The 288358-nt window shown below is 46.2% G+C and overlaps 1 protein-coding gene across 1 annotated transcript; it reads left to right on the top strand.

Moving 5' to 3' along the window:
- The first annotated feature begins 114799 nt into the window (after positions 1-114799).
- On the top strand, positions 114800-279720 carry FGF17 (fibroblast growth factor 17). The gene is made up of 6 exons (XM_078665493.1): positions 114800-114987; positions 115088-115130; positions 231444-231491; positions 268694-268871; positions 272008-272114; positions 278613-279720. Exons 1-6 carry the CDS (start codon positions 114956-114958, stop codon positions 278901-278903), a joined length of 699 nt encoding a protein of 232 aa, XP_078521619.1. The 5' UTR covers positions 114800-114955; the 3' UTR covers positions 278904-279720.
- The last annotated feature ends 8638 nt before the right edge of the window (positions 279721-288358 follow it).

Here is a 288358-nt window from a genome sequence, read left to right as displayed (position 1 = left end):
ACAGGTTCAGCATGCACATCAGATCCGCGTATGGTCTTTCCTGAGTGTGAACCTCACGCCCTGATTATTACAATCTCGACATTGGCTGTAACATTCTTCACAATCTTGAGTTCCTGGACCAACACAAGTACAGGTCTGCCTATGGGGCGCTTCCGTAGTCTAAAATCATCTCTGGAAAGCAGTACTTCAATGATTCAATGTCTGTCTAAACCAGTTGTTGACCTGGGACCTTCCACACTAGATGATGCTCTTGAAGCTAGGCTTCAACTACCGGGTCCTTAATTTAAGTTTACAATTAAAGACTAACCAGAATGGACAGACCTTACTGACGGTTGATAGCCCAAAAAGTCCCTTACACAATTCTCAATCATGTTTAGAAGTCAAATCCTTTTGCATCCAAATATCTTCCACAGTCAGGTAGACTTAAAAGAGATTGCGAGATGCCTCTGGATGAGAGTGGAATGAGCCATTGATCTGTGAGCATCCGACAGTGGTGATCTGGAATGAAGCATAATTGAAAATTATGCACAGAAGTTGGGAAATTAGAATTTAAGGTTAGTACTGACATTTTCAAAAGGATGTTATATAATATTCAAAGATGGCAGACAAACGCAACTGTAACTACTGAAGAGAACAACTGTTTTTGTGCTGAAGTCACCAGGCGTCCCCTAAGCACCAATTTTACCAGATGCATGGTCAGGGGCGATGGAACCCAATAAATGAGCCCACTCTGTGAGCCATCCACCTGAGACGAAAGCCGTTTTGAGGTGCATACGAGGGGAGCAGGCCAGTGTTTGGTCGGTTACAGTGTCCATCCCCCCCCCCCCAGTGCTTTCTTCGTTCAAAGAATTGCAGTGGTGGCCCAGTGGCAGTAGCATTCTCCTCCCTCTGCCCCTTCTGCCATCGACAGCAGTAGAGTCCTTGGGTTTGCCTTGTGCAGCTCAATGTAATACCGGTAAGCCCCCCTGAGGACTTTCGTGGGCTGCACACAGTGGATTAACAGCTCTAAACAGACACAACCATCATAAAAACAGCTGCAATGAAGTTGTGTACATTGGGCAGTGAAATACACCTGCTCAGTGAGGGTGAGCTTGTTCATATGATGCAGCCTAAGCCATGGAGGGGTCTGGGGCTACCTCAAATCAGTGACATATGATAGAAGACAGGATCACGAAGATGGCACAGAGCACGGCACACACAGACACTCCCCAGTCAGAGGACACAGAGTCACCCTCCACCCTGGAATTGAAGCAACTACTCTTGGAAGACATTCGGGCGATAGCGGAAAAGATAGGTGAGGTGGCCACCACAGTGGTGCTGCTGGTCAGGACATGGACAAAATGAGGTATTGTAGTACCAAAATGGCAGCTCTATAATGATTTGTTTTAGCCATTATATTGGTAATTTATAGTAATACTGTTTTTGTTTCAGATTTTCTGTTGATTCAAATTTGTAAAGATGGGCGAAGCAGGTGGTAGCAGAGGATCTTTACCTCCTTACAGAGTGTTGCTACCTACAAAATCTGAGGACGCCTTCAACTAAGAAAAATGTGTCAGATCAAAACTAATCTAAAAGAAACATTAACTGCAGCTGGACATAAGAGAGTTTGAGATGCTGAGAAATATGGCAAGAAGAAGTTTACAAAAGAGTGAAACATCTGGGTGAAGAGGATCATTGTAACAACAAGTGCTACAAGTTGTATACAATGGAAAATTGCCTGGAAAAATGGTAAAAAAATAGCAGAAACCGGTGAATCACAACAAGAATCAGAGTCTTCTGAGAAAGCAACAACCAAACCCAATGCCCATCCACTTGTTTTTATCTGCAGCTAGATCCTTCCAAGATTATGTTTTCAGCTGAGTAGCTGATCTAAACAGTGAGGTGAATGTATTTGCAGCAGATTAGTATGCCCACCCAAGTCACTTTGATGATGGGCATCATGCCTACTAACTGTTGCAGCAGTCTCTGGGCCAGCGCTGGGGCACACCAACGCTGTGTGCCGGTTCACAGAAGTTTCATGTGTACACCCCATTACCCGGGTACCACAGGCAGCTATCGGCGTTTGTGAGGAATTAGGATCACTGCACCTGTAGTTGGTTGGGGGGGGGGGACATGAAACCCCCAAGAATGATGGTAACAGAATGGTCCCACAGAGCTCACAACCAAGCAACCATCTTGGCCACCATCTTGGCCACACCCCTTTGACAATATATTAGTAAAGTGTACATTAATTGCTCTTAAATCAACACCAACATCAACACCAACGTCCCTTGATGATATATAAATATCTCTAAAGTATGTAGAGTTACCACTAAATTGTCAAAGTTGGACTACATAGGTATGTGTAGATTTACTATTCTAAACTCCAAGTCGAGATAGATAGATAGATAGATAGATAGATAGATAGATAGATAGATAGATAGATAGATAGATAAAAATATAGATAAATAACACAGTGGTAGTATCACCTGTGTAATTATGGTTAGGTCAGAGTTTCCATTAAGAATTAATTCATTGTTTTGCGAATAAGTTTGGCGTTGTTTGACAAATCTGCTGCAAACTCTCATACAAAAAGCACATCCACATTTGTAGTTCACAGCAAGTTCTGTGCAGATCCATAAAGCGAGGGCTAAAATGATCTCCCCTACAAGAGCTAAGGGATCGGGGTATCCTCACCTGCCCCTCCTCCTTAATCTTTTTCAAATTTCAGAACAAGGGGACTGAGTCCCTGAGTACAGTAATAGCGGCTGCAACATTTATGTTTGTGTTGTGGCCAGCCAATCAGAGCGAGGGCTCTTTCAGGACTCGCAGTAGCCTCCTGCTCCCGCAAGAAAAAGGTGGCTGACAAGAAAAAAGGCCCTCAGGGCCAATCAGATTTCTCAACTGTGTGCCAGTGAAAAGCTCACTAGACTATCACACGACTCTCACGTACCCAACCACAGCGGCGGTTTCTTCTTTAGGGTGGAGGAACATCGCCTTGCCTGCCACAAGTGCAGCAGTAAACCAACATAAATTAATAAAATGGTCCTTACCATTTTATTATGATGTGCATGCCACTGGCGAGTTTGAGGGTGGGTGTGATACCTGCTGATTGATTGGCAATAGCAGGGTTGACAGGTAAAGTGCGGAGTGCGCATATCGGATTGGCCGGCTGTCCTGCGTCAGTCAACCCGACATGCACACTTAAGACCACATCATTGCAACTCTGTTAAACAGCCAGGGGACTGCAGACACAGTTCCCCAGTTTCAAAAGGAGCGCTGGTTAGCCTGCTCCATCCAGTCCTGACGCTTCTCTCATGCTTAAAAAAGCATGACAGAGGGGCGAGGCTAGCAGCCGAGTAAAATGGCTGCTGCCTAAAGGAGCTCCGGCGAAACCGTAGCCTTCTGCATTGATCCGGGCATTAATCCGCTACATATATGTACCCCAGGGACTCACGCTGAGGCCCTGGACCGAGCGGCGGCTGCAGCAGCAACTCCGGTCAGAATCCGACACCGGATTCCTGCATGACGAGGAGCGACCGTCAGCGGCCTATACATCACGCTGCCGCCGGGGACTAGATTCCAGGACGAGGCTGGCGCAGGGCATAACGGTGGGGGTGGGCTGAGGAGGGCGGAGGCGACACCGGGAGCACCTCAGAGCGAGGCAGAGGGAAGCGCGGTCTACCGAGGTGCCGCAGTAAGCGCTGGAGCCCGGAACCTCGGGGAGGGAGGAGAAGGCAACGAGGTGAGGCCTGCCAGCCGCAAAAAGCCGGGGACTAGAGTGATTGAGGACCCCTGCGGCCTGCTCAGACCGACGACGCCGTGACACACACCCCTGTAGCGACCTGGATTGGCGGTACCTGTACCAGCAGGGGGGACCTGATATACACCCCTTCCTCCCCCCTACACGACCACAGGGTGAGAGTTCCTGGAACCTGCGGGGCGGGATTATGAAGGCACACATGACACGGCCCACACACTAAAGGCACTACTATTTGGCTCAGTGACCAGCAATTGCTATGAGCAGAGACGGAGCTGGACGAGCGGCGAACCCCCCTCTCTGCCTCTGACTGGCCAAATTCAACCCCTGGGGGACGCACATTATCAGACGAGGGGCTCTGAGTATATCGCCGGACTGAAGGTGCTGGTCAACCCGAGAACAACACAGTGCCTCACAGCAGGGTACCCCACCAAACGATCTCCACGGACGTCTCCCTATTGAGAGCGGATTTCCAGAAAATGACGGCTCGAGTCTCGGAAGTCGAACAGGTCATCAAAACTCTGGTGACCAACACTGCTGCCCTGCGAAAAACAGTATCACGGCTCGAAAGATGTTGGCTGAGAAGCTGGACGATCAAGAAGGGCGCTCTCAAAGAAACAACGTCCGAATTCTAGGAATTATGGAAAGTGAAGGACACCCGGCAATGGACCTGTACGTGGAAGACCTTATAAAGACCCGGCTACAACCAAAGGGACTATCAACCTTCTTCTCAGTAGAAAGAGCCCACAGAGTGCCGGGGGGGACGGCCCAAGCCGGGGGCACCCCCCAGACCAGTACTGGCCCACTTATTTAACTTTCGCGATCGGGACGCCAGTTTACAGGTGGCCCCATCAATCCGAATCCAGAACTCAGCAGTGTCTTTCTTTCCTGACTATACGACGGCGGTCTCCAGGCGCCGCCGCAGTTTTCTGGAAGTTAAAAAAGAATTGCGAGCCAAAGACCTGCGTTACGCAATGCTATTCCCGGCGAAACTTAGAGTGGTGGCAGAGGGTAAAACATGTTTTTTTGAGACGCCGGAGGAGGCACACGACTGGCTAGAGGGCTGGTGCCGAATGGATGCACCATGCCGCAGGACTAGAGGCCAGCGCCACCGAGGAGAGAGAGAAGATACGGACGGTCAGGACCAACAGCGACCAGACGAGGAAGGTCTACAACACACCCAAAATGAAGACTCCGGTCAAGGATAACGCTGGCAACTTGGAGAAGAAATGAAAATTCAAAGCACGAACACGGACAAAATGCAGATATGCCGACTCTGGACACTGGGCTGATGCAGTCCGTGGGGGGGACGGGAAGGACTGCGCTTCTCACTGGACCTCTTACCCCCTTCACGCAAGTACAATGGTTGGGGTTGGGATTGAGCGCTCTGCTAAGTTGGGGAGGCGGGCAGTTCGAAGTCCGTGGGGCAGGGAGGCAGGGAGGGAGGGAGGGACTCGGGGTTGGGTTGTGTGGGTTTTGAGTTTCTTGGTTCTAGTTTGTAATGGCAATGACAGAACGGCATCGTACTCGCTGGCTGCTATGCTTCCATGTTATGCGGGTGAGGTAAAATGCACACCCCCTGACTACCGAACGTGTGCGCAACACACGGATGGACTAGCGCTTCTGCCCCTTCAATACCTTACACATGGTGACATCAACCTCAGCTGAGAGCGTGTCAGCACTGTCCACTAGTGTTCCGGTGAACCCTTAACACTGCTTACCTGGAACATTCACGGCTTAGGAGAAAAGATAAAAAGGGGCCTGGTACTGCAGGCCCTCAAGCGTCAGGCCCCAACGCTGGCCCTTTTACAGGAAACACATCTCACTGGCACTGCATGTAAGGTGCTAGATAGGTGGGGATACAAGATGGTGGTGCATTCTGAGTTCTCGTCTGGCTCTAGAGGGGTCGGCATATTGATCCGGAAGAATGCCTCCTTCATAATACATCACACAAAGAGGGATGACCAGGGGAGGTTTGAAGCCCTTCAGGGTCAATGGGAGGGTAGACCAGTAAATGTGGTGTCGGTCTATTTCCCCCCGGCTCTACAGGCGGTGGAATTGCCAGCCCTGGGGGAATTCCTGCTGGCGCTGCCAGAGGGTGATCTTATAATTGGGGGCGATTTTTATGCCACAATGGATAACAACCTGGATAGACACCCAGTGAGGACAAACACACCAGGCACCTCTCGCCTGCAGGGTTTTACAGAGGCTCTTGGGCTTATAGATGTTTGGAGGCACCGCCACAATACAACACGACAATACACCTTTCACTCGAATGCACACAATAGCCTATCCAGAATAGATTATTTCCTGACCTCCGACAATAGCCTGCAGAGTGTAGACGACATAATGATACAACCCAGAGGCATATCAGATCACTCGCCAATTCTGTTGAACTTTTCGCACCACCATGAGACCCGCAGACAACTCTACCCCGTACGCCCAGCCTACCTACAGGTTCCGAAAATCCGAAAAGACCTCCGTAAAACTACGAACTACTTTTTTAAGGACAACACCGCGTCTGTTAGCTCCCCCGCTACTCTGTGGGAAGCTTATAATACCGTACTAAGGGGACAGGCAATAGTCACGATAGTGGGGCATAAACGAGAGAAGCAGCGAGAACTGTTAGACCTGGAGTTAGAGCTGCATGAAGCCAAGACACGACACGCGGCAGACCCCACGCCAACATCTTCACATACACTAAGCCTTAAGCAACAACAATATAGGGACCATTACAAAGAAATGGTCTCAGCACAGCTGATGTTCACCAGACATAGGGTTTACGGCATTGGGGACTAAGCCGGGAAACTCCTAGCCTGGCTAGATAGACGGGAACAGGGAGCTAAGGGAATAGCACAAATACGGATGGCGGATGGGCAGCTGACAGCAGACCCGCGGGATATTATACATACAATGGCAGGGCACTTTCGGACAATTTTCACGCCTAAAGCTACCATCACGGAGGAGGAAGCGGTGACTACCATTAAGGATCTCGTCATGCCCACGCTAACCCCAGAGGCTGCCCTGGATCTAGAGGCTGACCTCACGGTGGAGGAACTAAAAATTGCGATTCGATCACTGCAGTCGGGCAAAGCCATGGGACCGAATGGGGTCCCGATAGAGTTATATAAACATATGGAGGACATTGTTGCCCCCCCACCTATTGCGAATGTATAGGGACAGCCTAGACAGGGGAGAATTGCCACCCGATCAGCGATTTGCCACGATAGTGGCGATCCCAAAACCCGGGAAACCCCCGACTGACTGCACCTCATATCACCCTATTTCACTCATCAATGCGGAGGTTAAGATACTTGCTAAGGCACTGGCCAGCAGGTTAACGCCGCACCTCCCACACCTATTTCACTCAGACCAATCCGGCTTTATGCCGAACAGAAATACTGCCTTAAATCTCAGACGCCTGCACAGGGTGATGGCGAGGATCCCAGCCTTGCAGGAACCGGCAGTGGTGATCTCTCTGGATGCGAAGATGGCCTTCGACATGGTTGAGTGGAATTTCCTATTTGCAGTCCTTCACCACCTGGGTTTTGGACCCAAGTTCTGCGCATGGATCCGCCTCCTATATACCAGACCCTTGGCCTGCGTGATGGCCAATGGCCATCTCTCTGATAACATACCACTAGCTAGAGGGATGCGCCAGGGATGCCCACTATCGCCGATACTGTTTGCATTGGCGCTGGAGCCCCTGGTGGCGTGGATTAGGGGAGAACCACGGCTGACAGGCATTCAATGGGTGGATGGGTGGGAAGACCGTATCTCACTCTACGCTGATGACATCTTGGTATACTTGTCTTCTAGTGTAGTTCCTATATTCCCAATAGGCACTGCGCATTGGAATAATATATTCAGCAGTGTAGACGTAGGACGGAGGTCGACTAGGTCTCTACTGACTATATTAGACTTAAGTTTTGCCAGCTAGCTCAGAGGTCACTAGAAACTTTCTCGAATAAACGAGGAGGAGTTTAACCTCCCTGGATAGACAAGAAGGGATTAGCTTCTGACAACCATATAACATGACAACTTTGCTCCCTCAGAATAAGAGTGTATCTCTAGAGTTGTGTGAAAACAATAGACAGCTATTTCACTCAGTCAAGTGTGCATACTTAGTTTCACCAGAGTGCAGAGAAAAGAAAGACGGGCGTTTTCAATAAAAGGTTGTTATTTATTGAGCAGTCTTCTTTCTCATACAAGAGAAATGAATTGCCACAATTGCAATACTCATAGTAAAGTAAAGTGCGTACAGTAAAAGGAGGATTAAGAAATAATACTGTAAAAGCATTGATATGGTTTCTTAGCCATAAGATACTTTAAAATAGATAAAATATATACATACTTATATACATTGACTAACGTACTCAACTGGTGCTTCTAAATACGCCTACCACGGTGTACCTGACCTAAGCCTAATACGAGGGAAGGAGTAAGTAAGTAGCAGTTTAAGTTAAGTTGGTTTTGCCAAGAATCTGACTCAAGAATTCTATCTAAGGTTTTAGTCAGCTCCGTACCTGGGTAATAGAAAGCAGGAGGTCTTGTATCTCTCTCTCAGGACTCGATATCCCAGTAACCCGCGAAGGTATCTGGAAACACCGGAGCTGGATTTCTCGGCAGGAGAAAAGACAGCGTCTCACTCAGTGCGTCAAAAGGGAGGGGCAGCGTCCGTGGGTTCTTGCATCAGCTGGGCTCTCGGGCAAGTAGATAGCTGCTCTGCTCCAAAACCACCACCGTGTGTTTTCTTAAGGCAACGTTGGTATATTTATACCTGAAAGGTGCCGGGTTTAACGTAAGGTTGGACATAAGACGACAATAAAGATGTCACTAAGAACTGGCCGTTCTTACAGTGCTTTACAGGAGTTCTAGGACGAAATCAAAACAAAAGCAAGGGGGATTTCCCAGGTTGCTGGAGGTTTGGTTTGTTTAGAGAACTCGTTGTGCTTTCTAGGAGTCTGGGGAAGTAGCCTTGCTTAATGTGACAGCATGTGCTACGACTGAATATGGATATGATTACTATGCCGTTATTGGGATATTATTGATTATAACCGAACAAGGGCATAAAATAGCAATATCGGTTTAGGCTCCTGGATAAAAACACAATACCCACTCCACGATCTAATGTCCATCATTACTAAAACTAAGTAATAGTAAACATTTAAAGGTGCATGTGTATTCCAACCCACCCCAAAATAATTTTTTTTTTTTTGCATGTGAACTGGTGTATGCGAAATACACGAAAATGATATTGGTACTGTACGCTTTTCAAGCAGTGTAATCATTCAGTTAAAACGATGCATATATATGATTAGCTGAACGATTTGCAAAATTTACACATGAAATGTCTCTTAATACAGAAAAGAAGGTCGAGACCATTCCATCACATATAAATACAGTCGCTGTAAATGTGCTAGAGGCTGAGGTAATATATTGTCTCTAGAGTTCCTAAAAATAGAAGCTCTGTTCTCTAAGAATAGTTCTACTTTAAGCGGAGTACAAGTGCCTGAAAAAAGGTAAATATTTTGGAAGTGGAAAAAAAATAATTTCGCTTTCAGTGGGAGAAAATAGTTCCAAATATTTTCAGTAGCTTTTGTTTATCAAAACTGAAGGCCGAATTCAGAGTTCAGGGAACGCTGTGTGCTCGTTTGCTTTAAAAGTTATTCTTTTTGTTCAGGGGAGAACATCATTCCAGACAGACTCGCAAAAAAGTTGTCTACGGCTTCAGGTGAAAGTTCGATCAAGTTCGAAAATGCCGCAACTGAGCAGTTTCGAGCATGATTGCTATCATCGATGTCAGGATCAGCAATGCTCACAGAAGGTCGTACCTGGGTGATGTTGCTCTCATCTCGTACTTTACTACCCCCTAATCGTAGTGGTGAAGTCTCAACGAATGCCGTCATCAGAATGGGTAGCCGCTGGGGACAACACGATGCATGAGCCGTTATCGGACTTAGCAAAGTATCTATATCCAATGGTACTGCTGATGGTAGTGTAAGACAGATGTCCAACACGCATTCTTCTCCGCATAGCATACATCGAAGCACAGGTAAGATGCTATTACTGTCAGGTGTTGGCTTTGGAATAGACGGTTTGTTTAAGTCTTTAATTTTGGCTAGGCCAAGACAGGTTGTCTGTTGAATTGTGTCATTCAAGAATATAATTTGTTCTGGGATCATGCAGGCTCTAAATAATGCTTCTAAACATTGGACCTGCCATTCTTTTGTACCCCAGATGGTTTTTGTTTCAATGTTATATTTCCAATAATCAAAACCAAATGTAGTCAATTTTTCAAAAAATGTTTCCGAATAGATCAATTTAGTGTTTGTCAGCATTGTTTTCATTCCTGTCTTATTTAACATTTTGAAATAAAACGTTTCTGCATTACTTGTGTTAAACCCTGAGAAGTATGGGAATTTCTCATAAAATGTTTTCGAACTACCTTTCGGTGGAGTTGCACAATGTTCTCATTGATTATAACTAAAAACATTTCTAGGCTGAGCAGATTTATGCAAATAGTGATGTGCAAAGTGATTATAACAATACATTTCTTCATAATTTGATGAACCCTGTAAGTAATCATGTTCTGTAAATTTTGCTGACATTACTAAATCTGACATCATATCATTAATACTTTCAAAGTCCCAATCATCAGAGAATGTACTTGGTTTTACAAAGTCACTTAATGAAACCTTGAACTGGTGTGGATATTTCAAGAGCTCGACCGGGCCATAGATTTCGTAATCTTTTTTGTCCCATGCTATCCCACCGGGTATTGGATTGGCTGTGACATTCACTGATGATAGTGCTCTTTTCTCGATGTGAGATGACTTGTGTGGCTTTAGGACCAAGTTGATGTTCTGACTTGCTGTGTCCATTGTACTGTATTTTCCCTCAATAAATCTTTCTAAACAAAGAACCATGATGAGCCATAGCAGGAGGAAAAGTACACCTAACACAATCCAAAATTCAATCCATGGAGAAATCAGATAGGTTTCTTTGAGTTGATGAAAGAGTTCTGTTACTTTGTCTTTAAACGTTTTTGTTGTTGGCTGTTCTTCAGGCTCGCTTGGATCCTCAGAAAAGTCATCGAAATTGATGAAGTAGCCAGATGCAGTTCTGTCAATTGTTGGAATTGCTTCCGGATTTTCATTTGCTTTTGCATTTTTTGTTTCATTAGCATAGTCTGAGGCTACATCGTTGTAGACAGGTGTTTCTTGACGAACTGTTGCAATTTGGGTTTCAAGAGGCACAAGTTCCATGGCATTGTTGCATAGTCCTTTTTTATTCACTGCAGGCTTATTGAATTTGATCAGTCTCTCAGTTTGAACCTCTTGTATTGTAGCAAGTTTTGGTGTTCTGCTACATCTTGGGAATCCACTGGGCCTACTACTTATTATTGGCCACATGATTGTGGTTTTACCAGGTCGATGGATACAACTCGGTTCTCCTTTTTACCAGCAAGGGGCGGTAGTACAACTGATCTCGTTCCGCTGACAGCTAAGACAGGTACTGCTTTTCTGTAAGAAGGCCCAAATTCCTTCTTCACCGCGATCTTTTCTTTGACCAGATCCCCAATTTCTGGAATCCAGACAGGCCTTGCTGGGACAGGTGGTTTATCTTCAGTGGCTGTTGGCTGCTGTTATAACTTTACGTTGCTCAGGCCTTTTCTTGTTTCATTTAAGTCCTGTAAAATAGCCAAACGATCTTTGATATCAAAGCATTTTTCTTCTACCACTGAAGTCTGACTATCTAAGTCCTGAATATGCATTCTAGTCCCAAACAATAGTTCGTACGGACTGAAACCTTTCAGAGAATTTCTTGGCAGATTATTAAGACTACGTTGGACCCACCCATCACCTGAACCTAATACCCTCGCCGTTATAGATTGCTTTATGTCCCGGTTTTTTCTTTCCACAATCCCATTTCCCTCAGGATGGAAGGGACAAGAGTACCGCAATGCAATGCCCATGCTGGTCAGGGCCTCCTTATAAGCTCGAGAGCTAAAAGCAGGACCCTGGTCAGAATGTAGCATGCCAATTGCGTATGTGCCGATATGGACTCGCAAATCTTTTATAACAGTTCTGGCGTCAGCCGAGCGCTGGTGTCTACATTATAAGTAAATCTAGTCTTAAACATAAATGGGACGCATTTTTCCTTCTGGATTTTGGGTATAGATTGCCTTATGCTATCTATACGAAGAGCCATGGCAATACTCCGGCTGGTTCACCACTGCGATCTCTGTTGCAGTTTGGACAGTTTATTGCAAATTTGTGTTGTTGCAGGCTCATTCCCGGCCACCAATATTCTGATTGTAATTCTTTCAGAGATTCATTAATCTTTTGGTGCCTTAGACCCAATCCCATATGTGCTTCTTGAATCAAGAAGATTCTCCTGTTCGTGTTTGGAATCACTCGATCCCCCACTCCAGGGATTCGAGCAAAAGGAACGGAGTTTGCATCTATTACGTATGTATAATTGAGTGGATAGTTCAGAGGTAATGCTGCACAGTTGCCTTGTAAAGACGTTTTTACTGCCAACATGGTTTCTCCGTCTATGTATTTTACTGAACGCTTTTTTGTGGCTACGGAAGCCGGATTAGTTGCTTCCGCTGTGGCTGTGTCAGCCAACGAATTCCCTGCAACGTGAACGCCATCACGCTGATGACTCAGTGTATGGATCACATGAGTCTTTTGTAGTTCCTTCTGCAAAGGAACTACCTGTTCCCAAAGCGTTTTATGCTTGATTGTGCCACCTTTTGCATCTTTGAAACCGTTTTGAACCCATTCTGCAAGTCATTATTGTAAGATTTGACGCAGTAATGCGAATCGCACACTATTAGTGCGGGGAATTCGCCATCCGCAATATCGAGCGCCATCTTTAAAGCTAGTAGTTCAGTTTGTTGATCCAAACTATATTTTACAGATTGAGTCATAGTTACCAATGGTCTCAATTTTCCTTTGTGCCACCGACATTTAACAACCGCGCATGCAGCACTGTAATTGTGTTTACCCCCAACTGCGGGTTGTGCTGATCCGTCTGTATATATTACACAGGCGTAAAGTTGTAGAGGTAGAATCTCGATTGGCAAAGGATATTCTAATTCATATTTTAGAATTTTTAATTTTTTCATTTCCGGGTCAAAATAATATTTCACGTCTTCTGCAGCAAGAGAATTTTCCCATTCGATCCATTTTGGATCTAATGCCACGTTAGTCAAATTGCGTGGGCTTGTTAATGCCTCAAAGGCTGATTCTGCTGTTAAAACAGTTATCCTTTTGCCTTGTGCTTGGGCTCTTTCTTTTGCTACAGCAGTTTGAACCGCGTTTACAATGTTTTCTGTAATACTGAATGTTTTTTCCGCTTGTGTGTACAAGTGTGATTTGTAAGCTATTGGTACATTTTCTCCCTCATTAGAGGTCAGGTACGTGAATCCGCATCTTCCTAGGATGACTCGGATTACAAGGTTGCGTGTGTTTTCGCGTGTTTGTAATTTTGTTTTAGCTAACATGTCTGCTTGCAATGATCTCAAAATTTCTGTGTGTTTTTGAGTCCAATTGATTGGTTTGAAATCAGGTTTTATTAATTCATAGAGAGGTTTTAACCCTCTCCGTATAATTTAGAATGTATGTTCTTCCGAAATTCAGGAAACCTAGTATTGATTGTAAGCTCTTCAGCGTTTTAGGTGCTTGGAGTACAGCGCACTTCTCTAAGAAATTGTCTGCTAGGCTTTTGCCTTCACTTGATAATTCATATCCTAAAAACAGGACAGTTAGATGGGCAATTCGTGACTTTTTAAAGTTGAATTTGTAACCCTCTGCAGCAAACCCAAGTTTTATGGTGTTTACTCTTTTCAAGTGAGTCTCCAGGTCATCATCTGTTAGATAGATGTCATCGACATAAGATAATGCCTCATCATCATATATTTGTAGTAACTCTGTTACTCTTGCTGAGAATAATCCTGGGCTATTCTTGAATCCCTGTGGGAGTCGACAGAAATTTCTGCGACCCCATTATTGAGAAAGCGGTCAAATACCTGCTTTCAGGTGCTATGTTTTGACAAAAGAATCCATTAGAGATGTCTAATGTTGTTTTGTATTTTTTGCGCACAATGTTATTCATTAGTGCTGCACTGTGTGAGTTTTGTACTCCAAAAGTTTTGCAACATGAATTAAGGTGTCTGTAGTCCAAAACTAGACGATATGAATCGTCTGGCTTGGAGACAGGAAACAAAGGATTGTTCATTTGAGAGGTGCATGTTTCAATCACCCCTTGGTATTCAAGTTGATCTAAGATCTCCCTGACTTGCTTTTTAGCTTCTTGCTTAATTGGGTACTGCCTTTGTGCAGTTGGTTGACATTTTAACTGGATTTTGTGAGGAGGAGAGTCCTCATCCCATCCTACATGATTTTTATATAATGCAGGAGCTTGGGCTACTGCCCATTTTCTTGCATATGTATATTTTCTATGAATTGGAATATGATTTGAGAAGGCAGGCATAATCATTTCTTCGCCATGAGGGCACTCCCTGACAAACTCTGGTGGCCAGTCTTTTTCAGCTAAAAGGATGTCATAGCTTTTTGAAAGATTATCCCAAAAGAGACCCCTTACTTTCCTAGTCTTATCTCCCTCTATACGTAAAGTTATCTCGTATATTTTATGAGGTTTGCTAACTCTGGTATCTGCAGTTTCCACCTGAATGTATTCATTTGTGTCCACTGTCTCCAGAAGATTCATCAGGATCTTGCGAGCTATTGTCACTTCTGCTGCGCTGTCTAGCATTGTCTGGGCCCACTCTCCGTTTTTAGGTTTCGACCTGGCGAAAGGAGCACGAAGTGCTCCTCCCAGGCCGAAAACTTTTGTAAACAGTATGGATGTTCGGCACCGCCTCTGTTTGCCATTGGCTAGCTCCATAAATGGACGCTAGCCATTGGCAAACAGAGGCGTCCGTCAAATCCCGAGGCGACTGGTGGGCGTTCCGGCAATGTTTTTCCCTCTCCACCCTTTTCGCATCGTCATTGGGCAGTGGGCGGAGTTTCGTTTTTTTTTTGCTGTTTGTTTTCCTCATTTCATGCCGACCACGGCCGCCGGAAGAAGTCCAGGTGAGTGCGTTCCTCCCCCCTCCCGCTGTCCGTGTCTTTCCCCCCCCCCGCTGTCCGTTCGCTTTCCCGCCCCCCCCCCCGCTGTCCGTGCCTGTGGTGTGATTGCACCGCAATACGAGGTGCTTGTTTTTAGATAGTGAACAAAAGGTCACCGTTTGAGTGAGGAATTACATTACTGAGTCGCTTACGGTAAAATATCGGCCTGTGCTGTTTCTAAGCAACTTTTCATCATCGTCTTGGCAAGCGAGAAAGAAATGGCGTCCATATCTGAAAGTACCATGAATGACCCCCACGACCCCTCCTCACCCGGCAAAGGCCGCTCGTGACAGGGTTAAGCGTTCCTTTCCACATTCTTGTATCTAGTCCAGGCGGTCCCGGGCTCGTTGCTTTAGGCAGAGTGTTATCATGTTTATTCTGCCCATTTGTGCCAATGCTGATACGGCAAAATCCCGCGGTATGCGGCTGCGACAGGCAGGCCTGGCACGTCGACACCTTCATGAGGCACGAGTGCTCATTCGTGGGTGAGGGGAATATAACTACGCGTCGCTGCCGAACCAGACACTGAGCATATTAATCATCGTGAAGTAATGTGGACTGATTCCACAGGAAACCATCCGGAAGAACTGTCGAGACATAATAAATGCGGGACCCAAAGATTATTTCGATACGTGACAACAAGACTATAATGCTTATTATTGGTGTTTTCATACGTAGTGTGTGCCACCGTTAAAGCCAATGTTATTAACAATAACCTATGAGGCTACCCAGGCGGCCAACAGGATGTGAAACTGTGCTAACTCCTTCTAACTACCCTACCCGGCACCACTAGACTGAGTGCAGGGTAGAATGAGGGTGCGCCAGCCTCGGGTATAACAATGGGCTGTGTTGCTCCGGTTGGAAAAGATACGAATTCGCACGTCCTGGTTACTCTTGCATCATTACTCTGTGTGACATGAATTGAGAGATAAGCTAGGAACAGTCAGTTATGAAGAAAATAATCAAAAGCTTTGGGGAATAACAGTAAAGACGAGTTAAAACATGCACACAAACATGCACAAGCATTCCTCCATGAAACATTCAAACTCAACAGTGATGAGAGACCGCTCCAAGGACAGGCATCCAAATACACCGATACATATTAATCACAATCTCACAGATCCTGCATAACAAGTAATACATATACACATCTTTACACATAATGGGGTGCTCACATGTCGCTGCCCTGTGGGTAGGGCAATAGTGAAAAGCAGAGTGGCAGCTGCTCCGTCTTACATGCTAAAGTCCCCACGCAGCCTCCTTTACAAAGGGAGACCGGAATCTCCTGCAGGTGGTGCAGTGAGTGAATTCACCTACCTGCAGGGGGATGTCTAAGAGGTGTCCATGAATGAGAACGCCCCCCCCCTTCAAAGGGCACCTGCAGGTGGTACTCAGAGAGATGTGTCTCACAGTGTGCCCCCTGATGGCCTCTTTGCTTCTGCGCCTATGTCCATCCATAATATGGTGTGGGTGAATAGGGAACGCTTTTCTCTCTTTTGCCTGTGGCCAAGCCCCTTTGCAAATAAGGGAATTCTCCCTTAAGATCAAAATGTGTGCTGGTGCGATCTGTAACCCCTTCTGTAATACCAAAGGGCCTCCAGGGAGCAGAAAGGAGGAGTCCACGCTCGTTGTGGTTGAGGGGACTTTAATTATTATGATCCCAGATACACACACATTGGTGGATTTGCACTGATTTCTAAGGAGTATTGCTTGAAATATGGTGAATTCCAAAATTGCAAACATCTTAGATGGAAGCTTGCGCTAAACAGATTTACTCACTTGTTTGTTCATTTGTGCATACACACACAAATGTATGCACAGGCACCCCCCCCCCTATTAGCAGCCCACCTCAAAAAGCATACATGAATATTAATGTACAAAACATGCAGAAGGACAAATCCAATGCAATTACCTTATTTTTTGTCAGAACATTTTTAGGAATCTGTTGTGGAAATGTTTAATGTATTAGATTTATACTTGTCATGCCCTGTGTTTGTGTGTATGAAGCCTTTAGCTGTCATCTGCAGACTCCTTACAAGTATTATGTAATCTGGGGGGTGTGACTGGGTGTCGTTAATTAAGTTTGTGACACAGTGCATTCTCTGGGCCCCACTATTCACCCATATGGTCAACGTTTAATGACTGTACCACCTTCCCGAAGACTTGGACGGAGTCCATCATTGTCCCAATATTCAAGAAGGGCTCCTACAGGTAATTTATGGTAAGGCGGTGTGATAACTGATGGAAGCCTGGACCGCAGTGTCCTGTTTTTGTTTGCATTGCCTGATTGTAACTTTTTTTTTAATTGCTTGTATTTAACTTTAAGGTGAGTAATGGTAGCACCTGTTATTTAGAGTGCTTAGAAGCAGAACTATGATGTGAGGCCCTATATAAAGTAAATATTACTTCTTTGGGTCCGTCATGACTTCCCCTGCATCTGTACTCGAGCGGCTTTGTCGTGTTACTGCATATGAACGCGCCTTGAAGCTGTCTCACAGGTGACACCTGGTATTTGTAAAAACCCTATTCAAAGGCTATACAAAGAGAACGTGATCTCCATGTAGCAATAGAGCATTGCACTGGGTGCAGTTGTGTTACGGCATACAGATGCACTGAGCTACTGTCACAGAGCTGGTGCCTGGGATATATAAAGTTGCGGTATATGTTTATAAAGTGGTTGCAGCGAATGCATAGGGCACACCCCTGTGTCTTATGAACTTAATACATTGCTCCTCGCAGCTCAGTTTATGTAACAGGGTCCAGTTTTTTAATTCTATCTGTGTATGTGTGTGGCTCTGGATATATATGTGTAGCTCAAAGTGTGTATGTGTGTGTGGCTCTGGGATGGTGTGTGTGGCTCTGGGGTGGTGTGTGTGTGGCTCTGGGGTGGTGTGTGTGTGGCTCTGGGGGGAAGTGTGTGTAGCTCTGGGAGGAGTGTGTGGCTCTGGGGGGGTGTGTGGCTCTAAGTGTGCATGTGTGACTAGGGAGTGCAGAGTGACTAGGGAGTGCAGAGTGACTAGGGAGTGCAGAGTGACTAGGGAGTGCAGAGTGACTAGGGAGTGCAGAGTGCTAGAGAGTGCAGAGTACTAGGGAGTGCAGAGTGCTAGGGAGCGACTAAGGAGTGCTAGGAAAAGACTAGAGAGTGTTAGGGAGTGCACAATGCTAAGAGGTGCGGAGTGACTAGGGAAGCTAGGGAGTGCTAGGGAGTGCACAGTGCTAGGGAGTGTAGAGTAACTAGGGAGTGCTATGGAGTTCTAGAGAATGCAGAGATTAAGCTAATAACAATGTAAGTGACAATGCCATTTTTTTATCTGTTTTCAAAACCAACACATAAATAAAAATTTTGTCATTAACAATGCCAATAGCTCAAACTTTTCCAAAGGCGAAACCATTGCATTGAAAATGCTTGCTCAGTTGTGTCCTCAGTATCCTCGGCATGTTTGATTATTTTAATACTGGCTACATTCTTTCTTGGAAATTGTAATTTTTTTACTTTGATGAGCAGGTTCTTTGTCTGTGGACTTGACGTGCTCTTCCCTGTGTTCTGACCGTCCTCTTCTTTCCGATTTCTGCGAGGAAGTCTGAAAAGTTGGAGAGGGACGTGTATCAATATCTTGATATCTATCAGGTTTTTTCAGATTATCCCTATTTCTAAGGTTGTATCTTTTCTCAGAGGGCTCCCTCTGGGGAGACTTGTGTCCTTGGTCGGGAGATCTTTCTCTCCGCCGAGGAGACCTTCCTCTGGACTGGAATCTTTTTTCTTTGGGAGTGGATTGTTTATTTCCATCCCAGCTCTTTTTTGGAGTGTTTAGATTATTTTTAATAAATAACTTTTCAGGATTTTCAGTTAGTTGGGGTTTTACTGGTTTCCCACCCAAACTATCTCTTCCTAGTTCTTCATAGGATTTTTCTATGATTCTGGCAAGTTCAAATGGCTGTTCTGCTATATCTGTTTCTTTTAATTTCTGGAGGTAAGTTATAGCCTCAGTTGCCATTTGAACTAACTCTCTATATGCCTTTGTTAATTATATTATTTTAACTAAGAGTTCTTCGCTTGACATTTTATCAATGTCTGGATGTGGTGTGTAGCTGGCTAGAACCGGCTACGTTGCTCCTGGTCTACCTAGTGGACCGAGCCTGGTGATGTGATTGTTATGTTTTAGGACGCCTTTAAACCAGAGCAGGTGCTCTTGGTATTTTAATGGGATTTCAACCTCCTCGAAAGGGGTATATTCATCCGGAGGTTCCTCTATTTTGTAATAGTGGAAGTCGTGTGTGACAGCGTTTGCTGCTGGAAAGTTTATCCATGAATAGAATACCTCTGTCTGCCGATATTCATGGGCCTCAATTACGAATACGACTATTCCACTCTCGGTGTAGTCCGTTTTCTATAAGTTTAAGAGTTATAGTTTTCCTTATGTTGACCGGAATGAGTATAACACTCGGGTCATTTTCTTGGAGACTTGTGTCATCCGCTAGGAGTCGAGCTGCTATTCTAGCTGCCTCCCTCTCTTCTTCACTTTCTGACATTTTTACTGACAGAAAGGTTTTTGTTGCAGATCAAGTTTCAAGGAAACAAAGATTAGGTGCACAATATTTTGGAACACTGTATCCTTCAACGTTGACTATACCATAAACTATACATAGGAATCTCTTCCTACTAAGTTCCGGCGGATTTTAACCTTTTACCCACTCCAGACGTCTTTTGGAGTATTTACGGGAAAAGGGGTCTGTGTAAAAAAAAACGACTGAGTTACTCTAACGTCTTGCGTTAGATTTATCGCCTTACCAAACGTTGGGCGCCATGTAGTGTAGTTCCTATATTCCCAATAGGCTCTGCGCATTGGAATAATATATTCAGCAGTGTAGACTTAGGACTGAGGTAGACTAGGTCTCTACTGACTATATTAGACTTAAGTTTTGCCAGCTAGCTCAGAGGTCACTAGAAACTTTCTCGAATAAACGAGGAGGAGTTTAACCTCCCTGGATAGACAAGAAGGGATTAGCTTCTGACAACCATATAACATGACAACTTTGCTCCCTCAGAATAAGAGTGTATCTCTAGAGTCGTGTGAAAACAATAGACAGCTATTTCACTCAGTCAAGTGTGCATACTTAGTTTCACCAGAGTGCAGAGAAAAGAAAGACGGGCGTTTTCAATAAAAGGTTGTTATTTATTGAGCAGTCTTCTTTCTCATACAAGAGAAATGAATTGCCACAATTGCAATACTCATAGTAAAGTAAAGTGCGTACAGTAAAAGGGGGATTAAGAAATAATACTGTAAAAGCATTGATATGGTTCCTTAGCCATAAGATACTTTAAAATAGATAAAATATATACATACTTATATACATTGACTAACGTACTCAACTGGTGCTTCTAAATACGCCTACCCCGGTGTACCTGACCTAAGCCTAATACGTGGGAAGGAGTAAGTAAGTAGCAGTTTAAGTTAAGTTGGTTTTGCCAAGAATCTGACTCAAGAATTCTCTCTAAGGTTTTAGTCAGCTCCGTACCTGGGTAATAGAAAGCAGGAGGTCTTGTATCTCTCTCTCAGGACTCGATATCCCAGTAACCCGCAAAGGTATCTGGAAACACCGGAGCTGGATTTCTCGGCAGGAGAAAAGACAGCGTCTCTCTCAGTGCGTCAAAAGGGAGGGGCAGCGTCCGTGGGCTCTCGCATCAGCTGGGCTCTTGGGCAAGTAGATTGCTGCTCTGCTCCAAAACCACCACCGTGTGTTTGCTTAAGGCAACGTTGGTATATTTATACCTGAAAGGTGCCGGGTTTGACGTAAGGTTGGACATAAGACGTCAATAAAGATGTCACTAAGAACTGGCCGTTCTTACAGTGCTTTACAGGAGTTCTAGGACCAAATCAAAACAAAAGCAAGGGGGATTTCCCAGGTTGCTACGACTGAATATGGATATGATTACTATGCCGTTATTGGGATATTATTGATTATAACCGAACAAGGGCGTAAAATAGTAATATTGGTTTAGGCTCCTGGATAAAAACACAATAGTCTCATCCTGAGCGTTCCTTGCAAGTCCTCCTTCAGATCTGTGAAAACTTCGGGAAAGTGTCGGGATACACCATTAACTGGGCCAAATCCATTATGTATGTGTTAAATGGCCCCATACCACGTCTTCCAGTAGACTGCCCACTGCTGGTGGTGCAAAAATCGTTTAAGTACCTTGGCATTCATTTAACGCCTGATCGGGCGGAGTTCTTTGCCAAAAAGTTGGCGCCCCCACTGGAATGTTTGAGGAGAGACGTGACACATTGGGAATCACTCCCCTTAACATTGCTGGGGAAAGCGGCATTGTTCAAAATGATGGCCCTGCCCCGATTTCTATACGTCCTTGAGCACACGCCATTTCCAGTGCCTCTGAAATATTTCAAGTAAATAGCGGCTCAGGTGTCCACGCTGCTATGGGGCAATAAACCGGCGCGAATTGCGCAGGCGAAGTTACACAAGGGGTGGTACGATGGAGGAGTGATGATCCCTAATATCCAAATGTATTATTGGGCGGCGCAACTTAAAGTTATTAATCAATGGATACACGCCTCCCAGGATGACCCAGCGTATCAGGCAGATAGGCTCCAGCTGGGCACCGGGAATATATTGGCGGTGCTTTACAATAGAGGCCAGATTTCAAAGCTAATTGGTCCCACAAAACACACAGTCATGATATGGCACACAGCGCAGAAGCGGTTGGGATGGAAGGGAATCATTACACGACTCACCTCGCTTTGAGACACCAAACGACTAGGACACCTGAAAAATAGTAAAGGTTTTGACCATTGGGATAACATAGGCATCTCTACGGTGGGCGACCTATGGGACAAAGGGACAGTAATCCAGTTTGCGCAACTCAGACAGCAATATGGCCTTGCACCTTCTGAAGCTTTTCGTTATGCACAGATTAAACATGTACTGTTAGCGGTACTGTCCCCGGACACCGATGTCCCGGAGGCTTCTCTGTTAGAAGATAGGCTCCTCACTGAGTACATGCAAAAGCGAGCCGTATCCTTCACATATCGCAAACTGATAAATAATTTACCGGACCCAACAGTCGCCCTCCAGGAGAAATGGGTGCTGGACGTGGGGAAGTTGGACGATACAAAGTGGCAGGAGGCACTGCCCTCCCCCAAAGAGGTGGGCATACCCTCACATCTTCGGCTGGTACAGCTCAAAATACTGCACCGCACATATCATACTAGGCGCAATTTATACAAAACGGACAGAGCGCAGGATCCGTATTGGGGTGTGGGGAGGAGGGGTCCTTTTTTCACACATTGTGGGACTGCCCCGTTATAGCCGAGTATTGGAAACAGATCTTACGCACAGTGTCACAAACGGTGGGGACGTCACTGGTCCCTGAACCACGCAGATGCCTGCTAAATGTGTGGGAACCCAACGATTTAACGAGCCCCGCAAAAACATGGACCACTATGGGCCTAATGCTGGTGAAGCGTAATATAGCGCAAAAATGGGGAGCGGTGGAGGGACCGTCACTGATGAATTGGTGTCAGGACATGGACATGGCCATGATGGCAGAAAAAACTGTATTTGAAAATCGGAAATGTCCCCGAAAATGGAACAGAATCTGGGGAGCATGGAAGAAATATAGGGGGGACATATGTGAGCCACCACCGGAGTGGGAAGATGACAGTTCCGAAGATGAGGATTAATGTAAATAGGGGGAGTGGGTATACAGGAAGGACCGATGTGTTGCCAGCATTTAATCAAACTTGTATAAGCGTTGGAAAAGTATGGAGATGGGGGTAACTATGTGCACTGTAATTTATGGTATTGTACGATCTGACCTTATTGCCAAAGTTGTTCATGAAAACAATAAACAGAATTAAAAAAACAAAAACAGCATGACAGCAGCTGGAGAAGTGGTTAATTTCACGTTGGCGTGAAAAAGAAATTTCAGAACTCCATCCTCGACCATACAGCAGCCTCAGTGGTCAGGCTCTTCACAGAGAGGGAAAATGAGTATAACGCAGGGTACAAAGCCTGCACAGTGCAAGGTGCAAGCAAGAACTTCAATCAGATGCAATATCATTGGATACGCTACAAAAGTGATATTGTGATGCAACCAAAAAGGAGGAATTTGAGAAGAAAGTACGAAAGAACGTATGGCACCAGATACAAAGTAGTGGGCCCAGATCAGCAGCATATGTTTCAACACAAATTCACAAAGGGGATACGAATCGGGCAATTGAGCGGGGGTAAAGCTGTTCATTTAGAGTAACATAATCAGCAGAGTTGAGGAAAAGTGATTTTTGCAAAGTTGTAATGGTGTAAATGAAACCTCCATTCTATCTCACTACAGCAAAATGGTTCTGTATTGGACATCCACAAATATATGCCATTTTGCTTGCAAAGGATTGGTAGTTAACCTTCATCTCACAGATAATGCCAAATGAGGCATAGTTGCATGTGGGATAGTTTCTGTTCTATGCAGAGTGTGTATTTGAGCAGGTGTGGGCTGGATTACTCCTTTTGATGGGAGGTTGGATGCTTTGAGGGTTCCATGCATTAACATTGTTTTTACTAAACAACTTTCTCCACAGTTTATCTTCCAAAACTGTTTTTACAATAATGTTGTGCTTTTACGTCTTATGTCAGGGTGACCAAACCACAATTCATTGAAAACGCGACTTCAACTTAACATGTTTTTATTTAATTCTTCTTTTTGTAGTTTAGACATATGTATTTTTTTAAAAATATGAGTTCTCATAAATATGGCCAACTCCCACAAACTTTCCACAATGTAGAACCCCACGCCTCTAAGCCCCTTTCTCTCTTTATTCATAGCTAGTGGGGAAGCCTCCACTCCCCTCACCTGAACCCTTAGGCGTCCATCAGGCATTCCAAACACACAATCTTTAAAAATCCTATAACGTCTATGCAATTGACCCTGTGGGTTTGTGCATAACTCACTCATAAATGGGAAGTAGCAAAAAACGCTGCACACATTTGCAGTTTTTATTTTTTCAGTAGCTTCATTAAGCTCCCTTTAAAACAAAAAGTGAAAGGGCCAAAGTGAGAGGTAAAGTGGCTCAATGCAATACTCACACCCTCTTTCAGAAATCTGAAGGTTTGAATTTGGATTTCGGCTACCCACCACTTTTATTGGCCGAAGGGGGACAGCAAGCCTTGTCATTTGTTTCTCCTCTGTCAGGCACACATATCTGTATTTGACCCTGATTGTTTTTGTTAAGGTAGTTCATTGGGTTACTGTGCCTATTGCAATGATCACTGTTTGACCTCCAGAAGTGGAAGAAGTGGGCTCACACACATCATGGTATTCAGGGCAGGCATTTATGCAGCACCACTTTTAAATGTCACCAGCCGCCACTGCCTAACCATCCAGGTATCTAGAAATTTTGAACCCCACTTTCTCAAAAACGACTGAAAAGATTCACACTATATCAAAGAGAGCACACTTTCTGGGTAAAGATTTAACTTTCTGCCAAATTTGGTGTAATTCCACTCAATCGTTTTGGCTGTAGAGCTGTCTTAAATTCCCTATGGAATTTGCCTGGGGATACTGCGTTATGGCCCAGCCTTTTTTTGGCCCTTGCTTGGTGGATCACCCCAACTTTTTTCAGGAAGGTGAACCTTTTTTTGAAAAGTTTTGCAAAGATTTGTCAAACTGCGCGAAAGCTATTAGCAAAACAAGGTGGTACCTCTAAGTCAAATTGACAGGCCATGCCCAGATAGCTATACATTTTTAACCTTATTTTCTCAAAAACATGTCAACGGATTGCACCAAATCACAAAAAGTACACTTTCTTATTAAAGATCTAGCTTTCTGCCAAATATGGTGTAGGTCTGTTCAGCCACGTTTTCTGTATCACTGTTCAATTTTCCTCAGGAAAATGGCATGGGGAAAGCACATTCTGGGACTCTGCTTTTTCTCGCTTGCTATTTGATGGATGGCCCTAAAAGTTTCCAGGAAGGAGCGGAGGTGGATGAGACTGTTTTTTGGAAAGTTTTGTGAAGATTCCTCACACTGTGCCAAAGTTCTAGCAAACTAAAAAATCTATTTTCTATTGAACGTAGTTCTAACTATAGCTACCAAGTGCTGACCGCCATTCATTGAAAAAATCCAAAGGTAAATGGACATTAACGTTAGTTGAAAATGTCAGTTAAAACAAGCCATTTTAAATTAACAAAACTACTGAAGTTCATCGGTTATAGTAATCTCGAGTAAATACAGTTCATGTACTATAATAACTATAGCTTGCGTCCCGTGACGCATAGTGTTGAAATCAATGACATAATTTCAGACGTTTAAATCATGTTATTAATGATGTCATAGAACATGTCATGAGTGATGTAACATGCGAGGCAATTAGTAACGTATGGCGAGGGCGCGAGTTATAGTTACTTTAGGGTATGACTGAGGTTAATTGAGATAACTATAGCAGGTGAATTTCAGTGGTTATATGTGTTTAAAATGGTATTTTAACTGACATTTAACCCTAACTATAACATCCCTTCAACCTTTGCTTTTTTCAGTGAATTTTTTAGGTTTTTCTAATGTAAAGTAAGCTACTATAGAAATTGCGAACTATAACCTCACTTTAACCTTTGGGGTGGGGTTGGTTGCCGAAACCCCTGCGGGTGCCCAACACCCCGGCAGTTCATGGGCTTTGGCCGTGCGTGGCATGGGATTGACTGCAGTGACAAGCCACAGTGGACATCTAACCTGTAGCTACCTACCCCATAGCAGCACACAGCCTTTAGCCATGCATGGCGTGGGTTGGGCGCATTGCCTGACCACAAGCTAGGACCTGGGCCCAATCCCCCCCATGAGCATGCAAGACTGACTATGAGGTGTAACAATATAAAGGTTGTCATTTTAAGCAAGGCAGTAAGAACACAACCCAGGGAGTTGGAGGAATGGTGGGGCCATGCTGGATTAACACCAGAATCCGTTCTCAACAGGAGGTACTCCGTTGGACATATTGGGGTGAGGCCAGGTGGGGTTGATGGTGGATATGGGCCTCCATGGGCGTCCAGAGTTCTAGCTGTCTCTGGTGGGGTTCAGGCCTCGCTTGTACCTCATGGTGCCAGTCTCCCGCTAGCTACATGGCAAAGCAGCAGCAGGCTGGGCCATTTTGTGAAGAGCCTCAGGGTTCCTGTTTAGGTCTGTGGAGCGCTATCCTCGCTTCTCTCGGAGGTGCGGGCCCCACCCACACTCCACCTTCGACAGCACGCTAGGGGTGAATCCGCCAGCTTATAACTCTGTAGCTGCCGATAACTGAGGCTCACAAGGCCTCTCTGCATCCATGCCACCTGTCGACACACAGACCTCATGAGCCTGGGATAGGGTTCCTGCACCACACTGTGACAACAGCCCCCTTCCAAACCCTCCAGGGCACATACACGCCCGTTTCTTTTGTGTTTATCTCCTGCCTGCAACAGCCAGGCCCCCTAAAGAGCGAGGAGGGTGGGACTCTCCCAACAGCACCGACTGATCACCTTCACCTGCGCCAAGATTGGTATGGGGACATCAGAGGGCATCTGACAGTACTACCAACGGATGTGTGCCTCACAACAAACCCACAGTAACTAACTGATAAGGTGCTAACAAGAGAAATATAGTGAGTCTACATACCGGATGTGCAGATACTGTTTTTGGGGACCACAAGTCCCACCATCATCTACCAACCAAGGAGCAGGGGCTGGGGAAGAGGAGAGCCACACTCTATAAAGCGCACACAGGATTCCCGCTGAGGCTGGGCCAAGACCCCCTTCTTGCCCCCAGTTTACCCTTACCCAAAGCTGAGGGGGATTCCAAGCCAGCTAATGCAGATTCTGTTTTGCCATCTGCCTCCTCTGTGTCTGCCACAAAGCGAACAAATTGAGAGAAAAACTCAAAAATTGCTATTAGCGGCCTTGGGAGACCTAGTTCTTAGCCACCTTTATGCCCCTTTCCAACTTGGAGGCTCTTAAGGGCGTTTTGATACCCCAGATCTGTGGACAGTTTAATACGATATTGGAAGACTGTCTTAGCCCCTTTATTGAACAGTTGGATTTAATTGAACACAAATATATCTTCTGGGCACCAGACAGGATGGAGGGAGGATCATTGATCCATTTATCTCCAGGAGATCTGCTGTTGTTTCGACCTCAGGGTCTACTATACACATGGCCCCGGGACCCGGGGAAATATCTTCCTATTCCTGCTCAGGAACAGCATGCCTCTCTTTTTCCTCCTAGAGATGGTTTTACCTTTCTCCCACTGAGGGGCGCAGCTTTACATGAAAGGGGTTTTATCAGTGCATCGCATAATGTTGGGGGGGAGCAAAAACTAAATCACTTATCACCTGCCGCCAGCAGCATGCCCATATGTGGTGATCTTGGCCAATGTCACTAGTCTGGGCCACTACTATGCTACACAATTAAGCTTGGGCGAAGTGTTGAAAAAACTCAGTCGTGCTACATGGAGTTCGCAAGCAGCATAGCGCTTTATGTCACACTGTTCGCTCCGAATTTTAGCGCCAGGAGTTGATTTTCTACTCAAACGGCAGCTTCATAAATGCGAGCGGCAGCTTTCTCAACGCGAGCGGTAGCGACATGCTGTGACCGCCCGCATTCAGAAATCTTGCCTGGAGGTGGTCTAGCGCCGGATTTCTCTTGCTCGCCAACTCAACACTGGCGAGCCGTGCGACATAAAAAACTTTGCGTCACTTCGCAGAGTTTTTTGGAACTTCACGCAGAGCGGGCAAAATTCCACGAACTCCACCGGCAGAGCAAAATTCTTCACCCACCCCTATACAGAATCCACAGGAAAGCTAATTGACAATGTTATGCACTGATTCCATACGCATCTTAGGTGAAAGGGTAGGCTGCCTAAATATATTCATTTTGCGCAAAGAGTGGACTGGGTGGGCTCCATGGATAAGGGGTTTATGGGGGACTGCATTATTGTTAATTTTAAGAATTCCTCTATCGCTAGTGATCTTTTGCAGGTGCCTTATTGAGTACCACCAGAGTCCCAGAGATAAATGTTCTGCCATTTGCCTATTTTTATAGACATTATTGGATGGACACCATGAAAATGCCTGCTGTTATGCTCCTCCCTCACAAAGCGGTTCTTTTTCGGTGTCTAATATGTTCTCTGCCTTTTGAGACCTACCTGACATTGACTGAAAACAGAGGGTCTGAATATCAAACCAGCGGGTTTCAGCCTCGCAACAATATTTAATCCTCCGACCACAATCTAAATGGTACTAAAGGAAAAGGGGTTGTTGTCTCTGATGTCGCGTCTATGTTGGGGGATCCATATCCTACTTTAAGCATCCCTACCCCGACAGTAACCATACTGAGTACAATTAAAATATTAAGTTGGAACATGGCTGGAATTCACGCTAAATTGGAGCTGGAAAGCTTGGTGGGATTCATTCAGTTGTATGATAGTATTCTAGTGCAGGAAACCAGGGCAACTTTTGATAGTTTCTCTGAGGGTTTCATCTGCTGCTCTGTCCTTGCAACTCCTGCTGTGCCTAGATGGACTAGGGCAGGACTCACCGCATTGTTTAGGACTGATATGGATTGCAGTGTATCTACCATCCCTAACAAGAGCGGCTTAATTGAAGCGTTCTATGTGTGTTGGCCTAGGACTTTTAGTACTGATATTTATTTTTAGAACAACAACTTTAATGGTATGAACAATCCGAATTGCGTTTCACTTTTTGATTTTCTTGGTTAAACTTGACTCTAAATATTCCGATAAAAAAAAAAGATTAAACGTGATTGTGGCAGGAGATTTAAATGCGAAATTGGGGTATATCCCAGAGTGTAATGAGATTCACTTGATTGCGCCTACTTGGATAGAAGGGGCAGACCAAGGGGTGGATCAAAGAGGATGTGTTCTTTTCTCCCATATGGTTGATTATAATTTCTGCAATGCTATGGGGGTTGTGACACCTCCACAATCCCTAGTTACCACTTCTACAAGATGGGGTTTGTACCATTATTGATTATATTTTTGTCACCCTCCACTTTCTGAACCAGGTCGGTGATTGGTCCATTAAATATTATATTTTTAGTGACCATAACCCCCAGTCTATCACCCTTTGGGTATTTGATGATGGAACCAAGACATCTGGAGGCGGTAGTGGGAATATTTCCACTAAGGACCAAAGGAAAAGTTTAGTTTGGCATACAGCCAATATGGTTGAGTTGTTAGGGAAACTCAACACCAACCACTTGGCTTTGATATTCAATTTTTCTTAATTCTGAGTGGAGTCAACTGAGGGGGAAACAGGGCTTTGTTAAACTGGGCGATGAAGCTGCAGAGGTCTAGACGAGACACTCAGATTTTGTGGTTTGACGGTATATGTAGGTCAGCTAACAAACGCCTTCACAAAGCCTGGTACGCCAATACTAAAGATAGAGGACTGATTGCTAACTGCCGGAGGGTGTACAAACAGGCTCTCTGCAAAAGAAAACTGGAATCTGGTTCTGTCTCACAGTACTCATAATACTAGATTGGTCTGTCATACAGTCAACCACAATAAGTTATCCAGGAGCAGCGTTAACAGCCTTTGTACCAATATAGTTCCAGATCAGGAAGTGGAGCATTTTCATAAAATATAATACTCTCTGAATTGTGTGGCCACAGTCACTGACCACCCATCCTATTTTTTGCCATTGATATTATTGCCTTTACCCTGGATGAGGTTATCAGGACCAAATTTAACAGTCTTGCTAATAAAGTCCCAGGGCCAGATGGAGTCTCCATGGATTTATATAAGTCGAGAGTAGATCTTTGGACACCTTCACTTGCTAACGTCTTAAATATTGCTTGTGAGTCTGGTTTACCTCATTCTTGGCACTGTGCAAAAATTGTGCCTGTTTTTAAAAAGGGGAATCATGAGAGCCCAGATATTATCGTCCGATCTCGCTTCTGGATTCTGTTGTAAAGATTATGGGCAGGGCAATGCTTGACCACTTAAAAATCTGGCTGGATGAGAACAAAGTCTTATCGAGGGTACAGTATGGGTTCCGTGCGAGTTTAGGTACGATGGAACAATACCTCCATTTTTATCTTTTGATTGACAAGTATACGACCGCCAAGCATAGTTCCACCTACCTGGCCTTCATGGATCTCTACTGTGCCTTTGACAGTGTTGCAAGGTCACAGCTGTGGGACATCTTAGAACACATGGGAATTGACAAGGGCATGATCACTTTTTTACATAATCCCATTATGATCTTGAAGCTGCAGTCAGATGTGTGTCAAAAGGTACATGTAGGGAGCCAATTAAGCTGTCTCAGGAGGTTTGGCAGGGGTGTGTGCTCACTCCAGTGTAATTTTCATTGCACATCAACGGGCTTGAAGAAACCCTAATAAAAGAAGGGTAGGGATATGCTGATGGTCTAGAACAAGTGTGTGTCCGTATTATTATTTGCAGATGATGCTGTGTTGCTGGCGAGAACTTCCAAAGGGCTTAAAACCTTTGTTGATTTCATGTCTCAAGTGAATTTCAAAAATGTAAAACTCTTGAAATGGCATGCTGGGCTAGAAATGTAAAGTTCTGGTATTTGACTATGTGCTTGTAAACACATAACTAGAACTTCCGAGATCACCTATCTGGGTGTAACATTTGACTCCCTGGGAAGCTGAGAATGATGCCTGTTAAAAGATACATGATTTTTCGAATGCTGTTGTGTTTCAGATAATTTGGCATCTGGGATTGGAAGAAAATTTATTTGACCACTTTTAGAAGAGAAAGTGTTCACCTGTTTTAACTAATAACTCAGGAGTTTTGGGATACAAGAACTTGAGGGCACTGCACACAGAGGAAAATAGGGTCAGCAGGCATGTTTTGGACCTCCCAGCGTGCAGTCCTGAATATGCAATACATGAAAAGCTGGATCTTGCATAGGTGGAAGACTATATCAATCTTGCTCCCCTGTTGTGATGGTGACATTGATCCACATTCAGTCCATCACTTGTTGTTTTTTGCAATTGCCGCCCTAAGTGCGCTGGGGATGCCCAGACGTGGGTCCCAGGCACTCCACACCACTTGGAGTCAAGCTAGCCGGGCTGAAGAGAGGTGTTACCTCGAAACCGGTCCGGTCCTCGGATGCTTGATTCCGGTCTGGGAAAGATATGGCTGTTGTAGTTCGGACTGGACTGTTCCCATGGGGCAACAGGGTCAGAGCTGATTTGCATAAAGCCATTATCTGACCCAGGGTGGTGTGGAGTGCAAAAAAACGATGGATTTGGGCCCAGATCTTTTGACTGGGGGAATGTGTGACATTGATCCACATTCAGTCCATCACTTGTTGTTTTTTGCAATTGCCGCCCTAAGTGCGCTGGGGATGCCCAGACGTGGGTCCCAGGCACTCCACACCACTTGGAGTCAAGCTAGCCGGGCTGAAGAGAGGTGTTACCTCGAAACCGGTCCGGTCCTCGGATGCTTGATTCCGGTCTGGGAAAGATATGGCTGTTGTAGTTCGGACTGGACTGTTCCCATGGGGCAACAGGGTCAGAGCTGATTTGCATAAAGCCATTATCTGACCCAGGGTGGTGTGGAGTGCAAAAAAACGATGGATTTGGGCCCAGATCTTTTGACTGGGGGAATGTGTGACATTGATCCACATTCAGTCCATCACTTGTTGTTTTTTGTTTTTAAAAAGGGGAATCATGAGAGCCCAGATATTATCGTCCGATCTCGCTTCTGGATTCTGTTGTAAAGATTATGGGCAGGGCAATGCTTGACCACTTAAAAATCTGGCTGGATGAGAACAAAGTCTTATCGAGGGTACAGTATGGGTTCCGTGCGAGTTTAGGTACGATGGAACAATACCTCCATTTTTATCTTTTGATTGACAAGTATACGACCGCCAAGCATAGTTCCACCTACCTGGCCTTCATGGATCTCTACTGTGCCTTTGACAGTGTTGCAAGGTCACAGCTGTGGGACATCTTAGAACACATGGGAATTGACAAGGGCATGATCACTTTTTTACATAATCCCATTATGATCTTGAAGCTGCAGTCAGATGTGTGTCAAAAGGTACATGTAGGGAGCCAATTAAGCTGTCTCAGGAGGTTTGGCAGGGGTGTGTGCTCACTCCAGTGTAATTTTCATTGCACATCAACGGGCTTGAAGAAACCCTAATAAAAGAAGGGTAGGGATATGCTGATGGTCTAGAACAAGTGTGTGTCCGTATTATTATTTGCAGATGATGCTGTGTTGCTGGCGAGAACTTCCAAAGGGCTTAAAACCTTTGTTGATTTCATGTCTCAAGTGAATTTCAAAAATGTAAAACTCTTGAAATGGCATGCTGGGCTAGAAATGTAAAGTTCTGGTATTTGACTATGTGCTTGTAAACACATAACTAGAACTTCCGAGATCACCTATCTGGGTGTAACATTTGACTCCCTGGGAAGCTGAGAATGATGCCTGTTAAAAGATACATGATTTTTCGAATGCTGTTGTGTTTCAGATAATTTGGCATCTGGGATTGGAAGAAAATTTATTTGACCACTTTTAGAAGAGAAAGTGTTCACCTGTTTTAACTAATAACTCAGGAGTTTTGGGATACAAGAACTTGAGGGCACTGCACACAGAGGAAAATAGGGTCAGCAGGCATGTTTTGGACCTCCCAGCGTGCAGTCCTGAATATGCAATACATGAAAAGCTGGATCTTGCATAGGTGGAAGACTATATCAATCTTGCTCCCCTGTTGTGATGGTGCTTGATCTGGGGCAACCAACAGAATATCTTTGATAGGGAGGTTATTAAAGATTGTGGGGTGGATTTACAAGGTCTGGCGCATCTCTGCAAATCAGCAGGGATGCGCCAGAACACTTGCGACACGCAAAACCACTGGTGCGCCATCACTGATGCGCCACATTTACAATGCGGCGCGCCATGGCGCACGGATGGGCAGATGCGTGTCGCATCCCCTGGCGTAAGGGCAGCGCATTGCTGGAGGGTGCCCTATGCCTAACATGCTGCGTCACCAGCTTCAAGCAGGCGCAGGGTTTTGACGCAGCATGGCCGTAAAAGTGACTCCGTGAAATCTTGTAGATTTCACTGCATCACTTTTACGAGGCGTTCCTGCGATGGAACGCCCCCCCCCCCTGCTCCGGAACACCCGTTTCATGTCGCACAGGGCTTTACAACGTGACGCATCTCCCTAGATGCGTCACGTTGTAAATACCCCGCAGCATGGCGCTGGCTTTACGCCGCCAATGCGTCACAGAATGATGCAACGTAGGCGCAAAAGTGGTGTACGGGGCTTGTAAATCTGCCCCGAATGTTATAGCCCAGATGTGGAAGGAAAGGGAAGAGGCAGAATTAATTAAGATATCAAATATTGACCATCTTGAGTCATGTGTGGAGCCAAAACAAGATATGGTGTTGAACACATGGGACCCGACACTGTTGACCGAAGTTTTGTTTCAAATCATTAGAAGTTATTATGTTTTCTCCTGGGTCAGTTTGATAGGACAACTATCATGTTATGCCTCTGTGATGAACTGTCTATACAATCCTTATTCCACTTTACATTGTTTTGTAAATTTTATTGTGTAGTTACGATACGATTTTTAATCCCTATATTGAGAAGGACTTGTACTGTAAAATGCAAGCCTGCTCTATTGCTTCTTCAACAACTCCATTCCCCTTTAGTGTGTTTTAGTGTTTGTTCTTTTTTCAATCTGCTTTATGTCATAGGATATAACTTATGTTTTAACTTTTTATCATAATCATGTTAGTTTTTCTCATTTCAAAAGAATGACTGTGAACATTTGTATAATGTGAATTTTTTGTGCTCAATGTATATATCTCTATTGTGTGCTTTTATGTCTGCTTTTTAATGATTGAATGAAGCTTCATTCATTTACTTACAACTAAGGCAGACTTTTTCAAAGTTCTACTGACTTTCTCAAAGGGTCAGAACAACAAAATATAAACAAGCATTTACAATGCAACGGTTTCGCCTTTGCCAAAGTTAGAGCTATTGGCATTGTAAATGACAATATTTTTATTTATGTGTTGGTTTTGAAAACAGATAAATAAATGGCATTGTCATTTACATTGCCAACAGCTTAATCTCTTGCAAATGTAAGACCTATTGTACCCTACTGCAGTGGTTCCCAAACTTTTGACTCCTGAGGACCCCCATTGAGTCACCACTGGAAGCCGGGGACCCCCAAGCAATTTGTATGAGTTAAATTTCAAATATTAAAACAGTAATTACAAAAAAACACACGTGTTCACACAAAACAATTACTCAAAGTACTAAGGATTTTGGGGCCAGATGTACAACCATTTCATTTAGCGCCTCGCAATTGGGGACACAATGCAAGTCGCTAAATGAAATGTACAACAGTGTGTTAACACTGTTTGGGATTCCCAATGGGGTCGCATATTGCGAGGTTAATTAATATTAATGAGCCTCTCGCAATTTGCGAGCCCATTGGAAATGCCCGCCCTCCCAGGGATGGTGGCCTGCTGGGCTCAGCAGGCCACCATGTCTGGGACTGCTTTTAAATAAAGCAGTTTTTTAAAAAATGCAGCCCGTTTACCATGCATTAAAAAAAAAAGAAAATGAAACGTTTTAGTTTCATTTTTTAAGGGCAGGCAGAGGTCCCTTAGAAATAATTTTGCATGCATTTTCAAAGGGGAGGTGGTAATTGCAAGTGTTTTGCGACCGAAAAACATTTGTACATGGTTTTGAGACTCGCTATTTGGAAGGGAATGCCCCTTCCAAATAGCAAGTTGCAAAACCTATTTAGCGAGTCGCAAACAAATTGCGACTCGCGTAATAGGCTATGTACATGGCCCAATACGTTTTTGCATGCGCAAACGGGTTCACGAACCCATTCGCGCATATAAAAACGTACATCTGGCCCTTAGTATTTTATATTGAAGGAACAGCCCCCGTTGTCACATGGATTTCATTTGTTTTATAGCATCTCTCATACTGTTGTAGGATGTCAGAGCACTTTACATCACACAAATATAGAGACATTGAATCATACATGTAAATCAGTGTGTATATAAAATGTTACATAAGGTAAAGGGGACTACAAAGATTACATGTCAATCATACTGGTAGGCATTTTGAAAGAGTGCTTGGTCTGGAAAAGCACAAACTCAGGATTCAGAGCATAACACATTGGCTAGTAACATAAAAAATGTATTTCCGCCCACATAAATCTTTTTAGCAGCATCAGGATAATGAATAACTGGGAAAAAACATAAGTTACTAACTGGTACCATGCAGTTTGCAAGCAGCTCTTTGATGACAGTTTCAAGGCCCCTCTGCTAGATTACGATTGTCACTTATGAAGTGCACAGTAACAAAAGAATCTCTGTGACAAAAGCAGTAACCACGAACCTATGCACATAAAATACTGCTTTTCTAAAATGCATGTTACACATTCTTTGCAGTAGGCACATTAACCCTCTGTGCTACATTAGTTAAGTCAAAGCTGCCACTGAACAAAACTCACCTCCCTCTCCATTAATCACTGGAATTATCTTGACACTTTTATTGTTGCTGGAAAGCTTCTAATTACACAAGAAACTTTTCTGTGCTTTTAAAACTGCTGCCTACGGACCCCCTGGGAATGTGTCACGGACCCCTGGGGGTCCGTGGACCACAGTTTGGGAAACACTGCCCTACTGGATTTCACTGAAGAAATTCAGAGTCTGGTCTGCAGGTGTCACGTGACAGATGCCCAATTGACAGCTGAGGGGGTTAAATCGTGCTCGGGTGGCACATTAAGGCAACGCTTGCTGAAAGCACTACACTACCCTACTGGAGTGTCAGTCTTTTTGGACATGGTCCACTCACTCATCTTGAAACTGGAAGCTCGCCACCAGTTCCACAAAAAATACCGTCATTAAATCTTTCCTTTTTAAGGGTTGGACATTTCAGTTGGCGTCCGCTCTCAGTCACGCTCGTCTTGTCGCCCATTGTCAATCACGCGCCTCTCTGTGCCTGGCTGTCAAGTGCCGGCGCCATCCTAGTGCGCATCTTCAGTCAGCCACGGTGTGCTAGCCAACCGAACTGCATTATGGGATGGCATGGTGGGTTAAAGAACCTGTTTTACAAACATGTGTCCGTGCTTGTGAGGAGGTAGTGCACCTGTTGAGGGAGAGAGAGTGTGTTTGCATATGTGCGTGCATGCATGTGTGTGTGTGAATAAGCACTTCCAAGATTTAGTGGGACTAGAGTTTTTATCTACAAATCATTGTTTTCAGCTGTGTTCTAATGGAATCAAAGCAACACTACACCCCCCATAATGCATAGTGTGATCACATAAAAGTACAGAACTGGAAAGAGTGTCCATAATGACCAGCAAGACGGTTTTCACCCTAAGAAGGATGTGCTTCAGTCTCCAGTGCCACGGGCGAGTGGAAACACACACTGTGCTGGTGGAGAAGTAGAAGAAGTACAAGTGTCCATAGAAGAGAAGTAGAGGGGATGCACTCTCCATTCCCTATGCACTCTCCACTCCCTTTGCACTCTCCACTCCCTATGCACTCTCCACTCTCTATGCACTATCCACTCCCTATGCACTCTCCACTCCCTACGCACTCTCCACTCTCCACTCCCTAAGCACTCTGCACTCCCTATGCACTCTCCACTCTGCACTCCCTATGCACTCTCCACTCTGCACTCCCTATGCACTCTCCACTCTCCACTCCCTATGCACTCTCCACTCTCCACTCCCTATGCACTCTCCACTCTCCACTCCCTATGCACTCTCCACTCCCTACGCACTCTCCACTCTCCACTCCCTACGCACTCTGCACTCCCTATGCACTCTCCACTCTCCACTCCCTATGCACTCTCCACTCTCCACTCCCTATGCACTCTCCACTCTCCACTCCCTATGCACTCTCCACTCTCCACTCCCTATGCACTCTCCACTCCCTATGCACTCTCCACTCTCCACTCCCTATGCACTCTCCACTCTCCACTCCCTATGCACTCTCCACTCCCTATGCACTCTCCACTCCCTATGCACTCTCCACTCCCTATGCACTCTCCACTCTCCACTCCCTATCCACTCTCCACTCTCCACTCCCTATCCACTCTCCACTCTCCACTCCCTATCCACTCTGCACTCCCTATGCACTCTCCACTCTGCACTCCCTATGCACTCCCTATGCACTCTCCACTCTGCACTCCCTATGCACTCTCCACTCTGCACTCCCTATGCACTCTGCACTTCCTATGCACTCTCCACTCTGCACTCCCTATGCACTCTCCACTCTGCACTCCCTATGGACTCTCCACTCCCTATGCACTCTCCACTCCCTATGCACTCTCCACTCCCTATGCACTCTCCACTCCCTATGCACTCTCCACTCCCTATGCACTCTCCACTCCCTATGCACTCTCCACTCCCTATGCACTCTCCACTCTCCACTCCCTATGCACTCTCCACTCCCTATGCACTCTCCACTCCCTATGCACTCTCCACTCTCCACTCCCTATGTACTCTCCACTCTCCACTCCCTATGCACTCTCCACTCTCCACTCCCTATGCACTCTCCACTCTCCACTCCCTATGCACTCTCCACTCCCTATGCACTCTCCACTCCCTATGCACTCTCCACTCCCTATGCACTCTCCACCCCCTATCCACTCTCCACCCCCTATCCACTCTCCACTCCCTATCCACTCTGCACTCCCTATGCACTCTCCACTCTGCACTCCCTATGCACTCTGCACTCCCTATGCACTCTGCACTCCCTATGCACTCTCCACTCCCTATGCACTCTCCACTCCCTATGCACTCTCCACTCCCTATGCACTCTCCACTCCCTATGCACTCTCCACTCCCTATGCACTCTGCACTCCCTATGCACTCTGCACTCCCTATGCACTCTGCACTCTCCACTCTCCACTCCCTATGCACTCTGCACTCTCCACTCTCCACTCCCTATGCACTCTCCACTCCCTATGCACTCTCCACTCCCTATGCACTCTCCACTCCACTCCCTATGCACTCTCCACTCCCTATGCACTCTTCACTCTCTATGCACTCTTCACTCCCTATGCACTCTGCACTCCCTATGCACTCTGCACTCCCTATGCACTCTGCACTCCCTATGCACTCTGCACTCCCTATGCACTCTGCACTCCCTATGCACTCTGCACTCCCTATGCACTCTGCACTCCCTATGCACTCTGCACTCCCTATGCACTCCCTATGCACTCTGCACTCCCTATGCACTCTGCACTCTCCATGCACTCTGCACTCCCTATGCACTCTCCACTCTGCACTCCCTATGCACTCTCCACTCTGCACTCCCTATGCACTCTCCACTCCCTATGCACTCTCCACTCTGCACTCTCTATGCACTCTGCACTCCCTATGCACTCTCCACTCTCCACTCCCTATGCACTCTCCACTCCCTATGCACTCTCCACTCTGCACTCTCTATGCACTCTGCACTCCCTATGCACTCTCCACTCTCCACTCCCTATGCACTCTCCACTCCCTATGCACTCTCCACTCCCTATGCACTCTCCACTCCCTATGCACTCTCCACTCCCTATGCACTCTCCACTCCACTCCCTATGCACTCTTCACTCTCTATGCACTCTTCACTCCCTATGCACTCTGCACTCCCTATGCACTCTGCACTCCCTATGCACTCTCCTCTCTGCACTCCCTATGCACTCTCCACTCCCTATGCACTCTCCACTCTGCACTCTCTATGCACTCTGCACTCCCTATGCACTCTCCACTCTGCACTCTCTATGCACTCTGCACTCCCTATGCACTCTCCACTCTCCACTCCCTATGCACTCTCCACTCCCTATGCACTCTCCACTCTCCACTCCCTATGCACTCTCCACTCCCTATGCACTCTCCACTCTGCACTCTCTATGCACTCTGCACTCCCTATGCACTCTCCACTCTCCACTCCCTATGCACTCTCCACTCCCTATGCACTCTCCACTCCCTATGCACTCTCCACTCCCTATGCACTCTCCACTCCCTATGCACTCTCCACTCCCTATGCACTCTCCACTCCACTCCCTATGCACTCTGCACTCCCTATGCACTCTTCACTCTCCACTCCCTATGCACTCTTCACTCCCTATGCACTCTTTACTCTCTATGCACTCTTCACTCCCTATGCACTCTTCACTCCCTATGCACTCTCCACTCTCCACTCCCTATGCACTCTCCACTCTCCACTCCCTATGCACTCTCCACTCTCCACTCCCTATGCACTCTCCACTCCCTATGCACTCTCCACTCCCTATGCACTCTCCACTCCCTATGCACTCTCCACTCCCTATGCACTCCCTATGCACTCTGCACTCTCCACTCCCTATGCACTCTCCACTCCCTATGCACTCTCCACTCCCTATGCACTCTCCACTCCCTATGCACTCTCCACTCTGCACTCCCTATGCACTCTCCACTCTCTATGCACTCTCCACTCCCTATGCACTCTGCACTCCCCACTCTGCACTCCCTATGCACTCTGCACGCCCTATGCACTCTGCACTCTCCACTCCCTATGCACTCTCCACTCCCTATGCACTCTCCACTCCCTATGCACTCTCCACTCCCTATGCACTCTCCACTCCCTATGCACTCTCCACTCTCCACTCCCTATGCACTCTCCACTCCCTATGCACTCTCCACTCTCCACTCCCTATGCACTCTCCACTCTGCACTCTCCATGCACTCTGCACTCCCTATGCACTCTCTATGCACTCTCCACTCTCTATGCACTCTCCACTCCCTATGCACTCTCCACTCCCTATGCACTCTCCACTCTCCACTCCCTATGCACTCTCCACTCCCTATGCACTCGCCGCTCTCCACTCCCTATGCACTCTCCACTCCCTATCCACTCTGCACTCTCCACTCCCTATCCACTCTGCACTCCCTATGCACTCTGCACTCTAATTAGAAGTTGCTGCAGGCAATATTTGTTTTAATATCAGGGACACCAGCAGTCAAACCCCACACACGATGAATGCACTGTCCGGCCAGACCACCGGGCACTGCCCGATTTGCTCTATAAGCCAGTCCGACCCTGCTTAAAGTTGATGGTTTTTTCTATTCAGTTGTTTAAACAATACGATAAACCATCACAGTACTTTACTGCCCGTTTGCTTAGGGCTCTGTGTGCGTCAACGGTTGCTATGTACTCTTCCTCGGTTTGGACTGCAGGGTACCTCTAGCTTTTGTTTCCTGAATTTGCAATCAAGCACACGAAGGCACATGAAAGCAAAAATCCGCCAGGTTGCATCATGTTAAACATTTTTATCCGTTCAAGATCTTATTTTGTTTTTTTAAATTTAATTGTTTTGCCAAATCTTGGACTGTATTGGACGTTTTACCCATTTGCTGTTAATCACCTTTGCAGCACGTACTTTATGGCCTCTGATGCTCTTCAGCGCTTTGCAGTGTGGTTAGGATATGAAGCGCTATATAAATTCAACTGTAATGCATGACGAAAAATGCCAAACCATGAAAAAACTCCCTGTTGCAAATCTTATGAGCAGTTTTACAAGTGTCTCACGAGGGGCACGAGATGCTTAGCCCATACGAGTCTATTTAGGCCGTTTGGGTACTGAACACCCGCAGTTTTAAGGACATTATTAAAACGGACTGTAAAGTCGAACTGAAAGAATGAAAAGTTATGCATGCTGCAACAAAGGGGATCAGCCGAGCAATTTCACATCAGACAAACCACTGCGGAGTCCTCACTACAAATAAAGGGGCAAAAACTACTTTTAGCGCCCATGCACTTGATGAACAGCCAGATCGTGGCCTGTGTCTTTGTTAGACGGGGACCTGGAGGGTCGGCCGAGCACAAGGGGAGAGGCCTCCGGTGAGGGCCGTCCCCAGCGATCGTACAGACAAGTAACTTCCCCCCCACAGATGGACACCACACGAAGATCAGATTAACACCTTTTATAGGCAGTTCTTGAAGTACGGTAGTACGATACAATGGGATCAGGACACGATGATCCTCTCAATTCTAGTCTCTATTAGGGAAGGGGGTAGCGGGACAGTCTTGGTACCCGTAGGTACGGAGGTGGAACGGTGATAGCTCACAATCCTCGAGCTCGGTGTTCGGACGGGTCAGACCGCGGCAGCGCCAGCAGGTCCCGAAGAGGTCGTAGGTAGCAATGGGCCGCGGCAGCGCCAGCAGGTCCCACGAGGATGAAGGTTGCAACGGGCCGCGGCAGCGCCAGCAGGTCCCACGAGGATGAAGGTTACAACGGGCCGCGGCAGCGCCAGCAGGTCCCACGAGGATGAAGGTTGCAGAAGGCCGCGGCAGCGCCAGCAGGCAGGACAATATTTCACAAGGCAGGGCTGCGGCAGCGCCAGCAGTCCGTCAAGGATGAGTACGTCGCGGTGTCTCTCGACTCCAGGATACAACTGCCTTCCTGTTCTGGGGCTGCCTCAGTTATAGGTCTGGCGCTCTTGGAGGTCGGGAGGTCCGGGATGAGGGAGTCCAGACACCCAGCAGGGGGGTGGAGCCAGCGCCCGGGGTGGCTGGGGGTGATCGGCACCTGGCGGGAGAGAGCCATCGACACTTCTTACTCCCATTGACCTGCCAAGTGGTCCGTTCACCTCCTGGGTGGATGGTGGTGCCGGGATGTCGGGGCCTGGCCAGGCCCGGGGGTGGGGTCGAGCTGAGGCCACGCGGCCTCGTGGCGCAGTGTCTAAGATGGTGGCTGGCCCGGGCAAGGGTGCTGACGGTGGCCCAGGCCAGGGACACAGGGATTCCCAGGAGCAGACGTCCCATGGGGGACGGGTTGGGGTTTGCTTCTGCGGGTAGTACCTGGAAGGCCGGTACCAGGGCCCTGTCATGCGGGGAGGGAGCGAGCCCTTCATGGGGCCTGTCCAACATGCGTCCCCCCCAGCTGAAGGCGGGGAGAGTCACCCATCCTCTTGGGGACTTTCCTCGTCGAGGCGGAAAAAGCGGGACAGGCCGTCCGCGTTGGCCTGGTCTTGACCAGGGCGATGCTCTACAGTGAAGTCCATCCCCTGCAGGGAGATGGACCATCGCAATAGTTTGGGGTTCTCCCCCCGCATTTGCATGAGCCATTGCAGGGGCCGATGATCTGTTTGTACCCGGAAGTGGGTTCCGAAGAGGTAAGGCCGGAGCTTCTTGAGGGCCCATACTACTGCGAAGGCCTCTCGCTCAATAGTGCTCCAGCGCTGTTCTCGGGGCAGTAGGCATCTGCTGATGAAGGCCACTGGTTGGTCGACTCCTTCGGGGTTCAGTTGGGAGAGGACGGCCCCAATACCATGGTCGGAGGCATCGGTCTGAACGATGAGCTCGCGGCTGTAGTCGGGGGCCTGGAGCACAGGAGCGGTGCACATGGCGGCCTTCAGCTTCTCGAAGGCCGCTTGACAGTCGGGAGTCCAGTTGACTCTTTTTGGGTGGTTCTTAGACGTGAGTTCCGTGAGGGGCCCCACAATGCTGCCATAGTCCTTCACGAACCGCCGGTAGTATCCGGTGAGCCCCAGGAAGGCTCGGACCTCGGTTTGTGTTTCGGGGGGTTGCCAGGACTGAATGGCAGCTACCTTGAGTTGGAGGGGGGCCACCAGACCGCTCCCCACTTGGTGTCCGAGGTAGGTCACGGACCCCTGGCCGATTTGGCACTTGCTGGCCTTTATGGTGAGGCCGGCCTGTTGAAGGGCCTGCAGGACCTCTCGGAGGTGGTGGAGGTGGTCTGTCCAGTGGCGGCTGTATACCGCGATGTCGTCCAGGTAGGCGGCGCTGAATTCTTCGAGGCCCGCCAATACCTGGTTCACCAGTCTTTGAAAAGTGGCTGGAGCGTTCTTCATGCCGAATGGCATCACTCTGAAATGGTAGTGCCCATCCGGGGTGGAGAAAGCGGAACGTTCTTGGGCCCTGGGGGTGAGGCCGATCTGCCAGTAGCCCGCTGTCAGGTCGAAGATGCTTAGGTAGCGGGCTGCCCCCATGCGGTCGACTAGTTCATCTGCTCGGGGATAGGGTGAGCGTCGGTTCGGGTGACCGCGTTCAGACCCCGATAGTCGATGCAGAATCGGAGCTCCGGTGTGGTGCCCGGGGCCGCGGCCTTGGGGACCAGGACGACCGGGCTGGCCCAGGGGCTGTCCGAAGGTTCGATGACCCCGAGGGCGAGCATCTTGGAGACTTATTCTTGGATGCATGTACGTACCCGATCCGGTACTCGGTACGCCCGGTGTCGGACAGGAGGACTGTCCCCAGTGTCCACGTCGTGCAGGCACCAGGAGGTGACTCCGGGTGCGAGGGAGAACAGGTTTGCGAACGGCAGCAGGAGGGCCCGACAATCTTGATGCTGCTCTAGGGTCAGGGCCTCGGAGAGTCGGACCCCGTCCACCGAACCATCTCCTTCACGGGTCCTCAGTAGGTCAGGGAGGGGCTCGGAGTCTCCTTCTGCGCCACTGTCGGTAGCCATCAGCAGGTTGAGCTCTGAGCGCACGAAGTGGGGTTTGAGTCTGTTGGCGTGGAGAACCCGGAGGGGGTTCCGGGGGGACTCCAGGTCGATGAGATAGGTGACGGGACTCTTGCGCTCGATCACCTTGAAGGGCCCTGTCCATTTGTCCTGCAAGGCACACGGTTCGATGGGGGACATCACCCATACCTGCTGACCCGGTTCAAACTCGATGGAGGAGGCATGTTGATCGTACCACTTCTTCATGTCCTCCTGACTGGCCTCAAGATTGGCTTTGGCGATCTCCCTGAACTTCCGGGTCTGATTGCGGAGGGTCAGGAGGTACTTGTAGACGTCTGGAGGGGTTTTTAGGGGGGCCATTTCCCATTCCTCCTTCACTAGGCTGAGAGGCCCGCGAACGGGGTGTCCGTACAGGAGTTCGAAGGGGCTGAAGCCGAGGGACTTCTGGGGGACTTCTCGGTAGGCGAAGAGGAGGCACGGTAGTAGCACGTCCCACTGGCGGCGTAGGGGTTCTTCTAGCCCCATGATCATCCCCTTGAGAGTGCGGTTGAACCGCTCGACCAGTCCGTTTCCCTGGGGGTGATAGGGGGTTGTGAATCGGTAAGTGACCCCGCACTGCTGCCAGAGGGATTTCATATACTTTGAAATAAAGTTCGTACCCCTGTCGCTGACGACTTCCCGGGGGAAGCCCACTCGAGAGAAGATCCCCATTAAGGCTCGACCCACTACTAGGGCTGTTATAGTACGAAGGGGGACCGCCTCAGGATAGCGGGTGGCGTGGTCCACCAGGACCAGGATGAAGCGATGCCCTTGTGCTGTTCGGGGGTCCAGGGGCCCCACAATGTCTATTCCCACCCTTTCGAACGGGGTGGTCACCACGGGGAATGGTTGTAGGGGTGCCTTGAGTTTGCGGCCGCTCTTCCCGCTGGCCTGGCAGGTCGGGCAGGACCGGCAGTGGTTGGAGACGTCATTTCTCATTTTGGGCCAAAAGAAGTGAGTCACAAGGCGGTGGTAGGTTTTGTCTTGCCCCAGGTGCCCAGCCAGGGGGACATCATGGGCCAAGTTCAACAGGAAGTCTCTGAAGTGGAGGGGCACCACCAGCACTCGACCGGCCCCCAGCTCTGCGATTCTCTGCTCGCTGTACAAGAGATCATTGTCCCAATAAACCCAGTGGGCCCCGGTGGTGTCTCCTTGGCCCTGGGCGAGCGCTTGCTGTCGCAGTCCCTCGAGGGAGGGACAGGTCTTTTGCTCCTGCCGGAATTGTTCTTGGGTGGGCCCCCCTTCTTGACGCCACTGAGCCAGGTCGGGAAGTTCGGGGGGCTGTGCGGACCCCTCTGGGGTTGGTTCCGGGTGGTCGGTATGGATGGAGTCTTCTTCGGGAGCGATCGGGGGAGGAGGTGCTGACCATTCGGGTTCTTCCGGTCTAGGGATGGTGCGGGTGGCCATGGACCGGGTGGTCACGCACGCCCAGTCCGGGAGACCCAACATCCCCAGATGCTCTCTTCTTTCAACAGCTGCCCACGGGGAGCTCTCGAGATCGTTCCCCAGGAGGCAGTCCACGGGGGCATCGTCGCGGACAGTTACTTTTAGCATGCCGGACACTCCTCCCCATTCGAAGGGGACGCAGGCCATCCGACACAGGCTCTCCGAATTGTCTGCCGATCGGACGGGGCAAAGAACGTTTGGCAGGATTTGTTCTGGGGTCACCAGGTGACAGCAGACGGCCGTCACACTGGCCCCGGTGTCACGCAGGGCTTCGGCCTTGCGCCCATTTATGCTCACCCATTGGCTGTACTTCCGAGTGTTGGCTGGCAGGGGAGTCCGTGGGACCATGTCTCTTCCCCCTAGGCAGGCCAGGGTCATGGCGGCAGGTTCCCACTCGAATTGCTCCGACTCGTATGCTTCAGTGTCTTCGGAGACTTGTTCTTCTCCTAGGGCGGCGGCCGCCACCTGGCGGGGCCCGGGAGCCAGGTTCTTCGGGCAGGTCGGGTCACTGGCGTAGTGGCCGACTCGCTGGCATCGGTGACACGTAACGTTGGCTCGGAAACCCGGGCGCATCGGGGGGTTTCCCCGGCCGGCTGGGGGCGGGGTGGTGTTAGCGGGAGTGACCGGGACAGCGTCTCTGCCCCGGCCCGGTCCTCCTCCTCGGGGACGATGATGACCTTGGTTGGATCTGTTCTGCTCATTCGGCCCACTCCGGGCCACTCGGGTGCTCTCCCACCGGTCCGCCTCGGTGGCGAGCTGCCGTGGTTCAGTCAATTTACTGTCGAGGAGGTGCTGCCTGAGCTCGACGAAACAGTTGTTGGAGAGGTGCTCCCACACAATGAGATTGAAGAGTTGTTCGTAGGTGGTTACGTTGTTACCCTTGATCCACCCCTCGAAGGCTCGGCTGAAATAGTTTACGTACTCCAACCAAGTTGTACCTGGGATCCGGGTGCAGTTGCGGAACCTCTGGCGGTACATTTCGGGCGTAAGCCCATATCGGCTGAGGAGGGCGGCCTTCATGTGGTCATAGGACGTCATTTGATGGTCCGGAAGCTGCAGCAGGGCATCACGGCCCTCATTGACTAATCTGCCCCATAGCCCAGCTCCCCAGTCACTTCGAGCGATCCGGTGGGCCGTCATGGCGATCTCGTAGGCCTTGAACCACTGCTGTATGTCGTCGTTCCGGTGGTATTCTCGGACCACATCCTTGGGGATGTGGACCTTCTGTTCGGTAGTACCCGGGGAGCGCGGTGGCTCGGGCACCCCTAGGTTTGTGTTCAGTTTGCGTATTTCTATTTCTGCTAGTTTGCACTCGTGTTCGTATGCCAGTCTTTTTTCTTCGAGATCCCTCTGTCTCTGCTTTTCCTCTCGCTCTTCTCTGAGCCGTAAGTGTTCTAAGTTTATTTTCTGTTCCGCCAGCTTCAATTCTCCGTCTAATTTGAGCCGTGCCAAGTCTAGCTCGTGTAGTCTATTTTTTTCCCGCTCCTGGATCTCTTCTCGGGAGGGACCTGTTCTCCGTTCTTCCGTCAGGGTGGTGTTGACTTCCGGGGCTTCGAGGTCCCGGGGTGTGGCGGTATTCGTCTCTGTCCAGGCCTCTAGGGCGTTTTTGAAGTCTTCTTTTGTGCTTAGCCCGGTGGTAGCAATGCCTAAGTCCATGCAAAATTGTTTTAGCTCTCGGTGGCTGTATTCCTCCAGCTTTTCCATCTGGAACTTCTCTGCCGATCCGCTCTCTTTGGTCGTCATTGTGGTTTAGTCGTAGGGTGAGTTACTATCTGTACGGTACGCGTTGGTTCGGATCGCGCCGCTGGCCACCAATGTTAGAAAGGGACCTGGAGGGTCGGCCGAGCACAAGGGGAGAGGCCTCCGGTGAGGGCCGTCCCCAGCGATCGTACAGACAAGTAACTTCCCCCCCACAGATGGACACCACACGAAGATCAGATTAACACCTTTTATAGGCAGTTCTTGAAGTACGGTAGTACGATACAATGGGATCAGGACACGATGATCCTCTCAATTCTAGTCTCTATTAGGGAAGGGGGTAGCGGGACAGTCTTGGTACCCGTAGGTACGGAGGTGGAACGGTGATAGCTCACAATCCTCGAGCTCGGTGTTCGGACGGGTCAGACCGCTGCAGCGCCAGCAGGTCCCGAAGAGGTCGTAGGTGGCAATGGGCCGCGGCAGCGCCAGCAGGTCCCACGAGGATGAAGGTTGCAACGGGCCGCGGCAGCGCCAGCAGGTCCCACGAGGATGAAGGTTGCAACGGGCCACGGCAGCGCCAGCAGGTCCCACGAGGATGAAGGTTGCAGAAGGCCGCGGCAGCGCCAGCAGGCAGGACAATAGTTCACAAGGCAGGGCTGCGGCAGCGCCAGCAGTCCGTCAAGGATGAGTTTGTCGCGGTGTCTCTCGACTCCAGGATACAACTGCCTTCCTGTTCTGGGGCTGCCTCAGTTATAGGTCTGGCGCTCTTTGATGTCCGGACCCTCGCTCTTGGAGGTCGGGAGGTCCGGGATGAGGGAGTCCAGACACCCAGCAGGGGGGTGGAGCCAGAGCCCGGGGAGGCTGGGGGTGATCGGCACCTGGCGGGAGAGAGCCATCGACACTTCTTACTCCCATTGACCTGCCAAGTGGTCCGTTCACCTCCTGGGTGGATGGTGGTGCCGGGATGTCGGGGCCTGGCCAGGCCCGGGGGTGGGGTCGAGCTGAGGCCACGCGGCCTCGTGGCGCAGTGTCTAAGATGGCGGCTGGCCCGGGCAAGGGTGCTGACGGTGGCCCAGGCCAGGGACACAGGGATTCCCAGGAGCAGACGTCCCATGGGGGACGGGTTGGGGTTTGCTTCTGCGGGTAGTACCTGGAAGGCCGGTACCAGGGCCCTGTCATGCGGGGAGGGAGCGAGCCCTTCATGGGGCCTGTCCAACAGTCTTCATCATGTATTTTTAACCAACGTACACTGAATTCACGTGCTCCACCACTAAAAAACAAGCACTCACCTGGGCTTCCTCGCATGGAATGACCAAAACAAACACAGAAGGAAAAAAAACGAAACTCCGCCCACCGCCGCGATGACGACATCGCAGAGGCGGAGAGGGAAAAAATCGCGGGAACACCCCCGAATCTGGTCCGGCCTTGACGGACAGATCCGGCTCCCAATGGCTAGCCTCCATTTATGGAGCTAGCTAATGGGAGGTGGGGGACGTTCGATAGCCAATATGGTAAACAAAAGATTTCACCTGCGCGAACTGCTTGCGCAGAGCGCCAGGTCGAAACCTAAAAACGGGCCTAATGCCTTTATCGAGGGGTCAGATTATCAACATATGTAAAGCAGACAGTTCGTCTTTGTCAAAAAGTCCCCGATTCCTCTATTCAAATGTATATTTTCTAAATTAATTCATTGCAATGTTTAATAAAAGAGAATATTGCAAAGTAATGTTGAAGAAAGCATGTTTTTTTATATTAAACAAGTCTTGTGTATATTTTTAACAATTTTTTCAGGCCACAAAATACAGCCATAGAACCAACTATAAGGTATCCGTGCACTCCAGCTGAATAGCCTACAGCTCCAGCTCGGAGTGCGTTAAAAAAAATAGTAAGCTCTCCTGGGGGGAGGAGTTGGCCTAACGGCTAGGGTGGGCGGCCTTGGATCTGGGAAACTGGGTGTGAGTCTCGGCAACGACGGTGAACATCCTGTGATTCTAGGCAAATCACTTACTCTCCCTGTGCCTAACAAAACAAGCATTTACAATGCAATGGTTTCGCCTTTGCAAAAGTTAGAGCTATTGGCATTGTAAATTACAAACTTTGTATTTATGTGTTGGTTTTGAAAACAGATAAATAAATGGCATTGTCATTTACAATGCCAATAGCTTAATCTCTCGCAAATGCCAGACCTATTGCATTTGCAATGCAAAAGGTTGCGTATTTACGCGATTTTGAGCTAGTGACATTGCAAATAACAATGCGTTTTATTTGTTTCAAAACCCAAAACATAAATAAAAGTTCTCACACTGCTGTCTCTTTCACACTGCTGTCTCTCACACTGCTGTCTCTCCCTAGAACACACACATTGCTGTTTCTCACACACTGCTATCTTTCTTACACACAATGCTGTCTCTCACACTGCTGTCTCTCATACCCCCTGCTGTCTCTCACACTGCAGGTGTGGGTTGTGGGTTTCCAGCTCATATCTGGAGTGTGTGCACTGCTCCGTTTCATGGGTATGTTTTTTTTTGCATACTCCGCAGGGCATTAGTGGTAGCTTCCGAAGCTTTTCTTTTCGGGGGAGGGATGTTGGGGGTCAGATCTCAGCCAGCAAAAAGCAAATATACATTAGCCAGTAAGAAAATGCAGCATGAAGTAAAACAACACAAGCCAGGCAGAATTTCCAGCAAATCACAAACAAACACTAGCCAGGCCTAATGTGCAACAGGAAGCAAAGATACACTCGCCAGACGGAATGTGGAGCAAATGTCAAATATACACCAGCTAGTCATAATGTGCAGTGGGGAGTTAAAATACGTAGGCCATGTATACAGCAAATGTCAAATATATACTAGCCAGGAAGACTGTGCAGCACAAGGTAGATATACACTAGACAGGCAGAATGTGCAGCGGGAAGTAAAAATACACTAGCCAGGCAGAATGTGCAGCAAGGGGTATAATTACACTAGCCAGGCCGAATGTGCAGTAAATTATAGATATACACTAGATAAACAGAATGTGCAGCAGGAGGTAAACATACACTAACCAGGCCGAATGTTCAGAAAATGGAAGCTATGCTCTAACCAGGTAGGATGCGCAGCAAGGGGTACAATTACACTAACCAGGCGGAATAGGCATCAAATGGCAATATACACTAACCATGAAGAATGCACAGCAAATGATACATATACATTAGCCAAGAAGACTGTGAAGCATGGTTAATAATACAATAGGTGTGTAGACAGTGCAGCATAGAGAAAAAATGCAGTAGCCAAGCAGAATAAGCAGGTAGTGGTAAAAATACACTCGCCGGGCACATTGGGCAACAATAGGTAAAAATACACTAATAAGGCAGAACGTAGTGCAAATGATAAATACACACTGGCCAGGCAGACTGCAACAAGAGTTAAACTAGGCACGCAGACTGTGCAGCAAAGAGAAACAAGCAACCCCAGCTGGTTTAGGTCACCCGTGGTGGTAGATAAATGAAAGTAGATAAAATGAATATTCAAAATACAGGTGTTACGTAACACTCGAATTGACGTAGTGTCCATCTTAAAAAAATATAGGGTGTCAATTTAAGCAACACACTAACGCAATCAACCCTGTTGAACACAATATAACGTGCCCCGCATCTACAACTATTAACACATAACAATAACAGACACAAGTGGAGAACCCCTTATCATAACGACAGGGAAGTATAACACACACACATGTCACCTTAAGGCCTTCGTCTAACACTTACAGTTCCTGACGAGCCCCTCACCTTGTTACGCACAACACGAGGTAGGCGCCTGTTAGCTTCACACTGGCTCTGTGTATGTGTGCACACTGACTCGTAATCACGGACTCCACATAGGCAACGGAACTCGAATATTTACACATTCTTTTACACCGAATTGGTCAATATCCCTGTATACCCTGCCATCCGTCGCCCTCCCTTACACCACCATCATCACAGAGCAACACCGGACCCATCGCACCGAGCATCTTACACAGACCCCTCTCACTTTACATGGGACCGTCGGCCATTGGACAGATAAGCTGGCCGCTTGGTGAGCCTGTCTGATACCTTGCCTCAATGTTCCGACTGACGACGACATGGAATCCCCTCTGAGCGCGCTGCTCCTTGACCGGCTGACATCATCAGAAGGTTAGGAATTGTCCACGACTTTGGGCTGCTGGTTTCCGTTCGCTGATCTTCCATGAGCAAAGGCCTGGAGAGTCCTCCTGTTGCTGGGCACTTACCGCCCTGGGCTCCTGCGCCTGTTACCCACGGGGAATTGGTGAGTCAACACAGAGACCCGAAACCGAGTCTACAGAGAACGTGTGCAACATCTGGCTCTAGCCTGAGCCCCTGGCTAGTTCTCGTCGCCTCGCTACCTTGACCCTGTTGTGGGTTTACATATTGCCGGCAATACCATTTTCGGTGCCGTCCCTGCTGAGGAGAGGCCTCCCATTTCCGGGCATTAAGCACGGGCACACGGACAGCGGGAGGGTGGGAACGGGCAAACGGACAGCGGGAAGGGGGGCGGGAACGGGCACACGGACAGCGGGAGGGGGTGTGGGAACGGGCACACGGACAGCGGGAGGGGGGGCGGGAAAGCTTACCTTAAACTCGAAAACAGAGAGCCAACATGACACGGGCTAAAAGACAGCAACGAGACACGAAAAACATGCAGCATAAATACGAAAACAGGGAGATAACATGAGACAGAGTATACATACAAAGTGAAAACAAAATTTTAAAAAAAAAGCTGCTTACCTGATCGCAAATACAAAGTCCTTCCTTGGCAACTTCAAACTCACAGCCGACTCCTTGCAAAGACACTTCGACAATAAACCAAAAAAGCCAAGAGCCCAAAAAAAAATACACGCCCACCGCCGCATGACGTGGGCAAAATGCGAAAAACTGTCGGGAACGCCCACGAATCTGGTCCAGCCATGACGGACAGATCTCTGTTCCAATGGCTAGCCTCCATTTATGGAGCTAGCCGATGGAACAGAGAGGCGGCACAAACATCCATACTGTAACTCATAAGATTTTGCCTGCGCGAAAGTCTGCTGCGCATCTTTCGGCAAGGCGAAATCTAAAAAATTAATGTGTCCTCATGTAACGCAACTGGTGCTATGTAAAGCGCTCTGATACCTGACACCTTTGGGTCAAGTTTGTGCTAAATAAAACTCTGTAAAATAAAAAAATGTGTGTTTTTTATGTTGTTGGGGGCTGCTGCACTCACTGCAGCCCTCTATAACATAAAACAAATTGCAGGTCCAAGAAATTTAACTGAAAAGCATTTGCAGGGCACTGTGGGGGCACTCCTTGCCGGAACAGTGAATAATATCGCTCATTTATTGTTGTATTTTTATTTTTGGGTGTTCCGGTCCCACCGGAGCAACGCACGTTTTAAAAATTAACTATGGTGCTGCATGGGGAGCCCCAGGGCCCCACGGTCCCTGCCAGTTCCCCAGCCAACACCCAAAATTGTTGCCGGTGGAACCAGACATTATATGTCTGTTGGTACCGCCGTGGCCACCCGGGGCACCCACAACATGATGAATCATTAGGGCCAAGGCAAACACGATGCCTGCCAGCACCTGCCATCCCTGCCACACTATCAGGTACTGCAATTGGCTGTGATGCATCAGGAATCTAAAAAAAACTCAAACTCATACAATAGGGCCCCAGCTGTAGGTATGCAAGGAAGCGGGGGGGCTACATATGTAGAGGCCTCACTGCACATCAAGCTAAACCCCAAATTAAAATAGCCAACAGTCACAAACCAAAGGAATGATAGCTCTAAACATGCATGGGTACCAACTGTGTCCCATAACACCTAATGCAGACAAGGAAGCAAAAGGTACAACAGACCTTGAGATAAATAGTCAAAGTTATTGAGTACTTTCATGGGCACCCCACATCTGTTGCTTGTTCATTTTAGTAACATGCCAGATTCACCATATTAGAGCTGTACAGCACGTAGTCAAGTCAAGTCAAGTCAGAGAATTTATATAGCGCACTACATACCCAGAGGGTCTCAAGGCGCTTAGGAAGGGGAGGAGGATTACTTGTCAAATATCCACGTTTTAAGTTGCTTTCTGAATGCTAGGTGGTTCTGGGTGAGGCGAAGGTAAGTGGGGAGTGAGTTCCATGTTTTAGCAGCCAGGTATGAGAAGGATCTGCCTCCCATGGTGGTCTTGTTGATGCGCGGTACATTGGCGAGGGCTTGGCTGGAGGAACGTAGTTGGCGGGAGGGGGTGTAGAAGGACAGTCGTGAGTTGAGGCATTCTGGTCCGATGTCGTAGAGTGATTTGTGTGCGTGGGTTAGCAGTCGGAAAGTGATTCTCTTATTGACGGGTAGCCAGTGGAGGTCTTTCAGGTGATCAGAGATGTGTTCGTTGCGCGGGATGTTTAATATGATTCTGGCTGAGGCGTTTTGGATTCGCTGGAGTTTCTTCTGGAGTTTAGCGGTGGTACCTGCGTAGAGGGTGTTACCGTAGTCCAGTCGGCTCGTGACCAGAGCATGGGTGACTGTTTTCCTGGTTTCGGTGGGGATCCAGCGAAATGTTTTTTTGAGCATGCGAAGAATGTTGAAGCAGGATGAGGATACGGCGCTGACTTGTCTGTTCATTGAAAGTGAAGAGTCCAGGATAACGCCTAGGTTCCGTGCGTGGTCTGTCGGGATGGGTGCTTTTCCAAGGGCTTCCGGCCACCAAGAGTCGTCCCATGCAGAGGGGGATGTACCTAGGATGAGGACTTCTGTTTTGTCTGAGTTCAGTTTCAGACGGCTGTGTTTCATCCATTCAGCAACTTCTTTCATTCCTTCGTGTAGGTTAGTTTTGGCGGTGCTGGGGTCCTTGGTGAGAGAAAGGATTAGTTGAGTGTCATCCGCGTAAGAGATGATGTTGAGGTTGTGTTGGCGGGCGATGGTCGAGAGGGGGCTCATGTATACGTTGAAGAGGGTGGGGCTGAGTGAGGATCCTTGTGGTACGCCACAGATGACTTCAGTGGCCTCGGACTTGAATGGTGGAAGGCGGACTCTCTGGGTTCTTCCGGTGAGGAACGAGGTGATCCATTCAAGTGCTTTTCCTTGTATACCGATGTTACTGAGGCGTTGTAAAAGGGTGCTGTGGCAGACTGTGTCGAGTGCTGCAGAGAGGTCGAGGAGGATGAGGGCGACTGTGTCTCCATTGTCCAGTAGAGTTCGAATGTCGTCTGTTGCTGCGATGAGGGCGGTTTCGGTGCTGTGTTTTGCTCGGAAGCCAGATTGTGAGGAGTCGAGGGATTTGTTGGCTTCGAGGAAAGCGGCGAGCTGGTTGTTGACAGCTTTCTCGATTACTTTGGCCGGGAATGGAAGGAGCGAGATGGGGCGGTAATTTTTGAGTTCGGTGGGGTCCGCTGTGGGTTTTTTCAGAAGGGCGGTGAGTTCAGCGTGTTTCCAGTTCTCCGGGAAGGTGGCGGAGTTGAAGGAGCAGTTGATGACGTCTCGGAGGTGCGGTGCTATGACGGAGTCTGCTTTGTTGAAGATGTGGTGAGGACATGGGTCTGTGGGGGATCCTGAGTGGATGGAGTTCATCAGGCGGATGGTGTCCTCAGTTGAGATTGGGTTCCAGTCGTTAAGGGTGTTCGCGGAGGGAGAGTGTTGAGCATATGGTTGGGTGGGTTGGTCTCCGGGTTGGTTGTCGAAGCTGTTGTGGATGTCTGCAATCTTGTTGTGGAAGAATGAGGCTAGGGAGTCGCAGAGGGCTTGAGAGGGGGTGATGTCGTTGGAGTTGGCCGAGGGATTGGAAAATTCCTTGACGATGTTGAAAAGTTCCTTGCTGTTGTGGGCGTTGTTGTCAAGTCGATCCTTGAGTGCTGTTTTCTTGGCCTTTCGGATTAGTTGGTGGTGAGTGCGGGTGGCGTTTTTGAAGGCGTCCTTGGTGCTGGTGGTTGGGTCTTTTTTCCAGGCCTTTTCAAGGGAGCGGCAGAATTTCTTGGACTTCTTAAGATCATCGTTGAACCATGAGGCCTTCTTGTTGTCAGGTTTGCTTTGACGTTTTTTCAGTGGTGCTAAGGTGTCGGCGGTGTTGGATAGCCATAGGGTGAAGTTGGCGGCGGCTTGGTTTGGGTTAGAGGACTGGGCTGGGGTGTTTAGAAGGAGCGATGAGGAGATCTGGTCGGTGGTGATTTTGTTCCAGTTTCTTTGCAGAGTTGGTTGGAGGCGGTTGGTGGGTTTTGGCTTGTTGTAGGTGAAGTGAACGCAGCTGTGGTCAGTCCAGATGAGATCTGTAGTGTGGCTGAAGGAGACATGATTGCTGGAGGTGAAGATGGGGTCGAGTGTGTGTCCTGCGATGTGGGTGGGGGAAGTGACCAGTTGTTTAAGTCCGAGGTTGGCGAGGTTGTCTAAGAGTGTGGTGGAGTTGCGGTCGTTGATCTTTTCAAGGTGAAAGTTGAGGTCTCCCAGAAGGATGTATTCTTTGGAGGGGAGCGCGTGTGGGGTGATGAAGTCCGTGATGTCTTCACTGAATTTTGCGCGGGGTCCTGGTGGTCTGTAGAGGAGGGTGCCTCTGAGTGTGGTCTTGGGGTCGATGTGGATCTGGAAGTGAAGGTGTTCGGAGTTGGCGAGGTTGGCGTCAGAGCTGGTTGAGATGCGGATTGATTTCTTATGGACGATAGCGATGCCTCCTCCTGTGTGGCCGGTACGGTCTTTGCGAGTGATCTTATAGTCTTCAGGGATGGCAATGGTGATGTCTGGGGCGGAGGAAGCGTTCATCCATGTTTCCGTTAGGAAGGCGATGTCTGGAGAGATGGTGTCTAGTAGATTCCATAGGTCAATGGCGTGTCTGTGGACAGAGCGGGTGTTGAGAAGGATGCATTGTAGGTGGTTGGGGACGGGAATCTGTGGTGTGGTCGTAACGGAGATGTTGTCAGTGCCGCTGAATTTGCAGGAGTAGCAGGAGAAAGGTCCATGGGTGTGTCCAGGAGCAGCTTGGACGCAGTTGGGGGCGCGACCGGGGTTGAGGGCTAGGAGGGTGGCGGCATCGTAGGTGATGTGGGAGGGCTGGGCAGCGCGAGGGGCAGGGGGTCTGGCGCTGGGTGCGGTCCAGGCGCGGACGGGCGTAGACGGGCTTACCTTTGGCGCACCTTCGGCGCGGATTGGGCGCGGTCGCTGCGCGCGGGAACAACTGTCATATATGGATAGTGGAGGGGGAGGGGCGAGGGCGTCTCAGCTGGGAGGCGGGGCGGGCTTGAGACTACCACAACAACAAACAAAATGGAGGCGGAGGGGGGAGTACAATAAACGCGCAGCAAGCACAGTGAAAACAGCGGAGATAGCACCCAGAAACGTAGGCAAAGCTAAGCGGCGATCAGGCAGGCAGCAGGCAGATACAACAATGCATAAATCAATGCAGAGCGGCACAGTGCGCAAACAGGCTGAAATCGGCAATTTGTATCTATAACGTTCAAGTACAGCTAGGCGGCGATCAGGCAAGCAGCAGGCAGCAAGTTAATATGCAGTAATGCGAAGCAGCGTGGCAAAACGATACCAATATCCTCGAGGGACACAGGGGAGCAACCACTCAACTCGGGGAGAGGAGCGAGTCACGGCGACTTTCAGGAAGGGAGCGCTGGTTATAGTCAGTGGGAGGGCGTCTCAGCTGGGAGGCGGGGCGGGCTCGAGACTACCACAACAACAAACAAAATGGAGGCGGAGGGGGGAGTACAATAAACGCGCAGCAAGCACAGTGAAAACAGCGGAGATAGCACCCAGAAACGTAGGCAAAGCTAAGCGGCGATCAGGCAGGCAGCAGGCAGATACAACAATGCATAAATCAATGCAGAGCGGCACAGTGCGCAAACAGGCTGAAATCGGCAATTTGTATCTATAACGTTCAAGTACAGCTAGGCGGCGATCAGGCAAGCAGCAGGCAGCAAGTTAATATGCAGTAATGCGAAGCAGCGTGGCAAAACGATACCAATATCCTCGAGGGACACAGGGGAGCAACCACTCAACTCGGGGAGAGGAGCGAGTCACGGCGACTTTCAGGAAGGGAGCGCTGGTTATAGTCAGTGGGAGGGCGTCTCAGCTGGGAGGCGGGGCGGGCTCGAGACTACCACAACAACAAACAAAATGGAGGCGGAGGGGGGAGTACAATAAACGCGCAGCAAGCACAGTGAAAACAGCGGAGATAGCACGCAGAAACGTAGGCAAAGCTAAGCGGCGATCAGGCAGGCAGCAGGCAGATACAACAATGCATAAATCAATGCAGAGCGGCACAGTGCGCAAACAGGCTGAAATCGGCAATTTGTATCTATAACGTTCAAGTACAGCTAGGCGGCGATCAGGCAAGCAGCAGGCAGCAAGTTAATATGCAGTAATGCGAAGCAGCGTGGCAAAACGATACCAATATCCTCGAGGGACACAGGGGAGCAACCACTCAACTCGGGGAGAGGAGCGAGTATACTCCTATCCTCACATCCTGAGTTGCCCAACACAGGAAAGTAATTTCTCATTATGCTTTAAATGTTCACCTGGAGTTTTGATCTTCTTCTGGAAGTTGAAAGCTCCAGGTGTAAGTAGACAGATTCACAATGGATCACATAATTTTAATGGAGCTAGTAACTGCTGTCTCTCTTAGTCTCTTCACATTCTTTGTCAAAATATAGTCACAATTCTGTATGCATCTGCATCTTTGGGTTAAATCCCTATCCAAATGAGTTGGTGTTGTATTGTATTGTATAGCGCCGACTAATTCAGAGAGGGATTTAACCAGAAGATACAGAATTGTGACTATTTTTGGCAAAGAATGTGAAGAGACTAATCTGTGTTGGTCTAAAGTCTTGAGAAAGCCCAGGCATATCAGCCCAATGGGGTGAAACATGTGTTGGCTGTTCCTAAATCCTATCGGACATTGAACTATTGATTTGTAAATAAAATTGGAGCCACATACAAACGGATATGACTGTGATTCATTACTACATGGGAAGGCATTCCTATGCTATCTTGAACATTTGTATGTTACTGATGCGCTGGAAACCGGAACACAGATGTATATTACAGGTGACAACGGAATGAGAAACAAATCTATACATTAAAGGTGCACTGGAAGCACTTGCATGAGGGATTATTATGGACAGAATTGATGCATTATTGGTGCACTGGTGGCACTGGATTGCGGAATGCGTACATCATCGATATCACTGGAAAGATACTTATTTGTGTATTATTGATGCCCTGTTGATGCGGAATGATAAACAGGAGAGGCTCATCCATTAGAGGGTGGGGTTGATGACTACCTACTGCAAGCCACTACACCCCAGACAGACTCTGTACACCCATTTGTTTGTTCCTTTAGGGTGGGGACGGGGCTGAGGATCTCTTTCTCTCTCCTGGTGACCATTAAATGGGAGGCTGTTTTGAGTGAACTGCGCATGTGAGATTGGTCGGCGTATTTCACATGACCAATCTCACATGCACTGTTCAGGCTTCCTTAATGAATACTACTGGAACAGCAGAGACACAGCATCATCAATCTCTGATGGAGCGTTGTGCATCACTGGCCCAACCAATCCTGGCACTGCTTTTTTGCTCTTTGGTGGTCAAAACAGCTTGACAGCAGTGCTTGGATTGGCTGGAATGCCATTTCCCAGTATTCTCATCTTTTCCAGGCTGTGGGAGGATAACGTTTACTGAAGGTAAGAATATGTTTATTATGTTTAGTTACTTTACAGTAATGTGCAATATTAAATTTGCATTACAGAGGTGATCGGGGCACATTCTATTTGAATAGAATGTACCTTTTAATAGAATGTGCCGCAATCACCTCCGCAATACAAATTTAAGCATACCGTCATTCGTAAAACAGTTTTACGTGCCTCACCACTTCGGAAAGTCGCCAGCCGCCGCTGATGATAAACAATGTAAACAGTACACCTTCAGTGTATCACATGCATTATATCGCATGACAATAACATCGCTTTCACTACATTAACCTAATCATCTCATAGTACACTAGATGTGGAGTTAAGAACAGTAATCTTATACTTACCATGACAATGTAGTGGTAGGTGATTCATTGATTTTAGGATGACATTATCAACCTGGATATGGAGTCTTGCAGCTGCAGAGAGACATATCTCTGTATTGCATTGTATTGTATTTCGGAGTAGTGTATTGTATTGTTTAGCAAAATGTATATAGCACTTACTGCCCCTATGTGGGGTGCTGAAGCACGTGCCTACATGGGCAGCAAGCTACACCTTGTAGGGTGTGAAGTTGGAAGGAGGATGCTTTTGTTTTGATCCTGTGTGGTAAGTGTTTCCATGTTGTGCGTGATGACCACAGAGGTGCGGTTATCGTGTTATGTGAAACAGCGCTTAGCAGTGTGGCATCAGTGTACTGGTTGCATTGGAATTAATCATTATCTGGCATGATACTGACTTTTCACCATCACTGCTGGCCTGTCACAGGCCTGAATTATATGTAAATCTCTCATGTACCATATAGGCTACTTCTGGGCCAGAATAGTTTTTGGGACAAGCATGGAGATACCTCTGCCAGTACCCACCTCCCATCACCGAGGTCTGTCCCCACATGCTGCAGCTCTGCTCGCCTGCCAGAAGAATAACAATATATTGTAGTGCCCCGAAAGAAGCCCTGTGCTTGTCTGTAGAATTGAAACATTTATGAGAAGCTGGCAGAGCAGGCAGCTTGTTACTCAGCCCCTGGGCACAAGAGAGCAAGCAGTGAGAGACAGCCTGTGCTGGGATCCCACATCAAGACCTGGCAGTGCATCTCAGTTGGGCCCTGCAGAACAAGTTGCTTACCTTTGGTAACGATGTATCTGGTAGAGACATACTCTAGTTATAGATTCCTGACCGAGCACTGGGACACACACATAGCCAGGTCAGCGGTGTCAGTCCTGCACTGCATTGCTCCTGTTGTTCAGGAATAGGCCGCTCACATGCCAGGCCCTTGCACCTCACACTGTCCATGCAGCACTTCTTGCTATTCAAGAATTGGGACACACACACAGCTCCCCTTGGTCCTGCTCCTTCCTGATCTGTACAGAAGGAGCTGTTCTTGATAGATGAAACATTTATAAATGAATACAGTTATTTATAAATATGGAGAAAACAGGTTTTTCAGGAAAAGCACATGCTGCAGCGAACTAAGATGCTAAGCCCTCCGTGAAATTGGTCACACATGGACGGGGTGAGAAGGCCTGATCTCAGAGTTGACCAAAGGTCCAGGCCAACAATAATGAGCAGCATCATTCTATAAAGGTGTCCTGCACTCACTCCCTTCGAGGGGCCTCATTTACTATATTTTGATGCACAGCAGCGCAGCAAGCCTTCCTGTTGTGCTGCCATACGTCAAATTAAAAGGGCAGGAATGCAACATATCTACAAGATACAGTGCATTCCTGTCCTCCTCTCCTGCACTGGTGCACAAACAGCAGCCGTGTGCCAACGCAGACACCCTTGGGTCATGTTGCAAGGGAGCTGCGTTGCAGGGATTAATGTATTTATGCAGGAAGGGACACCTTCCTGCACAAAAACAATCATTAATGGCATTTTCCTCTTTCTATGCATGCTGCAGAATGCAACAAGCATAGAAAGGGGAAAGAATGAGAGGAAATAAAAGGATTCTCCTCGTTGCGCCACTCCTAGGCCTTCCCTGGGGAGGGATAGGATTCTGATGCATTTCCAATATTGTAAAATGTTGTAAATTTGGCAATGCATCAAGTTCCCTGGGGCTTTGTGTGGAAACACCCACAACAACACTCATGAAAAGTCCCTTTCACGCAGAGTAATGTGTGAAAGGGGCCCATATTTACAAGGCCATAAAAAGTTGCCCAAGGTGACTTTAAGTGGTCTTGTAAATATAGGGAAGCCCATTGCGCCACTGGTGCATCAAACAAAGTGACGCACCGGCAGCGCAATGGGCTTGTAAATAAGCCCCTAGCTGGGAATGATGAAGAGGTTGCACAGAGGCAAGCTTTGCTTCTTCTATAGGAGGTAGTTTCTACCAGAACCGTTGTTTTTCATATTGTTTTTGGTTTGATTTTGCCAAATAATATGGGGTGGGTATAATTTGCGTAATTCAGTGCAGCATAATCAGGCGGAATTACGTGAGATTATGTATAATTATGCGACAAGAGTAATTCTGTGTATAGTGCTATTTCTTAGTCTAAAAATGCCCCCTTGCGTCCAAAATGAGCACGAGAATGCCTATTATGCTAAGAAATAGTGCTAAATGAAACAGAACATGAATAGTAAGTGTGAGCGGCTATGCTCCTGGGGTAGGGTTTTCCCCCAGTTTAGCTCTATTTTCTTACTACAAAATGCACACTCACATCCAAAATGTATGTGAGGATGCATTTTGGCTAAGAAATAGTACTAAATGCAGCAGAACACAAATGGCAATCAGCTGCTCGTGTTAACTAAATGTGCCCTCACAGTAGGATATTTTTCTCTCAATTGACTCTTAATTACGTAAGCAGGAGCATTCGCTTTATTATTGTTAATTTTGCATCAAAGAGTAATGCGGATTTACTGAAATTACTTCGATTACTCGGCGCAATTGACATTTTACCTGGGCCTACACATAATCTGCAGATTAGAAACAAACCAGGCATCTACAAAACTAGAAGTTCTGGGCTGTTCTTGGCAAGTTTATGCAATGGATATATATATTTTTTTACATTTGTATTGTAAGCACATGCCACCAAAATGAAAAGAAGAAAAAAAATGCTTCTGTCTGAACATGGTGGCAAACTGCTCGCAATAGTATTTAAAAAAAAATGTTCATACAATTTTAATACAACAGCACGAGTCTTCTTAGAAAGGTATAGAAGTCCTTTTTAGTTTTACCATTTCATGGTTGGTGTGTCTGAAGTTTTTTTTTAAACTGGGCATTCGTTGTTTAAACACATATATCTGTTTGGTGTGTGTGCATCAATTATATGTTTTTTGCCCACTTTTGCTGCTATGTATTCGTGCAAACCCTGCGTCACTATCTCATTGTAACCTGAAAATACAATCAAAAACGTGGATACATTTTCATTTTCTTAACTACTTTGGTTAATATTTTGTTGCATTCTTTAAACCGATAAACATAAATCCTGAAACGCTGGCCAATGAAAGGTTATCCCGAGTGTCTGGCATATTGCAGTATCAAATATATATAATATATGTGTTCTCCTACGGAATGTAGTCTGTATAATCAATTATGTATTATTATCAGAGATCCCTAACTTGTAGCAGAATCACTGCTTATTATGTATCCTTCCTTGTATGACAGATATCAAACAGAGGACTATAAGGAACATATAAAAACTCTCTGGCCTATGAACAATTCATTTTGGAATACTTAAAGGAGTATTTCTGTAGTCCTCTTTAAATACTCCTATTTGCCTTTGTGAATTGGCCCCAAAACATTTAATATGGGAATAATCAGGCAATATCAATAAGCAACTGTTCTGAGTGCACTTTTGCTAATATAGGGGCAGATGTATCATCACCATCATTTGCGATTCCCAAATAGCGATTTTTTAGAAATGGCCATTTGAGAATTGCAAATTGGGATGTATGTAGAAATTCGCTATTTTTTAGCGATTTCTTAAAATTCCTTAATTGCGATTAGCAAATTGCTAATCGCAATTAAGGAATGATTTCCCATTCATTGCTATGGGCCAGGAGGCCCATAAGAAGGAATGGGAATTTGCGATTCGCAATTTGCAAATCGCAAATTGAGAATTATTTCAAGGGTGCAAGGGTGTCTTAAGGACACCTTGCTGCACCCCTAAAATTTACATGTGTGCGCATATGGCGCACATACATGCCCTAAGGGCATGTATGAGCGCCACATGGCACCTTTACAAATGCCAAAAAGTGCATTTTTAAAAGAATTCGCAAATTACCACCAACTACAAGTTGGTGGTAACTTGCGATTTCTTAAGGTGAAATCGCAAAAAATAAATGTTTCTTACATAGCATTTAAGGAATCGCAATTTGCGATTCCTTAAATGCTTTCGCAAAATTAAGGAATCGCAAAATTTGCAATTCCTTAATTTTTGCATCATATATACCATTTTGAGAATTTTTAAGCGCAAACGCTGCTTTTTTGCGAATCACAGCGTTTGCGACTAAAAAATCCCTTGATACATCTGCCCCATAGACTTTCAGAACTGATTCACAACGGCATGTAAAAGTACCTAAAAGGATATTCCTGTAGTATTACTTCCCGAACCCATAAATAATGTTGTGAATTGGCCCCTAAACATTTTCGAATATTGTACACATTAAGGAATCAAAGGTGCAAGCCAGACCTCCCTTGCACAGAAAATGATGTTTGTCAGATTTTTTGTATTTTTTTCTAACTCACGCTAATTCTTTCAGTCTCTCTGGCACTGGAAAAAATACCAGCTAAGACACAGAATCACTGACAGAATATCGGAACCAAAAATATCCTGTGGGTAGATAATCGTGCCAAAAATATTGAGGACAAACTGTATGCTTACAGCGCGCAGGCGCAGTTTTTGCATTACTGGCACCACCCCACGCCGTATCAGCCGCATGTGGCAATAGAAATTGACAGGGTTGCGCCTCTTCCACTGAACACGGCGGTGTACGCGCCATACAGACGACCACACCAGGAAATAGATACAGTGAAAGCTTTAAGATGGGTGTGGAAAGGCATTGCGAAAAGGGCGCAGCAGGAAGTGCTGCTTGCTCCCTCAATGCCCATAGGGGATAATCCGCTGATAGGGTCATTATTGGACAAGGCAATTAAACTAAGAGCGAAAGCGCATAAATTAGAGTTTGTTAGGGATCTCTTTCCAAACGGTGAATTTTTAACTATAACGCAGATGTGCGATACACAGGTACCTACTGCATCTGACGTGCTGCTATACTATCAGATCAGAGCGGCATGTAAGGCTAGATTTGCTACGTTCCCTAGGGAGCCGCCCACACTTTTAGCATTGGAAAACATATTGGCCAATCCATCTCCCTGCAAATTGATAACACGTATATACACCATAACACAGAAAGAACATCCAATTACCTGTATAGGGTCCAGGGAGGACTGGGAAAGAGATGCAGAAGTGACCATAACGGAAAGTCAATGGCTATTCTGCTGTTCTCAGTTGAAGATGCTCTCTCCCATCTATAGGCTGAGGCTGATCCACTTTAACTTTTTACATAGGCTGTACCGCACACCATTGCAACTACATCGCATGCGGCTATGTCCAGATGAGAGATGCTGGAGACGTAGAGTACAGGAGGCTACATTTGCTCACTTGGCCTGGTACTGCAGACCGATATTGCAATATTGGGCAGATGTATTTAAACATACAAGGAGTATAATAAACACGGAGATACCAGACACACCGCTGATGGCACTCTTGGGTTATGTACAGGAAGTCCTGAGGGAACACCGTAAGCTTACAGCTATGCTTCTGCTCGTAGCGAAAAGACAGGTAGCTAAACATTGGAAAAAGCAGACACCGCCTACGGTAGCAGGTTGGATAAGGGCTGTTACTTATTGTAAAGATCAATTGACAACCTTCTGGGAATCGATGCCTGCCAGATCTAGGCCGATTGACATTTGGGAACCATTTGCGGAATGGATGAGGTCAGGTGGGGAAGACTTACAACAAGACCATGCCACATACGAAGAGATGACATAGATTACGTGGATATAAGGGGGGATATGGTGGTGGCTGGATTGTGGCATGGAGCTGGGAGGTTCTGGTGAGGCTGCGGAGTACGGGCACTGTGTAGGCTGTTCATGCACATGTACATGGCAAACAAGTGTACAAGTATGCAATGGGTGTGCACAACTTTATTTTGACAGAATGGCAGTGGATGGGGGGGTTCTGGTTATGTTTGGGGTTTTGTTAGTGGTATACAAAAGTTACAGATACGTACAAGATGAGACGCAAAATTGCCTGCTGATCGATCAACGCTGCCTGCTCGTGAGGTTGTTGGCTTCTACAGCTGTGTAACATGCCTTCATTGACTGCGCTGCCGGCCTCAGGGTTGTAGGCAAAAGACTGTGTACCTGAATGTACTGTAACAATAAGCATTGAGGACAAAAATATCGAGAAGGTAAGTGCAAATGGGTAAGTAAAGATTTACTATTCTCAGCTCCACATCTACATATCTTGAAGATATATATCTTCACGGTATTTATATGTGGAGTTATGTATAGTAAAACTTTACTTAAGAACTTACCTTCACAATATTTTTGTCCTCAATATTCTTGACACAAAATTTTGTCCCACAATATTTATGGTTCAGATATTCTGTGTAAACACCAAGACACCAAGACACGATCTCCAGCTGTATTCATCTGGATCTCATGATTCAGAGTGTACCAGGCACTATGCATGTGTGAAACTTGCAATGGTTGCAGTAATTGAGCCCATGGTTAGCCATCACCCAGGGAATCTACAAACACCAAACATTTTTGAAAACTAGATATCCATAAGACCTCCTGGTGATGTAGCCTGCATTAATCCCAGCATGTTCAATCGCCCTGCAAATGTGAAGGTATAGACACACAAAAATGACATTTTCTACAGTTCCGCTGACAGTAAATTCCAGACCCTCTGCAAATGGCAAAAGTCCTACCATTCGACATTCCAACACTTCTCCCACTAACATTGATACCAAACACGTATGAGTGGGTCTATGACAAGGGGTAAGAATAGGCCAAAACTTTGACTATGTTAAGGCCACATTGACACATCATTAACATCACACGGGCTCAATTTAGACAGGTTTCTGTCCATTATGACAGAGCCACTCACACATATGAAGTGTGCTTTTTTTATCAGTAGAAGTATGGGAACGCTGGGTGATGATACTTTTCCTGTTCCCCTCTGTTCTGGAGCCTTCTGCCACAGAAATTGGACTTATGTTTTTTTAACAAAAGTCTGTGATTTGAAGGGCTTTTGAGTAAGAAAAGGATGGGTATAGAGAAGCTACACAACCCAAGACCAGATCGGATGTGTTGTTTTCAGAAATGTCTAGTGCTGGGTGATTTCCTTAGGAACTGGCTGACCTCAAGCCCAAATACTGCAGCCCAAAAATCAACCCAATACCAAAGCTCTTCCTTGTGCTTTCACAGTAGCATTCTTGAAGTTTTCTTTCCTCAAGGCATGTTTCTGTCTTGAACTCTTGTGGGATACAGTTTTGTTCGGGAGACGGATGGGAATAGAGCAAGGTAGAACATTTGTATTGTCTTAAAATTTCTGTATATTTGTATCTGCCTATTATAGTTTAGTGATCACAAAACCCTTTTTTTCTCAATAAACCTCCTCATAATTACCTGACACTATCGGTAACATAAATTACTGAGTGCTTCCAATGTACCCATCCCTAAATCCAGATTCTCTTCATTCAGCTCCAATTTCTGTTGATTGCATTTTTCATTACGAGGTGATGCTGGCTTAGTAAACAGTGACAAAAATTGTAAACCATGGCTCGATTGCTGGTGTTTTCTGTTGTGGACTTTAGAACAAACTACAGCTAGAGATGCCTGAGACTTGAAGAGTCTAATGGATGTAATTGTATATCATGTTGGCAAACTGTTTTTGCGGCCTTCTGTGCAAAAAGTTAAAGATGAAACCCATATCTATTTTTCCCCAATCACGGTTACGATTAATTTGTATGGGAAATGCTTGAGAAAACTTCACAAAAGACGGCTGGATGAATTAAGATTCTTTTGGGATCTCCCTTGGCCCCTTCCATGGGTTTCACACATTTCCCCCATAAATTGCAAGTAGGTAGAAAGTACACAAATATGAAATGTCTGCTTTCTTAAGCTAAGAAAAAATCCAAATACCATTTGCTTTCTTGCTTGATGACACACATTTGGCTCCTTTCCTTCACTATGCTTCTCCTGCAGACGTTATTTAGAGTTTATAGATAATTTAAAACACGCCCTTAGACTTCTAAAAAACTCCTGTTAAACTTTGAGTCTTACCCTTTCCCAACTTTTGGAACTCAGTAAGCACTGGTCTCGTTCAGCCAATACTTTTAAGGCTAACCCTGATTACCTGAAGAATGCTTCCTGAAAGTAAAGTCTATGCTGCCTGTTTGTCTCCAGTTGGGGATCAAACTGGAGTAAGGTTGTATATTCTCCTGGAGCGGTCTGCTGAAATAGAGCGGTAATCCAAGAAGGAGAACCGACCAGATTTAGCAAGACAACTACATTTGCTGGTAAGAACCAAAGCCCAGAGATATAGGGCTGTAGGAAATGGCGCATTCATCTGGCATCACCCAAGCATGCAACAAACATCTACATTCAGTGCTGCTTACACACACAGAGTGTGATCCTTCATCCCAGCAAGCGTGCTGCATCAATATGTGTAGCCACACAGGTACCACTGTACCCTTCACAGGAGTGTGTTTAAAGGACAAATATCTATAGCTGTCCTTTTTATTTGCTTCATCCTGCCATTTCCTCATGTTCCTCTGACCTTTCCCCTTTTTGGCACGTCGAGGTGAGCCTTAATTCTAGAATAAACCCACACACAGATTCCAGCCCTCCTCATCTGCTTCTTTGAACAAGGTGGACCCCAAAGTTGATCCCTTGTGTTGTGTTCTCGAGGGAGCCATACACCTAACTCCCTTACTGTAAGTCTGTTCCCAGCACATAAAGTTTACCAGCCCCTGTAAATGGCACATTTTTCAACCTCGCCTCCCGGTTTTGGGAATACAGTAGTGTGTGTTTTCACCTGCGGAGTAGGGTTGTGTGTGTATTTCAATCAGGGGTGGGCGGAATTTGCGTAGTCGCGCTACGAAAAGCTCAGTGAAACGGTAAAAAATCTCAGGGAGTATGCAAAAGTTCTGCAAACATGCGGAATTGCTTGTTCTGCCCGTTTGCAATTTATTTTCATGTTCGCGAACGCTGTTTGCGTGCTCGGGGAGAATTATCTCGCAAACATGCTTTTTGAAAGCAGAAACAAGCAAAAAATTCCGCAAAGCCACGGATCGCGGAAATTTTGGGCAATTCCGCTTTCTCTGTGGAACAGAAATCACCCAAATTCCGCAAATTCTGTGAGTGGAACAGCATTTACCACCCAGGACAAATTTCAACTAGGGGTGAGTGACTTCAGGAATTAAATCCAGTCTCATCACTTCCTTCCCTTCAGCAAGTACCTGAGACCCAAGGTACAGGCTGATTAGAGCAGCCACTCTTCTGTCGGACTAATATCATAATACCCAAGCCCTGGAAGTCTTGGTTGAGTATGGAATACACATCTCCCCACCCTACAGCCTGATTGGCTAGCACAAAAAATGTGAACCTGTTAACAAATCAAAGTGGACATTCACCCTAGCAAAAGTGCAACCTTGTGTTGGAGCTACATGGCTGTTGGTGACTCCACCTCAGCCAGCCCAAGGAGACCAGAAGCTGTCCACATTGCGTTGAAGCTCTCCAAAATCTGTGACCTGAGACAGAAGAGAGTTGCAGCGACACACATAAGGTGCAGATGAGCATCTTACGAAGCGGTGATTCTGCCTAGTAAACACATTCCTCTGCAACACAGGTGAACTTTTTGATTATTTAGAATCACCTGCACTAACCCAGCGCCACCTAGTCTCTACTGGATGCCAAGACATGAACATGTATCCCCCTAGGCTTGCACGTGGGTCCTGGAAGAGTATGGCCGAAGCACACTAGGGGTCTGCTGCCACACCCAGGCAGGGCAGAGACCCAGGAACTGCTTGGCTTCTGGATCCCAGATCCTCAACTTGTAAACACGGATTCTGAGGTTTCATTGGGGGGCTTTGCCCTTGCAGGCTGGGATTATGAATGTGTTATTTGCAGATGGAGACAAACTAAATGGCCACCGCAACTTGAGTCTACAGCGGTTGACCCTGTGCGGCTAGCAATAATTGGGCTAAAATATATTGTTCCTAAAGTCTAGGTAGAAAGCCAAATCCACATTCAGACCTCCGTTTGAATTTTTTCTACAACCTGCAGTTCGTTAGATGTAGATTATGTTTTAGGGTCGCCTATCCCTAATGGAAGGCAGGAATGGTGCCCAAAATCATTTACATTTTCTATCACCAGGAGTACAGTTGAATGTTAGAATATTGTGGATATAAAAATCATGCTACAAAAATATCATAGCAAAATATATTGACTACAAACTATAATTAAGACAAGTATATGCAAGTGAGCATAAATGTACTATTATTAACTCGACAATTACATACCTTAATGATATACATATATCGCCAGGGTACATATACGTGGAGTTAATTACAGTAAGCCTACACTTATCAATATATATATCTTGACAACATTTTGGTAGTCGATATTTTTACTACGATATTTGTGAAGCAAAATAATTATTCAACATTATTTTGGTACTACACCAACCAGTAGATCACAAGAATTGGGGCCCGCTACAGTAACACCTGTCCATTACAACGAAGCAGCTGGACACTGTAATACCCAGGGGCATTGTAACTTCATAGCTGCAACCAGTAGGACATGGAATAACTAGGCTTCTATCCAAATCTGAGTTGTCCTCATTCTGAATTTGAAGAGTTAGGAGTCTGTGGCTTTGCCGAGAGGCTCATTAGTGAGTCCCCGATGGTACGTGAAACCCAGGCATCTCCATAGACATGAAAGTAAAAATATTTTGAGCACTCTGGACAGCTCTTGAGCTATCCATTTTTCTGAACTTTCATAGAATAGCATTGAACCATATTTCACAGCAAAAGGAATCTAAATATGGAACATACCTTTTTTTTATTTCAAAAGATTTTATTAGAAGAAGTTTTTACAAAACAGTACAGAGTAAGCCGGTCGAAGGCAACATTGGTGAGTGTAAACATACGTATCGGTAATATTGTATACATGCTAGTTATGGCTAATGTGGGCTGGTTATACATAGGCTGCTTGAATTTTTAAAAAAAGAGTTCTGCAATTTTTACAAAAAAGATAGCAGTCCCGGGAAGTTAAATCCGAGGGCTGAAATGCTTCAGCTGAAGTGTAAGTCAGGGAGTCTCCTGTGCTGTGAAATTGAGTGTGAGGCAGATAGCTAAACAAGCCTTGTTGCAAGTGTGCCTGCTTGTCTGAAAGAAATGTAAATGTGCACAAATGGTTAATCTGCAAATGTAAAGGGTGCTTGGAAGCCGGAATTAACTTTCATTTATTCAATAACACGAAGCTTTGTGAGGACACAGATTTCTTATTTTTGAGTGGCATTGCAAGGGTGTTACCAGCTGAGCTGTTAAGTGGGTGCTTTTAATGGACAGTGAAACAAAAATTGCACTACATACAGTCTGTATATTACTAAAATCTATATTTTGGAAGCACGTTTTTATCTTAAACCTTTTTGCGCATTTTGTAGCAGCCCATCTTAAACTGTATGTAATGCATGTTTAAAATAATGACTTACATATTCACAGTGCTTATCAGTGCGTGCCGGCACGGCTCGCGGGTGGCAGGGCGGGGGCACAATGTAAGAAAAACCTTGCCGCAGGGTTCCGCGTCTCTGTTCCTGCTCTCCTCCGTCAGACTCCAGGAACAGGAAACACAGCCAGGCTCCCCTGACGCATTGTATCGCTGTGATTGATCGGAGCATTGTGGTTCGACACTAAGGTAGGGAATGGGGGCCTGGGCATGTTCTCCACACAGGCTGTAATGCAGCCTGCGTGGAGAACAGGGAAAGTGCCCATGACTGTTTGGCCGGTCCCAGAGGGCCGGCGAAACAGTCATGTGCACTTAGGAGTGGGCAAACCACCCCTCCCCTGCTCTGCTCTGAGAGCAGAGCAGCCCCGCCCGCCCGCAAAGCAGCACGGAAACATAAAATGATATTAACTCAAAGTTATTATCATTTTATGTTTCCTTTATTTGTACCTCTTAAAAGCAGCGGGGCGACGCTTCTCTGCCATAGTGGAGGATTCGCCACTGGTTCTTACTGTCACAGGCTGGGACCTCATAGCACTAAAGATACACAACTCACTATTCTACCCTGCACCAATCAGGATTCAATTCTATGGCTCTCTGGTTACAGACACAGACATCTAAAGTGTTTTACCTAGACATCTAAAGTGTTTTACCTAGTAGAGGCTTCATAGTGTACAATAGAGTATTTTACACTGATTTGCTTAACTTGTTTTATTTTTAATTGCGTTCTTTTATATGTAGTTACCAGAAGGTGAAAAAACAAAAAGTTAAAAAATATTTTTAGCCATGCCTTTCACTCCGTCCCCATGCTCACTGACCCCACCCCCACTGCACACAGCATCACAGTTCCCAAACTTCTTTTAAAGCACTTCGACCGCTGCCCGACCTTATTTGTTAAATTGTCACATTTTGTAATGGACTTTAAATGGTTGTAATGGCTAGGTATTGAGACTTGGAAGCTATCATTACTTTAGTTATTTGTTTTTACTGTATGTAAGGCGTTTTAGGGGTTTTAATAAACTATTATTACTCATCCAATAATAGCCCTGATGGACCATTCATATTTATTGTGCATGTAATAATTGTGTTATACACTTCACATTCCATTAGCTAGACCTTGACTAATCAATCATTTCAAGGGTCAAGTAGGCTTTGGAGGCCCACGCTGCCTTCTTAGACCTAGAATCATGAACAGTGGACAACACAATATGCCTCACCTTCCGTCATGTTAGGTGGGTTCTACAAAATCTGGATCTAGGAAAAGGCCTCACTTTATGAACAGTGGGTGCCCTGTATTGTCTATATCTAGCCCATCTGCAGCGCAACGACCAGGCTGCCAAGCTGCAGCAGCAGGAATAATGATTGCACAACAAAAACCTTAAGCAATGCTGGTCCAGGGAGACAGTTGTCTGTTGGTCCAGGGAGACAGTTGTCTGCTGGGTCCAGCAGTCTTAGAGTCCTCAGGGATCATTTCTCCTTTAGCGTATTTGTGGGCTAGTCTGACGCTGGGCATGCAGGATGCTGAGGAGGCTGAAGATACTGAGGATTCTGAAGAGATGCAGTGAGGGTTTCTGGGACCACTCTGAAATCCATAAGTATCGGGGATCCTCCCTGGCCTCAGGACTCATGCTCCCACTTTGCAGAAGGAGAGTCCAGTGCAGGTTCAGTTGCCACTGGTAAACTGGTCTCCTGGCGACAGCAGTCTCAGTGATTGCTTACTTGTAAGCAAATCTTTCTTTGTTAGGGACCAGATTCCACTTCGACCGCATCTACAGGTCCCGCGGACTTGAGGACACCTCAAGAAGGTCAGAACTTAGTCTCCCCACAGGCACTTCGATGTCCAGCGACAGTCAAGAGTTCCTGGGCAGCTGGGCTTATGAGGGGTGCAGGGTTCCTTAGCTTTTGGAGATCCTAAAGCTTAACAGTAGGTTAGCTAAATAGCCCTTGGAGTCACTGCTTCCGTCCTGGCACAAGTGGAGCTCTTTTCCACAAGTTTGGAAAGAAGGCACAGTCCTCCTTGCAGGTCCTTGGGGTGCAGCATGTGCAGCCCAGTCTTTGGTGTACCCTATCTTTTTTATGGTCCAGGGAGCAGGAGGGTAGTCGTTCTTCTATCTTCTTTCCACTCCAGTAGTGATCTGAGAACTGTGAGTCTGGGGTGCCTGTTTTATGCCATCTACTCATACGTGGGAGGGGATGACTCACTGCCCAATGGTGCAATAGTTTCCACAAGGCACCACTTCACACTTTAAATCCCTTCCTGAGGTCTGGCCACCAAACAATAATACATTACCGTTCTCTACCCAAATTCAAGATGGTGCAAGCCTTCTTTCCCTATAAGGAGCCTTGGACACACCTCTGGGGTGTACCCAGCATAATGAGCAGCTCGTCCTGGAAAACTGGTTCTGACATGGGTTTTCCCCCTCTAGAGGAGATGCAAGCCAGCCTGCTTCTACAAAGGAGCAGGCATGCAAAGGTGTGATCCCCATTTGCGTCACTGATGCGATAGCCTCCATGAAGCTGGGCCATCTGTAGCCACCGCCCAGTAGTCATCTTGCTGGAGGAGGTCACACCTCTTCCCACCAGCAATTCTTTTTGTTCCCTGTTCATGAGAGTGCTTCATACTTCCTAGCAAGGGGCAGCATATTGTCTCGGGAGACACGTGCTGCAGTGAGACAGGAAAGGCTACCGGAGGCTTGCAAAACAAAGTGGTGACTTCTTAAAGTCAACAGTAAGAGAAAAGTTCCCTCCTAGGCCACAGTTATTCCAAATATGTATGTATCGTATTCTTCATATAAAAGTGACAAATATGCACCAACCACATTTTTTTCATTTTTTTCAAAAAATATATATCATTTATTTTTTTAGGTTATACTTTAAAGTATTAGCATTGCTCTCACAAATACAGTACAAAATTCATTATTAGAAAACACAGGAAAAAGCTAAATCACAAAATCCATATAGCAAAAGTGAATTATTAACACAATATATACAACAAGAAAAAAGAATCACTATTTACAAAGACATTACACAAAAAAAGAAATTTTTTTCGTATACAAAAAAGAAGAAACAATTCATGTGTCCCAAAAGGTTCTCACCCACACAAGCAACTGACACACTCATGCATACACATTCACATATACTACAATTGTAAAAAAGGCAGCTGGGTACTAGTGGACAGGGAGCCCCCTGTCACTAGGACGGTCTCAACCAAATTTATGAGACCCGCACTCTGGTAGTCGACGCGCGTTTCGGCGGCTCTAGGCCACCTTCCTCAGGACCTTTTTCCAGATGAACTGCAACCCAGTGAGACCCAAGGGGACCTAAAAAATATAATAACAGTGGTTGTAGGCGCTGCCACCAAGCAAAATTGCAAGAACCCACAAACTAATAGCAAGATAAAAAGATGATTGTTGACACCAAACCCAACTTAGTGACGCACCATTGTCAAACTCCGCACCAGAATACATTTAATGTCAATCTAACAACGAGGTAATGCCACAAATCATGAGGGTCTTGTCATATATTAGACCCTAATGCACATATATCAAGACCTGTTCAGAAAATCCACAGTGGCAAAAGATAGCAAAGAAGAGATGGTAAAAACTCACACCGTAAGATCTTGGTGTATATTCTAGTAAGTGGCTGTACCAAAGGTAGGAAGACTCTCTTTCTATTCATTCCCTATAACAATGAGAGAATCAGGGACGTTTTATTAAAAATCACAGTCCAATAGTCACTATACATGTGACTCATGTGTGCCCCAACCAAGGGCCATACCTTACCTCATTGTCCAAGCATGGTTGTCTCTCCAAGAATACCAAATTGATGTAAACCTGATGTCGCACAATTATGGGGCTTGGTCCGTGGATTACTGAGATGAACTACACCAAAATGAAAAATAAAAAATAAAAAGTGGACCGTTAACGGTCTCTATATAAAATCAAACAACAGAGGGGCCATAGATTACATATATCTAGGCAAATGGTACCCACCTTTAGTTCGTAAATAGGGTTACTTATATGTTGTACCAGGAAATTCCTTAATTTGTTAGACAAGGGCGTGTCTATCCGTTTCCGACCTGAACACCCACAATGGAGGATTCTCTAAACAAGAAATAAGATGGAGACCTTTTTTAAGTGTGCAGTCTCTTTCTAAACACACATATCGACTATGTTACTCTAAAATGCAATAACTCATCCCTAGAGCGAGTAATCAGATTTCTACTACAAGACTCCGTTTTGCCGGCCAACCCAATGTCCACTGCATATGATGAATAGCTTGTGGACAATGTAGGAACCTCAAGACCATCACAGAACCAGTATACTGTTTCTCAGGGCGAAGGCACCCAACATAAATAAAACACGCGGAAGGTGTAATATCCGCCGAAGCTAACTTAGCTTAAAAAATATAGATGGTCATAACGTTGGTACTTAGATAAAGTCCTACATTACACATAATCTGAGAAGCCCTTGCCATATGTGTGCGAGAACTGCACAGTAACCCGAGAAAACGCCATAAAGGCCGGCGACCTGAGACTCTCGGGTTACTGGTTCTGTGATGGTCTTGAGGTTCCTACATTGTCCACAAGCTATTCATCATATGCAGTGGACATTGGGTTGGCCGGCAAAACGCTCTAGGGATGAGTTATTGCATTTTAGAGTAACATAGTCGATATGTGTGTTTAGAAAGAGACTGCACACTTAAAAAAGGTCTCCATCTTATTTCTTGTTTAGAGAATCCTCCATTGTGGGTGTTCAGGTCGGAAACGGATAGACACGCCCTTGTCTAACAAATTAAGGAATTTCCTGGTACAACATATAAGTAACCCTATTTACGAACTAAAGGTGGGTACCATTTGCCTAGATATATGTAATCTATGGCCCCTCTGTTGTTTGATTTTATATAGAGACCGTTAACGAGCCACTTTTTATTTTTTATTTTTCATTTTGGTGTAGTTCATCTCAGTAATCCACGGACCAAGCCCCATAATTGTGCGACATCAGGTTTACATCAATTTGGTATTCTTGGAGAGACAACCATGTTTGGACAATGAGGTAAGGTATGGCCCTTGGTTGGGGCACACATGAGTCACATGTATAGTGACTATTGGACTGTGATTTTTAATAAAACGTCCCTGATTCTCTCATTGGTATAGGGAATGAATAGAAAGAGAGTCTTCCTACCTTTGGTACAGCCACTTACTAGAATATACACCAAGATCTTACGGTGTGAGTTTTTACCATCTCTTCTTTGCTATCTTTTGCCACTGTGGATTTTCTGAACAGGTCTTGATATATGTGCATTAGGGTCTAATATATGACAAGACCCTCATGATTTGTGGCATTACCTCGTTGTTAGATTGACATTAAATGTATTCTGGTGCGGAGTTTGACAATGGTGCGTCACTAAGTTGGGTTTGGTGTCAACAATCATCTTTTTATCTTGCTATTAGTTTGTGGGTTCTTGCAATTTTGCTTGGTGGCAGCGCCTACAACCACTGTTATTATATTTTTTAGGTCCCCTTGGGTCTCACTGGGTTGCAGTTCATCTGGAAAAAGGTCCTGAGGAAGGTGGCCTAGAGCCGCCGAAACGCGCGTCGACTACCAGAGTGCGGGTCTCATAAATTTGGTTGAGACCGTCCAAGTGACAGGGGGCTCCCTGTCCACTAGTACCCAGCTGCCTTTTTTACAATTGTAGTATATGTGAATATGTATGCATGAGTGTGTCAGTTGCTTGTGTGGGTGAGAACCTTCTGGGACACATGAATTGTTTCTTCTTTTTTGTATACGAAAAAAATTTCTTTTTTTGTGTAATGTCTTTGTAAATAGTGATTCTTTTTTCTTGTTGTATATATTGTGTTAATAATTCACTTTTGCTATATGGATTTTGTGATTTAGCTTTTTCCTGTGTTTTCTAATAATGAATTTTGTACTGTATTTGTGAGAGCAATGCTAATACTTTAAAGTATAACCTAAAAAAATAAATGATATATATTTTTTGAAAAAAATGAAAAAAATGTGGTTGGTGCATATTTGTCACTTTTATATGAAGAATACGATACATACATATTTGGAATAACTGTGGCCTAGGAGGGAACTTTTCTCTTACTGTTTATTTCTTCCCCTCTGTTCCCTGGCCTATACTTACCTTTTTGAGGGGGTCCCATCATTTTCGCTTTCTGTGACTTCTTAAAGTCACTTTTCAATTAAAAGTTACCTTAATTCTGATTAGTCGGTGTCAGAAAGTGGCTCTGTATATACTAGACCAAAGTATGGTACAGTGTGCACAGAGTCCACAGTCCCCAGAGGTATGGCAGAGGCTAAAGTTAGATATAACCTTACTCTCTAAAGTGGTAGCTTGGTCGAACAGCAAGGCAGTATCAGAGGACAGTGTAAAGCATTTGTTGTACACACTCAGTCAGAAAATGGTCTCACACACTCAAGAACTGAACTCTAGGCCAATTGATTTGTATATAAAAATATATAGTTGTTTTATTTTAGAACCACAGTAGGTATCATAAATACTTTCTCAGAATTAAATGTTGCAATTAATAATAAATAGCAATAGACTTTGGAATGCAATAGTGACAATTGTTGCAATATGCAACACAAGTTTAAACACAAAATAACATTGAGCTCAATGGGTAGTTTTTTAGTAAATGCAATAAAATCACTTTACACATGTTTTTCTTACTCAGGGCTAGATCCTGGATTCCGCCTTGGTGCATTTCCTGTAAACAGTTGAAAGAAATCGTTTTTGTTACACAGGGGATTTTTAAGGAATATTTGTAAGTTTAGAAAATTGACAGAAGAATTTCTGGTGAAAACCAGACAATGGGTTCCTCCAGAGGAAAATTGAGTTACCAATAAATCATGGTTATAATTACTTTTCAGGTTCAGTGCGTGGCTCAAAGATACAGCACTGGGATCTCTCCTGATTGCAGGTGAGTACATTTGTTTTTGGTACTCAGACGATTTTTAAGAAATATTTCAAAGTTGTGAAAATCGACACTTAGAAGAAATTTCAAGTAAATCCAGCCAATGTTACCCTATGGAGAAAATCAAGTTATCGGTCTTTGGGTAAGTACTCGGCTGGCAGGGTTACGGTTCATGGGGTAGACTCAGGGGTCTCCCAGGGTCAGGTAAGTACAGTTGTTACACCCTCAGCGGCACAGGGGCAGCCGGGTGCAGAGTGAGTAGGCCCAATGTTATCCTATGGAGGATAGGGGGCCTTTGGTTGGTGGCTGCTAGCAGGCAGGCCACGGGGCTGTGGGAGCTGAGCTCCTGGTCACTTACACAGGGCAAGTGGGGAAGTAAGATAGGATAGTTGCTGCACTTCCAGCGGCACTCAGGCGGCTGGGTGCAGGGTGCTTTTGGGCCTTCGGGCGCCCAATGTTAGACAATGGCAAAGCTGGAAGTTGAACAAAGGCTGCAGGCTCGGGGACAGAGATGCTTCAGGTGCGACCACCACTTCGAGAGGTAAGTTGAAATCTTGGACGATAGGTAGGCACCTAGGAGTTGGGCACAGGGGGCCGTGGGGCGCCGGGTGCAGGGGTGTCTTTTGACGTCAGGAAATCTTACCCTCTGCTGGCCGCGATTGAAGGGGTCCCTTGTTGTGAAGCTGCAGGCGTTGTCAGGGTCAATGAGGAGGGTCCGTGGGCACTGGATCCGTGGTCATAATCACCAGGGGGACGTCCTCGTGGTCTTTGTTCACTCAGGCACAGGCCGGGCTCGGCGGGTGCAGAGTGTGCTGGATTCGCGGTTCCTGGCTGGCACCAGGAGTGTTGCTGTTTGAGCAGAACCACTGCTCATTCGAGTTCCAGTCTTTTAGATGAGCAAGGCAGGCAGGTCCTCCGGGGGTTTTCTAGGTTGCTGTCTGCAGGAGACACCGGGGTTTAGCAGGAGCAGGTTCAAGGATCAACAGGCCGGTAGGGCTAGGGACAAGTCAGTTGGTGTCGTTCTTTTGTTAGCAGCTGCACGGCAGGTCTTCCTTCTTCTTGTTCTTCTTTCTTGTTGTCAAATCGGGATCTGAGGAAGGAATGTTCAGGGTGCCCCTAAATACTAAATTTAGGGGGGTTACAGGTAGGGCAAGGGCAGGGACCAATGGGTCCCTGTCCTGGGGTGAGTACACCCCCTATCCTGCTCCTCTCCTGTGGGAGGGGGGCAGGGGCCTATCTCTGATTGGGTAGGGCTCCCCGGTACACAGACATAATATCGACTCCAAAATATCGTTTGGACATAATATCGACTCCAAAATATCGTTTGGAGAAAATATCGACAGGACAGAATATCGACAGCCAAAATATCGTTTTTAAGGTAAGTGAAGTAATATCGTTTTTAAGGTAAGTGAAGTAATATCGTTTTTATTTTTAGGGTTCAGGGTCAGTTTTGGGTTTTTGGGTAAAGGGGTATATTTAGGGTTCAGGGTCAGTTTGGGGTTTTTGGGTAAAGGGGTATTTTTAGGGTTCAGGGTCAGTTTTCAGTTTTTGGGTAAAGGGGTAGTTTTAGGGTTCAGGGTCAGTTTTCAGTTTTTGGGTAAAGGGGTATTTTTAGGGTTCAGGGTCAGTTTTCAGTTTTTGGGTAAAGGGGTATTTTTAAGGTTCAGGGTCAGTTTTCAGTTTTTGGGTAAAGGGGTATTTTAGGGTTCAGGGTCAGTTTTCAGTTTTTGGGTATTATTTTATTATATTTTATTACTATATATATATGTTTAATAAATATGAAATAAAAAAATATTTATTTAACTTTCATTAATTATTTAATTATTATAAGTTAATTTAAGTAATTTTAAGTATATTTTAGTAATTAATTATTAATATTAATTTAATTTAACAATGTTTTTAGTAAATACGATATTTTTTACAACTATATTTTTGTAAACGATATTTTGTACTCGATATTTTTGTACTTACCTGTTTGTACATACAAACTCGATATTTTTGCTGTAGATATTTTTTCCTCGATATTTTGGGTAGTCGATATTTTGGTAGTCGATATTCTTTCAGTGATCCGGGCTCCCCATCCTAAAGATGGTGGGAGCCCAGAGTTATGTTTCACCTCGCCTCTCCCACCTGAGGGGTGGGGTTGGCAGAGGCTGGCACAACCCCTTTCCTCACTTAGGGTTTCCCGCCTGTCTTCCCGCCAGAGTGGGGGTCAGAACCAGTGGAGGCCAGTTTGCTGAATACAGCAAGTGGCCTGGGGAAGCTCACAAAAGGCGGCATGCCTTTGAAACTTCCCCTGCCTATCCTGGGGGAGGAGGCTTGGCACCTCGTCCCAGGATGTGCATTGATTCAGGCCCCTGAGAGCGGCAAGCTCTCGGCCCAGGGGTCCAGAAACATGTCTGATGGTGGCAGCCTTGGTAGCCATGCAGTCAGGACATTGGGAGTTGGTTAGGTTTCAGGGGGCATCTCTAAGATGCCCTCTGTAGTTCATTTTACATTAAATCCCACACTGGCATCAGTGTGGGTTTAATGTGCGGAGGAGTTTGATACCAAACTTCTCATTCTTCAGTGTAGCCATTATGGTGCTGTGGAGTTTGTAATGACAACCTTCCAGCACCATATACTCTTAATGGCATCACTGCACTTACAGTGCCCAGGAATGGCCCTGGGTACTGTAGGGGCACAGGGCTCATGCACCTGTGCCCACACCACTGACATAGTGCACCCAGCTAGAGGGGTGACTGAGATATGCCAGGGCAGTGTGTTTGTGAGCATGTCACACAGGGATGTGTGCCATGTCGACTCTCTGTGTAGTTCTGCACCAAGACACTCAGCCTGCCAAGGCAGTGTGTTGGTGTCAGGGTACAGGGACCCTAAGAGTGGCACAATAAGTGCTGCAACCCTTAGGGGTCTTCTCTGGTCACAGTGCCCTGGGTACCTAGGGTACCATTTACCAGAGATTGACATGTGGCCAGAGATGCCAATAGGGTTGAGGTTTCAACACAGTTTTAGGGAAGGAACACAGGCCCTGGGTACCTGGTTGGCAGGAACCATGGGCACACTCAGTCAAAGTACATCAGCAATTCAGCAAAAAGTGGGGGCATACCACAATTAAGTTGATACCTTGGAGTAATATTTTAGTGATCCCAAATGGACACTAGCACTTATTGCTTTGGCTAGTTAAACGCCATGTTAATCAAAGGGACCACCAGCCTTAATATAATATACTGAAAACACCAATTTTGTGTTTTCACTGTCAGGGCATGTTAAACACAAAAACAAAATGCTCTTTTAAAAAATATTTAACACTGTGCCTGGTGGGCTACCATGACCTTCCCTAGGAGTGGCTTAATAATATTAAAAAGGAAGGTTGTGACCTGGCAAAAGGGTTTATTTTGTCATGTTGAGGAAGCAGTTTTAACGTTGCTCCACTAGTTTGCAGTGACAGTCCTAGAGTAATGTTCTCATGTTTGTCACTGTAGTGGTGGCAGAATTAAGTGTTGCAGTCCACTAGTGATAGTTAATTTACAATCCCGGGTTACCTCTTGTACCATATACTTGTGACTTATAAGTAAGTCAAATAATCCAATCTGGTATTAGCCAATTGTATACATAGTTTGGGGGTCAGAGCACATACTGGGGCCTCAACAGCAAGACTTAGTGCACTACAGCGTCGAAAACCCAGCAGCATCAGTCACAACCTTGTGGGGTGAACATGCGAAAGAGGTTGTTTCCTAAATCAGATGCCTCTATTCTGACCCTGAGGTACCACATCCTGGTACATCAAGGCACCAGGAAACCTCAACTGCAATGCTTGGAGGTCACTGAAATCTTCATCGCTTTAATAATTTCACATCTGCTACTCGAGCCAATGTCTACTTGTGCCTTGTTGATACTCTGATTTAATCTCTGGTCTTCACCCTTCAATATTAGAAATAGCAATCAATTGTTTTGTGAAGGTCTTCAGCTGCAGACATAGGGAGACCAGCCCTTTTTTTGATATGACTCCCATTTATGTAATAGGAAAAAATTATGTTATGTTACATGCATTTAGATAGGGCACCCTTTGCAATTATCTTTGTCATGATAGTAAATCTCTCTGGGTCATAATTGTGAACTACACGGTTAAAGATCTTTGGTTTTCTCTACATATTAGTATTTGTATCTCTGTCCATAATCAACGTTTAATCAAGATATATAATAATTAAAGTAATACCAGTGGCTAGACCTTTATCTTGAATGATAATTTGTGTTAGGTTCTATTTTGATAAAACCTTCATCCCATCTCCTGTTACTATGACCTTGACTGCTCAACCACAGCTGCCACTACAGGGTCAATTATATAATGTACTCTTATGTAACCACCAAAAATACAGTTCCAAGAAATCATGGGCCCCCACAGAGAAGAAACATATTTAACAGCCAATAACATTTTGAGAAATAAACAGCCAGTTAGGGCAAGAAGGTGGTGATTGTCGAGCGATGTCTGAAGTCTTGCCTTGTGGAATGGAGGTATAATATTCTTCCTAAAGCCAAGCAGGTGAAAAGGGGTGATGCAACACATCAACACCTGACTGGATAGTATGCAACTGCATGAAGCTTGGAACATTATGCACCTGGAAGTCAGGGAATACTTGTTCTACTCACCTATTCAACAGCTCCACACTAGGATGGATTTATAGTTGTGTAATCAGGTGATGTAGTTGAAGGTGTTAGATACAGAGTATTTAGGGCGCACTCTGTCAGATTATGGCCTGTTGAAAATGGTTGTAGCATGGGGGATGGGTGGGGCATGTTTTACCACTTGGAGGTTGACAGCTGAGGCTTCGCTAGCTGGTCTGTACCGGGATCGGGATGGCACTTAGTACTTTGCAGATAATGAGGGGTCTGCCACTGATACCACAGTCACATGGGATGCATTTAAGGTGTTTATGTGTGGGCATTGTATAAAGACCATATTGGGGCAGTAAGCACATACTGAATAAAGAGATACTAGCCATTGAGTAGGATATTATACTGGCTGATAAACTGTTGGTTACACACCTGATTGCGGTGGAGCGCCTTGGGTTATTTAAGGAGTTCTCCCATTTGTTAGATAGATTAGGTAATCTAGATTACAGGGAGTTTGTGGCATGACAACATGCTGAGGGGGACAGAGCAGGTAGGATGTTCACTTGGCTCTTGCAATCAGATGGGTCCAGGGCTCCAACAGATGCAGTGAGAGCCCCCAACAATGATATACTGAATACACAAGTGGCCATTAATGATGTATTCTTTAATTACTAAAGGGAATTGTATACACCAGGGGTGGGAGTGGACCCACAAATACTACAGGACTATGTCGGGGGAATTCCATTCCCAAGGATCATCCCACTGCAGTTTCAAGATCTAGAGGAACCCTTGCAGATAGATGAAGTTAGGGTAGCCATAGGTCAAATGGCTAGGAAAAAGACCCTGGGTAGGGATGGGGTACCCACAGAGTTCTATGCCTCATTCAGGGCAACAATTACTAATCAATTACTGTTGATGTATGTACCAGGTGGTCAGGCACAGGCAGGGGGAATAGCTGCTGTCAGTAACGGTGATGCTGGTAGTGGTGTTGCCTAAACAAGAATGTGATCCCCTGGACGTTCGGTCCTGTAGGCCACTCTAGCTCAAACCAGGACTAAAAGATTCTGAGTCACATGTTTTCCAACAGGCTCCTCCCAGTCTTGCTTGCGTTGATTTACTTGGAACAAAATAGGTTCATCCCATCGCGTAATGCTTTCGTGAACATTAGACACCTATTTGGTTTCATGGATGGTGGGTGAGTGGAGGATGAGAAAATATCAGTAGCAGTGTCCTTGGACATAGAAAATGCTTTCGACTCCTTGGGTTGGCTTTTCTTATGGAAGTCTTTGAGAGAATGGGCCTAAGCCCAGAGTTTCTTGGATGGGTAAAGTGTTTATGCTCAGGACCTTTGGCCAGGGAATAACTGGACAGGTTATCTCTTAATTGTTTGATATTGGCAGGGGCACACGACAAGGCTGTCCTATCTCCTCCAGTATTTTTGCCATGGCAATCGAGCCTCAGGCATGCGCACTATATAAGAGAGGCCATGAGAAGGGCATAAGTGCTAATGACCCCTTTCATATAATGGTATTGCATGCAGACAATGCTTTGAGATACATTTGTAGTACCTGAGAGTCTTTGCTGATGTTTATAAGGAGAACAGCGTTTATAACGCAACTTTTACAACGCAATACCTTTACCACGCAACTTTTACAACGCAAGTCGTCACAACGACTTGCGCTGGGGGGGCGCTCTAGGATAGGGAATAGTTAATTTACTATCCAAAACCTTCCCTACTATCCACGGGGACTGGAGTTGGAATAGTAAATTAAACTATTCACTATCCAGCACCCCCCCAACGCAAGTCGTTGTAACGACTTGCGTTGTGAAAGTTGTGTAGTAAAGGCATGCGTTGTAAAAGCATGCGTGGTAAAAGCATGCGTGGTAATGACATACATCTGTTTATAACTGGTTGGAAACTTTTAAAGGTGTCTGGTCTCTGGATAAATTGGTCCATGTTGCGCTTATTTCCTCAACAACAAAATACAACAGTGGGGACATCTCTTCATTTATTTGGAACAATAAAAACGTAAGGATTGCTTGGAAGAAAATAAGGCGTCGTAGGGAGAAAGGTGGTCTGGCAGGTCTAGACCTTCAGATATATGCTTGGGCATTTCAATTGTCACACGCACGAATGTTGCTAAAAATGCCAACAGATCAGGGTATAGGGACGATGTTCTCGGCCTTATTGAAGGGTGAAGGAGTTGGGCAGTCGGGTTTTCTTTTTAAGTTTGGCGACCCCAACTTTTTAAAAAAGGTTAAATTGAAGGTGCTGCAGGGCCTGGCAAGAACTTGGTCTAATCTCAGGTCTTCTATAAAACTGGGGTACTATTCTAATAGATCTCCTATATGGGATCTCCCCGCTGCTCCAGGTTGGGTGAATGATATACTAGCAATTCCACTTAAAGATGCCGGAATATCAACATGGGGTGATTTGTTTGTGGAAGGGACTCTGCTTCCATGGGAATATTTAGTGAGCAAAGTGGGCCCTAACCTCTCAAGACTTAAATATCTGCAAATATCAAGTTGGGCTCAAGCCCTTTCCGCTAAAATCCCCCGTCCTAACAACATGCCTCTAGGGGGTGGCAGTCAATTGGAATCTCTTCTGCTGGATAAACCATCTGTATCGAAAGAAGTTTCTTTATGGTGCAACTTAATCCTGGAAGAGATTGATGGGGAATTTCATCGCCTCGAGCTACTGTGGGGTTCCTTGATGCCTAGCCTGAACTTGAACGATCTGTGGCTAACGTCTTGTAATGTTCTGTGGGATCTAGTTAAACCAGCCTGGCTCCGCAGGAACCACCTTTTCACCCTACATAGGGCCTACTACTCTCCTCAGAGGTTGTCCAAATTCTCCACAGGTGCCCCGGTGGCCTGTGCCCGGTGTGGACTAGTCGCGGCCTCTGACGCGCACATGTTCTTTGATTGCCCTCACTTGACGTCTTTTTGGGATTCAATCAGCAATAAACTTACATCTTACATCTTCCCTGGGCTTCGCCTCGTAATCTTCGGTGTAGTGGATCAGAATCGAAGCCCAGCCAAGAACCTTTTGTTCTACTCCATCCTGGTGGCGCGCAGAGAAATTTGTAAGCGATGGAAGAAGGTGTACATCAATCCTCCAACTATCGAAACTAGATCTCGCCAGGGCTGGGAAGCCAGATAAAAGAGCTTTCTGGCATTTACTTGACTGGTCCCACTAGTCGTACTGGGGTTCTTTTTTTGTTTTGTTTTTTGTTTTTTCTTCCCAGGTCCGATGATTACGTAGCCAAGGTACACTCTCCCTGCTAAGCCACTTCACCTCTTTTTTGGCACACTGGTGAATATAAGCAATGGCGGTAACTGGCTTATGGTTAGTATCTGCCAACCGAGCAACAAGGTGTCAAGATTGGTATGGTGTATGTCGCAGCTGTTGGGTTATGGTAGTCCCACTCATCTCTTTACCCTCACCAGTCTTTGACTGAGGCAGCACGTCAGTACCACTTACTGCCTTTCTTCCTTGTTCAGTAGTTCAGCAGATCATAACCATGGTGGAGATGAGGACAAAAAAAAAAGAAAATACAATAGTGGAGCAGGCAGTTTGCCACCCACTAGACTGGAATGGAAAGAAGTAATTTTCAAATATTTCGGGGTGAATATGTATCTTGCTGAGGAAGATAGTACAACATTTTGACAGAGTTCTGTCAGCATCACACCAATTTGCATCTTGCTGGTGCGCCCTCCAATTGACTCCAATAGGCCAAGTGGCCATAGCCAAGATACTAGTGCTGCAGAGACCTCTTCTCTACTTTGTCTGTGGTTTTTCCAAAATCTTTTTTGACAGAGCTTCATGCCATGCTACCAGGCCTCGTTTGGGGTAATTGAAGAAAGAGGGTCGCACTGTACAAGACGCAAATTCTGTTTCTTATGAGTGGTACTCTGCGGCCATGCAGCTTCAGAGGCCACCGGGGTGGCTGGGGAATGGGAGCAGCCTAGAAAAGGCAGAACTGACAAGTGCTGTGAATCAATAGTCAATATTGGAATGGTTTTATGCCTCAGTCCGGATGCTATCTGAGTTGAAAAGATTTTTTAGGGTGGCTAGGATCTGCATGAGCAAGTATGTGCTGCCAAAGGTAGCACCAGTAGTTAAGAAACATTAAGTACATTTTAGAGTACAAAGACAGAATCATTTAGGTGTGCACCTCCGATCCCTTTACATATATCCTGCCAAAGGTAGGACACATCCTTATACCGCTCAGCTGCCACGTTGGGTGTGGGTGGAATTCAAGAAAGTGGCCGCAAGGAATAACAGGAGACCATGGACTGAGGCAGATGTGCTCAGTCTGGGAGATCTGTATGAACAGGGCCAACTAACTACCTTTCAGGGTATGGTTGAGAAATACTGGTTTGGGCAAGGTCAATTGTTGGTGTATAATGTACTGATCCACAAGGTGTGCATGCTCTTGGCCCCAAGGAGCTCATTAGTGTAGCAACACTACAGTGCCTACCGACACATGGGAACAGGAGAAAGGCTGTAACAATGCTATACGCCGACCTAAAATCAAATTGGGCGCATAACTTCGTTGTTGTCCAGAATAAATGGACTAATTGCATGAACCTAGATTTGTCAGGAAAGAGGAGGGAGGAAAGCAGTCACCCTCTCCCTTACCTATGAAAGGAAGAGGTTGGCTGAAAAATAGGGATGGTGATGCAACAGAGAATAGGAGAGTGGAAAGCACTTAGGGTAAGATTTAATAAGGTTTTGCATTGCATGTGCACCACGCAAAGGGGCTCAAGGGCGACATAAAACCTAAGTGAGATTTATCAAGCCACACAAGGCTGCTTTGTGTGTCCCTGCATGGCTTGCTAATTCTGGAGTAACGCAAGGCAGCGCAAATTGCTTCCTCACATTACACCGCCCCAGAGAAGCATTCAATGAGAGAAGAATGGGTCTTCCCACGCACACACCCATGGATTTTGGCACATTCCCAGATTTACCAGGAACGTTAGACCTGGAAATGATCAATATGCTACGTCTCCCCAGGTGAGGCATAACGAAGAGAAATATCTTTATTTCTACTCAATTTTTCCTCTATGTGTGGTGCTGCATTCTGCAGCACACATAGAAAGAGGAAAATGGCGCGGAGGACTGTTTTTGTGCAAGAAGGTGTCCCTTCCTGCACAGAAATAATTCTGTGCACAACGCAGACACCTTTGCACCATGACACAAGGGTGCCTGCATTGGTGCTAGGCAGCCAAAAGCGGGTCAGCACTAGGAAAGGACAGGAATGTGCTGTATAAGGTTAAATATGGAGAATTCCTGCCCTTTCACTTTCACAATGTGCAGCCCAGCAAAGTGGCTATTTGTGTTTTGCATTGTCTGAAAAAAATGATTATTATGTGCCTGAGCGGATAGGGAGGGAAAATAGAAACAGTGGGAAAGAAACTGAAATAAAAGAGAAAGAATAAGAAGGAGAAAGGGAAAGGCAACTGATAGAGAGATAACGGGGAGAGGGAGAATCCGATAGAAAAAGACCCAATTAAGAAGGGGGTCTTAATAGGGAGAGAGAAAGGTTAAGAAGAGAAAATGGGGTGTGTCATGATATATATATTTTTTCTCTATGAGTAGGGGAGACATCTTGTTTTGGGGAAAACACTAGAATCCTCAGTGGTCCAGAGCCAGGAAACCAATACTGCCAGCAATACATTTAGCCTTTCAATAAAAACTGTTGTTAGGCTAGATTTGCAGGTTCCATACATGCTGAGCTGAAGATGAGGTGTTCTTGGTCCACATTTCTCTTAGAGTTAAAGTGTGTACACTTTGCTTCTTTCCATTTTGTAGTTCTCAGCCTTTCTTGTATAGAGCTTTCGGATAGAGTCCTGTTCTTCTAAATCAATCAAAAAAAGCTGTAGTTAAGGGTGGGGCAATGGAAATCTGACTTGGTGCTGTGGCGCAGGAAGAGTGATTTAAGAGAGATGGGCTGCCCTTTGGAAATGGGGAAAGATGTGGGGTCACTGGGTTGAGTATAGGGGACTCTGAAAGTTCTAGGGGTGCGAGGGAGCAGGAAGAACCCTCTCCGGTGAACCGACGGTATTATATGTAAGTTACTGTCAACTCGTTCGATATCTCTTTGGTCCGATGTTGGCTAAGATAAATATAAGCGTCGAATTGCAATGTACTGAGCTTACTACCACAAAGCCTGTTGTTGTGATTATATACTCTGCAACTGATGAATATTTAATAAAAAGTTTTTTGTTTTTTTGAGCCGCAGTTTTGGTACATCTGAAGATTTTCATGCTTCTTCGAAAAAGTAATTTATTAGCCTCCTTTTGCACCCAGCGCCAACTGATCAAGACCACTCTGATAGAAACCCAATATAAGACTATCCACAAGAGCTCGGCATACTCGCTCAACCGTATCGGAAAACTAAGTTAATTTTATGCTAACCCTTTATCCCCCCAGAACCTTCCCTATATTCTGGCGTATGATGGTTGAACTAGTTCTATTTCGACCACTACAGCTCTAAGGAGACCCCAGGCTAATGGGCCAATAGGGGGCGAAACACGTGTTGGCTGTGCCACAAACAATTCATTCCTGTCTTATTCTTTTCTCAACGACTCTGAAAGTTAAAGAGTCTCCTTTTAAATAAATATTGGATTCAATACAAGGATTTTCCCTAATGATTAGGAATATTCTTACTTGTCCCGGTACACTTCTCAAAGTCAACGTGTTGGCTTCTATAATGGGGGGTGGCACCTTGAGGTATGGAGTAGACTTTTTTGATCCTTTCTCTTTCAACATGATGGTGAGGTGCATGGTCCTCTGATACTTGGCGAATCCACAATGATGTGGTCAATTCACGTACGTTTTCACTACCAACAACTTTTCCTTTCACAATATTTTTTTCACTTGTGATTTTTTCTTGTTTGAGACAGTCTATGCTTCACTCGTATGTTGATTGGCACGGGTACTGGTAATGATACACAACAGTGCTTTTCTTTGTGAAATTATAATTTTCTCGCTTTTCTATGAGTGATAGAGTTTTTGATAAACTTCTCTAGTATGTTGTGTAAGGAAATATTCTCTTATGCCTATGGATGCCTACAGAAGTGTAGTGCTTTACACCATGTTGCAGTCTCTAAATTATGCAGAAACAGGCACCACCATTGCTCAACTCAGTGGTACTCAATTTAGTGACCCAGAAAGGATGGATGTCTGAGTGGGGCTGTTTTGATTCAGACTTGTGATTGGAAGACTGCTGCACTTATCAGCAGCTAGAGATTGACTCTCTTAGTATCTGAGCCTCTGTTTACTTGAATCCTTTTTTTAGTCACACTTTCCTTTTTACAAGTGTTTGAATTTTGTTCCGATGAGAGGGTATCTGTCGAAGATCCTTACCAATGAGGGTGTCTGCTCACTCCCTATGCTTTATGTTCTGTAAGTGCATCATCGCTGGAACACAAAACCACTGAGTAAAGGTGATATTAATGTTATTTGGGGTTTATTTGTTACTTGCTTTGAAGATCATTAGGAGGACAACCTTTGAGCACCCGAGGTAACCAAGGGCAAATAGCAATAAGAAACCAGCCCGAGATAAGACCATTTTAGGTGGTTTGAGAAAAAACTTCTCAAACCGTAGTTATTCAAAAATAATTTAGGGAGGATCCAATTACAAAACCCATTTTAATGATAAAACCATAAAAATACAATGTTACAAGAGTTCGAAAGAGTTTTTACTCACCATACAAAGTCAGATAGTCATAGACTTTCTGACCATTCTCCATCCCAGCTGGAGAGCTCATGACCATACTGTTCCCCAAGCCTACAAGCATCTTCAGAACCAAAATGCAAATGGGTGCCCAACTTCCAGAGTCTTGAATTTAGTAAGCTCCTGAACACTTAGGAGCCTGGCCGGATGTGAGCCTGAGGACTATGACCGAGGCATGTCCTGCATGTCCCCTTGCTACTCTTTGGAGAATTGCGGTTTGGAAAACAGGCCAAGCTTGGGGGCATATTTACAAGTCATTAGCACCACTGGAGCATCACTTTTTTTTACCCTCCGGTGGCGCTCTATGCTAGCCCATATTTACAAGGCTGCGCTAAGCCACTTTGCATGGCTCAATACGGCATGCATGTAAAAAACAGGGAGAGACCCCTTGTAGACCAAAGGGATGAGGTACTCTTTGCAAGTTAAATAAAGTTCCCTTTAGACAAAACCTTGATAACATATACACCAAATTTGAAGCCTCAAACTTTTAAATTAAGATCTCTCAATTCAGATGAGCCATTCAAATTAAATTCTACCACATAGACTTAAAGCGTCACAAACATCTCTTTAATTAAAATCACAGAAGAGTAAAAATCAATGAATTTTATATTCTTAAAAATCATCAATACATTCCATATACTTCATAAAATCACTTTGACATATAATATAAAACTATACAAGACATGAAAATACATACATACAAAAGAGAAAACACAGTTTCAGACACTTAAATTTGTCATTGTTTGTACATGTCCTCTATAACTGCGAAGGCGTGGTCTGGTTAGACTTCTATTTGTACAATCCCAAGACCGCGTTCCAACAGAGATTATGTCACCAGAGTAGCGTTGACGCGTTTCGATGGTTATTTCAAAATTGTTCTCTATATCATTCCCTGATTCTTTTTTTTTTTGTTTGTTTTTTTTGGTTAAAAACTTTTATTAAGCAATAAAATAAGAGTTACAGAGATGGGCCTACAACCACACGGGCTGGCCGCTAATAGCAACGCACAACATAAGTAGCGAACGATCATTCCCGTGGCCGGGCACAAAGAATGTACCAATTATTGCTCGAAGCATAGGACAGGACATAACAATTTTTATATTAATCAGAAAAACAACAAACTCTAAACAAGGCGAATGCACAGTAATCAAGTCAGCCCAGAAGGCGGAGGGGAAAGCAACTAATCAGGAAGACAAAAGCAAAGCAATGAAACTCGGCATGGCCGGGGGGGGGGGGGGGGCCAGCGGGGAGGGCAGGAAAATCCTAAAACCATATGAAAAATTTTCGGGAACGTCAGCCTAGGGAGATAGGGTAACATCGGGAGTGTCAACCAAGGGAGGGGCACAAATATCTCCACGATATGCATTCCACTGACCCCAAATCTTCGTCCACGCCCTGGGTCTGCCCCTAGCCACATAGACGGTCTTCTCTCGGAACATGGACCAGTCCATGTTATCCTCCCACACCGAAACTTCGGGAGGTCTGGATGCGCCCCAAAGTTGCGCAATGTCCCGCTTCGCGACCATGTATCCCAAGGTCGCCCATCTGGTCTGGGCCACAGAATAGTCGGTGGGTTCCCACACGTTCAACAGGCATCGTCGGGCCTCAGGCCGCAGGGTAATACCAGTCACAACAGTCATCACCGCAAGCACATCAATCCAGTAGGCCGCTACCACCGGGCACTCCCAAAGAATATGCAGAAATGTAGCACTCATCCCACAACCACGCTTGCATAAACCATCCGGGGAAAAACCCATCACAACCAGACGCGGACCAGTTACATACACCCGGTGGAGGATCTTAAGTTGAACCAAACGGAGACGGGCGGGGATGGCAACCTCTTTCGGAGAAGAGAGTGCCGACTGCCAATCCTCGTCATCCAAGTCCAATCCGTCACCGACCCAAACCTCCCTAAGTCGGACCAATAAGTCAGCGCGATTATTAATCAGTTTCTTGTAGATAAGGGAGATAGTGCTATCGGGCAGGTATCCATCCAGTATACGATCCTCAAGGGGGGAGGACTCGGGCAGGGTCACATCAGGAGTCAGAACTGATGCCAGGGCATGCCGGACCTGCAAATACCGAAAAAACTCTCTATCACTCAAGTCATATTCTGCCTTAAGGGCCTGGAAAGACTTCACTCTACCCTTCACACAGACGTCACCCACTTTACATATCCCAATCATATCCCAGCGGTCAAAGCCCTTAGTAGACCAGAGACACCCCAAACGTTCAGAAGCATAAAGCGGGGTCGCCATTGTCAGTCGATTCTCCCATCCCAAACTCACATTCGCGGCGCGCCACACATTGACTGCGATCCTGGACGGGCCCACAAGATGGCGCCCGGCCGATCTGGAATAAAGCGCTCTATTAAAATCCCCTCCCGGCAGCTGGAGTCTATCCATCTCAAAGGCCGGATCTCGACCCGGGGAATACATTGCGTGGTTAATGGCAGACAGCTGGGCAGCCCAATAATATCTCTTGATATCGGGGAGCGCCATGCCCCCGTCATACCAAGGGATAGTAAGTTTCGCAAGGGCGATACGTGGACGCCCGTCCCAGATCAGTTGCCTTTGAAGGCTCTCGATCTCCCGGAAATAGGTAGCGGGAATGTCGTCATAAGAATTTTGAAGCGCGTATAGGAATCGCGGTAAAGACATCATTTTAAAAAGGGCAGCCCTGCCCAGAGGAGACAGGGGTAGCTTACGCCAACGGGCCACATCCAGTCGCAGTCTAAGAAGCGGGGGGAGGAGGTTACGCTCGAACCGGAGTGAGGAGTCCAGCGTAGTAAAAATCCCCAAATACTTGAAGCCAGATTGGACAACCTGGATAGGAAACCTGTCCGGTAATGGGGGCAAAACACCCGAGAGAACATATACACAGGACTTAGCCCAATTAATAACCAGACCCGAGTTAGCACCAAACGAAGTAAGAACGTCAAATAAGACATTTAAAGATTTACGCGGGGAAGTAAGATACAGAAGAATGTCATCCGCGTAAAGCGAGACGCGGTCTTCAAAATCCGGTGACCAACGGATCCCTTTGAGGGAAGGTTCCCATCGAAGCCACGCAGCCAACGGTTCCAGAGCAAGCGCGAAAAGCAACGGAGACAGGGGGCACCCCTGACGGGTCCCCCACCAAGACAGAAGGGGACAGAAACTCGACCGTTTACCACTACCTGTGCCAAGGGTTCGGTGTATAACAACTTCACCCAACCAATAAACTCAGGTCCAAAACCGAATTTCTCAAGAGCTGCCCAAAGATAGGGCCACTCTACCGTGTCAAAGGCCATCGAGGCGTCTAGCGAGGCCAAAATGGCCGGCTCCGTCAGAAGCCCCGCCCTCGCAACAGCTCCGTGGAGACGGCGTAGGTTAAGAGCCGTGTTGCGATGTGGGATAAATCCGGATTGATCCGGATGAACCAAGCCACTAATGACTGTCAAGAGGCGGGTTGCCAGGAGCTTAGCCAGGACCTTGGGTTCAACATTCAACAGGGAAATGGGCCTGTAAGACGAACAAAGGTCCCGAGGTTTACCTTCTTTGGGAATAACAACTATCGTAGCCAAACGCTGATCATATGGGAGAATACCCCGTTCGCGGGATTCCAAAAACATGGTACGAAGATAGGGCGCCACCCTGTCAGGACGTAGCTTGTACAATTCAATTGGCAATCCATTCGGGCCCAAAGCTTTGCCCGAACGGAGTGAGCGAATGGCCGTCGCTATCTCGTCCGTAGTAAAAGGGGACTCCAATGAGACTCGGTCTAAATCGGAAACACTGGGCAGAGCTATATCACGCAACAAAAGGCGAGAGTCATCAACATCCCGGTCAGACACAGGGGTATAAACCGCACGAAAATAATCCGCAAAACATTCAACTATTCCAACCGGGTCTGTCACTCCCACGCCATTCAAAGTCTGAATCACAGGCACCACATGATTCGCCCTCTCCGTCTTATCCAACCATGCCAGTAATTTACCCGCTTTGTCCCCCACATCATACAAACGACCCTGTTGCTCCCGAAACATCAGTTTAGCCGCATCTGTGACCAAAGACTTATAAGCAAATTGTTTCAAACCCAGGGCGTGGAGTTTATCAGATGTAACGTTCGATTCTAGGTCAGCCTCTATCCCAGCAATCTCCCTCTCAAGGTCTACCACCTCCCGATTCCTCGCCTTTTTGGATTCGGCAATAAGGGAAAGGGCCTGCCCGCGAATCACTGTCTTAAAGGCCTCCCGCAGGGATACAGCAGAGGAGACGGAACCCTCGTTGTCTAAAAAATAATTGTCCAAAGACTTAATCAAGAGATTGCGGGTCTCGGGGGAGGTGAGGTACCATGGGTTGATAGGAGCCACCCGGCCCGCCGCCTCCACCCCCACCTCAAAACAAAGCCAGAGCGGGGAATGATCAGAGATGCCCCGGGGGAGGTGCCTAATCTCACGAACCGCTGGCGACTGCGCCGCAGGCATCAGGAAATAATCCAGTCTAGACAGACTCCCATGGGCCCCAGAGTGGAAAGTGTATTGAAGCTGAGTAGGATGCATAAGTCTCCAGCAATCCACCAAGCCGAACGTATCCAGAAACCCACCCAGCCACTGTTGGGCCAAAGGGGTGTCCCTAGGGGGGTGACGATCATGTAGACCGGAGAGCACAGAATTAAAGTCACCTGCTATGAAGAGAGTACTATCAGGGAGATTCAACAACACACGGCCCAAATCGGAAAAGGTGGAGGTCTGTAGACCGGGGGGCACATAAACGGCAAACAAGGAAAGGGTTCGACCCTCATAGCGACCCACGAGGACGGCGTAACGCCCCCGATCATCAAGGAACACATCATCAATAGCTAGGGGAGGGAAGCCCGAACAAGGATACCCACCCCCCTGGAACCCGTGGTAAACCACGAATGTGCGGCGAGGCGATAGCCCCACCTATTCATTGCACGACATGTATTGCCTACCAAATGAGTCTCCTGTAGAAAAACAATATCTGGAGACAAACGTCGTATACATCGCAACACCACACCCCGCTTAATACGATCCCCCAGACCATTAACATTCCACGAAATAAACCTCAACCCGCTACCCCCCATCCCATACAGCAACGCCGCAACCCCCCTCCAATGAGCATGACATCAAAAACATCATTAGCAAGATAGAATCGCCTTGAGAACACAACACACAAACATCAAACTTCCCATCCACCCACCCCCCAACAATCGAGGAAACACCCCCCACCCTGCACCCCTGCAAGAAGCTAAAAAGCCACCCCAACATGCAGTGTGCCTGTCGCCCAAGAACCCCCATTCTACAAAAAGACCCCGGAGGAGGAAAGGCTCAGACCCACCCGCCACCCCAACAAGTAAAATAACAAAGAAAACACTCAGACAGCAGAGGCACTTAGGCATAGAATCCCAGAAGAAGTTACTTTACACGAGGACCCGAGCATAAACAAACAGTTCAGCTCTCTACACCACCCTCAGCACCACCCGGGTGGGCGGCGGACTCAGCCGCAGGAGGTCGGTCCGGCAGGGAGTCCAGCCAGTCATTCACAGAATCAGGCCGATCAAAGAAAAAGGTTCGTTCATTGTACTCAACTCGCAGCCTGGTCGGAAAAAGCATAGCGTAGCGCAGTCCCATGTCCCGGAGACGCTTCTTGACTCCACGGAAGCCCATACGCTGTTTCTGCACCTGTTGAGAAAAGTCCGGATAAAAGTTCACCGTGGCATTCTCAAAGGCCACCGGGCCCTTCACACGTGATGCCTGCAGGATAGCGTCCCGATCCCTATAGTGGAAGAGTTTCGCAACAATAGGCCTCGGCGGGGCGCCAGGCTTACCCTGGCCTCCCGGAACACGATGGGCACGCTCCACTGCGAAGAACTTACTCAGCCCAGACGGAGAGAGGTAGTTCTGGATCAGGTCCTCAACCAGGAGATCAACAGAGTGCGGTTCTGGATTCTCCGGAACGCCAACCACACGCACATTACAGCGACGTGCCCTGTTCTCAAAGTCCTCCAAGCGCAGGGGCGTCTTGGTCTTTCGTGTCTCTCGGTCCCCTCTGCCCGCCATGTCGGAAACCGCGCCACCAGGAGACTCACTCGACCCGATGGAAATGGCCACAGGAAAGTAGGGCCAAAAGGCCGCTGCAAGGGTACCACCAGGAGAAGACCAGCCAGAAAGGAGAATAAGCCAGCCAAAGGCCCGACAGCCGTACCGTGTGCCGGACCCAGCCCAGGCCAGACTCCCCTGCCAGATGTCTCAGTCTGAGGCAGAATCGAAACCGAAACTTAAGAGGGGGACCCACAAGTCCAATCCCCCTGCCGTTGTTGTTCAACTCCGAGACGGCCAGAGAGCCTCACCCAGTCCCGGGCGCACCCCAAGGGCGGACCCCGAAAGTTCGAATCGCCGTATCTTCGGCGCCCCGGGTCCAAATCAAATTCCAAAAATCACAGGAAGATCAGCCCAGCGTCCTCTACATAAATCCTCGTGAAGAATCAGGATATGTTCAGGATATCATGCCGGGAGTGGCGGGGGTCCGGAGAGCGCTGTGCTCACGCGGCCATCACGGATGCCCGCCAAGCTCCTCCCATTCCCTGATTCTTATTAGTCCTGTGCAAAAACAAATATATGGACAACGTAATATTTATAATTATCTATTGTATCTTCACTCCAGTGCTACAATCTCATGCAATATGGAGGCGAGTCACAGTATTCTCCCTATCAATTAGAGAATATACCCTGGAAATGCATACATTTGAGCCACACAATCGTATTGGTACAATTAAAAGAAGCTCAGTCGAGCTGTTCCTACTCAATGCTGCTCCTTCCCATATCTAGTACGTAGCATGCATCATATCCCCCCACTTCATGATGTCCCAAATTGAGAGTGCCCTCCAATTGCTATTATTGTTTCTACTGCTGAGCTACTTCATTCGGCACACCCCCTTAAATGGTTTTACACATCCAAATTCAAATTCAAAAGTGCTTTATTTCGAGTATTACTCATAAAAGCAGACATACAAACATGTAATAAAAAACAATTAAATTTACAGAGTCATTTAGACTTAAGCACATGGCGCAGTTTTAAAAACTATTGCTCATCAGAATCACAGGTGCAAGTTCATTAATATTAAAAATGCCAAAATGGTAATCACAAAGGCAATTAAAAAAAGATCCTTAAAATTTCGTACCATAAAATTTCATACCGATGATACATTAAATGAGTATTTATGCATTTACAGAGAATAGACACTAGTCTAGCAGTCTCTGATCGACTAAATAAACATTTGCAGAGAATAAACATTAGTCTAGCAGTCTCTGGATTATTATTAGATTATTACAGAGAATAGACATATGTCTAGCAGTCTCTGGTCAACTAGGCAATGAGTAGTTAACCTACCAGCAATCTCTGCCTTATAACCCACGCCCACCCCAGGTACTTTGCAGTGGCAATTATGATCCAATTTACAGAAGTAGATCTTACAATACGCAGCGCTACCATGCTACTTTTTGTGCCTAAGTTCCTGCACATAGGAGCCAACCAAGCTCGCCTTGGTGCAGAATATATTGGGCAAGAAAACAGAAAATGACCAAGAGTCTCGTTTCCTACCCCACAGACTGGACAAATTGCTACACCCCCAGATTTCAACTTAGATGTTAAGTTACGGAGGGGGAGGGAACCAACCCTCAGTTGGAAAAGCAGTTTTCTGTCCATGGGGTTCGATATGTAGTCCCAATACCTTTCATAAATTGGGTACATCTTAGTCTCTAGGAAGCTGGTGGTCATAGACCCACTGTTAGTGCTAAGCGTAATCCTATTAACAACGTATTCCCAAAAGATGTTTTTTAAAGTAGACTTGGAGGGAAATGAAGCCCCAGCTGGATCAGTCCATAAAGCATTTAGTCCTAATTCGAACAATGCAATCTTTAATGTTTTAAACCATTTGATTTTATTATAGCGATCAGCTTTAACAACGTCTATGAACCCATCCGCGTAGTGGGAGAGCTCCGGCGTGGTCCAAAGCCTACGCCAGTATAGAATCGGGCGTAGTTTGGCCTTTTCAGAAATCTCTCTCCTACCTAGTTCATATCGCAGGGGCAGTAGCGGGGTGCTCTGAGGGGTACCTATCAGTGACCTTAAAAATTTATTTTCTGATGTTTGGAGTTCCTGGAGATTTTCGTGCCCCCATAGCTCCGCACCGTACAAAGCAGACCCAATTGCTTTTGCCTCATATATTATCAATGGTGGTTTGATGGGCTTAGTGAGCGATTTCCTGTGTTCCTTGATAATAGTGCCGGCTAGTTGCTTGTGCCTTAATGTAGCAATGTTAAGATGTTGCTGCCACCTATTGTCGTTTGAGATAAGGATCCCCAGGTAAGTAAAGGATTTTACAACCTCCAGGATGCGACCACTCATGGAAATTTTAGATTTAAAATTTCTATGTGGGTTAAAAGCCATGAGTTTTGTTTTAGACCCATTCACCTCCAGTCCGTGATCTACACAAAATTCATCAAATATTGCCAATGCTTTTTGCAAACCAGCTGGGGTTTTAGATAAAATTAAGGTATCATCGGCGAACATTAAAATGGGAACTTTTTCACCTGCAAGAGAGGGAGCGTCCACTGCCTGAGATTGCATGTGGGAAACAACACCGTTAATAAAAAGGGTGAACAAAGTATGGGGCCATTGAACACCCTTGCCGAACCCCACGCTCAACTGGAAATTCGGCGGTATCATTTCCATACCCACCCCAACGAATTTTGGCATAATTGCCCTCGTGCAATCGCATGATTAAGGTCAACAGGTCCCCAGGGACCCCAAGAGTCGCAAGAACTTCCCACAGTTTTGCCCTTGGTACCAGGTCGAAGGCAGTCCGCAAATCAACAAATGCTGCGTACAGGCTGCCTCCGCCTAGCTCCACGGTCCTCCACTGGATCAGTTGAAAACGAAAGACTTGATCCACAGTGCTGGTTGCCCTGCGAAATCCAGCCTGATAGGGGGATAAAATATTGTTATCATCAGCCCAATCGAGCAACCTATTAACAATTACTTGCCCCACTATTTTTTGGATAGTGTCTATTAAACTGATAGGGCGGTAATTACTAGGCTGAGCGCGATCTCCTTTCTTATATACCGGGATGATAACGGCACCCCGCCAGGTTACTGGGATATCTGCACCTCTGGCAATATAATTTATTAACAGGTGGATGTATTTGCACCATCTTACAGTATCATTTAAAAAAACATCTGCTGGAACCCCGTCAATGCCAGGGGCGCGACCACTTTGAACAGTTTTGAGGGCAGTCAGTATTTCGCACTGCATAAAAATATCATCTTCTGCCGGAGAAGAGGGCAAGCATCTACTGTCTACAGACTGGTCTCTGGAGGCATACTGTCCACTAAAAAATTTAACCCAGGCGTCCTGGGGGACGTTGTTAGTACTGGCCTCTTCGAGCCTATCGTGACCCCATTTGACTATATGCCAGAATAACCTGGAGTGATTTTGGTCGCTTGCACTCTTTAGCTTGTTCCAGTGGGCTTCATACCAATCTTTTTTCGCTTTAGCTATGGAATGTTTGTATTGATTCCTGGCTAATCTAATAGCCTCCAGGTTTTTATTCTTAATTGCAACACCCAAGGAGGTTCTTGCCACCTTACAGTCGTGGTTATACCATTTAGCAGCTCTATAAGCACAAATCTTCTTTTTATTTGCCGGTTTTAAGAAATGGCATTTGATTTCATTAAAAAGATCTTCATGGACCTTGGTAATATTATTTTGACTAAGAGAATGCCCAGCCTCTCCCTCAAGGGCCGATATAGCCTTATCAGTTGCCATGCTTATTTTTTCTAAAACCAGTGGATCTGTTCTAATGCTTGACCACCTCAGCCTGCGCAAGTCATTGGTTGGTACAATCAACGGCGGTAAGGATTCAACACAAATACTAGGAACAATAACATCAGACAGCCACCATTTGTGGAGAACACATAGAGGGTTGTGATCACTCTCGAGCCTTTCCAAAACAACCATATCAGTAACAGTAGGCCATAGGGTCATGCTACATATGACATAGTCAATGCGGCTCTTATTTCTCCCATTGTTAAAAGTCATGGCTGGTGCTCTGTCAGACTTTGTCCGACCATTCAAGGCCCTTAACCCATGTTCGAGGCACATAGCATTTAGACCTAGGATGTCCTCAGTCCAGCGTGTTATTGGGGTTGTATTAAGTGCGGGGATATCCCAGATCTTGTCTTCCTCCGCGCCTAAGTGTGCCTCACCTGTGTCTAGTGGTTCAAAAGAGCGATTTAGGTCGCCAGCTATTAAAATGTTATTCCCGGATGAGTACGTTTCTAGAAGATTATACAAAGACAAAAGGACCTCTGATTTTCCTGCACTTCCACCTCTAGCATATACATTATAAATGTCAATGGAGGTGGATGGGTTACTCTTAAGTCGAATGAGCTGAATGTCTTTTTGGTGGAGCTCCATATTTCTCACTTCGATCTTTAGAGACTGGCGGACCCATATGGTGAGTCCCCCCATCGGACGCCCTTTGGGGCCCTTAGTGGCCGGAACATGAAAATTCAAGTACCCCAACGCAAAAACAGGATCACAGGCCCAAGTCTCTTGAAAAATACAAACATCATACAGACTGACGAACCCAAACCATTCTCCACAAACCATTTTGGAACAAAGCCCAGCAATATTCCAAGACAATAGGTTCCCGGTGGCATTTACCATAATTGGATTACAACTGTGAACAGACCCATTCAGCATTGCATCATCAATACCATTGTCATTTGTATTTGCTGTAATTAGTCCTGCTGTGGCTTCAAGGTTGTATGTCGCATTTTGTGTGCCTGTTGAACAACTGGGCACCCCTATTGTACATGCAGCCGAAGGAATTTGCAACAAAGGCATGGGGTTGGATGGTTGTCAATCACATGCATCTAGGTTGGAGAGAGCAGAAAATCTGTTTTCCAGTCCTAGGCCCCACTCAGCAAAATCAGAATTCTTACTGCCCCTCTTGGTTACAACATTCCATTTTGTTCTTAGTGTGCTAGAATTGGGGCCTCTGCCTTTCCGAGGATAAAAGAAATCCAAGGTCAATGGAACAATTGGAGTAGATCTTTTCTGTGGTGGGTAGATGTTAGGCAAGATGTTTGGCAAAACCTCGGGGTCAGAAAAATTGAGCACAACACAGTCCCCCTTGAATTTTTTTACCCTGTTCCCAATCCACTCAACCCTTCTAGCATTTACCAGCTCTTCGGATAATTGCTGTTTGCCCCAGGAAGATATGGCCATATTGTTAGTTAGCCATGATAGGGATTTATTTAATAATGATGATGTTGATTCAACATCGCCTGAAGCTAATGGGGGTACATTTGCGAGAACAAGAACTAGTGGCGAAGCTTCCACTACAAGCTCGAATGACCCTTTCGAAGTATTAGGTTCACCATTGAGAGAAGCAGTGGGTACATCTCCGAAGGGCCTATCAGATGGATTTATCAGTGAAGTCATTGGAGGGTTTGGCACAACAGCAGGAGTCAGTCCATTGGATTTACAGGATTGAATTTCACTCACCAATGGCTGGACACTGGATGTGATGACTTCTGGGAGTTTTCCCACTTCCCCCAGAGTTTCTCCAAGTAGACCTTCCAGTTTGCTTACCTCGGCAGTTAATTTATCTATTTTGCTTATCAGGGGTTTAACTATCCCTTTAATTTTTGTGTCCATCAGGCTGCAAAGTTTCTGAAGTAGGACATCAGAAAGGGTCACGTAGGTTTCCCCAGTCAAATCGTCCTCCTCTTCATCAGATGTTTTCCTTGGTGGCGTTGCAACTTTGTTTTTAGCTGACCTTAGTCCCCCTCGTTTTTGTATGACTTTTCTTTTATCCCCTGTAACCCTCGGGCAGGAATAGGGGCAGCAATGGGGGTAGTGGACTCGCTATTTGTAGAGATCGCAGTCACAACTTCAATGTCACTGTTTTCTTCAGTGCTGGCTACTATGCCACTGGGCTGGAGGGTAATTGTGTCCTGGAGTGAGTCATGTGCCACACCAGAGAGACTGCTATTTAATAGAGCAAATGAGTCCTCTGTCTCTTTATCTGCCAATGGAGGTTGTGTAGGTGATTCTAGTCCCAGAGAAGACCTTCTATCACTATTTATTTTCGCCACGACTTGGACGAGATAGTTCTCCATGGTGTTTGTAACTGGGGTTAGCTTTTTTCCAGGCATTTGTACGAGTAAAATGTGAACTTGATACAAAGTGTTTTAGCTCACAGAAACAAAACGATGTTCGTTTACCTGGTATTCGACGGTCCTGGAACACTGTATCCAATAGTGGACATAAAGAAAGTGGGGCAGAGTCCCTGGCCCAAACCAATCTTGTCCAACCTCGGACGGCCTCAGACGGCCCGCCCTTTGCCCGGGCTTCGCCCGGCGTCCCGCGAGACGGGGGTTACTGCAGATTTAAGCGCCTCCTGGCGCGCGAATGACGCGGCTTGCGCCGCAGAGGCTGCTGGGAACAGTAGTTTTTACCCTGCACCGCGCTCCGCTCGGCAGCCCGACTCCGAGATGAATTTGGAGTCCGGCGGCGGGAGGCGGGAGGGCAAAAATGCGGAAGGCAAGCAGTCCAGTTAGCCTCTCACTCCTAGCTGTCTCAAAGGTTCTTCCAGCGTCAGCAATCCACTGCAGAATGACTCATCCTCATGTCATGTCTGAACTAATCAATTCTGCCTCTACTACTTAAGTGTGTATCAACTTTATGCAAAGTTAACCAGATTAATTACCTTTCAAATGTAGGGACTTTGATTTTGTTTAGGGTCACAAAGTATCCTGTCTTCTGGTTAAATTGAGAAAATCTATGAGGATACGAAACTGCAGCCTATTTAAAGACAAGGGGAAAGGTTGGAAACGCTGTATTCAATATTACTTTCTAATATATATTGGTCTTGATTTTTAATAAACATTACTACGGTCATACCTTCCTGTTTTACGGGTAGATTTCCGCAGTAAACCTGTTGTTATGTAAGTAGCTCCACTGTTAAAATGTCAGCTGGCACCCCTCAGAAGGAATCATAAAGATGTAAGCCTCTAAAATACCTTCCCTCATCTAACATCACTATTTTTTGGTTTGTAGAGAAGAGTGGTATCATACCTTTCCTTGATTGATTATTCGGCGAATGAAGGGTGCAAATCTTCACAACATCGGGGACAAATACATCTAACTCCTCCACGTTGTGCTGCTAGGACAGATATCGAGTGTCAGCTTTTAAACGTATTGCCCCTCATCCTAGTACATAGTCAGGCATATGTATATCTCGGCCCTTACTATTCTTACCGCCCCTATGATGCTGGAACGGCGGGCCGGCTTGGTTAAGACCCTAGTTGTCAGCCAGGAACGATATTAAACCCTCACAGTGGTAATGACTATGGCAGATATACTGACAGCCCACTTTAACAACCAATATTACGGGCCGGCCAGAAAACAATACTTATCCCCCCCTTCCCCCTGTTGGGCTCTAATCATTGGAGAGGGACCTATCACCCTTCCCACCCCCTGGTATCAGCTAACCCATACCCGCTATCCATATTAATCAGTCTGCGGGTCCTCATTCGCTCCCCTTTAAAGATGCAGCCTACGTCCTGCAAAGTGTGTCCTTCTCGTGTGAATCTCTTGACAACCAAGCTTACTGGTTTCTGAGTTTAAATAGGGTGGGAAGTAATTTAATTTTAATTAAAAAATTATTTTTATATCCTACTGTTACACTTGTTGGAGTGGGAATATTAATTTATACCTCTGCGCTAACCCACACTTTCCCTACTGTTGCACTCACTGGAGTGGGAATAGTCATTTTTACCCACCCGCTATCCAACACTTTCCCTACTGTTGAATTTGCTGGAGTGGGAATAGTAATTATACTGCATGGGCATTGGAGCGTATGATGCAAGCGGCCCACTGCAGACACTGGCTCTGGTGCTTGGGTTCATTCAGGGAGGGAAGCAGTGGTACTGCCATGGCAATTTGGATCAGGAGAGTTCCGAGGGGGTCACAACAAAGTGATGTCATCGGATGGCGGCGAAGGTTTACCACCAGCAGTTGTCAGGCACAAAACGTGAATTTATCTCTGCCTTTGCACCAGTTGTATTGCTAGTATAGGCTACATAAAGAACACACAAGATAGGTATATGAACTATGCTACTCTTTATAATATATTCTGACTCTTCTACTGCTAGGGAATCCTGGTTCCACCCATGCTATCCCTGGTGTAACATATCAGGGGAAGCATTGCTACCCCACGCTACCTGGGTATTGTTGAGTGCCCTGGATGTGTACCAGGGAGGATTCTATATGCAGGGTCCTGAATTCCTCCTCACTACGTGCTATCTTCCCATTCTTAGACAATAATTGCACATTTTCTTCATGTCATTTGCGAAAGAAAAGGGAGAAGGAAATGGAAGAAAGACTGCAGGGACAAAACAGTCAATGGATGTGGGCATTGGGTCCAATGTCCAGAAGATGGAGATAGATGAGGAAGCAACAAGGAGCAGGAAAAAAGGACTGAGAAGAGAGAAACACAAAAGGAGGAACCAGGAAAGTGAATGCGATTGGGAGCCGATAAGAGGACAAGATAGAACACAACCTCTCCGTGAGAAAGGTGGAGGAAAAGGAGCCAGAGATAAAGAAAAAAGGGAAGGAAAGTGAAAGGTGCGAAAGAAGAAAGATGTACAACATGAAAGTTCAGAATTGAATGGATAGGGAACAAGAATGGAACAAAGGAGAAAGAGAGAACAGTGGATAGTGTTGAGGAGGTGGGGACTGGAAGAATAAAAGGGGTAAAGGTAAGATGAAGGAAAGATTAAGTAGGAAAGGGTGAGAGGGAGGGGAGACTGAGGTGATGGCTCAGAAAAGAGAATGGTATAGGTAAGAATAGAGAGAAGGAGAAGATGAATATGAGAAGCTGGCATGATGGAAACGGAAAGGAGTAAGGACAGAGAAAATGAGGCGTGGTTGGAGAAGGAAGGTTAGACCGTAATGATTGAGAAGATGAGAAACTGAGTAAAGTTTGGCGTGTGGTAGGAGAAGACAGGAAAGAAGGAGAGACTGGGGTGAGAGAGGGTACATGAAATATGGTAAAGTTAGAGAAATGGAAGTGATGACAGGAAAAGGAAAAGACTATGTTGACACGAAAGGAAAAATGAGTATACACAGAGATGGAGAAGAGGGGAGGGAAGGAGAGACTCAATGAGGCAATCGATGAGTGGGGAAAATGGATGAACATAGGGAAGGGGAAGTAAAGAGAGACTATATGATAATGGAAAGGATGAAAGGAGTAGAAATGGAGTTGGGGACTGGAAGACAAGGGACTAGAGGAGGTATACGAGTAAGATGGAGATTGGAGAGGAGGTATACAGAAGGGATGACTGATACAGAAAATAAGAAAAATGTACAGACGGAGAAAGGACCGGGACGTGGGCAGACAGGAAGGATGAAAGGGGAGACAGAAGGGAGAATTCGGGGAAGGAGAGAAAACGTGGTAATTAAATGGTGAAGGAGAAAACGAGTGGAGGAGAGAAGTCAACTGCAGTGACGGCGAGAAGTGGAAGGCAGGATGGGCGCCTTGTAGAGAACTCTCTCCGCGAGACGTTATCACTTAATGTAAATGTAATGATTGTCGCCGAGGGACAAGTCCTCCCTGGAGGGGGCGGGCCTCCCCTCCGCGGAAGGGGGCTGGGAGACAGAATAAACAGCCGTGTTTATTGGAAGTGCTGGCTTGTGGTTTGCGGCTTCCTGTTCCTAACGAGGGCTGAATGGAAAGGTGAGAGGCGGGCAGGTGAGGCCTAATCCCGCACCAGCACAAATCACTCTTTTCAATAGCTACAAATACCTCCTCCCTGTGGGCTTTAACTTCAAAAGGCAGCCCAGACCGCCCAACTCTTCCTCCGAGGGGGGGTGGGAAGGCTTCGGCGAGCCAACATTTTTTGTTTCTTTTTTTTTCCTGCTTTGTCCCGCTAAAAAAAATCCAGTCTAACAGACCTTTTCAGTCATTTGAAACCCTCAGTGTGTCTCACGTGAAGCAGAAATGTACCTCACTCGAGACCCAAATGAGCTCTATTCAAAGCCTAAACTGCGTTTCATTTGGCATCAAAATCCAAGGCGTGTGAGGTCCTACGTATGCCTCAGTTGAGGCTAAAAATTAGCCTCACTGGAAACTTTCAAATGTGCCTTAATTGAAGCCTAAAATGCATCACATTTGACGTCAAAACCCGAACCATTGAAGTCCAAAACGTGTCTCATCTTAAGTTTGAAATGTGCCTCGTTTTAAGCGGCTTAAAACGGGCCCATCAGAGAGAGGTGTGCTCCATTTTAAGTTGGATAATGTGCACATATTTCATTCTAGAACAATCTGCTCTTTTTTTAGACCCCCAAAGGCGCCTCTGAGAGCAGCAGCACGCCCCACTGAAAACTTACAAAGTTCCTTTTTCGAGCTCAGCCCTCGAAAAGTGCTTGATTTAACCCCCAAACGGATCTTCATTTCAGAAACTCACCATTTGAGTTGAACAGTTTATCTCACTTTATAAATATATAAGCGTAAGGTATACTAGTTTTAGATTAAAATTTGGTGTTTGGCACAATGGTGTAGTGTCGCCCTGCCTGACCTCCTGTATGGGACAGGACAGGCGGCAGGAAAAGGAAGTGAGTCATAGGGAGGAGTTTAGTCTGTAAGCCAGTGTGAGGCTGGCAGGGAATAAAGCAAGACGTATACTTCCTACCTCTGCCTCGGTGTGTTAATTTGCGAGGAGCGCAAGCGCTGCGACAATGGCGACGAGGGTGGGATGGTTCTAAACCCCACAAGCAGCTCGCTCAGCCACCCAACGTGGCCGACCACCGAACCCTGCGGCAGAGAGAAAACCCGCCGAAGGCCAAGAAACACTCGACTGCAGCCGGTGAGAAGTGCTCGCCGATACAGCCCTGGGAGGAGAGGCGCGAAGAATCCAGAGCGCAGGTGCTCGGAAAACACCCCAGACACCCGACTGCCGCACTCGGAGGTAGGCGCGTATGCCAGAGCGCGACCCCCACGTGCCAGAAGTGAGCAGCTGAGCGTGGAGCGCTGGAGAGCAGCACCCGATTCCAGGCGCGAGCAAGGAGAGAAGAACCAGAACGGGACACAGCGTGAGGAGCGCCGGTGAGTTCAAACCCGACCGCTCCCTTCACGCGTGCTGTCTGCCGGGTCCTGGGACAGAGACACGAGGTCTACTGTCCCGCGCGGCGGCCATTTTGAAGTCAGGCGCCGCCTCTTAACAGACCCACACGCTCTCCCTGGCGGCCATCTTAAGGTCAGGCGCTTTTACAAAAGAGACATTACCAGTCCACAGAGGCACCTGAGGAACAACATTGCCCAATAAGAGAGTATGATATAGTACATGAACATTGCGTGCAACTCATAAGCACCGGATAAACGCTTCTACAGAGCGCAGATGTCCAATCCGGGCCCCGACAGCTCATCAGACACTGCCACCACAGCATCGAGTGCATCAAGCACAGCAAGCTCAGGAAGCCCTGCTCCCAGCACAGGAAGCCCAGCTCCCAGCACCAGAGGCCCTGCTCCCACTGCACCGGCAATGGCGAACAACCCGGTGGGTGCCTCCTTCATGCGCCAACCTCAGCCTCTACCGCTGACGCCAGGCAACACCATGGGCCCATCGTGGAAAACATGGAGTGAAGACTTTGAGGACTATATGGTCGGATCCCTAGTACAAGACGATAAGCAAAAACTTGTGGCTCTGAGGAATCTGATTGGTCCGGACATTGCACAAATCATCAAAGAGCTACCCAATGCTGCAACAGCCACCTATGATGAAACCAAAGCTGCACTTGACAGGCGCTTCCTCCACAAACGCAATGTGGATTATGAGCGACACACGTTCAACCTCGCCACGCAGGAGAAAGACGAATGTATGAGTGATTTCATCATGCGCATACGGAGACTCGCACGATACTGCGACTTTGATAATTTTAAAACGGAAGATGCCCTGAGGCTTCGCATCATCGACGGCTGCTCGTCTGAAGCCCTGCGCCGGAGGCTCCTAAAGAAACCATACACATTAGAGGAAATCGAGGAACTGACAAGAATCAATGACCAGGCAGAGGACTACGCGAAGCGAATGGGGACGCAGAAATCATCGGATCACAAGGACCACGCTTTGCGCATTCGCGCACACCAGTCTTCCAAGTCTGTCAAGCCCACCTCCAAGTCCTACAGGTCTCAACCGTCACGTCGAAGCTCGCGACACGCAAGACCCTCAAAAGCATCGCCCACCTGCTACAGGTGCGGTCAGGACTACCCACACTCAGGACAGTGCCCAGCCATCGGGCAACGATGCCACCGCTGTGGAAGAGACAATCACTTCGAGGTCGCATGCCAAGCCAAGCAACCTAGTCACCGGTCATCGACCAAGGGGCACGAGTCACGCCATCATGCCCGAGCCATAAAAGACAAAGGACACAGGTCCTCTAGCTCATCCGATTCCAGTGTCCAGTCAGCATACTCACAACAGTCAAGAGGTCGTTCCGGAAGCAGCCATCGCTCTAGACGCCATGTGACGGACTCCTATCGGTCCCGCAGAAACACATCCAGTGAGTCACCATCGCGCACCCTCACGTCACAAGACAGTGATGAATACATATGCAGGGTAACTACACCGGAACGTGACGAGTACATATGCATGGTCACTGACCCAGATCGTCTGAAGCGATATCCAAAGCTCGACATCCTGATAGGCGACCATCCAGCTAAATTTGTCCTGGACTCTGGAGCTTCTTTAAATTACATCTGTGCGCTAGAACACCAATCCATGAAACACAAGCCTAAACTAGAACCTGCTGCTGTCCGTGTCTTCACGTGGATGTCACGCAAACCACTGCCTTGTCTAGGCCGCTTCCGTACCACTCTCACGTTCAAAGACCGGACAATCGATGCCTACATTCAAGTCGTGGAGGGACCAGATCTAGCGGATTGTCTCCTCAGTCTCCCCACAGCAGAAAGACTCAAACTCGTAGAACTCCTCTACATGACGGAGGACACTCCCGACATCGTAGCCAAATTTCCCAACTTATTCAAAGGGCTCGGGAAACTCAATCATTTCAAAGTAAAGCTCCACATCAATGAGAACGTGACACCGATTGCCCAACACCACAGGAAGGTGCCATTCCATCTGCAAAAGGCCGTTGATGATGAGCTCCAAGATCTCCTTCGCACAGACATCATAGAACGTACGACGGGTCCCACTCCGTGGGTATCGCCAGTTGTAGTAGTTCCGAAACGAGGAGAAGACAACAAGGTCAGGCTGTGCGTTGACATGCGCGCGCCCAACATTGCCATCGAGCGGGAACACCATCCTGGGCCACATATCAGTGACATGATTACCAAGCTGAATGGTGCCACAGTATTCTCCAAGCTCGACCTTAATAAAGGATATCACCAGCTGGAGCTCCATGACAAATCGAGGTATATCACAACTTTCACCACTCACCGAGGCCTGTTTCGTTACAAACGCCTGAACTTTGGCATATCTTCGGCTGCCGAGATTTTCCAGGAAGCCATCAGACGTGTCATCCAAGGTATCCCAAATGCCTTCAACTACAGTGACGACCTGCTGGTGTTTGGGAAGGACAGAACAGAACACGACACGGCCCTGGACAGGGTCTGCCATGCACTGATGTCGGCAAATCTCACACTTAACGCAAGCAAGTGTGAATTCCACAAAGACACCTTAAAATTCTACGGACACATTTTCTCAAAGGAGGGCATGAGACCAGACCCTGAGAAAGTGGCAGCCCTGGCAGACACTCAGAAACCCCGTGATGTCACTGACCTCCGCTCGTTCCTTGGCATGGCAAGCTACTGCGCGAGGTACATCCGCGACTACGCCACGATCAGCTACCCCCTGCGAGAACTCACTCGCCAAGGTCAGCCTTTCGACTGGACGGAGGCGTGTCAACACGCATTCTCTGTCATCAAACATGCCGTGGGGTCTGCCATCAATCTGGCGTACTTCGACACGAAAAAGAAAACTGAAATCACTGTGGATGCCAGTCCTGTGGGCCTGGGTGCCATTTTGGCCCAATACCGAGAAGACTCAGATCAGCGTCACATCATCGCCTACGCTAGTCGCAGTCTGACGGATACAGAAAAAGCATACTCCCAGCCGGAGAAGGAAAGCCTGGCCGTGGTGTGGGCCTGCGAACACTTCCACCTCTTCGTGTATGGCAAACATTTCACGATCATCACGGACCATCAGGCACTCATTACCATCTTTGGCAACCCCAATGCGAAAATGCCACCACGCATTGAGCGGTGGGGCCTACGCCTCCAAGACTACGTCTTCTCCATCATCCATAAGCCTGGGAAAGCTGGAAACCCAGCTGATTTCATGTCACGACACCCACTGGCCGGTGCCAGTTCTGCGCTCTCTGTAGCTGACGAATATCTCCACTTTGTTGTTGACGCTGCGTGTCCTCCCACAGTTCCCCTCGAAGCCATCCAAGAGGCGTCTGCACTCGACCCCCTTGTCCAAGCAGTGATGGCCCGAATTCGCTCCAACTCCTGGAGGGACACGAAGCAGTCTTCCCCCGAGTCTGCTCAACTCCGACAGGACCTGAACGCATTCCAACGAGTGCGTGAAGAACTCTCCATCAGTGACAATGGTCTCCTTTTGAGAGGGGGGAGGATTGTAATTCCTCTCAAACTACGCCAAGGAGTTATCAACCTGGCACATGAAGGACACAGAGGCATTAATGCAACTAAGAAAGCCCTGAGAGAACATGTTTGGTTCCCCACCCTTGACCATATGGTCGAGACAACTCTGAAGGACTGTGTCACGTGCCAAGTAGTCAGTAAGGAAGAACCACCGGCACCATTACAAATGTCAGAACTACCAGACGGAGTATGGCAACAGATAGCGGTCGACTTCTTTGGCCCACTACAATCAGGACAGTACATCATTGTTGCCATGGATGAATACTCCCGCTTCCCTTTTGCACAATTGATATCATCAACTCGAGCAACGACAGTAATCCCAGTACTTGATGAGATATTCGCAGCCTGGTGGATCCCGCAGCGAGTAAAAACAGACAATGGACCTCCTTTCAACGGTCATGATTTCACGAACTTTGCGACCCACCTCAACTTCAAGCACCAGAAAATTACTCCGCTATGGCCACAGGCCAATGGCATGGTGGAACGTTTTATGGGGACACTGAAAAGAGCAATCCAGCAGGCAGAACTGACCCACCGAGACGTCCAGCAGACACTAAATGAAGTACTGAGAGCTTATCGGAATACGCCGCACAGCACTACAGCCCAGTGCCCAGCAACTGTAATGCTAGGAAGGACACCCAGGACAAGACTGCCCATGGTAAATGACGGTCTACAACAACGGACAGTCACCGTTGATCACAACACCCTTGTGGACATTGATCACACCCGGAAACATCAAATGAAAACATATGCTGATCAACGTAGACATGCCAAAGACTCCAACATACAAGAAGGAGACTGGGTAATAGTGCGAAGTGATCAGCGATCCAAAGCAGATAGTCGATACCTCGACATTCCCATGCAGGTCACCAAGAAGAAAGGGACCATGGTCACAGCCAAAGCTGACCACAAACAAGTAACAAGAAACATCTCGCACTTCAGGAAATATAACCGACGCGGCGGCCATGATGCCACGCCAAGCCCGTTCTCAAGTGACTCGTCCAACCAGAGTGACAACAGTGACCCAAACCATCACAGCCCCATGCGAATGGTGGAAACTACACATCAACACAGCCCTCACAGTCACGGTCCTGTGACAAGACACAGAGAACGACCGCAACGTTTAATCAGGAAGCCTCGACGTTTGGTCGAAGAGATATAGACGAAGTTAGACTCTGCAAAACAGGGGAGATGTAGTGTCGCCCTGCCTGACCTCCTGTATGGGACAGGACAGGCGGCAGGAAAAGGAAGTGAGTCATAGGGAGGAGTTTAGTCTGTAAGCCAGTGTGAGGCTGGCAGGGAATAAAGCAAGACGTATACTTCCTACCTCGATGGCGGGCGGCATTTTCTCACTGTTGAGACCTGCAATTCCATGGCATTTTAGGCCTGTCCCTCAAAACGTTCACATTTACACCAAAATGGCTTGCCAATTTGCTTTCGACTGTGGCTCGCCTTGTTCATACTCGTGCAAACTCCCCTCACCATCCAGCCGGAGTGTGGCCACCACCTTTCTTGCAATAATTAATGTAACTCCTGCCACAACCCACAGAGCTGCAAATACACTTTCTTATTTCCCTACCAATTTTTATCTAAGGTTTACAGATGAATAGCTGAGAGCAGCCTGTGTAAAACTAGTGAGTTGCAGGTTGCACACAAATCTCGCCAGCAGGCGCATTGACTCGCTGGGCTATTTGACAAGCGTCCTCGGCGCCTTTTTGTTTTCCAGACAGGCACTGAATGGGCTGGGGCCTCGGAGGCATCCTTGCGACGCTCCGCTGCTCATCCCCTCTCACGGAGTGACCCTCTTTCATCAGCACACGTCCCCCCTTGTCACTTAGCCAGTTGAGGGCCTCGGAACGCTGGTAGGGGCTTTGCAGTCTGTGCGTCTTCTGCGTGAACCCACGTCAAACGCACGCAGGCCACGTCCATTGCTGTTTCTTGAAAGGAGCCGCTATACACGCAGCAACAGAAATAAACTGTGATCCGCTCCGCTTGACGCCAAAACCCCGAAATAGGCCACCTCTGACGATAATTTAGTTCGTCCATTGATTTCAAAATGTTTAAATAATCTTTCCTTTTTTCCTGACTTTATGTTTCCAGGCCGAGAGCAAGCTCCCAGACCCCTTGTTGGTATCCTCCTCTCTGCGTCAGCTTGCATGAGGTGGGGATATGTCTGCTCTTCACCAGGCCTACCACTCGCACCCTAAGAGTGGTTCCCCACTGTTGTAGGGCGTGGGTGTGGGTTTATGCCCTCTTTACCCCTAAAGAAGGCCATAATTCAGCCATGCAGGGGCATAAAGGTAACGCTGAAGACTAGGCTGGGAGCCTAGGGATGCAGAGAATAGATGGGTCTGGCTGTTCATCTCTTAACCAGATGACTGCCTCAATCTAAGTTATTAAGGCCACTCCAGGCCTGAACACTTAACCTACTAATCATCGCTTTCAATTGCGTTTGTCTTATACATTCAACGGTAGTACAAGAAGACTACAGTGCCCAGAATACATTACTTTATCACACAAATGTCCAAGATTTTAAACAGATTTCTTTTATGACCTGGAATGAGGGGATCATTTTGCATATATGTGAATTAAAAGTCATTTTTGTGGTGGAGGGAGTCTGCTCTTAGAGGCTTAATTACAAGCCCCTTGCGGCACCAGTACGTCACTTTTCCCATGTTAAAAATGACACAAAAGTGGCGCCAGAGGCTTGTAAATAAGCCCCTTAGTTTCTTAAGAAGACTGCAATGGTACCTGCCAGTGGCAGTCACAGTGAATCCCCCCATCCAGCCACTCATTCATTGTGGGCACAGCCATACCTCATTCTAGTGTCTGGATCTAAGATCTGGGACCGGAGTTTTGGCAAGGGCAGTTCTTCTGGGATGGGGCACAGGCAGATTGGGTCCTTATGAGGGAGACGGGGTTTGTGGAAGCATGCCTTTCCCTTGGGTGTCTTTTGTGTTTAGGAGTTTTGGGATTGGGGGTAGTGGATGGGCCTGGCTTGTAGATGAGATCTGTGTGGATTGGTGGCTTCGGAGAGCATGGCGATTCCCAGGGAGGCTAGTGAATGGGACATGGCTTAGGGGTGCTATTAATGAGGAAGGGGTGGCTAAGGTACTTGGTTGATCGAAACCTTTGGGATGGCTTTGAGGGTTAGGGTTACTGAATTTGCACAGTGGGTTTGTGGAAGGGTGCGTTGGGGAACCAGGGTTTGTGGGGTGCAGTGGATGGAGTATGACGTGGGCATAATATCTCTGGATAAGGGGAAGCCTAGATCTGATGGGTACAGAGCTCGAGAAAGGGCTGCCCTGGAGAAAGCACAGTGAATTTTGGGTTTGGGGTAAGATGTTCGTAAGTAGGGGTCCAGTCGTTGGGGTATGTGCCACCCAGGAGGAGTCATCGACGTTCCCTGTCCGGAGTAGATCGCTGCAGGCCCCGGAGTCACCCCGGCCCACTTTTTCCGCATTTATTCAGGGCAGGTTTTTCGGCGGCGGGACCCGCGCGCTCAGGTGTCCGGAGCGGTCTGACTTGTGTCAGGGTCCGTCCGTGGTGGTGACGGGGGCTGTCACCCGCCCCGTCTCCTCTGCTTCCGCTCCCCCGCCCTCTCTTTTCTTCTCCTAAGCTGTGCCAGAGGAAGGCCCGGAGCCCATAAAGCCTCGAGTTTGTCTGATTTCCCCTTTTAATTAAGTGTGGAAAGCCCATCGGACTGCAGGCCCCCCTCCCTCCCACACCGACACGCTCAGACCTCCATCAAGGCTGGGAAATTAAAAAAAAAAGTCACCGCCTCCCCCCCACCCGTCCCCCACCGCTTGTGCTAGGTGTGCACTGATTAATCTCTGGGCAGATGTGAGTGGGGGGTCATTAGCCCCCTCCCCTCCCAGTAGCCAGGGCTGGTAATGGGCCAGGGTGAATCCCGCCCCCCATAATGGGCCTACAGCCGCGGGGTCAGTTGCCCACACACAGACCCCCTCCCTCTCCTGACTCTCACACCCCTGTCTCCCTCCACTGCCCCCGCCCGTCTCCTCCTCCCGGCTCTCCCAGCTGCTGCAGGACTTCCACGGGCAGACCGGGCAGCAGTCCTGCCAGCCAGGGAACGTGAGCTGCCAGCCCGCGAGCAGAGGGTGCTGCTGCCGCCGGAGGTGGGCGCTGTGGAGGTGCTGCTGGGCCTTGGAGTGGTGCCTGGACCAGGTGGTACTCGAGGCGCTGGATTTGGGGCTGCTGGAGGTGCTGCCTGTGCTGGTTCTGAAGTTGGTGCTTCTTGTGTTGAAAGTGGCACAAAGGTTTTCTTGGACCTGGTCTTGTGGAGCACTGGAAAGTGGCCTGGCACAGTTAGAGTCTAGCTTGGGTTGCAGTGGGCAGCCTTCAGTCTTAGTGAGGTTCCCAATGTAGGGAGGCCTGCCTGAATCAGTGGACTGAAAAGCTGATGCACGCCTTCTCCGCTGCCCACCATCCTGAAGTTGGGTTGCGCACGCAAGGACAGACCCTAGAAGGCCCACCTCATGAGATCCTTCATTTGGTGGTTATGGTGGACCTGCGGCTGCTCAGATGGGCATTGAGTGCCTTTAGGGCTCATTTGGACTTGACCACCCCAACAAGCCACCAGTAGCCCTTCTCACACTAGTCCAGGACTCCCCCACCGTGAAGCACAGTTTGGAACCCACATGATCCATGGAAACCTTCGAAAAATCTACAAGACAACTCAATTTGTCGTGCTCCGCTTCGTATGTTTCATATCATTGATTCATTCACTTCGTCCTTTCCAATTTTCTCAGTCTCTCCATTGAACCACCAACACCTCACCTAAAACCAGGACAACGGACGTGGTTCCCCCAATCACCAGATCCCTAATATCCAGACACTTGGATCCCATTTGTGCATTGAAAGAGCTCAATTTGCAAATTTTTGTGAATTTGTTGGATTTATCCCCTTCCGCTGTTGGATCGTCTTCACCATGGCCTGTCGTGGACTATGCGGCTTCCACGTGTAAGGTTTTTTTCCTACTGCTCACTGCCAAAGTCTCCTTCCACTGGTGCCCTTGTAGCTACCACTATTAATGCCGCCTCTCCTCCTCTTCCTCACACAGGTGGCTACAGATCCTCCTGCTCTGGCAACAAACCGAATCCCAGGTACGTCCTCCAAATTCTCATTGTTTTAATAAAAAAGTATATATTATTTTATATTTGCGATAGTCAAATAACGAATGCAACAATGTATATCAACTTCCCCTATTCCCCCAGCCACCCTTTGCCCCTAAAAATATTTCATTCATTGATTCACATTTTTGGTGTAGGCTGTAGAACTGAGTATCAATTTAAAGCACAATGAGGATTCAACAGGCACGAGGCCATAACGTTCGAATATGCGACAAGGAAACCAGTCGTGCCAAATTCGTAGGACGGAAATACCCCTCACTAGGTGAAGACCAGGCCACATGCTCTTGTCCTAGTTTTTTTTCCCATCTCATTCCTACGTTCCTGCCTCTTTAATTTTTGTTTCCACAGCGCAGTAGCTTGAGTTTTTATTAAGGTTGTGGTTTGCAGTAACTTTGCAGCGATTGTTAGTATATAAAACGTCAAGGGCTAACAGGTCGCTCGTGTTGGAACCGCCGGGGCAGGCTCGCTTAAACCCGTTTTGACCTCCTCTGGCCCGGATGCACCCGGAGGTGTCAGAAGGGAAGTTCATTTGCAATAGCAAACAGAGCCGGTGTGATTCGGTGACTAAAGGGCAGTTAGGAGGGGGTCTGAAGGGAAGCTAGGTAAGTGTCTTATGTGGAAGTGTTTGGTGAAGGCATGTGTGAGAGATTATCACGCAACCGCAACAGTGCGAAGGCAAACTGAGGCGGAAAAAAAAGCGCACTGTGAGAACATATCAAAATGTCCATATTTAACCGTATTCCGAAGTCGCGATTAGTCCACGTTGGTTTTATTAATTTAGCAGTTGTGTCGCAGACTGATGTTTGATATATTTGGTGATGTCATAGTTTGCTGCGTCATCTCTATATGATGTGACGCCACAGGCTAAAGTCAGAATTTCTGTGATGAAGTCCAGCAGTGGACTTTGAGCTAAAAGCTGCCTTAGATAGAGTGTCATGTTGTACCGAGTCATCGTGGTGAGGAGGATTGAGGGGGAAAATGGGTGTGTTCCTTCGGGGGTCGCTGCCGGACGAGGCCGCCTCTGAAAGTAGCCAGCCGATCCACAGTAAACGGGGGATGTCGCGGTGTGTATTATGTCCTAATCCATCATCCTGGCTGGTTCCAAGAGTGATTTTTCAGTTTGCAATCATACTCCTGGAGGATGTGGCCTAACGGCAAGAGCGGCCGACTTTGAAGGCGGGGAACCAGGTTCGAGTCTAGCGAAAGGCTTAAGCATCCTGTGATTCTGGGCAAATCTCTCCCCCTGCCTAAAATGAATGTGTCCGTCTGTAATGTAACCGGTGCTCATGTAACGCGCGCTGATACTTGCGGGTCTAGTTCGCGCTATATAAAACTGTAAAACGATAAAAAAAAATGTCTCAGTCTAGTATCTGGGGGCGATCTCACAATCGTACATCTTTTCCCTGAGGTGATGTCATAACATAACGGCCAGATATTGGAGTTATGTCATTGGCTGGCGTGAGTTTAATAGATTGTTGTAACAGTCTGACTAAAATATCTTCATGGCGTGACGTAATTCCCAGCCAACTACATTTCCCGCAGGGCTTCACAGTTTGACGTCAGGTTCCTGAGTGGCATCGAAGATTAGCGCCAGGCTCCTGAAGTAACAAGGCCGCCTGATGCCAGGTTACTAGGGAGAGGTCAGAGGTTGCCCCCCTCTCTCTATGCCTGCCATGTTTAGGAGAGGTGCACTCGTTAAGGGAGGAGCTCTGTTGATTGGGGTGCTCTGATAAAGAGGTTCCCTGAAGAAGGCACGTGCTCTATAAGGCGTCGGCGAGGTAGGTGGCATGGCAGAGGAGTTGAACTCCTATCTGCAGTGAGGAAAGGTGCTTTATTGCGGATGTGATGTGGTAAAAGGGGTTTCTAAGTTGAAGAAAATTAAAGAGGGGCTCTTCCAAAGGGGGGCAGGGGTGTAGCTAGTATAGTGCAGCAGGTGCAGTGTTACCAGGCTCAGATCTCTGAGGGCATTTTGAACTCTGACAGGGTTGGATTTTACAACCCCCACCATAGTAAAGAGGCCAATTTTCTCTGTTTGCACCAGGGCCCATGGCCTCCTTGCTACCTACTGAAGAGTGGTGCTGTTGTGAGGGATGGTCATGGCTGGACTGGCCGTAGCGGACATCAGGCGTTTGCCGGGAGACTTTTTTTTGAAGCAGTGGGGATTGGTTTTGCAGCGATGCAGCAATATCGGTCCCCAGTAACAAAAGCAGCAGTGCTGGGGACTGGTTTTGTTAAGCAATAGTACTTGACACTTGTGTCCCTCCCCCTGGGTGGGGACCCTTTTGACTAAATTGCCAATTCTGCTTTGGGTTCCCAGCCTGGTACAAAATGGGGTGGTGATGGACGGAGCATCTGAACCAATCAAACACTCACACCCACTCAACAGATCTGGGTTTAATCCATCACCGTTCTTTAGCCCACTCTGCCACCCCAATTCAGACATGATGGCAAACAAAGCGGTACAAAAGCGAGTGGGTTCCCAGCCCGGCATTGGGGATGGTGCTCTTGTGTAGGGATACGCCCAATAGTAGGAATATACACTGCTGATAGGATGCACTGCGTTAATGAGAGATAGAGGCGCTATGTTGAAACAGTGTTAGGGGGTGATATGGTGGAGAGGCAGTGGACACGTGTGGTGCCAATATGAAAGCATGGTCACTGGCTAATGGATGTGCTCTGGTGCACTGCTTTTTTAGGTCAAGCCTGGGCAGCTCTCCCAGCCATGCTGTATTGGAGTATGTACTTGAAGCCCCGCTCATTCTCCACCCATATTTGTCATTGGTTTGTGTCATTGTCCTTCCTAAATGCTGGCTTCTGATTCGTTATGAGGCTTGTTAGTCCCTCCTTAGTACCGCCTTGTCTTCATTTGTAACCTTCCATGAGGAGTGGCCCTTTTATTTTGGTTGTTACACAGCACGTCTTCTTTATTTTGTAAGCACTTTTTTCTTTAATGAGTTTCTCTTACTGCAGGAGGGTCTCTTGTGTGCAGTTATGACAACCAGAATGTTTATTTAACTCATTGTAAATGGGGATCTTTTCAGGGGCCATGGGAGACAGGAGGGGGCAACTCAGCGATGCCTTCAAGCATTTGGAATGTAATAGGCCTCGCATTTGTGAGAGTTTAAGCTATTGGGATTGTAAATGTTAATGCCTTTTATTTATGTTTTAAAACCAAAACATAAATAAAAGGCATTGTCATTTCCAATGCCAATAGCTCAAACTCGCGTAAACGCGAGAGCTATTGCATTGCATTTGCTTGTTTGTTTGCATTTTAATATAGCGCAAACTCGACCCGAAGGTATCGGAGTGCTTTATATGAGTACCAGTTACATTACACAATGACACATTCATTTTTTGGCGGCACAGGGAGATTACGGGATTTGCCCAGAATCACAGGATGTCGAGCCAACGCCAAGACTTGAACCTGGTTACCCAGTTCCAAAGTCGGCAGCTCTGGCGATAATTTAATGAAAGAGGCTCTCGGGAAGACAAATGTCCTGGTGAAGGGAGATGCTCCGATAAAGGGACCTGTTCCTGTGATGGTAGGAACTCTAGTGACCTTTGCAGTTCTCGTGAAGAGACGTGAACTGGTGAGGTGGGGGCAACTTTTAGTAAATAAATGGAGCGCACTAGTGAAGAGAGCAAACCTAGAAATGGGAGGGGCTCTGGCGAGGCACAAACCGCTCATGAAGGGAGATGCTCTGGTAAAAGGATAGGATTTCTTTTTGAAGAGAGGCAGTCTTTGATGAATGGAGGGGGTGAGGATCTTCTGTGAAGAGAGGTGTTGTGGTAAAGGATGGCTGAGTTTCTCTTGGAAGGTACTTCAGCCCAAAGAGGGAATCTCTGTTGCAAAGGGTTCAGGTGCGGCGATGGACTCCTGCTAAGAGTGATGTTCTTGGTAAGGGAGCGTGCTTCTGTGTAGAGAGGAGTTGTGGTGAAACTAAATTATAGTGAAGCAAAGTACTGAGTGAGGACATCATATGAAGAAATAAGCTCTGGTGAAGAGGTGGTGTTTTCGTGAAGGGAGTAGTTCTAGTGAACAGAGAGGATCTTATGAAGAAAGGGCCTCTGGTGAGTTGAAGAACTCTTGTGAGTGAGACAGACTGGTGAAGTGATGTTGCTTTTGTGAAGACAGGATCTCTAGTGAGCAGATGGTCTCCAGTGGGAAAAAAAGGGACAGCGGTCAGCTGAGGGACCCAGTGAAAATGGGTGCTCTTGTGAAAGAGGACTCTTGTGAGGTGAGATCTTATGAAGCAGGTACTCTGATGACGCAATGCACTGGTAATTGGATGTTGCTTATGTTAAGGGAGTGGTTCTCACGAAAATAGTGTGTAGTGAGGCAATGTGACCTGGTAAGAGCCTCTTGTGAAAATAGGTGCTCCTATGAAGAAAAGTCGCTTGTGTGAGCGGAGGGGCTCTACGACAGGGGTACTAGTGAAGAGAACGACTCTGGCGAACAGGCTGTGCCTTTTAGGAAGGGGTGCTCTTATTAAGCGATAGTGACTTTGTGAAGGGAAGTGTTCTATTGGAGGGAGGGTTTCAGGAGAAGGAGGAGGCTCTAGTGAAGAGGTGGGCTCTGGTGGATGGAGCGCATGAGCTCTTTGAGAAGTGAGAAGTTCTGGAGAAGGAAAGTTCCATTATAAAGGGGCATGCTATTCTGACGTTCTTTGTACCTGAGATAGGGAGGCCCCGCACAGAGTTGGTGATATGGTGAATAAAAGTAGTGAAGACAGGCTGTAGTCATAGGGGAAACATTGTTTACAACGCGGTGTTTACACCGCACTACTTTACAAAGATGCCATTACAACGCAAGTCGTTACTACGACTTGCGCTGGCTGGCGCTATTGGATAAGGAATATTGTAATCTTATATTCCAACACCTTCCCTACTGTTACGTGGGCTGGTGTTGGAATATAAAATTATAATAATCCTCAATCCGCGCACACCAAAACAAGTCATTGTAACGACTTGCGTTGTAATGGCAGCGTTGTAAAGTACCGCGATCTAAAAGATCGCGTTGTACTGACGTACATCCAGTCATAGATGTCTTGGTGAAGAGGGGTGTTTTGAAACATAGAGAGGCTGTGACGAGGATAGATTTCCTTGGCAAAGAGGGATGTTTTAGTAAAGGAGGTGGTATTGTGAAGGGAGGGGATATGGCGATGGGTGGTGTTCCGGTGATAGGTGATGCTTTGGGGACAAGAAGGGCTCTGTGACGATAGTGATCCTGCATAGATGGAGACCATGATTAAAAGGAGGAAATTGGGCAAACGAGATACCCATGTGAACATTTGTGCTCTGGCTTACACAAGTGCCCTGGTGAATAATGGCGTTCTGTGGAGGAGAGATGCATCATCGGGTACTCCATGGTGACTGGCAGGCCTATTGTGAACAGAGGTGATTTGGTAATGTGAGAGCCCCCAGTTGGGAGAGGTGGTCAGGTAGAAGGAGACTCCTGGGTGAAGACAGGTGACTCGATGAAGAGAGGTGCGCCGGTAAATGAAGGTGTGGTGAGCTGGTGAAGGGGTGTGCTTAGATGAGGAGGGATGCGATAGTAAAGGAAGGAGCTATGGTGAAAGAAGGCTGCAGTGTGAAGAGAGGTGCTCTGGTGAAGAATGGTTCCCCGGAGAAGAGGGATTCTCTGGTAAGGAGAGTGCTCTGGTGAAAGGAGGTGCTCTGGTGAAAAGAGGGCCTTTGGTGAAAGGAGGTACTTTGGTGAAATGAGGAGCTATGGTGAAAGAAGGCAGTGGTGTAAAGAGAGGTGCTCTGGTGAAGAATGGTTCCTCTGAGAAGAGGGATTCTCTGGTAAGGAGAATGCTCTGGTGAAAGAAGGTGCTGTGGTGAAAAGAGGGCCTTTGGTGAAAGGAGTTACTTTGGTGAAAGGAGGAGCTATGGTGAAAGAAGGCTGCCGTGTGAAAAGAGGTGTTCTGGTGAAGAATTGTTCCTCGGAGAAGAGGGATTCCTGGTAAGGAGAGTGCTCTGGTGAAAGAAGGTGCTCTGGTGAAAAGAGGGGCTTTGGTGGAAGGTAGTAGTTTGGTGAAAGGAAGAGCTATGGTAAAAGAAGGCTGCAGTTTGAAAAGAGGTGATCTGGTGAAGAATGGTTCCTCTGAAAAGAGGGATGCTCTGGTAAGGAGAGATGCTCTGGTGAAACGAGGTGCTCTGGCGAAAGGAGGTGCTCTGGTGAAAAGAGGGGCTGTGATGAAAGGAGGCACTTTGGTGAAAGGAGGTGCTCTGATGAAAGGAGGTGCTATGCTGGAAGTAGTGCCATGAAGAAGAAACCGCCAAGAAGTGTGATTTGAGGGTCCTTTGGCCCCTCCAAGATGCCCAGGCCAGTGCTCCCGCTCGGAGTAGGTATTATTTACACTATGCCCACGTGCAGCAGGTGCTTGCCGTGCTCACATGGAATCTCCCTCTTGGGGTGCTTATCTTATCGTCTCACAGCGGATGTTTTTCCTGCTTCAGTGGCTGGTTGCCCTTGCATCTCTGTCTGAGTCTTTTATGAAAGTGCCTCTTTACCAGAGAGGAAGCGCTGCAGTACTGAGGGTGCCAGCTGCAGCCTGTCACATACACTGCCATTTGGAGACCCCCCCCCAAAAAAAAGCTCCTCCATCACTCACCCTGCGTCTACCCACCTTCAATCTCGCCTGCTACTTATTTCTCAGCTCCACTGCACCCCTTCAGTGCCTCGAGGCTACTTTAATGTGACACGAAGCTCTATGAAAAAAAGGACATTAAATGGCATGTGTTTGATGGGCAGTTTAGGCGTGCAGTGTCTAACGTTTAATAGTGGTATCATTGGTGTAGCAGGTGCAGTGACCCCGGGGCCTGTAGGTCTGAGGGGTGCGCTTCAGCCTCGATGTAGCCATTTGTGGACTGTCAAACCAGGGAATGGGAGGGGCATTTTCCTAGCTGGCACTAAATCCCATTTTGCCCCACTACCACAAATTATACAATTTGCCCTCCAATCAGTGCTTAATTTGTAAAAATATAATTGCCAGGGCTCTCATCAGGAGGCCACTGCAGCTTGCACCACACACTCACCTTGCTAGAGGTGCCAGTGATAGTAACAACACAACTACTAACCATCAAACTCCTGCAGGTGTGACAATTTAGACAATTTCAATACCCAAGCTCTAAAAATGGCTTGGTGGCAGGTAGTAGTCATTTTCAATGTACTTTAAATTAATAATTAAGTGTTGTTGTGGTCATCTCTAAATTAGCCCAACAGTGCCACCTTGTGACACACTGTCACAAGCGCCGGTGTTGACAATTTAGTGACTGTACTGAGCACCGGAAACCACTGGCCCAAATTAAGCACTGTCTCAGAGGCACATGCTGTGTATGCTGTGTACGCTCAGGGCAGACTTTCAATAGGGACAGCATTGAGAGCAATTATTACAAACAGAAGGTATCTGTCCACGTTCATGGCAGATGCAGACTTTTTCACTATCTGCGTAAGTTCACTACCTCTTTTAGACCGGCTCGCTCTCAGGATACAGGTTGACTGTCTCATTCTGTAAGTTTATAGCTAGCAGTGACAAGTTCCTGCTGTGTGTAGCTTTAGGGCTCGCTGTTCGCAGGCAGTCTCATGGCCACCTATTGACAGGCATATGTGCAATCTGTCCGTTTACAGTTTGTTCTCAAGTGTTTTCTTGATGTGTAAGTGATCCCAGTTAGGTAGACTCCTCCTTCCATTCTCCCAGGGTAAATTGAGCATCATCATTTGAGTAATAGTAACATCTGTTATGTAAAGCACTTATAAACGGCAGAAGTGTGGTATGAGGTGCTATAATACATGTCATTATTATTATTACTTATATTTTGTCTTCTTGCTAGGGACAAGCTCAGATAGCAAGTTTATAGCATATTCTCTTCTCGAGGAGTGTAGTCTCGAAGTGAATGAACTGGACATTTTCTTTACATGTGCAGTCTCAGTGTGTGGGTTTACAGTAAATTTGCAACCAGTACTGTCTTGCTGTGTGCTTTTGTGGCATGTTATTGCTAGGTGCAGGTTCCGAGTCTGTTTACTGAGTTCTTGACTAGTACAGACTCAGGGTGTAAGTTTACTGTATATATTCCTCAGTCACAGCAATGGGGTTCGATTTACATATATTGGTCTATCAGTAAGTGTGACTTACTCTTGGAGTACTCCTGGTTTACTTATGAATTTGAGGAGTAAACCAGAAGTACACCGCACTTACTCCTGCACTTCAGGACCAAGCCAGGAGTACTACAGGAGTAAGTCACAGCAACACGTCTTTGAATTGGGCCCATGTGTCTACATTTATGACGAGTAGGTACACACTTAGGGCCCGATTCACAAAAGTAATCTGAGACAAAATCCTAACATTATGACTTTCAGTATTCACAGAAGGCATTTAGGAGTAATAAAGTTAGGATTTTGTCTCAGTTAATCTTATGTTTTGGTCTTAAGTTAAACTTAGGACAAACTTAAGTTTAACTGAGACAAAATCCTAGTCGTAAAGTTAGGATTTTGTCTCCTATTACTTTTGTGAATCTGCCCCATATTATCCACCAGCACAGCCTGAGGGGCCTATTCACAATGACATTTTGAAGTATGTAAGCTTGTACACTTGTAGTATGTTTTTATGTTCTCTTACATGCCCTTGTGAATTCCATAGAAAATATGAAATGGCAATAAACAAGGAATATTGGAGATATATTCATAAACAATAAAGTGTAAAGTATAAAGTGTCTCCTGTTTTCACTTTTACTACTCAGTTGGAGGTTTCGGGGCTGATTTGCAAAGGTATGTAAGAGTAGGTAAAAAGAGTATTCCTGAAATACACTTCTTGTACTCAGCACTGATTTTGTGAATCGGCCTCATCAGTATTCAGTGGTGCGTTCTTTACAAGGACAGCCTCAGTTTGTAGGCTTCCTGAATGCCATCAACATGTATTGTATTGTATTGCATTGTATTGTATTGCAGTATTTATATAGCGCTTACTGGCTCTATATGGGGCGCTGAAGTGCTTGCCTACGTAAGTAGCACACTACACTGTGTAGGGTGTGTGGCTGGAAGAATGTTGTCTATGTTTTAAACCTATGTGAGAAGTGTTTCCATGTTGTGCATGATGACCACAGAGGTGCCGTTATCGTGTTATGGGACACAGCGCATATCAGCATGCTGATGTACAGTCTTAGAGCAGACTTTGTTGCTAGAATTCTGACAAGTTAAGTTTGTACGCTTCCGTCAGTTTTTATTAGCAGGTATGACCAGGTGTGCACCGCCTGGCAGAGTTTTGTGGACTGTTACAAATATTATGCTCTAACCGGTGTAGTCTACCTGACAAGTACAGTCTCAAAATCTAAGTTTAGAGCCCCTACTCCACTGTAATTCTCTTAGGGCCCAATTCACAAAGGAATTTATGTGCAGTAACGTTATGACTGCAGAGTCTTTGCACTCGTGGTGTAATCTTCGTACTGCAGTTCTCAAAGCGGAGATTCGGCTACGAGTGCAGAGACTCGGCAGTCGTAACTTTACTGCAAGTAAATACCTTTATGAACCGAGCCCTATATCTGTACGTTTACTGAGAGTTATGGATGAGATGAGACACTTTAGTGTGTAGTCTAACAGCATGCCCTTATTGAGAGGTGAAGTTTGAAGGTGTTCACCACAGATGGTTCGCCACTGGTATTATTTTAATTATTAATATTATTAATATTATTGTTATCGTTGTTGTTGTTGTTGCTGTTGTTATTATTATTATTATTACTATTAACATTGGAATTTTGGGAGCTCTCCTGAAGACATTGAAGCAGCTCACGACCAACAATGGCTGACGCAGAACTTCAGCTCCAACATTACATTGTTTATTTTGTTGTTTCTCCTTGTTTATTTGAGAACAGATGGTAGAATGATCTAATAACATTATAGCCCTTCTGCCTGAGGCTGTACTCCTGATCTGTGTGTTCAGGGCCTTTACCAGCAACATAAGAAACAATAATCCTAATAAACATCATAATAATAAAAATGAATAATAGTAATAAGAATATTAATAATCACTATTTTTTTACATTGGTTATTAGCACAATTACTACGGTTATTATTATTATTATTATTATTATTATTATTACAAATGGCAGTGGGGTTATCCCATAACTGTAAGGGTTATGGGGCTAATAAAAATGACTAGTAATAATAATGCTACTTATTTTATTATATTATTATTAACCCCTTCCCTGCGGTCCGAATTTCGCCACGGCGTGGGGATATAATTAGGGGGTGTAACCCCTTGCGTGCTCTGGACGGCCCCCGGCCGTGCTACGTCACGCTGGGCCTGTGCTCAGGACGGCCGGGGTCGTCCGAACTCCGCCCACTAATCAATCCTCCAGCACAGGTGCAGTATTTGGCCGGCCGTCCTGAGCCGTCCTGAGCACACGCCCAGCGTGACATAGGACAGGGGTGGCCATCCCGAGCACACAAGGGATTGTTATTATTATTAATATCATTATGAATACATTTTATGATTATTAGCACAATTACTACAGTTGTTATTACTATTATAATTATTACTACAAATGCCAGTGAGGATATCCCAGAACTGTAAGGGTTATGGGGCTAGGTTACCCCCGTGGGAATTTGTATGCTTACTAAATAAATGATAATTTAAAAAATAATAAGTTCCTCTATCACAGGCTCAGTTAAGCTTTCAGCAAATTCTTAAGGGGTGCAATCTGGGTGTGTATGTTTAAATAATGCACCCACTAGGTTCACCCTAGTGTGCACATTCACAAGAAGTACTCCATAGATGCGCTGAGTTGCACGTTTAATGATGTTTTGAGTGGTTGATGGCATGAAGCAACGTTATAAAAAAATGAACATCAATTTATTTACTGTTTTAAAGACAAATGTGTGTGTAACACTAAAGTGCCTTGCATTGCATACGTTCCCAATCAAACTGTAGTAAATGTGGGCCTCAGAATGGGAGTTTATGGCCTGTAATGTGTAAGTTCACTGCTGTGTGTTTTCCTGACAATTTCAGCCTCACTGTACAAGTTTATGACTCGTTCCCAAAGCATTCTCTCTGATTACGAGTCTGGCTGTCTTTGACTGCAAGACTTGTGGTGGCGCAGCAGTGGCGGTCCAGCGTATTATGAGGCGGCCATTCGGACCGCTGCACCGGCTGTACCATGAACCACCATTCCCTGGCAGTGGTGTAGCAGACAGGCAGGGCCGGACTGAGAATCCAAAACAGCTCTGGCAATGTTGACAGGCTAGGCCCCCTGCTACTTTTGTTACTGGGAGCCGATATATCAGGACCGCTGCAAACCAAGCTCCCTGTAACAACAAGCATTTACAATGCACTAGGTCTCGCATGAATTAAGTTTTAGCTATTTGCATTGCTAAATATTGCAACACCAATTGCAGCAAAAGTCTATATTTTGTAGGCCAAAAAAAATTGTATTTATTTTTGTAGCAATGGTGGCATGCTAGATGAATATGTTTAAAAGTAAAGTGCGCCATACTGCTATTGCTACAATAGTTAATTGTGGGTGCGTTAAACAATTGATGTGTGCACCGATGGCTGGTGGTGTGTGTGTGTCTGTAGAAATTGTGCACTGATGGCTGGTGGTATGTGTGCCTGGTGGAAGTGTGCACTGCCGGCTGGTGGTGTGTGTGCCTGATGGAAGCGTGCACTGACGGCTGGTGGTGTGTGTGCCTGGTGAAAGTGTGCACTGATGGCTGATGGTGTCTGTGCTTGGTGAAAGTGTGCACTGACAGTGTGGTTCTGTGTGTGGTTGTATGTGTGGTTGTGTGTGTGGTTGTATGTGTGGTTGTGTGTGTGGTTATGTGTGTGGTTATGTGTGTCGTTGTGGTTATGTGTGTGGTTGTGTGTGTGTGGTTCTATGTGTAATGTGTGTGTTGTGTTTATGTGTGTGGTTGTGGTTGTGTGTGTTGTGTTTGTGGTTATGTGTGTGGTGGTGTGTGTGGTTGTGTGTGTGCCTGTGGTTGTGTGTGTGGCTGTGTGTGTGTGTGGCTGTGTGTGTGTGGCTGTGTGTGTGTGGCTGTGTGTGTGTGGCTGTGTGTGTGTGTGGCTGTGTGTGTGTGTGTGGTTGTGTGTGTGTGTGGTTGTGTGCGTGTGACTGTGTGTGTGTGGGGCGGGTGAGGGGGCAGATAAGCGTAATGTTGTCAGCTCTGAAGAGCACACAGTTTATGCTCATATTCTGAAGCATGTGCTTCCAGACTCCCTGCTCCCCCTTGACGGTCGGTCCGAGTTATACCTTGCACTGCTGTTAAGCCTCAATAAATCCCAGGCACACTTCCGCTTTGCATCTATCGCCACTGGGAAGAAGCAGTGTACCAGTACATTGATTAATTGGCCGGCTGATGGAGACCCTCCTGTGAAATCTAAAGCATTTAATAAAATAACCCTCATGTTAGCTCTTAAAGTGACCCTCACATTATATCCTCAAATGACCTTCACGTGAGATAATAAAGTGACCCTCCGGTGAGACCCGAGAGTTAGCCTCTTGAGATCCAAGGGTGATTATACCTGAGACGCCAAAAGAAGCCGCTGTGACATGTCCAGGAGCCACCTAAATTACCAATCTGTATTTACGAAAGCTACCGAAATGTGAGAAAATAGATGCAAAATAGGTCATGTCCGAGACCCCGACATGCCGCCCCTACGTTAGACAATTATAAAAGTATGCACATGTCTATTTCTGAGCTTTTAAACTGTCCTGACATAGAAATAGTGGTCTAACTAGAAGATGATATCTAGGACCACTGGGATTATGTGGCAGTGATGGACCAAAGTATGCCGCTAAATTATATGGGAAGAAAAGGCAAATTATGCGGCATAATGCAACACATTTTGTGATATTACTTAACTATTTTGTCTTTTTTACTCACGGTAACACCATCTGGGCAAAGATTTCACCTTATTAGCAGTACCTGTTTAACATCCAAATGCACCAATAAACAAATGAAAGATAACTAGTCAACTATTGTAAAAGGTCTTCCGCTGCGCTTCAACTCAAGCTTTAGTGAGGCTTTAGTGAGCTAGAAGCATGCAGCGCTAGTAGAAAGCAGCTGTGTGCAGAGCGAGGCGCTACGGGAGATAGATGTACAGAGAAGGAGAAGAGACGCCTTGTGCGCAGAGCCATCAGGAAGGAAGCAAGTGAGGACTCGTGGCATCACCTTACAGTACACTCTTCATTTAATGCCGTCCACATCAGCAGAGCAGAGGCCTGCAGAGAGGTCCTGGCAGGCTCGGCTCAGCTCCCTGAATACTGGAGGGGGGGGAGATGCCTGGCTCTGGCTCAGCCCGAGGTCGTGTTGGTACCTCGAGCCCATGACTAGCTGAGCCTCCATGTGGCATTGCCTGCCCCTCTCCCCTTACCCCAGGATGACTTTAGAACTGGGAATCGGGTTTGAGTCAGGGAGTCGCTTGACATCCTATAGTTCTGGACGAATAAGCTAATATTCCCAGGACTCCGAAGAGAGCACGAAGCGATGGTCAGCTATGTGCGAGTGTGTGAAGGGGTGCACAGCACTGAAGGAGTTTACAATGGGTTGAGAGGGGGTGAAGGGTGAAATAACGTGCAATACCACCTACCATCGTCCTGCCTTAACAGCCCCACATAACGCTTCATTTGCTAAAATGTGAGGGACAGTACAGCAGCAAAAAGTGGATTGAAAGGATAACGCCAGCAGCGTGGGTAATGTCATAAAGGGAGTGGCTTAAATAACGGGCAAAAAAAAACATTTGTGCTTGGCTTAGTGTGCTGCCCCACTTGTATTTTGGCTGTTTCTGTCATTGCATCCAGATATATGATACAATGAGTAGCAGCATACTGACAATAACTCTGGTCTATTGGCTTTGTCAATGGTTGTTAGTTGCATAAGATAAATAGGCAGCAACAATGGCTTGGGCTATAGTGTGCAGCAAGGTTGGATATAAAAAAAAGAAAAAAGAGGCCAAATTATGCGGTATAATGCAGAACATTTGGGTGCATGGGGGGACTAAACAGGCGCAAGCTGCGGAAAGATAGTGGGAACACAAGTCTCAGAACTACAGGTGAAATGTAAAGGGATAAGGGGATAAAGGCATTTGGAGATAATATTGCTCACTGGCTAGGGCAATGAAATAACGTTCACGGGTAACAACGACCAGACAATCACCCCACATGTTCTATTCAAGAGCACGAGTCACAGGCCATGACAAGGCCATTCGTAGGGGGATGAGTGGGGGGTGAATACAGATATATAGAAATAATATCAATTGAGAGAGAGAGGACTTTAGTAGATCTAACAGAAACTTCACAGACACGCTCCTGTTCAAAGAATCAATCTAGTGGCAGTGAGCTTCACACAAAACACAGCAAAAATGGTACATTTTTCAAGTTGAAACTCACAACAAGTTTGGTGCTGAAATGCGTAATAATGTTGAAAGGAGGGGTAAACACCGTTAAGTATCTGACTGTGTTCATGGAAGAAAAACGTTTGCACATTTTTCGTACTGTGATGCTGGTTGGACATAATAGCGCCTGAGTGCACGCTTTGGATTTGATAGCGCTGGAAAGTGACGGGGTCGGATGCTTTTGTAATACCTGCCTTGAGTTTTCCTTTCTAAACCCTCTTTATGGCCTGCACAGTGAGTTTCTATTGAATGCATCGATTCACTAGTGGTGCATTATGGGATTTATAGTTAGTTTTCTTCAGTTGAAGTAGCTGCACTAACTCCTGACACACAAGGGCCCAGAACGGATACCTGGTGTCCCCTCCTCGGCATAGATCAGAATGGAATCCCCCCACCCATACAATATTAGAGTATTGCTTTTATCAAGAACTAAACATGAATTCAAGTTTGGTGCTGAAATGCGTAGTAATGTTGAAAGGAGGGTTAAACACTGTTAAGTATCTGACTGTGTTCATGGAACAAAAACGTTTGCACATTTTTCGTACTGGGTTGCTGGTTGGACACAAACCCTGAGAAAATGTTACAAGCAGTGCTGCAATATATGAGTAGTGTGATATGCACTAGCATACCTGCCGACGATGCACAGAGGCATATCGAACAACTATAGGCTATAGCGCCCAAGTGTACGCTTTCGATTTCATAGCGTTGGAATGTGACGGGGTCATATGCTTTTGTAATACCTGCCTTGAGTCTTCATTTCTAAACCATTTTTTGCATTTGAATTGCTGCCACTTTAAACCTTGCCCCGTGTTCGCATGAGTCCCCCCGCCCCTTGAAGTCTTGCTGTCCCCATTGCGGCTAGGACCCTCACGGTAGTTCCTTATCAAGCCCACTGGAAATAGGGTAGTGGTCGGTCAAGTTATGCAGCAGGGATTTATCATTTATGCTGTACGGGAAAGCAAAGCTGTGCGCCGCGGCCGTGGTGTCGGTGTACCCATCCCGGCACCCCTGCCTCCCTCGTTAGTGCCAAACATTGCTGGTTGTACACCTTCTCTGACTCTGCCCCGCTCCTGCAGGGGGTGTGGGGGAGCGGCGAGGGGAGTCCGAGATAAGTAATCAACTCTAAGGTGGTAAAGAGCAGTAAAAAAACATACGTCAACACAGACGTCAGGAATAAAAACAAGCACAGTTCTGGGGGATGTGAAAAGCGACGCCGCCATCGCAAAACTGAAAGCGATCGCGGATTGCTTTTGAAAACAACAAAACAGCGGGTGGTGTGCGCGCGCCATATGCTTTCAATTATCACGCCCGCATCTGGGCACGATAATTGAAAGCATATGTCAGGAAATGCGCGTAATAGACACCAATAGGCCAGGGGCGGAGCTATGCGCCCGCCTCTGGCCTATTGGTGTCTATTTCACAAAAAAGCAAGCACTGAAAGGTCAATAGCAGGCCGCGAATGGAAATTCACACGCACGAGCATGTGGAATTTCCAGGTCCATTTGCAAAACCCTGCCAAAAGGACTCTGGCTGCGCGAACACTGCTGTGCAGTGTATCGCTAGGGCGAGACCTAAAAACGGGCCCCAGCACTGCAAAGTTGGCCTCCAGGGGAAATGCTCGATGCCTGTTATGGCCAGTCCGGCCCTGCGGAAAGGAGTAAACAATACGCAAGGCGGGACCGCTGCGGTCCTTTGAGTATATTATGATTTTCCCCGGTGCCAGCCATTTCATGGCGGTGAGCCTGCCATGAAAAGGCTGGTGATGGGGAAACAAAGAGAGCCCTACAGGGCCCCCATGCCACCGTCACCATGGGGATGCATTCAGGGGGGCCCAACATGTGCCCCCGTGTTTGCATGCACCCCAAGTGTCAGCACGGAATGGACTTCAGTCAATGCTGTCATGGAACTGTTTTTGCATTACCATTGCGCTTCCTATTTCCAGGGCACTGCTGTGGGAGCGGCAAAAGAAGAACTCGTATCTTGTGGACGGGCCATGCACAGCTTTGGCGGTGCTGTGCCTACGCAAAGCCAGCGCAGCACAGCCAAAGTCGTAATCAGGCCCTTTTCCTTAAGCTTTCTGTTTTGTTGCTGTTTCCATTTTTATGTGGAGACTTCACTGACCAGATAAGCTATTTGGTAACGTTCAAGCAATATTTTCCTTCAACAAAATACATGCTTTTTTTGGGGGGGGGATGTCTGAGTCCGTATAGCATGGTGGGTTGCTATGCCTGTGTTTTTAGAGGTGGACGAGCTTCTTAAATCTCGAGCTAGGCTCGAGCCAGAGACCTGGCTCTAGCTCAGCTTGAGGTCCTCTTGCATCTTGAAGCAAAATACGAGGCGAGCTTTAATGTGGCTTCGGCCTGCCATCCATGCTCTAAGATCATGCACCAACAATTTTAAAAATCAAAGCATAAACCTCTGGTGTTAAAAAGGAGAAAAAGAGGTAGCCATCTACTCGGTTAATCGCATATTGCGAAACCAGAAAACCTCGGACCAAACCTTGCTTCTTCGCTATCAATAAATTGTGTGATCCTAGGCAAATATTTTCTTATCAGAGCCTCCTTTTTGTTCGATATCACATATGACAGTACCTTCCAATTAGATGGCAACTATTTTTAGGGCTCGGCTCAGTCTTGTACTCTTAGGGCCTGATTACGAGATTTGCGGTGCAGGACCGGACTGCTACCCTGGCGGCCCACTCCAGCACCGCTAAACGTGTGTGCCCACTGCCCGCCAGATCATGAGTTTCCTCATATCTGGAGGGCTTTTTTGGGCAGCCCCATGGCGGAGCCTTTGAAAATGGTCACCACAATGGGAACGCTAAAGAAAGTACCTGCACTGCATGGACTGTAATGTCTATGCCGTGCAGGAACTGGGGTGCATGCACACATGGGGGCACCTGTTGTGCCCCCCTGTGTGCATCCTAATGCAAATATGCAACAGGGCCCACTTTCTTTCAGGACCACAAGCCTTTTCATGGAGTTCAGATCTCCATGACACCGCTGGCGGTTCTGAAACCCGTAATATACGTGGTGGGCTCTGCAGCAGCACCACCAGCATATTACTGAGGCCCTGACCGCCGCACCACCGCCATGGAACAGCGGTTTCCTGGTGGCTGCAGTGGTGCAATTGCGGTCCGACAGTCAAAGTTGTGTTTACGACTGTCGGAACTGCGGTGCAGTGGTGGTTGGGCCAATACTGCTGCGCCCCCGTGAGTCTGGCGGTCCTCGGGCTGCAAGACTCGTAATTAGGCCCTTAGAGTGCTATCATACCCTTGACTCGGCTCGTCTCTCCCTGTTAATTTGTTTACTCGCCCACCTCTATGTATTACTGCACATTACGTTTTGTGGTACCCCGTTCTACCGATTCCATTTTCACTCAGCTCCTGTGTGCTGTTTTATTTGATGTCTTATATAGCACTGAACGCTACCTAATGTCTGCTTCAGACCTCTATGACACACTGTAACCATGGAGAAATGTTAAAATAAAGGCGGCTTCAAGCAGCCACAATACAAAGATTAAGCGTGATTCACCCCACGGTGCCTACGCTCTGGGAGGTGACGCTCTCTCCCTGCGGGCCTGAAGTCCTCCAACCCCTACGCTCAATTCGCTGATTAGCAACATCGACTCAGGTCACTATCGGGCGAGTCTGGCTTTAGATTGTTGATTTTCGGAGAGGGAATGTACCAAACCATTTTCTGATTGTGAACTCTGCAATTCAGAAAATGACAAGATTTGCAACTCTTAAGAGGATCCCTAAGAATCGCAGGTATGAGGGGCTGTTTGGGTATATGCTAAAACGCTTGAGAGAATCATGATGAAACTCAATTAGGAAAAGACTAATTGCGATGTAACAGACTCTGGAGAACAGACTCCAGGCAGGACTGAACAAGTGTGTAATTGGGAACGCTTCTTTCTCAGGCTCCTGGGACCCGTGAGGGTGCACTCAGCTGCGTCCACAGGAAGACTGAAGCAGCCCTGACTTTGTGAGCATGTGTAGCATGCTCCGAAGGTATGCAGAATGGAGAATGGAAAATGCACAAATGAATGCTTCCATCGCACAACTTCCGCATCGTGATGCTCCACTTAAACCCCTGCCTCCACCTGACCAATGCCAAGACTGAGATATGATTTTGTCCAAAATGGACCCTTCCTCTCTCACCATGAACCCCCAATGGTAATGTTGCCCAGTGTTTAATTTGTAAAAAAAAATAAGTGCCAGGGCCCTGGTGAGGCGGCCACTGCAGCTTCCACCCCCCATTGCCCCTGTTAGCGCTGCCAATGACACAGTGGCAGCCGCCACTAACAAAGGGTGGTGGGCGGGTGGGGGAGAGCGGAGGGGGTGGAGAGCGAGTGCGGGGGAGGGGAGGTACGATGGGTTAATAATTTAAAAAACTTACCTGACGACGTGGTCCTCCTCCCACTTCGCATTGCTCCAGCTGGCCTCTTCCTTGGCCCCAGCAGCCCCAGGGAAGCTCCAAGGAATCCCTGTGCTGCAGAGTAGTGCAGGGATTGGTCTGAACGGGCACAAAAGACGCCCTGGTCAGACCAGGGAGTCTGTGGGGGCTTCTCCAGCCCGGCTGCATTGAGCACACACACATACACACTTATACATATATACACACACAATATATATATATATATATATATATATATATATATAATATATATATATATATATATATATATATATATATATATATATATATATATATATATATGTGTGTGTGTGTGTGTATATATATACTCTCTCTCTCTCTCTCTCTCTCTCTCTCTATCTATATATATATAGATAGAGAGAGAGAGAGAGGGAGAGAGAGAGAGAGACCACTAAATAGGACACCACCTGGCACTTGCCTAGATTGTAATCTCATACAGAGGCACCTTAGAGGACCAGCCCATGTAATGTCAGTGGCTTCTCCTTTGGGTACTCACCCACACTCTGCCACATTTGGCGTTTTACTCATGTTGTGCCATTTATGCCCACTCGGGCACATTACCCTTTGTACCATCACATGAGTCATAGTCTCCAACGTTAAGCAGATTTTGCTGACAGTGAGCCAGCGCATGTTAATATTGCACTTGCATCAAAGCGTACTTACCCGTCAGGGGTTTGATGGCTTTAGTCTCATCCACTTTGGGTTTCAACCAGTGCCTCCACAGAGTGGTGATATCACAGACAGTGCTCGCCCCAGCAGCGCAATACGCTCAGACTCGTGGCACTCGTTAGGAGCTACACCAGCGCAACAGTCATTTTTACAATTGACAGTGTTTACCGCAATGCGTATTTATGCAGTTTTTTTGCGAGCCTAGGTGCACGTTTGAGTCACAATTGTATGATTCTTTGTGCCTGTTATAATTTTCATTTTGACCACTACAATATGGCGGCTGCTGATGACTGAGTCACATGACTTTGATAATTCTTTTCATGTTTATGGATGCACCATGTGAAGTTATTTAAGCCAGTCCCCGTTTGTGCATTTTACATGTGACCAAGGCTGCTTTTGTAGTCGAAACGCGTTGTGTAAATAAATGCTTTGCTAGATCACTTTGAGGTCTGGATCCTGTTTTCCTGAGAGCGCACATACCTTTGACTTTGTTGTGGATATATGTAAGGAAACGCACCTTCAGTCTGCATCCGTTACACCGCGTCCTGTCACAACGCGGTCGTTATAACGACCGCGTTGTGACAGCGCATACCATTACTCCGCAAGTTGTTACAACGACTTGCGGAGGGGGGAGAAGGTGTTGGATTTAAAATCCAACACCTTCCCTAAAGTCCGCACTGACTGGAGTTGGAATAGTAAATTTTACTATTCCAACATCCAGCGCCCCGATCTGCAAGTCGTTGTAACGATTTGCGGAGAAATGGTATGCATTGTCACAACGCGGTTGTTGTTACGACCGCGTTATGACAGCATGCGGAAAAAAGGTATGCGGAGTAAGAAAACGAGTTATTTACCTGTAACTACGGTTATCCAGTATTGGTATCTTTCATAGATTCACATGCCTGAATCATTCCCCGTCGTCGAGGCGGGAGTCCCACGGTAAATAAAATATATAATAGCAGTGCCTAAAATTTCTTGTAGTAGGCTGGAAAAGCCTAAAGGCCTAACTAGGCCTCAAAACTTAGCAGCCTATCTACATCATTATGTAAAAAGACCTGAAATAGTAGCCTCAGCCAATCAGCTGTCCTCACCCTCTAGAACCTTCCCAGCTCAGGCAGTTCTCCTCAGATTTTCCCAGCACAAGTGAGAATTAGTATCCATAGACAGAACTGCCCTACCGGGGAGGAGGGTGGGTGCATGTGAATCTATGAAAGATGCCTAGGATCTGGAACTCACTACCGCCCGAAACCAGGCTTATCTCTTCCACTACACTCTTTAAAAATGAAGTAAAAGCTATCCTCATGGTTAAATACACTTGAAATATTATCTCGAACGCTGTTAATACTCTGCACCGATCTGCACTACATGTTTGACCACTTTGCTTATTTGTATTAATTTGTCTTATTACTCACATGATTGGCTTTGCAGCCACCTATTTGTACTGTTTGACCTACTGATTTATCTGTCTGACTATGCTCCCTCATGTACCCCTCTTTGTAAAGCGCTCTGATATCTGCAAAGATCTTGTCCGCGCTATATAAAACTTTCAAAATAAATAAATAAATAAATAAATACCAATACTGGATAACCGTAGTTACAGGTAAGTAACTCGTTTTCTTATCCAGTATTAGGGTATCTTTCATAGATTCACATGCCTGAATCAGAATAGCAAGCAGTAACATCATGCCTGTCGATAGAGGAAGGTGGGAGACAAAGAAAACATAAATCTATCCCCACTCAACCAGGAAGGTAATAGAGCACAAAACTTGTTAACATAACATATGCATCAAAACCTTCAAATATAACAGATAGGACAGCATTATAAATATATACAGTTTAAAGCAGTATAAGAAAAAATATATAAGCTATCCAACCTTAGTGAAGAAGATGCTGCAGCACTGCATCACCAACAGCTGTGTCATCTTGAACTGCCGACTGCAGACAGTAATGTTCGGTAAAAGTGTGGACACTTTTCCAAGTAGCAGCTCGGCAAATGTTCTCCAGCGTCACTCCAGCGAGAAGGGCCGTAGATGTCGACACTGTTCTTGTTGAATGAGCTTTGACCTTCCTTGATAAAGGTCTATTGGCCTTGTCATGACAGAAGGTAATTGTAGAAGACAACCACCTGGCAATAGTTGCTTTTGTGACAGCTTGACCGAAGGTGGGTCTTCCATAGGCAACAAACAGTTGTGTAGATTTGCGGATGTCTTTCGTTTTCTGCAGATAGAACTTCAGACACCTTTTCACATCCAGAGAATGTAAAACCCTCTCTGCAGGAGTTTTTGGATCCGGGAAAAAGGTTCTGAGTGTGACCGGTTGATTAATGTGGAATTGAGTTGGCACTTTAGGAATGAATTTTGGATTGGTCCTAAGCGTAACAAATTCCTTAGAGAATTGCAGAAAAGGGTGAGTAATAGTGAACGCCTGTATTTCACTAACTCTGCGAGCAGAAGTAAGAGCCAACAAGATTGCAACTTTCCAAGTCAGAAACTTCAGTTCTGCTTTATGGATTGGTTCAAAAGGCCTTTTTAGAAGTTGGGAAAGAACCACATTAAGATCCCACTCGGGAGGAGGAGGACGAACTGGAGGGAAAACTCGGAATAGCCCTTTAAGGAATTGTGTGATCAAGGAGGATGAACATAAGGATGGTTTGTTGGAATTCTTCCGGAATCTGGATATTGCTGCCAGATGTACTTTAATAGAAGAAAAGGCTAGACCTGATTTAGCCAAAGACAGCAGGTATGGAAGGATGGCTTCAGGAGGAGCCTGAAGTGGATGAATCTCATTATCTCCACACCATGAACAGAACCTCTTCCACTTGAAACGATATGTTTTGATGGTACTTTGCGCACGTGCTTGCGACAATATCTCCCTGCAGTCCGAGGAGATGTTTAGGTCTTTGAACTCTAGGAAGTCAGGAGCCAAGCGTGCAAGTGCAGCGATTGAGGATCCGGATGATGGATTTGACCTCCCTCTCTTGTCAGCATCGACACTGTCGGTTTGAGCCGAAACGGAGGCTGTTGAGACAGTAGGAGAAGCTCCTGAAACCAATATTGCCTTGGCCAACGTGGAGCAATGAGGATGAGAGTGCAGTGTTCCCTCTTCATCTTTTGCAGCACTCTCGGAATGAGCGGAATCGGATGATAAGCGTACGCAAACATTCCGGTCCATCTCATCAGGAGGGCGTTTCCTCTTGACCCCCTTCCTGGGAACCTGCTGGCATAAAACAGGCACTTGCTGTTTTGCTGCGTGGCAAACAAATCCAGCGTTGGTTTCCCCCAAAGCCGAAAATTTTTCTCTACTTGATGTTCGAGCTCCCATTCGTGGCAGTCCACAAATGTTCTGCTGAGACTGTCTGCTAGAGAGTTGCGAACTCCTTGTACATGCTCTGCTTTGAGGGATATGCCGTGACTTAAGGCCCATTCCCACATCTCCTGAGCTTGCAGTGACAGTGCAAGAGATTTCGTTCCTCCCTGTTTGTTTATGTAGAACATGCTGGTGGTATTGTCCGTACGCACCAGCACGGACGAATTCACGATCCTTGGTAGAAAAGCTTGTAGGGAAAGAAAAATGGCCCTTAGTTCCAAGATGTTGATGTGCATCTGTTGGTACTGATGAGACCATTTTCCCTGGATCTGAAGGTCCTGAAGGTGACCTCCCCAACCTTCCATGGACGCATCCGTAGTCAGAGTGAACTCCGGAATCTCTTGGAGAAAGGTGAGGCCCGGCGACAAGTTGTGCGCCTTTGACCACCAGAGAAGAGCCTGTTTCATTTTGACAGTGACTTTGATGCGGTCGTCGAATGATCCCTCGACCTGCTTCCACTGACGAAGTAACTCTTCTTGCAACGGTCTCATTCTGAGTCTTGCCATAGGAATGAGGTTGATCGCAGATGAACACATCCCCAGAAGGGAAGCATATATCCGAACTGAAAGCGACTTTTTTGCGGATAGCTTGTTTTGTCGCTCCTGTGTCAGGTATGCCTTGCACTGGCATGTGTCCAAGACTGCTCCCAGAAAAGTCAATCGTTGACGAGGTTGGAGCTGAGATTTCTGTGAATTGAGGGTCAGCCCTAGATTCGAGAATAGTGAAAGTGTCCTGCTGACCGCTTCCATTGTCGAGCTTCTGGTTGGACCTTTTAACAGCCAGTCGTCGAGGTATGGGAACACCTGGAGTCCCAGGGACCTCAACATTGCAGCCACTGGAGCCAGGCATTTTGTGAAGATTCTGGGGGCCGATTTGAGGCCGAACGGGAGGACTTTGAATTGGAAATGGACGCCGGCCACTTGAAACCTTAGGAATTTGCGGTGGTTCGGGTGAATAGGGATGTGAAAATATGCGTCTTGCATATCCAGGGAAGCCAGAAAGTCCCCTTCGTTGAGACAATTCAGAATGTCCTTCAATGTCACCATGCGGAAACTCTGTTTCTTTAGATATTTGTTGAGTTTGCGCAGATCCAATATTGGACGCCACTCTTCCGAATTTTTCTCCACAAGGAAGAAGCGAGATTAAAAGCCCATCCCTTTCTGAGAAGGATGGACTCGTTCTATCGCATTCTTGCTTAGCATCTTTAAGGCTTCTTTGAAGAGTAAGCGCAGGCGAGGGGGAGGGGGACCCCTGGGCGGCGTTGTTGGAGGCTTCTGCAAAAACTCCAAAGTGTATCCCTTGCTGACCAAATCCAGGACCCACTGATCTGAAGTTATCTTCCGCCACTGATGGTAAAAGGCGGAAATCTTGGCGCCCACGGGGAGGGAAAGGGGTATGGCCGACATCCGGCAAAGCTCATTGGCGCTTGTTAGAATCTCGCCCTTGATTGCCTGAGCGCCGTTTTCCTCCTTGCCGAGAGAAAGAACCAGAAGCAGGCTGCCTGTTAGAAGATTGGTAGTAGGGCTTGTTGTAGGTAGATTGATACTGTCGATTTTGTTGGTTGGAATAATTGCCTCTGGATGAGTAGCCACGACCTCTTGCTCCTCTAAAGGACCCCCTCTTGTATTGCAGGGTTCCAAGAGATTTCGCTGTATCGGTATCAGTTTTAATAGCCAATAAAGCGTCATCAATGTGCTTCCCAAACAATGACTCACCATCAAATGAGTTGTCCAAGATCTTGGTTTGGACCTCAGGTCTAAAAGTGGTAGCCTTGAGCCAACCTTGACGTCTAAGCACAATTGCCCCAGCCAATTGTCTAAAGTTGGTATTAGAAATGTCTAGGGCGCAATCAATAATTTCTGAGGCCGCCCTTTCGCCTTCCTGCACAATTCTGAGCACCTCCATCTGTTGATCCTCCGGGATCAGCTCAAGATATTCCGTGATCTCAGACCACATTTGTCTATCATAACGAGCCAGGATAGCTAAAGAATTAGCCGCCTTAATGGATGCTGCTGCGTTTGCTGAAAACTTCTTTCCAATTGCATCAAGCCTTCTTCCCTCCTTGTCAGGTGGCGTTGAAATGGGAGCAGAAGGATTTTTGGACTTCTGCTGCGCAGCCTGAGAAATGACCGAATCTGGTCGAGGATGACCGATTAAACAAGCAGGAGTATCAGCTGGTGCTCGATACTTTTTGTCTATCCTCGGCAAAACTGCCGGAATGGAAGCTGGAGTTTTCATTATATTGAGACCTTCCTTCCATATATAATCGATAATAGGTATGGCTCTGACCACTCTCCGATATCCCTCTTTAAAGTCATGTAAAAAGCAGTCCGACTGCTCAACTGTGACAACTAATTCAAATCGATTAGCAGCTCTCTGCATAATATTGTGAAAACCCCCAATATCTTCAGGTGGAGAGTCTGAAGGACGGGGAGGAGGTGGAGAAGGTGTAGGGATGACATAATCCTCCCAAGGATCCACCGGAGTGTTATCCGGTAACTCTCCCTCTTCCCTACTTTCTTCACCATCAGTGGAAGAACTGTCTACAACTTGAGGAAGTGGAGCAGTATGTTGTTGTGGCGACAATGGAGCTCTTGGCGATGGAGGTCTTGGCACAGGAACTGGAACAGGTGACCCAGCGGGCGCACCTTCATTGGGTGGAAATCTCTGGCGATAATCTGCCAACATAGCCTGCAAATCCTGTATTAAGGAAGTTGGCAAATGTGTCGTGTCCTCAGACCGAGGAAGTCTACTATGGGGTGACTGATATGGTGTTGAATAAACGTCATGCACATAATGTTCCTGAACCTCTTCTTCATAATCCTCTTGAAATTTAATATTCAACTGAGAAGGGTGACAGGCAATCCCAAAGGGACCATCATCCTCTTCCCCTTCATCCGACTCCCCTTGCATGTATGTCTCCAAAATGTGCGATGGCAAAAGTGGAGAAATATGTGAATAATCCTGTCTTTTATACGTTTTCATTTGAAAATGAGTGAATTGTATCTTTGCTGGTGGGGAACCGTGCATCCGATGAGCAGAAGTCCCAGTAAATGGATTCTCCGTCGACGGTGCTGTCAATGCTAAAGATCTTGCCGTCGACGAGGCCGTCAACGGTATCTTCGCCGACGAGTCCTTCGTCGCCGGGACCGTCGACAATGCCGTCGTCGACGAGCCCGTCATCGACGGGTCCCTCGTCGTTGGGACCGTCGGTGGTATCTTCGTCGACGAGTCCCTCGTCGTCGGGACCGTCGATGGTATCTTCGTCGACGAGCCTTTCGTCGACGGGGCCGTCGATGGTATCTTCGTCGACGAGTCCCTCGTCGTCGGGGCCGTCGATGGTGCCTTCGTCGACGATGCCTTCGTCGACGGGTCCGACGTTGGTGTCTTCGTCGACGAGATCTTCGTCGACGGGACTGTCGATGACGTCTTCGTTGACAACGAGGCCGTCGACGGTGGCTTCGACGACGAGTCCTTTGGTGACAATGTCTTCGTCGACGACGGCCTTGCGGTCGTCGACGGAGCAGACGATTTAGTCGACGGAGCCTTCGTTGAGAAGGATTTCGACGATGGTAACTTGGTTTTTGATAGCAAAGGTGGTACAGACATCAAAGGTGACGTGATAGCTGAAGTAGTAACCACAGAAGTAGAAGAGGAGGTAGAAGTCCAAGTAGTAGTAGGTACAGACACCAGAGAGATAGTCTTAGCCTGGGTTGTACTCACATGTGAAGAAGCCGATGCACTCTTAGAGGGTTCTGAAGCTTTCTGAGAGGTTTTCAACATTTTCTTTCTCTCAGGAGAAGCATTGTCCGTGGATCTAGCTCTCTTGCTAGAAGTAGAGGCTTTGTCCTGATCATCTGTGGATGAAGACTTCAGCCACAAAAGAACCCTTGCCTCCCTATCCCTGATGGTTTTCTGAGGGAAGGTACGGCAAATTCGACAGTCCTTCACCACATGTGAAGGGTGCAGGCAATAAATACAGTCCGAGTGCTTGTCATCCACATGGACTCTCTTCTTGAAGCAGGTGCCACAAGGTTTGAAAAGAGCCTTCTTTTCAGACATTTTAAGGTTTGAAGATCCAAAACTGAGTAGGCACTCAGGGAGACTCCCTTACACACGACGTGCGGTGAAAATCTGAGGAGAACTGCCTGAGCTGGGAAGGTTCTAGAGGGTGAGGACAGCTGATTGGCTGAGGCTACTATTTCAGGTCTTTTTACATAATGATGTAGATAGGCTGCTAAGTTTTGAGGCCTAGTTAGGCCTTTAGGCTTTTCCAGCCTACTACAAGAAATTTTAGGCACTGCTATTATATATTTTATTTACCGTGGGACTCCCGCCTCGACGACGGGGAATGATTCAGGCATGTGAATCTATGAAAGATACCCTAATACTGGATAAAGAGGGTTATTCTATATATTATATATATATATATATATATATATATATATATATATATATATATATATATATATATATATATACACACACACACATATATATATATATACATACACACACATATCTATACATATATATATATATCTATCTCAACACACACATATATATATATATATATATATATATATATATATATATATATATATATATATATATATATATATATATATATATATATATACACAAACCTGTATATATACACACAAACGTATATATACACACACAGGTATATATATGCACACAGAAATATGTATATATACACACACATATATACACACACACACACACACTCATATATATACATAGACACACACATATATACATACATACACATGCACATACAGACACATACGTACACACATCCATACACATATACAAACACACACATATACACATATGTATACACATACACACTCACATACACACACAAACATATATATATATACACACACACATACACAGAAATATACACATATATACACATATACACATATATATATACATACACACACATACATTTATATATCAAGGAGATAGTGAGACAATTTGCTCCTCCACTGACAGCTTAATTAACTTTAAACAAGTCTCCAAAGCAGAAGCTTAGTACTTGGCATCTGCAAATGAGCAACAATAAATATCAGCTAGATAGCATAGAATAGGAGCATGAGCTACAAATTTTATGATAAAATGCCTAAACAGATGGGAAAACAATTTTTACCGCCCCCCCTAGGTATAAAGTACAAAATGCTAGAAAGTACCTGAATCTTACACTGCCTGGCTGGAACCTGTGCTTTGTTTGCATCCTGCTCTTGATGTCATCTAGGTATCAGGCCTGTGAACTATTCAGATTACAACACCAGTACTGCCAACGGAGTATCTAGACGAGGCACTCGCCTGCCAACTTCACCATGCCCTGGAGTTGACGTGGGTTCAGGATTGCACCAAGAATCAGTGAGAGGTGTGGGCCCGGAATGGATGTCCATCGAATGGGACCTACGCACTGTGACCTATGAAGAGGTGCCTGTGGCTTTGCCAGTGCTTGTTTTTATGAACGGGGGTATGTGCTTTACAGTAGATTTGGTGCTCAAAACAGCGTTAGAAACAGATTTTTACCTTTACGGTGTTAATAAGGAAGAACATGAACATTTGAATTAAAGAGGCCCTGGACTAGCAGCAAATCGCCACAACTCTACCACTACTCTGTTTACTTTCAGTGTAGAACATTGTTACTAAGTAAATTCATATTTACCAACTGTGTTGCTTAAAATAGTGTTCTAGCTAATGATATGCGTGTTGTAGATCTATTAATCCATGTAATTAGCAATCATAACATAACCACTACTACAGAAACATAACTGTCCTTTATACTTCAACACACCTACAATCATATAAAAAGGATTTTGTCTTGAAATACACTCAATATTATTCACTCACAGAACAAGTTATAAACCACTATACAAGAAACTACATAGTCGAAGACACCGTCTACCTCACTGCCAGACACCTACCTTCTCAACATGAAACAACTATTGTAATATAACACACAATTTCTGTAAAACGTTGAACATTTAATATCCTACTACAACACATGTCTCATCATATAGAAACTAGGGCTGTGCAAAATGTGTGCACTTTGTACATAATAATGAAATTTCAGGAACATTATGTGAAATAATGCACGATTATGTGATATGCAAATCTATCATTTAGCGCTATATTTTAACACAAAATGCACCCTTTTTTTACACAAGGATGAATTTCACACAAAAATAGCACAGAAAAACATAGTTGCCAGAAACAATGGCCGCTCGGGTTCAATCAATCAATCAATACATTTGTAGAGCACGCTACTCACCCGTTAGGGTCTCAAGGCCTCTGGGGGTGGGGGGGGGTTGCTGCTACTGCTCGAAGAGCCAGGTCTTGAGGTGTTTTTTTCTGAAGCTGAGGTGGATCTGCTTCAGTCGTAGGTGTGTGGGGAGGGCGTTCCAGGTCTTAGCTGCCAGGTAGGAGAATGACCTTCCTCCGGTGATGGCTCTGCGGATCCGTGGGATGGTGGCGAGGGCGAGATTGGTGGAGCGGAGCTGGCGGGTAGGGGTGTAGAACGTGAGTCGGCTGTTGAGGTATTCCGGGCCTCTGTTGTGGAGTGCTTTGTGTGCGTGGGTGAGCATTCTGAAGGTGATCCTTTTGCTGACGGGGAGCCAGTGAAGATTCTTCAGGTGGGTTGAGATGTGGCTGTGGCGAGGGATGTTGAGGATGAGTCGTGCGGAGGCGTTTTGTATGCACTGGAGACGGTTCTGGAGTTTGGCGGTTGTTCCGGCGTAGAGGGTGTTCCCGTAGTCCAGTCGGCTAGTTACGAGGGATTGTGTGACCATTTTTCTGGTTTCGGTGGAGATCCAGCGGAAGATATTCCGGAGCATGCGCAGGGTGTTGAAGCATGAGGATGATACGGCGTTGACTTGTTTGGTCATGGTGAGCGAGTAGTCCAGGATGAAACCCAGGTTGCGTGCGTGGGTATCGGTGTGGCGCCCAACGCCGGGGGCCACCAGGAGTTGTCCCATGCCGAGGGGGTTTGTCCAAGGATGAGGACTTCAGTCTTGTCCGAGTTGAGTTTGAGGCGGCTGAGCTTCATCCAGTCCGCTACCTCTTTCATTCCTTCCTGGAAGTTGGATTTGGCGGTGGCTGGGTCCTTAGTGAGGGAGAGTATCAGCTGGGTATCGTCGGCATAGGAGATGATGTTGATGTTGTGCTTGCGTGCGATGGAGGCGAGGGGGCTCATGTAGATATTGAAGAGTGTTGGGCTGAGTGAGGATCCTTGGGGTACGCCGCAGATGATTTCGGTTGCTGAGGAGCAGAAAGGGAGGAGGCGGACTCTCTGGGTTCTGCCGGTGAGACATGAGTTGATCCATTCCAGGGCCTTCCCCTGGATTCCTGCGTTGTGCAGGCGGTGTATTAGGGTGCGGTGGCATATGGTGTCAAAAGCTGCTGAGAGGTCCAGGAGGATGAGGGCTGCTGTTTCTCCGTCGTCCATCATGGTTCTGATGTCGTCTGTGGCTGCGATGAGGGCGGGCTCGGTGCTGTGGTTTGCTCGAAATCCGGATTGGGAGGGGTCGAGCGATTCGTTGTCCTCGAGGAATGCGGTCAGCTGTTTGTTGACGGTCTTCTCCATGACTTTAGCCGGGAAGGGGAGAAGAGAGATGGGCCGGAAGTTCTTGAGGTCCCTGGGGTCTGCGGAAGGTTTTTTCAGGAGGGCGTTGATCTCTGCGTGCTTCCAGCTCTCCGGGTAGGTGGCTGACGTGAAGGAGCTGTTTATAATGTTCCGCAGGTGAGGTGCGATGATGGTGTCGGCCTTGTTGAAGATGTGGTGGGAGCACGGGTCAGAGGGGGAGCCGGAGTGGATGGTGTTCATGACGTGAATGGTGTCTTCACTGCTGATCGGGGTCCAGGCGTTGACGGTTTTGGTGGAGGTCATAGGGCAGGAGTCCGGTGGTGGGGGTTGGGGTCCGAAGCTGTCATGTATGTCTGCAATCTTGCGGTGGAAGAACGTGGCAAGGGAGTTGCAGAGGTCTTGCGAAGGGGTGATGTCGTTGTTGCTGGCGTTCGGGTTCGAGAACTCTTTGACGATGCTGAAGAGTTCTTTGCTGTTGTGGGCGTTGTTGTCTAGTCGTTCCTTGAGCGAAGTCCTCTTGGTGTTCCAGACCTGCTGATGGTATTCGCGGGTGGCGGATTAGAGGGCTGTCATGTTCTCTGTTGTCTGTTCTTTGCGCCAGTTCTTTTCGAGAGTTCGGCAGGCTTTCTTTGCGGCTTTGAGAGGGTCCGTGAACCATGAGGGTTTTCTGGTGGTGGTCTTGGTGTGGGTGTTCTTGAGTGGGGCGAGGTCGTCGGTGCAGTTGGTGATCCAGTGTGCGAGGTTGAGCGCTGCGATATCGGTGTCGGGAATGTTGGTGTTGGCAGGTGGGTTCTGGCTCAGTGATGTGGTAAGCTGGTCCGTGGTGATTTTGCTCCAGCATCTGCGGGGGATCCGATGCGTGTGGTGGTGAGATGTGGTCCTCTTAAAAGTGAAGTGTACGCAGCTGTGGTCGGTCCAGTGTAGTCCTGTGGCGTGGTTGAAGGCGATGTGGGCGCTGGCTGGGAAGATGGCGTCAAGGGTGTGGCTGGCGAGGTGAGTGGGGGTGTTCACTAATTGCTTGAGTCCGAAGCAGGCGAGGTTGTCGAGCAGTGTGGTGGTGACGCTGTCGTTGTTGTTTTCTAGGTGAAAGTTCAGGTCTCCTAGGAGGATGTAGTCTGGTGAGGCTAGGGCGTGCGGGCTGGTGAGGTCGGCGATGGCTTCGCCGAAGTGTGTGCGTGGGCCCGGGGGTCTGTAGATGAGCGTTCCTCAGAGGGTGGTCTGGGGGTCGGTGTGGATCTGGAAGTGTAGGTGTTCGGCGGTGGGGATGGTGTCTTCGGAGTTGGTCGTGATGCTGATGGTGTTCCTGTAGATGATGGTGATCCCTCCTCCTACTTTGTTGATGCGGTCCCTCCGGGTGATTTTGTAGCCCTCCGGGATGGCTATGGCGATGTCGGGGACCGAGGAGGTGTTCATCCAGGTTTCCGTGAGGAAGGCGACGTCTGGTGCTGTTGAGTCGAGGAGGTCCCAGAGGTTGATGGCGTGCTTGTGTACGGAGCGGGTGTTGAGGAGGATGCACTTGAGGTGGTTGTTGTTGCTTTATTTGGTGGGCGTGGAGCGGTTTTGGAGACAGGTGAATCTGCAGGCATGGCAGGTGAAGGGTCCGTGAGTGCGCTTGGGGGTGGCTCGATAGCAGGCGGGCGTTCGTCCGGTGTTGAGTGCGTTGAGGGTGGCGGGGTCGTATCTCAGTCGGTTGGTCTGGGTCCGGCTAGGTCCAGGGGTTCTGGCGCTGGGCGTGGTCCAGGCGTGGACGTTGGCACGCAATCGGCGCACCCGCTGCGCGTACGCGTGGACTCCGCCATAAGTGGCGAAGTGGGAGGGAGGAGCAGCTGGGAGGCGGGAGCGGGGCGGCGAATGGGAAGGGGGGATCGGGTACAGAAGAAAAGAGGGGAGGGGCCGCAGGGGAGCAGCGCCGGGGAGCGGGGGGAGTACCGGCGGGAAAAACAAAGGAGGCGAGGGAGCAGAATACAAAAAAGACAATCACAGTACAATCACGGGCAGCAGGTCAAAATACAAGAAAATACAGATTACAGCACAATCACAAAACCAGAATACTTAGCTGCAGGAGCAGCGGGGAACTCGCGGTAGCAGCGGAGGAGCCTGAGCACAATCACGGGGAGCCACGCAGTGCGTGGAGCAACCGGCCCTAAGGTGGGGTCAAGGGTCGCAGCTCACCACTGCGCGGACTCCGCCATAAAAGGCCAAGTGGGAGGGAGGAGCAGCTGGGAGGCGGGAGCGCGGCAACGAATGGGAAGGGGGGATCAGATACAGAAGGAAAGAGGGGCAGGCCGCAGGGGAGCTGCGGCGGGGAGCAGGAGGAGTACCGGCGGGAAAAACAAAGGAGGCGAGGGGGCAGAATACAAAAAAGACAATCACAGTACAATCACGGGCAGCAGGTCAAAATACAAGAAAATACAGATTACAGCACAATCACATAACCAGAATACTTAGCTGCAGGAGCAGCGGCAAACTTGCGGTAGCAGCGGAGGAGCCTGAGCACAATCACGGGGAGCCGCGCAGTGCGTGGAGCGACCGGCCCTAAGGTGGGGTCAAGAGTCGTTTTGTTCCTGCGCTATAATTTAGGAGCAACTGATAGAGCGCGCGAGGCCACCCGACCAACAGTTTTCGCCGTTTCCGGCTTCAGGGCCCATATACTTTTCAAATCACCATATACATCGATCAGGTGACTTCACGAGCTCTATCAAGTTGGTGTGTGTGTGTACCCTGCTACCAATTTTCAGTGCACCCGACTTACCATCCACCGATGCGGGTGCCTAATGACCACAATGAATCAGGGAGCTAGCTGTAAAGGAAAGGCAGCAAAATACAAACCCAACCAATATCATTCAAATACTGTTTAAATGACCACGGACAACTGGAAGTTTTAAAATGTTTATCTAAAGTTCAATATTTTCTTGCATGAGATACAGTAAAATAAGGCAATCAATAACCAAGATAACGTAAATCACATAGGCAGAAAGAAATAATGACAGAGTAATCATCAAAGTATTAATAAAATGTAACGAGAAAAGATACTATGCAAGTCAGTATTATCTAAACAGGGATAGACTAAGTGTGTGTTACTGTAGAAAAGCTTATAATGAATAACACGCTTCACTTAAGGTGAAGGGGCCTTTGAACAATCTAGGCAACGAAGTTCTAGACCATATCAGAAAATGACACACTGCTATGCAAAATATAATTTCTAACAATTGAGAAGACATAGGAATAACTTTGCAAAATTATAAATGACTGTTCAATAGTTGCGGAAAGGCATGGAAATATAACATATGCAATGTTGAACTTTATTTAAGCAAAGTTAGAAATTCAGAAAGTGCAAGAATTTCAAGAGGTTCAGAGTAATATTTACCTAGAAAAAGGTGTGGAAACCAAACCCTGGCCACGGGTCAGTTAAGGACAGGAAACCCTCAAGGAAGGATACCCCTCAAAGGACAGCAGGTGCAGAATGGACACCCAGGACAGGACAGGATACCCTCGGAAAAAGGAATCAGGACAGGACCCTCAGGACAGGACGGCAAACCCTCAGGACAGGACCCTCTTCAGGACAGGACCCTCTTCAGGACAGGACCCTCTTCAGGACAGGACCCTCTTCAGGACAGGACCGGAACCCACAGTTCGGAAGCAACGCCTGCGCTCCACCCGCTCTGCAGCTATCGATCAAGACCCCGATTGGGTCAGCGAACTCCCAGTTAAGTGCCTTGCCAGCACTTTAAGGTTCAGTAGAACCTTAGTCTATGGTCAAATTCGGACAGAGTGCTCCGCAGCGCTCTGTATCTTCAGTCACCTATGGAGTGCGTTGGGTCAGTGACAGGTCAGCTAAACCAGACAAGTCGGACGGTTCACTAGGTGAACCCAGGGTAGATATACAGTTTGGGGACAGTGTACCACCCCCCAATGTTGCAAAGTGTCAGAATCCCTCAATTTCGATTGGTCCTAAGGTAGGGTTTGGGTAACACACCAATCACAATACGCGAATTGAAGCCTTCATTAACATATTTGGGTACCGCCTAGCAGATTTGGGGTTCCCATGAGCTAACTGTAGCGCAATATAACAATGTATCACATAAGGAGCCACATTCGCTGTTCTCGCAGGGCAGAGGTGACTTTCTCAGGAGCATCTCGCCCATCACTGCCAGCTGGCTATGTTCCATCAGCCAAGGTCCCTTGTGCTGCCGAATGTCGCACAGGCGCAGAAGGGACCTCCAATATGGCTCTCCTTTCACTCAGACCCCCATTTCCCGCGGTACATGAAAAGTAAGCGAAAACAAATTAATACATAATAATGTCATTATGCAAAACACATCACAGGGTTGGTACTTTTAACTCATCATCAAGAAATAAACTTATGCAATTAAATGTTAGCTACATTGAGACGGACACAAGAGCAGTGGCACGAGCAGTACCACATGATAAGCACAGCTATGAATTACGCATGCGCATAACTTTCCCTCCACTTCTGCAGACGCGTCAGGACACGTGAGTGTGGCTGACGCATGCGCAGTAACTAAAATACAAGCGGCGGCCATTTTAGAGGACACAGATTAAATTCATTAGAAATACACATAGGCAAGCGTCTTAAACTTTTACTCAAACTTAATATAAATGTTAGTAAGACGTACATTTATTACCTTGTTATACATAAACGAGGTTCTTGATTTCGGCAAGCCGCAAAATATGCGAAGCTTTGCTTCATCAATCCCCTCTTTGATGATATCTACTATCATCACAAATTATAATGGAACCAGATGCCAACTTTCTTTCACACCTTATAAAGTTCTATTTCTTCCAGCAACCGTTCTAGCTTTTCTCTTTCAGTTTTAGCAGGGTGAGAAGTCTTCACCTTTTTGTATATCTGATCATTCACTTCCTCTAATTCAATCTCATCCACACTTCGTTTCACTCCTCTTGCATTAACCTCGTGCTTTTTGGTGCGCCTGCGGTATTTACAGCATAAGAAAATGGAAAGAATAATAAGACCTATAATACCAATTGGCATCAGAATTTTGAATAATAAGCTTTTACCTATGCTAGCAAGCCAATGACCTACATTTGAGAGACCATCTACCAGTCTCTTCCAGGCACTATCAACCTCGAGTGGTTTGAGTTCCTTTGCCAAATTAGTAATGTTTTTCACATATCTTTTGATCTGTACACTTTTGTCCGGAATATAAGTGCAACAATGTTGCGCCTTCAACATCCGGCAGACTCCGCCCTCTTTCGCTAATAAGGTGTCAAGAGCAAGTCGATTTTGTAAAACCATTGATCTGATCGCAACCATTTCAGTATTGACCAGCAGAAATCCATGAGCTGTTTCAGTAGACAGCACATCTACTATAGTAGACAATTTGCAAATTCTGTGAGTGTTCAGAACCACTCCCACTCCAGGTATCAGTGCACTGAAAATACTACCCATAATTTCACCTATACTTTCTCTTTTACTACGCACTAAGCCGTTAGTATCTTCATTGCTTCCAGCTTTTCCATTCACATGGTATATTTTCGGGAAAACAATGCCAAAGTAGCAGCTCCCATACCAGTGATCCGGCAATTTGAAATAAGCCTTGTCCCCACAAATGTAATAAATTCCAGGAAACACAGGCTCTGACCCATTTTTGAAACCCCAACCTCCAATTACCTTGTAATTATGTTCGCATTCACTGGAACCAATGAAAACATTATTATAATAGCTAGTCTTCTCGCGGTGAAGACATAGCTTGCCTTTCTTTTCAAAATCCAGCAACAGAGCAGGACCCGCTCCACCAGATGAGGTGCCTTCCATGTTTTCTGCCCACTTTGGCTTTTTCTGACTTTCGTCATTAGCCTTCTTCTGAATTTTAATTCTCCTTTTCTCTGCCATGTTCAGGAACATCTTTTCCTGCTCACGCAAAGAACAAGTCAAGTTATCTCTGTGTGCGTCTGCTATGTCAATGTTCCCTATAGTCAGAAAGTAGTCTCCCATATATCTTATGGTGTCAGTTTTGGTATGTACAGGATTCAAGTTCCCACGTATAGGAAGTTCAGAAAAAATCACGTCATTGTTAGAATAATAATACTGTAACGGTCCCCTTTTGTAAAATAAACTAGCTAAAATGCTACAGGAAATTCCATATGTTAATGGCAGATGATGGTATGTCACGCCTTCAGCCACCGAAGTAGGTAGCTTCATGCAGACATAGCAATCTTCAATTTCCATAGTCTCTACATAATGTATTAACAAGTTTGCGAAAACATTTAAATGTGTCCTGTTCTTCATGCCATGATAATGTAGTCCTTTCTCATCTGATGCTTCTAAGTCTCGTTTAGTTTGTCTCAATGCTCTCTCATGTCTTTCTACACTCTGTGTTGTCAGCTCCTCATTGTCAGTATTTACAACTTCAGTAGGGACAATGTTAGTATCTTTACTTACAGCAAAGGGAATGAAAATTGTTAATCCTATCCAGATAACTATCAGTACTACTACACTACATATACACACCTTGCAACACGTCTTAAAACGGCTGCAACTAGGTCTACCATTCACTGTTGAATCAGACATTTTAGCTCAGTAGGAGTGTTCTCACCCCTCTTTTTTACTTTTTACACAACTAGCTTACTTTGTGCAAATTCACGGTGGTTCGTCTTCCTCTTCAGCTGAGTACTCTGGGACAGGTTCTCCGTCGCTCACGTCAGTTATATCAAGATCTTCAAGTTCTTCCAAAACCAGTGTCCATTCAGGAGACTTGTACTTTTTGTTTTGTCTTTTTATTCGCTCACTCCTTCTTTTGGAAGTGTCTTCTTCTTGCTCTGCTATTCGAGCACTTCTTCTTGCTTCTGCACGTTTTTCTTCCACTGTCTTTATCCTTAGTCTCAGTCTTTTTACGAACCTAGGCTCAAGGTTGTTTCTTTTCTTTAGTCTCTTAGTCGGTACTTTGACTTCACTTTCTTTTCTTATTCTCTTGTTCTCTTTATCTTGTGGTAATTCTTCTCCACTTTCTTCTCCTACTTCCCTTATCTGACTAGTTCCAGGGCTAGTATCAAAATCTTCTACCTGGTTGCTAATCTGGCCTTGTTCAGGAATATTTTGTTTTTGGCTTTCAATTGTCTCTGTTTCTGTTCCTGTTTCCTGAACCCGTTCTTCTAACCCTATCTGATCCTGTTCAAGCACTTCGATCTCTTGATTTTCTTCTGCTCGAACTATTACTCTATGTCTAGTCTGTCCCTTATCCACATCAGGAGTTAGTGGAGGCGTATCAAACACTTGCTCTGTATCCTGCACTTGTTCAGTGTCGGGCACTTGTTCAGTCTTATTCACTTGTTCTGTATCAATCACGTGCTCTGTCCCTGTCTGACCTTCTCCTTCCTCAGTTTTGATGTGAATCTCAAGATTCTGAGGTTCTTCGCCTGTGCCTTGCTTTTCCTGACTAGTCCACTCTCTACCTTCACTAAGTCGTTCTCTTGTTCTGATAGGATCTTCGGTCAGATCAATCATCGGTATCCATTCTTCTGGCCATATGCTTGGCAGCTCGTCTTCAGCTACTCCTGGCTCAGTTTCCTGGACCTCTTCAGCAGGCTGGTTTCTTGGCAGTTCGCAGTCAACTACTCCTGGGCCAACGTCTGCTGTTCCTGCAACCTGACTGGTGCTGGGCTGCTCGTTGTCAGTTGCTACTGGTCTGGCTCCTTCAGGGTCCTCTGCTGGTTGCCCTGGTTCTTCAAATCCTTTGTCTGGCAATACCTTCTGAGTGTGTCCGGCGTGGATCCACTGGGGAACACCTGCGACTTTCACTGCAGTGGTTGTCACCAAGATTACTTGGCGTTTCTTTCCCCACCTTGGTGCCAGACAGCTTGATCGAGTGTGCTTCTTTATTTTGACCCAGTCTCCTGGAACCAAGTTGTGGAGAGGAGTCGTTGGATTAAGGATGCCGTCGTCTCCAATCTGGCGAGAGATAGAACGCACTTGGTCACCCAATCTTCTGCAGTATTCAAGCACCAAATCATCAGTAATACTCAACAGTTTGCTTCCTGGCACCCATGCTTGTCTCATCACTCTTCCCATAATGATTTCATGGGGACTTAGGCCTGTCTTGCGGTCTGGAACACTTCTCAGTCCCATCAGGACCAGGGGCAGGGCCTTCACCCAGGTCATGCCAGTAGCATCTGTCAGTTTTGCTAGTCTGTTTTTGATAGTTCCATTTACTTGTTCCACTATTCCAGAAGCCTCTGGGTGGTATGCACAATGGAGTTTCTGCCTTATTCCAAAGGCCTTACAAAGTTCAGCCAGTATGTCATTCTGGAAATGTCCACCCTTATCTGATTCAATAATGCATGGTATTCCGAACCTAGGTATCAGTTCTTTTAGTAAACACTTCGCTACTGTCAGTGCGTCACTTTGAGGAGTAGGGTAAGCTTCTACCCATTTTGAAAATACGCAAACAATGACAAGGACATATCGTTTCCCTTCACAACGGGGCATGGTGATGAAATCAACCTGTATCTTTATAAAGGGACCCCCTGATCTCCCAATCTTGCTCAGCTCAACCATTGTCCTTTTGCCTGGGTTCATCTGTTGACATGACAGGCACCTCTGGCAGAGGGACTCTGCTACCTTCCTGAATTTCTTGCTGTACCAAGTCTGTTGAAATACCAGAATCATGGCATCCCTACCAATGTGTGATCCTTCATGTATTAATCTTGCCATTGTGCCAAGCAAGTGTCGGGGTAACACAGGCATACCAGTTGGGCCCAGAATCACACCATCCACACGTCTCGGTCTACAGCCATCCTCCTTCCATTTCTCCCTTTCTTGCCAAGGAGCCGACTCCTGCCACTCTCTCACCTCATCCCATGTAGGCACTTCCTCAAACACCTGAAGCTGGCAGCTGGTTCCTGGCCCCCCTCGTTTTGGATTTACAATATACCGATCTTTGGCACACCATTGAGCCACTCGATCAGCATAATCGTTTCCCAGAGATACTCTGTCCATGCTCCTTTGATGAGCAGTACATTTTACCACTGCCAGTTCTTTGGGTAACTGGATGGCCTCTAAAAGGTCATGAACAACTTTTGCATTCCGAATGGGAGTACCTGAGGAAGTCATGAATTCCCTTTGCAGCCATAATTGGCCAAAGTCATGCACAACGCCATAACAGTACTGACTGTCAGTATACACTGTTATGCGTAAGTCCTTCCCAATTTTGCAAGCCATTATCATGGCTATCAATTCGGCTACTTGTGCAGACTTGATGTTATATAGGTAACCTGCTTGTTCAATTTTTGTGAAAGACACTACTGCATAAGCAGCACTCAAGCCTCCTAATTCATGTCTTAGACAGGACCCATCCACAAATAGTTCTTTATCATGCTCAGGCAATGGTACTTCTTTTATGTCAGGGCGTGGCTTGGTACTGAACTCTGTCAGATCAATACAATCATGTTCATCATCATCCCCACCTTCCATTTCCAAGGGGTCGGGGAGTAAGGTGGCAGGGTTCAGAATACCGCACCTAACAATGCTCACATTTGCTGCACCCACAAGAATCCTCTCGTATTTAGTCAGCCGACTAGGGGTGAGATATTGTGTTTTAGTTCTGGTCAATAGAATTACCACTCCATGTGAAACATACACGGTCACAGGATGTCCCATGACAATGGACTCACTCTGCTCCAAACTTGCACAGGTAGCAGCTACTGCTTTCAGACAGCCTGGTAACCCAGCGGCTACTGGGTCCAGTGTGGCAGAGAAATAGGCCACAGGCCTCCTGGTCGTGCCATGTTCTTGAGTCAGGACTGACAATGCGCAATTATCGCGAGTGTCACAGAATAGTGCAAACTCTTTGGAATAATCTGGCATTCCCAACGCAGGGGCCGTACACAGACAGTTTTTCAATCTTGTGAAAGCCATTAGACTTTCATCGTCCCACTGTACAACATCTGGCATTCCTCTCGTGGTCATTTTTATCAAGGGCCTGGCTAAGGCTGCAAATCCTAGAATCCACTGCCTGCAGTACCCTAATACACCCAGGAACATTCTGACTTCTTTTTGAGTACGGGGCAACTGCATTTTTTGAATTATTCTCACTCTTTCTGAAGTGACTTTTCTGACACCCTTTTCTATCTGGTGTCCTAGATATTTCACTGATTTTGCACAGAACTGTAGTTTGTCAGGGGCCACTTTATGCCCTTTCTCACACAGGTGATTTAGGAGGGCAATGGTGTCAACTACACAGTCCCGGTGACTTTTAGACGCCAGTAGAAGGTCGTCTATGTACTGGACTAACACAGAGTTCCCAGGTAAGATCAAAGTCTCTAGACATTTTTTCAAGATCTGATTAAAGATAGAGGGGCTCTCTGTATACCCTTGAGGGACCCGGTTCCAACAATACACGTGACCCTCGAAGGCAAATGAGAAAAGAAATTTGCTGTCGGGGTGCAGGGGTATCGAAAAGAATGCATGACATAAATCAATCACAGTGAACCATTCAGCATCCCAAGGGATCTGGTACAATATCACTGCAGGGTTTGGGACAATAGGGCAGCAAGGAACTACAATTTTGTTAACCTTTCTCAGGTCCTGCACTACCCTATACTTGCCACTAGGCTTTTTGATGCCCATAATCGGTGAGTTGCATGGGCTGCTCATCACTTCCTGTATGATGTTTCCTTCCAATAATTTTTGTATTTCCAGAGTGACACCTGCTTTCACTTCAGCATTCATTCGGTAGGGCCTAGTGTTAGGATATACTGCATTGTCCTTGATGGCTATCTGTATGGGGTCCACATCTTTCATCAAACCCACATCTTTTCCAGTGAAATCCCACACCTCTGGCTTTACGGCTTCCTGGAGTTCTTGGGGTAAGTCCTGCAGGGTCAATCTTTTAATTTCTGAGTCAGGTCTAAGCAACAATAATTTATAAATGCCGTCTTCATCTGGGGTCTGTATTTCAACACCCTTTGGTGTGCAAAAGATGGTACAGTTCATTTTGCACAGCAAATCACGTCCCAGTAAATTTACTGGACTGGTGTCACAGACGACAAATCTATGCATCTGTTTAAAATTTCCAATTGAAATCTCCATTGGTTCGGTAACAGGAGTACTAATCAATTGATTAGATACACCTACTACTTGGATATTTTCTCCCGAGAGGGGTAGGTTTGGAACGTCCACTGTTCTTACAGTAGAACGGGTAGCGCCAGTGTCCAACAGAAAGGTGACATCATTTCCGTCAACCTTTCCTTCAATATATGGTCCAGACTGGTCTACCGGCAAGGAAGCGCCAAGTACGCACTCCTCGTCCTCCCCTCTCAGGCCCCGTCAGTCCTGATCATTACAAAGGAAGGTATCATTCAGCAGATACTGCGAAGTTGCTGTATTTCTGTTCTCCCCGCTTTCCCAAACCTCTATCTCTTCATTTTCTGCCTGTCTTCCCCTGTATACCTGCTTGGGTGCTCGAGGCACCTGAATTGTTTTTACCTGGGGTTGAGTCTTTCTTGGTTTTTCTTTCTGCGTCTGTGAAATTAAATCAGGAGTTTTCTCATTAACATCGACTAATTGGGGACACTCGTTTCGCCAGTGTCCAATTTCGCCGCACTGATGGCAGGGAAATTTTTTCATAGCCTCTTCCCTGCTAAATTTGGGCCGGGGCTTTCCTCCACCCCCTCCCCCAGGACTTTTGTTCTCAGCATTTTTAACCATGTTACTCAATTGTTTTTCCTGTTGTTCTGCGAGCTTCACCTGAGCCCACATAACCTTCTCCTTAAGGGCCTTTTTCTTTTCTGCCATCTCGTCCTCGCAGTACTTAGCGTACCGCAGGACCTCATCCATTTTCTTAGTATGCCAACAGATTTTATTGTCTTTTATCCACTGACAAATTTCAGGTCTTAAACCATTTACAAACCTGTAAATAAAGTGCGTCATATCCTTCAGGTCGATGTTGTCAATACCACTGTATGTTTTAAATACCTGCAATAACCTCTCATAAAAAGAGTGCACTGTCTCGTCCCTTTCCTGTGTTGTTCTATCTATTTTTGTCCAATCAGTTTCCTTAGCGGGCACCTTTTCTTTCAAGTGCTGAATTACCTGCTCATATTTTCGCATGACATCCTTTGATGGCTCCCCTGTTTCCTTGTTTCTGGGATACTCTTCACTGGGCCAATCTATGGCTATTTTACACTGGGTCCATAAATCTACTGGAACCACAATGTCGAAAAACCCATCCAGGTCTTTCCACAGACATTTCTGTACCTTCACGAACCTCTCCACCTGCCGGTACCAGTCAACTGGTTTCTCTCTTAATTTTGGAAAATCGTTCGTGAAGGACACAATATCCTGCCTAGACCAGGGGACATGCACATATTTCCCCCCTGGAACTTCGCGCATGGGGCATAACTGCTCAGGTTTTTCTACCTCTCTTAAAGCAAACTCGGGAGTCACTTGTCGGGAGCGAACCTCTTCCCTCTTTTTCGCCCACCTGCTTCTCCATCTTTCCACATCTCCCCATTTCTGCAGTACTCCCATTAATTCTTTAATCTGCAACTTCTTCCCTGCCACATTCAGGTGTTCTATATCTTTGTCTGAGAAGTCTGCTCTGTACGGTTTCTGTAAGGGCTTGGATTTTGAGATATCTACCCCCATACTAACTGCTGTTTCGGTCAGTTTTTCATGGAGCACTCTGGTATTCCTTGTAAAGCTTTTACATATGAACGACAATTCTTCCTCAGAGTAGGTATTTAATCGATCCAACCCCACATTTCCTGCCATTAATTCTTCTATTTCGACCCTCAGCTTGTAGAGGTCTAAAGGTTTTGTTTGCGGAGTCTGTTTCTCTAATTCACGACTCCAACTCTCAATTTCATCCGGAGTTACCAGAGAGACATTCCTAGTACCTGTTGCTGTCTCTAATTTAATTTCTTTTGTATTAAAAGGATTATACCTCTGCTGTATTCCCTTTCCAGTCTGTTTGTTTGGTAATTCCAAGAACGCAACTTCAGACTCGCACTCACTGGACTGATCATCTATGATGATTGGTTCCTGTCTCGGGGTTGCTATGACTGGGGTCATGACTGGAGTAATCGGATTTCCCTGACCATTTCCGTATAACGGGACCACCGGTCCAATAGTTACTGGAATAGTCAATGCCTCAGGACTGGTATTTATCTGAGAAATTTTCTGAATTATTTCTGTTCTTTGTCTAGCTAGAGCCTCTTGCTCCTTTTCCACTAGTACCCTTCTTAAAGTTGTGTCATGTAATATCTGTGGGGTCAATGGAGGAGTAAAACTCGGGGCAGTAGGATGCGTTTCACTTGGTCCTCCCCCATAATTAGGTTTCGGGAATAAAGTTCCAGTATTAAAGGACCTGCGCTCTTCCCCATATGGGGGTTGAACAAAAGGCAGTCCTGAATTCGATGGTTTCTCTTCGCTTTCATACAAGGGTCGGGGAAAAAAGGTTTTCGTACGTGAATATTTTTCTTCCTGGCTTGCGGGCACCTTGGGATATATATCCCTTGTTTCCGTCGGTTCGGGTTTTTCAGGATAGGGTAATACTTGACCACCCCCTCCCAGTCCCAGGGACCTGTCTTCTTCCTTTAGGAAGTGGCGTCGGGGAACATCTCCTACACTGGAAGGTCGGGTTCCCTCATTGTAAGGTGGCGGACTTCTGGTACAGATGTCATCTATTAGTTCATCATCTGAATCCCCCAGGGCCCCCCAATGCTTACATTTTTCAGTACTTTTCTCACCCGCTCCAATGTTATGACATGCCGGCATCATGGGAAACAGACCCTCAACAATCATGCTCTGCCTCCACTGTTTCATCCTTTTATCCCTAGATTCCTGTTTCTGCCTGGGGTACCACTTGGTCAAACCCTTGTCCATTCGGGGTCTTTCTCTTTCAAAAGCCTCAATCTCCCATTCCTCTAATGCCTCATACTGCGTTAGTCTCGGTCTGGGATGCAGCTCATTCATTCGGGTTCTTAAATTAAATAAGATCCTACCATTGAAAGTACCATCTAACGGAAACGCCAATACTCCGTCATCCTTTGTATACTTCACCCAATTCTCCAGCCACACACAGGTATTGTACCCTCGGTCAAACATCATGAATGAGGCGGGAGTATTGGGTGCTGGGACAAGAACACCTTCCCTAGATTTAATCGGTTTGTCCGTTTTAAAATAATTTTTCACCTTACTTACAAGGGACATTTTTCTCTTGGTTCCGTACATAATATCGTATCTGTTAGCCTTCCACTGATCCCTTTCAAACCCTAGATGCCTTGGATCAGGTCGCGTCTCTGTAGTCCGCGAGTGCCACATACGACTTCTGCGCTAACTTTGTTTACAAACTACCTCCAATCAGAACGCGCTTCAGAAAATTCGTGCAACCAATGGGTGCGCGACACAAAATAAGCTCCGCCAATGGGTGCGCGGCCCCTTCGTGAGACAGTTCCCACGCTCCGGCGCTCACCCCTCCTTTACAATTTCAGCTCCGCTACCCGCCCGCTGCGTCTACCAATCCTAGCGCGGCACAGAGTGACGTCAGAGGCGCTTCGCGACTGACTCCCTCCCTTCACAAGGTAACGGAAACTTTCTTTCTTTTAAAGTGCTCAGTGCTTGGTTATTTTACAACAAATACACATTCGCCACAGTGCTCAAGTGTCTAGACAGAGGAAAAATTCTATTGCTGCAAGTAAACTACTTCCATTTACTTTTCACTCGCTGCGGGCAGATCTCTTCCGCCTACCCTTCACTCTAGCATCGATGAACCTGTTATTCCCCTAAACTCATCCACTTCTTTCCGGGATATGTTCCGAGTTTAAGGTTTCTCAGCGGACCCCTCTGCTTTCACGCTAGCTCCGAGGAACCTGCTACTCTTCCGATGTGACCCTTACTAGGTTACGCCACTATGGGAATTTTGCCAATGAACCCCGTTACTGTCATTTATTCACACATGTATTCAGAAAACCCTAGTTAGTGCTTCCCGGTTATCCTAACCTGCACCTAACTTTCCTCGAACCTGTGACCTCAGGACAATGGATTCTATTCACCACTTGCCCTTTCAATTCCCCGGGGAGTTCGGACAACAAGAAACAATACGGTTTACTAACGCATGGATTAGTACATATAACAATATAAAAACAAGAATAATAACAATACAGCAATTCATGAATTTCAGCAGCGTATTCACAAGAGAGTGATCAGTTCCCTCAGAACAGCCGCTCTTATAGCAGCATTAATATAACAGCAGCTTCCGACTTAACTAGTCCAACTAATCCCTGCCTTACTCTCAACTAGTCCCTAACCATCCTCTAGCTACCAGAAAACTGATAGAGCGCGCGAGGCCACCCGACCAACAGTTTTCGCCGTTTCCGGCTTCAGGGCCCATATACTTTTCAAATCACCATATACATCGATCAGGTGACTTCACGAGCTCTATCAAGTTGGTGTGTGTGTGTACCCTGCTACCAATTTTCAGTGCACCCGACTTACCATCCACCGATGCGGGTGCCTAATGACCACAATGAATCAGGGAGCTAGCTGTAAAGGAAAGGCAGCAAAATACAAACCCAACCAATATCATTCAAATACTGTTTAAATGACCACGGACAACTGGAAGTTTTAAAATGTTTATCTAAAGTTCAATATTTTCTTGCATGAGATACAGTAAAATAAGGCAATCAATAACCAAGATAACGTAAATCACATAGGCAGAAAGAAATAATGACAGAGTAATCATCAAAGTATTAATAAAATGTAACGAGAAAAGATACTATGCAAGTCAGTATTATCTAAACAGGGATAGACTAAGTGTGTGTTACTGTAGAAAAGCTTATAATGAATAACACGCTTCACTTAAGGTGAAGGGGCCTTTGAACAATCTAGGCAACGAAGTTCTAGACCATATCAGAAAATGACACACTGCTATGCAAAATATAATTTCTAACAATTGAGAAGACATAGGAATAACTTTGCAAAATTATAAATGACTGTTCAATAGTTGCGGAAAGGCATGGAAATATAACATATGCAATGTTGAACTTTATTTAAGCAAAGTTAGAAATTCAGAAAGTGCAAGAATTTCAAGAGGTTCAGAGTAATATTTACCTAGAAAAAGGTGTGGAAACCAAACCCTGGCCACGGGTCAGTTAAGGACAGGAAACCCTCAAGGAAGGATACCCCTCAAAGGACAGCAGGTGCAGAATGGACACCCAGGACAGGACAGGATACCCTCGGAAAAAGGAATCAGGACAGGACCCTCAGGACAGGACGGCAAACCCTCAGGACAGGACCCTCTTCAGGACAGGACCCTCTTCAGGACAGGACCCTCTTCAGGACAGGACCGGAACCCACAGTTCGGAAGCAACGCCTGCGCTCCACCCGCTCTGCAGCTATCGATCAAGACCCCGATTGGGTCAGCGAACTCCCAGTTAAGTGCCTTGCCAGCACTTTAAGGTTCAGTAGAACCTTAGTCTATGGTCAAATTCGGACAGAGTGCTCCGCAGCGCTCTGTATCTTCAGTCACCTATGGAGTGCGTTGGGTCAGTGACAGGTCAGCTAAACCAGACAAGTCGGACGGTTCACTAGGTGAACCCAGGGTAGATATACAGTTTGGGGACAGTGTACCACCCCCCAATGTTGCAAAGTGTCAGAATCCCTCAATTTCGATTGGTCCTAAGGTAGGGTTTGGGTAACACACCAATCACAATACGCGAATTGAAGCCTTCATTAACATATTTGGGTACCGCCTAGCAGATTTGGGGTTCCCATGAGCTAACTGTAGCGCAATATAACAATGTATCACATAAGGAGCCACATTCGCTGTTCTCGCAGGGCAGAGGTGACTTTCTCAGGAGCATCTCGCCCATCACTGCCAGCTGGCTATGTTCCATCAGCCAAGGTCCCTTGTGCTGCCGAATGTCGCACAGGCGCAGAAGGGACCTCCAATATGGCTCTCCTTTCACTCAGACCCCCATTTCCCGCGGTACATGAAAAGTAAGCGAAAACAAATTAATACATAATAATGTCATTATGCAAAACACATCACAGGGTTGGTACTTTTAACTCATCATCAAGAAATAAACTTATGCAATTAAATGTTAGCTACATTGAGACGGACACAAGAGCAGTGGCACGAGCAGTACCACATGATAAGCACAGCTATGAATTACGCATGCGCATAACTTTCCCTCCACTTCTGCAGACGCGTCAGGACACGTGAGTGTGGCTGACGCATGCGCAGTAACTAAAATACAAGCGGCGGCCATTTTAGAGGACACAGATTAAATTCATTAGAAATACACATAGGCAAGCGTCTTAAACTTTTACTCAAACTTAATATAAATGTTAGTAAGACGTACATTTATTACCTTGTTATACATAAACGAGGTTCTTGATTTCGGCAAGCCGCAAAATATGCGAAGCTTTGCTTCATCACAAACACCGACATAACTACATGATGGATCAAGATGGCATAATCCTGGCAAATCCACGTAACACGGGGTTAAGTGAAATTCATGAAATTAAATGAATTATGCTAAGGTATTTTAAATGTAATATTTATATTTAATAAAAAAACATAGGCATGTAGCAGAGTCACCTGACCATGTTTGATCACATATCCACTATGAAATGCAACAAAAAAAATAACATGCACTTAGTCAAACTGCATCAAGCATGACCAGATTTACAGCCACACACCTTGACTCCCTGTAACATACACTAACACATACACTGCCACACATATACAGCAATAGCATCACAAACCCATACACCCACCTCAACGTATCATGACACTCGGTGCAGCATATACCTACAAAACCAATATATAGACATTCAGCTATATGCAAGAAGAAGAGAACCATCATTATTTTGCACATTTTCAAATATAGCCAGTAAAGGTCCATTCAATACTTTAATAAGTGCAACAAAACACTAGATCCAAAACATGCCATTACAAAAAGGGATTTTACTCTTGCTAAAGATGATATCAATAACACAATTATTATCCACATTGTTACCAAAATGAAAACTAATGCCTCTAGTCTAGAGGTATACTGGATGTAATCAGTGATGTCACCAATGATGTCATGTAACAAGTCATCACTGAGGTTATACGTAGTGCATGATGGCGGCGCACGTTATGTTAGTTTACCTAACCATAAATGGTTAATTTCAATGTTTTAGGACCATAACATCACTTTAATTGTTATTTTCATAGAATGTGTGAGGTTTGTTTTTCAATGTACGTTATAATACGTTTTATGTGTTCTAACTGTAACATCATTATGACTGAGTTTTTAGTGAATTTTTTTTAAACACACATTAAGGTGCTACAAACAATCTTAGCTGTAATTTTACTTTAACTGTACTTTCCAGTGAATTACTGGGATTTTGATGACTTACTACATCCTGCTTCCATGAAAGCATTCCCATCCCTTCTGTACATGGTATTTCGCTGTGAGCAGCATGGTTAGCCACAGGGCTTGCAGTCAACCAGCCACTGCTGCTATCCCGCTGAAGGCAGCTAACCCCACTGCACACAGAATGCTGACATATGTAGCTGAGGTTAGGCACGGAGACTGGCCGGCGGCCAACTTTCTGCCAGAAGCACACCCACCAAGAGGAGCCTGGGGTTTGTCTGTTAGGGGGATGCTCCAGGGCCTGGCTATGTAATTAATATCTACTGTTATTATTTATTTATTTGTTTGTCTGTTTCACTTTTTTCCATCTTTGGGTTTAAAACCCTAATCTGTGTTTGCGGACCCGTAAGGATTGTCGGTCCTTCTGCATCCTACAGTGTTTGCAAACCGGAACCCAGACTCACCAGTCTGAGAGGAAAGACCAATAGAGTGCCAAGAAGCTTCTCCTTGGGCCTGTAACCAAGCATGAAGTGTTTGCAGACCTCAGAGTTTCGCTCAGAGGCTTGCAAATCGTCCCAAGTTCCACAAACCCTACGGCAAAATATCCTTATTAAGTTTTTAAAAAAAATAATGGGACATAGGCCAGTGAGGTAGGGGTGCTCTACCTGTCCACTTTTAGCTCTTCTTAGTTTTTAGGTTTCTCCTAAGCAGCGCACATGTGCTGCACTAGAAGGGCCTTTAGCCACCGGTCTTCACTTTTCAAGCACTGCACTCGTGCTTGTGGCGGCCTCCACCTTGCGGGAGCGAGCAGCGGCGCGCCACAAGCACGAGTGCAGTGCTTGAAAAGTGAAGACTGCTCTCCCAAGTGCGCATGTGCACCCCTCGCGGGCTCACCTCCTGCTCCTTTACAAGACTTTACTTTAGATCTTCATGCCGGTTTCTTTTTTGCAGATTTATATAGCGCGAACTCGACCCGAAGGTATTGGAGCGCTTTATTCGTCTTGCTTGTTACATGAGGACTTACAAACAGTTGTATTTGTGGTTTGCAGTTGTACCAGCTGTTGAAGGAGGGGAAGATCTGAAAGCAGCCACTGGATGAATATTATCTGCAATTGTTGAGTTGCTGGCCTCTCTTGCGTGCTAGGTTCCCCCCCGGCAATATATTAAGGCACACTCTGACACAGGATGAATAGTGCTTTACTGACCACGAGGCAAAACCCATCGGGCTTATTTATGAACTCTGCGGTGCGGTGACGTGTCCACAGCAACCAATAGTGTTAACAATGGCCCAAGTAAATATCCCCGTAGGCATGCTTCAATGCCCCACATAAGGGTAGTAAGCAGTATATAAATACTGCAATACAGCACCATCATGGGTATCAACAGGAGAATATTAAGCACAAATATTGTTTTCTGACATGGGTTGATCCCTTAAAGGACACACCTAACTGGCAAACTCAACGCTCAAGTTAGAGTGTCCAAGATCACACATCGCCTTACCGTGAAGCTAGTTTCTTAGCCCAGAAACTCATTGAAAACTAGCAATAAAAGTATTACTCCTATTAATGTCTTTATGGACCAGGTCCCCCCCCCCACACACACACACAGAAAACACTGGTCAAATTAAAATGAGCCCGTTTGTCAGCCCATGGCGAGCATGCACAATTGACAAGGGTCACAGTGGGCGATGGGCTTGCACACGATCACATGGCGCGGCGGCAGACGAGCCCTCAGCATGCATTAATTTTCGCACACCCACTCGCTCTGCCCGACACCCCAGACTTTTCTAGCATATTCCAGAGCCAAGTACGTGGCACGACAAGCTCGAAAGAAACCACCACAGCCCCGGAAGTGACCTTTACACCAAGGTGCGGGGAAGGGGTCTCAAAGTAAAGCTGATAATCTCTTTCCTGCAGATATATATATATATATATATATATCAAGTCGCTGCTCCACACAAAATTCCTTTCGTCAGGTTTGCATGAAAAACACGAGCTCAAAGGTTGCATCCAAAGGTTTATTTCACAGAGTTGCCAACTCTGTGAAATAAACCTTTGGATGCAACCTTTGGGCTCGTGTTTTTCATGCAAACCTGACGAAAGGAATTTTGTGTGGAGCAGCGACTTGATTGAAGGGCTCGCCACCCAGCACGAGCCCCCATCGTTAAGAGGTTGAGTCAAGGCGGCGTTCGGCGCTTGCAGAACCAAAATTAATTACTAATATATATATATATATATATATTAGACGTAGAATCCTGACCGCCAGAAATAGCGGTTACACCAGGCGTAGACCTCCACTCCAACTCTAGGTGTTTAGTCCAGTAAAAAACACCAATGAAGCCACATCACAGAATCTTAGTGCCAGCAATCCATTTTATTTTCGTAAAGTGCACAAGCAAGTGCCCTCCCTGACGCGTTTCGCTCCGCAGGCGGAGCTTGATCACATCAAATATGGCATATATATATATATATATATCTTGCATATTTACAGAAATTTATCTGAACCCCTTTGTTCAACTCATTCAATGAAATCGGGCACTGATGGGATTTTGGGAAGGAAGGCAATGTACCCAGAAGTGGGTATGGGTCGTAAAAGATACATTCGCCCCCTTTAAAAGAGAAAGGAAAACTTCCGAAGTACAGAAGAACTAACGCCCACTGGGGCTTCAAATCGATCTGCATTCGGATATTTCTGCAGCAGGTAATGCATCGGAGCTAAATAAATGGGGATTTTACACACATTTTATTGCACTGTGGGGAGAAAGAAAACTTCTCTGTTACAAAGTTCTATTGGGGGGACCTGGAAACCATACAAATTCTGCTTTTCGCAGTCAACGACAAATCGATTCCATTATCATTTTAATTACAAAAAGAAAACTAGTAATACAGTCGCCATCGAATGTCGGGGTTAACATAGCCAACCAGGATGGTAGGCGGAACTGGCTACTTGCCGTAAAGTGGGCCAATGATTCGTCAGGGGTAGGAAGCGCTATATAAATGCAATTCCCAGTTGCCCTCGTAATACAATAGGCACTACCCTGGGATTCGGCAGAACTCCCTTCTCACCCAAAACTGTTTAATATACATTTGCAACAACAGAGGCCAACTAACAGAACACAAGACTTACATATAAACACTGCGCAGACAAGACTTACAGACAGCTTTCACCAGCAGTTCTGCCAACAAGGATGTCAGTTCCCTCTCAAACCATCCACAACAACCACATATAACCCTTGTATATGATAATCCAAAGAACAGCTCGCCCTGCACCAGTGTGCAGGACTAGAACAAATGGTCATTGTCTTGAGCGTGGCTGAAAACTCAAAAGGACATGGTTTGCATGACAAATGACAGCGCTATGAAGGCAAGCTACTAGCAAAATAGGCGCTATGTAGGGTAAAAAGGTTCTTATCCATGGAACTGCCTCGCAACAACGGACATCTGGAAAACCTGTACATTTTAGCTGCGCAGCTGACTGTGGACAGTACGAACAAGACAGGCTCCAGACAAACTGACCCCAATCCCAACAAGCACTGGCATAGCCAATATGTCTCGCCTTTGGGACCTTATAAGTGTTTAGCCATGCAACAGTTGATGTTGTTGCACCAAGGATATTGTGCTGCATAACTAAATACTTATAAGGCCCCAAAGGCGAGACCTATTGGCTATCCAGTGCTTGTTTTAAAGGACATGAGGACAGAGACTGCATCTTGTAATAGCTACTGCATCAGAACATTTTCTGTAGCAGCCAGTCCATTGGGAATCTTTGAGTGAGAAGATCCAACTTTAGGAGTGTGGACTTGAAATGGTCGATCGGAAAAAAAAACTCCCTCATTCTGTGGGAGACTTTTTTTTTTTATTTAGACCCAAAGTTTGTCTGCAAGCCTGAGTTCGAGGACTGCCTTTTGACTAAAGGTCTGGATAGCTCTAACTTTTAACCCTTTTAAGCCCACTTGACACCAAATCATGCAAAAGCACTTCCCTGAGTAACGTTCTGTTTTATGCCAAGTATGGTGTAATTACGTTATAACGTTATGTGAACAACCTAAAAAAGGACTTTCAGGACTACTACAGAGAGGGTATTTGGCTCCACCTACATGTTGTTGGACAAGAGTACATGTTTTGATTAGGCACACGTTGTGTGCTTCCAGAGAAAAAGACCTTACTCTCCAATAACTGTAATCATTTGAGCTCTTAATCAAGTTTAGCTGTTATGTTCAATGGAGCTTGGCATTTAGGTCAAATACATGCCGCTGCAATGCTTTATGTTTCCTAGCTAATTAAATAATTATGCTGGTTGTACTTCTCCGGCAGCAGCACAGATGAGGGGAGGCCAGCCAGGAGGAATGTGTTGCTCTATTGCAGTCCCAGACTCCTCCCCCATTCTAATTGCATTATCAACTTCAGTGATATGTTAACATGGCACTCCTTGAGAGAGAGGTGTTTTTCTTCCTAATTCCTAGTTTTAAGATTTATGGGCTGGAGAGATTTTTTTAAACTCCTTACTTCCCAAAAGTTAATTTAATGCTTACTTTTAATGTATTATCTCATTTTTAAGAATTCCATTTCTAATATTATATTTAATTTACCTTACATTTAATATTTTTTCATATTAAGTTAATTTTCTTATTTAATATACTGTAATTTTAAATAATTTCCCTTCCTTCAGTCCTAAAAACTCATTACTGCCTCTTAACATTACCATTCCTTGAGCCCTACAAAGACCTTGGTACTGCTTAAGCTATCCTTCCCTGAACCCTAAAACCTCTTACTACTCCTTAACACTACCTTTCCCTGAACCCTAAAAACTCCTTACTGCCCATTAACGTTACCCTTCAATGATCCTAAAAGCTCCTTACTATCTCTTCCCTGAAATCTAAAACCTATTACCACCCCTTAATGCTACCGAATCCTGAACCCACAAAAACCCTCGCTACCCCTCAAGGCCACCTTTCCCTAAACCATAAAAACACATACTACCCCTTAATGCTACTCTTCTGTAACCCGTTAAATCTCCTTACTAGCACTTAATGCTACCCTTCTCTGAACCCTTAAACCTTCTTAACCCACTTAACTCTAGCTTTCCTTGACCCTACCAGCTCAGTAATCCCCCCATTGCTAAATTTCCCTGAACCCTAAATCCCTCATAACCTCTTAATAATAACCTTCCCTGAACCCTACATACTCCTCAATGCTTTCTTTCCACAAACCCTACAAACCCTCTAATATCCCCCTATACTACCTATCCCTGAAAATCCCAACTACCCCTTAATGCAAGCTTTCTGTAAGACCTAAAAACCTTTGGTAACCCTTGACCCTACTGATCCCTGAACCCTAAAAAAAACATCCTCCCTGAACCCTAGACACACCTTATTACACTTTGACGCTCCCCTTCTCTAAAGCTATGAATCCCTTTAACACTAACTCTCTCCGAAACCTACAAACCTGTTACCACCCCTTACTGCTAGCTATTCCTCAACCGTTAAAACCCCTAACTACCCCTTAACACAACCTTTCCTTGAAACCTAAATTCCACTACTACTCCCTAATGGCACCCATCCTGGAACCCTAAAAGCCCTTAGTATCCCCTTAATGCTACTGTTCCGTGAACCGTAAAAACTCCATAATACCCTTTATTACTTTCCTTTCTTGAACCTTAAACCCCTTTATCACCCCTTAATGATAACCTTCCCTGAGCACTAAAAATGCATTGCTACTACCTACTGCTACCCTTCCCTGAACCCTAAAAAGTCCTTGCTACGCCTTAATGATACCATTCCCTGTATCCTACAAATCCCTTACAATCCCCTAATGCTATTCATCCCTGAACCCTATGAACCATTACCACCCCATAAACTCTACACTTTCCAGAATTAAAAAAAGCTCTTATCTCCCTTTAAAGTCACCCTTACCTGTACCCTAAAAACTCTTTACTACTTCTTAACTTTACCCATCCCATAATAATAAAAGCCCCTTACTACCCTTTAATGTTGCCCCTTTCTAAACACTATAAACTCCTTACTACCCCCTTAATGCTCACTCAGGGACTCTGCCTGCTGAAATCAGGGGGAGCGTAAAGGTAAAATTCTGGGAAGAATTGGGAATCCAATTACTGATTCCTCTAGTAATTCCTCATTTCTAAGGTGACCCATAGAGTCACAATTTTGATCCTTGGTAGTTCTATCACCATCTTCCTTCCTGTAGTTCTAAATGCCCCTGGTATGGGGAACTCGATGGAGGAGTTACTGGGTGATAACAGTGACGCCGTTATGTGGCGTCAAGCAACACAGAAAAGATTACCTCTTTAAAGAGTTAGAACAATGTTTTAGGAAATTACTAGAAGCACTTTCAGGCCCTGGTTATTTACCATGGAGCTGTCCTGCATTGCCATTTAGGAAAAATGAGCGCTGGCCTACTAATGGAGTGATTTATAGAATGTCAGATGTTTTGCTGTTATACCACAGCAATAATAATACCGAAAACAGTTATCATGACATTATCGTTTCTATCTCTTTTTCCACAACTTCTGTTATAAAATGTGTACCAGCTGTTAGCTTGTGCCCTGTTACTAATATACAAGAAATGCAGTATGTTTCTCTTAATGCAAACATTGTGTTAAATGCACTGAAAACAGCCCCCCACATATTCAAAATGACTTCAAAAGTAGTATTTTGGTGAATGACAAATTACACCAAATATTAGTGTATGACTCTTCTACATGTTTGATAAAAATTGTCTAGTTGTAGTAATCTTCCCCTTAGCCTTGTTTGACAACACAGCTGTCTGGATGACATATTTTACGCAATTCTTTAAAATATGCATAGCGTGGGCTTGTGCTTACCTCTACCCTGAGGAGTACTACTGCCTCACCTCATGCTATCAACTGATGATTTATTATTGCACCATCCAAAAAGTGCCCTGATTAGAATGCACAAGGGATTATTCCAAATCTAAAAAATAAACTCACCTACACTGCATGTCACCATCAGAACCTTTTCTCTTCTAATCATTCTACACATAACTCAATATTGTCTGCCACTTTTCCCAGCATTGGCAAAGCTAGTAGGCCAGGCTTTAATGTGGCAATATTTTTGCATAGGATACGTGCACGTGATTTGTGAATGTATGTTTACATTTGTTGGTACATTACAGACCAACCTACTGGCTTCGCCAATGCTTGTTTCTGTAGCAGAGTGCAAAGATTCCTATGGGAGTAAAAACAAAGGCACTATGTTTTGACTCCCTTCTTAAAAGGGCCACCCCTTCAAGGACTTGCAAGAAACTCAAAGGATTTTGATGAGCCGAATCTGGTAAATGGCATCTAAGATTCCTTAAACAGCACCAACGTTATTAGCATAGGAAAATGTTTTCCACCAGCCCTTTTAACTTTACATCCACCTGAAGGATGCGCACACAGCGTGCCATACCCACAAAAACCAAAATATTCTAAATGCCAATTTTCATGTGGATTTGTCAAATGATGCCACAGTTATTAGGAAATTATTTTTTTAACCGCCTCTTATCTATTCCCCCATGATTGATGATGCTGTACGATTTTTTAAAAAAAAACAAGAGCAAAGATGTTAAGCATCTGCCAGATTCCATGCAAATTCGTCAAAAAACGGTAAGATTATAGCCCAATAAAAAGCAGTATCTTTTCAACTGTCTAGGTATCCCTACTACACAAATCCTTCTATCCCTCCCACACATATTTGTAACATTCATTTCTCAAACACTACTGAATGGATTTACACTAAATCAAACAAAGGCACTTGTCTGCGTAAACGTCTACTGTTGTGCCAAGTTTGCCGGATTTCCGTTCACTGTTTGTTTTTCTGTAGTGGAGATCAAACATTCCCTTGGGAGTTAAAATATGAAACCCTGCTTTATTGAGCCTCTTTATAGCCCCCCTTGACAAATCTGAATGAAAGTTGACATGCCGAACCCAAACCGCATAAACCTTTTTTTTTAAGTTTGAGCCAAGTTGTCAAACGGTGCAAACATTATTAGCACATGCACATGCTGTCTGTTAGCCGCTCAATGCCTATCCAAAAATGTTTTACACTAGTTTCCTGAAAACTACTGGATGGACTTGCATCTAACCAAGAAAAGACACTTCATTGAGTAAAGTTCTGGGTTCATGCCAAATTTGGTTCAATTCGGTTCAGCCATTTTTGCTGTATCAGAAAGCAGATCATTCTGTGGAAGCTAAGATGTGAAATGTCTCTTTTTTAAACCCCTTCCCTATTTTCTGGCCCCCGGTTGACTGTTTTACATGAAACTTGACATGCCAAACCCAAATTAGATGAACTTTTTAAATGGAGCTGCATGCAGGTTAATCAAATATATATATATATATATATATATATATATATATATATATATATATATATATATATATATATATATATATATATATATATATATATATATATATATATATATAAAATATATATATGTATGTCATGGCAGTGTAAACCCCTTTTTAACTTTTTAACAAATCAATTTAGCAGGAAATTGCTCCTAATAATTAGAAGACCATTTCAATGTTATTTTACCTAACTGCACAAACTTAACCCCTTAAATCTTGGTTTTGATTAAATAACTTTTGTCAAAATTAATATGCAACAAAAAATGCCATAGCATAAACAATATATGCAGAAGCGTAATATACAGCAGCGGGCTGTGCAGGTAAGAACTGTGGGGCGGGGGGAGTTGACAGACGACGATAAGGGAAAATAAATTAAAAAAAAAAAGAAAACCACTTACCTTGTGCTTGCCAAATCGCTGAGTCGGCAATGCGGCGAGTGTAAGATAAGTGTTTTTCTTTTTTTTAAATTTTTATTGTCCCTCGTTGTCTGTTGACTCCCCCTCCCCCCACCCCGCCCCCTCTTCCACTCTTCTTACCTACACCTACCGCGGCTGGTAATTTCTGCTATTTACTACAATATTGTGAAAGGGGCCTGATGACCCACTCAGCGCTTTGCCTCTTGTAAATTGTGGCTCCTCCCCCATGGTGAAAAAAAATGTGAAATTCCACGTTAATACCACAGTACTGAGAAATTGGTATTAGAAATACACTGTTATAGGTTCCCAAACTTTTTTGACCCGTGGCTCCCTTGACCTAATTGGCAGTTGGCCGTGGCTCCCCACCATTTTTTTACCGGTGGGCGGGTTGGAGGGGATGTAAGCCCGACCTCGGGAGTGCTTCCTGTTTTCTTCCTTAAATTAATTGGGATGCAATGAAGGTATAATAATCATATTGTAACAAAGTAAGTTTTATATAGCTGAGGTATCAGAGCGCTTTACATGAGAAAGGACATTGTTTCAGAACTTTAGTCTGGTAGCTTTGTGTTTACCTGCCTACCTATAGGTCAACGAGACTAAGGAGAAGCCACCCTAAAAGTAGAAAACAATGCTAAAGAAAATTCATTTTCAAAATGTTAAGAAAGCTAGATGTAGAAAGCACAGTGCAGACTCCTCTATTTTATATCTGAGATCAAAAGCAAAAATATTTCATAACGTGCAGAACAATTTGGCAACTAAATCAATTAGACAGCAGAGGGAGGCCTGAGATTGTTAGTAAGTAAGTAAAATGTATTTCAGTTAACTAAAACCGTAAACATTTCCATGCAGTCAAAACCAATTATTTGTGTTAAACCTCGACAGAAAACCGTATCATTAGACTTAAGTAAAAACAGACATTATGACCGATTAGCCGTATAAGTAAACTGACAGTGAGGAAAGTGGACTGGCATTAGGTTACGGTCATTTAGATTACTTCACTGTGCGCTGTGTGAGCAACATCTTAAAAAAAAATGTCAACGACCTGTTCAGATTAAACGTTTTCTAGCAACTGTACCACGCATGAGTGGATTAAAACATTGAAGCCAGCGTGGAGCACGGAGGCAAGTTAAAAGAAGGCCGTCTGACTGACGGAACTGCTGTCTTCCTACGCCGTATTAAAGAGCCATTTTTAGGTTTTGCCTGGCGAAAAGATGCGCTCTGCGCATCTTTTTCGCGCAGGCGAAAACCTGATGAGAACTGTAGTGTGGCTTTGGGTCGGCCCTCGTCATTCATTGGCTGGCTCCATAAATGGAGCCTAGCCATTGGACGAGGGGCCTGTCCGTCAATGCCGGACCAGATTCGGGGGCGTTCCCGAGATTCTTTGGCTTTTGCCGACGTCACGCGACGTCAGCCGAAAGCCGGGAACGCCCCCGAATCTGGTCCGCATTAGAAACAGCGGAAGAAGATGTCCGGCCCGCCGCCTGGTTGTGGGCGGGGCCGGGAGGACTTGGTTTCGCTTCCCCCTTCCTTGGGGAAGCCATTTCCTGCCTTGCCGGTCTCCCGTGTTGTGAGGGAGACCGGAGATGCTGCCCGCAGCGAGATCCGGCCCGAAGGAAGCAGCCGTGTGCCTCCAGCCAGGGCCGCGCTGGGATTGGCCCAGCCGGCCGAGCCTCCGCCACGTCATCCGGTTAGGATTAGGTCGGCCGTTGTTTTCTTTCCCTGCCGTGGTCTTTTTCCCGCCCCCCTCCCACTGTCCGTGTTTGTTCCCGCCCTCCTCCCGCTGATTAGGTCGGCCGTTGTTTTCTTTCCCTGCCGTGGTCTTTTTCCCGCCCCCCTCCCACTGTCCGTGTTTGTTCCCGCCCTCCTCCCGCTGATTAGGTCGGCCGTTGTTTTCTTTCCCTGCCGTGGTCTTTTTCCCGCCCCCCTCCCACTGTCCGTGTTTGTTCCCGCCCTCCTCCCGCTGATTAGGTCGGCCGTTGTTTTCTTTCCCAGCCGTGGTCTTTTTCCCGCCCCCCCCCCCGCACCTCCCCAAGCGACACCACGCTCAGAATAGCTAATATCCAAGCGGAAGTAATGGCGTTCGTCTGACCGCAAAAGCACGGACATTGTAGCACATTAATTTTAGTACTATATTATGTTCAGTTATTAGCGCTTCAAATCCTGCTCCAGGTGCTCCAACGCGCTTTACATAGCAACTTTTACGCGGCACCAATATAGCTAACTCTAACCTCATGTTACTATTGTCCAATGCAATATGGTCTCTCACTTTACCGTCATTGGAGGGATGGAAGGCTGAGTGTGCCTTGCATCAGTCACTGCAGAGGACAGCGGCGCACTGCAGCAGGTGGGTGTTTAGAGTGAAGTAACAGTGACAGCGTTGTCTATGCAGCACTGCTAAAGCCGCACATAATAGGAGCAGGCGAGGCGAAGCGTGATAGCGTTACCTGGTTGAGGCTGAAGTCCAGGTTGTTCGGCTGCCCCAGCAGCCGTGGGAATGCCAGTCTCTCCTGCATGTCCTCCAGGGCCACGCTCTGCCCCAGGGCCAGTAAAAGCAAAAGACATCCCGCGTAGATCCTGACGTGCACCGGCCTTGGGATCCCCATCCTCACCTCTGACAGCTTGAATATTCTCAAACCTCGTCCCTGCGCCCCGAGCCCCGCTCTTATACAGGTGCCCCTGACTCAGAGGGGGCCGCCGGCTCCGCTGGGCTCTGCGCCCTTCCCGCCTCACGCTGAGTCAGACCGCCTCACTGAACCAGGCACGGCCGGAGTGATAGCGCTCGCTGTAATCCAGTGTGCCGAAGGTAGGGCATCCGAGGTGTGACTGGCAGGCATCCCTCACCCCACCCTGGAAGCCAGACGGCCCGAGGAGTAAATCACAGACTGAGTAATGCGGCGAGTGCGTTCAGTCTGTTAGAGGTGCGACGGCTTCCTTCCTCTCCGCCGCATATTTGCATCTGAGAGCCGGGGCCGGCTCCCTGCAAGCTCTTGCACGCGGCCACCGAGGGCTGCTCAGTCAGAACTTGATTTGTTGTTATAGGAGAGTAGGTTCACCGCCTCGGCGCCTCCTGAGAAGTACCCAAGGCCCTTGCCTCGAGCGGTGCCCATGCGAGGGGCCGCTATCTCAGTGGGTTTCCACCACTTCGCTGGTTGCGAGGCATTGAATGACCGCTCTCTCGGCATGACCGGGAGAAGGCAGCCATCCCATGGATGCTGATTGCTACCCCCATGTAATTTTTCCAAGGTGTTAACTGCCTTTACAGTACTGGCACACTGCGTTTACACAGGCAGGTATGTGGTCCCTTGCAGGCCCCATCACTGCGTTTGCAGTTAGTCACACAAGAAATCCTAGTTGGATTAATGCACAGAAACAAACGGGCGAGTTGTACAACACACGCTGTCCAAAGACAGCCCTGCATTACAACCTGACTAATCTGTAGTGATATGGAGTGCAGCTGGTTCACTACCCCTCGAAGTATCTGTGCCTTCTGAACCGGCTGTAGTATTGTGCGTTTGTGTAAGTGTCTGTGTTCCCGTGTATGTGAATGTTCGTAATTGTGTGTGTATGCGTAGTTGTATAGGTGTATGTATGTTGATTCAAGTGTGTGGGTTTTGATTCCCGTGTGTAGTTTTGTGCATGCGTACTTGCGTAGTTGTGTGTGTATAGTTGTGTAGGTGCATGTATGTTGATTCCGCGTGTGGTTTTCGTGTCTTCGTAGTTGTGTGTATATAGTTGTGCGTGTGCGTATAGGTGCATGTATGTATGTTGACTTGATTCCCGTGTGTAGGTTTTGCACCTACGTAGTTGTGTTCGTATAGTTCTGTAGGTGCATGTATGTTGATTCGGCGAGTAGTTTTTGTGTCTGCGTAGTTGTGTATATGTGGCTGGTTTTTTAAAACTTTTTTCCAAGCGGTGGTAAGCACAGAAGGCAGCTTCCTGGCCCCTTCAGTACCCACGGAAATGAGGGCATTCCCGCTGTCCGTGTTTGTTCCCGCCCTCCTCCCGCTGATTAGGTCGGCCGGAGACTGGTTACTGGAGGACGTCAGGAGAGGTTGTGTGTACATTTATGGTGTGGATCCGGTGCCATCAACCTCCTCAGACTTGTGTCTGGTTCTTTGCACTGTGGATACCTCTGCTTCGGAGATCTGTGCGGGTGAAGGCAAGGAAAGCATCTACATGCAGCAACATGGAGGCCTGGTCAGGTAAGCCCTCGGTCACTCTTTGGAGCAGTGCTTTGGGTGACCTGCAAGGAATCCTATCCAAGAGGCATGGCCTATGTAATTAAGGGTGGCTTAAAACATGTAAACTAATATTGTAGGCCTCACCCATCATGTGACATGACCTGACCAGCATTTAGGTACCTGTGTGCGTTTTCGGTTATTCCTTCCAGACATAGAACACAACAATAGGAGTCTGCCTAAAGCCGAATCTCTATGCTTTGACAAGGTACCTGCATGGGTCGTGATACACATATCACCAGAATGACATGTCAGTCGTGTCATCACACTTATTGTTTTGTAACCATATTGCACAGCATTGAGGGGAAATTACCCCACTGTACGGCATTACAAAAAGCCAGTGACCAAGCTGATGGATCTCAGTCACAGAGCCGAGGCATATTGATTTTGCCAGTGCTTAAGAGCTGCAAATACACATTATGTACTAGCTTAAGTGATTGGCAAGAGTTAAAAATACAATAGATGCTGCAAATATGGTGATCTTTGAGTTGCATTGAATATATTGTTGCACAAAAGTAAACAATTATTTGTACATTCCAATAGTGGGTGATTCAAGTATTGAGATTTTTTTAACTTCAAGAAATTCAGTTGACTCCGGGTCAGGGCCACTTGGACTACGTGATAATTGTAGTGAATGTGCGCAGACCTGCGGATCCTACTGTACAATAGTAGTTTGTAAAGCAAATTCTTTGACCCACCGCTTGATCTGATGTCTGTCTAAAACGAAGTTTTTGTTTATTTATTTGTTGCATCCATACTGCCAAAATCTTTCATTAAAATGTTTGTAATTAGTGGCAATAAGCCCTTTGTGTTTGAGGCACACATGTTCCTGTGGCTGCTCTGGTGCATTGTTTTAGAGGCTACTCGTGTTCCTCTGGCTGCTCTGCTGTCTTGTAAGACTGCTGCATTGTTTTTTGATGCCACACATGCTGCTCTGCTGTCTTGTAAGTCTGGTGCATTGTTTTAGAGGCTACTCGTGTTCCTCTGGCTGCTCTGCTGGCTTGTAAGTCTGGTGCATTGTTTTAGAGGCTACTCGTGTTCCTCTGGCTGCTCTGCTGTCTTGTAAGACTGCTGCATTGTTTTTTGATGCCACACATGCTGCTCTGCCGTCTTATAAGCCTGGTGCATTGTTTTTTGAGTCTACACATGTTCCTCTGGCTTCTCTGTCCTCTCCCTGCCTGTTGTCGTGTCCCGGTGGCAGCAGGCAGCAGGCAAGAGCGTGCACTGCGTCCCCGAAGTAACAGCCCTAAAGCAAGCAAGAAGTACGCCCCCCTCCCACCAATCCCTGTTAGGTAGTGGAAACTGTCCAAACTGGGGTGCAGACAGCCCCTCTCACCTTTCGGCCTGGTACCACTGCACCAGCCGCACTACTTCCCTACTGACCGTTCTCCACTTCAGCCCCGTCTAAATTACAATTCCTGCTTGTGACCCTTTTGCCTGCTTGTGCTTGTTTTCGTGACCCTGTTGCCTGCTTGTGCCTCCGTGTGCCCCTGTTGCCTGCTTGTGCCTCCGTGTGCCCCTGTTGCCTGCTTGTGCCTCCGTGTGCCCCTGTTGCCTGCTTGTGCCTCCGTTTTCGTGCCCCTGTTGCCTGCTTGTGCCTCCGTTTTCGTGCCCCTGTTGCCTGCTTGTGCCTCCGTTTTCGTGCCCCTGTCGCCTGCTTGTGCCTCAGTTTTCGTGCCCCTGTTGCCTGCTTGTGCCTCAGTTTTCGTGCCCCTGTTTCCTGCTTGTGCCTCCGTTTTCGTGCCCCTGTTGCCTGCTTGTAACTCCGTTTTCGTGCCCCTGTCGCCTGCTTGTGCCTCAGTTTTCGTGCCCCTGTTGCCTGCTTGTGCCTCAGTTTTCGTGCCCCTGTTGCCTGCTTGTGCCTCAGTTTTCGTGCCCCTGTTGCCTGCTTGTGCCTCAGTTTTCGTGCCCCTGTTGCCTGCTTGTGCCTCAGTGTGCCCCTGTTGCCTGCTTGTACCTCCGTGTGCCCCTGTTGCCTGCTTGTGCCTCCGTGTGCCCCTGTTGCCTGCTTGTGCCTCAGTTTTTGTGCCCCTGTTGCCTGCTTGTGCCTCCGTTTTCGTGCCCCTGTTGCCTGCTTGTGCCTCCGTGTGCCCCTGTTGCCTGCTTGTACCTCTGTGTGCCCCTGTTGCCTGCTTGTACCTCTGTGTGCCCCTGTTGCCTGCTTGTACCTCCGTGTGCCCCTGTTGCCTGCTTGTGCCTCCGTGTGCCCCTGTTGCCTGCTTGTGCCTCAGTTTTCGTGCCCCTGTTGCCTGCTTGTGCTTCCGTGTGCCCCTGTTGCCTGCTTGTGCCTCCGTGTGCCCCTGTTGCCTGCTTGTGCCTCCGTGTGCCCCTGTTGCCTGCTTGTGCTGTGTGGGTGTGTGTGGAAGGCTCTGTGTGGGTGTGTGGGGGGCTTTGTGTGGCTGTGTGTGTGGGGGGCTTTGTGTGGCTGTGTGTGTGTGGGGGGCTCTTTGTGGCTGTGTGTGTGGGGGGCTGTGTGTGTGGGGGGCTCGGTGTGTGTGTGTGGGGGCTCTGTGTCTGTGTGTGTCATTTGCGAGAGATAAAGCTAGTGGCATTGTAAATGATAATGCCATTTATTTATGTTAAAAAAAACATAAATAAAAATGTCAAGAGCAATGCCAATAGCTCTAACTTTAACAAAGGCAAAACCATTGCATTGTAAATGCTTGTTCCAGGCTGCAAGCTGCAGAGGACAGCGGGCACAGAAGACGGCACAAGTAACTTCCCCTCCAATGGCCAGAGCTGGTATGGCAATCGTATGCCAGTAACAGAGACTACCTCCGAAGCCTGTAAAACACACGTACGTAAAGTCCTTGGTTTTTGCAGGTGGGACGTATTTTGACGGAGGCTGCTTCACTTTTCCCCACTGTGGTCGCGGCGCCCCTGGCTCCTCATTACGGCGCACCGGGGTGCCGCGGCGCACAGTTTGGGAACCACGGGTAACAGATTGCATGTCACAATGACTTCTCACGGCGAAACAACTCTCCTCCTAGTCACTTGGCATCGTTAGTAGGATTTTACCTTACTGCATGGATGTAACTCTTACATCCTAGTTTTATTTAAATACCTGTTTTCCAAACAAAGACCCATGAAAAAACGCCATGGATGGCATAAATTATGTGCACAGATGTGCAGAATGTAATACGCTATGTATCACCCTTGATGAAGGAGAGCAAGGGCACCATGACCCACTCGAGGTTTCCTCTCTTATGATTCATGGCCCCTCCCCACACTGAATAATGGTAATCGATAGCATATTACACTCTGCACAGCTGCATATAGACTATATAATCCACATCAAAACAATTAAATATGTCCCACTAACACGCATTCATTTGTTATGTTATGTTATGTTAGACTCATTTATTACGCGCACAGATGCTCCAGCAAAGGAGCGTTCTGGCGCCCGACAAGGTAGCAACACAACACAACAGAAAAGAGTATGGTGAAAGATCTAAGGGAACAGAACAGTTTTGACAGCTCGACGAAAAGTGAGCAAATCACATAGGGCACGTATCTCTAGGGGAAGAGAGTTCCACAGAGCTGCGGCACGTACTCGAAAGGATCGTCCGCCAGCACGGCTACGCTTAAAGAGGGGGACGACAGCGAGTTCGAGGTCCGATGATCTTAAAGAGCGGACCGGGGCATAAAGGGACAAAAGATTTGAAAGAATCAAGGCAGGGGAACCCTTAAGAATCTTGTAGGCTACACAAAGAACCTTGAACTGGATCCTTTGCGCAATTGGCAGCCAATGCAGGGCACGCAGAGCGTTAGTTGTGGGACAGAATCTGGGTAAGCCCACAACTGCTCTAGCCGCTGCATTCTGTACGCGCTGAAGGCGGGTGATCTCGGCCCGATTGAGCCCCACCAGAAGGGAACTGGCATAATCGAGTCGAGAAATCACCATTGCCTGCACCACGAGTTGCCTGGTCGTTGCATCAAAGAATTTTAATACGGGACGTAGTCCACGCAGGATGCCAAAACAGCAGGCCGCCGTGCGCTTTGTATGGCAGACAAAGGTGAGAGTTGGGTCAAGCCACACCCCAAGGTTTTTTAGCTCAGGGACCGGAGTAGGCGTAGAACCCAAGTCCAAAGGCCACCACCTATCACCCCAGAGTTCCGTTTGCTTGCCAAAGATCATAATTTCCGTCTTTTTTGCGTTCAGCTGGAGACAGTTGGAAGTCATCCAGCTGGCGACCGCTCGGAGTCCATTCTGGAATCTAGGAGCATCCATTTCAGCATCCCCGCTGAGCGTGACCGCAAGCTTAGTGTCGTCAGCATATGACACCATGGTCATACCCCAGTGCTTAACGACCTCAGCCAGCGGCCACATGTAAAGATTGAATAACGTGGGGCTCAGCGAGGAGCCCTGAGGAACCCCAAGATCCAGAGGATAGAATTTAGACTGATGTGGTGGAACGGCCACGCAAAAAGATCGGATGGCAAGAAAAGAACGGAACCACTGGAGAGCGGGGCCGATGACGCCAGCTTCCTCCAGGCGTTGCAGAAGGATCTGGTGGGAGACGGTGTCAAAGGCGGCGCTTAGATCTAATAGCACCAGCGCCGCCGTTTGACCCGCGTCAAGCACGGAGCGCAGATGTTCCACCATAAAGAGGAGGGCTGTCTCCGTGCTATGTCCAGCTCGAAATCCATTCTGCGTACTGTCTAAGATATTAGCCCGTGAAAGATAGTCCGAGAGGGCAGTGTTAACATGCGCCTCCGCTACTTTAGCTGGCCACGGGAGAAGTGAAATTGGGCGGTAGTTCTCAGGTTTACTGGCGTCCAGAGTAGGTTTCTTTAAAATGGGCGTAACTACCGCCTGTTTCCACTTAGCGGGGACCAGACCGGATGCTAATGAGGTATTAATCAAAGAGCAGACCGGCGAAAGACCATGGGATGCAAGGTCTCTAAACAGAGCTGGCCGTATAGGGTCAGCCGGGGACCCAGTCTTGACCTGCTGGGCCAACATCTCAAAGCTTTCCAGAGATAAACTAGGAAAAGAGTGTAAAACGTCCTGGACTGGGAGCTTGGAAAGTCTGCCAGCAGAAGGTACGACCGTAGGAAAGGATCTATGGATGGCACAGACCTTTTCCAAAAAAAAGGCCGCCAAGGTTTCACAATGTGAAGTGGAACCAAGTGTATTCGATAAAACCTTTTTAGCCATAAGATCTTTCAGGGCCTTAAAAATGGTTTTAGAGGGATTGGTACTGGTACGAAATTGAAGGGCGTAGAATGCCGCACGAGTTCTGCAGACAGCACGATGGTAGAGCTTTACAGTGGCCAGATACAGAGCTTTTTTATTGCTGTCGTAAGTTTTACGCCAAACCCGCTCTGCGCGCATACGGGTGCTTTTGAGCGCCCGCAGAGATTCATCGTACCAGGGGCTAGGGTCCCTGGCCCCACATTTACACAGAGCTATCGGAATGAGGGAGTCTAAGGCCCTAGTAACCCACTCACAGAAGCGGTCATAACCCACATCCACAGCTTCAAATGGACCCAACGGGTCAGTGGACAAAAGATGATGAAAATCGTCAAGTTTAAGTTTATTCCAGCGCCGTCTAGGAATAGTTCGCACCGTGGGTTTAAGAAGGGGCTCGTACATTGGACACTGAATACGCACCAAATAATGGTCCGTCCAGGCCAAGGGAGATGGAATAGAGGCACTGGCCTCTACCTGGTTTGTAAAAAAGGGGTCTAGAATATGGCCGCCTACATGGGTAGAATGTGAGACCAACTGAACCAGCTGGAGAGCCTCAAGGTCGGCCACAGAGCTATTTACCGCGGGTATGGTCAGGTTATCGTAATGAAGATTTAAATCCCCAAGAATGGAGAAGTTGGCACAGCCTACAGCCAGCGTGCTAATAGCGTCCGGGAGGGCCTCCCTGAAGGCCACATCGCTACCAGGGGGACGATAAATCAGTAGGCCCGAAAGAGCAAAATGGGGCGTAATAGAGATCTTAAACAACGCACTCTCACAGCCAGTGATTTTTTGCCCTCGCCAGTCGCACGAATAACAGGATTTGACCGCAAGCGCTATGCCCCCACCTCTAGAAGAGCGGTTAAGAGTATAGACCGAGTACTCGGGAGGGAAGGCCAAGTTGATAACGGCCGTGTCAGTCTCCTGTAACCACGTCTCGGTCAGGCAAAAGATATCCGGCGATTCCTTGCCAATCAGGTCAGAGATATCTTGATGATGTTTTACCAACGACCTGACGTTCAAGTGTCATATAGCTCCTGTATATCCTTATATCGTGTTAAGTTAGCATAGGTACATTTGAGGTTTAAACGCCATTTTTAGGGCTCGCCTGCTGATGCGCTTCAGCGCATAGCTGGCGAAGCTCTATAGGGGCTTATCCAGTGTTTATCCACTGGCGATTCCACTGGCGATTCCTTCAAGTGCATGTGCTTTTTAGGTCATTGCGCTTGCGCAAGCCCTAAAAAGCGCGTGCACAATGCCACCAGCCGCCTGCCTGCCTGCCTCGCATTACCACATCAAAGGCAGCCCTCCGAGCGCATTTCTCACCCCCTAATTATTCACGGCCGGCCGGCAGGCACATCAAAGGCTGCTGCTGCCGTGACTCGCATTTCTCCTCCCTCCTCCCCTATCACTGCCCAGGCCGGCCGTACTTTCTCTTTACAAGGGCGCCCATTCCTGAATCACTTGAAATCTCTCCACATTATTTGCATTTTGTTAATTAAAAAAATTAACTTCAACACAGCGTTGCACATTTTTCTCGACTTCGGAAGGATGAGTCCCAATCTCATTTGTACAAAGTGTTGTAATGGGATTATTGGAGAGTTAGAGAAACGTGCTCACAAGTTACATTTTTATGCAAATCATCTGAGTAAATAAACAATAGCATGGTGCCGTTTGCGTCCTTGACTTGATCTGGTTTTTATTTTTATTTTGCTATTATTCTCACAAAGGCTAAGAAGGTCTGCCTACTTTAGTATTAAGTGCTATACGTCGCATAAGCAACAGCTAACCATTCACTCACCCACGCAACGCCACTCACCCATGCAACGCCACTCACCCACGCAACGCCACTCACCCACGCAACGCCACTCACCCACGCAACGCCACTCACCCACGCAACACCACTCACACACGCAACGCCACTCACACACGCAACGCCACTCACACACGCAACGCCACTCACACACGCAACGCCACACACGCAACGCCACACACACACGCAACGCCACACACACATGCAACGCCACACACACATGCAACGCCACTCACACATGCAACGCCACTCACACATGCAACGCCACTCACACATGCAACGCCACTCAACCACGCAACGCCACTCACACACGCAACGCCACTCAACCACGCAACGCCACTCACCCACGCAACGCCACTCAGCCACGCAACGCCACTCAGCCACGCAACGCCACTCAGCCACGCAACGCCACTCACACACGCAACGCCACTCACACACGCAACGCCACTCACACACGCAACGCCACACACACACACAACGCCACACACACACGCAACGCCACACACACACGCAACGCCACACACACACGCAACGCCACTCACACATGCAACGCCACTCACACATGCAACGCCACTCACACATGCAACGCCACTCACACATGCAACGCCACTCACACACGCAACGCCACTCAACCACGCAACGCCACTCACCCACGCAACGCCACTCACCCACGCAACGCCACTCACCCACGCAACGCCACTCACCCACGCAACGCCACTCACCCACGCAACGCCACTCACCCCCGCAACGCCACTCACCCACGCAACGCCACTCACCCACGCAACGCCACACACACACGCAACGCCACACACACACGCAACGCCACACACACATGCAACGCCACACACACACGCAACGCCACACACACATGCAACGCCACTCACACATGCAACGCCACTCACACACGCAACGCCACTCACACACGCAACGCCACTCACACACGCAACGCCACTCACACACGCAACGCCACTCACCCACGCAACGCCACTCACCCACGCAACGCCACTCACCCACGCAACGCCACTCACCCACGCAACGCCACTCACCCACGCAACGCCACTCACCCACGCAACGCCACACACACACGCAACGCCACACACACACGCAACGCCACACACACACGCAACGCCACACACACACGCAACGCCACTCACCCACGCAACGCCACTCACCCACGCAATGCCACTCACCCACGCAACGCCACTCACCCACGCAACGCCACTCACCCACGCAACGCCACTCAGCCACGCAACGCCACTCAGCCACGCAACGCCACTCAGCCACGCAACGCCACTCAGCCACGCAACGCCGCTCAGCCACGCAACGCCGCTCATCCACGCAACGCCGCTCACCCACGCAACGCCACTCACCCACGCAACGCCACTCACCCACGCAACGCCACTCACCCACGCAACGCCACTCATCCACGCAACGCCACTCATCCACGCAACGCCACTCATCTATATGCAAAACGAAAAATGTCAAACTCTTCTATTGCGAGACCTATTGCATTTTCAATGCTTGTTCTTTCTTGCAACTTCTGCACACGACACTTAATTGTTGACTTAGCTTTCAACCTAGTAGTTTGCCGTGGTGTATGTGAGAATAATATGTTATTGCTCTGATGTCAGCTTTGCTTAATAAACTATGTCTGCACGAAGAGTGCTGAAGTTTCAGGAACAACACGATATGGAATTGTTATGAGGTCTGATCTCCACGCCTTCATAGTCATAACACAAGTGCAGCCTTTGCCAACTCTGGCTTCAGGCGGGATTGATATTGCTTTGCACGAAACACATATAACACACTTGATGCGGTGCACATGCAGAGAGCTGGTGTATGCTGATGTGATTCCTTCATGCTAGGACACTAAGGTATGGGCCCGCCCTAAAACAACCCAAAGAGACCTTCTTAGCTAATAATATAATATATGTGTTAGGGAGGGTGAGATATAAGTGTTGTTAACTCTTATTCATTACAGCATGTTAACATGCTGTCACCATTCGCTTTTTATGTCTTAGTAACTATGCTGATAATTTTGCTACTGATAATAAGTATACTTGTATTATCTAAGATACTGCGCCTGAGAAGACGGCATTAGTAAATAAACATTTCAAATGCACATGTGTCTTCTTTACTCCATGTTCTGGTTTGTAATGATAATATAACGAAAGAGTGTTCATGAGTTCCACGTACCCTGAGGTAATATAAGTTCATGTTCTGGTTTGTCTAAACATTGGGAGTTTGATACGTCCAATGAGACACTGTAGCTAGCTCGGTAAGGGGTGAGGTGGTTGCTAAGGTGAGTTTTGGGACACCCTAATTCGCCGAGGTTCCACTCCTCTGTGCACAGTTCTGTGTGAGAACAGAAACCCTGCGACATGGCGCCCAACGGTTTCGGTGGTCTTATATCATGACACTCGAGTAGTTTATCGTTCATACCTTAACCCCTTCACCTCCGTTTCCGGAAAGCGGGGTGTCGGTGAAACCTACCTATTTTTTGAAATAGGTCTTATTCAAGCTTGATTCTTTCTTAAACGGTTTCTTTGAATTACTACCCAGTTGTGCTACAAAGTATTCTTTGTATTTTCTTGTTTCCAGTGTTGTCATGGCGGCGGTGGCTATTGCGCAGCATAGTCGCGTAGCGGTACGCAACCATCTTCAGACGTACCAGGTCCCGGTAGACGGGATGGCTGTGATTTTTGTGGTATGTGCAGATCCGGCGTTCCCTTACGAGTTGTTTTACTCTTGGGTTACGTTTCCGGCTGTGGACGCTAATACTGGTTTGTTCCACTCCTACACCGCCTCGGATGTCCCGGCTGTGTATACACCGTACAGGGCATTGGAAATACCTATTGATCATTGGCAGCATCGAGTTTGGTTTGATGGCGCCCTCCCCCACTCTTTGTCAGCTGCGAGGTTAGGTCCACTCTCAATTCCAGGTACAAATTGGCCTGCGTTGGGTGGCTTTACCCCGCACCCGAATCACGGCGCTTGTACCCTGCAGGAAATTCGTAGGCTGCATGTTGTTTCCATTTCCGTGATTCGTGCATTAGTGCAATACATCGGTCGCCACCTGCCTGGTGGTCCCCAGGGGGGTGCGGCCGTTCCCATGGATCGAGGCGGAATGCGTCTCAATCCAGTGATGGTTAATTCGGTTTTTGGTGCTCGTCCGGTTGACAACGATGACTTCCCATTCTGGCTAGCAGAGAAGTTTGATCAACTGGAGGCGGTTTTTCCGAATTCTACTCCTGCTGATAAGCATAGAATGTTAACGATTACTCTACCGAAGGATTTAACTCCTGAACTTGTTGACTGTGAAAGCTGGGGAAAAACATTTGCGGCAGTTTATACACGGTGCTTCGGCACCCCGTCTATGACTGCCCTGCCTGATATCATTAGACGTGTTCAGAATGATCACGGTCCAGAGGCAGCGGTTGAATTGGGTATGCGCCTGTGTGGTTCTTTTGAGATTGTATGTGATCTCATTCTCTCCAATGTTAAAGGAGATGCAGTTAACTTTCAGGTGTCGAATGCTTTGGCTGCTCTGCCCGATGCCGACAAACCCCGCCAGTTAGCAAAGATTGTGGTGGCCGCTTATAAGACAATTGGCCGCACAAGTAGAGGTCTGAAATATTTTCCAGTAAAGGAGAAAAAACAACCTCAGGGACATTCTGCAGTGACAGTGTGAGAACAGAAACCCTGCGACACAAGTTCCATATACTAAGATGGGAACAAGAGCTCTTTAAAGCAGCGACATGAGCCTTACTCATGCAGGTAGTAAGACTGGGGATGTCCAGAGTCCACCTCCCACAGGCACACGAGTAAGGGCCAAACAACGGACCTACCCGAGGAGCATCACAGCTCGTGCTACCCTGTCCAATAGCAAGTAAGGTGTCCCTGGAGTAGCGTAGCATTGTAGCCCCCGTAAAGTCCAACAAAGAGCCCAAAGTCCTGCCCTGCCCAATGCGTCCGAACGCGGACGAGCGCAGACGGGCAGGACTCTGGCACGACTCAGGCTAAGCGAAGGCGACCCTGCTGCGCGATCCCGCTGCGCTAGGGGAGGAGCTTTAAATAGATGTCCCTCGCTGGCTCCTGCGCAGTAGAGCGCACGCAAATACTGGCGCCTAAACAGACACCCACACCACTCCAAGATGGCGGCGGAAATGGACTCCCACCCCAGGAACCGGACCCGCTCAAGTAGCGGTGCAGAACCAATTATGGTGCAGGTAGGAGGGAAGTTAAAAACAGGGAATACTAACCCAGGAACGAAAACAAATAATTAAACAGGTTGTTTTTAAAAATGCAATATCAGCACTAAAAGCGCGAAGCGCTTCTGCAGCAATGCGCTACCTTATCAGGAACATGTATACTAATAATACTTCCACTCAGTCACTGATTACATATTGGAATTTATTGGAAGGATCAGCGTGGTTTTATTTATGAGATGTCTTTATGGAATATACCTTGGCTACATGTATGAAATAAAGTTTCAAGGTGGTAAATACTGAAGGTGTCAGTTGTAGATGTATACATTCCAGGTTACAGAAAGAGATGTATTTGAGTTGTCAGTGTTGGTTATATTTGACAGGTGTCGCTCCAGGACATATTGTAGATGTTGTGCAATATATTCAAATGTACAGTTTGAGATATTTTGAAGTGTCAGTATGGGATATATTTCAAGTTCCTGTGAGGGATATTTGTGATGTCATAGTGCAATATACACAGGGTGTCGTATGATATATTTAAGCAATCGGTGTTGGTTAATGTTGGGGTTTCGGTTTTAGGTATGCTATGTGTGTCAGTGTGAATTTATTATATACGCCCTTGTGGGGTATATTCACGTATTGAGTGTGGTTTATTTGTGAATTTTCAGTGGGGAGTATAGAGTTCATGTGTCAGTTTGAGATATATTCATGGGTACCACCTAGGATATATTCGATGTTTCAGTGAGCAAAATGTTTGGGAAGTTTATTCATTGAGTGTCTGTAAGATATATTTCAAATGTCTGGCTGAGAATTCCTTAAGTTAGCTAAGTATATTCAAGGTGGGAATTGAGATAAGCTTGAGGTGTCAAAGTAGGTTTTATGTGCTCAATTTATCATAGTGTAACTTATATTTTAGCTTCTGCTTCAAGAAATAGTTCTAGTTTCAATGTAGGATATATTTCACTTATTTTTGAAGAAGTACTATGGGATGCATTTGAAGTGCTTATGGGGTGTTGTTTTGGGATACATTCAGTTTGTTAATGTTGGCTACATTTAATGGCATTTGAGATATGTTTGTGAAGTTAGTATAGCATGTATCTGAGGGGGTCGATGTCGGATATCCCCAGACTCCATAGGCTGCAGGAAGACCCAGGTAGTAGATAGATCACCAGAAGACTTACAAGTAATTTAGACTGCCCAGGACATGCAGAACCGGGATGAGTGTTAGCGAAATAAGAGATGTAAGACTGTTTAATAAATGCTGCTTGTTTACAAACATTAACAATTAGGATCATTACACTTTTTTTAACTGGCTTAAATTTGACTCACGTTTTAGGCTCTTCAGTAGTCCATTGAATCACGTTTCAGACAAGAATGAAAAGGAACCAAACAGCAAATATTGTGTATTTCAAAACAGCACAAATAAATTACAGTCAAGCTTAATTTGCAATTGCCGGATGGATGTTAACCAAGGGGTAATGAGGAAGCAGCTACTGCCACTGGCCTTCCCTTTCGTGTTCTGGCACTACACTTGCTAACCCAGGTCTCAAGAGATAGGAAGATAATGGCAACGGAAAGTAACAAAACAATGGAAAAGCCAGCATGTCTTGCCTTTGGAACCTGTTGACTATGTTATGTTTTTAGCCAGGCGGCACAGCATCGATGATGGCTAAGGAACTTTAAAAAAAGAAGCTTTTGACATGGCCAGCCACATAATTTTTTAGGCAGCGAACCACAAATGTGCGCAACAGCAAAATTATGTGATCACAGAAAGCATTCTATTGGTTTTTTTTTAAAGCGGGTGGGGGAAGCAATGAGAGGTGGAAGAAACATGGGAGTTTAGGGGCGGACGCAACACAGGAGAATGAGGCATGGAAGCAACAATGGAGCAAAGGTGGGGGAGGGTTTAAAGTAGTTGGGCAAAACAACATGAGGAACCAAAGCAGCACAGGGGACAAGAGGCAGAAGCAGCACAGGGGCAGAAGCAAAACAGGTGCATAGGTCAGAGCCAATAGCAAGCCAAGAGTGCTGTTGGGGGACCAAACTGCTAAAGGACAGCAACGTGGAGCGGGTGGAAGAAAGACCATGGATAGAGAGTAGGGAATGCGGGGGGAGGGGAGAGAGAAGCATATGGGTAAGAGAAACACAGAACACAGTGGAGTAGGGGAGAGAAGCACATTTGGTAGACACCAGGATCACACATCCACTCTCACAGAGTGCTTAACACAAGGAAAAAGTGTGCCTGAAAAAGCAAACCGTGGAAGGACATAATAAAGCATCCATGCTCCAAGAGAGGGGCAAACACAAGAATAGGAAGGAAAGTCCACACAAGCAAGCAAATGAGTTTGACAATGAAGCCAACCAGTGGGAAGCGATGGGTCGGCCCTAAGCCTATTGTAAGATACCAATATGTCTTACAACAAACAGCTCATGCACAGTCCTAGGCAAGACCTACAAATGGCTATTTACTTTGTCTTACCACTACCTGACCTTTCCCTAGCCTCTTAGCTGCAAATGGGAGGCTGGGGCGGCTAAGGGTAGGACTACCTGTCAACCAGTTTGGAAACCACAGTAAGTAAAATCACATTTAAGGTGCATAGGTCTGTATAGACAATGTCATGGCTGATTGTACAAAAAGCACTGCCCATGTGGGCGATTCTACAGACACACCCTCTTCCAACCACGCAAACTCCCACAAAGGGTCATGCTATCTACCCACAAATGCACTTGGCATCTCATTGAAGGTACGAGGCATTCTGCAAATGCAACAATACTACAATGTAATACAGTTGGAAGTCAAAGGGTATGTGATGTCACTTCGAAAATTTCTAGCATTTTGGCAAATCAATGTCCATGATTAATCTTTGTGAAACAACTTGCAAGTTCCCACACTAAGCCACATCTGTGGTTATGCACACTTCGGAGCCACAAATGCTCCACAGCGGAGATGAGAGTGGCAAACAGGTATGTGGGCACCTTCATACCAGGTGGACAAATGGAAGCACACAGTGAGAAAAATTTAACAAAATACAAAAAAAAAATAACAATATTTATTCAGAAAATAGCTACTGTCTCTGCAGGAACCTCGAACACTGTTACTCTGTGGTAACAGATTCCAGCCACAATGAGTCCTCCACATGTGTTTTACGTGAGGCTTCTTTCTAATGTGGACCCAACCTCCAGTTGCACATCCCTAACATGCAGCATGTTCTGTTTCCCCCTGCGGTTATCTGTTGCTTATCACTATCCAGTGTGGCTGCTGCTCATGGTCCGATTTAACCAGCAAATCAATCGCCTTTTTGCTGGGTACAGTTGTGGTGTCAGTGTGGCGTTAAGATGTCCGTGTTAGAAGAATTGAAGTTCTACTTGCTGTTTCATACATTTCTGGTGTCAGTGTTTACTCATCGAAAAGGTTTTTGGGTTTGTGCAGGACTCAGGTGGGCTGATCAGGTGGTGGCAGCTCCTGTATCTCGCTGGGGGCACTGCGACAGTGAGGGGCAGCATTGACGAGATTTATATTTTAAGCGGATGACATTTGGTGCTCCTGCATGATTTAGATGCAGGCGCGGAATATTTTATAACCACTGATATTTTGCACATTGAAGCTTCGTTTTTAAAATTTACTATTATCTGTGCATCTCTTACCTTCCTGTGTGGCCTCCCCTGCCCCGGTCCACCGTGGCTGTTCGTGCCGATTGTGTGGAGGGCGGGCGCCATTGTGGGTGTAGCCTGAAGGGCGGTTAGACCGAAGTTAGCGGTCCAGCTGCTCGGGGGTGCATGCCATAAAACGCGGATGTGTCCTCGTGCGCGCAGCGGACGGGCGCAGCGGGAGTGCCTATTGCGCGCCGAAGGTGCACCTAGGGTAAGCCCGTCTGCACCCGGCTGCGCCTCGGCAGCGCACAGGGCCAGGAACGCTGGCCGTGACATGGCCAGGGAAGCGTCTGAAAGGATCTCCTACGACCGGGAGACATTACTAAGACTAGACAATGCTTCCTGTTGTTCTGCTAGAGAGTGGGAGGTCCTTAATGATAAGCTGAGGACTTGCCCTTCCTGCCACTTCCACTTTCTCATGAACCAGCCTGACCCCCCCTTACAGCCCAGAAATCAAATATGCGTGCGGCTCTCATTAATGCACGGTTGCTGGCGAAACACGCTGCGGACGTTCACGAGCTGATTGTTGATGAACAATTGGATCTTCTATTTGTCACCGAGACCTGGCTGAATGATTCTTGCTCCCCAGTGGTTGAATTAGTCATCCCTAGGGGGTATAAGATAGTATGGGTTGACCGTCAGTCAGGCAGAGGGGGTGGTGTTTGCAATAGTGTTCAGAGAAATATAGACGCTCACTAAGGAATGCACAGGGGAGATCTTGGAGGGTGAAGCGTTGGAATTTTTACTGAACATATCTCCGCAATTTACTTTGGCCGGGGTACTGGCCTACCGACCCCCGGGCTCGCCAAGTACCTTTCTTAAATCCCTCGACGAGGTTATTGTCTCACGGGCACTCCGGTTCTCCAGGCTTCTACTGTTGGGTGACTTTAATATCCATTTGGAGAACCAGCAGGCCCTAGGGTCGAGGGACCTGTCGGATCTATGCAACCTGACCCATATGACCCAGCGAGTCCTGGCTGCCACTCACAAATGCGGGCATTTATTAGATCCAGTTTGCTCCAACTTTGAGCTTAATGTATCAGCTCCCAGGCCTGTCACCTGGTCGGATCACTTCCTGATCTGTTTTTCATGGAACATCGGTAGTCCCAATCTGCAGGCTGGCAAGGCCCCTGGATCAATATTCTAAGAAGATTAACATCCCAGCTCTTTCCAGAGCTCTGGCCCTTACGTCTCCGGACAAAGCCGCTGACCTTGATGGAGCAGTGGAGAGGTTTTCGAACTGGATTAGCCAGACCGTCAACTCTCTCCCTCAGACCTCCACGAAAAGCCTCCCTCGGAACTCTCCCTCTCAGCCTTGGTTCACCGACTCCCTCAAATCACTGAAACTAGGATGTAAAAAATTAGAGCGGGGATGGCGCCTGGAGTACTGCCCCCGTGCGAAGGTGGCACTTCGCGCCGCTCAGAGGGAGTACTACGCTGCTATCAAAGAAGTCAAAGGCAAATTCTTTACAGATAGAATTTCTAAAGCCAACAACAATGGCAAAGAAATCTTTGCCATTGTCCGCAGCTTCCTATCACCTGCTGCGGAACTCCCCTCCCCTCCTAGTTCATTCCAATGGTGTGATGATCTATCCACTTTTTTCACTGCTAAGATCCAAAAGATACAAGACAGCCTACGGACCACCCCACTAGGGCAATACCCTCCTTCTATACCTCTCGCCCCATGCACCACTGTACCCAACCAACTTTTTTCGCATTTTATCTTAGCAGAGGAGAGAGACATCTTAGCCATCCTTAAATCATTAAAATCTGGTTCGCCGGCAGACCCTTGCCCTGGTAGGGTCTTGAGTGGGGTGGCGGAGATAGTCTCTTCGGCGGTCGCGGAGTTGGTCAATAGCTCACTGCAATCTGGAAGAGTGCCCCTGCAATAGAAACACGCAAAACTCCTCCCTCTCCTTAAGAAACCTTCTGCCGATGCCACACTTCTCTCCAAATATTGCCCTATCTCCCTTCTTCCAGCCTTAGCTAAGGTATGTGAGAAGGTGGCTTTTAAACAACTGGAGAGATTTGTGGAATCCTCGGGAGCTCTTCACCCGGTGCAATCCGGATTTAGGACAGCATTTAGCACCGAGACTGCGCTAGTGGAGATGGCGGAGGTATTAGGGAGTGCCGCCTTTGATACAGTAGCCCACCTCCAGCTCCTCTCCCGCCTGTCTGACATCGGCATTACTGGTACGGCTTGGGAATGGGCTAAATCCTTCTTGGACAACCGCTCCCAACAGGTATGGATGCCCCCCTTCTCTTCATTGGATAGTATAGTGGCCACCGGTGTTCCTCAAGGGTCTACATTGAGCCCCCTTTTGTTCAATGTCTACCTTACCCCCCTGAACTATTTGGCGGAGAAGCTGGGTGCCAAAATGATGGTTACGCCGATGACACCCAGCTGCTCTTCACATGGAAGGGTGACGATCTTCAGACTGAGGTGGCCCATCGGTGTCTCTCATCGTTTTTTTCGTGGTTAGCCCAGGCTAGCCTGAAATGCAATGAAGAGAAATTGGAGGTACTCCTCTATGGTCATTTCCCCCCTGCTTTTAGAGAGTCTCTCTGGCCTCCTGGATTTCCTTGTCCCTCAGGGGATTGCGGTGTGGCTAAGAATCTGGGAATTTGGTTTGGGGGCGATTTAGGCTTCCATGAGCAGATCAAGCGACTGTCAGGGGTGTGCTTTGGCACACTTAAAACCCTGAGGAGTTTCTTTCCCCTGCTTCCCCGCTCTGCTAGGGAGACGGTTGCCAGGGCGCTTATATTGGCACGCCTGGATTATGCCAACGCCCTTTACCTCGGCATCCCAGGGTACCGCCTGGGAAAGCTGCAGGTCATCCAGAATGCTGCAGTTAGGCTCTTATTTAACATCCCGAGATGCCTAAGCGTTCGCAAGCAGCTGAGCAACCTGCATTGGTTGCCTGTTGCACAGCGTGTGCATTTTAAAGCACTGACCATGACACACAAGGCACTTCACGATTCGGGCCCTGCCTATATCAGTTCCAGGTTCTCTCTTTACACTCCCAGCCGCCCCCTTCGGTCAGCTTTGCAAAGACGGCTGGTGATCCCCAGATTTCGGAGAGCTCGTCTTGGGGGGCAGTCCTTTACGGTCAAGGCCGCCACTCTATAGAATGCGCTCCCAGACGACCTTCGGCATACTAAGGAACTGTCTACTTTCAAAAAGAGGCTAAAAACTCATCTGTTTAAACAATCTATCTAGCCCTTGTTGCCTCCCATGTTACTGTTTCTCCACGCGCCAGGACACTCTTGAGTAGCAGTGCGCGATATAAATACCTTTATAACATAACATAACATAACATAAATTAGGTTTGAATGTGAGATGTGTTTCATATGTCTCCTGACCCACTTGCCTGCAAGAGTTTGATATTGTTAGTTCATAAATTGGGGGGTTGGCCCTCTACTGCCAGGGCAGGTAAAGGGAACCATTATTCCAGCAGAAACATGCCCATGGTGTATCTACATAACAGCACCTACACACTTCCTATTCAGACCATTTAGGTGCCAGGCACAGGAGTAGCATCATATATTACTTCACTATTCCTCTTTCCCAGGCAACCTTGACATGTGTGGTACTCACACGAGGGCAGTAAAGGTCACAACAGGTGTTATTTAGTCCTACACATATTTTAAGCATTTGTCTCTCCTTTGGAAATAGGTTGTACATACTGGTTGTATACATTCCCTATAGTTGTTGTACATGCCTGACAACCAAAGACATCTTAAAAGAAGTGCATAATCGATCCCATGGAAGAGGTGTGGCATCGTGGCTAGGGCGACTGACTCCGGAATCTGGGGATCACGGTTCGATCCACGGCACCGGCGGCAGATTAGCCCAGCACCATGTGACTCTGGGCAATAGCTTGCTTAATCTTCCCGACGGCCCCCAGCGCCTAGAGCCCCTTCGGGTGATTGTACGCTTTACAAATGTGGATTTATTATTTCTAATTATCTAATGCAGACTCTTGCGTCCCATTTAGCATCAGTAAGAACTGGGGAATTCACTTTGGTACCCCATTACCTTATATGAAATGATCGAAAAATGTGTGTTTGGTTCTGTTCTCAATACCTCTCTGATGCAAAAAGCAGAACCGATCTATGGGGCTTAGTGAATGCAAGCTGCTGACCTGGGAAAAAGTAATACAATAATCCACTCTAACTGCTGCGCAACGTAGAATAAAGTAAAATGTTTGCCATTGGGCTGTATAAGTTGTACTGGCTTGCCCCATGACTCCTCTAGTTCATTAGTAACTCAAATGCCACTCAGTGCCCAGTGTCACATTGTGAACAATATTAACTCCCTGTGTTTATTGAAACATCCCAGAATGTGCCTATGCTTTGGCTAGTGACTGATTCATCCACCGTTCACTCTCTGGTTCTCCCCATAAACCTACCTGTGATAGTTTTGACCAGCCCCCTCTGTTTATCCAGAACGTAAGGGATCCTGGAGCCCACCAGGACTACTGATGACCTCAGTCTGGCTCTCTTCCATGCTAGCATCATGGAGAGGGGCACATCTCCAGCTGCGGAAAAGGTGCCTAGGGTCCACTCCAAGCTATTGAAAGAGGGTACTTAGGCCATTTTATTGATTTAGAGAGTATTTGGGGTTTCTGACCTGTGTCTGCTCTTGTGGGGCTTCTTTCACCTCAGCTGTTCCTCTCAGCAACTGCCTCTTTCAACAAAATGCAAGCAAGTGCTTCAGCCGTACACACACAAATACATACAATCACGCACAACCGTAGGCATGCATGAATTCGCAAAAACACACAGACCCACACAAATACACACATGCACCATTCTATTCACCTTTTTCTGCGTGGGCATCCAGTGAGATGTACTTGACCTGCTGGAATGCAGTATATTAGAGTTAGCATGTACGTTAATTAATTCTGGGTAGGATTTCTTTGAGTTGTATGTTTATGATGTATTGGAGATGTTGCTGTGTAATATAATATGTATGTCAGGGCAGGAAGTAATCAAAGTTCAGTGTGGGACACATTCATTGTGTTGGTGTGGGATATATTCAAGGTGTTATCGTGGGCTGTATCCTTGGTTTTCTTGTGGAATATATTATTGTTTTTAGTGAGGACTGTATTCTTGTAGTATATTTGAAAACTTTGTAATATGTTATACGTATTCTGTAGTTAGGGTTTTGTGTGGGATATATTTGATGTCTTATAGTGTGGCAAATTCAAGGGGTTTATGCAAGATATCCCACAGGTACTGGTGTAGAATATAAATCAGGTGTGAAGTACAATATAGTTATAGTGCCATTGTGGGTTATATTTGAGGATGTCGCTGCATATAGCGGAGGTGTCCCTGTAATTGGAGTGCTTTTGCAATTTATATCTGAAGTGTAAGTGTGGGATACATTTTAAGTGTCAGCATAGAAATAACTAAAACTGTCCCTTTTTAGGTTTTGCCTGGTGAAAGCTGCGCTCTGCGCAGCTTTTTCGCGCAGGCGAAAACCTAATGAGAACTGTAGTGTGGGTTTGGGTCGGCCCTCGTCATTTATTGGCTGGCTCCATAAATGGAGCATAGCCATTGGACGAGGGGCCTGTCCGTCAATGCCGGACCAGATTCGGGGGCGTTCCCGAGATTCTTTGGCTTTTGCCGACGTCACGCGACGTCAGCCGAAAGCCGGGAACGCCCCCGAATCTGGTCCGGCATTGCCGGCACTTCTGCGTCTCTCCACCCCCCTTTCCCGCCCCCTCCCGCTTGTTTCCTGATGCTGGCCTCGCAATGGCGCTGCGTCTCTCCTCCCCCTTTCCCGCCCCCTCCCGCTTGTTTCCTGATGCCCGCCTTCCTGCTCCGGCCGTCGTGTGCACAGCCGTTTTGCCCGTGAAAATCACCGCCGCAGCCCCGGGGCCGCGGAGAAGCCGAGGGAACAACCGCTGACGTCACCCGGGAGCCGCGCTACCATTGGTTCAGGCTGCGGGAGGCTCGCCGGGCGACCTGCGCGGTGATTGGCTGCCTTTTTTCCCTCGGTTTGCGGTGAGTGCTGTGCTCGGGGGTCTGCTTGCGGGTGTTCTGCGATGGCGGGAGGAGACGAGGAGCGGAGGTTTTTTGGGACATTGGGAGGGAGAGCGGGCCGGGTGGTGTAGACGCTGGCGTTCGGGGCATTTCAACCGAGGCCGCGTTTCGAAGCGCTTGGCGAGCCTAGTGCGAGGTATGCATCCTCCTGTTAATGTGTCTGATTGGCCTCCTGTTAATGTGTCTGATTGGCCGGGAACGCGGTCGTTGCTTTGGGTTGGCCTCGCTGATGGAAGGCATTTGCAAGTTTCTTTGTTCTATATAAACATTCTTCTGGTGCCTGTGCAAGCTATCGTCGATGGCTGCCATCTCAAGGTCAGGCGGTAAAACTGCCGGGTTGTCAGTTTAATTGGTCACGCCCTTATACTAACGGAGAAAATGACAAACTAGAAAGCATTTGCCTGACTCTAACATGGTTATAGCGGTGGCGCGTATCCACGTCCATATGTGCAATCTGGTTTGTGTAGTTCCTGTCACAGTTCTCAGAAGCTCTGCGCGTTCTGCTGTAACCCCGCCCCCCTGCCTCCCTCATCTTCCTCCGCTGCTTCCCGGCCCCGTTCCACAGCCCTAGCCCCGCTGCCGTCTCCGTCGTTCCCCACCAGCACCATGCCGGCCGTGTCCAAGGGGGACAGAATCCCTCAAATTTATAGTGTGAGACCTACATGTATCCTGAGGTACAGTGCTAGACTGGCCATGCTATTTTGTATCTGCTGCTACCGAATTAAACTATTTAGCTATGGTTTCCTGAAATTTGGTTGCAGGTAAATTTCAGTGTTCTCTTAAATTGTACTGTCTCATTGCTGGCTTGTAATAAGGTTTTCAACTTGGACATGGGAGAGAACCTGCTTTATTTGATGCTGTGTATTAAATCTGCAGTACGTAGAAATTGGTTGCCTTGGACGCTGGGTTGTATTTAATCTCTTTGATGCAGTTGGTCGCGGGTGGCTCTATTAAAGTTTGTAGCTAGAGTTCAGTATATCTTTATGAAGTGGTTTGCTTGTGCCTCCGTGTGCCCCTGTTGCCCGCTTGTGCTGTGTGGGTGTGTGTGGAGGGCTCTGTGTGGCTGTGTGTGTAGGAAGCTTTGTGTGGCTGTGTGTGTGGGGGGCTTTGTGTGGCTGTGTGTGTGGGGGGCTCTGTGTGTGTGTGTGGGGGGGCTCTGTGTGTGTTTGTGTGTATCATTTGCGAAAGATAAAGCTAGTGGCATTGTAAATGACAATGCCATTTATTTATGTTAAAAAAAACATAAATAAAAATAATGTCAAGAGCAATGCCAATAGCTCTAACTTTAACAAAGGCAAAACCATTGCATTGTAAATGCTTGTTTAATATATTTTAATGTTTTTGTGCGCTGCTGTCTGTCCCTTAGCTCCTAGTTTGTAAGATGGTCAGGGTTCTAGTGTGGAATATGTTCATGGTGTTGGCGTGGGGCATATTAATGTTTTTCAAGCTGAATCTTTAAGAAGTGTTCCAGTGAGAAATATTTGAGTGATGTCCTAGTGATATGCTGGAAGTTTTGGAGTGGCATTTACTGGAGGTGCTGTGTAGGACTTTTTGGTCATGTAGTACTGGATATATTTGAGCTGTTATCCTAGCAAAGTTTTGAGTTGTTGTTGTGGGATACGATTGAGGTATTATATGAGATGTCATTGGTGAAAATAATTATTTCTAGCATGCTGACAGACAAACCGGCCGTACTTCTTAAGTCACTTGTGAAAATGGCAAAGGTATGTGCTCAACACTCTTGCTTAGAATTTGACAATCAAAAATAAGAGAAGGAATATATCACTCAATAGCATTTTGAGTACACAGCATCTATTCTTTCTTTGCCATATTCCTTCATCAGTTTATCATTTTCATTGAGCTATTTTGTGCTCTACACTTGTACTCCAATCTATGTTTATCAATGTATGTTTTAATCAATGGTCACTTAAATTAAAATATGAAATAATACAATTACAGTCTACAATTAGCGTATCGCTGGTTTGCTAGGCAATTCAATTCAATTCCTCAATTCTTTTTATTAAGATTTGGATCTCTGAAGAGGTCCACAGTAAACTAAAGCAGGATATACAAAATGCTGACCCCTATTATATTAAAATGATAATATTGCAATTATATATTTAAATCATTTACTGCCAAAAGGTAAATCGAGTTAAATACACACATAATCTAATATAAAACTTCCATATATGGACAATTCATAAAAGGTTACAATTTTGTGCTAATGGGCCAAATCACATAGCAGCAAACGTTTATGTGCAAATTATTCCAAGGAAAGTAGAATCATTAACAGTTGTGGCAAAATCTTCCTATAGCCCCAAAATGTACAATCTTACTCAAACTGATACTTTAGGCCATGGTAGTAAATGGGCATTCATGCATACTTTCATTAGTAAAACCAATTCTTAAAAAACACATTTTATATTAAAAAAAATCGACTCCCATAGCAGCAAAAGTTATGTGCAAGATTATTCCTAAAAAAAATAAAAGCACTGGCAGCCATAGCATAAGTCAAAATTTAGCCAATATTTATATTTTTGGGAATAGTTGTTACTGTGGGCCGACATGTGAACAAGAATTCAGTTATAATCTCCCATACCTCCTACTACGAGTTCCTTCTTTCTTGGCTGTACACAATATAGATGGTTTATACCACTACAAAATAGTCCTGTAGTCTGCTCTTATCGGATAGCAATATGCTAAGTGGTTAAAAGAGATTCCAAAAACTCCTTAAAAAAATGAATATTTTTGTGTATATTATTTCATTATTTAGGTTAAAGAGAATCTTGTGTGCTGCCGCTACGGTTTTAATGTTATTCTGTATAAACATTTGCCGAAGCTGCTGAAAACAATGAGGTAACAGGGCTAGGCAAACATGATTAAGGTTCTGAATGCCCAAATTACACATATTACAGTATTTCCATGTTCTTGCAAGGGTAGGCCAATTTGCTGTTAGATCATTTAACAGAAGTAAATTCATACGAAATAAAATCAACAAGCAGCAGATACCATTATCCAAATTTCTAGGAGATGGCCTTTTGGAATTGGTCGGCACTCTTCAGAAACTCATGCATGCCATGGAAACCACCTTGCCAGAGCAAGCAGCGGTGCGCAGGGGCCATCTGTTTGTAATTAGCGTGGCCGCGCTTGTTTTCCATGTACTTTACAACCACGGAAGAGAGAGGCTCTAGTGCGCGCAGGGACATCTGTTTGCAATTAGCGTGGCCACACTTGTTTTTCATGTACTTGTCTGGTATGCTACAAGTTTGATGTGCACATCATAATGTTTCTAGTAATTAAATGCTTGATGTGTGTAAAATGAAGCAGTTGATTAACAAACTTAAGATAGTTTCTCCCAAACACAACTCTGTGGTCTTCTTTGTGTTGCACGCAGAAACTATGATTGGGTTTCAATCACGAATGAGGCTTAGTGTGGAAACGCTTCCAATTTTGTGGCTGAAAGGACTCCGCTTCCAACCACCGGTTCCACCTCCCCCAGCACACACCGGAAGTTCCACCTTCCGCCGCCGCAAAGCGTTTCAAGCCCCACTTCACGACTCTGAATTCCGCCCCACACTTTCTACTATTGGCTGTGAAAACTCCCAGTCTACTCTCGAAATGCATTTCCTGTATGCAAAATCCACCCCTCAGCCTTCCCACAAAAAGGAGACTACTCAAGCTAACTATGCCCTGGCTTCCAATCTGTATTCACATTGGGTCAAATGTAAATGAGAGCGGAAGAGAAGGGAAAGTGTTCCGGAGTCAACGGAACTAGCATTGGACCGACAATAGTTGAAATATGGAAACCCAGCGTCATCTTTGAAAGCAAAATTTTACCTTATACTTGACAAAAGAAACAGCGTCTCTGACATATTAAGCTATTTATACATCATTATTTCACAATAGAAGTCATAGCTATGCCAATATTGCTAAACGTATTATTCTGTATTTGTACAGCAAATGTTTTTGCTTAGCTCGTGGAATTCCTTAAACCATGATTATCTAATGTCCTAAGCAAATTAATTTGCCATTTCACCCTGGTTTACGCAGACAAGCGACTGATAATCTTTCCAAGATGGCTTCTTTGCTTACAACGGTACTTTCTTCTAGTCTTCCTTTAATGTCCATGATTAAGGCGGGCGGGGATTCTCTTAGCGTTTTGTGACGTGCCTCATTGGGTGATACTGCCTGGCACCTGCCCCTCCCCCAGCATTCAGAGGTGTGTCATGTGGTTTCCTTCTGAAGAGAAAGAGGCTTGGCCTGCAAACCCAAAAGAAAGCACACGCATAGGTAGTGCCACTAGGTCTGGCTTTAGGAATGTTGTATGGTAATATGAAGAATTGATATGTAGTTATGTGGAAGCAAGTGACTGTAGAATAATATTGGTGTAGGTTAACAGATCTGCTGCCAGTTTCACTTTTAATTACTGTTAATTACTACCCTCCTCCAGTCTGTGCTGCTGTCAGATAAAAACACCATCGTTTTTCTAGCAATCTAAGACCCTTCAATGTCATGTGTATGCCCCTGAAAGGTCAAGCTCACACAGCTGGGTGGGGGGAAGGAACGATTAGAGCTCTGTGGTGGGCAAACACTTTACTTGGTGGAAGCACACAACTTCTGTCCAATCATAACATCTACTATAGGGTCCCAACATGTGGGCAGACACAAAGCCCCTCTCTAAGTTATTCTGACATAATTGTCTGGCGATATCTGTGTTGTCAAGCCAGACCATAAAAAACAAGCATTGGTAAAGCCAATGGCTCAGATTTTTGTCGCTAGTCTTTTGGCTTTGCCAATGCTTGTTTTGCCTAATGAATTTAGGTTGCTACATTTTCCTGACCTAGGTGGCTTCATGTCAGAGTATTTCTAGTGCAATGCTTGTGAGTTCGTCTGTGGTGTATTGTTCCAGATCCAGGCTTAAAAAATGAAAACACTCTTTGTTTCTTGTTTACCTGTCTCCTCTATGGAAACAGTGTTTCCCTATCATCCAGCCTCTTTTGCTCTTCGTTGCAGTAAACCTGTTTTGTTGTCTGTTTCCTGACCCAATGTGTCTCAATTGTGAGGTCCAAGTGCCCCCTGTACCAATGTTTCCTTGCCTCACGAGAGCTGTTCCTGAGGTCATCTTACCCGTAGCCCACCTGTTACCTCTAAAAAACAAGCATTGGCATAGGCAATAGGTCTCGCGTTTGGGACCTTATAAGTATTTAGTTATGCAGCACAATATCCTTTTTTACTTAAATATTTTTATTGAAAGGTTGTTTTCCCCCTCTTTTTTACATACATACATACAGGGCACGGCAATATTTGCATAGAACATAACATATCATGTATGTATATATGTATCAGTGGGGTAGTGTGGCTCACTGGTTAGAGGCGGCAGGCCCGAGAGCAGAAGTCAGCCTGGGACCAGGGTTCAATTCCCGACGCGGCAGGGTCGTGGACCTTGGTCAGGGGACTCGATAATTCTCGCTTCGGTGCTTACTCTAATCAGGGTTTCCACTCGGCAACTCTGGGCATTAGCTTGCCTAATCTCCACAATGGCCCCACCAATTCCGGGGATGCCTGGCTCCACCTTGGGGACTCCCAGCAAGGGACCATCCCACAGGGAAAGCCAGGACGGGTTCCCCAGAGTTATACAGCGCCGGGATGCCCCGTTGCTGGGGCAGCTGTGCGCTTTACAAGTATACTACATTTACATTTACATTTAAAAGAGATGAAGGGTAAGGCAAAAAAGTAATAGTTAGTATGAGAAAATGCAAAGGAAGGAGAAAATAGATATTACTATCAAATAAAATAAATAAGTAAGTGCACTGATAAATAAGGTCCAAACAAGATTACAAGCTTTTCCCCCCAAGTTGGGTCAAAATCAGCGTACCTAAATGTATCTTAAACAGTAATAAACATCTTAACAGAGTATATATTGTTCAAGCATTTCAAACCTTTCAAACCATACTCCCTTCTTTCCAGCGAGTAATGGGATCCCAGATATGTTTGCCAGTTTTTCTTCCCTTTTTCCCTTTCCTTGCATATATCTCAATTTCTAAGTTATATATTGATAGTAATTTAGCCAGCCATTGGTGAAATGATGGTGGTAAAGGATCCAGCCATGCAGATGCAATACAGAGTCTCATGACTGCCATAGCTAAGAATAAACAGGATTCCCATCTATCCTGGTGCTGTCTCTCCTCCTCCGTTATACCCAAGAGAATTATTGGGGGGGTAAGAAGAGTATTTATTCCTAATTCTTGGTTCAAGAACCCCTGTATGTTCTTTATAAGTGGCTGCAGGTGAGGACATGTTGCAAATACGTGGATTAGATCCGCCTCTGAATTTCCACATCTAAAGCAGTTAGTTCCTGCTGTCCCCCCCCATTGGGCTATCTTTGCCGGTGTATGGTATAGGTGGTATAGTGTTTTGTAGTGTTGCGCCTGGAGAGGTGCTGAGCATAACAGTGTATACCCCATTTCCAGAGACATATGGAAGCTTTCCTCCCTGACTTCCAAACTATCTTTCCATTTATTTGCCCATTTTTCGATATCATCCTCTTTTGAGTTTAATAACTCAACATAGAATCTCTTTATAGTGCATTCCTCACCCGCTTCGATCACTTCCATGATTGCATTTTTACTAAATCCTGCCACACCACCTTGTTTGTTGTGCAAAGAACTCCTTATTTGTAAATACTTAAAGAATTGTCTTTTATCTATTGCATACTTAGCTTGTAGTTCGGAAAACTGGCAGACACCTTGCTGATCCATTAAGTCACCTATCCTTCTAATTCCTTTTCTTTCCCATTCTATAAATATAGTATCAGAGACTACTTCAACCGGTAAGTTTGGATTTCCTCTCAGTCTAGTGTAGAAATTATACCGCCCCAGCCCAAATCTTTTAGTAAAGGCTTTCCAAACAGTATAAGCCGCTAGTAGCGTTCTAAATCGTGTCCTTTTGTAATAGCTCATTTCAGTATATTTAAAAAAAACATTTTCTGCTTCTGGGCCCAACAGTAAACCATAAATTGCTAGTGATCCCAACTCATTCCACCCATCAGATTCTCCACCCCCCGCTAAACCACACATATTTTGCAGGGCTGCTGCCCAATAGTAAAACTTTAAGTCTGGCAGTGCCCACCCCCCCTCTCCCATGGAAGTGTCATAAATCTAAGTGCTCTCCTGGTTTTCCCCCTTGCCCATATAAATCTGTTAATCATATCTTCTATCTTCTTAAACAATTTAACTTCAAATAATAAAGGTATTGCTCTAAGAAAATAAAGGAACTTAGGTAAGATCAACATCTTTACTACATTTGTTCGTCCCACTATTGATAAATGTAGGTTATCTAATCTGTCTAGATCTCTCCGTACTTTATTAATTAGGGGTGTTAAATTCTTTTCCACTAAATGGTCTAAATCAGCTGAGATAGATACTCCTAGATATGTGCCTGCCTGGACAACTCGAGTATCTGTACACATGGTATTATGGTTTTTAATTATCTGGGTCTTATTAGTGTTGAGTTTATAACCCGAGATTTCCCCAAACTTCAAAGCTTCTATTTCCACTTGGGCAATAGCCTCCATTGGTGTTGGTGTAATTATTGCGACGTCGTCAGCATACGCTAATATTTTACAATAGCCAGTTCGAGTGGGCAGTGCTTTAATTATATCACAAGTCTCTATTCTCCGAATTATTGGGTCCATATACATTGCAAATAACAACGGAGAGCAGGGGCAGCCTTGTCTCGTACCTCTTCTAATCTGGAATTGTGCTGTAGTCCCCGCATTCACTCGCACAGAGGCCACAGGATCTACGTATAATCCCTGAATTGCTTTAATATACTTTTTTTTTACTCCTGATCTGTCAAGGATATGCCACAAATAGTCCCAGGAGACCCGGTCAAATGCCTTTTCCGCATCTAGTAACATAATCGCCATTGGGTCCCCTGAGACTGCTGTGGCATCGAATAAAGTTATTACCTTGCGTGTATGGTGCGTGGTGCCTCTTCCAGGTATAAAACCATGTTGGTTATTACTCACTACTCTATCTATTATTTTAGCATATCTTGTTGCTAATACTTTAGAAAAGATTTTAGTATCCGTGTTCATCAAAGTAATGGGCCTATATGACCCCGGTTCTTCCGGAGGTTTCCCTTTCTTTAAAATTATCACTATTTCAGCCCCCCCTATGCAGCACAATATCCTTGGTGCAACAACATCAACTGTTGCATGGCTAAACACTTATAAGGTCCCAAAGGCGAGACCTATTGACTATGCCAATGCTTATTTAAATTCTACGCGAGAAAGAGAAGTAACAAGCTCCTCCTGTGCATCAGAATAATTCAACGCAAGAATAAAATCAAGGTAGAAGACATATTTATGTGCCTTAGCACCAAAAATGTCCTGATTCAAGAAACCCTTCATAGTTTTTGATTTGCTGTTCGTCAGCTGATAGCCCGACCAAATCACTCTAGCAAATCCTTGGGCAAATGAGCTTATCAGACCAAATTCTAATAGAATAGCTGGAGTGGAGACAAATGTATTAAAAGTACATAATTTACACAAGATTTGGCCTTCTTTCTTATAAAGAAAGCTCAATTTTCCTACTTTTCGCTAGGCTATTAAAGCATGTAATCTTTCTCAAGGCAGGAGTTTTCAGATAAAGATCCTTGTTTATTGTGTGCATACAACATAAATGGACTAAAACCAAGACAACGAGAAGAGCTGTTGTGAATGTGTTTTGTAATTTATGCGCCAGGGGACAGACCCATTATCAAAGATACCACTGTGATTTGGGAGGACACATTTGTAATAGATATTTGTCTCTGTGTAGGCTCCAAAGCTGAGAGTTTTATTAAATAGTGATGTTTGAAATGAACAGATGAGGGCTAACGGTTTGTTAGTTTGAGAGCTGAAAAAATCAGAGGGTCACATGATATGTTTTCTGACTGCAGTGTTGGAATTAGTTAAAAAGATATGTGTGGGAAGATAATGCAAATAGAGTGGGCCAAGCAAAGGAAAGGAAGGAGGTGTCCAACAGGGGTTGTAGTGGAAACGTGAGTCATAAGGGAGGCTGTAATATGAGAGATTTTCAGAGGGATATAGGCGCAAAGTCAGAAGCAGATGTTGGAGTAGGTAATGGCTGAAGAAGAGTTGGGGCTTAATGGTACTGTGTAGCTATTGTGGATGCAAGGGAAAAGGGTCTCTCTCGGTTACAGAGACCCACTTCCTTTTATATGGCTCTAGACAAATACTTACATACATTCTGTAAAAAGACATGCTTCTCAGGAATGTTGTACCAATAGGAAACAGACTAGATGAAACATTTTATTACAAAATACATTTGAACATTTTCTCAAGTTAAGAATACATTGAGATGCAGTTGTTCTCAGCTTGTAGTTGAAAAAGTGAACAGATAACATTGTTTGGACAAGAGCCAGAAACAATCAGATACGTCTTTGATACAGTATGGTAAGAAAAATCTCTGGGAACACTCTCTGCCTTGTCATGCAAACTGTTAGGAAACAGGCTTTTTACACCCCCTTTTTGCCTCATTTGGTCTGTTAGCTGCTGGTTTTTCAACGTTGAGAGTGCACTGAGGCATGCTGTCCAGACCTCAGTGCCAGTGTTCTGCCAATTGCAAAAGGTATATTTAATTGCATACATCCAATTTGCAAGGACTGACTTATTTATAAGTCCCTAGTATATGGTACACAGGGTACGAAAGGCTTGCAATGCAGAGTTTTTACTCAGGGCTGCAGCACTGTTTGTGCCACCCTGCATGTGAAACTGAAAAAAAATTGACCCCAGCCTGGTACTTCAGACTGAAAAGGTAGTGTGTGACACTGCTAGTTCGGCTTTGACATTATACTTAATGCCAAAGCCACCACTTCCCTTAAGGACATATGTATGTCTCCCTTAAGTAAGGCCTGCGGAGCCCTATAGCAGTGAGCTATTTACTATTAAGTAAGACATGTGATTTTCTTTATGTCTTAGCAGCAACACTTCTAAATTGTCATTTTGCTGTGAAATGGTTAGGTGCCCTATTGGCTAACACAGGGCAACCGGTGGGCACCCCAGCCCGGCTTACTTCTGAATGGGACCAGCTAACCAAATAAAATAAGGTATCAAATTAATTGTGACATTAAATCTGACCTGATGCCCAGGTCAGATTTAAAGTTACTATTGAAGTTAAGCAACTTTTAGAAAGTTGCCACTCTGCACTCCAGCAAGTCTAGTGACCTCCAAAGGCACTGACACATAGACAGGGTTCTGACCACCTGAGGATATGTGGGAACAGCTCCAAGCCTGGGAAAAAGGCACTTGCCAGAGAGAGAGTTGTCACTTCCTCCCCCAGTATGGCCACTCAGAGTGTTAGCCCAAAGGGCAGGCTTCAAAGGGGAAGCTGCCTTTGAAGGGCCATTTGTCACAACATCCCTGAGCAGGATGCCTTTTGTTCCTGCAGAAACTTTGGAGACAGAGCCAAGGAGAAGGAAACCAGTGCCCAAACCAGTTTTCCAGCAGGTGTGTAGCCCACTGGTAGCTGCACCTCTAGGTTGGGCTACCCTGCTCCCGATGACCAAGAAAGGGTCATGCCATCTTGAAGGGGGCAAGAATGGGGGCACTCTGGGATAGCCAGGTGCCACACATCACATGAACTTCATCACAAGAGAAGAGGGGACCCAGTAGCCCATTGGCTTTTGACTGTGTGATCCCTTCTGGGCACTTTCCTGGGATACGTAAGGCACCCCTGGCACCCTGCCCTTTACTTGTCTCTTTCTGAAGAAGAAAGGACTGAAGAAAGATTGTACTGCTGACTTTAGTTCACACAAAGAGAGGTTTCACACGTTTGGGCTAACAAGATTAGGACTGTGCCTGTGGCTCCTGACCATGGAAAACGTTGGTTTTCTGCCTTCACCAACTGTCATGACGTCAAGGATCAGTCAACTGATCCCCTGGAATCAGCTCCATGGACACAAGAGCCGAAATGTCCAAATTGACAAAGTGGTAGCCACTGCAATTGCCATACCTCTTCCAGTCACTGGACACACTGAGAGCCAAACCTGAGATAGCCAAATGTTACACCCATGTCTGCTGGATCTGGGAGTGCTATCTTTCACCAGATTCATCGCACCCAAGGGACACTAGCCCCCACCAAAGATATTTGCTGTGACCACTGTGTCGCAAGACCCAGTTCCCAATCGTAGCTGGCTTTCTACTGTTGCAAAGAGGATGCCGTGGGACCCCAAGTGTCATGGCCAAAGTCACCTCAACACACTCGTGAACCGAGGGAACAACAACACTTCATCCCCATCGATTGCACAGCATCAGGAGCATCCTTTAAGCATCCTCTGCCTTCATCCCCCAGCACCAGGACCACTATATTGAAGTCTATGGTGGTCATCCTGTAAAGCTGAGATCTTGCTTCAAAAACTCTCTGGTGGCCAGGTAACTATCCAAACTAGTCCATACTAGACTCCTTGACCTCTGCCCTGTCAGAACTGGTCATCCAGCCTGTGTCTGATTAACGAAATTAAGGGTTTCAAACTTTTCAAAAGTTTGAAAAGTTTTTGTTGTTTAATTCTTGTTTGCGGTTACATTTTAAAGTATTTACTGCTTTAAAAATCTGTATCTCTGGAACCCTTCAGTTGATTTTGATGATCAAGGACTCTAAAAATTCATTAACATATGCTCTATTTGTATAAAGTATTGCTGTGTCTCTATTTTGCTGCATGACTTCCTTATTTCGTTGTTTGGTGCTGTTAAATGCTTCACACTAAGTTCCTTTGTCAAACCTTACTGCTCCCAGCTAAAGCTTCCCAGGGTTCAGCCATGGTTAAGTAGACGATAGTGAATGGGCATAAGATGGTATATTTGTAAAGTGTCCTCCACGGTAAGGCAGGACAGCCATATCATATACTACCCCCAGAGCCTCACATTGGGGCCTAGCTGTGGGATCCAGAACTTGTGTAACGGTACCAGACAATTAATAAGTTGGTAACCACAGAAAAAACATACTGAAGTAGAGTTGAGTTAACAGTTTAAAAGTGTTGCCAAATTTATGTTTGCACCAGGCACTGTTTTTGCAAGAGGCAAAGAAGTTAGCAACCACACAAAGAGACAAAATGTTTTTGCAAAGGCTTTCAGATGGATAAGATGGCAACGGACTTGGTTAACCTGCCTTTACTAAAAATCAACAATTTAAGAGTGGTGTGCAGGAGAAGGAACATTGGATTAGGCATGACACTGCCAAAAAGGAGGAGAGGCCAGGCTCAGCTGGCAGAAGTCACTACTAATAGTGGTGATGAAGGGGACAATGGCTCTACTCCTTTTGAAAGTGAGGGGGACCCCCAGAGGGGAAACATCTTTTACAACGCATGCTATACATCACATGCCATTACAACGCAAGTTGTTACAATGGTGCGTTATCACATCGCATGCCATTACAACGCATGTCGTTACAACGACTTGCTGTAGGGGGCATAAGGTATTGGATTTATTGGATTTTCAATCCAACACCTTCCCTACTGTTGCACAAACTGGAGTTGGAATAGTAAATTATACTATTCCAAACTCCAGCGCCCCCCCTACAGCAAGTCGTACCAGCTTGTGTTGTAATGGCATGCGATGTAACAACCCATCGTAACGACTTGCGTTGTAATGGCATGTGATGTAACAACGCATCGTTGTAACGACTTGCATTGTAATGGCATGCGTAGAAAATGCATGCATTGTAACAAGTGCTATTCCCCCAAGAGTATACTCCCCAGGATCAGATCAAGAAATGGCTCTATGTCTGGGAGTGAAAGGAACTTCATTTCCATAGGGAGATCTAAGGAACTGCATGACCATTTTCCCCTACTAAAGATTGAGGAGAAAAAGTTGGCATTTCAGGCAAGAAAGCTGACTAGCCAAGAAGAGGGTCAAGTGGGGGTCAACTCCCAAAGAAAATGGTGGTAGCAACAAAGAACCAGAGGTAATCACAGCTGGTGCCCATGATCCCTGGTTGCACAAGGGTATATTTCCCAAATACACTTAGGGGGATGACATAGACAAGTGACTAGCATTCTATGAGAGAGGTCTTAGGGTGAGGATGGTGAGTGCACAACATTGGGGGGGCCCTATTGTGGGAGTTACTACCAACAGTAGGGAGAGATAGATTGCTTACACTCGAGGATGGGGTGGCAGAATCTTACACCCACAAGTGGGAGGCACTCATTGAGCTATTTGGTCATACCCCTGAAGAGAATAGACAAAAGTTTAGAAACACACCAAAGGGGTCAACACTGACATGTATGGACCTTGTAGATGCCTCCGTGAAGTCACTGGAAGGCTGGATTCAGGGAAGCAAGGCTGATAATAATGAGGGGCTTTTCAATTTAGTGGGTAAGGAGCACATTCTTACAAATTGTACCTCAGAGAAGTTACAGCAGCATCTGGTAGACACAATTTTTCTACTCCTAGAGAGTTAGGCAAGAAAGCTGATGAGTGAATTAGAACTAGAGTTCCCAAGAAAACCCAGGTGGGTGATCCCAAGCAAGGGGGTTAGGTCCACAGAAGAGAAAGAAGGGAGGTGGTATACCCACCAAAGAATTTCCCTCAAAGACCCAGAACCCTAAAAGAGAGGAGATTAATACCCATCCCACATCTAGCAAGCAAAGTATTGGGAACCCAGGGCTAAATGAAGTCGTAGACAGTAGGCCTTGCTTTGACTTTCAGCAAATAGGGCACTACAGAGGGGACACTGATCGTCCCAGAAGAAAAGTACCACTAGTTTAGCTAGTGTAACCTTTGAGGAGGACTCCTCTGATGGGGATATCCTAGTTGCTTTTAACTGGGACTAGGGCCCAGATGGCGAGTTTGTGATTCCAATGGATGGGCGTAAACACTTCCACCACCGCAGAGTAAATGGGATCCCAATCAATACCCTAAGAGACACAAATGCGTGTCCCGCCATAGTGGTGGAAAAGTTAGTGTCCTCAGACCAATGTTTGCCAGGAGGGGTAAGGAGAGTAAGGTCTATCCTGGGAGGGAGGCGTGGCACTAACAGACCTGTAGCCTTGGTAACTCTATAGATAGGTGATTGCCTTGGACATCACAGAATGGCTGTCTGTCCAGAACTCCCCCTAGATTGTCTCCTTGGCAATGACCTCCCAGAGATTCATTTCATCTGAGGCCAGAGGGGGTAGTTTCCCAGGGCATTGCCTGATCCTTGTATTCTGGAGGTCCTGCCCCTAAGGTTAGGAAAAGTGGGCCCCAGAGAAAAGGCAAGAAAAAGAAAGGTAGGAAGGGGAGACAACTCCTAGAATGAGACCCAGCGAGCCAAGGGAATTCTACCCCAGCAAGGGAGAACCCCAAGGTTCACACTGGCATGGCCTTACCTGTTCTCCAGGAAAGTCCTGATGTACCAGGCAACTGTTCAGCAACAGGGGGTTACCCCTGATCTTACGGATGGAGGGGTGGAAGGAGGGTGTCTTCCCCCACTCTGAAAAAGCTGAGGAGCACCAAAGTTACACAAAAGGTAGCACATCCACCTGTCAGTGGAGAGCGAAGGGTGTGGTTCTGGGCACTGACAGCTGTCAGAAGCCTCTGCTGGGTGTTGACCTTTATGACAGCATTGTCCCTGGGACGGTGGGCACACCCCATGACAGGAAGCAAAGCAGACCCCCGGACTCTATTGGTCATGGTGGAGTTACTCCAGTTTTGGGTAACCTCTGTCTGTAAGCTATGTGTTGCCCTAGTTAAGGTTAGTATAGAGAACTTAGATACCTCCCTGCCCAAGGTAAAGTTTCAGGATGAGAGAAGCAGAGAGTTAACTAAAGTCCAGTTTAGGGTGAGTCCTGTCAAAATTGAGGTAGATTAATTCCCCTGTGGGAATGACCCTGAGAGAAGGATGTAAGCAGAGTAAGCAATGGGACATCCAGTTTCTGACACATTTCTTTGCTGAATGATCAGGGAGACTCACCAAGAGTGTGCTTGAGTTCTAGCAGATGCATTAGCTAGCCTGGGGGAGGGGTAGAGGGTTGTGTAAGGAAACAGTCCTTTTCGAGGTCCCCCCCCCCCCCACACTTTTTCTCCATTTGGTCTATTAGCTACTGGTTTTAAGACTTTGAGACTTTGAGAGTGCACTGAGTCCTGCTGTCCAGACCTCACTGCCAGTGTTCTGACCCACCGCAAAAGGTATGTTTTATTGGGAAAACCCAGTTGGCAAGGACTAACTTTCTTATAAGTCCTTAGTATATGGTACTTAGAGTACCAAGGGCATTAAGGCTGAGTGTTCACCCAGGGATGCAGCACTGTTTGTGCCCCAGCCTGTCACTGCAGACTGAAAAGGGAGTGTGTGACACTGCTAGTTCGACTTTGCCATTACACCTAATGGGAAAGCCACCACTTCCCTTAAGAATATATGTATGTTCCCCCCTAAGGAAGGCCTGTGAAGTCCTATGGCAGGGAGCTATATATTATTAAGTAAGACATGATTGTATATATGTCTTCTAAAATATTGTTTTGCTGTTTAAGGATTAGGTGCCCCATTGGCAAACACAGGGTTACTGGTTGGCACCCCAGCCCTGCTTACTTCTGAATGGGATACCCTAACCAAGTCAAGTAAGGTATCAAATTAATTGTGACAGTATATCCAACTTGATGTCCATGCCAGATTTAAAGTCACTAGTAAAGTTAAGTAACTTTTAGAAAGTTGTCACTCTGCACTCCAGCTACTTCAGTGATCTCACAAAAGCATTGACACATAGATGGGTTTCTGACTTTCTGTTTTCAGGACTCCTTCCATAAGAATGCTCCCTGATCACAGCTCCTTCTGTATAAAACTCCCATTAATCAGAGGCCAAAATATAGGAACCTTTTGCTAAGAGTTCTTTCTATAAGAACTTAATCGGGTCAAGACCCCTCCTTCGAAAACTTCCAATTAGTCAAAGGTTCTTCTATAAGAACATTCCAGTTTTCAGAATCCCTCCATAGGAACATTCTACCAAGTAGAACTTTGTGTAAAAGGGACATTCCTTGTCTGAGCGCCTTCTGTATGAAACTTGTCTTACCAATGATTCTTCTAAAAGAGCCATCTCTGATTAGAAATTATTTAAGAACTTTGGTTGAATATAGCAGAGCTCCTCTTGAAAGTGCCTTTTGCTGAACAGAATTCCCTGGTTATTGCTCCTTCCATAAAAACCATTCCTGATTGGAGCTCCTTCAATAAGAAACTTCCCTTGTTTGGGGCTTCTTCTAGAATAAACTTCTCTGGTCAAAGCTCCTTCCATAAGAACCTATTGCTGTTAAGAAACATCTATGGTTATAGCTCTTTCCATACAATATTCCGTGATAAGAGCACCTTCAATAAGAACCTTACCTGGTTAGAATGCTTTCCACAAGAAGTTACCAGGATAGAGAATGTTAAAAAAATATATATTCCTGGGTTAGATCTCCTTCTATGAGAACCTTCCATGGTTATTGCTTCTTCTAAAAGAACCTTGCCTGGTTAGACCTCCTCCCAAAAGAACCTTTTCTCTGCCATGGAAGGTTCCAATATATTGTTCAATGGTTATTGCTTCTATGATCTTTCTACAATAACCATCCCTTGTCAGAGCTCCTTCTACAATAACCATCCCTTGTCAGGGCTCCGTCTACGATAACCATCCCATGTCAGAGCTCCCTTTATGATAACCATCCCTTGTCAGAGCTCCTTCAACAATAACCATCCCTTCTCAGACCTCCTTCTATAACAGCCATCCCTTGTAAGAGCTCCTTCTATAATAACCATCCCTTGTCAGAGCTTATCTATAATAACCATCCCTTGTCAGAGCTTAACTATAATAACCTTCTCTTGTTAGAGCTTAACTATAATAACCATCCCTTGTCTAAGCTTCTTCTATAATAAACACCACTTGTCTAAGCTCCCTCTATGATAACCATCCCTTGTCAAAGCTCCTTCTATGATAACCACCCCTTCTCAGAGCTCGTTCCACAATAACAATTGCTTGTCAGAGCTCCTTCTACAATAACCACCCCTTGTCAGACCTCCTTCTACGATAACCATTCCTTGTCAGAGCTGCTTCAACAATAAAATCCCTTGTCAGAGCTCCTTATACGATATTCACCCCTTGTCTAAGCTCCTTCTATAATAACTAAGGCTCCCTCTTTTCCATATTTACTGAATTTAACAAATAAATACAGACAGAAAACCATTTATTTTCGTGTCTGTATTTATTTTTAAATGTGGATGAAAACTCAAATAGGGTGCTTTTTGAGTGATTCTAAATACATTTTGCCATGACTGCCAGGCCAATAACTGTGGATTGAGAGCTAAGGGGGTTTACAAAAATGGGAATTTTAGTAAAGTGGCTTAAACTGCAGTAGATATGAACAGGGCTGATACTGAAATGTGCACATTTTCATATAAGTGCATTGATTTATCTTCTGCGGGTGTTCATATCACTGAAACCTGGCAGGCATTCAAGCATGACTGCATATTTATTGGTTAAATAAATGTGGAAATATACCTGTTTCTGCTTTATTTTTTTCACAAAACCCATAATAAATATGGACAAATATGGATAAAGTTGACAAAAACCAGATATGAATAAATACAGATGGAAATGTCCAAAAAATAAATACCATACAACCGGGAGCCCTAATAATAACTATCCCTTGTGAGAGCTCCTTCTATAATAAGCGCTCCTTGTCAGAGCTCCTTCTACAATAACCTTCCCTTGTCTAAGCTCCTTCTATAATAACCATCCCTTGTCAGAGTTCCTTCAATGATAACCACCACTTGTCAGAGTTCCTGCAACAATAACCATCCCTTGTCAGAGCTCCTTCTACAATAACCATCACTTGTCAGAGCTCCTTCTATAATACCCATCCCTTGTCAGAGCTCCTTCTACACTAACCATCCCTTGTCAGAGCTCCTTCCTACAATAACTACCTCTTGTCAGAGCTCCTTCTACAATAACCATCCCTTGTCAGAGCTTAACTATAATAACTATCCCTTGTCAGAGCTTAACTATAATAACCATCCCTTGTCTGAGCTTACCTATTATACCCATCCCTTGTCAGAGCTCCTTCTACAATAACCATCCCTTGTCAGAGCTCCTTCTAAGATAGACATTCCCTGTCACAGCTTAACTATATTAACCATCCCTTGGCAGATCACCTTCTATGATAACCACCCCTTTCAGAGCTCCTTCTACAATAACCATCCCTTGTCAGGGCTCCGTCTACGATAACCATCCCATGTCAGAGCTCCCTCTATGATAACCATCCCTTGTCAGAGCTCCTTCAACAATAACCATCCCTTCTCAGACCTCCTTCTATAACAACCATCCCTTGTCAGAGCTCCTTCTATGATAACCACCCCTCGTCTAAGCTCCTTCTATAATAACCATCCCTTGGCAGAGCTTATCTATAATAACCATCCCTTGTCAGAGCTTAACTATAATAACCTTCTCTTGTTAGAGCTTAACTATAATAACCATCCCTTGTCTAAGCTTCTTCTATAATAAACACCACTTGTCTAAGCTCCCTCTATGATAACCATCCCTTGTCAGAGCTCCTTCTATGATAACCACCCCTTCTCAGAGCTCCTTCCACAATAACAATTGCTTGTCAGAGCTCCTTCTACAATAACCACCCCTTGTCAGACCTCCTTCTACGATAAACATTCCTTTTCAGAGCTGCTTCAACAATAAAATCCCTTGTCTAAGCTCCTTCTATATTAACCACCCCTTGTCAGAGCTCCTTATACGATATTCACCCCTTGTCTAAGCTCCTTCTATAATAACTAAGGCTCCCTCTTTTCCATATTTACTGAATTTAACAAATAAATACAGACAGAAAACCATTTATTTTCGTGTCTGTATTTATTTTTAAATGTGGATGAAAACTCAAATAGGGTGCTTTTTGAGTGATTCTAAATACATTTTGCCATGACTGCCAGGCCAATAACTGTGGATTGAGAGCTAAGGGGGTTTACAAAAATGGGAATTTTAGTAAAGTGGCTTAAACTGCAGTAGATATGCACAGGGCTGATACTGAAATGTGCACATTTTCATATAAGTGCATTGATTTATCTTCTGCGGGTGTTCATATCACTGAAACCTGGCAGGCATTCAAGCATGACTGCATATTTATTGGTTAAATAAATGTGGAAATATACCTGTTTCTGCTTTATTTTTTTCACAAAACCCATCATAAATATGGACAAATATGGATAAAGTTGACAAAAACCAGATATGAATAAATACAGATGGAAATGTCCACAAAATAAATACCATACAACCGGGAGCCCTAATAATAACTATCCCTTGTGAGAGCTCCTTCTATAATAAGCGCTCCTTGTCAGAGCTCCTTCTACAATAACCTTCCCTTGTCTAAGCTCCTTCTATAATAACCATCCCTTGTCAGAGTTCCTTCAATGATAACCACCACTTGTCAGAGTTCCTGCAACAATAACCATCCCTTGTCAGAGCTCTTTCTACAATAACCATCACTTGTCAGAGCTCCTTCTATAATACCCATCCCTTGTCAGAGCTCCTTCTACACTAACCATCCCTTGTCAGAGCTCCTTCCTACAATAACAACCTCTTGTCAGAGCTCCTTCTACAATAACCATCCCTTGTCAAAGCTTAACTATAATAACCATCCCTTGTCAGAGCTTAACTATAATAACCATCCCTTGTCAGGGCTTCTTCTACAATAACCATCTCTTGTCAGAGCTTAACTATAATAACTATCCCTTGTCAGAGCTTAACTATAATAACCATCCCTTGTCTGAGCTTACCTATTATACCCATCCCTTGTCAGAGCTCCTTCTACAATAACCATCCCTTGTCAGAGCTCCTTCTAAGATAGCCATTCCCTGTCACAGCTTAACTATATTAACCATCCCTTGGCAGAGCACCTTCTATGATAACCACCCCTTTCAGAGCTCCTTCTACAATAACCATCCCTTGTCAGAGCTCCTTCTACAATAACCATCCCTTGTCAGAGATCCTTCTCTGATAACTACCTCTTGTCAGAGCTCCTTCTACAGTAACCATCCCTTCTCAGAGTTCCTTCTACAATAACTACCCCTTGTCAGAGCTCCTTCTACAATAACCATCCATTGTCAGAGCTCCTTCCACAATAACTATCTCTTGTCAGAGCTTAACTATAATGACCATCCCTTGTCAGAGCTTAACTATAATAACCCTACCTTGTCAGAGCTTAACTATATTAACCATCCCTTGTCAGAGCTCCTTCTACAATAACCCTCCCTTGTCAGAGCTCCTTCTACAAAAACCATCCATTTTCAGAGCTCCTTCTACAATAACTATCTCTTGTCAGAGCTTAACTATAATGACCATCCCTTGTCAGAGCTTAACTATAATAACCATCACTTGACAGAGCTTAACTATAATAACCACCCCTTGTCAAAGCTTAACTATAATAACCATTCCTTGTCAGAGCTTAACTATAATAACCATCCCTTGTCAGGGCTTAACTATAATAACCATCCCTTGTCAGAGCTCCTTCTACAATAACCATCCCTTGTCAGAGCTCCTTCTACAATAACCATCTCTTGTCAGAGCTTAACTATAATAACCATCTCTTGTCAGAGCTTAACTATAATACCCATCCCTTGTCAGAGCTCCTTCTACGATAACCACCCCTTAACAGAGCTCCTTCTACAATAACCACCCCTTGTCAGAGCTCCTTCTATGATAACCATTCCTTTTCAGGGCTAAACTATAATAACCACCCCTTGTCAGAGCTCCTTTTACAATACCCACCCCTTATAGGAGTTCCTTCTACATCAAGTAAAGAAAAAGAGGGAGGTCCCCTTTAAATCCAATACGGGACAGGGGAAAGTACATGAAACAAAGTTGTCCCTAATAGGTAGTCAAAAAATCTGGCCGTTATACAAGAAAAAATTGTTAGTCACGTGCTAAAGCTCAATGGAACTACAAGTGCCACAATATCAAAAACATAATTTCAATGATTACATAAAATATTCATTTTTTTTTTTTAAACAATAACAAATTATGAATAAGGATACATCATTTATTCAATATAATGCATTATTGTGTGAAAAATATCATAAAAGCATATATTTAAAAACATATCATTATAGAGAAAACAGTTGTCAGAAAAATAGTTGTTGACGCAGCGTTTCGGTTTTGGGTTAAACACCTTCTTCAGGACAGTTTTTCTCAATTTCAAATTGGAGAGGCACTAAAATGAATTAAGACTCTCACTTCTGATTCTGTGATCATCGGATAAAAACCATGATTTCGGAGAACCGATATCCTCCTTAATTAAAACAACCTCAGATTATCAAGGTTTCAAAGTGTATTTGTGTAAACTGGAGCCACCGACAACAACGTATTATAGAGGTGGACAATTTTAATTTAGCAAGGAGCAAATACTGCATACGTGATTGGATATGTGCATTTATTAGCGTTGCGCAGATTTCAGGGGTTGTCCTCTTGTGGTGGTCTTTCAATTAACCATCGATAAGTTTCAATGCGGCCTCCCTGCTCCAGATGTACAGCTTCCGGGTTAGAGTATTTGCTCCTTGCTAAATTAAAAATGTTTCGCCCCTATAATACGTTGTTGTCGGTGGCTCCAGTGTATACAAATACACTTTGAAACCTTGATAATCTGAGGTTGTTTTGATTAAGGAGGATATCGGTTCTCTGAAATCATTGTTTTTATCCAATGATCACAGAATCAGAAGTGAGAATCTTAATGCATTTTAGTGCCTCTCCAATTTTAAATTGAGAAAAACTGTCCTGAAGAAGGTGTTTAACCCAAAACCGAAACGCTGCCTCGACAACTGTTTTTCTGACAACTGTTTTCTCTATAATGATATGTTTTTAAATATATGCTTTTATGATATTTTGCACACAATAATGTATTGTATTGAATAAATGATGTATCTTTATAAATAATTTGTTATTGTTTTCAATTTTTTTTAAATATTTTATGTAATCATTGAAATTATGTTTTGGATATTGTGGCACTAGTGGTTCCATTGAGCTTTAGCACGTGACTAACAATTTTTTCTTGTATAACGGTCAGATTATTTGACTACGTGTTAGGGACAACTTCGTTTTATGCTCCTTCTACAACAACCATCCCTTGTCAGAGCTTCTTCTACGATACCCATTCCTTGTCAGGGCTCAACTATAATAACCATCCCTTGTCAGAGCTTAACTATAATAACCATCCCTTGTCAGAGCTCCTTCTACAATAACCATCCCTTGTCAGAGCTTAACTATAATACACATCCCTTGTCAGAGCTTAACTATGATAACCATCCCTTGTCAGAGCTTAACTATAATAACCATGCCTTGTCAGAGCTTGACTATACATCCTTCAACGATAACCATTCCTTGTCAGAGCTCCTTCTACAATAACCACCCCTTGTCAGAGCTTAACTATGATAACCATCCCTTGTCAGAGCTTAACTATAACCACCCCTTTTCAGAGCTTAACTATGATAACCATCCCTTGTCAGAGCTTAACTATATTAACCATCCCTTGTCAGAGCTTAACTATGATAACCATCCCTTGTCAGAGCTCAACTATAATAACCATCCCTTGTCAGAGCTTAACTATAATAACCATCCCTTGCCAAACCTCCTCAAACAATAACCATTCCTTGTCAGAGCTCCTTCTACAATAACCACCCCTTGTCAGAGCTTAACTATGATAACCATCCCTTGTCAGAGCTTAACTATAAAAACCATCCCTTGTCTGCGCTCCTTCTACAATAACCACCCCTTGTCAGAGCTTAACTATGATAACCATCCCTTGTCAAAGCTTAACTATAATAACACCCCTTCTCAGAGCTTAACTATAATAACCATCCCTTCTCAGAGCTTAACTACTATAATAGCCATCCCTTCTCAGATCTTAACTGTAAAAACCAACCCTTGCCAGAGCTCCTTTTACCATAACCACCACTTGTCAGAGCTCCTTCTACCATAACTATCCCTTCTCAGAGATTAACTATAATAACCATCCCTTGTGTCAGAGCTTCTTCTCTAATAAACACCCCTTGTCAGATCTCCTTTTCTAACAGACTTGCTTATCTGAGCTCCTTGTTACAAAACTCTTGTTGGTCAGAGCTTTTCTTGTATAAGTCATACTGACAGTTTGCCTTTTCCCAAGATAAAAGTAACCTTTCGTTTGAAGATGGCGCTGTTTCTTTAATCATAATTTCTTCTATATTGATGATATTATAATAGGGTCCATGTATGTACCACACACCCCAAGCTGGGTGGCCTCTTGGCTTCTGTGTTATCTAGCCCTACAGCACTCATTGTTTTGACCTCGGAAAGATGAAAGGCGGGTTCTAGCCATGCAGCACACATTTTGTCCTCGGATAGATGGAAGGCGCGTTCTTCCTCTCTTGCAATTGGAAACTGTGACCAGCAAATTACACACAGATCTTTGCAAAAATGTCCCGAGTCAACAGAACTATTGAACTGGCCTAGCCCATCTTGCACTTTGTAGCGCCAAGGAGGGTACCATTACATCGGGTAACGGGAAAATCATGTATTTACAGCGCTTAGAAAATGTAGCAGTGTGACACAAAAGCACTATGTTAAGAAAAACACTACACGCTCAGTTTCACCAGGTCCAGGCTGTGTGCCCGCTTCCTTCCTGTTTTTAACACACTGCCCTAATGATTTCCAGTTTTACCCTAGATTTCTCAGCAGCGCGAACTCCCTGTCAGCTGTCCATGTGTAGGGCGCTGTGGGGTGGAGGTGGGGCCGGGGGAGGGGGGGGGGAGATGGGGGCGCAGGAAGGGTGACCCACGTTGACATACATTAGGTAAATAGACCCGCCACTGGAGCGTCCCCTTAGCACAGGAGTGGGTGAGGGGGGAGGGAGCGGGAAGGTGAGGGGGCTTTTATCTCTAGCCCGTCAAGTGTTGAGGGAGGTGCACGGTCCGCTTCCCCTCTGAAGGAGGGCCCTGGGCTTCAAGCACTGTCCCTGTCCGCAGCTGGGAGAGGGCGGCGAGCCTTGGAAGGAGGCAGATGAAAGAGTCCTGAGAAGCCGCCACCCCCCTGGGCCCTGAATATGTCTGTTACGCCCCTCAGGAGGGTGTCCAGGCCATCTTTGTATGTTAGGAGGGGGGCGGGGGGAGCGGCTGTGACCTGGAACGGCGGTGATGGGAGGGTGTGGGGTCAATAAACGTCTAGTGAGCAGAGAGTGGTGAACAAGTCCGCATGCACAGGGGGCTCATGGGAGGATGATGGGAGCTGGGCCCTGAGAGGGCGTGATAGCTCGGTGTCCCCTGCGTGCACGGACCTGCACTGCAGGGGGCGCCTGCTGCTCATTCTGTAATACTAGCCTGAGACGTTTTAAAGCATGGACAAAGTTGGCTCTGGACCAGGGCCCCGGTCTTTTAGGGGGCCCCGATAGAGCCAGCTCTGTTCTGCAGAGAGTTTTAACCTGATGACCGTGAATAATTCTTAAACAGGTTGTTTTAAATACCGTTTTCCTTTCAATTATTTTTTAAAGTGGGTGATATTTGGGAGTCTATTGCAGACATTCTGCAGAGAAGTGTTGTATTTATGTATCACGCAATAACCATAAAAATTGTTCTTTTGGATGAAAGAGGACCTCACATATGAGAAATGGGAGGGGGTCACAGAGATTATTTACAGTAATATTAGTGAGCCGCTGTTGTATTACATTATCAAAAATACACATCACCATCCCTGAATATTAGATGTGAACCCATTTAAAATTAGGACCAGTGTGCATGAGCACTGTCAATGACCTGGCCAACGAGGTCATGAAAGAGCTGAAAATGGATCATAAATTCAAAGATGTTTGAATAGGGGCCCCCAACATACGTTTGGCCCAAGGCCCCCAAAATCCATAAGATGTCCCTAATACTAGCTGCGCGGCCTGCACTCGGCAGTCAGTGTTCTCTGATTTAAATGGGCATGCGCCACCTGAAAATGCGGGAATTCTTTCTATGTGTGCATGCATTATACTAAACAGGCATGTACACTGGCATGGAGCCCCTGGGTAGGAACTGAATATGCAAAATCCAAGAGATTGCGCACGTTTCCCCCACTCCCCCCCCCTCACCCATGTTCGCCTGTGGTAGAGAGCCCCGCCCAGAATCCCACCGACGAGCGCTGTCCAGACTAGGCCCTAATTGGATGGGTGGTCCCAGATCCCAACCGCTGGAACTTCAACCCTTGCAGGGGAGAGAACCCCGCCCTCCAGGAGCCCCCATTCAGTGTGAAGCCTATGGATCTCTGTGAGATACAGGCCTCTCGGGGCCCGGGGCGCCACCACAGTCTGCAAATACCCCTTACATTTTGTGTTATTATGCCACTGATCCACGGGGCAACAGAACTAACAGTGTGCGCTGGGGCACAGCCAGCGACTTTCACTAGAAAGAGTGCACTGAAGTTTGAGGATTTGCAGATGCGCAGATGCAGATCATGCTCTTAAGTTATATTAGTGGCATGTACTTACCTCAAAACCTGTCATCATTTGTGGGGCATCGCAGCGCTTTCGTCAGCCTGGGGATGACTTGTCTACCATACAGTACTCCGGTTTCTATTCGAGACCTGCGTGAGTGGGTCTCTTCCAATATCCGGTGAGTGTGCACTGCCAGCCTCAATGTATTGTGAGTAAATATAGTATATATATTGGTGTTTGAAGGGTGACCTCAAGGTGTTATACTAAGTCGCGTCTGGGATGGTTTACTTTTCCATGGCTCGGTAGATTTCTATGCGTAAAAGCTGTGGGAAGTAGTGAGCACTGCTGGTGGTGCAATGCCCCGGTTACTTACCGGTAATAGCCAGTCACCGGCACATTTGGGTAGGGGTGGTTATTCTGCGTCCTTGTGGACAGTGCTGTCCTGAGCAGAGGGACACTGAACATTATGGCGCACTGCTGGGTTTGGGATGTGCGTGTGCAGAGTTGTGTGTGAAGTTCATTGGTCCATGTTGTGTTTGTGGAGTGTGGCTAGAGCTGTGGGTCCTGTGCTCGTTGTGCTGCAGGCTCCAGGCTGCAACTCGCCGAGGGAGAACAACAAGGATGAACCAGACCTGGGTTTGTCTGTCTCATTCAGAGGGGACTTGGCCTGGCAGTTCAGACTGGGCAGCCCGATTTTTTTTTTAAATAATTCTCCAAACGAATAATCTTTTCTTATTTTCATATTACATTGGAGTGTTTTAACTTACTGTGGCTCGCAAAGCTGCGTAGCGCTCTAGTCGCTCTCTCCGTAGCGCTATCTCTGCAAAGCATTCAGCTTCCTTCTTCTTAGGCAGTCAATGGGCCCTTGTTACAACAGAGGGGTACAAAGTAACAGAAAGTGATAGGGAATCCTTGAATGTAGCACTTGGCAGCAGACAGCCTTTGCACATGTAACACTACTTGAAAGACAATTCCTTTGAAGTCCATAGTGGGATGCTCAAATTGGGCTTTGCAGATGTGGTTTCGATTTTGAACATAAAAGGTATTGAACTGAACACTTTTTGCTACTTCCTTGACTTGTTTGGGTCAGCGTTTTCTGAAGCACTCTAGTGTTCTGCCCAGTGACATCTTAAGACATTTGGGTGCCAGCTGCTCGGATAAACTCCGAATTTATTGTCCATTCTCAGCTCACTCACGCCCTCGGCAACTATGATCTGATCATTCACCGCCCTCTTCACTGGCCCCCCAAACCTTTAAAGGAACCCCAGTCATTCACGGGGCCTCCATTCATTTAAAAACCTTTTATTATTTATGAGCTATTGAATACCTGCCTCATTTTATATTGTGCAGGGAGCCCCATCATGTTTGTGTTCTGCCACTGTCTGGAAATATCCTGAATGCTTAATGGTGGGGTCATGGGCCAGAGCCCACTATGCGCATGCCTTAAAACGTCTCTCCTGCCAATGTCCTTGGCTCGTGGTTAAACTTCTGGCTACAAAATGGGCTGATATTCCAAGAGCTGCCGGATTCGATATGGGGGGGGTGGGGTTCTGGTGGCCCCAGGATGGCATGTGTCTCTGCCACACAGCAGTCAGGTTTTGAGAGCAATGGATAACATAACTTGGAGATACAGTAGAATCTATCTATCTGTCTTAGTCAGTATTGGTGCATGGGGCACAGCTGTTTGGCATCTCATGGTTAAAGAAAGGCATCAAAAGTGTTTAGAGAACAACTGAAACTCTACCATTCTCTGTAAGACATTTTACTTAGCCTTAGTGTCTCTCATGTACATGGCCCACTCAGGTTAGGGGACTGCTGAGGAAGGGGATGTTCGCTTTTAGGGGTGATGTGAATGTTTAGTCATTAAATCTGGCACAACGACGTCAGGCTGTTGGACCTGAACACCAGGCCAAGATGGAGCCCCAGATGTTTCTAAATAATGCAGCATCACAAGTGTAAGGGTCAAAGGCCTAAACTAGGGCTATGCACAATTCACTTAGAAGAACAAAGTTGTCCTAGTTTGCATAATACCAAGTTTCACATCACTTGTTTTGTATACCCAGCAGAATGAACTTATGCGGGGCATCCACCTTCAGGAAACCATTTTCTCCACTGTCACTCAGACCTGAGTGGCAGCGGGGAAGCACAGCAGCCACAACTTGATGTTCCATGCCCTTCCCCAAAGGGACTTCTGGCATTGGAAAAGACAGTGGCTCTTTGGAACATCGAAAGCCTTCAGGTGCAGAGTGGCATTCTCGCTTCTCTGCACTGCAGAAGGAGTGTTCCCACTGCAGCACAAGACCCCTTAATTTGCAGGTTTTTTTGTAAAAAAAAAAACCTTTGCAAACTTCTCTCTTTGCAAAGGTGACACAACTTGTAATAATAGGCAAAACTGTAAACCTCTAAGCGTTGCAATTTCACGCAACGCTAGGAAAGACTCGATGCCACACTGTTTGGAGATATGCTACAGGTGGGGCAGGAGAACGCCACATCGATGGCAAAGTGCTGTTGCAAGATATGTCATGAAGGCAGGTGAATTACCCCAGGCTGCTCAGGTGCACTTGGCAGTCATCTTAGTTATTCTGTTAAATCCATCAGCATGACAAGGTTTGGCTCAGGTAAGTGAGCCACGCAATGGTCCTAAATTGGCTGGTATGTAAATCTTGTGATGATGTTGGTGGAATCGTTTTGCTGGGGTGGGGAAATGTTTCCAGGCAACATGCTGGTACTTTAAGAAGGCAGGCACTTCAGGTCAGGGTCCTTGAGAAGAATGGGTCAGCTTTGTTGCAACATTAGGGAAACAATAGCACCCCTTTTCCAGGAAGCAATTGTATGTTCCATGTAGTTCTTCAAGGTGTAACTCTTTACAGTGCTTAATTTGAGCCAGTGGGTTCCGGGGCTCGGCGCTAGGACTTATTTGTCAACACAGGAACATATGACATTCTGCCACAAGGTAGCACTGTTGTCTAATACAGAGATGAGTACGATAACAGTTGTTTATTAATTTAATATACATAAAAATTGACTAAAACCTGCCGCCCAATGAAGTCATAGCTTTGGGGTTCCTGGAATAGTATGAATTGTCACTCTTGTAATAGTGGGATGGTTAGTGGTTAGTAGTTGTGTTGGTGCTGTCATTGGCAGCTCTGGCAGGATGTGGTATTCAACATGTGGAGCTGTTAATAAGTGTGCAAGGGGGGTTTCCATAGCACCTTCCTGTTTTGTAGTTGCAGTTCAATACTCCAATTGGTTGTTTGCTTGAGTTTCCATTTTCCTAGTTAATCTAGAATGCATGCATTGCTTGCAGCGGCGGCTGGTGAAATTTGAAAGTGGTGAGGCGTAAACGTTGGGCATGACTTTTATATAGCGAGCGATGTGAACATGTCAATGGACAAACCTGGGTTCCAGGGTGAGTCCCTCTCCAGAGAAAGAAATGAAAAAAGATTGGCAAATGGTGCATTTTAAAGCAAATGAAGTAGCAATAAAGCAAGGCAGTGGGAGCGTATAGTCTTGAAATATTTGAAGTATTTCATCCGATGGAATGATATGGTCTCAGCGCCAGGATACCCTTTGGGTGACAGCCGCGCTTAACAAGTACTCATACATTACATATTGAATGCATTAAAAACTGACCAATATCTTCCTGCATTAATATGTTTACCAGTTACTGTAATGTGTAAATTGTACAGCATGACAACTTTAGCCCTATAAAATGTATGCTTGCCCAGTGTCTTGCTTTGCATGCTGCATTAACTTTTGAAAAATATGTTCTAACCAGAGTTCGAGAAGCACCCACAGTTGCTGGCTGCAACCAGTCATGTAGAAATATGTGCAGACAGGTCTGTAAGTGAGATGAAAAAAGTGGGGGCTCTCTATAAAGGAACATGTCAATTAATTTTTGGGAATCCCCATAGTGTGCCACCTGACCGGAATTTTGGTTTCATTTCTGAGATGGAATTGTATCCAGATAAATTACACAACAACTGACATACACCTAACGCCTTTCAGTATGATTGGCTTTGTCACTGGGTGTTACTTGTTTAAGATAAATGAGTAACACCAATGATTTCTTATAATTAGAATTGAAAATGTTTAAATTCTGAAATAGTGAGTCTGTGAATTAAATAGCATTGAGGACTGTGGAAGGAGTTTTGGCCTTCAGTTATGTGTGTTTTATGTTAGATATGTATCCTCCTTTTCTTTGCACATCTTGTCCATCGGCACCTCTTTAACCCCCTTTGTCTCCTCTTCAGCATCCTCTTTTCACTCTTGCCAAAATGCACTTCCTCGCTTCTCTGTCACTTCACTGCCCCCCAACATGCACTGCACTCCCTCAAATTTAAGCATTTTTATTTCTTTTACTTTTGCCTTGCAAATATTTTGAAATCTGTGTACCCCCTTCACACACATACCCACAGAAGTTCATTTGCAATTGGAATACATAAACATTGTTCTTTGTGCTCTGCAGAGAGACCAACCCACAGACAGGCACTTTGTTTGGCTTCAGTCATAGTGCCTGCACCCTCAATCAAACTCCCTCATAAACACTTGACATGGCTCAAGCCTCAAAGTATGCACCAAAGAAAATACAGATGAATAACAACATTATAAAATATCTAACTCTTGGGGAATGCCAGATTAAGTAAAGCACGTGAAATAAGAGAGGAACTAAATCGCTGAAATGCTTTCCCTTGAGGTTTTTAACATTCATTGTTTGCAAGTCAATCCATGTTTTTGGCATCAGGGTTAACTTAGTGGCATGAAGATGGGCTAGTTTTAATGTCATACATCGGAGAACTGTCCACTGTAAGCACATGTTCCAGAATAAGCACACATCTCTAGCTTTGGGCTTAACTCGGATATTTGGATCAACTTTGCAAGGGAACAAGAACACTGCTTCTTATTTGGATCCTTTTCGAGGGGGAACAAATACAGCAGCTCTACTTCTAAAGGAGTGAGAGATCTACTGCGAAGGCCTGGGGTGTCATAGTGGGGGAGGTTAGCGTGATGAGGGGTCTCAACACAATATACATAACACAACATTAGCATGCAAACACTTACCATTACCAAGAACAAGGCACCAAATCAGACGTGCTTTCATCCACTCGTCCCTCTGACAAAAGGGTGGGATCTACGCCTTTGAATAACGGATGTCTGAAATCATGCAGGGATAAGGTCTCAGATACCCAAAACCATGACGCTTATTCATCACTGGCCTACAGAGTGCATACAACCCTAGACCACAATGGCAGTGAAGGGCTTTAAAACAGAAAGCCCTGCGTCGTGCATCAACATTAATAAAGTTGATTTACTACCTGGCTTCCGTCTCCAGATTCAGAGCGAGGTGGGGCAGGCAGCCTGAAATAGACAGCCCAGATTTAGATAGATCAATTTGTTTAGAGATATGATTGTATTTCTAAATATATCGATCTATTGTATATGTTTTAATGTTAATGTGTAAGAATTTCAAAGGGGCACAGCCCCTGAGCCCTAATGGAGAAACCGCTCCTGATGGCTTGTGTGAGCCGGATGCGACTGGACTTAGAAATTTCGACTCAAACACCCTTGCAGGCTTCCGACTGGTGAGCTCTGTGCTGGGGAAGTTTGTGTGGGATGGGGGAAGATGCGAGGGGCAATGCGTACATGCTTCTTATCTACCTATTGTGGGGACTGGCATCCCCGGATCTCCTCTCATACTATCAGGCCTCGCACCTACTGGTCCTCAATGAGTGTTGGTATGGGGACAGGGAGGACCCGGCGTATGCGCTGGAGTACTGCCTTATGGGCCATCACATGCTGCACACAATTTTGAATTCGGCGCGGCTGCGGAACGCACTGCCGCCAGCTACAAGGGTGGTGTTCATGATTTGTAGGCAGGCGCTGCGGCGCATGGGCTGGTGGGGCGTCTTGACCTGGGAGACTCCACTGTGGAACAACGGGAGACTGCCCCAGTTGGCGGCCCTTCCGGAGTTTCGGGGATGGGACGCCATCGGTATCTCAACCTTGGGCAATGTATTGGGCGATACAACACTTAAATCCTTTCGGGATCTCCAGGGGGAGTTCCATATGCCCCAGACACAATTCTATCGGTACCTACAGCTGTGTCATGCGCTATCTCCTAGCCTGCAGGGTCTGGTGTCCATTCCTGAGTTCAGCCCCATCGAAGCTAAAATCTTTATGGGGGACCTGGGGGGGAAAAAGATTTAGCGTATTTATCAATCCTTTGTCATACATTGCTCCCTTACACTTCAGAAACTCAGTGGGGACTGGGAGGCAGATGTGGGCGGGTTGGAAGAAGAGGACTGGGAAGAGGCCCTGGCAGCCCCGCGGGGGGGGCACCCATCACGATGTGGCTTCACCTACTCCAATTTAAATACCTTCAGAGGGTCTATTTTACTAGGACGCGATTGTGGCGGGCGGGGATGATCGCCTCCCTGGTATGTCTGCGTTGTGACCAGGCGGGGGGTACATTTATGCATACAGTTTGGCAGTGCACATCATTGGATCGTTTCTGGAGGGCGGGGGTCTTTGCTTGTCTCTCAGAAGTCCTGGACTGGGAGCTCACCCGCACAACACAGCTGACACTGCTGCATGTTATGGGGGGGGGGCAATGTCTATAAGCTACACCTTCTGCTTCTTGGTCTCACCCTGGCAAAACAAGACATTGCTAAAGCCTGGAAGGCAGCGAGGGCTCCATCGGTGGCTGCCTGGAAAAATGGCCTGGACTTTTGCATGGGCCTGGAGCAGCCCATCTTTGTGGCCAGGGGGTGCCCGCGCAAACACTATACAATTTGGAACCGATGGGCAAAGTATCGGGGCCTCTGGCTGGAACCCCCGGCGAGGGAAGAGCCCTTGCTGCCGGTTTAAGCCGAGGATTCCATATGGGGAGGGAGGGAAGGAGTGGTGGGGTGGCGGGTCGAAATCAGGATCTTCTGAGCATTTTTCTTGCATTGCTGTGGACAAGGCAGTATGGACTAGTGCAACTTTTGGGGGGAGGGAGTGGAAGGGGGAGTTGGGGGTGGGGTGTGTTATTATTTTATGCTTTTATATATGGGGTTCTTGTTTGCGGGGGTGGGGGACAAAAGAATGCAAAATAAAAGTCATTTGCTGTCCTGGATGTATTGCGTATGCTTTGGCAGATGACTCTGGTGTGCAGGGCTCTGCATGATATATGCAAAATGACTAATAACATTTGTTTAAAAAAACACCCTTGTAGGAACCCTTACAAACATTGAGACTCAGACATGCTTACTCACACTGTATTTGATGTTGGTATATTTTGTGTATTTTCACTGTCAAGTTCAATAAAGAAATATTGACAAAGAAAAGCATTGGCTGCACCGGGCAGAACTTATGGAGTTCAAAGGTGCCGGACGCAATCCAGCTCCAAATTAGCAATAAGCTGGTCAAAAATGTAACACATTCAGCCAGTCATTTGGAGAAGAGAATATTTTCACAAACCAAACCCTCTTCTTGAGCAAACTGGGCACACTGACATGGACAAGCAGGATGTGCATTGAAGTACACATCTATAAATCTAAAAAATAATTCTACATTTGATAAAAACAAAAAAGACAGTGGGTTAAAGGTAGGCAAACAGCAGAACAACAGGACTGGCCCTTGATGTTGGTGTTACTGGATTGCAAGCATGCATCTATGTTGACGAGAGATTCCACCCATTTATATAACTCAATCTCATTACAAAGTCTGGAAGGAGGGGGAGAAAGGTATAGGTCTGGAGGTCTGCACACATTTTACACATGCATGTTTAGTAGATCTAATACCCGGAGTGATAGTTAAAAGGTTGTGTCCTCAAATTACCGTTGGCTACTGCCAAACTGGCAATCTCAACAAACATCTGCAGCAAGATCACTCCTGTGAGGGTAGAGCAAGGGGGCATTTTAAGTGATCCCTCACCCACCCTCTCTCTACTTAGAATTCTGAGCTCTGCTAGTGAGCACTATAAGTTGGTATCTGATGGAGGGGACAATAACTTTCAAGGGAAAAATGAAATAATAGAATACAGGTCACAAGAGGCACAGCATACATCTTCTGACTTTCATCCTTTTTTTAGGCAGTGTGTACCCTGATTCTTGACGGAGGCCCGAAGACCACCACAATGGTAGGTGAAGTTTGGGAGGGCTTGGGAATAGTGTACCTTTTCCAGGTTGGAATTTAGTGCTGTGCAGAGGTTTTTCAGAAGGAATGGATATGGTGTTTTGTTGATGGTAGCTATGAGATATGAATTATCTGGGTTGTGGACCACTCTACTTTTCACCATGGGATTGCTGACCTTGAAAATATGCGTTTCAGAGATGGTGCAACCAAGAAATGAGGAGTGTCCAAGTCCTGTATGGGGGTCTACAACTCCTGGTCAGACAAGGATAGTCTACAGGAGTTCTCCTTTTAGGAGCAAAAGCCCTCTCACACTCCAGGGGGTGTCATAATTTATCACTGGGCAGTACCTCGTTGGGCCGGTGCTGCAGTGCCCAACGGGCCCCTCGAGGGGGCTCTTTGTCGGAGTTCTTTTCTTTACTGCCGGCTTGAAGAGTGAGCTGCAAGTGTGGTGCGTAGGTGTGAGTAGAATGAGGGGAGGGTATACGTATTAAAAATTATTAAAGAGAAACCAAAAACCAATTGTAATTACTGGATGTCTTTATCACGATTAGTGAGCTAATGATAGACATAATGGTCTATCTAGGCTCTAGTTAATATAAGTCTGGGTTGATCATATGACATGCCTCTTCCTGTCTGCTAGGATCACGTAATTTCATCAGGACCAATTGAACTTCATCTACTCAAACAGGGATCATATGTGAAATATGTATAAAACCTGCCCTGTATACCTTACATAAGTATGTAGTGTGTTTCCTTGATGGAGACCTACAATTTATTAGGTACTAGCTTACTCGTCGCGCGTTGCTGCGATCTCCGAAGAAAGGAAATTCAAGGAAACTCGTTATGATAACATTCAATTTACATTGTGTCATTTTTATTGAAACTTATTCATTTTAATATGGAAAACATTTCAAAGTGTCATTTTAATTCTATTTATTTATTCGAGTGCTTGTGGATACACGATTTGTTGTTTTTCCGTCTGGTGCGTACATCAGTATTCGAAAGATTATGAGTGCCCTGGGGGGGCGATATTTTAAAAGGTTTTATGCCAGAAACATTCGCGAGAGTGTACTCAACAACTTCTCAAAGTTTCCTGGTGATCGGATGAATGCTGTTTTAATTCTATTTATTTATTCGAGTGCTTGTGGATACACAAATTTTTGTTTTTCCGTCCTGTGCGTACATCAGTATTCGAAAGATTATGAGGGCCCTGAGGGGCCAATATTTAAACACTTTTTATGCCAGAAACCTTCACGGGAGTGTACTCAACAACTTCCCAAAGTTTCATGGCGATCGGATGAATGGTGTAGTAATGCATAAAGGACAAACAGACAGACAGACAGACAGACATACATTCGTTTTTATATATATAGATAAGGCCCCAGTCAGACTGGTCACAGCGAAACTATTACACGTGCCGACGGTCGATAGTCGGTTCGCAATTCGGGTCTCCGACCTACCCCTCACACTGCTGGTCTAGAAGAGATGGAGGTCATGAAGGTTAGCTTTGTGAATGTGGTATCATTGGCTTTTTTTTGTTTGAGGTGATATTCTTGGCATTTAGTTTATGGAAGGTGGTTTGATTTGGCCTCTCAAAGGTGGTTGTTGTAGTATATGGGACATGTATTGTGTGCCTTAAATTTGATGGTCATGAGAATTAGCGTATAAGATGTGCTGCCCATAAGATTTGTGTCTTCGAGGTGATGACCATGTGGTCTGGTGCCTAAGACGTGATGGTCATGGGAATAGCTGCCTCAAGGATGGAGGTCATTGACTTAGTTATGTCATAATTAGTGACAATCACATTTGGTCCCTGTCAGAAGATTGCTAGACGTTTTTCTTCATAAGGGTCATGGTCATGAGATTTGAGTTCTCAGCAGTGGTTTCAATAGTTTTGATATCTCAAAGGTTGTGACCATTGGATTTTTTTCTTTCTGTGTTGGTGATAACGGTGTTTGGTTCCTCAGAGGTGGTGTTCATGTCATGGCATTTTGTGTCTCAGAGGGATGTATGTCATTACCACGCATGCTTTTAAAACGCAAGCCTTTACCACGCAACTTTTACAACGCAAGTCGTTACAACGACTTGCGTTGGGGGCTGCTGGATAGTGAATAGTTTAATTTACTATTCCAACTCCAGTCCCCGTGGATAGTAGGGAAGGTATTGGATAGTAAATTAACTATTCCCTATCCTAGAGCGCCCCCCAGCGCAAGTTGTTGTAACGACTTTCGTTGTAAAAGTTGCGTGGTAAAGGTACTGCATTGTAAAAGTTGCATTGTAAACGCTGTTCCCCGTCTCAGAGGAGAAGTCTGTTGCATTTTGTTGTTCTGAGCTTCTGGGTATGGCATTGGTTTCTCAGAGGTGGTGCCCATGCGATGTAGTATCTACTAGGGCACAGTTCTTCAAACTGTGGGGCAGGCCCCCCCGGACGGGGCGCGACACTATCGCACTCCACCCTGGCATCTCATTGTTCCCCACTTTCCTAATCAATGGGGCATGACCTGCCCATAATTTTGTCATGTTGAAAGCAAACCGTGAAAGCAGTCCGCTTTCGGTTTCACAGCACAGGAGACTCCCTGCCTCCCACCCCTGATGAAGCTTTTCAGGTCTCGGAATGAATCGTCCCGGTAAGGTTAGTTCTTCACAGGAAGGAGGCACAATTTCTCTTTAAATTGCATTAGTATGGGCATGTCAATTCTTCATAAGTTGTAGAATGCGCACTTAATTGACTGTGTTTTAAACTTTAAGCAGGCTTTCCCTTCAGTTTCAATTATGGAACGATTTCATGAAGATAGTGTGGACATTTACTGAGTTAGCAACATTTAGACACATTGTACACTGACAAATTTATCATTAGTTTGAGTTTTAAAGCAATTTTGTTTCTGTGTCAATGATTATGTTTTTTAAACAAAACATTTGGTTAGCAGAAATGTTTGCATGTTTATATTTTTTATGGGTTTGAGAAGGGGCGCGTAATGCAGTATCGCATTTTCTTTAGTTTCATGTCATGTAGGATGATTCAAATACTCTGGGGACACTCACGGTCATTTAATAGTACATTAGCAGTTCTGTGTTTGGCAAGAGGGGGCGCGGATACGGTTCAAGCAGTGCTTAATTAGTGCTGTGGTTTCCGTTAATCGCCACCAGCACTTATTTCATAGGGCCGGGGGTTCAATTTCTTACCCTGCAGGTGGTGGTCTCAATATTAATTGCCCAACTTCAAAATAAAAAGAACAACATACCCTCCATGGTGACGTGCTGGTATGTTTTCATAGGCAGGCGTAGTCTGTCCAGGCAGGCATGATTGTGTATCACCACGTTAGTGATGACGTCATCATGCTTGTCATGAATCCAAGAAATCATCATCAATGATTGGCTTGCATTCTATTCTCGGAGTCTGCTGCACCGTGCCACTGCCTGAGCCTAAGCCTCCCATTGGATAATTGTAGCTGGGGGCTGGCTTATGACAGAGTTAAGGCAAGGAAGCTGCAAGAGTGCATTTCGAACTTGGGAGTGAGGGCTCATGAGGAAGAATAAACGAAAGTAAGTGTGAACTTTCCACTTGCTGCATAGCCAGAGTAGTATTGCCTGCAGCCGTGCATTGCTACTATCCTCAATGTGCTCAATGCAGCTGTGGCCACCAAAACGTTTTGTGCGCTATGGAGCCACCTGCAGTATTGGTGTGCTGCCTACCAGCATGCTATTTGTGGAGTGTGCATTAGCTCAATAGACGCAACAGCTATACTCATGTCTCACATGCATCGGCAGCATTACGGCTGGGGACAGTGCTTGTGCTGTAGCAGGCAGGGTGACAGAAATTGCCGGATATGGTCTGGGATATGCAGATGGCGGTCAATTATATAGTGTACCAGATTCCAGAAATTTCTGTCAGCTGGTGGGGGGGCCCGACATCTAAAAAGTTTGAGCTGGCGGGGCTCAACCTAAAAAAGTTTGAAGACCACTGTACTATGGGAAGGCCATTAGATTTGTATTTACATAAATCATTTTCACTGGATTTGGTATCACAATGTGGTAGAAATTTGCAGAGTTCACTGAGTTTTGTCACTCCGCACTCCGCTTGGAGGGTGGAGTTTGGCAAAAACTCCGCTAATGCTGCATAACAGAGTTTACCCGCACCCACCACTACTGTAGACCTTCCAGCCAGGCACATGGTTGGCCTTGTCACACTCTGTCACCCTCCCCTCGCCCTTTGCCTTGCCTTGTCCCCTGCCCTGACCCTTGAGGGTCATAGAGAGACCTCTCTATGACCCTCGCCCTGCTCTACCCCCTCCACACAGGACACTCTGTATGACCTGCGCTTGCCTCGCGCCCCTCACAATGCTCTCAGCTCCTTGGTTTCTAGCGGTGCATATGCCCAGCAGCAGCAACAGAAAACAATTTGGTGTTCGCAGAGCCCTGCCCCCATCAGCAGGTAGGAACCAATCACAGCCAGGAGGTGACTGGCAGGCTGAGCTTCCAAAGCTTATAATCAAAAGAGCATTGAAACCCAGCGGTGTGGCTTTAAAGGGAGTGTGGACAGCACTAGCTGGGTGGTTCCTTGTCTCTCCACCCACTTTCTGTGTGTTTCCCGCCCCTCAGTCCACTGGTTCCTCTCCATCTGTTACCCCCTATAACCTAACTGCCAACTCATACTGCTTGCCCCTTTTTGTGTGCGTGTCCTCGCACTACCCTACACCCTCAGTGTGTGCCCCGCTTCCTCTGGGTCTGTTGGCGGTACATGGTGGCTTTGATGGCCTAGTTTCAGAACGGGTGCTTCTGTAACCTGGGCGGATCTGGCCAAGGTGGAAGATGGGCCGTAGTACCCGCGGCAGGGCACATAGTCTCAGTGCTTCCTCTGGCACCTGGGATTTTCTTCATGAGGCTACACTTCGAGAGATGAGTTTGATGGATGAATGGCGTAAAGGTTGATCCGGGGCCAGTGTGAATGATAGTGTTGCAGTGGATGATGGGAGAGTTGCAGTCAAGTCGTAGGGGTGGGCAAGTGAAGCAACTCCACCTGCTCTCGCAACTCTGTGAAATTCCACAGAGTTTTTATAACTCCGCAGAATTCCGCTTAGTGCAACTCTGCAGAATTCCGCTTAGTGCAACTCCACGAGCTCCGCCCACCCCCAGTTACACATATAGTTTACAAAAATAGTGTGTCCTTATCCTTCTAATGGTAAGTACAAAAATATATTAAAAAAATATCACTTCACACTAATATTGTTAAACCATACAAAAATATTGTTTCCTAATATATATATATAGTTTAAGTAGTACATCTTAAATATTTGAATGTGTACCATTAATATATTGTCAACTACATAAATCTTGCTAATATTTAATAATATATATATATATATATATACTTATATAAACACACATACATATTTATATATGTGTGTGTATGTTTATATATATACTATTAAATTAAAATTATAAACAAATATTAATAATAAATATATTTAACCAAAATAAGGAAATGTATTGGAGTCTGGGAATATTAGAAATACTATTCCCACTCCCGTTTATTCAACAGTAGAGAAACTGTACGGCTTCAGAGGGACTAAATATATTATTCACACTCCCAACAGCGTAACAGTAGGTAAATCGGTGAAATTCAGAGGGGTTAACTTTACTATTCCCATTCCAGTATGTGCAACAGTAGGAAAAGCATTGGAATTTGGAGGGATTAAATTGACTATTCCCACTCCAGTCTGCGCAACAGTATGTAAAGCATTGGACTTCGGAGGCGTAACATTTACTATTCCCATTCCAGTCTTTGTAACAGTAGGAATCTTTGGACTTTGGAGGAGTAAGATGTACTATTCCCTCTTCAGTCTGTGCATTAGTAGGGAAAGCATTGGACTTCGGAGGGGTTACATTTATTATTCCCATTCCAGTACAAGCAACAGTACATAAACTACGTCACTTCAAACACATTCCATATTTAAATATCCCTATTAATTTAGAAAAATATAAAAGTCTTAATATAAAATTATTACTTAATATATACATATATATATTAAACAATGTAATAATTACCTTTCAATTAAAAAAAATAATGGTTATTTAATTATTACTTAATTAACTTGCCACCCTATGCCCTTCAAACTTAGCAAACCACACCTATAATATAACTAAAATAAACAAGTATAACACAATTTACATATTTGGTCATCAATTACATAATAAATGAATAATTCATTGTTAATTAAATGTTAATAAATCTTCCACCCTACTAACCCAGGAGACAACACCTACAGTATAACCAACATATATAATTACACAATTTACATAATTATTAACCAATTCAATATTTAATTATACATTAATAATTATTTTTCAATTGTTTCTTAATTAACTTCCCACCCTGTACCCCTACAAACCCAGCAACCAGCAACTAAAATATAACTTTAAAAAATCAGTATTACATACTGTATATAATTAATGCTCAATCTAATAGTTAATAATACATTATTATTTGTAAATAGTTAACTTCCCCCATACCCCTGCACCTAAAAATAATTAAAATATATGATTATTACAACAACTCACTTAATTAATAATCAATTAAATAATTCATTATACATTACAAATGAATTAATAAATCATTAAAGGCCATTTTACTTCCCACCCTAGACCTCTACAAAAGTAGCAACCTCCAACGAAAATATAAGTAAAATAAATCAGTATTACATACTATTCATAATTAATATCAATCATATGCTTGCTTACATTTTTAATAATTAATAATTCATGAATTAATACTTGATTAACTTCCCATACTATCCCCTACAAATCAACAACCTTCTATGACACTATAAATTACTATTAGCAATTACATAAGAAATTCGAACTCATTTAAAATTATAAACTATATTTGAAAAAAATTACAATTATACAAACAGTAGTAACACATAAAATAATATATAACTAATACACTTTCAAATAGTTAGAAAAACAATATTTTTTACAACCATATTCTTGAAAACGATATTAACAACAACAATATTCTTAATAATATTACTTGCGGGGGGAGGAGCTACGCGCGCATCCAGGATGGCCGCGTGAGCACAGGGCTCCCGAGTCCCTCGCTGCCCTCCGCATATATCCTGAAAGATATCCTGACTTTGACAACGGGTTCTTGCAGATGAACCTCAGCTGACACCTTAGCTGTTTTAAAAATTTCATTTGGACTTCGGGAACCGCATATACGCCGACCGGAGTTTTGGAGGCCCGCCCTACGGCGACACCGGGAGCTGGCACACCAAGACGCCGGGGAGTAATTGAACAACAGCGGCCTGAGGGGTTTCCCCTATTGCCCTGAGTTGACTTTCGGTTTCGTTTCTGGGCCGCTGCCTGCTCCGACTGCGTGACTGCCTCGCTTCCCCATCGGGATCCAGCCTAACTTTGCTACATGACTATACGCCAACTGTTCTGAGGGTTTGGGTGTTGGGCTGAGCAGCTGCTTCGGCCCTTTCAGCCCACCTTCGTTATTTGCAGTGGTCTGGGGGTGAGCGGCCATTTTCACCAGATCTCGCGGGCCCCTTCGAGGCTCACCATTCAACATGACCACCAGGCCTGACAACGAGAAGCGGAAGACTAAAACGCCTCTACGCGGGGAACCGATTCAAACCAACGTCATGGATCGCTATAACCAACCCAAGGGGTCCCCCGGTGGTGCCAGTCGAGCTTTTGAGGGCCCCACTGACGATCCGACTACGTCGGCCGAATTGACTTTGCAGGACGTCATGAGCGCCATTGCCAACATGCAGACTTCCATTGGCCAGCAATATGAGGCTCTCGCTCTCAAAATAGACACAGTAGCAGTTGATGTTACTTTGATCAGAGCTGATTTATCGAAGACCAATGAAAGGGTCAAGTCTTTGGACCTAAAGACCTCTAGCCTCATGACCGATGTCTCTGATCTGCAGACAGAAGTTGGACGCTTGCGCTCCTCCAACGATCTCATGGTCCATCGCCTGGAGGATTTTAAAAAATAGGGCCAGGCACAACAAATTACGCCTTGTCGGGGTCCCTGAAACCTCTGGTGCCTCGGCAACTGACCTTCTCGTGGAGGACATCGTCTTGAATCACCTGGCCCCCACAGGCCTGAGTAAATTCTTCGCTGTGGAGCGTGCCCATCGAGTGCCGGGCGGAAAGCCGAAGTCGGGTGCCACGCCGAGGCCTATCATCGCCAGGATCTTCAATTTTAGGGACTTAGACACCATCCTACAGGCCTCGAGAGTAAGTGGCCCCGTCAAATTCGAGAACACAACGGTGAGTTTCTACCCGGACTTCACGCAGCTTGTTCAGAGACAAAGGATGGGGTTTCAGGGAGTGAAACGAAGGCTGAGAGACTTGGGCCTGAAATACGCATTGCTCTTTCCAACCAGGCTGCGTGTCGAGTATGAAGACCGAACTTTCTTCTTTGATCGTCCTGATGGAGTTAATGACTGGCTGGATACCCTCCCCAAACAGACTGACTTAACCGGGCATCCGGGTGGAGCCGAGGGCGGCATATCGGAACAAGAGTGACATTATGTTTCCTGATTTCTGAACATTCACGTACTATTCGGCTGGGTTCGACATTTCTTCTATTACTATGTCCTATTGCTATGTACCCGAGGGTGGCGGGGGGAGTGGGACTCTTTCCTCCTCAGGGGTTTCTTTTCGTAGACTAGTTTCATGATGGGGCGACAGGCACACTGCAAGTTGGGGTGGCTTTTGAGTCTAACGCAGGGGTGCAGGGTGGGGGGCGTTGTAAGGGGTTTTCGTTGGGGGGTGGTGGGGGGTTCTTGGGTGTTTGTGGGTTTCTTTCAAGGCAACGTATTGTATTCCTTCTTGATTAGGTCATTGTGTTCATTGTGGGGTGGACTCAGCACATCTCTTTGGGATGGGGGTTAGTGGGTTGAAACTAATGTGTTGGAATGTCAATGGGTTGGGGGATAGGATCAAACGGGGTGTGGTATTGCAGCTACTGCGGCGCCTCTCCCCCGATATTGTGTTGTTGCAGGAAACGCATCTGGTTGGGAACACGTGCCATGCCATGAATCGGCGAGGGTATCGTCTGGTGGCACATTCTGGCTTCACCTCTGGTTCTAGGGGTGTGGGTATCCTCGTTAGGTCCTCCCTCCCCTTGGCAATTGATGATGTGCTTCTTGACCATTGGGGGGCGCTATGCCGCTCTCACTGGTAGATGGGAGGGGAGGACGGTCTCATTTGTCACTGTTTATGTTCCACCGGGTCTCCAGACCTCGACTTTTGCTGATCTTGGGCGTGTAGTACTGGGGCTCCCTGAGGGCATTTTGGTGATAGGCGGAGACTTCAATTCGGTTGTCTCCGGAGACATGGATCGCTATCCCCCCAGGGATCTCCCCAAGTCACACTCCTGGTTAAGTGGGTTCCTGGATACACTTGGTCTGGTGGACTGTTGGAGGTTGCTGCACCCGAATCAGGCGCAATATACCTTTCACTCTGGAGCCCATGGCAGTCTGTCCATACTCGACTATATTCTGTTGCCGGCGGCGCTGTCCTCCTCCGTTGGGGAGGTGCGGCACCTCGCCCGGGGCATATCCGACCACTCCCCAGTCTGGCTTAGCATGGATACTGTCATGAGTAATGAGGGACGGGTCGCACCTATAAACCCCTGGTTTCTTCGCAACCCCAAGACCCGTTCCGAATTGGTGAAATCCCTTGATCATTATTTAGTAGAAAATGTGGGGTCTGTGTCATCTTCTCTGTCGTTGTGGGAGGCGTTTAAGACTGTGTTACGTGGGCAGGCTTTATCTTTGATCGCCACCGCCAAGAAAAGTAAGCATGAAGAGGTGGTCCGTCTGGAGGCGGAGCTAATCTCACTGGAGAGTGACTTGGAGCGCGGTGTGTCCCGTGCCAAACTTCATTCCCTCAGCCTCAAACAATTAGATTATAAGGCCCTGGTCACTGGTGCAGCGAAGGTCATGAGCAGGGAACAGCAAGGCAGACTGTATGATGTTGGGGATAAGGCAGGTAAATTGATTGCATGGCTGGACAAGAAAGAAAGGGCGAGTCGTGTAGTTCCTGTGATTGAGAACCTTGATGGAGTGTGCGTGACTGACCCTGCTGCGATTGTTGAATGCTTTGCGGAACACTTCCGAATCGTGTATGCTCCGGTCTCCGACAGACCGGAGGCTGACGTTCATTTGTTGCTTCGCGACATTACTTTGCCCTGCCTGTCTGCGGCTGACAGAGACCTGATGGACGCGGTGCTGTCTGCTGATGAGGTGGCTACTGCCATTCGTTCAATCCGCTCTGGCAAAGCCATGGGCCCTAATGGTCTTCCCATTGAACTGTATAAATTGTGCCCAGACACACTGGCTCCATATCTTTGTGATATGTTTCTAGAGTCCCGCGACTCTGGCTCCCTCCCACGTGACCAGCGTCTCGCCACCATCGTAGTGATCCACAAGGAAGGGAAGCCACGGAATCGCTGTTCATCTTATAGACCGATCTCGCTTCTAAACGCCGAACCGGAAATTCTGGCTAAGGTATTAGCTAACCGCCTGACGAACGTTATCAGCGACCTGGTCCATCCAGATCAGTCCGGTTTTATCCCGCATCGTAACACGGCGCTTAATCTGCGGCGCTTGCACGGTGTTCTCACGAGGGCGGCGTCACTTCATGAACCGGCCATCTTGGCTTCCTTGGATGCTACGACGGCCTTCGATACTCTTGAGTGGCCTTATCTCTGGGCCGCTCTTGTGAAATTCGGATTCGGCCCCGGGTTCATCGGCTGGGTGAAACTTTTATATGCGGAGCCGCTGGCGCAGGTGGTTGTGAATGGTCGGGTCTCAGCGTCTTTTGTCCTCGGGAGGGGCACCCGACAGGGCTGCCCGCTGACACCACTGCTACTCGCCCTTGAGCCGCTGGCGGCCTGGTTGCGCTGGGAGCCCTCGCTTAAGGGGATCTGGTTGTCCCCGGACTTTGAGGATCGCGTCTCGCTCTACGCGGATGATATTTTTATTGTACCTTACGTCCCCTCGAAAATCTCTTAATGTTTTGTTCGATGTGCTCACTTCGTTCGGGAAAAATTCGGACCTTGTTATCAACTGGGCTAAATCCTGTGTATATGTGCTCGCGGGCGGTCCCCCTCCCTTGCCTCGCAGATGCCCCATTCGGGTCTCTCCGACGGGCTTTAAGTACTTGGGGATCTTTTAGACCCTGCGGCTCGCTACGCAGCTCCTCCCCCTTCAAAGATTGAGGCTTGACGTTGAGCGCTGGCGCGGGTTGCCGCTATCGTCGCTCGGGCGCGCAGCCCTTTTTAAAATGATGGCCCTACCGAGGTTTTTGTACGCACTTCAGAATACGTTCGATATTATTCGGGCGAGTTACTTTAGGGAGGTTGAGAGCCTACAGAGACGGTTCGCGTATTTCCCTCGCTAAACTCACTCTTCCCTGGTATGATGGGGGTATTGCTTTGCCGGATATTCGGCGTTACTATTGGGCCTCGCAACTGAGTGTGATCAATCATGCGACATATGCGCCCGCTCCTAACCCAGCGTTTGAGATGGATAAGTATTTGCTACCGGGCGGGGACTACAGGAGGACACTCTACTCCAAGGCGGCGGGCAAGGATTTATCTGGACCTATCAAGATTGCTGTACAAGTGTGGCATGCTGCGAATGCGTCTGTGGGTTGGGAAGATCGATTGACTCGTGCGACCCCCTTGTATGCTTCTGAAAGGTTGGGATGTCTCTGTACAACGAAAGGGTTTGAAAAATGGGATATGATTGGTATTAGCTGCGTGGGCGATCTTTGGGTCAAGGGCAAAATCAATACCTTCGCGGCACTACAGACAGAATATGACTTGAGTGACAGGGAATTCTTCCGATACACACAGATTCACCATGCCCTGAGTTCGGCTCTCCCTGCAGGTACTGTTGTCCCCGAGTCCTCCCCCCTTGAAGATAGGCTCCTTGACGGCCACGTCCCCGACAGTACCATTTCCCTGATATATAAGAAGTTGATCAACACCCGAGTGGATCTGTTAGTGCGTCTTAGGGAGGTCTGGACCGGCGATGGTTTGGAGCTGGACGACGAGGATTGGCAAGCTGCATTATCCTCCCCTAAGGAAGTCGCGATTCCTGCCCGTCTCCGTTTCGTTCAGCTCAAAATCTTACATCGTGTATACATCACTGGTCCGCACTTGATTCGCATGGGTTATTCCTTGGACGGGTTATGTAAGCGTGGTTGTGGGATGCTTGGGACTTATACTTTGGGAGTGTCCGGTGGTGGTGCAGTTCTGGAATAACGTGCATGCGGTGATGGGTAGAGTCACGGGGGTGGTGCTGCAGCCCGAGGCCAGGCGGTGCCTGTTGAATGTGTGGGAGCCGAATGATTATAGTGTGGCCCAGACACAATGGGCGACCCTGGGGAATATGATTGCCAAAAGAGATGTGGCGCAGTTGTGGGGTTCCCAGCGCCCGCCCACGGTAACGGTGTGGAAGTAGAATATGGACTGGTGTATGTTCAGAGAGAAGACTGTGTATGTGGCGCGGGGCAAACCTAGAAAATGGAATAGTATCTGGAGTCAATGGAACGCGTACCGTGGAAATCTGTGTGCACCTCCGTTCGTGGACAACCCCGAGGTTCCTCTGTCCCCCTGATCCGGCATTCCATGTCTTGTGTGTTTTTTGTTATCCTCAATTTGTTTCCCCACTGGCCCCCTCCGCACAATATGTACTATTGATCTGATGTATAACATCGTGCTTAGATGTCCTCCTATGTGAACACATGTCCATGTATAATGTCTCCTTTTTGCCTTGTACTTTGTTTTTTCTTCTTTCAATAAATTTTTTTTTAAAAATAATAATATTACTTGCCTGAAAAAACGATATTCTTGACAACAATATTTCTACATCACAATATTTTTGTATTGCAATATTTTTTTCTGATGTTTCTGTCCCCTGATATTTACAAGTCAATATTTTGAAGTTGGTAGCATTTGATTTTGTGTCTCAGTAAGGGTGGTTCTGATACCTTTGAAGTGGCAACCGTCACATATTATGTGAGGGAGGTGATGGTCATGCGTTTGGTGTTTAAGTGCTGATTTCCATGAGATTTATTTTCTGGGGGTAGTCATGTCATTTGGTGACTCTAAAAAGGGGGAGAATTGAATTTTGTGTCTCTGAGGTGGCTGCCATGGAAGTTGGCGTTACAGTTGGTTAGCCCTTGGATTTGAACTTCGCGAGGTGTTGACCAGGGCAAATGGGCTCTCATATATGTTAGTTATGGGATGTGGTGTGCTAGAAAGTGGAATGCCTTGAACCTTTAGTTTTTTCGGATGGCATCAAATATTGCACCTTTATGGGGCTACCCAAGAGATTTGGTGCCTCCAGGTTTCTGTCCATGGCATTTGGTGTCTTGGTAATGGAATATCAAAAAAGATTTAGGGGGCCCCCTAAAGTGTGATCTGGGACCAAGGGGAGTAAGAAGAGAAAATATGACAGTGTCCCATGAAGACAAAATGTCAATGGAGAAGAGATACCTATTCGATTCAGGTTCTTCTTCAACGAGTTCTATTACTGGACGCAACCACTAAGTATCACAACCAATGCTTAAGTCAGGTAAATTTTAAGAACACCATACAATAACGTTAATATCTATAGTAAAGATAAAGTTTTTGTGACAGAAAAAAGATTACAAAAATTTTATTTGAAAAGGTAAACACAAGTTTATTATACAAATTTCAGAATGCTGGAGACACAAACTTAATACAAATTAAAAGTACAATTTAATACACCAAAGTTTCATAAAATGTTAAAAATGTTCTTGAGAACACAGGTCGACGCGGCGTTTCGGTTTAAAAAACCTTCCTCAGGACAGTGTCTACAAGGAAACATAGTATTACTAAAACATAATACAAATTGTGTACATCCAAAACATGTGTCTAGCTGTCACATAATTAACACAACTAATTCATTTTCTCTACAACGTCAAGGCAGTGTTCTGGCATTGGGCAATTACAATGGTCTGACATTTAATTTAGCATACTAAACATATTGTACTTGTGGTTGTGCCATTGAACTCGTGGAGTTGGGTGTGTGATCATGTCACTAAAAGTCCCTGGTATAAGGGGAATAAATCACTTATTTAAGGTGAGTTTTTACATTACCCAACCAGTGATACGGAGGTGTCTTACCTCAGGATATTCGTTGCGATAAACCTCCCAATTTTTAATTATGAGGGCTGATGTCTGATAGACTGTGGTATTTATGTCCTGTTTTTGGTCCACATCAATAAGTGCAGTGGTTCCACTTATTCGGGTGATGAATTAAAATGCCTTAATCTATAAAAGCAAGATTAAACATGATTTATAGTTTAAATCCCACTATTGATTGTTGTGAAAATGAACAAGAAGGCATTCGTTGAAATCCTACCATCGATAAACGGCCAGATAATTTTTCACTGTATCGGAGGGGCCACCAGAAAGCAATACCAACTTGACCATCAAGCCAGCCGATAAAGGCGGGGGTATTGTGGTTATGGACACTGCTGACTACAATAATAGAATGCTCTCATTACTAGTTAATAAACAACACTATAAATCGTCTAATCTGAATGAATGGACTGATTTAAAGACATCTATACAGACCCTTCTGAGTCAAGCAAAGGATGATGATGTTATCTGTGAAGACGAATATCATTATTTAAATAATATTAATCCTACTATGCCAGCATTGTACGGCTTGCCCAAAGTTCACAAGAGTACCACAGATCCCCCAATGAGACCAATTGTTTCCAGTATTGGTTCCCTGACCGAACCACTTAGTAAATACGCGGATGTATTTTTACAACCTCTTGTCACTTCCCAAAAGGCGTATTTAAAAGACACAACATCTATAATCCAGAAACTGGAAGGAATTGAATTTAATCCTGAAACACAAGTCTTGGTTACCCTCGATATCGAGGCGCTTTATACCAATATCCCCCAAGACGCCACGATTGAGATGATTAGATCATTGTTTGGTGTATTAAATTGTACTTTTAATTTGTATTAAGTTTGTGTCTCCAGCATTCTGAAATTTGTATAATAAACTTGTGTTTACCTTTTCAAATAAAATTTTTGTAATCTTTTTTCTGTCACAAAAACTTTATCTTTACTATAGATATTAACGTTATTGTATGGTGTTCTTAAAATTTACCTGACTTAAGCATTGGTTGTGATACTTAGTGGTTGCGTCCAGTAATAGAACTCGTTGAAGAAGAACCTGAATCGAATAGGTATCTCTTCTCCATTGACATTTTGTCTTCATGGGACACTGTCATATTTTCTCTTGGTAATGGGATAGCCATATTATTTAATATGAGAGATGATTTGGTATGCATTTGCTGTGTGTATTGATGTCTCAGAAAGGAAGAACTAGGTACATATTGGTTTTTCAGAAGTGGTGGACATGGGATTTGTTCTCTCAAAGGTGGTAGTTGCGGTATCTGGGTCTTTTTAGTTCCCTGTGTGTGTAGTTTAGTATGTCGCCTGTAAGAAGAGTTGTGGTGGGACCATTGGATTGGATTGACATTTATAAAGCGCACGAATGCCGAGGCGTCTTGGCGCCTCGTGAAAGAGATGGAGGACCAATGTCAACAGAACCGACACCTTAAGTCCTAGGGAACAGCCATGTTTTTATTAGCTTCCTGCAATGTAACAAATTCCTAGGCAGTAATTAGGATACAATTAACATGCTGGCTGGTCAGACATTAGAGAAACGGGTGATAACCCTGGCTCCGTGCAAAACACAGCACAAACATTAAAACATGAATATTTCTTTTATTCTATTTTTTATTTTTTATTTTTTTTAAAAAGGAAAAAGGTTGAATATAATACATATTTGACACATATATCTCTAAGGTTAAAAAAGTGCATAACACATTTGATACAATAATTTGACCCTATGTAACGATGGGTATGAACTGTATCACAGAATAAATCAATGCAATAAAAACATATTTTTTACATTATATAATACATCATTTGTACAAAGCAATTAATGTAACGTGGCTGAAAGCTGTAAGGAGTCTCAACGCGCGGGGCCACTATGTTTACCACTGCTGCTATCCAGTTATTAAACTGGCAAGCTGCCTCATTGTTGTCCAGATCCTGGATAGGCGGACAGCTATTCAGGGCTTGTTTTAATTCAGCCCCTTAATATTTTATTCCAGTATTTAATTTTAATACTAGCTGGTTTATTTTTATCAAACTGGACTGATGGTGAAACTGAATATTGAAGTAAATCACCGAGTGATTGGTCCTTGGGAGGGGTATTAGTGAATGTAACATCCAGACTGGTGGCACAAATGCCAACATCATTTAAGAACTTATAGTGTGTTCTGCACACCACATTCACTCTATGTGTCACATCAATGAATCATTGCTTGCTGGGTGGGCTGCCCAATTAGTTTGGTGTGGAGCTTCAAGATAGCTTGATAGTTTGGGGATTTTAATAGAGTTAACAATCAGGTAGTGATCTGATTTTTCAAGGACCATGCTCTTGCCACCTTCTGCGTGGATGTGGCTTGTATTTTCCTTATATACAGAGGTGGAGACTTCCAAAGATTGCTGGTTAGTACTGACTAGGAATTACCTTTTCCTAGGGATTTCATGCAACATGGGACAACGTGTAGCCCAGTGTTGGAGTGGTGGCTCTAGCGAGGTCAGTGAGTGTTTATTTTTACTATAGGAACCATTGCCCATTACCTTGAGGGGCTCAGGGAGGTATGCCTACAAAACGATGCCCATGTTAATCTGTATTCGGGGCATAAGATTAGAGACATTTTATGGATTTTGGGGGCCCGTGTTCGGAATAGCTTTGAATTGATGGTCCAATTTCAGCTGTTATGCCCTCTTTGGCTAGGTCATTGACAGCGCACAAGCAGACTTGTAAAACATTCTAAATGTGTTTACATCTAATAATCAGGGATAGTGAGGTGTGTGTTCACTATTGTATAACAACAGCAGCTCACTAATATTACTGCAAATAATCTCTGTGACATCCTCCCATTTCTCATATGTGAGGCCCTGCTTTGATCGTAAAGAAACTTATAGAAGTTGCATGAAACATAAACACAACATTTCTCTGCAAAATGTCTGCAATAGCCCCTCACACGTCACCCTGGGCGTAACACAGGCCCCCACAACCCCTGCGGTGTGGGGTGGACCCAAGCTGCAGAGAGGCTCCTCCGCACAGTACTCTGGCCTCACAGCTCAGGATTAAATCCAAAACTGGGGGCCCTCCGTGTACCTTGCAGGGGGGCCCATCAGGTTTCATTACACCACTGAGATCACCGGCATTAAAAATAAATTAAAGGAAAAAGTATTTAAAACAATCTGTTTACGAATTATTCAAGGCTATCAGAGCACGACTCTCTGCATAACAGAGTTGGCTCTATCTGGGCCCCCCAAAAGGCTGGTCATGGGCCAGAGCCCACTTTGCCCATTACTAGAAATGTCTCTGTATAAGATGCAAGGGATCTTTGGATTTTGAATTTTGGGCCATTTGCAAATAGTATTCCAAAGCCTCTTCCTCCTTCTATAGAAGAGTGGTGCATTTAGCTTGTAGTCAGCCTGGTTGCTAAATTCCTCCAAAGTTGAAACTAGGATAGATTGAATCCCTCTCTTGGGGCGGAGGCTGGCCTGTGCATTGGAAATGGTGGTCTTATTTCTATTTAATCCATTATCAGAGTGTAGGCGGCTTTTTCTATCAGTTTCGTCAGGAAGCATCAATTTGCTATTGTCTAAGACTTGTGGGATTTTTAACATGAAGACATTGTTTCTTTGAAATTGTAAAATGAAAGCACATTTTATTTCAATAGGCGTGGCACCAGTACAGAAGGAGGCATCTGTAATAGCCTATGCTGCTTCTGCAATAGGTCTTATATGTAGAGCTTTCTTGAAAATTGCCTGGGACATGAGTCAGCGGAGAAGCCTGAATTTTGGCTGTTTTATAGTACTTAAGGAAATGCTCAGAGATGGGAGAGAAAATTAATAGGATGGTCTTTTCTGCTGACTTTTACAAATCTAGTTAGTTGCGTAGCCTAGTCGCCTCATGGTATATTTGAGCTCAAAATAGAGTGTGATTACTTGGCCTTGCCAGTAGATGACAGGAAAGGGCATTGCAAAACTTTTTTGCAGAGACTGTTTCATTTGTTCTTGACCTCCAACATAATACATAAAAGTTCTTTTGTATGTTATGGTACAACTGAGAAGCTATGGAGCAATATTTCTTTTTTTCCACTTCCCTGATGGATGCTCTCTAGATATTTAGCCACTACCTAATATTTCATATATTGCACATTTGAAGAGTTAATCGAATCCAAGACCGGGAACACCAAGGCCTACTTTTAATTTTGCATATGCTGGATGGTGAAGCTGAGGATTGTAGCAATGAGTCCTTCTACACATGGCCTAGACAAAGCATAATTGGAAAATCACCTAATTAGTGTGATAAAGTTATCAAACTTGTTACTGGCAATGATATCCAGTGTATATTTCATGCAGAGATCCCCATTATCCCCAGTGCTTTTCATCATCTATCTTGCTCCACTTTCTAACATCATTAGTAATTACTAAGGGTGCCACTTTTATGTGTATGACACTCAACTCTTGCGTTTCACCCAACTTCAATCTGGCTCATATGTGATCAAGGAATGGATGAGACAATATTTCCTCCAGTTTAATGGAAATAAAACAGAGATTATAATGTTTAGGTAAGAACATAAATCTATTCACAGGGGCATAGAGCCTCCCCTTCTTGCATGACCAACACTACTGGCCACCAAAGTTTAAAATCTGGGCTTTATTTATGCTGCCAATATGTTCTATGATTGGCCAGTTATAGCAGTTGTCCGTAACTGTTACAATAGTTTGTAAACCAGCCTCTCCATGTTCTATCTGCACAAAGTACAGCTGGTAAAAAATACTGCTGTTCGAATGATTTGTGGGCTTTTTAAGGAAAGACCATATCTTCGAAGCTAGAACCCTTCATTTACGTCTGGTCAAAGTTCGGATCAAATTTAAAATCGCAAGTCCTACCTTCAAGTGTTGCCATTGGTTAGCTCCACTCTTTCTATCTTGCAAAATGTCATACCCCACCCAAGCCCCCTGGAGCAGCAAGGGTAACTTCACTGCCATGCCTAAATTTAAAATGGCAACTAGAGGCAAATATCTTGCAATTCAAGAGCCATTATCTGGAATCATCTGCCTTCTCATATCTGTGCATGTGCAAGTCTTCTAACATTCAAACACCTACTCAAGGCTCACCAGTTTTAAGGCATTATTTGACTCTCTGGCGCTTAGCAACCTCACGGGGTAAGAGTGCACTGTATACATATTGTTACTTAGTCCATTAGAATTAAGGCTCCCAGTTTTCCATTTTTATTGATTTTTACAGTTAAATACAGACAGAAAACATTGTGTTTCCTGTTTGTATTTACTTTTAAAAGTGGAAAAATACAGAGAATTGTATTTCTAATGAGTGACTTTCCATGCTATTTTTTGTGAATTCCAAGACAACAGATGAGCAGCGAGACAGCATGGAGAGTTAAAAAACAGGATAAGAGATCTTTAAATACAGGCATGTATTAAAATATATATGAAGTAAATTGCTAATATTTACCTGGTGGGGTGGTTTTTTGCTATATTTGTGACAAGCGTCCCGACAACCATCAAAGTACGAGTGCATGTTTATCAGTTAAATAAATGTGGAAATGTACCATTTTTGATCTCACTTATTTGCAAAACACAAAATAAATATGGTTAAATACTAATAAGATGGCCCAAAAATAAATATTTATAAATACAGACAGAAATGTTACCAAACATACATACCATAAAACCAGTAGCCCTAATTATAATACATTGGTTAAAGGTATATTATGGTTGCACCAGTAACACGTTTTTTGTAAAATGGAAAATATGCATTTTATATAAATATGTAGTGGTTGGGCGTAGCAGGCTGCCTTTGTGTGTGCTTCGCTAGTTTACAAGAATGGGGGACTGCTTCACTCTACCTAAATATTCTATTCGAAATTTTAGCATTTAGAAGCCGGGGTCCTGTAGAGTCCTATAGTGTAGCCAGTGCGTCATAGGCTATTGTCAGGGCCATTGGAAATATATGATTGGTCGGAAGTGGAGATTTTTGTATAATTGTGGACTTGCCGCATTTGCCACATAATCCACCATCTGCCGCATAATCTGCAGATTTTAACAACAATAAAGATTTGTGTCTAGCTCAAGTGGTTCAAAAGTTACTAAAAACTCAGCAACACATGTTGCAGCGCAGTGTATGGCCTTTTGAAAAGGTTGACTTGTCACCTCTGTGTAGCTTATTGCTATATATCAGTCTTAGACTGGTACTAATGAGGTGCAACTAATGCCCAGACAGTGTTAACAAGTTTAATAATGGCAAAATAATGAAGTAATACTATCACAAAATGTTGCAGTATATTGCCGCATAATTTGCCTTTCTGTGCCACGTAATTTACTCAACCCTGCCGCATAATATAACCCTCCCCTGCCGCATAATTCCAGTGGATCTAACTATATAGTGCAAGGAAGAAATGACAGCATTAATCAGGATTCAATGGGCCACTTGGGACTCTGTGGCCCTGTGGCTCTACACCTGCTGCACCATTCGAAGCTACACCTCTGGCGGAGTCTACCAAATGAGATCATTTGTCAGCGTGTTTCTGCTCCATGTGCTGCCTCCCCCCACAGAGGTGCATTTCAAGAGGCCTGGATTAGAAATGGATTATAACGGAAAACCCTCTAATTTGTAGCCAAAGTGGCAAATCCTCTGTTTAATGGGATCCCTTCTGTTCGAGCGATAAACAGCTCCTCCCCTTCCCTACATGTAAGGCGAAGATAATTCTACCAGAGGAATGTTCACTGCCTGAGAATACTCCACCAGAGTATTTCCACTCCTTCAAAAACTGGTGGCTGTAGTCTCCTCAACCATGTATAATCAGGCGCTGTGTGTAGTGCATAAGGTATTTTGCAATCAAGACCTGTTTCTCATGATAAGATACACACCAAAGAAATAAGGCTGCGTTAGCCTGACCTGCACATTTAATTGACTGTGGCAATGCTGTTCACTATGCAGTCTCATTGTTTTCTTGAAGAGCTCATTAATTGTGTCAATGGTTTTAGGTGAGCAGACCAGGGTCTGCATTAGCCTAGGGTACCAGATGTCACAGATTTGCCCGGACCGTCCCGGGTTTTCACCAGCTGTCCCGGCAGATTTCAGCAATTTTGGCTCATGTCCCGGTTTTTAGAGGGGGTCGACTGAAAACAGTGAGAGACACTTTGTTGGTTGTTCTTAAGCTGTGCTTGTTTGCAGCTGTTATACATCAGGGATTTAATTAATAGGTATGATGTCGCATACAGAAATCACATTTTATTTATTTTCTTAATGCCTCTTCTGTGATCCTATGTTGATGAGAGCTGTCATTCTGCGCCATTCCGTGGATGAAAAATTGTAGTCCTTCTCTTTTTCCAAAATGTCCCGGTTTTTTGGTTCTCAAGATCCGGTCACCCTACATGAGCCTCTGAACCCACTGATTTATTTCTGCAGGAGTCTCAGCGCCAATATATCTAGCGTAATATTTTGACATTTATCGGTGACGCTATACATGTTTTTAGTCTGAAATGTCAGACATAGTGCCAAAATGTCCTCTCTGCCACCTCGACGGAAAGCAATATGTGTGCCTGCCCTGCACACACATTCAGGGCTCGAGTCGGGGTACCATGCGGGTGGACGGCGTCTCCCCACTTATTTTACCGGGGGGGACACTGTCCCCCCTGCCAAACAGCTGGACTTCACTCTTTGGCCTCTCCGGGACGAGACCGGAGCTCACTCAGCACGCTGCTCACTCGCTGGCTTCTCAGATGCAATCGCATCTAAGGGGTGAGCAAGGGGACGCAATGAGCCTGATGGTTCCAACCACCTTTCGTGACGTCACTCCCTGTCGTGACGTCACTGCCGGTGACAGCACCTCCCCCCACTTCTTTTAGGACTCGTGCCCTGCACACATTCCACCATAAATTCTGCTAATGACATCAATTTTGAGGAACTACGAAGCATTCTGCTTAACGGCCAGGAGATGGCGATATTTTCTCAGGGTTGCCTCTTCTTAAGCAAACTCTACCTGACATCTGTACAAGACAATAAAACTGCATTGTGTGGCTCTGGCAATCTGCTTTATCGCATACATTTTTTTTTTTATTTTTTTTATTGTTGCATCAAAATAAGGCATTCAGTAGTGTCATACAGTAAAAGGTGTGGCGTCAACATTCAGCCACATCCCATCATGATCGCAACGTTTTACTTTTTATTACTTAACAGTCAACATTCAGGTCTACAGATTGGCAGTTCAGAAGCATTCAAAATAAGAATCACGTTTGTATTTGCATCAGTACAGCGGTCAAGGCTGCACATCCCACAGGTATTTTGTCTATTGTCCATGCCAGGAGGACACAGGAGTTTCTGAATTATCCTGTATCCCTGTATCCCCTTCGCTCTTCCCACCCCTACTCCATATCGTCGTCCTCCTCTGAACTATCTACATCTTCTTCCTCTGGCAGCGGGTCACAAAGCTCCCCCCTATATATATTCCATGGCGACCATATTTTATTCCATTTACGTGGATTAGCTCTTTGCTGGTATACCGCCCGCTCCACCATCATGAACATGTCCATGTTTCTGCACCATTGCGCCAAGGTCGGTGCCGCTGATGCCCCCCACTTTTGTGCTATATCCCGCTTTGCTAGCATCATTCCTATAACTACCCATCTCCGCCCATGTGTTGTCAGGTTGGTCGGGCCCCATACATTCAACAGACACATTCTAGGGTCAGGTGTGACCGGGAAATGCAGAGTCTGGGCGACCGTGCGCGTCACTCGCCTCCAGTAGTCTACCATGCTAGGACAAGACCACAGGGTATGAAACAGTGTTCCTTCTTCCCCGCAATTTCTCAAACAAAACGGGTGATCTGCCCTTTGGAATTTGTGTAGGGTGGTGCGCGTGTAGTATACCCGGTGTAGTATCTTGAATTGTACCAATCGGAATTTCGCCGAAATTCCCGCTTCTCTAGGCGACGCCATTGCAGCATTCCAACTTGCCTCATCTAGTTCCCCAATCTCGTCCTCCCACTTGTCTTTCAGTTTCTGCAATGGGTCAGGCAGGTTATTTACCAATTTGCGATACGTGAGGGAAGTAGCGCTAGCCTCCATGTAGTCGGTGAGTAGTCGGTCTTCTAAAGGAGCAGATTCCGGGACCTTCGTGCCCGGTGTCAGTACAGCCAATAATGCATGTCTAATCTGTATGTATCGGAATGTCTCAGTAGTACTCAACTCATACTGCTCCTTCAGGGTGTCGAACGGAATTTATCGCATAATTTGATGTAAAACCTAAACTTTCGCAAACGATGCGGGAGCTAGTGAATGTTTATTCATTCACTCTTCTTATTCCAAGTAAGATTTAGCGAGGTTGACATAGATGATTTGCTTCCACGCACACTGGGTTATGGCTTTGTTTAAAGGCTCTGAGGCATGTTTAGACACACACATGCACGCCCAACACATACACGGGCTGCTTACGGAAACACAGGTTCCAAACCCTAGTATCGTGGTCTACTTTTCTATGCTGCCTAATAGACCCTATGTTTGTAGCCAAACATAGTGGGTAGCAAATTGAAACCTGCCAGGACACCCCCTGCTCCCAGGACACCCCCGCACCGCACGGCCACCAGCTGCTGTGTGTGCGCCCTTCCTTCCCGCTGCTGCACTCAGCCTCGCTGAGCCTCCAGCCACGACCCTGCCCCCCGCTGCCCTAGCGGGATTGCATTGTCTACCTTGTGCTTAACTTGTTTTTCCTCCCGTGTAACACTGTTTCTTGTATCCCCCTGAGCTTCTGACTTGTACTATTTTCCTCCGTGCTGTAATTTGCCCTTGTGCCCCAGTGATTTTGTAATTTTCCTCCGTGTTGTTGTCTCCCCTTGTGCCCCTGTGCCCCCCACCCCGCTCCCCGCTTCCCGCCGCCGGGCTCACGGCCACGCCCCCTTCTCTTCTGTACCCTCCCCGCTCCCACCTTCCAGCTCCTCCCTCCCTCCCACTTCGCCATAAATGGCGACTGGGCGTACGCGCAGCGTTGACGCGCAGCGGGCGCGCCGATTGTGCGCCGAAGGCGCGCCAAAGGTAAGCCCGTCTGCGCCCGTCCGCGCCTGGACCGTGCCCAGCCCCCGCAGACCCCAGCCCACCCGCCGGACGTACGACGCCACCACCCTCAACGCACTCAACGCCGGCCGAAGCCCAGGATGCTACCGAGCCACCCCGAGACGCACCCACGGACCCTTCTGCTGCAACATCTGCAAGTTCATCTGCATCCGGACCAGCACTACTCCTGCACCAACCAAGACCAAGACGAGCAACAGCAGCAGCCACCTGAATTGCATCCTGCTCAACACCCGCTCCATCCACAGACACGCCATCGAGCTCTGGAACCTGCTCGACACAACCGCACCAGACGTCGCCTTCCTCACGGAAACCTGGATGAACGCCTCTTCAGCGCCCGACATCGCCATCGCCATCCCAGACGGCTACAAGATCATTCGAAGGGACCGCATCAACCAGACCGGAGGAGTCATCGCCATCATCCACAGGAACACCATCCGCATCACGACCAACACCGACGACACCCTCGCACCCGCCAAGCACCTGCACTTCCAGGTCCACATCAACCCCAAGACCACCCTCAGAGGCACCCTCATCTACAGACCCCCGGGACCACGCACACAATTCAGCGAAGACATCGCCGACTTCATCAGCCCGCACGCCCTCCCCTCCGCTGACTACATCCTCCTCGGGGACCTCAACTTCCACCTGGAGAACAACAACGACCACAACACCACCACCCTGCTGGACAACCTCGCAAACCTGGGACTCAAGCAGCTGGTCACCACCCCCACCCACTGTCACGTTTCAGGCCCTTACTGAGAGAACTGCATCTCCCAGAGTGCCTGTTTCTTAGTCTGTCGTTTGTGTCTGTGCGTGATTCTTCCTGTTTCTATATCTGTTCTGTTCCCCTTCTTCCCGGTGCTTGTCACTTGTGACGCCTGTCTATCCTGGACTCGTGAGTTTGTTTAAGCCCTACGGGGCCTCTTGTTATTTCCTTGTGGAATATTTGTAGCTCGGAGGAGCGGAGACCGGAGACCGAGCGAAGCCGTGCTGTCAGCTTGTTCCGCTGCACGGCGTGTCTGTGCCCATTGACCTGAAGCCGCCCTGAAACCTGAAGCCGCGTTGGAGACCTGAAGCCGGCGTCTGATGTATATTTGGGTACGTGAGCATTGTTGGGCGTTCTGAACCAAGACTGATTTATTGGAAGCCGATGGTGCAGTGCTTCTTTTCCGTACCTGAGTAGAAGCGGCTGCTTCTACTTGATATCCTTTCTTGGAGTTCCTTGACTGTTTTCATATGAGCACTGGTTCTCCCTATCGGCTTGGAAACTGTTTGTCGAGTCGGAACTGTTATATCCTGTGGATTGAGACAATTTATAACCTTATGTACATTGATATGCCACGGAGAGCTGAAACAGGCTAACTGATATTACGAGACTTCAGCTGAGAGAGCACATTAGCTTCTTATATGTGCATTCGAGACTAGGTGTGTTGTTTCATCTCTGGAGCTGAACCCCATTGGATTTACTTTTATTTCTTTTTCCTTTTTCACCACTTCCTATTTTGGATGTTTGTGGCAGTTTAGACTAGTGAGTATTCATTGTGAATCTCTAATCCTATTTTTATTGGTTTCTTATATAGGGAGGGGGTGTGTATTTATACATGTCTTCTTGTGTACCTATGCAGACTCAGCAAGCAGAGAAAGCGAGGAACCTCTAAATCTGTCTTCGCCAGCTGTGGATGGTTTCTGGCTGCCAGCCTGTTTTATTTATTTTCTCAATTTTTTCCCCTTCCCTGGGGAGGGCTTTCCTAGAGGAGTGTTATACTTATGGCTCGTCTGGGGAACCGTTCCTAGGGAGGAAGGAAATAGGCTACGACATCGCTCCTGCTGCATCTGAATATTAAGGTTAGTCAATCTGCCTATATTGTGACACCCACTACGCCGGACACACACTCAACCCCGTCTTCTCATCCTGCAAGGACATCGCCTTCAGCCACGCCACCGGACTCCACTGGACGGACCACAGCTGCGTCCACTTCAGCTTCAGAAGGACCACGATCCACCACCACCAGCAACAGGTTGCACACAGAAGCTGGAACAAGATCACAGCCGACCAGCTCGCGACTTCCCTGAGCAAGAACACACCCACCAGCGCAACAAACCCAAGCCAGGCGGCCACCAACCTCGCGAAGTGGATCAGCAACTGCGCAGACGACCTCGCCCCCCTGAAGACCCCGCCTAACAGACCCGGTAGCAAGAAAGCCCCATGGTTCACCGACGAACTCAAGAGCTCCAAGAAGAACTGCCGAGCCCTCGAGAAAGCCTGGCGCAGAGACCCAACACCGGACAACATGACTGCCCTCAAGCTCGCCACCCGAATACACCACCAACTCATCCACGCCACCAGGAGAACCGCATTCAAGGAACGACTGGACAACAACGCACACAACAGCAAGGAACTCTTCAACATGGTTAAAGAGCTCTCCAACCCCAACGCCGTAAACAACGACATCACCCCTTCGCAAGACCTCTGCAACTCCCTCGCCTCCTACTTCCACAACAAGATCGCGGACATACACAACAGCTTCAGCACGCAACCGACAAACGACACGACCGAACCACCGCCCCCCACCACCACCCTCCGCGCCTGGACCTCGATCAGCACCGAAGACACCGTCCGCACGATGAACTCCATCCACTCCGGATCTCCTACCGACCCCTGCCTTCACCACATCTTCAACAAGGCCGACGCTGTCATCGCACCCCACCTGCGGGACATCATCAACACCTCCTTCGACACCGCTACCTTCCCGGAGAGCTGGAAACACGCCGAACTCAGCGCTCTACTAAAGAAACCATCAGCCGACCCCACCGACCTCAAGAACTACCGCCCCATCTCGCTGCTCCCGTTTCCTGCTAAAGTCATCGAGAAGACCGTCAACAAGCAGCTGGCCGCCTTCCTCGAGACAAACGGATCCCTCGACCCCTCACAGTCCGGCTTCCGAGCCAACCACAGCACCGAGACAGCCCTGATCGCAGCCACCGATGACATCCGAGCACTGCTTGACAACGGAGAAACAGCAGCCCTCATCCTCCTAGACCTGTCCGCGGCCTTCGACACTGTCTGCCACCGTACACTAGTGCAGCGACTCAGCAACGTCGGAATCCAGGAGAAGGCACTGGAGTGGATCATCTCCTTCCTCGCCGGAAGGACACAGAGAGTCCGCCTCCCCCCGTTCAGATAGGAAGCCACCGAAGTCATCTGCGGCGTTCTTCAAGGCTCCTCGCTCAGTCCAACCCTCTTCAACGTCTACATGAGCCCCCTCGCAAACATCGCACGCCAGCACAACCTCAACATCATCTCCTACGCTGACGACACCCAGCTGATTCTCTCCCTCACCAACGACCCCGCCACCGCCAGAGCCAACCTTCACGAAGGGATGAAAGAGGTATCCGAATGGATGAAGCACAGCCGCCTGAAACTGAACTCGGACAAGACGGAAGTCCTCATCCTTGGATCCTCACCCTCTGCCTGGGACGACTCCTGGTGGCCCCCCACCCTAGGCAGCGCACCCAAACCAACAGACCACGCACGCAACCTGGGCTTCATCCTGGACTCCTCCCTCTCCATGACCAGACAAGTCAACGCCGTCTCCTCGTCGTGCTTCAACATCCTGCGCATGCTACGTAAGATCTTCCGGTGGATCCCCACTGAGACCAGGAAGACGGTCACCCAGGCCCTCGTCACCAGCCGTCTGGACTACGGCAACTCCCTCTACGCCGGAACCACCGCCAAACTACAGAAGAGACTCCAGCGGATCCAGAACGCCTCAGCACGTCTCATCCTGGACATCCCCCGTCGCAGCCACATCTCCGGACACCTGAGAGACCTGCACTGGCTCCCGGTCAACAAGAGAATCACCTTCCGACTCCTCACCCACGCACACAAAGCCCTACACAACCAAGGCCCAGGATACCTCAACAGCCGCCTCAACTTCTACGCTCCCAAACGCCAGCTTCGAACGACCGGCCACGCCCTCGCCGCCGTCCCCCGCATCCGAAGAGCCACCACAGGGGGACGGTCCTTCTCCTACCTCGCCGCCAAGACATGGAACTCCCTCCCGACTCACCTCCGCCTGACCCAGGACCACCTCGCCTTCAGGAAGCAACTCAAGACCTGGCTGTTCGAGCAGTAGCGGACCCCCCTCCCCCAGCGCCTTGAGACCCTCTGGGTGAGTAGTGCGCTATATAAATGCTTTGATTGATTGATTGATTGAATCATGCATTTAGATGGTGTATGAAAAGCACAGCTTTCACCTCCAAAATAACACGGAGTGTCTCCTTATAAATTATACGTTACCATATCTGAACGTATGTTGAAAATAGATGTTCTATGCTTATGTTTCAAACTCCGACGAATGTTAGTTGAATATTCTGGGGTAATGAAATTTATGTTGGACCATCACAGACCTACCTTGAAGATATGCATGTGGAGTTAAGAATAGTAAATATATCCTAATCTAGGTACACTTACCTTGATAATAAAGTGGCAGTCGATATTCTGGAGTTAATTTTTTGCAGGATAATATTAAACATTTGAAAATGTGGGAGAATGCCCACATAGACCCACATTTCAGTATTTTCTATGACTGGTCCAATTCAGATGACGCTTTGTCTGTTTTAAATAAGGGAGAGGGCTCTTGAGGTCTCCCTTCTGATGCATTCTCATGATCCTGAACCCTGCTCATGGCAATTGTGGAAGCCTGTAGAATAGAAAGAGAACAGCTGCACTGTGCTGAGAACCACACTCTGAGGCTGACTCTTGCTTGGCCGAATTGGATAAGTTTGGTATTGGCAAAGCAAAAGCATGTAGCTTGCATTTTTGTCAATGTACGCCTGATATTCACAGGCACCGGGCGGTGCTATTATTCCAGGAACATGAAATTGTGTGTTAAAAAATTACTGTACCCTCTTCATCAGTGACATTATGTTGTCAATAGCACAGTGTAAATATCTGTGATGTGGGGCGTCGTGAACCCCCCTACTTTAGCAGCGAACCCGGGGATGGAGTTCTTGATGGACCTCTTCTGTCTGCACCTTGGCAGACAAAGGCTCATAAATAACATTAAAGGGGATGGTTGCTGAAAGGCAGGGTGGATGAATGGATGAAAGGGCGGATGAGTGAAAGGCTGAATGGATGAAAAATATGGATGCATGAGCGAGTGACAGTATTGATGATTGAGGGAATGGATGGGTGGAGTAACAGGGTGGATGGAAGAACAGAGTGAAAGAGGGGATAGATGGATGAGCAAAAGGATGGATGGATGAGTAAAAGAATGGATGCTGGTGCAACCTAAACTCCCACATTTAGCAGCTACAGCATGGGTGAAGTTCTCGATGGGCCTCTTCTGTCTGAAAGTTTGGTTGGATGAGTGGAAGGAAAGAAGGATGGATGATTGAAAGGGAGAATGGACAGATGGATGGATGGGTAAGAGAAAGGATAGATGAGTGAAAGAATGGATGGACGAATGAAAGAAAGGAGGTGAATGGAAGAATAAATGGGTGAAGGAATGGATTGATGAGTTGAAGGCAAGGTGAATGGATGTGAAAAGGAGTGAAAGCATGGATGGATGAGTGCATGAAAGGATGGATGAGAGTTGAAGGTGGATGGTTGAGTGGATGGATGGGTGGAAGAGCGGATGGATTAGTGAAAGGATGGATGGATGAGGAAAATAGAGGATGGAGGGAAAGGGAGGATGGATGGAGTGAAAGAATGGATGGATAGAAATGGTGGCTTGCTGACAAATGATGGATGGATGACTGAAAGGATGGAAGAATGAGTAAATGGAGAGATGGGTGGGTGAAAGGATAGCTAGATAGATAGATAGATAGATAGATAGATAGATAGATAGATAGATAGATAGATAGGATAGATAGATAGATAGAATGGATAGGTAGATAGAATAGATAGGTTTGGAGATGGGTGGATAGATTTGGATATGGTTGCATGGGTAGACAGAATGGGGAAAGACTGAATGATGGATAAAAGAATGAATGGATTACAGAATGTGAAGGTGAAATGGTAAATATCACCAGGTGGATGGAAGGATGAAAGGATGAAAGGATAAATGGACAGATGATTGGATGAAAGAGACAAGAGAGCTTTTCTGGGGAGGGTCATGATGACTTGCTTCGTTTACTTGGTGCCATAAGAGCGTTGGTTTGAAGTGGAGGGTATTTTCATTTTCTGGCTACTCCCTTGCTTTGATGTGTCATTGCCATGAATCCCCGCAGTGAATCAATTTACTCATGCAACAGACAGCTGAAACTGGGCTTTTTCCCCTTTTGTGCACTGGAAATCTGGATAATAACGTCCTGCTAGAGACATAGTTGGCTCATAGCTCACACTTGCAGGTAGTTCGATAGTCGTGCACTTGCTCGATCTACTTTCATCTTTTGTGGATTTCATATTCCATCTTTGTTCCATTTTAAGTTTAAATCTTATTTATTTGTCATGTAATACACAAGGTAAGAAGCATGAAGGAAACCTAAACCTATTGGTACATCTGGCCTAGAGACCGCTTTAGTTGCCTTGCCAGCCTCATAATCAAAAAAGTCATTCAAAAAATTCATGCATATTGCCATACAGAAGATCAGCTGGTCTGCTTAACTGTCATTCACATTGTAATTCTGCCAATCACAACATACAGCACAGGTCAATGGGTCAACTCAATTCGGCTATTGCTTCTCTTGGGCTGTGAGTGATGGCATTTCACCTTATCACATGCACATCCCCCTTAAAACAAGTGTACTTCAGTTCCAGAGCTGGTGGGAATACTTTATTTTGCCAATGTTTTTTTCTTCCCATTCTTTATCCTTTACAATTCTTTAGTCATCCTTGTGTGTTTCAACTATGTTCTTAAGTTACAGTAATTCAAAACTCATAATATCTCTTCTGTGGCCCGAAAAGAGCCATGTGTTCCTGAGAAACTAAAATGGATTTCTATACCTTTTTTAATGTAAACCTGTATGTATATGTATATATATATATATATATATATATATATATATATATATATATATATATATATATATATATATTTTACACTAGCTGTACCCGGCCATGCGTTGCTGTGGCTCAGTCTGGTTAAATGGAAGAGAAAGAAAAGAGAAACCGCACATTTCTAATATGTTTACTTTCACAATGCTTTTGGGTATACAATATGTTTTTGTGACTATTGTCTCTATGCGTCCCTTGTAGTTGTTGCGCAGCAAGCAAATCGATAGGGTCTGTTCGGCCTTTCAATTAAAAACACGCGCGTATTGTACACGCGCGTATTGTACACGCGCGTATTTGAATCCAACGTTGTGTATATATAAACACGCGCTAATGTTGAAAAGTGAACCAACTCCTCCCCCCTCCCTCCACCCACTTCCCGGTCTGCCATCCTGACGCTAACTGTCCATCCTAATATATGTAGACTATTGTCTCTATGCGTCCTTTCTTAATGTTGCAAAGTGAACCAACTCCTCACCCCTCCTTCCACCCACTTCCCGGTCTGCCATCCTGACACCAACTGTCCATCCTAATATATGTAGACTATTGTCTCTATGCGTCCCTTGTAGTTGTTGCGCAGTATCTCTATGCGTCCTTTCTTAATGTTGCAAAGTGAACCAACTCCTCCCCCCTCCCTCTACCCACTTCCCGGTCTGCCATCCTGACACCAACTGTCCATCCTAATATATGTGGACTATTGTATCTATGTCCCTTGTAGTTGTTGCGCAGCAACCAAATTGATAGGGTCTGTTCGGCCTTTCGATTAAAAACACGCGCGTATTGGACACGCTCATTTTCGAATCAAACGTTGTGTATATATAAACACACACTTAATCAAATCCAACATTGTGTCAAAATTTCAAAGCAATCGGTGAAGAAATTTCAGAGATTTAAGATATTTAACAAACGAACATTGACATTTTTGTGTGTGTTCGGGCTTTCGATTAAATGTAGATGTAGCCGTACTTGTAAAGCGCACTGATACTCCTGAGTGTCCTGGCGCTGTACTCATACCGCTAGGGAACCCTTCCTGGTTTTTCCCCGTGAAATGTCCACTCCTGGGCATCCCCAGGGTGCAACCAGGCATCCCTAGCGCTGTAGGGGGCCGTTGTGGAGACTAAGCAAGCTATTGCCCAGAGTTGCAGCGTGGGACCCATGCTTAGAGTAGGCACCGAGGCGAGAAATCAGGTCCGAGGAATTATGAGCCCAAGATCCGCCGAGACCAGCCAAGGCAGGAATTGAACCCTGGTCCCGGGCCAGATCTCTGCATCAGGGTCTGCCGCTCTAACCATTGAGCCACACTTCTCCACTTAAAACAAAAAAAACAACTTAAAAATTAAAAACACGTGTTGTGTCAAAATTTCAAAGCAATCGGTGAAGAACTTTCGGAGATTTGCGATTTTGAACAAACAAACATTTACATTTTTATTTATATGAATATAGTTTTTATTGTAAAAATGTGGCTTGAAATAAAAAGCAAAAATACATTTAATTACTGCACCACCTTGCCAAGGCTAGACCTATTGGCTTTGACAATGCTTGTGTACAAAAGAGAGCACAACAGAGTTAACATGGAGGCCAATAATTGCATTTTTAACTTGTCCACCAGTGAACATATGGAGCTCAATCAGCAAAACTCGAAGGCCATGGCAGAGGAGGGAGTATAGCACAAAACATGGGGCTGTGACCAAAAAAGGCCTTCTCAAGCTTTTGCAGCTTCCCTCCCATGGAAGAGAATGGCTACTCGGACCACAGCCTCAAGGAGAAACTGCCAAGTTCTTCATATGCAGCAGGATAGCAAACCACAAAAGCTTCACTTATTCACTCCACATAGTTTCTCTAGTAAGGGCTTTGAGCAAAAACTTTATAACAAATTATGCTTAAATGACTCACCAGGAGAATGTATTTTTCACCTCAAGTAGCAATCTCTTTTGTGCCAGGATATCAGGGTGTAGGCTGGGGAACAAACAGAGGTGACCACCATTCTGTGACCCCATTTTCAGTGGAATGACTGATTGTAGTATTGTCTTTCGCTCCTGCTGAAGATCTCTAGGACTGTGCCATCCAGTTGCGCCTTCATTCATTGAGCCCTTGGAGATCACCTACAGGCTCACCACACCTAATCTAAGATTCTTCAGAGACTTCAGCAGGTTACCTTGCACTTTTTCCACATCCAGACCCAGTTGGTCAATTGGGCGGGAGGCTGAAACACCATGGTCCTGAGGAATGTATCTACACTGATTGTACACCAGTTCAATCTTCCTTTATAGCCTCAGGACAAAGCCTGTAGCATAGTTTTTGAAGGTTGACAGCCACTCAAATGCCTCACTTAAGTGCACACCAATTCCTTCTGGCGTCCGCATCCTGCTTACAGTAACCGCCAGATCCTGCTCCGTTTTCATTTTTATTTCTATGCTTATCAGCGCCGTTGCAATCGTCTCAGTTTTCAAATGAAGGTCTTTCTGCATTGTGTGTATGGAGCATAATACAGCCATTTCCCCCTTAGTGAAGTCTGTCTCCTCACAGGACTCCTCTGCTACCTCAGAACCTTCTACACCAGTGGAGCCTCTGGGATTAAAGAATTCATCCTTCATTTTCCTCTTCTTGCCCATCTCAAAATCCTCAGGTTCCCAGACTGCAATGCCTACACTGCCAAACTCCCTGTAAAATGCACTGCTTGCCAAGTGTCCAAATGTCAGCTAAAGGTGCATCCACAAAGACACACAGATACAGCGAGACATGCAAGCCGGAAGCCTGCACTGCAGCTCATGGACCTCCAATGGCGAAAGGGGTCACCGCCACTATCGGGAGACGTCCCAGTACCTTATCCAGTGCTCTAGCCCGCTTAAACACCTGCGGTGACATTAAAAGGCCAAGGGACGTCCGGGTTATGCCACACCAGCCCAATGGTAAACGCCACCACCCCTTTCTCTCCAGGATCTCAAATGGCTGTCAGCGCTCTGTCAGCATTGGTAGGTGACACTAATAACCTTGCTCATTTCCCTGTGGTAAGGCTCACTGTCAACCATGCTGGGAAGAAGGGGTGGTCCTGTTCACTGAGCTGCACCTCCACCTCAAACCCCTGCAGAGGGCGCCGCAGCTTCTGCAACCTATGTAGCCAACTCCAGTAGCACAGTGGCACACTGGGAGAACTGACGAGCGGCGAAGTGGGGTCACTGGTGGGAGTCTCAGAGTCACGTCATCTTGGGCTCCAGGCAGAATCCGCCTGGACCTTCCCACCCCACCACCACCACCTTCATTCCATCTGGAACAGTCTAGTCTCCATTTGCTCTATAGTCTATTTCAGTTTGCTTTTAGTCTTCGTTCATTGTCATCATTGACTGGTTTTGAAAATGTTTGGTCTGGCCGACTGGCAAAATTAAAGCCAATGTAGGAGCCCTTGTATTTTCAGGAGACCTCTGAGTATTTTGGGGTAGCAAATTATTTTCCACTTAGGGACTGAACTGAGGTGTTGATCTTGAGGTGTGGATAAGAGGTAACCCCCTCTCATAACAGGAGGAAGGTACAGGCACTGAATGTTTTGTGGTAATGATCATTATTGTTATTGCTATTATTATTATTAATTGTAATATTGTGGTAGTAATAAAAGCAGCAGTAGCACTGTCTCCATTTCATGCACACGCTCCATGTGTCTTTGTTTGCTGCAGCCTGTGACCTCTGTGGTGTATTTGATATCTGCCCCTTGCCCTCTGCCCACATTCACAGTGACACTAGAACTCTATCCTCTGCCCACTGCTTTAAACAGAAATATAGAAGTACCAATACTCACTATTCAGAATATCTTGCTCCCGAGAAGTGCCGGTACTCTCCCTTTAAATGTATTGCAGCAGTGCTGAGAAGTGTAGGTACTTCCCATTTCAATTTAAAGAAGTGCAGGTACTCCGTACTGGACAGTACCTGCCCATTTAAAGTACTGCCACTGTCCCCAATAGCATTAACGGCTGCCTTTTGTTTTGAGTAGTGCCCTTTACACACAGTTGCAATCACTATTTTCCCTTTCTCTGATTAGCAGTGTACTCGCAAGCAGTTACTTCTTGCCCTTGCCTTCATCAGAAGTGACCTATGGCCTGCCCTTTTCTTTCGGAAGCAATAACTTCTTCCCCTTACGCGAATAGTAGCAGACTCCTACCTGTGGCCCTTACCACCGGAAGTAGTGACTTCTTGCATCTGCTTCGGTAGTTGCTTGGAAACTATGACCCCTTACACGGCTAGCACTAACCTCTGTAGCCCGTAGTAGTGAATTTGAGAGTTTTCATGAGTTGCAAGGACATCTGCCACTCGTCCTCAATACCAATAGCAATGGGCAACCCAATCTACCCCTGACAGCTTGGGCAAAAAGTATTAACAGGGAAAGGCACCTACAAGGGATTTATTGAACACAAATTCTGTATCATTTGATATCTTTAGTCTAGACAGCTCTCTTGATTTGCCTGTCTCCGAATTATTATATCACACAAACATATTTGACTTTTATTTCAACATGTGTCAATCTTGTCCGGACAAAAAATATACTTAAAGCACTGGTGTATATATTCACACAGAGTTTTATAAAATGGATTTTTTGTATGTGTAGAAGGTTAAAAAAATTACATTACACATTGAAACTGGAGGATCTATTTACATACACATCAATGTTCTTCCTGGTAAGAAATGTGAACACCTTTTCTTAAACAGTTTAACAATAAAATAGAAGAAAAAGATGTAACTGTTGACGTTTCGGTCTAATTAAGGCTTTTGTCCACTTGACCATCTTCAGAACTGTTAATAAAATGATTAACCCTTCGACATTTATGTAACAAGATTTCTGCACTTCAATAGAAGTCAATGGAAGAAATCCATTCGCCCAAATATATATTTTTTTAATCTCCCACCTTCCTCTACTAAAATGTTGGCATGTATAGTAACTGATGCCATCGTTATCAGAGAGTGAGCTCAGAACCCTGCCTGTAGGAGCCATGATATTGTCGTCCTGCCTTTAATAGCAGTTACTCACCCGTGCCCCCAGTGGTATTGACCTTTAACCTTATGAAAAGCAGTCTTTACAATTTGCCCTCAAGAGTACATTATTATACAGTATTTTCCTGCTCTCTGCCTGATCTGGCGCACAAACTGCTGCCTAGCACCAACACGGGCACCCATGCAACATTGTGCAAGGGTGCCTGCTTTATAGGCAGGGTTGTTTATTTGCAGGAAGGGACTCCTTCCTGCACAAAAACAATCCTCTGAGGCTTTTTTCTCTTTTTGTGTGTGTTGCAAAATGCAGTATAAATAGAGATGAAAACATGGCGAAATAAGCATAATTCTCCTAGTTACCCCCTCACCCTGGGGAAGCATAGCATTTTGACGCATTCCCAGGTCAACCACTAATGGTAAATCTGGGAATGCGCCAACATCAATGGGTGGCTGCATGGGAACACCCACGCTCTCTACCCATGAAACGCCTCCCTGGGGCAGAGTAACGCAGGGCAGCCAGTAGCTGCCTTGAGAGACTCCACATTTACTGAGCCACGCAGGGCCATGCAAGGTGGGCTTGAGGGGGTTGGTAAATGTCGTTCTAGGTTTTGCGTGGGCCTTTCGACCCCCTTGCGTGGCGCAAGGGCGACACAAAACCATGATAAATGTGCTCCTTAGTTCCTTGCACGTCGTTAGGCCACCCTTCCTTCTCTCTGACTCTCTACTGTCATTGCAATGACACCTCCTCATAGCCTCCACTTTACCACCTGACCCCTCTGTCCCTGCCCCCTCAGCCCCATCACACCCCGCCATTGCCTCCCCGCGCCCCTGAAGCATGCTCTAGGCCCCTTGATTCCCCTCTTTCCCGGCCCTATGCGCCCCCATGCTTCCCACGCTCATTGCCCATCACACGGCCCCCTAGCGCTGCCAAAACAAATTGATTTTATTTTTCCCTTTGTAAACAAAGGGGGAGAATCAACAGTCTCCTAATTTTAACCAGTACGTGAGGGAGCAGGGAGCCACGACGGACGAGCTGAGCCGGAGGCAGACCCGCATCTACCAGCTCTACAGCCGGACCAGCGGCAAGCACATCCAGGTCCAGGGCAAGCGGATCAGCGCCACGGCCGAGGAGGGAGACATGTTCGGTAAGAAGTGCACGTGGGCACGGGGGGCGGGGCTTGGGCTGATGCACTCACGGAAGTCAGGCATTGGGAATGAAAAACCTGTGGGGTTCGGACTGTGAGGGGGGCAAGGCGATCGATGATTTCACGTTCAGCTGCGTCCCAGACAGTGTATGCTCACAGTGTGTGGCTGTAGGCCCGGTAGTCGAGGGAGCAGGCAGAAACTGGTGCGGCAGTGACACCTGGTGGACAAGCAGAAAAAAGCCTTGACTGAATCCTGCTATTGCATGTTCCTGGGGCCCAGTGGTACCCAGGTAGTACTTTCAGTAGAACTACAATGACAAGTTAAGATTTAAAAGAAAGTTACCACTGCTCCAACCCCAGTACATTAACATTGCATCTTCATCGATCCTAACACGAAATATATCCCCAAACCTAAATACATTTACATTACATTTGATTAACTAATGTGATTAACGTTAACACAACAATAACTGTAACCAGAACCCTAAAATTAATATGCTTAACGTAACCCTAAATCTAACTCCAACTCAAATTATTTTTATTACAATTTAATAAAAAACGAAACTTATCCTACCTCTAATTCCAAAACTTCTTTAATATTAAATGAGTAACCTTCACATAATTCTAGTACTAACCCCAAAACTTATCCTATTCTTAAATTATTTTTATTTCAATTAGATTCAATAAAGCTAACCTTAACCTAACCTCTAATGCAAAGCCTAACCCTAAAAATAACCCTTAATTAACATTAAAGTAATTTGCCCCTAAAACATTCCTTGAATTAAATCAATTCTAGATTAACTTATATGCAACTGAATTGCCTCATTTGATGTATCTGCGTACTTCGCAGTGGTAAATCCAGTGTAGTGCCTCTGATGTAATGGGCCCCCTGTTGTGGATCCGAGGTAGTAGGGGTACACATCAGAGTATGGCTTTGACTGAGCTCCTGCATTAGGCCTTCAGTCTACTTAGTCAAGGCAGTTTCATTTTGTTTCTGTCTTCGCCATGGGGGAGCATGGAAAAAACAAGATATTTTAGAATGACTTCTCCATTCCAATAGATGTGTCGACGGACAGCTAGAAGTGCTAAAGGTGAGGTAGAAGTGATGGTAGTTGTCGAATCTGGCAAAGGGATAGAGGTATCCAAAGTACAGGTGTAAGTACAGCTAGACGGTGGAGGCATGGAAGTGGCTATTGCTGGTTGCAAATAAGGGAGGCATTGTGCAGTGGGAGCAGAGGAATGGACGTGGTACCCGTGCGACAGACGTTTTGGTAAGGAACATCACTACTGACACCGGGGTGTAGTGAAGAGAGTAGGATCAGAAGGAGCTGGAGCCATGGCCACTTCCCACACTGAGAGTGTGCAACAGCATCTCTTGTCATTAACTAAGAAACACTCTGGGGTGAAGAGGTAAGAGAGTGAATGGGGTTCAGCCACAGAAGGATAGTGCAGAAGGACTGTGGTAAACACATTTAAGGGACTGCTGGAAGCACTGGGCCCTCCAAGAATATTGAGGTAGGAATATATATATATATATATGAGAGAGTTATAATTAGGTTCAGATTTTACACACACAAAACTGTAGAAATTCAGCAGTTATAGTTATCTCAAGTAAGTATAACTCTGGCCCTAAGGTAACTATAACTTGCAGCCCACCATGCAGTTTTCTGATCAATAATTTAACAATGATGTCATAGAAGATGAGTGATGCAATATGTGGAGTAATTAGCAGTGCATGGCGAGGGTGTAAGTTATAGTTACTTTAGGACACATGTTATAGCTACTTGAGGTAACTAGAACTTCTGAATTTCTATGGATTTGTGTGTGGAAATTCTGAGCCTAACTATAATGTCCCTGTAACCTTTAGTTTTTCCAGTGAATTTCTACGTTTTTTTCCAATTTTGTTTCCTAACTATAACGTCCCTGTAACCTCTATTTTTCAGTGAATTTCTATGGGTGGTTTTTTAATGCTATTTACTAACTTTAACATCCCTGTAACCTGGGTCTGTGTGGGTGGGTGTTTGAGTGGTTGTGTGGGTGTGTGACTTCCAATTTACATTATTAATGTATTTATTATTCTTTTTGAGCGCAGACTCCACCCTTCTGGCTCTTGGAGTGTTTAATAAGAAAAATAACAATGCCAATGTATTTTATCAACAAACAAAAGAATTGTTAATACTAACTACAACTAAAGTCAACAAACCCTCATCTCTAACACTTAAAAACTTAACATCAAAACACACTTTGGGCAGGACCTAATAATGTTTTTCTGTGACTTTAGGCAAATCAAAAGAATAAGTATCAATACTGTCTTAAGCAAGAACTATCTTTCACTGGTCTAAGATAGTCTTAGGAATTTTGTTTGAATGTGTCAGTGTTACAGACCTATTAGATGAATGGAAGTCCATAGCATAGCAAAGGCAGCATTGGAAAATGAGGGGATTTTGGGGTGTAGGGTGGAACTGTCTCAAGAAGCACAAGGAGCATGGTTATAAGGTCGTCATGAATGGGAGGCCATGGTTGTGTGCAAGAACTAGGAGAAAGAGCTGAAGTGTCCTTCCTGGATTCCCATTTCATCACCCTTTTCATCATTCAGTCCATCATATTCCCTACACCAATGTCAGAAGTCCACATCCTTTACTCCTCCAATGACAGAGGCCTTTAGTGTTCTGGAGTGGTCTCACACACACCCCTCTTACACTCTTCTGATGACCATGCCTTACAGACCTCCTAACAATTTTCCCTTGCTAAAAGCCCCAGATTCTTCAAACTGTGTTTAAAGTCAGACATAAAGCATTGTAGTCCTACTTACTACTTATAGCCCTGGACACTTACCAGCTTTGTCTTCATATGATCAGTGGTTGTGACTTATAGAAAAGCATATTCCTCTATCCAAATCCAATGTCCCCTGGGTGTAGTTCACAGTAAAATGCAATGATGCCCAGAAGGGCATGCAAAAACACCTGTCAAAACGGCATGCGTCAAAATGCTAGTCTTTAACTCCGACTACCTTCTCACACCAGGACTTAAAGCTGGCCCTCATACACAGGTCTCTCCTTAACCAAGCAGCCCAGGGTTTAGCAGCAGGAATGATTTTTCTTTTCTGTTTCATTTTCCCATGTTACCTGATTTCCAGCAAAGCTGATTGTGGAGACGGATACCTTTGGAAGCCGAGTGCGGATCAAGGGCGCCGAGAGTGAAAAATACATCTGTATGAGCAAGAAGGGCAAGCTGATCGGCAAGGTGAGTGAGCAGATGTGTATGAATTCCCTTGTGTGTCGTAGTACCGTCTTGGCTGTTTTGTGTACATCCTGAACTGGTGCCATGGAGAGGGACTCAATAGGTAGACTCTGCCGTATAGTGCACTATTAAAGTGTTGATTCTCTTCATCTATCCTTGAAAGTCACAATCCAGTTTATGAGGCTTGACCAAACCTGGCCAATTCAAACCGAATAGAACACATGTCATGTACATGTGGAAGACTGGGAGACTTTGAAACCAACAAGACTAACCCTGTTGCAGAGGGCTTCTGTTTTTGTTGAGAAACCTCAAAGTATATTAAAGCATGCAAAGTATATAAAAGGTCTTATTATACAAAAGCTAAAGGCTCATTTAGATATTTTCTCGATCGCATTCATTTCTCCTGCCCCATTTCCACAATCCCCACCTCAATTCATAACAACTCAAAACTTTACCCACTAACTGTTACCAAAAATGCATCATAATGTCTTACCAGAAAGAAAAAACGTTCTGCTTTAATTCAACAAGCGAGTATTCCTCTTCGCCACAAAAATAATTCTTAAAAAATCCAGACAGAGGTTTGGAGCTCAGAAATTGTTAAAGCTGAGCCTGATCCTTGGTTCCAATCATTAATTGCTATTGACCCACGTTTCTTCGCTACACTATGGGGCAAAATACACACCATTGGGTCGACATATATACTATGGGGAGGGGATTTCAACACTGCCTTGGCACCCACTCGTAAAAGATCGCACCAGGCGCCACAACACTACACCGCAGTGCAGGGGCAGATGGTAGGAATCAGAGTGGACAACTACTTGCTGGATGCATTGAGGCACCTACACCCCACCATTAGAGAAGGTACACGTTATTCCGCAGTGCATTCAACGTGGTCCAGATTGGATTATTGGATAATTTCTAGGGGAATGGGTCAATGGGTGGAACAGGTTGAACACCTAGCTAGGACATACTCCGATCACTCCCCAATAAAATGGTATCAGCTCTCATGAGGAGAGGGGCCCCATATAGCAATTGGAGACTTAATCCAACATCCTTACTAGACACCGCATTTCAAGTCGAAATAGGACAAGAAATTCAAGAATTCTTTGAATGTAATATAGATTCTGTGGCAAAAATTACTATGGTATGGGAAGCCTTCAAAATTACCACGAGGGGACTCTGCATCTTCAATGGGGGAGGCATATTGCGGGACATCCGCAACTAACTAGGAAAGTTGGATGTCAAAACTAAAATTCTAGAACAGGAAATAACTACATCTACTGCTGGAGGAGCTAGAAAGGCTGCCCTTGGAGACTAAATCACTGAATACAAAGACACAGCGGAGAGAGAATGCAAGTTTACGGGTAAATGCTTCGAGGCACGAAACTATGGAGAAGGGGATCGCCCTGGGAAAGCCCTAGCGGACTACATCAGACACCCCAGGTTCTCCAATTATGTGACTGAAATTTATGATGCTGAGGGTACACTCCATAGGAGTTCCACAGACCTTTTGTGCATTTATAAGACCTATTATTCTACAATGTACACCTCACAAAGAAAGCAACCCCTCGACCTTCTCCCATATTTAGAGGATATTGCACTCGGCTGGTTGGGAGATTCCCAACGAGAGTTCCTGGCTGCAGATCTTGAGACAGACGAAATATCCACGGTTTTTATATTATGCAAATGAAGTCAGGCTGAGCCCCCGGCTCGGAATGACTCCCAGTTGAGTTCTATAAGACTTATGCAGTACATTTAGTCCCAATTTTTTAAAAAGTGTTTGAGGAGGCAAGTGAGGAAGGCATACTGCCATTAATCATGAGAGAGGCCATGATAACCTCGCTGCTCAAGCCGGGTAAGCCAGCTAAACACGCAAATCTTACAGACTACTCTCTTTAATCAACTGTCACACCAAGATCTTGGCCAAGGTTCTCTCCAATAGGCTGAATCTCTTGGTCGGTAACCTGGCGTGGCCAGATCAAGCTAGTTTTATACCGGGACAGGCAAAATCTCATAACCTCCGAACGCTGTTCGCAATTATACAGGTCATTGCCTCAGAATTAGATTCAGTGACAGTTTTTCTAGACGCCACTAAGGTGTTCGATTCTGTGGAATGGGACTATCTTGCGAGTCCGCTCCGACGCATGGGACTACCCCCAGGATTTCTCAAATGGATAGAACTATTATACCAGCAGCCCCTAGCTACTGTCCTCCTTAATGGCCCCTGTTCATCACTCTTCAAACTCACCAGAGGTACATGGCAAGGCTGCCCTCTATCTCTGTGAATATTTGCTCTCGCCATAGAGTCGTTGGCAGGCAGATTGAGGCAACACCTTAAGGAACATGCACCTGGATATCCCACTAGGCATATCCTCATATCGTTATATGCCGAAGACATAACCCTACACATCAGAGATTCACAAGAGAATTTGAACCGATTATTATGTGAATTCATCCAGTTTGGAGAACTCTCCGGAATACATATGAACTGGAGTAAATTGCAAATATTTCCTCTCAACGATAAGGTTATTCCCCATGCATTAGATTATCCTTTGGAATGGAACACTACGGAAATTAAATATGTGGGCATTAAGATTACCAGAGATAAAACCGAAATCATGCGTATAAACTACGGCAGAACTTTAGATTCCCTGACAGATTCCGTCACCCGCTGGATAGCTCTGCCATTATCCATGCAGGGAGAGTGTCACTAATAAAAATGGTGGTACTGCCCAAAATGCTTTACCTGTTCACAAATATTCCTTATAGTCCCAGGAAAATATATTTCGTAGCCTTGAAGAAGTAAATGATTTGACTGGTGTGGGTAGGCAGGCAACCCAGGCTAAGATGGAAAGTGCTGACACTCCCTTTTTCACAAGGAGGATTCGAAGTACCTGACCTAGAGCTATATTATTTGTGTGCACAGGCACATTTTACAACATACTGCTTCTATCCACCCCCATTCATGCCACATCAAGCAGTCGAAATGGGATACATGGACCCCACTCCCCTTTCCGGGTTCATTGCCGTACAGCCTAAACAGCGAGACGCCGACCCCACAACGGTGTCATGCAATACCACTGAATGGAGAAAACTTGCCCATAAACTAGATATCCCAATGCTTTATCCATCCAGCTTACCTATACAGTACCACCCGGAGCTCAAAGTTACATATGACGGGATCTGTAGGCAAGTCCTAGATACATTTCAGGTACAGACATGGGGAGACCTGTATGATGGCGGGATATTCTTATCTAAAGAACAGTTCTTTCGGGATAATACACTCCCAGTGATGGAGCTATTCATGTACGTGAGACTTAGACAAAGTGTCAGGGCTGCCACCCCAGAATTCCCACAAGAGCCGCAGGTCTTCCTGCCATTCGATGAGACATTGCAATCAGAACCACCTCAACATGTTACCTGTCTTATATATCACTGCACACAAACAGACACCATCACGCACACAATGGGAAGCAGAACTAGGCTTGACACCTTCGAACCAGCAATGGGAATATTGCTGCAAACAACTTGGTGATATCACAGCTAATAGTAGGTTACGAATGATCCATCATAAGTTCTTACATCACCTATATTACACTCCGGTTAGATTGCACAAATTCCATTTAAGGGACAATGATAGTTGCGAGCGGTGCAAAAAATAAAGCGCTGGGTTCCTTCACCTTGCGTGGGAATGCCCTGACATTAACGAGTACTGGCACCAGGTATTCGCAGCATTGTCACAAATGGTGACATCTCCAATCCAGATAGCCCCGATTACAGACATTAAAGGCTACACTAAAGAATTAAAGGCACCACATGAGAAACATTTGACGTTGGGGCTATTAATCGTCAAATGAAAGGTTGCCTGTAAATAGGGAAGAGGTAAGGCGCCCAAATTTAAAGAATGGATACAATAATTGATATAATGGCAAGAACAATCACTTACATATGCAGAACTACTCCCACCAACTTCTAGACCAACGGATATATGGGAAACCCTGAAGGCTTACCTCCTTGCTACATGAGACGATACATAGACTCTTGCAGACGGGTGAGGTGAGGAGGGACACTGGAGATAGCTTGTAAAATTAAGTGTACTATCCCGATGTGAGCACTTTGTTTACATAGGCCAGGTATTTCAAGATTTACCAGTTCATAAGAACCCAGGGCAGGATGGTTGAAATTAAGATGCACTGTGGTGTGATGCAGTTATTTGTCTGTACTGTAATTCATATTATTTATCAGATAATCAGGACACATTTTTAATGACAATGCTTTTAGATATAAAACAATGTACTAGGAAGATGTATACATGTTTTGACTGTAATGCAAAAAAAGTTGTGAATGTCATGTTATAAAAAGCTGAATAAATAAAATGTAGGAAAAAAAGCTGAGCCTGATCCTCCTCACAGTTTATGCCTCCTCACTGGCAGTTCTTTTTTTCTGAAGTTTTATACAGCGCGAACTTAATCCGAAATCAGGTATCAGAGCACTCTACATGCACACCAATTGCATTACATGACGACACATTAGTTTTTGTTGGGCACGGGGAGATTAAGTGATTTCCCCAGAATCACAGGAGCATCTTTTCCGAGACTCGAACCCTGTTCCCCAGATTTGAGGTTGACCGCCCTAGCCGTTAGGCTACATCCTCTCCCCAGTTCTTCACTCAAGAAATCAGAGATACCTACTATAGTTCATGATAAACCAGCTTATCGTAGTCTTTTTAGCACTGCATGAATAGCTGATGCCTCAGTAGCTGTGTCACATCTCTGTTAACCCGCTGTGTGGATTCTTGGCCATGAATAGATTACTTGAGCCCAGTAGATCTTCCTAAAGACATAGCACATAGATCATTAGTTAGGGAAGATTTGAGAAGGGGTCTTGTTCCAACAGAGCTGACTCTTACCCCAAGAAGGCCCTATTAACAAGTCCATTTAAAGACCTATATCTGATGTCCCATATTAGAACAGCCGTAGATTTTCTTAAACACAGTATAGGCAGACTTCAGACCATTTCTTTAAAGCATCGTTTAGCAAAATGTGTTGATGCATGCTAGTATTTCCCAAAAATATTCATAATGGAAAATAAGTGTAACCAGTTGCAACAACATTTTAGCGAACATAAATATAAACAAGTATCGGCAAAGCCAACAGGTATGACTTTGGTGGTCAGCCTTTTGGTTATGTCAGTGCGTGCTTAGTTTTGAAGTGGGTTTTGTAAAACGTTATTATTGTGGGAGCTGCCGGGCCCTCATCATTATAACAAGCATTAGCAAAAGCAAAAATATTTTTGGTCTCAAAAACCAAACATTGCCCCAGTAGTTCCTGTCACTGAACAAGACTACTGTGCGTGCTAATATGCTCCTTGTAAAAGAGCAGAATGCTGTCACTCGCAGTCAAGCTAGCTGGTAGATGGAGAGAGAGATAGAATTTTAATTAACAAAAATGCCAGACCTAAATAGGGACCCAATGTTGAAAGAAAGTCGCAAAAGTGCACCCATGCTATCTGTCCTTGCAGTAGTGATGATTTATGGCTTTCATGAATTCACGAGAATTTAAAGAAGTAGTCAGGAACTTGTACTCCTACAAAATATTTGTAAACTGCAGTTTATCACTGACAAATATACATGTGTAGATTTTCTCGTGCGAAAATCTGTTGCGCTGTAAAAAGTTCACTTTCTCATCTACCCCTTTTTTTTCCCCAACCCTGGAAGAGGTTTTACCTCTGCTCTTGTCAGGAGTACATTTCCAATCATTCTCTATGTGGGAAAATATTGGAGGCAAGCTGATTAAAGCCCATAATCCATGTAAGTTAGTAGGTTTGCACAGACTCAAAATGGCAGGGGGAACTATTGCTTACCGCTACCTCCAGCCCCAGTATGTAGATCTGTGGAAAAGTAGCAAAAGAAGGTGATTGCTAGTATTCAAACCCTACTATGGTATGAGCTCTGGCATAATCAGAGAGGCTATTATCAGAGCTCTTATGTAATGAGATTGCTGCCATAATTTGTCGCCGCACTACATGGCACCAAAGGGACAAATAGATTTTGTTACAGGACAAGTAGTTTTATGAAGCAACCTGTCCCACGGACAAGTAGATAGTTTATTTAATTCCACACCCCTGATTAAGTACTGCTGGGAGAACGTCGTAGGTTTAACCTGTGTGTACTAATGAAGAAAAGGGTTTGCAATTGGTGTTTTTAAATAATAGTTCAATGTATTGTAGAGTTTAATAGGTGTGGACAATGATGTTTCTAAAAGCATTTAATTGCTGTCCATTTTAACTGCCTTGTACATTGCCTGTGAGGCTGTTATGCCACTGTGGTAACTGAAGTTAGTAGTTGTGTTGGGAGAGCCATGATATCCATCAACCGGTTAATGGGGCTGTGTTGGGTATTCTGATTAATGTTTATGTTCATTAGTTGCCATGTGAAGTGCATAAGCTGCCAGTGTGATAATTAATCCACCTTTTGTAACTGTCCCATTTCCCTCCTTGTAGCCCAATGGCAAGGGTCGGGATTGCATTTTCACCGAGATTGTGCTGGAGAACAACTACACTGCCTTCCAGAGTGCACGCTACAGTGGCTGGTATATGGCCTTCACCCGCAGGGGACGTCCACGGAAGGCATCACGGAGCCGACAGAATCAGCGGGAAGCACACTTTATCAAGCGCCTCTACCGGGGACAGAGGCCTTTCCCGAACCAGGCAGAGCACCAGCATTTCGAGGTGGTTGGATTCCCGCCCACCAGGCGGACCAAGCGTACCCGCAGCCGGCGCCCAATGACGTAAAGCAAGTGCCGGACACAGACTCTGCCCGCTGGCCTCCAGATTGTCTAAAAAAAGAGGATTTATTTTTCTATTATAATCTTGTTAGATGAAGAAGAAACAATTTTGTAAAAAATTGAATAGGGTTTTTTGTATGTAAAGATCCCACTTCTGAGTGCTGTGCGTAGTCTCTGGTTTATGGATTTTGTTCTGGAGAATAGCCGCATTTCACTTCCCAAAAATTCCTTGCAGGTAAGAGACAGGGCCTGCAGATGCTGGTAGCCACCCCAAAGCCAGCATCACTATTATATACATTATCTACAGCACCTCCTGCTGGAACATATGTGGCTGCATGATCTGGGAGCTCCAACAATGTAACTTTACAAGGCTCCCTGGAGTGCCTTCTTCTGGTTGAGCTTTGGACTGCAGGAACCATGAGCTTCCAGGCAGGCACTGTCCCTGTGTTATTCCTATGTTGCCCCTTGCTCCAAGAGTGGAGAAACAACTTTGTCAACAGGAATCTTTTCTACCCCACAGGATATCCGTTTATGATTTCATCCTCAGTTCGAACAGCAAACTGCAATTTCTCTGCCTGTCCAGCACTGTGGGAACATGTGACAAACTCACCAAAATGGCCTTTTTTGAAGCACTTTGTGAAGCGCGCCTGTTGAAGCAGATTTCTTCAGCCTGCCCATCCGGATATATGAGGAGGGATATATGTATTCTATGTGGCCCTGCTATCTCTGCCAAAGCCCTCCAAACCAACCTATCTGAAACATCTCTGAGATGCTCCCCTTAACTGCTTTCCCCTTTACCTGCTCTCAAGCCCCCCAAAAAGACACTGTACAACCTGATTGTGATGGCTCGACTCACACGCCATGAGGTCCGGGAGCTGGAATTGTACAAAGCTATGGTTGAAATAAAAGCTTGTGTTTTGATCTGCTGCCATTTTGTCTTTGGGGAGTTGAAAAGGCTTCCAGAGGAAGGAGCGAGTGGTGAAGATTGGTGGGATATCTGTAACCAGGTGGGACCAAATGTAAACAGATAACAGGTGGGCCTCGGGGCACAGTGCTGTGGGAAGTCGTATCTTCACAGTTTTACCACAGAGCAAGCTGATTGTTGCAAAGCGGCCATTGCACCCTTGACCACTGTCACAAAGATCTGTTAATGGCTACACACTCTAAAATAGTATGAGACAAGGCTTTCTTCAGTATGAGAGGTCTTGAGGGCACTGTTAAGTCTTCTTCAGTTGAGTGTATGGTTGTGTTCACATTAACCTCTTCTAGGTAAAACATAACTTCTTCAAGCCTCCAATCTGCTAATTTAACTGCACACTGAGCTAATTAGAAGCCTGCATAGGAATGAGAGAACTAGGAGAAACATAGTATAATTTTATAGAATTAAAAAATAAAGTGATGGAAAACCTAGTGTCTGCAATTCCATCCATAACTGTTTTATATACTTATTGAGTTGCCCGAAGTGGCATAGGAATACCCAGATGTGTGTTCTGTACCCACTGTGTCACTGGAACCAAGCTGTAACCAGGTGATGACCCCATAACTAGGACACAAACAGTCCTGGGTTGGCTGTGTCCCGATTCAGGGAGTACCTGAGTTGGCAGTTCAGACTGGTCTGTTCCTATTGGAGCATGGTCAAGGCTGATTTGCATATTGCTGTGGCATGGTGTGCAAAATAACAATGGATTGGGATACAGCTCCGAGTGATTACCAGTCGATGAGATTAATTCAAGCAGTCCATCCATCATTGAATTGTGTACTTATTGTGTCACCCTAAGTAGAATGGGTATGCCCAGACGTGGGTTCCGTGCCCACTCTCTCACTGGAACCAAGCAGTACCCAGCTGATGAGCCCATAATTAGGGCAAAACCTGTCCTGGGTTGCTTGTGTTCCAGTTCAGGGAGGACCTGTCTTTGAAGTTTAGGCTAGACTGTTCCTATTAGAGCAGTGGAAATAATGATTCACATCTAGCTGTGTCCAGATTGAGGTGCCATGGTGTGCAAATTAATGATGTATTTAGATGTGGCCTTGTGTGATTGCCAGTGGCTGAGATTTATTCGAATATTGCATCCATAGCTGTTTTGTACACTTATTCAGTTTAACCTGGGTAAGCAGTTTTTCGGTTACAAACAAAGCAGTGTTTCCATTAAACTAGGAAGCAGCTCTTCAATTAAACATGTTTACAGTCATAAAAGGCCTGACCCCTTCCTAAATTAGGAGTTAGAAAGCGAAAGACGTCTAAGCATGTATTTGTTTCACTACAAGACTAAGTTGTGCAGCCTCTGTCATATTTATTGTACTTACTGGAACCCTTCTTTTTATTCAAGGAAGCTGTAGTCTCCTAAAATGTAAGCAAGTGAAAAATCATTCAGACTATCAACAATCATAACTATGTACAGCAGCACCTGCACTGCATACCATGGCCAAATGTAGCCCTATCCGCCTGAGGAAATGCTGAGGTGAGGCCTAAACGTTATGCAGTTATGGAACATGTTTATGAATAACTACAAACCGTTTTTTATAAGCTTCCATCAGCCCACTTTGGTATGTATGCTAAAACAAGCATTGGCAAAGTAAAAAAAAAAAGGCTGTCATTGGCTACAAGCTGTTCAGCCTTGTATACGCTTGTTTTTTTGATAGGTTTTGTCAAACGTAATTGTTTTATGAGCTGCCAGGCGCTGGCCAATATAAAAAAATGGCTAACAAGAAAACTATTTTGTGGTCTCACAAAAAGTACATATTGCCATAATAGTCCCTATTTCTAAAGGCAACTATTTTGCGTGCAGATGTGCTTCTTGTTAAAGAGCAAACTGCAGTCACTCACAGTGATATTAGCCAATGGCTGTAGTTGGTTGACCCACTGTCCTATGCTGTATGGTGTAGTGGGTGGGAAAAAAATGAAGGACACAACAGCATTCAAATCAATGAGGAGGGCTGGCTGAAAACCCTACTAAGTATGTTAGATATAAGTTAGTCAACTAAGGTAAGCAATAGAACAAATTGTAGTCTCACACTTCTGATTCTTCTCGATGCAATATGTCAGCCACTTCCAATTTCAGTCAAAAAATGTCAGTTTCCTCTGAGGTGGTGCAGTTTCTGTTAGCTCGCTTTAGGGTATAGCAGATAAAACAGGAATACTAGTGTTCTTGGTTTATGCTGCACCTGGAGCCACCAAGTTTCTTTTTATAGCATTGTGCATTACACCCTTTGGTAGAATGGGCACTAACTCAACTAAGCTTTTTTATGGGCCTTGGAGTACCAAAGAGTAGAGCAGTTCCTGACAGAATTTAGGTCTGTGGTGTTCAGATTACAAATAGATCTCAACAGCAGGTGCAATAGCCCACTGCGATGGCCTGCCAGCTGTAGAAGGAAGCAGCCCATTAAAAAGAAGTAACCTATCCTGGACAGTGTTGGGCGGCTCTCTGTTGTGAGGTAAGATTTTGTTGCTTTACTGCTCTTGATTCAAAAGTAGAAAGTGTTATGTTGTTGTATTGTTTATGTGTTACTTTGTTGTTTATTTTTCATCGAGGACAAGACAGTGTAAAGGCCAAAAATTCCTTTGATGAGGGTACTGTCCTCCACATTACTGGCATCCCCCATTTGCAACACCACAATCCAACACCTAGAAAACTAGGTTATGATCGCAGATACTTGGGTGCATTGTAGTTTGGGGGATAGCAGAAGCATGCTTCGGTGGGTGGTGGGGTGTTTAGGCTCTTCGTCCCCTCTACTCGTCACTCCAGATACCAGGGACCACAGTGAAAGGAAACAACGCTCCCCCATCCACCACCAAAGACACTGAGCCTAGGGCCCACATCTAAGCTTCCACAGCAGACAATACATGTGCAGACTGATTTCCAATGTGGGGGTAACAACACCCCACTTCCAGACTTAACAACAACACTGGCCTGCTGCTCACAACCTACCTCAACCACATGTTCATTTGTCCCAGATAGTTTGGTTTCTGTGAGGAAACAGACTGCAATACAGGGTACCAACGTGAGGTAATGTAACCCGCATTACCAGTGGTAATGCGAATGGCAAGTGGCAAGCCCTTCATACGCCCTCGAGGTTCAGGGGCTATAGGAGCATTGCCCTTTTTTCTATCATTAAGGTCTAGATACATTTACTCCTGTGGTACATGAATGAGATCAGACATGCAGACTCACCAGAAATCTGAGATTTGCCTTAACAGCTCCACAACCCCTCCTGCAGTAACATCCTTTGTGGGTGGATTGCACTTTACGCATACACCACAGCTCACCAGAATGGAGCCATGCATAGAGATAGACTTTCATGTTTGCTGGCCCTTCTGTGTACCTTGCTCTCCTCCACAAATGCACTGCAAGGAAACTTGTCCTCCTCGGGGTTTCAGTTCCTGCACCATATTCCCCACTGAAAAAAATTGTTAGGGATAAGTTATTGATTCTTCTCTTAGAAGATATTAACATATGTCAAAAAAAGAAACTTCATATATTTCATGACAAAAACCGTTAAAATAATGTTTTGGTTAAAAAACGAAATCGAAAAACAAATCAAACTGGGCAGTTATTTTTCGCTACACAATCCATGACTCACCCTCCGCCATCGCATTTGTCATGATCTCACCCATATCACTGATGACATCTTAAATGTCCCGAGGCCATTACTGATGACATTTCAAGTAAATTATTTGATGATATCACCAACTTTCTTTTTTTGTTTTTTGAAATTATAAAGTCGTTTCCACCCAAATCCTGTTAAGAAAACAAGTTACTTACCTGTAACTTTGGTTCTCCAGTATTGGTAACTTTCATAGATTCCCATTGCTTGTATCATTCCCCTTCGTCGAGATGGGAATCCCCGGTAAATAAAAAATACCATAGAAATGGGTACAAAAAAGGAATAAGGCCTAGGCCTCATCTCATTTTGTAGCATATCTGTTAGAAAGGCGAACCAGGGGGAGGCAGAAGGTGTCTGACTGACCACCCCTAGGTCTACCCCTCCTTCCGAGAAGGGACCGAGCGATGTCGAGAGGCCTCCGACGGGAGGTCCCTCTCCTAGAATCGTACAGCAGGGTAACCACACCACTACAAATATACACCACACGTAGATATAGTTTTCAATCTTTATCTATTATATAAAGATGGACCGCGGCAGCAGGTTCCAGGTAGAGCAGCAAGGGGAGTTCGTCTCAGGGTCAGCCGCGACAGCGTCAGCAGGGCTTCTCGACTCCGGGATACAACTGCCGTCCTACTCCGGGGCTGGCCCAGATATATGTCTGGAGTCCTTTGATGTCCGGACCCTCTCGCCTGGGGGTCAGAGGGGCCGGGATGATGGTGTCCAGACACCCAGCAGGGGGGTGGAGCCGGAGCCCAGGGAGGCCGGAGGGTGATCGAAACCAGGCATCCGGGGATGGTTGGAGAGCCATCGAAACTCCCCTCTCCTTGTCTCTGGTGGAGTGGCCACTCTACCACACGGAGGGTTCTTGGTGCCTCGATGGCGGGCTCGCTGGGGCCGTGGCCGCGGCTGGTCCGGGACCACGTGTCTGTGACGTGATGGGCCCAAGATGGCGTCGGGCCTGGAATGAGGGTCCGGGGTGGGCACCGGACCGGTAATGCTGGGGCGGTCCGAGGGGGCCGTGTCAGTGGTTGTGGGCCGCCGGGTGGCGGACCTGGTGGTTTGGAGGGCGTGCAGAGGTGTGCCCGAGGCCGACCCGGGCTGGATGGTGGGCCGATGTTGTGCGGGGCCCGCCATGCGGGAGGGGTAGGACCACGCCACGAGGCCGGGTCCAACACGCGTCCCCCCCAGCTGAAGGCAGGGGAGAGTCACCCATCTTCTTGGGGATTCTCCTCACCAAGGCGGAAGAATCTGGAGAGGCCGTCAGCATTGGCGTGGTCGTCGCCAGGGCGATGTTCCACGGTGAAGTTCATCCCTTGGAGGGAGATGGACCAACGTAGCAACTTCGGGTTCTCGCCCCGCATCTGCATCAACCACCGCAGGGGCCGGTGGTTGGTCTGTACTCGGAAGTGGGTGCCGAAGAGGTAGGGCCGGAGCTTCTTTAGGGCCCATACGACGGCGAATGCTTCCCTCTCGATGGTGCTCCATCGTTGTTCTCGGGCTAGCAGGCGCCGGCTGATGAAGGCCACAGGAAGGTCAACTCCGTCCGAGTTCATTTGGGACAGTACGGCCCCAATGCCGTGTTCCGAGGCGTCAGTTTGGACGATGAACTCTCGGCTGTAGTCGGGGGCCTGGAGCACCGGGGCGGTGCACATGGCAGTCTTTAGTGTCTCAAAGGCTACTTGGCACTCGGGGGTCCAGTGCACCTTCGGGGGTAGTCTCTTGGAGGTTAGTTCTGTGAGGGGCCCCACAATGCTCCCATAGTTCTTTATGAACCGCCGATAGTATTCAGTGAGCCCCAGGAAAGCTCGGACGGCGGTCTGGGTGACGGGGGGCTCCCAGGCCTGGATGGCGTCGATCTTGGGTTGAAGGGGAGCCACTTGGCCGCTCCCCACTTGGTGTCCCAGATAGGTCACGGACCCTTGACCGATCTGGCACTTGCTGGCTTTTATTGTTAGTCTGGCCCGTTGGAGGGCAGTCAGGACCTTCCAGAGGTGGGTCAGGTGCTCGTCCCAACAGAGGCTGTACACCGCAATATCGTCCAGATAGGCGGCTGTTAGAAAGGCGACCCCGGGGGAGGCAGAAGATATCTGACTGACCACCCCTAGGTCCACCTCTCCGTCAAGAAGTAGCCGAACGTTACTGAGAGGCCTCCTGAGTGAGGGCCCTCTCCTAGGATCGCACAGCAGAGTAACCACACGCTACAAATGGACACCACACCAGAAGTCGAGTTCGTAAGCTTTATCAGGAAATAAAGGCTGCTGGTTCCCAGCGATATGTACAAGTAGACCGAGGGGTCTGTAAAGTCTGGTAAAAGGGGGGTCAGGGTAGCGGGACAGTCTCGGTTGGGGTGTATGAAGGAATACCCTGCGCACAGCTCTCAATCCTCGAGCCGGGGGTTCCGAGAGGTTGAGCCGCGGCAGCGCCAGCCGGCTCTCAAGATGGTTCGGCAAAGGGGGGCCGCGGCAGCGCCAGCAGGCTCTCAAGATGATTCGGCAAAGGTGGGCCGCGGCAGCGCCAGCAGGCTCTCAAGATGGTTCAGCAAAGGTGGGCCGCGGCAGCGCCAGCAGGCTCTCAAGATGGTTCGGCAAAGGTGGGCCACGGCAGCGCCAGTAGGCTCTCAAGATGGTTCGGCAAAGGTGGGCCGCGGCAGCGCCAGCAGGCTCTCAGGTTCTCTTCAGGTTACAGGAAATGAGTTCTTCTGGGGTCGGCCGTGACAGCGTCAGCAGGGCTTTCCAGTCCAGGATACAACTGCCGTCCTACTCCGGGGCTGGCCCAGATATAGGACTGGAGTCCTTTGATGTCCGGACCCTCGCGCCCTGGGGGTCAGAGGGGCCGGGAAGATGGTGTCCAGACACCCAGCAGGGGGGTGGGGCCAGCACCCAGGGATGCCGGGGGCGATCGATACCAGGCGTCCGGGGACGGTTGGAGGGCCATCGAAACTCCCCTCCTCCGGGATCTGTCGAGTGGCCACTCGACCACCTGGGTAGATCTTGGCGCCTCGATGTCTGGGCTTCGCTGGGCCTGGGCCGGGGCCGGAGCCACGTGGTCGTGACGTGGTGGGCCCAAGATGGAGTCGGGCGCGGCCTCGTGCTTAGGTTGTGAGGGGCCCACGATGGGGCCAGGCCGGTAGAGGGGGGTCCGGGATGGTGACCGGACCAGCAATGTTGGGGCTTGCAGTGTCGGGCAAAAGGGCTGCCTGATGCTGGGTGGAGGGCCGATGTCGGCCTGGGCCCTCCATGCGGGAGGGGTAGGACCACGCCATGAGGCCGGGTCCAACACGCGTCCCCCCCAGCTGAAGGCAGGGGAGAGTCACCCATCTTCTTGGGGATTCTCCTCGCCGAGGCGGAAGAATCTGGAGAGGCCGTCAGCATTGGCGTGGTCGTTGCCGGGGCGATGCTCCACAGTGAAGTCCATCCCTTGCAGGGAGATGGACCATCGCAACAGTTTCGGGTTTTCTTCCCGCATATGCATCAACCACCGCAGGGGCCGGTGGTCGGTCTGGACCCGGAAGTGGGTGCCGAAGAGGTAGGGCCGGAGCTTCTTTAGGGCCCACACGACGGCGAAGGCTTCCCTCTCGATGGTGCTGCAGCGCTGTTCTCTGGCTAGCAGCCGCCGGCTGATGAAGGCAACGGGAAGGTCGATTCCCTCAGAGTTCACTTGTGAGAGGGCCGCCCCAATGCCGTGCTCCGAGGCGTCGGTTTGGACCACAAACTCTCGGCTGTAGTCGGGGGCCTGGAGCACAGGGGCGGTGCACATGGCAGTCTTTAGAGTCTCGAAGGCTGCTTGGCACTCTGGGGTCCAGCACACCTTCTGGGGTAGCTTCTTGAAGGTCAGTTCTGTGAGGGGCCCCACAATGCTTCCATAGTCTTTGATGAAGCGCCGATAGTATCCTGTGAGCCCCAGGAAGGCTTGGACGGCTGTTTGGGTGATTAGGGGCTCCCAGGCCCGGATGGCGTCAATCTTTGGCTGGAGGGGAGCCACCAGGCCGCTCCCCACCTGGTGTCCCAGATACGTCACGGACCCTTGGCTGATCTGGCACTTGCTGGCCTTTATTTTTAGTCCGGCCCGTCGGAGGGCCGACAGGACCTCCCGGAGGTGGGTCAGGTGTGCATCCCAGCGGAGGCTGTACACCGCAATGTCGTCTAGGTAGGCGGCGCTGAACTCTTCTAGCCCGGCCAGCACTCTATTCACGAGTCTCTGGAAGGTGGCCGGGGCGTTTTTCATGCCGAAGGGCATCACCTTGAAATGGTAGTGGCCATCAGGGGTCGAGAAGGCTGATCGCTCTTGCGCTCCAGGGGTGAGGCCGATCTGCCAATACCCGGCCGTGAGATCGAAGGTGCTGAGATACTTCGCAGCCCCCAGGCGATCGATCAGTTCATCCGCCCGGGGGATGGGATGGGCGGCGGTCCTGGTGACGGCATTCAGCCCCCGGTAGTCAACACAGAACCGGAGCTCCGGGGGCGTGCCGGGGGCGGCGGCTTTAGGGACCAGGACAACTGGGCTGGCCCACGGACTGTCGGAGGGTTCGACTACCCCCAGCGCTAGCATCCTGGCCACCTCGGACTGGATGCAGGCCCGCACTCGGTCGGGCACTCGGAAATCTGGGTGTCTTACAGGCGGGCTGTCTCCGGTGTCTACATCGTGGACACACCACCGGGTGACTCCAGGGGTGAGGGAAAACAGATCTGCAAACTGCCCCAGCAGCTGCCGGCAGTCATGGTGCTGCTCCGGGGTCAGGGTGGAGGAGAGCATGACCCCTTCGATGGAGCCGTCCTTCTCAGTGGTGCTCATGAGATCTGGCGACGGTTTGGAGTCGTCTTCAGCTCCGTCATCGGTTGCTAACAGCAGACTTAGTTCGGT

Source organism: Lissotriton helveticus, chromosome 11, assembly GCF_964261635.1.
Source record: "Lissotriton helveticus chromosome 11, aLisHel1.1, whole genome shotgun sequence".
NCBI classification, from domain to species: Eukaryota; Metazoa; Chordata; class Amphibia; order Caudata; family Salamandridae; genus Lissotriton; species Lissotriton helveticus.
The sequence above is the reverse complement of the archived record's forward strand: the minus strand, read 5'-3'. Positions and strand labels throughout refer to the sequence as shown.

What these genes read in the sequence shown, in the direction of transcription:
- FGF17 (XM_078665493.1), top strand. Translation starts at nt 114,956, where the DNA reads ATGGCCTGTCGTGGACTATGCGGCTTCCACGT. An exon ending in GGACTATGCGGCTTCCACGT is followed by an intron (nt 114,988 to 115,087) that starts GTAAGGTTTTTT and finishes TTCCTCACACAG; the next exon opens with GTGGCTACAGATCCTCCTGC. An exon ending in CGAGGAGGGAGACATGTTCG is followed by an intron (nt 268,872 to 272,007) that starts GTAAGAAGTGCA and finishes CCTGATTTCCAG; the next exon opens with CAAAGCTGATTGTGGAGACG.